General features: G+C 45.8%; 3 protein-coding genes across 6 annotated transcripts; 1 reads left to right on the forward strand and 2 right to left on the reverse strand.

Annotated features, from left to right (window-relative positions):
• Nucleotides 1-34,914: 34,914 nt before the first annotated feature.
• On the reverse strand, nt 34,915-100,640 carry LOC142049449 (E3 ubiquitin-protein ligase ARK2C-like). Its single transcript, XM_075077187.1, has 8 exons — nt 100,310-100,640; nt 47,775-48,084; nt 45,553-45,678; nt 40,076-40,205; nt 39,065-39,169; nt 38,453-38,548; nt 37,154-37,260; nt 34,915-35,985 (listed from the first exon to the last, which is right to left on the reverse strand). Exons 1-8 carry the CDS (start codon nt 100,368-100,370, stop codon nt 35,868-35,870), a joined length of 1,053 nt encoding a protein of 350 aa, XP_074933288.1. The 5' UTR covers nt 100,371-100,640; the 3' UTR covers nt 34,915-35,867.
• A 4,787-nt stretch (nt 100,641-105,427) lies between these two features.
• LOC142049448 (protein ARK2N-like) lies at nt 105,428-175,707 on the reverse strand. 4 transcript variants are annotated; one of them, XR_012657721.1, is made up of 6 exons: nt 175,547-175,707; nt 142,408-143,224; nt 123,065-123,247; nt 119,067-119,193; nt 113,610-116,456; nt 111,491-111,629 (listed from the first exon to the last, which is right to left on the reverse strand). XR_012657721.1 is itself a non-coding variant. In XM_075077185.1 (5 exons), the coding sequence occupies exons 2-5, from the start codon at nt 143,171-143,173 to the stop codon at nt 105,526-105,528; spliced, it is 1,101 nt and encodes a 366-aa protein (XP_074933286.1). In that variant the 5' UTR covers nt 143,174-143,224; nt 175,547-175,707; the 3' UTR covers nt 105,428-105,525. The 4 variants fall into 4 exon arrangements, 3 of the variants coding, with proteins under 3 accessions (XP_074933286.1, XP_074933287.1, XP_074933285.1); XM_075077185.1 differs by lacking the exons at nt 111,491-111,629; nt 113,610-116,456 and adding an exon at nt 105,428-105,550; XM_075077186.1 differs by lacking the exon at nt 113,610-116,456 and having other exon boundaries at nt 109,328-111,629.
• A 77,922-nt stretch (nt 175,708-253,629) lies between these two features.
• On the forward strand, nt 253,630-256,915 carry LOC142049573 (phorbol-12-myristate-13-acetate-induced protein 1-like). Its single transcript, XM_075077397.1, has 2 exons — nt 253,630-253,789; nt 254,051-256,915. The coding sequence occupies exons 1-2, from the start codon at nt 253,738-253,740 to the stop codon at nt 254,161-254,163; spliced, it is 165 nt and encodes a 54-aa protein (XP_074933498.1). The 5' UTR covers nt 253,630-253,737; the 3' UTR covers nt 254,164-256,915.
• The last annotated feature ends 31,443 nt before the right edge of the window (nt 256,916-288,358 follow it).

Genomic DNA, 288,358 nt, shown 5'->3' on the forward strand with positions numbered 1-288,358 from the left:
GCTACCTTTCCGGATTCCCCCGCTCTGCCGCGTGGCGGGGGGGGCTGGGAGGGGCAGGGCCATGGTGGGGGCGGCTGACCCTGACTGGCCAATGGCAGGTTCATTCCATACCATGTGACACCATGACCAGTATATTGAGGGGGGGACGGTGGCAGCGCGGAGGCGGCGCGGCGTCGGGTCGGCGGGCGGTGAGCGGCTGCGGCGCGTACGGTTTGTTTGGGCGGTTCGTTCCCCCTCTCCCCTCCCTTCCCCCCTCCCTTCCCCCCTCCCCCGGGGCTTTGTGCCTCTCGTTGTTCTCCTTTACATTGCATTTCTACTGTTGTTTCTTTTAATTTTAATTATTAAACTGTTCTTATCCCAACCCACGAGCGTTACCCTTCTGATTCTCTCCCCCATCTACCGGTGGGGGAGTGAGCGAGCGACTGTGTGGGGCTGAGCTGCCGCTAAACCACGACACTGCGTGACCACGGAGAGGACATGATGAGGTGGGATGGCAAGCCTACCTCGACCCTACAGGCACGATTGCATGAACTGCAAGGAAGAACAGTCACTCAGGGAGGCTCTTCCAGGAAAGCTGCTGCTCCAGTTTCCAGTGAGCAAGTCCCCAGACAGAAGAGTAGAAGCGCTGATTTTATTTCTAAGTGTAATAGAGGGACTCCTGACTCACATTTAGAGGAAGTGAGTTGTGACTGCCATGATCAGGACTAGAGGGGCCCTGCCTCCAGCCGGGTGGAGGAAAGGGATAACCGGGCTTACTGGACTGTGTGGATCCGATGGCCTGGCACGTCCGACCCACAGGAGTATAAAGCTTTAGTGGACACCGGCGCACAGTGCACCTTAATGCCATCAAACTATATAGGGGCAGAACCCATCAGCATTGCTGGAGTGACAGGGGGATCCCAAGAGCTAACTGTATTGGAGGCCGAAGTGAGCCTAACCAGGAATGAGTGGCAAAAGCAACCCATTGTGACTGGCCCAGAGGCTCCGTGCATCCTTGGCACAGACTACCTCAGGAGAGGGTATTTCAAGGACCCAGAAGGGTACAAGTGGGCTTTTGGTGTAGCTGCCTTGGAGACGGAGGAATTAAACAGCTGTCTACCTTGCCTGGCCTCTAGAAGGACCCTTCTGTTGTGGGGTTTCTGCGGGTCAAAGAACAATGGCAGGCTGTCGTGGCCTGAATGAAGTCACTCCACCATCGAGTGCTGCTCTGTTAGACATGCTAGAACTTAAATACAAACTGGAGTCAAAGGCAGCCAAGTGGTATGCCACAATTGACATCGCTAATGCATTCTTCTCAATCCCTCTGGCAGCAGAGTGCAGGCCACAGTTTGCTTTCACTTGGAGGGGCATCCAGTACACCTGGAATTGACTGCCTCAGGGGTGGAAACACTGTGCTATGATTTGCCATGGACTGATTCAGACTGTACTGGAACAGGGAGAAGCTCCAGAACACCTTCAATACATTGATGACATCATCTTGTGAGGCAACACAGCGGAGCAGTTTTTGAGAAAGGAGAGAAAATAGTCGAAATCCGTCTGAAAGCTGGTTTTGCCATAAATCAAAGAAAGGTGAAGGGACCTGCACAAGGGATCCAGTTCTTAGGAATCAAATGGCAAGACGGACGTCGTCAGATTCCAATGGATATGATCAACAAAATAGCAGCCATGTCTCCACCAACCAGCAAAAAGGAAACACAAGCTTTCTTGGGTGTTGTGGGTTTTTGGAGAATGCATATTCCAGATCAGAGTCTGCTCATAAGCCCTCTCTATCAAGTGACCCGGAAGAAGAATGATTTCAAATGGGGCCCTGAGCAATGAGAAGCCTTTGAACAGATTAAACAGGAAATAGCTCATGCAATAGGCCTTGGGCCAGTCTGGGCAGGACAAGATGTAAAAAATGTGCTCTACACCACAGCCGGGGAGAATGGCCCTACCTGGAGCCTCTGGCAGAAAGCGACAGGGGAGACCCAAGGTCATCCCCTAGGGTTTTGGAGTCGGGGATACAGAGGGTCCGAAGCCCGCTATACTCCAACTGAAAAAGAGATATTGGCAGCATATGAAGGAGTTCGAGCTGCTTCAGAAGTGGTTGGTACTGAGGCACAGCTGCTCCTGGCACCCCGACTGGCAGTGCTGGGCTGGATGTTCATAGGAAACGTCCCCTCTACACACTCTGCAACTGATGCTACGTGGAGTAAATGGGTTGCACTGATCACCCAGCGGGCTCGAGTAGGAAACCCCAGTCGCCCGGGAATCTTGGAAGTGATTATGGACTGGCCAGAAGGCAAAGACTTTGGAATATCACCAGAGGAGGAGGTGACACGTGCTGAAGAAGCCCCACTGTATAACAAACTGCCAGAAGATGAAAAGCAATATGCCCTGTTCACTGATGGGTCCTGTCGCCTTGTGGGAAAGCACCGGAGAAGGAAGGCTGCTGTATGGAGTCCTACACGACAAGTAGCAGAAACTGCTGAAGGAGAAGGTGAATCGAGCCAGTTTGCAGAGGTAAAGGCCATCCAGCTGGCCTTAGACATTGCTGAATGGGAAAAGTGGCCAGTGCTCTATCTCTGTACTGATTCCTGGATGGTGGCAAATGCCCTGTGGGGCTGGCTGCAGCAGTGGAAGCAAAGCAATTGGCAGCACAGAGGCAAACCCATCTGGGCTGCCGCACTGTGGCAAGATATTGCTGCCCGGGTAGAGAAACTGGTTGTAAAGGTACGTCATGTGGATGCTCACGTCCCCAAGAGTCGGGCCACTGAAGGACATTGAAATAACCAGCAGGTGGATCAGGCTGCCAAGATTGAAGTGGCTGAGGTGGATCTGGACTGGCAACATAAGGGTGAACTATTTCTAGCTCAGTGGGCCCATGACACATCAGGCCATCAAGGGAGAGATGCAACATACAGGTGGGCTCATGATCGAGGGGTGGACTTGACCACGGATGCTATTGCACAGGCTATCCGTGAATGTGAAACAGGTGCTGCAATCAAGCAAGCTGTCGTGGTTTAGCCGGCAGCTCAGCCCCACACAGTCGCTCACTCACTCCCCCAGATGGTAGATGTAAAGGAGAACAACGAGAGGCGCAAAGCCCTGGGGGAGGGGGGAAGGGAGGGGAGAGGGGGAACGAACCGCCGAAACAAACCACACGCGCCGCAGCCGCTCGCCACCCGCCGACCCGACGCCGCGCCGCCTCCGCGCTGCCACTGCCCCCCCTCAATATATTGGTCATGGTGTCACATGGTATGGAATGAACCTGCCATTGGCCAGTCAGGGTCAGCTGTCCCCACCATGGCCCTGCCCCTCCCAGCACCCCCCCCCCCCCGCCACGCAGCAGAGCGCGGGAAGCTGGAAAGGTAGCCGACCCCCACAGTGAGGAGAATCAACCCCTTCTCAGCCAAAACCAGCACACGCAGGTAGAACCATAGGGTGGCCCGTGGTGTGTATCCCCTCCTTTGAGCCAAAGGACGCTTATTCCTAACAGCTGAGACACTGCTCTGTAGAGGTGGGGAGCAGGACATATCTTCTTTGAGTTGATGGACATCTTGGGATAGTTTCTCCACAGCAGAGACGAGGGAGGAAGAGATATTTCTTTCATAATCCCAGAGTCCATCAATCATCTCCACCACCGTTGGTGTCTCGTCATCTTTCCAGGACATTACTGCCAATACTGCATGTGAGGATGGTGCGCTCTGTACAGACCTCCGCCACATGGGTCGTGTGCACTCGGCTTCATCTGGATCTTTGGATGACCGTTGATCGTCCAGGTCACCATAAATCACCTCAAACACAGCTAATTCCCTTAGATACTGGATGCCTTTCTCCATAGTTGTCCATTTTCCTGGGCGATATGCAACATCATCTTTAAAGGGATAACTTTCCTTCACTCCAAACAGGAGTCGCCTCCAGAGGCTGAGGGCTTGTGGTTTTTTCCCAATTGCTTTGTCAACGCCCCCTTCCCCAGAAAGGGATCCCAGTTGTTTGGCTTCTTTTCCCTCTAGTTCCGGGCTACTGGCCCCATTATCCCAGCATCGGAGCAGCCAGGTGACAATGTGCTCACCTGAACGACGGCTATAATCTTTTCGCATATCTCGCAACTCGCTTAAGGACAGGGATCGGGTGGTCTCTATTTCATTTATTACTTCTCCCTCCTCTCCCCGCGATGGCCCTGGTTCTTCATCATCCCGTTCTAAACGAGTTGATGTCCGCTTCCAATATTTCGTCTTGTGTATGGGGGCAACTGATACTGGCAAGGGTTGATTCTCTGAGTCAGCTCCAGTACTTGTTGTGGGGGTTTGAGTGGCTGCAGTGCCTGTTGTCAGGGCTGGAGTGTCTACAGTGCCAGTCACTTTGCATTTCAATCCAGAGACATTCTCTTCCCCTTGGGGGCACTGAATACTGTTGAGCAGGGCTCTGTACGCATGGGCCAGACCCCAGCATGTTGCAGTTATCTGTGTCTCTCTGGAGTTCCCAGCGTAACAACATACTTTCTCCAAATATTCTACTAGTTTTTTAGGATTCTGCACTTGTTCGGGGGTGAAACTCCAAAACACTGGGGGTGCCCACTGCCCTAGGTATTTGCCCATGCTATCCCACATGCCCTGCCACTCGTAACTATCAAGCCTTGGGGCAGATTTCTGGGTGATATTCTTAAGTTGCTTAGTCAAAACCAAAACAACATGCCCAAAACCTAACAATAAGTGCACCTTAACCACCCAAGGATGTTCAAGATACAAAAAGGTTGTTGTCACAAAGGCACAGACATCATAGAACAAAGTTGCAAAGGTACTATTCTGTATTTCCTCCATATAAAATCTCTCAGAGGAGGAGGTATAATTGCTAATTGCCTCAACAAGGTGGCATCCAAAGTACAGTAACGGTTTCAGCAAAAACCCCAAATACCAGATAAAGCTGAAAACCAGTGTTTGCATAACAAATCTTGTAGGCAAAACATCACTAATCACAGCAGAACACAGCAGACTAAACAAACCAACACCGATTTTTAACACCAACTGCAAAAAGGACAACATGGTGCTGTGACCAGCAGCTGTTATTATCTCCAACCCTTGGGCCCCACGTTGGGCGCCAAAAAGACTGTCGTGGTTTAGCCAGCAGCTCAGCCCCACACAGTCACTCGCTCACTCCCCCACTGGTGGGATGGGGGAGAGAATCAGAAGGGTAACGCTCGTGGGTTGGGATAAGAACAGTTTAATAATGAAAATTAAAAGAAACAACAACAGAAATGCAATGTAAAGGAGAACAACGAGAGGCGCAAAGCCCCGGGGGAGGCGGGAAGGGAGGGGAGAGGGAGAACAAACCGCCAAAACAAACCGCATGCGAAGCAGCCGCTCACCACCCACCAACCTGACGCCGCACTGCTCCCGAGCCGCAACCTGCCCCCCCTTAATATACTGGTCATGGCGTCACATGGTATGGAATGAACATGCCATTGGCCAGTCGGGGTCAGCTGCCCCCACCATGGCCCTGCCCCTCCCAGCCTCCCACCAATGCGGCAGAGCGCCTGGAAAAGGTAGCTGACCCCCACAGTGAGGAGAATTAACCCCTTCTCAGCCAAAACCAGCACAACTATTTCAGTCATTACCTGCGGTGTAACAACGCCTTGTCCTGTAGGAGTTATCAACCAACCCTCTCTGTGGTTGCTTTCAACAATGATGCCAGTTGTTGGTCTTTCTTACTATAGTTAGGTTTCAAACTTGGGAGCTTCACCTGTTTTACTGGTACCAATGCAAGGATGCCTTGTTCAGCCACCTCTTTAGCAGTTTTATCAGCCAGTTGATTACCCATGTTTACTGCACTTTATCCGAACTCATGTGCTTTCTAATGAATTATTGCCACTTCCTTAGGTTTTTGTATATCCTGTAGAAGTTGGAGAATTTCTTCCTTGTATTTAATAGGTGATCCTTGAGATGACAACAGTCCGCTTTCTTTACAAATAGCCCCATGTGCATGGACTATCCCAAATGCATATTTTGAATCAGTACATATATTTACTTTTTTCCCTTCAGCTACCTTCAAGGCTTGTCTCAATGCCACTAGTTCCGCCTTCTGGGCCGATGTATTGATAGGTAGGGCCCCGGCCTCTATTATCTGTGTAGTTGTAACCACTGCATATCCGACCATCCACTTCCCATACAAAGCTGCTACCATCTGTAAACAGCTCCAAATCAGGATTAGTTAACAGTTCATCTTTTAAATCCTGTCTGCTAGAATATACATTTTTGATGCTTTGCAGACAGTCATGGTGCAAGGGTTGATTGCTGTGGTGATTTTAAGTTCCACATCATCCTGTTCCAACAAGATAACTTGATATTTGAGCATATGGCTTGGAGACAACCAATGTCCCCCCTTTTGCTCTAAGACATAAACCACCATATGGGGGATGTACACCGTGATTCTTTGTCCTATTGTTAATTTTCTAACTTCTTGGATTAGAAGAACAGTTGCAGCTACAGCACGCAAACATCCTGGCCATCCTTTACTCACATTATCCAATTTGTTTAGAGAAATACCCTACAGCTCTTCTCCAGGTTCCCAGTCTTTGAGTCAGCATGCCCAAAGCAAGATGTTGTCTTTCATGTATAACTAACTCAAAAGGTTTAGACAAATCAGGCAGTCCCAATGCAGGTGCTGACATCAAAACCTTTTTAAGTCCTTAAAAGCTACTTGGCATTCAGGGGTCTGTAGTAGGTGGTTCTCTGTTGACCCCTTCAAGGTTTCATAAAGGGGTTTTACCAATAGTCCATAATTGAGGATCCAAAGCCTGCACCACCCAACCATACCCAGAAATACCCTCAGCTCTCATACAGTTCTTGGTTCTGGAGTTTGGCAGATTGCTTCTTTTCTGTTGGATCCCAGTCTCCGTTGTCCTTGTGAAATCTCAAAACCTAAATAAATCACAGTCTCTTTTCCCACCTGAGCTTTGTTCTTTGATACACAATATCCTCCTTCTCCTAAGAAATTCAACAGGCTTATAGTCATTTGTAGACATTCTCTTTGAGTCTCTGCAGCCAACAAAAAGTCATCTACATATTGCAGTATTGTTCCCTCTGGGCTTTCCTTCTTCCATAATTCCAGCTCCTTTGCCATCTGGTTGCCAAATATTGTAGGACTATTCTTAAATACCTGATGCAGCACTGTCCAGGTAAGTTGTGCTTTACACCCAGTGGCAGGGCTTTCCCATTCAAATGCAAATATCGCCTGGCTATCTTTGTCTAGAGGTGTACAGATGAAGGCACCCTTGAGATCAAGCACAGTAAAGTACTTATGCTTTTCCTTCAAGGCTGTCAGTAAGGTATATGGATTAGCCACTACTGGGTGAATACCTTGAACTATTTGATTCTCTTAGGTCTTGAACTAATCTATATTCCTTGCCATTTTGGCTTTTTCACTGGCAATATCGGAGTGTTATATTCCGATTCATACTCTATTAATAATCCATAATCCAATAATTTCATTATTAATCTTTCCAGACCCTTCCTAGCCTCCCACTTGATAGGGTACTGTTTTTGCCTTACTGGCTTAGTTCCAGGTTTTAAGACAACTTTTACTGGTTCTGCTAATTTAGACCGACCTGGGATTCCATCAGCCCATACCAAGGGTGTTACTGCATCCTCTACTCCTGCAAGAATTTCCTCCTCCGGTCTTTGTGTGTTCTGTAATATAAAAATTCTCACTTCCACAGCTTTTGATTCAGGTATTAATAATTGCACTTCTCCATTCTTAAAAGTTATCTGTGTGTTATTTGCCCAATAAATCCCTTCCCATCAAGGGCACTGGGCATTCAGGCATATATAAAAATTGTTGAGTTACCCATTGTTTTCCTAATTTAAATTTTAAGGGCTGTAAAAAGGGCTGGTTTTCTCATTTCCCTGTAACACCAACAAAGCTTACATTTTCATGGCTGAAATTTCCCTTACACGTATTAAGTACAGAATAAGTGGCTCCCATATCATCTAAGAATTCTACCCACCTCATCGTTCCCCAGCTTTAACATAACCAGGGGTTCTTTTGGGAGACTTTCGATTCATCCCCTGGTCCCCATCAATCTGAGTCTTGACCCAAAGTAAGCAGCTCTTCCACATTGGGATTTTCCTGTTTTCTTGGAAAATTTCTCTGAAAATGCTTCTGAGGGCATTCCCTCTCCTACTGCCCCTTTTGTTTACAAAAAAAATGCATTGATCCTTATTTAAATGTTTACTCTCCCTAGGTCTAAAAGGGGGGGTTCCTCATACTCTCATACTTCTTCCCATAGGAGGGGATCTAACCTATACCCATCATTTTGCCTTTTACTATTTCAGTTGCCTTCCGCTACTGCTGCAGCCAGCAATTGAGCCTTGTGATTCTTTCTTAACTTGCTCCTTTTCCTGTTGCTTCTTCTCCTCCTCCTCCCTATTAATATACACTTTCCATGCCACTTCTAACAACTTATCCATAGATCTTGCTTCTGTTCTTTCTAGCTTTTCCAGTTTTCTCCCAATATCAGGATTTGACTGCCCAACAAAGTCAGTCACAAACATTAGTGCATCAGTCTCTCTCCGGATGCAAATCCATCCATTTCCTAGGCACATCACGTAGTCGTTCAAAGAAAGCTGACGGTGTTTCATCTTTCCCTTGTACCACCTGATATAATTTTGATAAGTTTTTCAGGTTTGGAATTGCATTCTTTACACCAAACAATATCAACCTCTGATATTCAGTTAACAACATTTGTGCCTGAATGTTAGGGTCCCAATTGGGATTGGTGGTGGGAAAAATAATCCTTCAGTCTTCCTGCCTGTGCATCCTGAGCATGAACCCTCTCTGCTTCTTCCCTAGCCTTAACCACAACAGCCTTCCACTCCTCATATGTCAACAATATATTCAACACCACCTGTATATCCTTCCACTCTAGATCATGATTTTCCACAAGAGTTTCCAATACCTTTGCCACCTTTTCTGGGTCTTCCCTATACATTCCAGCCATCTCTTTCCAAGCCCTTAAGTCTGCTACTTACTACTGAGGATACTTTAACCCACACTGGTTATCCTGTCAGACTAACAGCCTGCCTTAAGGGCACTTGTAGCACTGCCCCCCGTCTCCTAGTTCTTCAACATCACTGTTCACATCCCCATTATACACTTGTCCAACTTCCCTGTTTCCACCCTGATCATCACCTCCCTGTAGATTTCCCTGACCCAGAGCCACTAATAATCCAACATCATCTTCCTCTTCCACCAGCTCCTTATATTTTTACACCTTTTACCAATACTACATGCAGAACAAGATCATTTAGGTGATTGTCCAGAATTTGTTCTAAAGCCAAAACATTTGCATCCCTGGTAATCAATCCACATTATTTTCTACTTTTCCAACCATTCCACAATGTGAAAAAAAAAAATCCACATATGGTATCTCATCCCATTTTCCTTCTCTTTTACAAAACAACATTAACTGTAACGTAGTATTATTATATTATAATAATATATTTTATATATTATATATAGTATATTATATTAATATAGAATTATTATAATATTATACTTCAAAGTTCCATTCTTCGGACATTTCGCTTGATCTTCCAAAGTGTACATAGACCACCAATGATTACAATATTTGATTAATTGCTTCCTCATAAGGGAGTCACCCCCCACATCCCTCCAGTATTTCAATAAACATCCCAAAGGTGATTTTTTCTCTTTTTTTCTTTTTTAAATTCTTCCCTCCGATGACTGTCCAGAACCCATATTACAACAGAATAACCCCCTTGATTGCTTGATCAACACAAAACACTCAAATCACGCATAGAATCATAGAATGTCCTGAGTTGGAAGGGACCCGCAAGGATCATCGAGTCCAACTCCTGTCCCTGCACAGGACAAACCCAAATTTGCACCATATCTCTGATGGCGTTGTCCAAGTGCTTCTTGACTATCATCAGGCTTGGTGCCGTGACTGACGTCCCTGGGGAGCCTGTTCCAGCATTCCACCACCTTTCAGGTGAAGAACCTTTTCCTAATATCCAGCCTAAACCTCCCCTGGTGCATTGTCCTGCCATTCCTTCAGGTCCTATCATTGGTCACCAGAGAGAAGAGATCAGCACCTTCCCCTCCTCCTCCCCTTGTGAGGAAGCTGTAGACCACGATGAGGTCTCCCCTTAGTCTCCTCTTCTCCAGGCTGAATAAACCAAGTGACTTTAGCCACTCCTCATATGGCTTCTCCTCTAAACCCTTCACCAACTTCGTGGCCCTTCTGTGGACACTCTCTAGTAGCTTTATATCCTTAATGTACTGTGGTGCCCCAAACTGCACACAGTACTCGAGGTGAGGCCGCACCAGTGCGGAGTAGAGTGGGACGATCACCTCCCTCTACCAGCTAGCAATGCAGTGCTTGATGCACCCCAGGATATGGTTGCTAGGGCATGCTGTTGGCTCATGTTCAACTTGCCGTCAACCAGAACCCCCAGGTCCCTCTCTGCAGAGCTGCTCTCCAGCCTCTTGTTTCCCAGGCTGTATGTACATCCAGGGTTGCATTGACCCAGGTATAAAATCCGGCACTTGCACTTGTTAAACTTCATATGGTTGGTGATTGCCCAGCTTTCCAGTCTGTCCAGATCTCTCTGCCCTCGAGAGTGTCAACAGCTCCTTGCAATTTTGTGTCATCAGCAAACTTAATTAGTATTCCTTCCAGTCCTGCATCCAAGTCATTAACAAAGAGATTAAAAAGTAGTGGCCCCAAGATGGATCCCTGCAGAATCCTGCTAGTGACTGGCCACCAGCCCGATATAACCCCATTTACCCTTTGAGCCCAACCCGTCAGCCATTCGCTCATCTATTGTATTACGTGTTTATCTGGCTGTATGCTGGACATCTTGTCCAGGAGGATGCTGTCAGAGACAGTATCGAAAGCTTTACTGAAATCCAAAGAGATCACATCGGCTGGCTTCCCTTGGTCGACTAGGTGGGTAACCTTGTCATAGAAGAAAATCAAATTTGTTAAGCAGGACTTTCCCCTTGTGAACCCCTGCTGGCTAGGACCAATGACTGCATTGTCTTTCAGGTGTTTCTCAGTAACTCCCAGAATAATCTTCTCCATAATTTTGCCAGGCACAGAAATGAGACTGATGGGCCTGTAGTTACCAGGGTCATCCCTGTTGCCCTTCTTGAAGATTGGGACAACGTTTCCCAGCTTCCAGTCAACTGGGACCTCTCCAGATTCCCAAGAGCATTGAAAAATCATTGAGAGAATTATTGCTATGACATCAGCCAGCTCTTTTAAGTACCCTTGGATGCATCCCATCAGGCCCCATCAACTTATACGGATCTAGCTGGAGCAGCAAGTCCTGCACAAGTTCAGGGTTTATTAGGAGTTTATCATTCCCACAATCATGGTTCTCTAGCCCAGGGCTCTGGGGGTCCCTGAGCCTACCATCAGTGTTGAAGACCAAGGCGAAGAAAGCATTGCCTTGTCTATGTCCCTGCTTCTGAGGTGACCATTCTCATCAAGCAACGGGCCAATGTTATTTCTGGCCTGCCTTTTGCCATTAATATATTAAAAAAAAAAAAAAAGCCCTTCTTATTGTGCTTCATGGTACTGGCCAGCTTCAACTCTAATTGAACTTTGGCCGCACGTATTTCCTCCCTGCGGTGGCAAACAGCATCCCTAGAGTCCTCCCATGTTGCCTGACCTTGTGTTGTGGTTCAGCCTCAGCTGGCAACTGAACACCACGCAGCCGCTCGCTCACCCCCCCCACCCCTGTGGGATGGGGAAGAGAATCAGACGAGCAAAAGAACTTGTGGGTTGAGATAAGCACAGTTTAATGATTACAATAAAATGATAATGGTAAATGATTATGATAACAATGACAATAATGTTAATATAATAAAAGGGAAAAGGAAGGGAAAAGGTAAACAGGAAAAAAAAACGCAGAAACATGAACGATACAACCGCTCACCACCTGCCGACCGACGCTGCCCGTCCCCGAGCCGCGATTGCTTCCCCCCTCCCCCGGCCAGCCCCTCCCAGGTAGCATACTGGGCATGACGTTACATGATATGGAATATCCCTTTGGTCAGTTTGAATCAGCTCTCTTAGCTGTGCCCCCTCCCCTCCCGGCTTCTTGTGCACCCAGCAGAGCATGGGAGGCTAGACATGTCCTTGACTAGTATAAGCGCTACCCAGCAACAGCCTAAACATCTGTGTGTTATCTCAACAGGGTTTTTTTTTTTTTTTCCATGCTAATTTCAAAGCACAGCACTATACCAGCTAGAGTGAAGAAAATTAACTCTATCCCAGCTGAAACCATGACAGTATCCACCCCTTATTCCATATCATTTACATCATGCTCAGGTCCCATACTATTCAGTACAAATTCAATAATCCCTATCCATCTTCTCATCCTTTAACAATATATATATATCTCTATACAGATTTTTCATTTATCATTCCCCTAGTCTATGGACCATCCCTGTAAAATGCCTGTGAAATGTCCATTGAGTTCATTTAGTCCATGACTTTGGATTTCATCTCTTGTAAGGGTCCTTCAGAAAGGCGGTGTGCGTGGGGTCACGTTGTTGCATGTCAGTCCTTGTTCCATCACTGCTGCACTGGTAGTTCTTGTTCTCTCACTGCTGCACTTTGCTCGGTTCCATTGAAAGTTCATTTGCTATTATTATTAACTGGGAGATTCCCACCATGATAACATTCCATTGATGCAACCATAGTAGTGATGACATACAACATCATATAGCAATTAACAGCATATTATTCAGTTCATTGGCTGTTTTCACCCAAAATTAAATCCCCCTGAGGTATACACCGGACTCCTCCATCCTCCCGCATCACCCACCAAGTGCGCCCAGGTCCTCGAGCAAACGCAATCCCACGAGTGGGTTTGCCTCTGCTGGAAGCAGGAATAACCCAGACTGTCTTGCCCAGCATATTTTTTATGTGCACTACAGGGACTCTATCCCCTTCCACAGTACGTAAGGATTCTGATTGGGCAGGGCCAGCTTGCCTGGCAGATCCCCTCGTGTTGACTAACCACGTGGCTTTTGCTAAATGTGTATCCCAGTGCTTGAATGTTCCACCCCACATTGCTCTCAGTGTAGTTTTTAACAGTCCATTGTACCGTTCAATTTTCCCAGAGGCTGGTGCGTGATAGGGGATGTGATACACCCACTCAATGCTGTGCTCTTTGGCCCAGGTGTCTATGAGGTTATTTCGGAAATGAGTCCTGTTGTCTGACTCAATTCTCTCTGGGGTGCCATGTCGCCACAGGACTTGTTTTTTGAGACCCAGGATAGTGTTCCGGGCAGTGGCGTGGGGGACAGGATATGTTTCCAGCCAGCCAGTCGTTGTTTCTACCATTGTAAGCACATGGCGCTTGCCTTGGCGGGTCTGTGGGAGTGTGATATAGTCAATTTGCCAGGCCTCCCCATATTTATATTTCAGCCATCGTCCCCCATACCACAGAGGCTTTACCCGCTTCGCTTGCTTGATTGCAGCACATGTGTCACATTCATGGATAACCTGCGCAATAACGTTCATGGTCAAGTCCACCCCTCGATCATGAGCCCACCTGTATGCTGCATCTCTCCCTTGATGGCCTGAGGTGTCATGGGCCCATCGAGCTAGAAATAGTTCACCCTTATGTTGCCAGTCCAGATCCACCTCAGCCACTTCAATCTTGGCAGCCTGATCTACCTGCTGGTTGTTTCGATGTTCTTCAGTGGCCCGACTCTTGGGGACGTGAGCATCCACATGACGTACCTTTACAACCAGTTTCTCTACCCGGGCAGCAATATCTTGCCACAGTGCGGCAGCCCAGATGGGTTTGCCTCTGTGCTGCCAGTTGCTTTGCTTCCACTGCTGCAGCCAGCCCCACAGGGCATTTGCCACCATCCAGGAATCAGTACAGAGATAGAGCACTGGCCACTTTTCCCATTCAGCGATGTCTAAGGCCAGCTGGATGGCCTTTACCTCTGCAAACCGGCTCGATTCACCTTCTCCTTCAGCAGTTTCTGCTACTTGTTGTGTAGGACTCCATACAGCAGCCTTCCATCTCTGGTGCTTTCCCACAAGGTGACAGGACCCATCAGTGAACAGGGCATACTGCTTCTCCTTTTCTGGCAGTGTGTTATACAGTGGGGCTTCTTCAGCACGTGTCACCTCCTCCTCTGGTGATATTCCAAAGTCTTTGCCTTCTGGCCAGTCCATAATCACTTCCAAGATTCCTGGGTGACTGGGGTTTCCTACTCGAGCCCGCTGGGTGATCAGTGCAACCCATTTACTCCACGTAGCATCAGTTGCATGGTGTGTAGAGGGGACGTTTCCTTTGAACATCCAGCCCAGCACTGGCAGTCGGGGTGCCAGGAGCAACTGTGCCTCAGTACCAACCACTTCTGAAGCAGCTCGGACCCCTTCATATGCTGCCAATATCTCTTTTTCAGTTGGAGTATAGCGGGCTTCGGACCCTCTGTATCCCTGACTCCAAAACCCTAGGGGTCAACCTCGGGTCTCCCCTGGTGCTTTCTGCCAGAGGCTCCAGGTAGGGCCATTCTCCCCGGCTGCAGTGTAGAGCACATTTTTTATATCTTGTCCTGCCCGGACTGGCCCAAGAGCTACTGCATGACCTATTTCTCGTTTAATCTGTTCAGAGGCTTGTTGTTGTTCAGGGCCCCATTTGAAATCATTCTTTTTCCAGGTCACTTGATAGAGAGGGCTTACAATCAGACTGTAGTGTGGAATATGCATTCTCCAAAAACCCACAACGCCCAAGAAAGCTTGTGCTTCCTTTTTGCTGGTTGGTGGAGACATGGCTGCTATTTTGTTGATCACATCCATGGGATTTGATGACGACCATCTTGCCATTTTATTCCCAAGAACTGGATTTCTCGTGCAGGTCCCTTCACCTTACTTTGTTTTATGGCGAAACCAGCTTTCAGGAGGATTTGAACTATTTCCTTTCCTTTCTCAAAAACTTCTTCTGCTGTATTGCCCCACACAATGATGTCATCAATGTACTGTAGGTGTTCTGGAGCTCCACCTTGTTCCAAAGCATTATGGATCAGTCCATGGCAAATGGTAGGGCTGTGTTTCCACCCCTGGGGCAGTCGATTCCAGGTGTACTGGACGCCCCTCCAAGTAAAAGCAAACTGTGGCCTGCACTCTGCTGCCAGAGGGATTGAGAAGAATGCATTAGCAATATCAATTGTGGCATACCACTTGGCTGCCTTGGACTCCAGTTCATATTGAAGTTCTAGCATGTCTGGCACAGCAGCACTCAACGGTGGAGTGACTTCATTCAGGCCACGGTAGTCTACTGTTAGTCTCCACTCTCCATTAGACTTCCGGACTGGCCATATGGGACTGTTAAAGGGTGAGTGGGTTTTACTGATGACTCCTTGGCTCTCCAGTCGACGAATGAGCCCGTGGATGGGGATCAGAGAGTCTCTGTTGGTGCGATATTGCCGCCGGTGCACTGTTGTGGTGGCGATTGGCACCTGTTGTTCTTTGACCTTCAGCAACCCTACAACAGAAGGGTCCTTCGAGAAACCGGGCAAGGTAGACAGCTGTTTAATTTCTGCCGTCTGCAAGGCGGCTACACCAAAAGCCCACTTGTAACCTTTTGGGTCCTTGAAATACCGTCTCCTGAGACAGTCTATGCCAAGGATGCACGGAGCCTCTGGGCCAGTCACAATGGGGTGCTTTTGCCACTCATTCCCAGTGAGGCTCACTTCGGCCTCCAATACAGTTAGCTCTTGGGATCCCCCTGTCACTCCAGCAATTCTAATCGGTTCTGCCCCTATATAGTTTGATGGCATTAAGGTACACTGTGCGCCGGTGTCCACTAAAGCTCTATATTCCTGTGTGTCAGATGTGCCAGGCCATCGGATCCACACAGTCCAGTAAACCCGGTTATCCCTTTCCTCCACCTGGCTGGAGGCAGGGCCCCCCTAGTCCTGATCATAGTATTCATCACTCACTTCCTGTAAATATGAATCACGGGTGTCTCTGTTAAGATCAGACAGAAAATCTGCGCTTCTGCTCCTCTGTCTGGAGAACTGCTTACAGGAAACTGGAGCAGCAGCTCTCCTGGAGAAACTCCCCTGAGTAATTGTTCTCCCTTGCAGCTCACGTACCCGTGCCTCTAGGGCTGAGGTAGGTTTTCCATCCCACTTCTTCATGTCCTCTCCGTGATCACACAGGTAAAACCATAGGGTGCCCCATCGTGTGTATCCCTTCTCTTGAGCCAAGGGACGATTACTCCTAATGGCTGAGATACTGGTCCGTACTGGTGGGGAGTAGGACATATCTTCTTTGAGTTGCTGGAACTCTCGGGACAGTTTCTCAACAGCAGAGACGAGCGAGGAAGAGAGATTCGCTTCATATTCCCGGAGTTTATCAATCAACTCAGCCATCGTTGGTGTCTCGTCATCTTTCCAGGACATCACTGCCAATGAGTTTGCATAGGAGGATGGTGCGCTCCATACAAACTTCCGCCACATGGGTCGTGTGCACTCAGCTTCATCTGGATCTTTGGAGGACCGTTGATCGTCCAGGTCACCATCAATCACCTCAAGCACAGCTAATTCCCTTAGATGCTGAATGCCTTTCTCCATGGTCATCCATTTTCCTAGGTGAAATACAATATCTTCTTTGAAGGGATACCTCTCTCTCACCGCGGACAGGAGCCGCCTCCAGAGGCTGAGGGCTTGTGTTCCTTTTCCAATTGCTTTATCAATGCCCCCTTCCCTAGAGAGGGATCCCAGTTGTTTGGCTTCCTTCCCCTCTAATTCCAAACTACTGGCCCCATTATCCCAGCATCGGAGCAGCCAGGTGATAACGTGCTCACCTGAATGATGCCCGAAATCTTTCCGTATATCCCGCAACTCACTCAAGGATAGAGATTGGGTAGTTTCCGTTTCTTGTACACATGCTTCCTCCTCCTCCTCCTCTTCTCGTGATGGCCCTGGTTCCTCGTAATCTCTTTCTAAACGAGTTGACCTTCTCTTCCATGATTTCTTCTTGCGTATAGGGGCGACTGATACTGGCACAGGTTGGTCCTCTGGTTTAGCTGCAATGCTTGGCACTGGGGTTTGAGTAGCTGCAGTGCCTGTCGTGGGGGTTTGAGTGGCTGCCGTGCTCGTCACCGGGGTTGGAGCAGCTGCAGTATCTGTCGTGGCATGTTGGGTGGCCCCAGTGCTTGTCACTGGGGTTGGAGTAGCTGCAGTATCTGTCGTGGCAGGTTGGGTGGCCACAGTGCTTGTCTCTGGGGTTGGAGTAGCTGCAGTATCTGTCGCGGCGGGTTGGGTGGCCGCAGTGCTTGTCTCTGGGGTTGGAGTAGCTGCAGTGTCTGTCGTGGGGGTTTGAGTGGCCGCAGTGCTTGTCACGGGGGTTGGAGTAGCTCCCTTCTCTTTCCCTTGGGGGTACTGAATAGTGTTAAATAGTGCTCGACAGGCATAAGCCAGACCCCAGCACATGGCAGTGATTTGTATCTCTCTGGAATTGCCAGGGTGACAACATACTTCCTCCAAATGTTCTACTAATTTTTCAGGATTCTGCACTTGTTCAGGGGTGAAGTCCCACACCACGGGGGGTGCCCACCGTCTTAGGCATTTGCCCATACTTTCCCACATACCCTGCCACGCATAGCTATCGAGCCTTGGGACAGATCTCTGGATTATATTCTTAACTTGCTTACTAACCTTAGACAGATCTGATACCACCTGCCAAAGCAATATCAACAGATGTATCTTAACTACACAAGGATGTTCAAGATACTGAAAAGTTGTTGTAATGAAGGAGGAGACATTACATAAGATGGTAGCTACGGTGCCATTCTGTATTTCCTCCATAAAAAACTCCTCAGAGGAGGAGGTATAATTGCTAATTGCCTCCATGAGGTGGTAGCTGTAGTACAGTAACGGCTTCCATGCAAAACCTAAATAACCGATAACAGTCAAGGCCAGTGTTTTAATAACAAGTCTCCTAGGCAAAATATCTCTAATCACTGCAGAGCACAGCAAACTGACAAAACCAACAGCAAGTTTTAACATGTACTTTACAATCAGCATGGTAAAGACTGGACAAACTAATACTGCGAGCAGATGAATCAATGCTGTGACCAGCAACTGTTATTATCTCAAACCCTTCGTGCCCCACATTGGGCGTCAAAAAATAGACTGTCGTGGTTCAGCCTCAGCTGGCAACTGAACACCACGCAGCCGCTCGCTCACCGCCCCCACCCCTGTGGGATGGGGAAGAGAATCGGATGAGCAAAAGAACTTGTGGGTTGAGATAAGCACAGTTTAATGATTACAATAAAATGATAATGATAAATGATTATGATAATAATGACAATAATGTTAATATAATAAAAGGGAAAAGGAAGGGAAAGGGAAAACAGGGAAAAAAACCGCAGAAACACGAACGATACAACCGCTCACCACCTGCCGACCGACGCTGCCCGTCCCCGAGCCACGATTGCTTCCTCCCTCACCCGGCCAGCCCCTCCCAGCTAGCATACTGGGCATGACGTTACATGATATGGAATAGCCCTTTGGTCAGTTTGAATCAGCTCTCTTAGCTGTGCCCCCTCCCCTCCCGGCTTCTTGTGCACCCAGCAGAGCATGGGAGGCTAGACATGTCCTTGACTAGTATAAGCGCTACCCAGCAACAGCCTAAACATCTGTGTGTTATCTCAACAGGGTTTTTTTTTTTTCCATGCTAATTTCAAAGCACAGCACTATACCAGCTAGAGTGAAGAAAATTAACTCTATCCCAGCTGAAACCATGACACCTTTCTTCCACTGGCCATATACTTTCTTTTTTCTTATTGTTTCTAGAAGAATATCCCTGGTCAGCCAAGTCAGCCTTTTGCCCCGCCTGCCTGACTTCCTACACTTTGGGATTGCCTGCTCCTGTGCTTTTAGGAGGTGGTGCTTAAAAAGCAACCAGCACTGATGGACCCTAGCACCTTCAAAAGCTTTTTCCCAGGGGACCTTACTAAGCAGTTCCCTGAGCAACCTGAAGTCTGCTCTCCTCATGTCCAGAGCTGAGGTCTTGCCGGCAGATTTCTTCCTGTCACCATAGATATTAATCTTGACTGATTCATGGTCACTGTGGCCAAGGCAGCCCCTGATCTCCACTCGACCCACGAGGCCCTCTCTGTTAATAAGCAACAAGTCAAGGAAGGCACCCTTCCTGGTCGATTCCCTTAGTACCTGTACCAAGAAGTTGTCATCCAGATGGTTTAGGAACCTTCTGGACCTGTTTGTTTCAGCCGTGTGGTATTCCCAGTTGGCATCTGGCAAGTTGAAGTCCCCCATAAGGATAAGGGCAGATGACTTAGAGGCATCCCTTAGTTCCTTAAAGAATAGCTCATCGGTGTCATCCTCCTGGCTGGGTGGCCTATAGTAGACTCCCACGACAGCATCTGCTTTATTTGTCTGTCCCTTAATCCTTAACCAGAGGCTCTCAACTGTGCCATCGCTGACTGCAAGCTCTGTGCATTTCTGCTCCTCCACTACGTACAATCCCCGTCTCGCCTGCTCTGCCTATCCTTCCTAAAGAGCTTTTAACCACCCGTCATGGCACACCAGTCACAGGACACGCACACCACCACACATACCATATAGCTGGCACTGTGTTCAAGCAAGCCCTTATAGCTGGCACTTTGTGCAGACAAGCCTTACTCTGACAGGACTCAAACATAGATCCCTTATGGCTGGCACTGTGGGTGTCCCCTTAATAGCATGCAAACTAGCCTTCCCTTACCCTTCCTGTGTGGGCAAATCTTTGACTGGTCAAGATGTTTTGTGGTCTCAAACCCCTTATACCACTTTCAGTGGAACTCTAACCCACCCCTTCTATCGAAGATTTAATTGTGCCAAACCAAATACCAAACTCCAAACCCGGGTGTCCTACGGACTTTCATCCAATAGGATCAAATCCTTCCCTTAGGTACCTTTATAGCCCAACCCTGTGAGGCTTTCGCCGCACCTTAACAGGCAGACAACCTTTACCTTTAATATTCCTTTAACTCCTTTAAGAAAAGAATGCCTTTATCTTCTCAGGGGCCTTGCTCAGAGCTCTTCGGTCCAGGGATTGGGATTGGAGGTTCTTCCCAAGAATCCCTCGGTGCTGGCTGGAGGGATTGTGATCCCATGGATCCATCACGGTTCAGGAGCAGAGTCCCACCTAGGTCGCCAAAACAGTCACCAAAATCGGGAATAAAACTCCTTAACACCAGTGTAGTATTAAAAAGCAGTCAGTCCTTATTACGGTGCCAGATGCACAGGGGATAATTCCTCCTAACGTGCATGCCACAAGTTGCAACAGACAAAGCTTATCTTGCTCAGTTATATACCTATGCAATAGCTTTCCAGGAATACTTATACATATTCATTCACAATGTGTTGCAAGAGGTGTAAGTTTCAACTGGCTTTTTTTTTTACTCTTATCTAGGTGTAGATGTCCTTAGTTCCTTTTATTTTGGTTTCAACTGACATCTGCTGCTAGATTGTTTGCACCCCTCCAGGATGTCCCCATCACACTTGTGAAGATTATGTCCTTGACTGCATTCTTGCTTGAGGCCCCTTACAACAGCTGTGCTAACTATATTCAAAGCTGTCTCAGGAATATTCTTACCCTATATAGCCTGAATACCAACTCTGTTTCAGAGCAGCTGCCATTCATTTAAATTTTTTTCTTTTAATAAGGATTGCTGTTTTATTTCTTTCTGTGGTGGAGAAGGGATTTCCCAGCTGCAATAAGGGCCAGTGCTCCTGTAGATGAGCTCTTCTCAGCCACTTGCATCTCTACAGGTACAAACAAGAAAAGCCATTTACAAATCTTTACTTCTGGAGCTCTGTCTGCCTCTCCAGGGAGCTCACAGGAGGCACAGAACAGACCTCAGGAGGGCTGAAGGCAGGTGCTGGGGTCAGCAAGCATGTTGCATCCCTGCTGGGATGGGGCTTGGGCTCCCCAGACAGCCAGCAGGTCCCACGAGCAGAGTGGAGCATTTGCTTTTGCTGCACTTGGGCAGTGTCATTGCAAAGCAGCAGTTCCCCAGTGGGTGTTTTGAAACAAAAAAATGGTCAGGCTTTTGATATCTCTGCTTTCCCTCCCACCTCAGTCTACTAGGGCTATGAAAAAAACCTCCCTGACCCATTTTTAGACAAATGTGTGCTTCAGTAAAATAGGAGTTTTTCCCATTAAAATGCTGTAGTCCCAGCGTTTCAGTTAGCTGCAGTCAGCACCCACTTGGTGTGAAGATGCCAGAGATGCTGGTTTTGCAACATTGCTGCATCACAGCAGTTTAACCCCTGCCAGCCCCTGAGCAAATTCACCATGACGCACATGGGACCTGTACTGCTCCATGTTTCCAGCCCTTGGGAGCAGTGAGGCAGCTCCTGATCCACACACCATCCCTGCATGGGGCAAGGAGGAAAGAGAAATCCTTAGCTTGCATACAAGATGTGCTCACATCTGGGAGCAATCACACATAGCAAGTAGCTACAGCCATGGATTGAGGTCCTGTTAAAGCAGGAATGAACACTTTTGGAGTCACCAAATCACTGCGTAGCTGAAAGATAGGATTGCAGATACCTGGGTTGCCATCAAAACCACCTGCCATCCCTGGACAGGCATGTTCAACACAAATGCTGTGCTGACCTCCAGGCAATGCCGCCCTTAAAAGGGCCAAGGGGGGAGTTTGCTGATATTGGGTCAGCAACCTCACTGCCTCCCAGGAAGGCAACCTTGGCAAAGCATGAAAAACCTCTGCTGAAAACCTCCACCCTGGCTCTGGGGAGTCATTCTCTTGCTACAACAACTAATGCTACAAAAGTAATAAGGCAAGAGTGGAGTTTTCCCAAGGGCTGGATTTGCATTAAGCTGCTAAAACCAACAACTTCTTGGCCAAGTGGAGAACTGAGGAGGGGAAAAGCCAAAATTGTCCTAGGGCTGTGCCTTTTGCAGGGCTCAGGCAATCTCTGCCTGCTGGGGCAGAGCTCCCGGGCTCTGTTGGGTAGATGCACAGCTCTTGCATCCCCATCCACAACTTACCTTTTTTTAACTTTGTTTCTTAATTGGTGTGGTTTTAGTGAACATGCCTTCAGCTAAAACCATTAATGTAGGTGAGAAGCAAGAGCAAAGGACAAGGATGGTGACACCCAGCACTAGTCTTCAAAACCAGGATGTCCCATTGTCTCTATGGTCCCCATCATTTCAGGAGCACAATGAAGTGCTGTGTTTATGAAAGCACTTCGGTGGAATTTTTGGAATTTTCTGCTAAGCCATAGCAATGAACTATGTGAGCTTGGCAAAACAGAAGTTGACAGCTAAAGAAGGGAACTGAGAGATAGGGAAGCACTTGTTTTACACTATATCCTTGAGGAGAGCTGAGAGACTGATCAAAGCAAACATCTGGCCTCAGAAGATGCTGAGAAAGGGGTGATAAAGTGTATAGTCAAGGAGAACAACTAATTGGGGTATTGATAAGAACTAAAACTAAGTGCCCATTAGGTGAACTATCCTCATTATAATACTAAAAATCATGCCCATAGGCCAGGAAACCCCCCCCAATAAGCCCCTTACTCTCTGAGCAGGTGTAGTAAATTTAAAGGGAGCTGTACCTTTAAGTTGAGATGAGAAAGAAACTAACCAGTGATTAGCTGGGGGGTGTGAATATTAGCTGTGACTGGCACATTTAACTGTATAAATGCCTTGTAGTTTCTCCGTGCAGTGTGCTAGCTTTGTGGAGTTACCACCTAGCACCCATCTTTGTGCAAAAATGAATTAAATAAAATACCTTCGCTCTGTGTGGAGTTTGGTGTTTTGCACAGTGGGCGAACAAACCTGCCTTTCGGCATAACACTGCCAGTGAGAAAAAAAAAATATAACCAAGGAGTCCTTTGCAGTGCTGGATGCTAACAGGGACTGGTTGTCTCTTGCTGCAGGACACAGAGATTTATTTTAAAAAAACCTCTATGAAATTGTTGTGAAACATTTTTAATAGCATCATATGCCTACACCAACCTTACATGCATGAAGGCAGAATAACTGAGTTCTGTGAAGTATCCATCTTACAACCTCGCAGGCTCCATTCTTATGTGTAGAGGACCATTCTGACATAGAAAAAAGCCTCATTTAAAAAAAATTATATTTACTGATGGGGTTGTACAGCTCTGAACTGCAACCTGTGGGCTAGCTGAGGATTTAGATACTACAAAACACAAATAAGTGCTAAGCTTCCCAACCCCAGGCAGCTGCTGCGAGAGCAGATGCTCACAGTGAATAAAGACATTGCATCTTGGCCTGTGCATTATACGTTAATGGACACAACCCCTCTCCCTCCCCAGCACAGCCACCAGTTACTGCTCACCTTGCTGGGCTGGGCTGCTATCAGATCGTGGTGGTGTGTTTGCTGTGGCAGCTTTGAAGCAAAACTGATTGCCATCTCAAGCAACTCTCTCAGTGCAGTTCAAAGGACATCAGCAAGATCTCAGCAAGCAACTGAGATTTCCCCAGCTGGACCAGCAGGTAATTTTTAACCTGTTTTCTGAATTTGTAAAAGCTTCCTATAACAGGAGCTTCATATTGCCTGAATATGGTGCATCATTTATGCAGCCTTTGCTGGATGCTGGAGGAGCTGGCAATTCCCCTTGGCTATGGGAACCAAATCTCTATCATCAGCGATCAGCAGCCGCCTGTCTCCAAGGCTTATTTAGTCTAATCACATAGTATAGTCAGTGCTGGGGACTGGTCTCAGCCTTTCTACATGAAATACATGAGGAGGAACAGCCGAATCGAACTTAGAGTAGGTAGGAGGAGAGACTGGCACCATTCATTGTGGGGAAAAACTGAAAGTTCAAGAGGACCTATGAAATGAGCTGTGCAGGATGCAAAATTAGGTGTATGGCCCATTGGATTCTCCAACAGGTAACAAAAGGATTGAAAATAATCTCAACTATAACTGTATTCGTTTGGAGGATGGTTTTTTTTCCCAATAAGTTTCTCTTTCCTTAGTTATTAAACAGGAGATCCCCAGGGAGAGAGATGCTTCTCCACTGGGAGGATGAAGGACTTATTGGCATCTTGCAGGACTTGCTAGAGATATCCTACAGGCACCGTGGGATGTGTTTAGAGGAGAAATCTATCTTTAACAGGCTATTTTCAGCCTGGTTCGAGAAAGTGATTTTGGTACCTAATCACAAAACTGGTGCCACAGGACATCACGCATGGTGGTGTGCCCGGTGTGGAGAGCCTCACCTTGCCTCTGCCATGGAGCTCAAGCACCAACAGTCTCTGCAAACCAGCTGGGCAGAGTATTTTATACTCCAGCAGCATCTCTTTTCCACATCAAAGTCCAGAGGCATAAGCAGTGAAAGAATTGACTCCAACCCAAAAAACCAAGAAACAAGCGGTAAAGACCAAGCGATCACCCTGCCAACTGACTTCTGTGTGGCACAGGTTTATAGCTAGCAATGCAGTTTATTAGTTATAAATAAAGTACCAAAAAATCCACTAAAAGTGAATCTAAGCATTTACACAATTTCTAATGTCTTTTTATTTCTTCAGTGCACTATTGCTTTAATAATAATAAATATTTTTCTAGCTTTCTTCTATAAAATAGTCTATGTAGTAAAATGTTGCACAGCACAACAGAACAGCAGCAGGAGTACAAAAATGTGGGCGATCCTTTCAACAGCTCGGGTCATTAAAGGAGAGGATTTTTGTTTGCTTGCTCCTTGTTTTACTTATCCCTTTTACAGTGTCCTTGCAGGGTGGAACAACCGACCCCCTGGTCCCCATATGGCTCAAAAACACAGCTCCAGGCTACAAGGGAGGAGTGTTATAGAGCAGCAAGGAAAAAAAACACAGACAAGTTTTAAACCCAGGATAAGGCAAAGTCAACAAAGCAGAGCAGCACCCTGAGGGGACAGAGAGAAAAAAAAAATAAGGTACAGTCATTTCATGCCTTTCTAACCCAAAAAAGAATTGCATCCAAAGACTTTTGGGGGTGGGGGGGTGGCTACTGGCTGAGCATGTGCATCAAGCCCCGCTTCTGTCCATACATGGCCAAGCATCTGTGCTGACCCAAGAGTGGTTATGGCTTAAAGCTTAAAATACTGTCAAAGATGCTCTAACCTTCTTGAGAGGCTTGAGCACTTGATATTCAGGAGCCTTTGGGGAAAGGGCAGTGTGTTACGAGAGCAGCACGGCCATGGCTGGGGATGCTTGGCCACCGCTGCAGGAGTGGGACATCAGCTTGGGGCTGACCCCCTCCTTGGGGGTCTTTTGTTGCCCCCCAAGTGTAACCAGAGCGATAGACTTAACCAACCATGGATGTTGCTATACTCCTTGTACAGCCCTTTCCAACTGGACATTAAGTCTGGGGACATAGAGTATACCAATCAGTGTATTCTTTGATCTGCATTTTAGTCCCTAGGTAATCATTAATGTGAAAGAAACAATAGACAATGTGTTTCTGTCAGAAAAGGATGACAAAATGTAGTTTCGTGTAGTGGACTGAGAAAACTGGCCAGGATTGCCGAGACTGAGAGCCAAAAGGGTAAAAGGTAATTCCGGCAGGGGGAGATCGCGACCACCGACTCACGGACCACCGACCCAAGTAATACCACCTACTCAAAAGAGAACAATAGAAGACGACAACTGAGTTTGCGCAGTAATCTGCATGTGGAACGAGCAAGTTTGTACCAATCAGTAGAAAGGACAATAATGAATATGTATGAATAAGTAAATTTTTGATCTATAAATTGTATGGGAAAGGTGTGTAAGGTATGCACGTTAGGAGGAACGATCCCCCGTGCATCCGGCGCCATGAATAAAGAATGCCTGCTCTTTAATACTAAATTGGTGTTAAAGAGTTGTTTCTGATTTTACCGCGTTTTTCGGTAACACAAGCTCAGGCTCAATCGATTGCTTCCTTCACCTTCCCTGCAGTGCCCAGCTGCGTGCATGCACAGAGGGTGAAAAGAGCCAGACTGCCCACCGATAGGCACCAAAAATTGAACAGAGCCACCACTTCTGGGCTTCCTTCTTGACTTTTGAAGCAATTGGCAGTGTCTTGCACTAAATGCATGCATTGCCCCAAGCACAGCCTTGTAGCAGGGGCCTGCTGGGTGTTATTGCAGGGTAACACATGCAGTAAGAACAGTAGCATCACCAGCAGCATCAGGGATAGGGTAGTAACAGGAATCAACTGAAATGTTTTGGTTTTGCAGAGCGCTGTCAATCACCTTCAATGCATAAGGGCGCAAGTGAAAGGATCACCAGAGTTTGATTATGAGTGCAAATAATATTCATATATATGTGCTAAACACAGTCACTATATTGCAGTTTTCCGCTATGTCACATCATACAGAATCAAAGGTTTGCATTTTAATGGAATGTATCCAAGGTAACTGCACCACAGTAATACAGTTTGTAATCACACACCCTGATTTTTTTTCTCTTTTTTTTTTTTTGACAAGATAAGCATTACCCCCCACATCCCGTGGTTTTTCTTTTTTGAAGTACTGACACATGCAAAGCATTTCATTCCCAGAAACAATGCAAAAATGAGGTAATAGGAGTAATAAAAAAATTAGTATTAATTTCTAAATAAATAAATAATAATTAAAAATGAAAAAACCCCTATAAAAATAATTAAATAAGAACCCACAATATCTACACGTTAGTAATAAATTATGATTGTTAAATATAAGGCATTTAAACTCACAAAGCCCTGTAAACTATCAATGTTTTGTTCCTAGAGATTTTTTGTTTGTTTCATTTTGGTTTTAGACTCACCCTATTATTGCAACCTACTCGTAAAAATTATTTAAACGCAAAGGAACCTGACACACTAATGCAACTCCAGATGCTGTAAATTCGCATGCACCTTGGGATCAGTCATTCACACGAGTTTGGTGCTTTTTTTCACCAAGGTTTGGGGTTTTTTGTATTTTTAAAAAAACTGTGCTTGATCATTAGGCAAATAGCAATACTTTTGCATAGGCTTTAAGAAAACACATGGTTCGGAAGCACTCCTCCTTCCCTTCCCGCCCAGCCAGGGTCCCAGTTGCCCCATTCCTCCCCCTGCTTTGCCCCCAGCTCATGCCTGGACAGACCAGACCATCTTATGGTGTATTTTACCAGCAAAGCCTTGCTTTGCTTGTCCATATTATTAGCAATAGTATTATTTTTAATGCTGCTTCAATCTGCTGCTGCTGGAGCAAGCCCCATAGGTACTGATGGACCACTCCTTGGAGTCTGCAGCCCTCTGGTCAGGGCTGGGACCGCTGCATCCCCTAAGAAGCCATCACTTGAGCTGGGTGGCAAATATATCATAGAATCATTGAACAGTTTGGGTGGGAAGGACCTTTAAAGGTCATCTAGTCCACCCCCCCGCAACGAGCAGGGACATCTGCAACTAGATCAGGTTGCTCAGAGCCCCGTCCAACCTGGCCTTGAATGTTTCCAGGGGTGGGGCATCTACCACCTCTCTGGGAAACCTGTTCCAGTGTTTCACCACCCTCATAATAAAAAATTTCTTCTTTATATGCCACCATATGTCCCCCTCCACTGCCTCCTACCTGCATGGGCACAGAAAAAGAGAGGCTCTTACATCCTTGCACCCTGCAGGGCTCCCCTCTTCTCCTCCCCTCTCCAGTTGGGGAAAAAAAACTCTGGGGTGCCTCTGAGGTTGGTGTTTTCCAATTACAGCTCACAGGAATCCCACGCTCTCTCCAACGGTAATTTATGATTGTTTCTACTTGGAGAGCATTGCTTGGCTCCAGCAAAACATGCTCAGGGGAGCCAGAAATCATCCCCGCCACATCAGCATTTTCAATATATAATGTTCCCAACTAATTCCCCTTGCTCCTCAGCATCTTTCTTTTGCTCCCCTACTATGCAAAAAAAACCCAAAAACCAACCAATCCCAAAGTATTTTAAAAGATTTTTGGTTGTGAATGCCGGTTCTCTAGAGGGCTTTTGGTCTTTACAGTTGGTGTGCTGAGGTCTTTATTTCAGGGGGAGCTTGGATCGCAGCAGCTCAGTCCTTCGGGGACTACCTCCTACTTCTGCTTGGAGTGTTAATGCAATTAGGTTTCATTTGAACAACTACTCCATTCTCCGTATGGATAAGGCCTGAAACGTGTATACAAATGCATGTGGGTGCAGATGCACATGCTTTGAGGTGGGGTTACAACCCAGCCCCTCCAGAAAGCACCAAACCCCCCCTTCCAACCTGCCTTCCCCTCCTGCACCAAAACGCTCATGGCTTCAGCAGTGCCTTGTGAGCATCAAGTTTTCTCCCATCCTGTTATCCAAGATGCTTCTGCATAGGATAGGAGTCGGCAGCATACATCTCTCAATGCTTCTCTGGCATTTTTATACCCCAAAGCACAGCTATAGACGCCGACTCCAGTAACCATCATTTTGGACCAGTGCTGGCAGCAGCTGATGAAGCCAACCAGCCTCACAGCTCACAGGAGAAAGCATCATGGACAATGGCAATCATGAAGACAGCCCTTCCTTGGATTTCAATATACCAAGCTACTTCATTAAGATACAGAAAGCAAAGAAACAGCATCTACTCCAATATCGTGCCCTGACAGAAAGTGTCCAGCACCAGCAGATAAGCAGGAATGAAGCTTCTCCCTATTGCTTCATTAATTTCATTCCCAATTTTTATTTTTTTAAGCTTCTTTAAATTTGCAATACACTAAATGCAAGGAAAGGAAGCACACGCAGCTGAGGCAAAGAGTGCAACCCTTCTGACTGTAAACAGGATTTTGCTTTATCGCCTCTTCCCACCTCAAGGGTGGGAAAGCTTGACCTCTTCATTCCCCCTCTGCAATGTATTAATCAGGCACCAAAATAAGGAATCTATGATAAAATATTTGGTGCAAATTAGGTAACAGCAACATGTCCACCACAAGATGAGTAGGGCATCAAACACAACATTTTTTAAGCTGACACGATCCAGCTGCCATCTGTAGAAATAGCTAAAGGACCCGTAACGTGTTTCTACATATTCAAGAGGTAAATATACAATCCTCATGAAACGCAGGATTGACAGGTGTGCTGGTTTTGGCTGAGAAGGGGTTAATTCTCCTCACTGTGGGGGTCAGCTACCTTTCCAGCTTCCCCCGCTCTGCCACGTGGCGGGGGGGGGGCTGGGAGGGGCAGGGCCATGGTGGGGGCGGCTGACCCCGACCGGACAATGGCAGGTTCATTCCATAACATGTGACACCATGACCAGTATAATGGGGGGGGCAGTGGCAGCACGGAGGCGGCGCGTCGTCAGGTTGGCGGGCGGTGAGCGGCTGCAGCGCGTGCGGTTTGTTTCGGCGGTTCGTTCCCCCTCTCCCCTCCCTTCCCCCCTCCCCCAGGGCTTTGCGCCTCTCGTTGTTCTCCTTTACATTGCATTTCTATTGTTGTTTCTTTTAATTTTCATTATTAAACTGTTCTTATCCCAACCCACGAGCGTTACCCTTCTGATTCTCTCCCCCATCTACCGGTGGGGGAGTGAGAGAGCGACTGTGTGGGGCTGAGCTGCTGGCTAAACCACGACAGTCATTTTGGCGCCCAACGTGGGGCCCAAGGGTTGGAGATAACAACAGCTGCTGGTCACAGCACCATGTTGTCCTTTTTGCAGTTGGTGTTAAAAATCCGTGTTGGTTTGTTGAGTCTGCTGTGTTCTGCTGTGATTAGTAATGTTTTGCCTACAAGATTTGTTATACAAACACTCGTTTTCAGCTTTATCTGGTATTTGGGGTTTTTGCTGAAACCATTACTGTACTTTGGATACCACCTTGTTGAGGCAATTAGCAATTATACCTCCTCCTCTGAGAGATTTTATATGGAGGAAATACAGAATAGTACCTTTGCAACTTTGTTCTATGATGTCTGTGCCTCTAATACAACAACCTTTTTGTATCTTGAACATCCTTGGGTGGTTAAGGTGCACTTATTGTTAGTTTTTGGGCATGTTGTTTTGGTTTTGACTAAGCAACTTAAGAATATCACCCAGAAATCTGCCCCGAGGCTTGATAGTTAGGAGTGGCAGGGCATGTGGGATAGCATGGGCAAATACCTAGGGCAGCGGGCACCCCCAGTGTTTTGGAGTTTCACCCCCGAACAAGTGCAGAATCCTAAAAAACTAGTAGAATATTTGGAGAAAGTATGTTGTTACGCTGGGAACTCCAGAGAGACACAGATAACTGCAACATGCTGGGGTCTGGCCCATGCATACATAGCCCTACTCAACAGTATTCAGTGCCCCCAAGGGGAAGAGAATGTCTCTGGATTGAAAGGCAAAGTGACTGGCACTGTAGACAATCCAGCCCTGACAACAGGCACTGCAGCCACTCAAACCCCCACAACAAGTTCTGGAGCTGGCTCAGAAAATAAACCCGTACCAGTATCAGTTGCCCCCATACACAAGACGAAATATTGGAAGCGGACATCAACTCGTTTAGAACGGGATGATGAAGAACCAGGGCCATCACGGGGAGAGGAGGGAGAAGTAATAAATGAAATAGAGACCACCCGATCCCTGTCCTTGAGCAAGTTGCGAGATATGCGAAAAGATTATAGCCGTCCTTCAGGTGAGCACATTGTCACCTGGCTGCTCCGATGCTGGGATAATGGGGCCAGTAGCCTGGAACTAGAGGGAAAAGAAGCCAAACAATTGGGATCCCTTTCTGGGGAAGGGGGCGTTGACAAAGCAATTGGAAAAAAAACACAAGCCCTCAGCCTCTGGAGGCGACTCCTGTCTGGAGTGAAGGAAAGGTATCCCTTTAAAGAAGATGTTACATATCGCCCAGGAAAATGGACAACTATGGAGAAAGGCATCCAGTATCTAAGGGAATTAACTGTGCTTGAGGTGATTTATGGTGACCTGGACGATCAACGGTCATCCAAAGATCCAGATGAAGCCGAGTGCACATGACCCATGTGGCGGAAGTTTGTACGGAGCGCACCATCTTCGCATGCAAACTCATTGGCAGTAATGTCCTGGAAAGATGACGAGACACCAACGGTGGCAGAGGTGATAGATAGACTCCGGGATTACGACACAAATATCTCTTCCTCTCTAGTCTCTGCTGTGGAGAAACTATCCCAAGAGGTCCAGCAACTCAAAGAAGATCTGTCCTACTCCCCACCTCGACAGAGTAGTGTCTCAGCTGTTAGGAATAAGCGTCCTTTGGCTCAAAGAAGGGGATACACACCACGGGCCACCCTACGGTTCTACCTGCGTGACCACGGAGAGGACATGATGAGGTGGGATGGCAAGCCTAATTCGACCCTACAGGCACGAGTACATGAACTGCAAGGAAGAACAGTCACTCAGGGAGGCTCTTCCAGGAAAGCTGCTGCTCCAGTTTCCAGCGAGCAAGTCCCCAGACAGAGGAGTAGAAGCGCAGATTTTATTTCTAAGTGTAATAGAGGGACTCCTGATTCACATTTACAGGAAGTGAGTTGTGACTGCCATGATCAGGACTAGAGGGGCCCTGCCTCCAGCCGGGTGGAGGAAAGGGATAACCGGGCTTACTGGACTGTGTGGATCCGATGGCCTGGCACGTCCGACCCACAGGAGTATAAAGCTTTAGTGGACACCGGCGCACAGTGCACCTTAATGCCATCAAACTATATAGGGGCAGAACCCATCAGCATTGCTGGAGTGACAGGGGGATCCCAAGAGCTAACTGTATTGGAGGCCGAAGTGAGCCTAACTGGCAATGAGTGGCAGAAGCACCCCATTGTGACTGGCCCCGAGGCTCCGTGCAACCTTGGCATAGACTACCTCAGGAGAGGGTATTTCAAGGACCCAAAAGCTTACAAGTGGGCTTTTGGTGTAGCTGCCTTGGAGACGGAGGAAACTGAACAGCTGTCTACCTTGCCCGGTCTCTCAAAGGACCCTTCTGTGGTGGGGTTGCTGAAGGTCAAAGAACAACAGGTGCCGACTCCCACCACAACAGTGCACCGGTGGCAATATCGCACCAACAGAGACTCTCTGATCCCCATCCATAAACTCATTCACCAACTGAGGAGCCAAGGAGTCATCAGTAAGACCCACTCACCCTTTAACAGTCCCATATGGCCAGTGCGGAAGTCTAATGGAGAGTGGAGACTAACAGTAGACTACCGTGGCCTGAATGAAGTCACTCCACCGTTGAGTGCTGCTGTGCCAGACATGCTAGAACTTCAATACGAACTGGAGTCAAAGGCAGCCAAGTGGTATGCCACAATTGATATTGCTAATGCATTCTTCTCAATCCCTCTGTCAGCAGAGTGCAGGCCACAGTTTGCTTTTACTTGGAGAGGCGTCCAGTACACCTGGAATCAACTGCCCCAGGGGTGGAAACACAGCCCTACCATTTGACATGGACGGGTTCAACCTGCACTGGAACAGGGAGAAGCTCCAGAACACCTTCAATACATTGATGACATCATTGTGTGGGGCAACACAGCGGAAGAAGTTTTTGAGAAAGGAGAGAAAATAGTCCAAATCCTTCTGAAAGCTGGTTTTGCCATAAAACAAAGTAAGGTGAAGGGACCTGCACGAGAAATCCAGTTCTTAGGAATCAAATGGCAAGATGGTCGTCGTCAGATTCCAATGGATGTGATCAACAAAATAGCAGCCATGTCTCCACCAACCAGCAAAAAGGAAACACAAGCTTTCTTGGGCGTTGTGGGTTTTTGGAGAATGCATATTCCAAATTACAGTCTGATCATAAGCCCTCTGTATCAAGTGACCCGGAAAAAGAATGATTTCAAATGGGGCCCTGAGCAACGACAAGCCTTTGAACAGATTAAACGAGAAATAGTTCATGCAGTAGCTCTTGGGCCAGTCCGGGCAGGACAAGATGTAAAAAATGTGCTCTACACTGCAGCCGGGGAGAATGGCCCTACCTGGAGCCTCTGGCAGAAAGCACCTGGGGAGACCCGGGGTCGACCCCTAGGGTTTTGGAGTCGGGGATACAGAGGGTCCGAAGCCCGCTATACTCCAACCGAAAAAGAGATATTGGCAGCATATGAAGGGGTCCGAGCTGCTTCAGAAGTGGTTGGTACTGAGGCACAGTTGCTCCTGGCACCCCGACTGCCAGTGCTGGGCTGGATGTTCAAAGGAAACATCCCCTCTACACACCATGCAACTGATGCTACGTGGAGTACATGGGTTGCACTGATCACCCAGCGGGCTCGAGTAGGAAACCCCAGTCGCCCAGGAATCTTGGAAGTGATTATGGACTGGCCAGAAGGCAAAGACTTTGGAATATCACCAGAGGAGGAGGTGACACGTGCTGAAGAAGCCCCACTGTATAACAAACTGCCAGAAGATGAAAAGCAATATGCCCTGTTCACTGATGGGTCCTGTCACCTTGTGGGAAAGCACCAGAGATGGAAGGCTGCTGTATGGAGTCCTACACGACAAGTAGCAGAAACTGCTGAAGGAGAAGGTGAATCGAGCCAGTTTGCAGAGGTAAAGGCCATCCAGCTGGCCTTAGACATTGCTGAACGGGAAAAGTGGCCAGTGCTCTATCTCTATACTGACTCCTGGATGGTGGCAAATGCCCTGTGGGGCTGGCTGCAGCAGTGGAAGCAAAGCAACTGGCAGCGCAGAGGCAAACCCATCTGGGCTGCCACATTGTGGCAAGATATTGCTGCCCGGGTAGAGAAACTGGTTGTAAAGGTACGTCATGTGGATGCTCACGTCCCCAAGTGTCGGGCCACTGAAGAACATCAGAACAACCAGCAGGTACATCAGGCTGCCAAGATTGAAGTGGCTGAGGTGGATCTGGACTGGCAACATAAGGGTGAACTATTTCTAGCTCGATGGGCCCATGACACCTCAGGCCATCAAGGGAGAGATGCAACATACAGGTGGGCTCGTGATCGAGGGGTGGACTTGACCATGGACGCTACTGCACAGGTTATCCACAAATGTGAAACATGCGCTGCAATCAAGCAAGCGAAGCGGGTAAAGCCTCTGTGGTATGGGGGACGATGGCTGAAATATAAATATGGGGAGGCCTGGCAAATTGACTATATCACACTCCCACAGACCCGCCAAGGCAAGCGCCATGTGCTTACAATGGTAGAAACAACGACTGGCTGGCTGGAAACATATCCTGTCCCCCATGCCACTGCCCCGAACACTATCCTGGGTCTTGAGAAACAAGTCCTGTGGCGACATGGCACCCCAGAGAGGATTGAGTCAGACAATGGGACTCATTTCCGAAATATCCTCATAGACACCTGGGCATTGAGTGGGTGTATCACATCCCCTATCACGCACCAGCCTCTGGGAAAATTGAACGGTACAATGGACTGTTAAAAACTACACTGAGAGCAATGGGGAGTGGAACATTCAAACACTGGGATACACATTTAGCAAAAACCACGTGGTTAGTCAACACGAGGGGATCTGCCAACCGAGCCGGCCCTGCCCAGTCAGAAATCCTACATACTGTGGAAGGGGATAGAGTCCCTGTAGTGCACACAAAAATTATGCTGGGCAAAACAGTCTGGGTTCTTCCTGCCTCCGGCAAAGGCAAACCCATTCGTGGGATTGCTTTTGCTTGAGGACCTGGGTGCACTTGGTGGGTGATGCGGGAGGATGGAGAAATCCGATGTGTGCCTCAAGGGGATTTGATTTTGGGTGAAAACAGTCAATGAACTGAATGGCACAATGTGAACTGCTATATAATATTGTGTGTCACCTCTGTGTTGTATCAATGATATCAGAGTACGAGCCTCCCAACCCATGGAAGATCAACTATGAAACAAGCCGTGCAGCAGTGATGGAACGATGACTGACTCGGTATGCAGCAACCCAACGCCACACCCCATCTCTCCCACCCTGAAAGACTGATACAACAGATGGAGCCCAGAGTCATGGACTGGGTGAACTCAATGGACATTTTAATGGACATTTTACAGGGAAGGTCCATGAACTAAGGGAATGATGTCTGTGTGTTATGTTAAAGGATGGGAAGGGGAGGGGTGGTGGTTGGTACGGTTGTATTGCATCGTATGGGACCTGGGCATGGTGTAAATGGTATGGAATAAGGGGTGGAGAATGTGCTGGTTTTGGCTGAGAAGGGGTTAATTCTCCTCACTGTGGGGGTCAGCTACCTTTCCAGCTTCCTGCTCTCTGTCGCGTGGCGGGGGGACTGGGAGGGGCAGGGCCATGGTGGGGGCGGCTGACCCCGACTGGCCAATGGCAGGTTCATTCCATACCATGTGACACCATGACCAGTATAATGGGGGGGGCAGTGGCAGCACGGAGGCGGCGCGGTGTCGGGTCGGTGGGCGGTGAGCGGCTGCGGCGCGTGCGGTTTGTTTCGGCGGTTCGTTCCCCCTCTCCCCTCCCTTCCCCCCGCCCCCGGGGCTTTGCACCTCTCGTTGTTCTCCTTTACATTGCATTTCTATTGTTGTTTCTTTTAATTTTAATTATTAAACTGTTCTTATCCCAACCCACGAGCGTTACCCTTCTGATTCTCTCCCCCATCTACCGGTGGGGGAGTGAGCGAGTGACTGTGTGGGGCTGAGCTGCCGGCTAAACCACGACAACAGGCCAGACTACCACAACTAGTTCCTTCATGTTCAACACTAAATCTTCTGCAGCATGGGGTCTCTGAGCTCTGGGAATGCCAGCTCCCTTTCACTGGGCCTGTACCCTGTGTATGTGCAATATCTCCTACCACTAGATATTGTACCGCCACCTCCTCCTCCTCGCTAACATGCCTGCAGACTTTTCCTCTCAATCAAATGGCTCAGAAGGCAAACTTTTGCTGCAAGGGTTTATGGCCGTATGACCTGGTAAGGAAAATGGTGTGTCCAGCCAGTCCTTTCAGCTGTCCGAGCCGAGCTGTGTTTCAATGTCCACCCTGCAGATTGGGCACTTCTTGCTGGTGGCCAGCCACTGGTCCACGCACACTTGGTGGAAGCGATGCATACAGGGCAAACGCCTGCAGAGAGAGAAGTACCACACCATTAGGATGGAGGAGGTCCAGGGGACCAAGAAGACCCAGAAAGCAGCAGCCGGGGCTGCTTCAAACATGGGGAAGCACCAATGTAGTGACACCAGTGCTGCCTAGGTCCTACACCCTCCCCCAGCCATACCAGTTCACATAGGGCAGCAGGTCAGAGATGGTGTCCTTCTTGGCTAAAAGACTTTTAGAAAACCCCACACCCTCCTGAACTGAGTTGTTCCAGTTATTAATTACGCTGGCTGCTGCTTTTTAACCGTTCAGGAGTATTAGGTTATACTCCAAAGCCTCTTGGTTCTTCATCATTGTGACTCATTAGCAGTCAAGTGGGTCCCCTCCACCGCTCCAGTGTGGGTGTCTGGTGTGCCCCAGGGAATATGGTTGCTTTTCACCTACATCACCTTTGCCATCTCTTCACTCACTCCCATGAGCCAGAGGGACCATGAATGACAAGGACCCACAGCAAGAGGATCAGAGTTTTTCTTGATGGTTTAAGGCAAGTAAAGGGTGAGAAGCAGGACCAGGTAGTGCAGCTGCACTGCCCACCTGCAGTTCCTTCAGCCATGGTAGCTCGGCCCCTTGCAATTGCTTGTCCTCATCCTCTGTCACAAGCAGAGATTTGACCCAGCCAAGAGCCTGGGGATATCTCTGAGGGATAAATGGGGCTTTGTTGTTGGCTCAAGATGGCTCCTTGTGACAATGTGGGTGGAGTAATCTCACTTATTCTACAATAAAGCAGCTCCTTCCTGGCCACAAGCCAAACTCCCCTGGACTTCTCACACACACTCCCTTTTATCGGACTTTGGCCATCTGTCAAGCTCAGATGTTGATGTCCCCAAGCTCCAGATGGCTGTCTGAGACCTGGGACCCATCCGTCTCTGATGCTTGCCATTGCACAGTCCTGAAGGAAGTGATGCAAACCCAGGAGATACTATAAAAATGTGGCATTCCTGTTGCTGCAGAGCTCTTCCTACCTACAGCCCATACCAATATCCATCTAAATGGCATTTGGTTTCCCAGACAACAGCCTAAATGAGTTTGTCAGGACAAGAACAGGGACAACCCCACCAGTGCACATCAGCATTAATCCCAATAAACACAACTCAGATGACATTGAGAGGCAGAGGAGCAGATGGAAGGATCGTACCTGACGTCTTCTCCATCTTCAAGCATGGACAGACAGATTGTGCATTTCTCATCAGTGTCTGACTCCTCTCCATCCTCTTGCTCAGCTTTGCCCTCCTGTGGCCTTCTCTGCAGCAAGGTTAAAGACATAATTTGGTTAGGAGTTGACTTTCTAATGCTCTCCCAAGCCTGGGTAGTTTCAGGAAGGCAAATAATAAGAGCTTCATCTATCAGCCAGATCCTCCAGCTTGGGGAAACCAGACCAGCCAAAACAGCCAGTGAGGGGAGGATGACACCAACATGCTGCTGGTCGGCACATCTCCTCCTGGTGCCGGTGGCAGTGGGGTTGGTGGTAGTGCCCCAGGGAGCAGCCTGTTCTCTGCTGCCCTAACGCAGCCCCCCGCCACCTCCTCCTTGCAGTGGGGATGGCCCCATAGCCTTCTTTGCTGGAGGCTTCTTCCAGAGACCCCAAAGCATGTGGGGCCACTACTGCCAGGAAGGGCAACCACTGTGCCCCATGCCAGCTTGGCCACTGGCCCAGCCCCACACTGAGCCATGGGGCAGTGCTTAGCCTGTCAGCTCTCTCCTTTTCTCTTTCCCCCAACATCCATTCCTATTAATACAATTTTTCTGGATCCACTGGAGATGCGATCAGAGATAAGCGCAGCAGGAGTTGACTCACTTCCAACTTGGGCAATGAAATGTCACACTACTTGTTACTGCCCAGCCAAGAATGACCAACATGTGAAATTACTATGCAAACAAGCACATTTCCCATTTTCTATTTAGCATGACCCCAAAACATGGCACCCATTTCATTATGGGCAGGAGATCAGCTCCAACAGAGGAGATACCTCTTGCAAAACAAGGGGAGGACAAGCTCCCCCATGCCATGGAGCCAGCACCCTCACAGCAGGATGTGCAGGCAGCGCTGCTTGCATGCAGAATGGGGTGAGTTTGCATGCATGAAGTCCCCTTGGTGTGCACACTTTCTTACCAGGTATGGACAGGGGGAAATTGCACCCGCTGGGTGGGAGAAGGTTGAGACCCTTTTGAAAATTTGGCCTGCAGCTTCCTAGCGTAGAAGTGAGAAACAGCCAGCTGAACTACACCACCGCTTCAGCCCAGGAGCCCCAAAAGATATTAAAGCACCAATTCTGGATTTTACATTCCTCCCCCATTTCGGGGAATATTGACAGTGCCAGTTTGCCAACCCTGGGATTGCAACCCACCAAAGTCCTTCCTTCCGTCAGCTCTGTGCCCATAGCCCTTGGCCAACTGAGAGAGTCTGGCAGCCATGCCACAGTTTCAGGGTGCTCACCTTCTTGTACTTGTGGGGGATGGTGAACCTCTCGATGGTGTTCTGGACAGCGCCCCGGCTCATGCTTCCCAGCCTGTCCTCCAGCTGCAGCAGCTCCTGTGGTGCAGGAACAGCAGCAAAGCACCATCAGCATTGCTCCCGGGGCAGGAGGTCCCACCACCCCACCTGCTGGGGACCAAGGCTCCCTCCTTCCCTGTCTTTCCTTGGTGGAAGTGTCCGTCGAACCCAAATCAGCCATGCTTTAATGATGAATCTGAGCCCTGGATCTTGGGCTAGTAATTAAGGGCTCAAGGCAAAGAGCTGGATATCCAATATTTCAGAAATTAGGGTGGAATTTGAGCTCCATTTGACAGGTTGGGAAACAAAACCCCATAGAACTGAAGCACTTTGTTCACAGACATGAAGTGAGCCAGAGTCAACCTGAGCCAGAGCCAGGCACCCATCTTTTACCAAACCCGCTCAACCCCTTCACCTCTCAGTTATTACTAAAATTGCTACAAGACTCAATGCAACTGCCATGCCACAGAACAGTCTTATAAGTTTATGCCAGAGCTTACATAGATTCCCAGCATTTAAAAATTGAATAATAATACCAGTCCTCCAGATACGTACTTCATAGCTCTCCCGCACAGCGGACGTGTGCCTATTTGGGTTCAGTCCCTGAAGAGCAAGTAACTGAAGCTGAGGATAAGGGTAATTTTTGATTTCGTGAACAACCTGTGAAAAGTGAGGGAAAAAAAATAAAGCCACCTGTACTTGCACAAAGAAATTCCTTGTGTACCCTGATTTAAATTTAGTGCTTTAAAAATTCAAAAGGAAAGAGCAGACTGACACTTTCCCCAACGGAAGTCTTTTAATAACCAAAAAATGAGGTTTTATTAAATAGATATCCTATAAATGATAACTAATAACATGCATTTCTTCTGAATAAACTATCTATTATAATAATTCCTGTTACATATATAACATTGCAGTTCCAAACTCTCAACGTGGATTAGCTTAAAAAGATATTTTATTTATTTTTAAATGGGTGTATTTCTTTTCATCCAAGCTTTGATTTTTTTAAAGCCTTGCTGTAGTATGCAGGTGTCAGGGTCTGACTATGGGCATGAGGAAAAACACTCTCATGGGATTTCTGAAGATGCTTTAAGGATTAGCAGTGCTCAGCACAGCTCAGCTTCAAATGCAGCACCCTGCTAGGAGAAGGGCCAGAAAACGATCCCAGTCAGCCCATCTTCTCATCAAACTCCATCTCCACCTGTGCAACAGGTCATGCAAAACCTTTATAGGCATAGAGAGCAATGATGTGAAGAGGGATGGTCCTTGGGGCTGAGCCCGAGGAAGGGAGTCATCTGCTGCCAATGCAGGGAGCCCTGGGAGACCAGCTTGTGAACATGGTGCTGCTTGCGATAGACCAAATCTTTCCAGAGCAGCTGAGCTTTTCTTTCCTTTCTCTAATCCGGAGTGCAATGATGCAACATTATCCTTTCAGACACTCCCTCCCACGGCCAGAGATAAGTGGAATTCACAGAAGACAGGTGATAGAAAGACAGCAGCCTTTATTTTGACTGCCTTCTGGCAGACAATGCATAAAACATTTCTCAGTAAAATCATTTCACTTACCATCTGTGTTGAGGATGTGCTTCTGGGGAAATGATGCATCCAAGGTGTAGCTAAGTAATGCTGATAGGGCCGAGGGACTGGCCGGACCTGGAACTGAGCGTGAGTCAGTCCCGTATCGACACTGAGGTCCCTGTGGGCATGAGGATGAATATACAGCTTTGACTGCACAGTTTTATTGCATGGCCCACAGCAAGTCAGATTGTGCTTGCAGGGCAACATCCACTGGTGGGCTCTGGGCTGCTGTGGGTGCCTCAAGCAGGGATGATGCTACTGCTTGGAAGGGAGTTTCCTCCAATTTGGGCAATCGCCCACAAGGCAAGCACAAAGGAGTGAGGGGTTGTTTTTATACCAGTTAGCATTTGTGTTAGCTGGGGTCAAGAGGAGATCAAGCCCAGCCAGCATGGGTTCATGAAAGGCAGGTCCTGCCTGGCCAACTTGATCTCCTTCTATGACCAGGATATCTGACTAGTCGATGAGGAAAAAACTGTGGATGTTATCTACCTGGGCTTTAGCAAAGCCTTTGACACTGTCTCCTACAGCATCGTCCTAGAGAAGCTGTCAGCTCATGGCTTAGACAGGTGTACTCTTCACTAGGTAAAAAACTGGCTGGATGGCTGGGCCCAGAGAGTTGTGGTGAATGGAGTTAAATCCAGTTGGCGGCCAGTCACAAGCAGGGTTCCCCAGGGCTCAGTGTTGGAGCCAGTCTTGTTTAATATCTTTATCAATGATCTGGAGCAGGGGATTGAATGCACCCTGAGTAAGTCTGCAGATGACACCAAGTTGGGCGAGAGTGTCGATCTGCTTGAGGGTAGGAAGGCTTTGCAGAGGGATCTGGACAGGCTGGATCAATGGGCCGAGATCAATTTTATGAGATTTAACAAGGCCAAGCGCCAGGTCTTGCACTTGGGTCACAACAACCCCATGCAACGCTACAGGACTGGGGAAGAGTGGATGGAAAGCTGCCCAGTGGAGAAGGACTTGGGGGGTGCTGGTTGACGGCCTCCTGAACATGGGCCAGCAGTGTGCCCAGGTGGCCAAGAAGGCCAACAGTATCCTGGCTTGTATCAGGAATAGTGTGGCCAGCAGGACCAGGGAAGTGATAGTGCCTCTGTACTCGGCACTGGTGAGGCTGCAGCTCGAGTACTGTGTTCAGTTTTGGGCCCCTCAGTACAAGAAGGACATTGAGGTGCTGGAGTGTATCCAAAGAAGGGCAATGAAGCTGATGAAGGGTCTGGAGAACAAGTCTTATGAGGAGCAGCTGAGGGGAGACCTTATTGCTCTCTACAACTACCTGAAAGGAGGTTGTAGTAAGGAGGGTGTTGGTCTCTTCTCCCAAGTCACTAGCAATAGGATTGGAGGAAACAGCCTCAAGTTGTGTCAGGGGAGGTTTAAACTGGATATTAGGAAAAATTTCTTCACTGAAAGAGTGGCCAGGCATTGGAACAGGCTGCCCAGAGAGGCGGTGGAGTCACCATCCCTGGAGGTATTTAAAAGCTGTGGAGACGTGGCACTTCAGGGCATGGTTTAGGAGACATGGTATTGTTGCACTGACAGTTGGACTTGATGATCCTAGAGGTCTTTTCCAACCTTAATGATTCTATGAAGAGCTGCACAACAGACTGCTAATTTAAGAGCAAGAGCATTTTGGTGGCTCCGATCGATCCCCAGGCTCAGTAACTCAACCTGGCCAGACCAGGTCCTCCCCATGCTGCCATCACTGCAAACAATTACATTTTGCCTTGAATATTTTGCAGGAATACAGCTAAATGCCTTGGGGCATACACCAGTGAGCTGTTCTGGGTAGTTGTTAGGAGCCAGCTAGGCACCATCCAGGGGCTTTCTGACGTGCCTGTGCTTTCCTTGGAGGTCTCCCAGCCCAAGCCACAGGAGGACCTAGGGAGACAGGGGAGAGAGCACCTCACCCAAACTCAGCTTCAGAGAACCCCAGAACTGTTGTTTGTGCAGAAAATATAAAGGTTTTAAGAAATTTCTGGATGAGACTGCTGTAGGAAATGGTGTCACGTGACCAGCAGGCCAACACCAATGAAGCAGGACATCCCCAATGGTCCCACTCACCTGCACAAAGCCTGGCCCAGGCAAACAAAGCAGGATCTTCACCCAGGCTGGGGCTCAGCTTGGTGAGTTTGGGCACTTTGTCCCTCCAGAAAAACAACTCAGCACAATCCCAGGACTTGACACGACCAAGATCCCAGCAAATGCCACAGCTCTGCCCAATCCAAGCATGCAGAGGCAAACTGCAAACCCCATCCCCTCGCTGCATTGAGAGGATGGGAGGAGACATAACACAGCATCTCAGTCTATAATCCAATTAGCTGATCCCTTGTCTCTCCAGCCAAAGAGTCTCTCAGCAAACAGGTACTTTCAACGTCATTCACTTTATCATAATTACAAAAGCCGGTGCTCTAATAACCATTATCTTCACATTTGCCAAAGCTAAGCTAATTAGAGCACAGGGGTGGCTTCCTATTTCATCCTCGACCTTCTCTTCCCTTCCACAGAGGACAGTGGCTGCGAGCACCGCGGCTTGTTAGGAGCAACACAGACGTGTCCTCCAGCAGCTGTGAACCCAACAACAGATAACAGATGTGAGGGGACAGTAAATGCAGAAACCCTTTACCCAGAACAGCCTGTGTACCAGGCAGCAACTCCAGTGCTTTAGTACTCCCCAGTAAGTCTCCCTGCAGCAAGCTGAAGCAAAGAGAGGGACTATCTTTGCTGGCCCTGCACTAGCCATGTCCTAGACAAACAAAACTGGCAGAGGATAAAACACAGGAAGCGACTGGCAGGAACACAACCAGGGTGAGAATCCACAGGGCTGAGCATTTTCAGTTCCCATGTCACAATTTTGGAGATTTATCCAATTATTAAAGACTGTTCCCAGGTGGATGGAAGGCTCAACTGGCAATCAGGAGGCTTTGAGTCCATTCCGAGCCCCGTCACTGGCCTGATGCATGACCTTGACCACTTTCTCTCTGCCTTCCCATATTCCCTGTCTGCAAAATAGATGCAATAATCCACAGAGTGCTTTGAGATCAAGGACTGAAGAGACCTCTCAAAGATGAACAGCCATTATTAACTTGCACAAGTAATTGCAATAACAGCACTGCTGAACTGTTTACACATTGGTGCATCTAGATCCTTAAAATCAGATATTGAGGCTCCTGAAGTGATGATGTGGGTCTACAGAAGGGCCCAAAGCAGAATACTGCATGGAACGGTGTTTTCTTGGGGTTTGCAGGTGTGCTTATTAGCAGAGCACATTAGCTGAAGAAAACCAAAACCAACCATCACCTTCTAGCCTGTGCTGCATGGACAACTGTACAGCATCTTGATGCTGAGATGCGAGGTTCGAGAGCTATGATGCCTATGGTACTGTCGTGGTTCAGCCTCAGCTGGCAACTGAACACCACGCAGCCGCTCGCTCACTCCCCACCCCCACCCCTGTGGGATGGGGAAGAGAATCGGAAGAGCAAAAGAACTTGTGGGTTGAGATAAGCACAGTTTAATGATTACAATAAAATAATAATAATTATTATTATGATAATGACAATAATGTTAATATAATAAAATGGAAAAGGAAGGGAAAGGAAAAAAAGGGGGAAAAAACACAGAAACATGAACGATACAACCGCTCACCACCCGCCAACTGACGCTGCCTGTCCCCGAGCCGCGATTGCTTCCTCCCTCCCCCGGCCAGCTCCTCCCAGTTAACATACTGGGCATGACGTTACATGATATGGAATATCCCTTTGGTCAGTTTGAATCCGCTCTCTTAGCTGTGCCCCCTCCCCTCCCAGCTTCTTGTGCACCCAGCAGAGCATGGGAAGCTAGAAATGTCCTTGACTAGTACAAGCGCTACCCAGCAACAGCCCAAAACATCTGTGTGTTACCTCAACATTTTTTTCCACGGTAAGTTCAAAGCACAGCACTATACCAGCTAGAGTGAAGAAAATTAACTTTATCCCAGCTAAAACCATGACAGGTACACAGGCTGCCAACAACCAAAATGTGAAAGATAAGGACCCAGATAACAGGTTGGATGGTTATCACTAAATGCGGATGCAGAAGATTATTTAAGGAACCAAATGGGAGTTTATTTCTTCTTCACCAGATGTTTTTAATTGAGGTTGGGCTGTCCAAGATGACTGGTTACCTTCAGCTCTTCTTTCCATCCCTATGTCCCACGACAGTGCTTACCACCTACCGCCTCCAAGTGAGCGCCACTGCTGCTCATGCAGTGGTAACACATTAGAGGAAAGGTTTTATATCTGTCACTGGGCAAAACTGTACATGTGCCCCAAGGGGAAGCGAGTCACCCAAATATATATACCCAGTATATGGTTTCTGTCATCCCCACTCCTTAGGTTTTATAAGGCTATGGAGCAACATGGGGGGGGAAGGAGGGAGGAGGAGGGGAACATAAAGCGATCCTTTTAATGATTATAATTAAACACTCTGCACCAAAAGAGAGGCAGAAAGAATGGATCTATCTAGATGGTATGTGAACCACTTTGCAAACTGATCTGAACAATGTCATCCCGGACAAATTCAGCTCACAGTGGTGCCAGTAATAGGAACACCTGAGAAGAAAATGGCAGAAGGATCTGGCCATATTTTAGGTTGCATATTATTACCCTGGAGGGGGACACCCCCCACCCCCCCAAATGTTAAAAGGGCTCTCCATTTGCAGAGCAAAGTGCTCAGATGTTAGGAAATGCCATAATTAAGATTTCCTGTGACATTTTATTTCAGACCCCTTGTGCATATACATTATGATCATCTCTAATTACATGTTCACATGCTATTTTTTCCATTCAGTGCACAGAATAGACTTTGCTCAGCTAACAAGCAGCTACTCAGAAGTACAGAAGTATGTTTTTATTTTCTTATTCTTCCAAGTAGGGCCCCATACCTTATTAACTGTGCAAGAGCTCAAAACCAGCTCTGAAAATGAAATTATCAATTACCTGCTCAGCTCAGGGTATCAAGCACTACAGTGGCAGAACTATTAACAACTGTTAATTCATTTACACCACCCTGCGGGGCAGGGCAGCACCATGTTCCCCAATTTAGACCACAGAAAATGTTGTGGCCACTGTTTTTTGAGTTCCTGGTGTACAGCAGAAGATCTAGTTCAGGCAGAGACATTGGTCTACAGGAAAAAGACCCTGGAGGAAGATTAATGCTTGGCTGCACTCTGCATCCATGGATGGAGAATTATGGGCAATATCAATGCCTCAATGTTATCATATACATGCATAAAGGCTTTAGCATGCACTCATGGCCCTCCCAGAGATGAGTTTTCCCATTGTACGCTCCCCACATTGTATCTGTTGAGCTGCACCATTAGCTTTTATGAAAGCATTGATCCATGATGACATTCACCAACCCTTGCAGCTTCCCCAGGACTTTTTAAACACCTCATTCAATGCACAAGTGAAATGTGGAAGACTTACCAGTCCATGCCTTCGGCTAAATACCTGGGCTGGGGCCCCATGGGTTGTGGAGTTTGCAGTTGGTGGCTGAAGTCAAAGCTGGGATGTAGATGGTGAGGCTGAACAGACATGCGTTCTTGATCCCACCTGTGGGGAGGAGGAGAGCAGCAAGCGAGTTAGCCACACAACGGGCACTGTGTATGTACAGCTCCTGCTCCAAGCCCCTGTCAATAAATTGGGGGAATACTCAAGCTGTTGGGCTCGTGAATATGTGTCCAAGAGAAAAGAGTCCAGGAAGGTGTCAGGGATGATGGGAAGAGGAACCCAGAGCTACGTCATTTACTCATGGTCACCATGGACATAACGATAATGCAGACCTCCACTCTCACCCCCTGTGGCATCCACATACACCCAGGTTTACAAGAGATGCTATTTGGTGGTGACATGGAAAGAAAAAGAGGAAACCAAACAACTTCTTCCTTAGCAGTTTTGTGCCATTTGCACTATTTTCTTTTTCTCCACTGTCATCCCCATAAACAACAGACAAGATAAAACTTGTCCCTGGTTCAGCCATTATCCATCATCATAAAGAAGCTGCAGGTTGTCTTGCCTCCCCATGCAGAGCATAAACTCCTGGGGAACCTCATTCATAATAGGATTACTCGGGAGTAACTGAAAGCAGAATTTACTCTTGCTGGCCTTTGCCAACATTTCTCTGGATGATGGACAGGCCAGGATGGGATCCAGCTCCTTCTCCCCCAGCTCTGCCGCCTTTGCAAGCAGGGAAAGGAAAGCGGTAGAAAATATAGCAAGGTTTTTCTAGGGATTTGAATCTCTTCTTGTGATCATTGCTTATTTAAACTACTTGGGGGAAGAGCACATGCTGCTTGATTAGTGTCCACATTTGGAGAGAGACACAAGGTAGATGCACGAGCAGGATTTGCATTACAGACAGACTCATACCCCTTGCTCCCTGCTGAGTCCCTGCTTACTAGCAGGGCCATTGCAAAGTAAATCTATGGGAAACCACTAAAGTAAATGGTGCAGGGAACTGCTAGAAAAAGATTTTTTCATGCAGCCACAGCTCAGAGGCTTCACTTCTGAAGGCACAACCCAGATTCCCATTACTGGGACCTCATGTCCCACACCTGTAAGATTCCTGACACCCTCCTCCAATGCAGCTGTGCTTTCAGAAACAGGCTGTGGGACCAGGCAAGAGGTTCCTGCCCTTTTACACACTACAACCCATTTGCAAATGTAACACTGACAGCATTTACCAAAGCAGCTTCTGCGTGGAACTGTGCTCCATGCTTTTATTTGAATTCAGCTTATGACTAAGAGATAAACACTTGTATCATACATGCCTCAGTCTCACACATATTTGCTACCCAATTATTAACTAATCATTAAATCCACCTAAAATCCAGATTATGCAAAACAAAACAAGGATGAGAAGAACACACAATTTTCAGACAGAAAGGGTATGGAAAGAAAGTATTTTCCGCCTGTAGCATTTTTCCCAAATGAAGCGTTATTGCAAAGACTCATCCTCTGATTCTTGTTCCATGGGTACAACCCACAAATAGCTTCCATATGTTTCCAAAAAAAGCACTCCTCTCGTACATGCTTTCTAAACCCCTCTCTCAAGAAACACAATCAGGATAAGGCCAGGCATCCATTTTCACCTCTGCTGAGTTACAGTAATTCTCTCTGCAGTCATCAGCCCAGTCTGAATTTAGGCTGCTCTCCATGATTGAATGTGCTGCAGGTCAATGACATCATTCCCTCGTAGATCTGGGAAGCCTAGCTAGACCCAGAGGACCAAGTTCTTCATGTGCAAAACCTGATGGGACAGGTGGATACAATCTCTTACACGGTTTTGAAACAGCAGCTATGAAGAGGTAGCTTGTGCATGCAGTCTATTGCTCTCTCTGCCATGCAGGACAGGTTCAATGCAACACCAAGGTGTTACCACCATGATTCTCCTATGAGTGACAATAATAGGTGACCTTGGGACATACTAGATGAGCACGGTATGGATCCCATGGGAAAGGTATACCTGCAGGTGCAACCTGCCCTGCAGCTTCCCTTCTGGTGGATGCATTTTAGGCGTACACAGATGAACTTGTGAAGAAAACCCAACATTACTATCACATACTGCCAGGGCTTTGCAGAAGCCACTTTGCTGAAGTGAGGCTGATGTAGCTTCTCAGTATCCTTCAGGAAGAGTAAGCCCCCCTTACCTGGGGTGGGGCATGAGCCGGCAGTGCTGTGCCTTGAGGAGCTGCTGCTGGAGGAGATATCGCTGGTGAAGCGCCTGAGGTAGGAAGGAGGGTCCGGCCACATCCTGGAAGGGCAGGGCTGGCACCTGTGCCAGGGGCTGGTGCAGGGGGCCACTGTGCTGGTGTGCACGGGCCATGTGGGTGGACAGCCCTGGCTGGGGCTGCACTGCATGAGGCAGGGTGAAGTCAGTGGAGAGCTGAGGCTGGGGACCCAGGTGGAAGTGCCAGCAGGAGGTAGCATGGGGATGCTGAGACCTTTGAAAAGGAGCACCTGGAAGAGAAGAGCATGGCCATCACAGGGGCCAGCAGCAGCCAGGGCACCCCAGCCCAGTGGTCACCCATCCAGGGCAAGACTTGAGCAAACAGTTATCTCTCTCCTCTGCCAAAAGGATTAAAAAAGAGAAAACAGGTCAGTTAATGTTGATTACATGCTGATTTTGACTAAAAATTTTTCTTGTCCAAAAAACGTTGGAACCAAAACATGGGTTTGGGTTCAAAGTGACTTTTTGGCTCCAAACTGAAGTGTATACTGATGAAAACTGCATCAGCTTGTTTTGGTTTGCCTGTCTTAAAGAGAAAAGGAACAAAAATTTTAATAGGGCCTGTAGTGATAAGACAAGGCGTAATGGTTTTAAATTAAAAGAGGGTAGATTCAGACCAGATGTAAGGAAGAAATTTTTTACAGTGAGTGTGGTGAAACACTGGAACAGGTTGCCCAGAGAGTTGGTAGACGCCCCATCCCTGGAACCGTTCAAGGCCAGGTTGGACTGGGCTCTGAGCAACCTGATCTATTTGCAGATGTCCCTGCTCATTGCAGGGGGGGTGGACTAGATGACCTTTAAAGGTCCTTTCCAACCCAAACCATTCTGTAATTCTATGAAAAAGCCTCAACATTTTAGAAAAGGAAAAAAAAGTCTGTTTTCTAAAATATGTTTTCATGGATTATGAGCTCACTGAAGTTTTCAAAGCTTGCTGACTTTCTAGCAAGGTATTTCTTTCCAGCAAGGTATTCAAGGTATTTCTTTGCCTGTCTAAAAATGTTTCATAGGCAAAAAAATAACCTCTGCTCTAAGAAACTGTCTCGCTGACTGTAGGACGTGAATGAGACACCTTCCACCTCTGAGAGCTGGGATTAACACCGTGCATCTTTGCTGCGACCCTTCAATAGCCTGTCCTCATGAGCTGCATGCAGGGAGAGAGAGGCTGTGGGAAACACAACACAACACAACACGAGACCAGCCATGAAACCAATGGGAATGAGGAAGAAATGAGGTGTGAAAGATATCTGTAGTGGAGGCTTTTTGCAAAACATCTGGGACTGGCTTGCACCTTCCTCAAGATCCTTGCTTGGATGGGCCCTTGGCCCAATCCAGCACACTAATTCCTACATTCCCAGAGCATTTACAGGCATCACAGCAAAGCTTTTGGCTCTTAAACTAGGCAGAGAGGCATCTCAGAGGTGAAGGATGAGACTTGAGTGAGGCTATTAGAGATGCCTCTTTGCTGAGGATCAGCCCCAGAAAGCCCTGGCAAACAAATAACAGTGCACAACAGAACATTTAATCTCAGAGTTATCTATTTTCAAGTTTACCCTCTTCTGTTCATCATATCTAGCTGCAAGGGGCCTTGGTGGAGACTGATTTCCAAGTCCACACATTGATCTTGCATACACAAGGCAAATCCAGTGTCACCCTGCTTACACCAGCTGAGCACCCTGGCTCCAAGTAACTCACCGTGACCAACAGTGGAATCTGGCTCGCAGGCACTCACCCCTATTCAGTGTCATGGAGGATCTCATGTTAGCAGTGTCTATTATATGATTACTCCACTAGCACATCTTCCTTCTCTTTCTCAAGATGCAGTTTTGTCCTAGATCACATTTGCATTGAAACCGGCAAGCACTGACCATAAAATGCTTCAAGAAAATATGATTCATGGATTTAATCTGCTTTTTGCCTGGACAGTAATGTCTGCCACAGTGGAGAGCAATCCATGACTAAAAACCAGTCCAGATACCCCACATACCCCACTCCAGCTTTTTTTACTCCCCAGAACAAGGGCAGGGCTGACATTTTCATTAGCTAAGCTTTGAGGACATTTTTTCAGCAAAGACGATGAGGTTGAAAACTGTGCCTATCAAGCTCCAGAGCCGCTAATTGCATCCTCCAAGAGCCACATTCCCCACCACCTGTCCCAATAGTGGCTGCAGGAAGGCAATGTTGCCCTGGGATTGGCAAGGCAGAGACCCTATCCTCACTCAATGGGCTCCAGAGTTTTGGTCCTCATCCTACAGCAGGATTTTCCTTCTCCATTAGGATACACTGATTTTGCAGGAAGAGGGGTCAGCCAGATCTTAGATGTTTTTTTATGGCCTACCCCAAAGGCACCTAACAGGTTCAACGGCTTCAGTGGCCTTTGCAAATACTTGTCTCCTCCAGCTGAAGAGGGAGGGGGGAGCCCAGTGTCCTTGCTGCAGAGGAAATGTAGTCCTCACCAGCCCTGAGAGGCTTTTGACCTGAGGCCAACCTGGAAATACATGTCCCCGTGTCCAGCTTGCTGGTCAGGAGGAGAGGGTCCACTCCACTGTGTGAGGCTCATCGACGTGCTCCTCCCAGTGGCATGAATAGCTCCAGCTGCTCATATCTGGAGCTGTGGAGGACTGATTTCTCTGGGCTCACTGTCAGGTTGCCCACCTGCCAGAAATTCTTTCCTTGTCCTGTTGCTTCTTCCTTTCATTTAAATGCTACTGCTGTGGAAGATGATGACAGCTCAGAGCAACATCAGATCAGCAGCTCTGAGATGAGCAATGCAACACTTCTGTATCAGCAAAGCAGACAACTTACTCCAGTTTCGTGCAGTCTCGGATTAACTGGTTGAGGCCAAATGTCATTGAGATCAGAGACTTCTGTCTCAATGCAAGCATCTAAACTGATTTATTACTCAGCAGAGCAGGGGGGTATTTTCCCTCTTTCTTTGCCTTTCCTCTCCCTCTCCATATTAGTTCCTCATGCTCTTCTGTTGACCATACACAAGGTCTGCTGTCTTTCTCAGCCTGCCCACCCACCTCCCAGCTTGGACAACCCTTGTTGCCTTACATCCCTCTGACCTCAGCTAAAGTCTGACCCCAGTTAATACAGGTCTAAAAAGTGCCCTGCAAAAGTCTAAATGTTTGCCCTAACACATGGAGGCAAAGATGGGATCTGGTGGAGATGTGAATCAGGTCTTGGGCAAACCAGGCTATCTGTGGAGTGGGAAAGAGGAGGTATGTGGTCCTCTGACATGCCTGGGGCCAAGCTTGGCCCAAAAGAAACTACGGCATGGCATGATGGTGTAGGACCATGTGGCCATGGGTGCCCCATCCACCTTGTGCCTTTGGGTGAGCACCAGCAACACCTCCCTGCCTTGCATGATGCTCTGATAGCTGCTGCATCCAGTCCCCCTTGGCTGCTTCTAGCACGTCCTGAAGCCAAGGTCAGTGCCAAGGATCAAGGGGTGGGGGAACTGGCACTTCATTAATTCCTGCCGCTGCCAGAACATGAGAGCAGATCAGTAGCTGCCCCAACTGGTTTGGCTCACTTCTGCTACTGTGACAGATGCTGCGGCTTCGCGCCATGATGCCGAGGACCCACCATGGAGCTAGGTCTGCTGTATTTCCCACAGCTACGCAGCTCGTCGATGCTGTGGCCCCATCTCCCTACCTGCACTGTGAAGATGATCTTCAGCTAAAAAGCCTGTGGGGAAGATCGCTTAACAGCTATTTACGAAGCTTAGCTGGAAGATGGCATTGCAGGCTGCAGTCTCAAACCGATGATGCAGGCACGTGGATAACTGAATCTGTTCGGCTGCTTGCCACCATGCTGTTTCTACCTGTCACTCATGCAGGTTCCGAGCACAGCAGAAACCCACAGGGAAACTCACCATGTCCTCCTTGCTGCTGCTTTCTCACTTCCATGGCTTTTTCTTTTTTTTTTTCTCAGTTCTACAGTTATATTTATTGTTTCTATACATTATATGAAGCAGCCTGGACTTTTTTCACTAAAAGAAATGCTCCCAATTCCTTCACGCCTCCAGGCGAACCCCATAATGAAAAGTTCATATATTTTTGCAGGTTGGTACATGAAATTGAGTCACAGAAATACTGGCCTGATACTGGGTATTTCTGTCACTGGGGATTCTCCTTTAGCATCAGTCAGGATTTGACTATGCACATGCAAATTTATCCATCCACCAATCCATTTTTTTTTTGCTAGCTCTGAGTCTCAAATATCATAGGACTATTTTTAAATCTTTGTGGAAGTAGTTAGCCGGATCCTCTCTCAAGCCCTTCTTGTAGATAGGGGTAACATTTGCCTTCCTCCAGTCCTCTGGGACATCCCCCATTCTCCACGACTTCTCGAAGATTATGGAGAGTGGCCTCGCAATGATGTCAGCCAGCTCTCTCAACACCCTCGGGTGGATGGCATAAGGGCCCATCGATTTGTAGGGGTCAAGCTCCTGTAATAATTCACGTGGATCAACTGGGAATTTTGTTCCCAAAGCCTGGGACCCAAGAGTGTTGGTAAAGACAGAGGTGAAGAAAGTGTTGATGACCTCTGCCTTTTCAGCATCATTGGTGACTGACTCTCCTATTCTGTTTAACAGTGGGCCTATGTTTTCCTTCTTTTTCTGCTTGTGGTTGACATACCTGAAGAAACCTTTCTTGTTATTTTTCATGTCTACATCCAGTTTCAGTTCTGGCTGGGCTTTTGCTTTTCTAACTGCATCTCTGCACGCTCTGGCAATGTCATTGTAGCTCTCGATAGATAATCCTCCACTTCTCCATCTCTGGTATGCTTCCCTTTTGGATTTGAGTAGACCCAGGAGGTCATGGTTGAGCCATGGGGGCTTCTTGCTCTGCTTACTTCCCTTTCCTTTGTAGGGGATAAATTGGCTTGGTGCTTCCAATAGAGAGTTCTTGAAGAACTCCCAGCACTCACTAGCTCCTTTGTCTTCCATGGAAGCTTCCCATCGAATCCCTCCCAACTGAGCCCTGAGTGAACTGAAGTTTGCTCTTCTAAAATCCAGAACCCTTGTCTTAGAACTGACCTTCAGCATGCTCAGCAGGTTCCCGAACTCCACAATATTGTGATCACTGCAGCCAGTTGATGGAAAAGGGCTGCAAAGTGGTTTAGGAGAACAGGGCTGAGATGGGCTCCCCCATTGTTGTTTAAATGTTTCATGGTCACTGCCACGCAACAGCCCTTATTGCAACCTGCCTTTATGGTCCTCTGTGCAGGCACAGCAAAAACAGCTCAGGTTGTCCCAAACAACACATAAACACAGGCCTTGGAGACTGCAGATCGCCCGTCTGCTTGTACAATCCCCATTCAACATCCTCTCACCCTAATGAAGCCGCTCATTAATTGCTGAGTGACATGAGCTGGCATAGCTGGAGCACAGGCTTGTACACACACCCGTGGTCCCTAACACTGAGCAGAGCATCTCCTCTCATGCACACCACAGGGGGAAAAAACGTGCAGCCCGATGCACCCAAAAAAAGCCAAGGTGGGAATCCTTCCAGAGCCTAGACACAGCATTCAACAGAAAAATACCACTTACAACTGGCAATAACCAGCGTTTATCAGCATGTTTACGTCAGGGCTGAAGCAATGCTGAGTGGTGGGGATGGCGAGCAGAGCGAGCTAGTGACAGGATACAGCCAGGCAGCCTGGACCCATCACAGGAGAGAGACAGCTGTTTATACAGCACTGACTGAGGGTTTTTTCCTGCAACCCTTTTCCACTACCTTTGGGGGGAGGGAAAAGTTTTGTTGAAGCTGATGTTTCACAGGAATGTGTTGAATTCAGCAATATTTTCTAAGGAGGAAGGAGAAACACTTCGGCAGTATTGCTACACTTAAATCCGTCTTTTTGCTTTTGTACTTTGCACTATGTCTTAATTATAGCTTTATTCTCATGCACAGCATTCGAGGGTGTATTTATGATTTTTGGATCATCAAACAAACAAAAAGAGCCAAACCATACTGGAAGAAAATGTTTTCTGAGATTTAATGGTCCCAGTTTCACTCCTCCCCTCCCAGGCTCTCATGCACATGGAGGGACGGGTGGCCCCAGCAGCCTGGTGTGATGTTTCCCACCCAGCCCAGCTCTTCCTCCCCAAACCACCCCATTTCTTAGAGTTTTGGGCCTAGCTCTGTGCATGTGCCAGGAAAGGGCACTGGAGGAAACTCAGCTTTGGTCTGAAGGAGTCGGAAAGGATGGAGAATGAATGGCCGACAGGAATAGCTCGCCCTCAAATCCTGCACTAAAAGCAGGGGTTGCATCTCATGTCTCAACAACATTTTTGGGATGCTCAGCCGTTTGCAGGGCTTATGCCTGAGCAAAACCCCTGCACTGCCAAGGGCAGAGAGGGTTTGGCCAGTACCTGAACTTCAAGACAATTATTGTGGTTTTGGCCATCGGCCAGGCACCTTGATTTGCTCACCCATCCCTTCTCCTCCACCATCATCCCAGCCAGCTCCTATTGTTACCGAAAAACGCGGTAAAATCAGAAACAACTCGTTAACACCAATTTAGTATTAAAGAGCAGGCATTCTTTATTCACGGCGCCAGATGCACGGGGGATCGTTCCTCCTAACGTGCATACCTTACACACCTTTCCCATACAATTTATAGATCAAAAATTTACTTATTCATACATATTCATTATTGTCCTTTCTACTGATTGGTACAAACTTGCTCGTTCCACATGCAGATTACTGCGCAAACTCAGTTGTCTTCTTCTATTGTTCTCTTTTGAGTAGGTGGTATTACTTGGGTCGGTGGTCCGTGAGTCGGTGGTCGCGATCTCCCCCTGCCGGAATTACTTTTTACCCTTTTGGCTCTCAGTCTCGGCAATCCTGGCCAGTTTTCTCAGTCCACTACACGAAACCACATTTTGTCATCCTTTTCTGACAGAAGCACATTGTCTATTGTTTCTTTCACATTAATGATTACCTAGGGACTAAAATGCAGATCAAAGAATACACTGATTGGTATACTCCATGTCCCCAGACTTAACGTCCAGTTGGATAGGGCTGTACAAGGAGTATAGCAACATCCATGGTTGGTTAATTCTATCGCTCTGGTTACATTTCCCCCCTTTGGAAGTTTTGAAATAATCATCTTTTCAATACTTCCATCTTAGATCTACAATATTCCACTATATCAGTTTAGTGTTTGGTTCATCTTCTTAAATTTTTCATTTGATTGTGGTTTCTAGGGCGTATGCAGGTCTCATTTTATACATAAAATTTTATTAATTTGTTGAATTACATCTGCAAAAAAATGTGGTCCTCTATCAGAGGACATTCCCATTGGCACTCTAAATCTTGGTATTATTTTTTTCAGCAATATTTTAACTATTTCTTTAGCTTTGTTGGTGCAGCAAGAGAAAGATTTTGGCCATCTAGAAAATTTGTCAATCAGCATTAACAAATACTTATATCTATTTTGTCTGGGTAACTTAATTTGTTATTAATTCTTTGAGAGAATTTTTTGTTTTGTTTTGTTATTCTTAAAGGTGGGGTTTTTTTTTTGTTTAGGGGATTATTTCTAGGACAGATTAGATAGTTATTATGGATTTAACTATTCTTGTCATGCCTACATACACTATAGATGTTTTTAAACGCAAAACGATAGTATCTACATCCCAATGTGTTTGCTCATGCTTTTCTTTTGCAAGTTTTGTCATAACTTTTGGGGTTATTATTATCTGGGTGGTTGGGTTTTTTTGTTTGGTTGGTTTTTTGGTGTTATTCACTATCCTTTTGTATTTTGTGAGGCTTCCTATTGTTCTGTTAATTGCTCATCCAGTTTATTATATCTCGGTTTTAACTCTGGAATTTTTATCTGTTTTACTGGTACTAGTGCAAGGATACCTTGCTCTGCAGTCCTCTTTGTAGCTTTATCTGTCAATCGTTTACTTATGTTTACAGCCGTTTGGCCGAATTGATGAGCTTTGCAATGCCTTACCACCACTTCTTTCGGTTTCTGCACATCTTCCAGAAGTTGGAGAATTTCTTCTTTATGTTTTATTGATGATTCTTGGGCTGATAGCAGTTCTTTTTCCTTCGAAATAGCTCCATGATTATGGATTACACAAAATGCATATTTGGAATCAGTCTAAATATTTATGTTTTGTCCTTTTGCCATTCGCAGAGCTTGCTTCAATGCTACCAATACTGCTTTCTGTGCTGAGGTGTTTGCAGGCAGCGCCCCTGACTCCTTTCCCTCGGTGGTGATAACGACAGCATAGCCGGCCGTTCGCTTCTCTTCTCGCCCAAAGCTTCTTCCATCTGTAAACAATTCCAGATCAGGATTTTCCAGAGGTTTACGTCTCAGGTCCGGTCTGCTGGAATAGACTTGTTCAATAGTTAGCAAGCAATCATGTTCTAAATTGTCCGTAAGATTTTTTGTTGTTAAAAACATAGCAGGATTCACTATAGCAGTAGTCTTCGACTCCACATCATCTTGTTGTAACAAAACAACTTGATATTTCAACATTCTGCTAGGAGATAGCTAATGACCCCCCTTTTGTTCTAGAACAGTCACTATCATGTGCAGGACATATACTGTAATTTTTTTTCTATTGTTAACTTCCGGGCTTCCTGGATCAGTAATGCTGTTGCTGCCACTGCCCATAAACATTCAGGCCATTCTTTATTCACATTATCAAGTTGTTTGGAGAAGTAGCTCACAGGTCTCTTCCAGGTTCCCAGTCGCTGTGTTAGCACTCTTAAGTGCTAAATGTGGTCTTTCATGGACAAACAACTCAAAAGGTTTAGTTAAATTAGGTAGGCTTAATGCAGGGGCCATCATCAAGACTCTTTTAAGTTCTTTGAATGCTATTTGGCATTCGGGCATCCAGGTTAAATATTTATCTTTTGATTCTTTCAATGCTTCATATAATGGTTTTACATACAGTCTATAGTTCAGAATCCAGAGCTGACACTATTTAATTATTTTCAGAAAAGCTCTCAGTTCCTTCGGGCTGCTAGGGTCAGGAATTTGACAAATAGTTATTTTCTAATTGTCTTTGAGATATTTCAAATCTTAAATAAATCATTGCTTTTTTCTTATTTGGGTTTTGTTTCTGGAAACTCTGTATCTTCTTTGGCCCAGAAAATTTAAAAATTTTAAAACATTTTTCTTTATTTTCTGCTGCTATCAGAATGTCATCTACATACTGTAGTAATATGCCTCTCTCGGTTCTGTTTTTCTATATCTCTAATTTTTTAAAAATTTTTTTTTTTTTTTTTTTTTGCTAGCTCTGAGTCTCAAATATAATAGGACTATTTTTAAATCTTTGTGGAAGTACAGTCCATGTTAGCTGTGTCTTTCGTTCTGTGGTGGGGCTTTTCATTCAAAAGCAAATATGCTTTGACTTTTTATGTCCAGAGGTATGCAAAAGAAGGCATCTTTTAAATCTAGTACAGTAAACCATTTATGCTCCTCTTTTAAAGAGGTCAGTAAAGTGTATGGATTAGCTACTACTGGATGTATATCTTGGACTATCTGATTTATAGTCTATAAATCTTGAACTAGTTAATTATTTTTTTTTTTTGCCTCCAGATTTCTTTACTGGTAATATAGGAGTATTATATTCTGATTCACATTCTACTAAAAGCTCATATTTTAAAAAATTTTATAATTAACTTCTCTAATTCTTTTCGAGCCTCTCACTTAATAGGGTATTGTTTTTGTCTTACCGGCTTGGCTCCAGGTTTTAACGTTACTTTTACTGGCTCTGCCAATTTAGATCGCTCCGGAGCTCCGCTCGCTCAAACCAAAGGAATGGCTACATTTTCCACTTCTTCGGGAATCTGTTCTTCCCTGGAGGAATCCTGTAACATAAACATTCTCGCCTTTATGGCTTTTGATTCTGGTATTAGTAATTTAATCTCTCTATCTTTAAAAGTTATTTGAGCATCTAATTTACTTAATAGGTCTTGTCATAACAGAGGCAGTGGACATTTAGGCATATACAGAAATTGGTGAGTTGCTCATTGCTTCTCCAGTTTAAACTTTAATGGCTCTAAGAAAGACTAATTTTTCTTTACCCTGTCGCGCTAACAACATCTACTGATTTATGACTAAATTCCTCTTTACATGTATTCAATACCAAATAAGTGGCTCCTGTATCTACCAAAAATTCTATTTCTTCATTCCCTAGCTTCAGTGTAACCAGGTGTTCAGCTAGGGTTGATTCCCCTGGTGTCTTTCATGTCAAGCTACTTAAGCATTTTACTCAAATTTCTAGGTTCAGGTTCTTCTAGTTTCTGAAGTTTTTTTACAATATTTGGGGCTGATTGTCCCATGAATAGAGAGGCCAATTGAATTGCTTTTTCTGGTTTTTCTGGGTCCAAATTAGTATATTTTCTGACAGTCACCTTCAGTCTTTCTATAGAGGCTGAAGGGGACTCATTTAATTTGTCTTACTTCATAAATTTTGACCAATTTATTGCTTTTGGCATTGCATGTCTTACTCCAAATAAAATCTATCTCTGATATCTAGTCAACATTCCCCTGGGTCCTGGCTGATTAGGGGCCCACTCGGGATTTGTAGATGAAAAATTCTTATTCATTGTTCTCTGTAAATTCCCATTAGCATGTGCTCCTGCACCTGCCTTCTGGCTATATTCCATGCCATTTTCTTGTCAGTTTCAGCAAGCAAAGTATCCAGTATCACTAGTAGAACAATACTTTGTCTTCCATGGAAGCTTCCCATCGAATCCCTCCCAACTGAGCCCTGAGTGAACTGAAGTTTGCTCTTCTAAAATCCAGAACCCTTGTCTTAGAACTGACCTTCAGCATGCTCAGCAGGGTCCCGAACTCCACAATACTGTGGTCACTGCAGCCAAGGCTATCGCTAACCAAGATATTACAAAGCAGGCTTTCTTGGTTTGTGAATAGCAAGTCCAGCAGTACCTCATTCCTGGTTGGCACATCTAACATTTGTATCAGGAAACAGTCCTCTATACATTCCGGAACTTGGTGGATGAGATGCGAGCTGCCGTATTGTTCTTCCACCAGATGTCTGGGTAGTTGAAGTCCCCAATCAGGACCAGGTTCTGTTGGCCAGAAGCTTGCTTTAGTGCCCCAAATAGCGCTTCGTCAGCATCGTCATCATGGTTAGGAGGTCGATAGCAGATACCCACCGTGAGGTCCTGCTTGGAGACGACCCCTCTGACTTTAACCCAGAGGCATTTGATAGAGCAGTCGCAATCACCATAGTTGACTTCGATACATTCGAGGTGTCCCTTAATGTAGAGTGCAACTCCTCCACCTCTTCTACCCTGCCTGTCCTTACGAAAGAGCCTGTAACCGTCCACTGTGATCCCCCAGTTGTTTCAGTTGTCCCACCATGTTTCAGTTACTCCTATGATGTCTTACATACTGTGGAAGGGGATAGAGTACCTGTAGTGCATGTAAAAAATATGATGGGTGTGCTGGTTTTGGCTGAGAAGGGGTTAATTCTCTTCACTGTGGGGGTCAGCTACCTTTCCAGCTTTCCGCGCTCTGCCGTGCTGGTGGGAGGCTGGGAGGGGCGGGGCCACAGCCGGGGCGGCTGATCCCGACTAGCCAATGGGATGTTCATTCCATACCATGTGACACCATGACCAGTATATTAAGGGGGGCAGTTGTGGCTTGGGGAGGTGTGGTGTTGGTTTGCTGGGTGGTAAGCGGTTGTGTCGTGTGTGTTTTGTTTCGGTGGTTCATCCCCCTCCCTCCCCCCTCTCCTGGTTTTGCACTTCTCGTTGTTTTCATTTCCATTGCATTTTTGTTGTTGTGTTTTTATTTATTTATTTTAATTATTAAACTGTTCTTATCTCAACCTATGAGCGTTACTCTTCTGATTCTTTCCCCCATCCCACCGGTGGGGGAGTGAGTGAGCATCTGTGTGGGGCTGAGTTGCCGGCTAAACCACGACATGGGGAAAACAGTCTGGGTTTTTCTTGCCTTGGGCAAAGGCAAACCCATTCGTGGGATTACTTTCGCTCGAGGACCTGGGTACACTTGGGTGATGCGGGAGGATGGAGAAGTCTGATGTGTGCCTCAAGGGGATTTGATTTTGGGCGAAAACAGCCAATGAACTGTGATTCACCACAGCACTAAAAGTCTGCTTGAAGGACCTGCAGAGGAACCAAAATCAAACAAATTTCAGATGATCTCATAAATGTAGCTGAAAGGTCATAATAGCAAGGAAGCGGTCATGTGCAGCACTGCAAGCCTTTACTAAATAGCAGCTGAAGACTAGTCCATCCTCTCCGAAGGGCCAAGAGCTATAAAGGCTCCAAGTCCCTTTTGCCACACATTCAAACTCGTGTCTAAAAATGGTACAAGCTCCCTATGAAAGAGAGATGTAACATCAGGAACAGCAAAATCAAGGGAAAATGGCCGGTCAGTGAGGTATGTGAAAATGAATTTAGATTTTCTTTTTAAAAGCCAAAAGAGATTTGTAGATTGTGTGGCTAGCGTTAATTAATTTGGCATTTTGCCAAGTATCATCATCTCTGTTTAATCAGCAGCTGTGAAACAGAACAGAGTCCATCTGCCAGCCTCCTCTCCTGGCTTCCTGTCCTCAATGGATGGACAGCCCTTTTGAAAAATGAGTTTCTGGGGGTGGAGGAAAGCTTGAGCCAGTCTGAGATTGATTAACTGCTTGTTTAGGCCCCCAACAAGGTGCAAACGGTCAGTCAGGCTATGGTCTGCTGTGTGGTTGCATCTGCTTGGCCATTTCTGGATGTCCTTTAGGTACATCACCACATCCTGTATTTGTTTGAAAATCTGGTCTTTTAAAGGCTTCATCTGACATAAAAGTTGCCCATGTAAATTTCATCTGGGAAAAGCAGAGTCAAAGCATCAGTTTAACCGGGGGTTAGACTCTTGTGGAAATAGCTAAAAAAGGCTGCAGGCTTCTCCCCAAGGTCACCAAACTTCTCCTAATAGTATTGTGCTAATTAACTGGCAAATGCCTTGGCTCTTGTGCTGGCATGGATGGCTGGTCTAACTGGGTTCAGTAATTTACCCTAGACCGATTTCTGGTGTCTGACACTTGGTCTCCCACAACCTCCAGAGGTCCAAGAGCAGGAGTTTGAGGAGCAGCTGAACCTCACACCCATTAAAACCACTAAAAGCCCATACATGACACACTGTAAACATAAAATAACCCATCAGCATGAGAGAAAACTCACCTCATATGTGGCAGGCAGTGACTGATCCTGAAAACATGGGTGGATGCATCAGTTAAGTTAAAACGTGCCTGGTGTGCAAAAAGCCCTGGGGACACATGCTTTCCCTGCTACAGCATTCCCCTTTCCTCCCTACAGCTCACCTGACTCCAGTCATTGCCACTATTTGTATTTATGGGGCACTTAACCAGCCCTATAAACAACAATTTACAGGTTGTTCTGCAACCTGTAACTGAAAATAGCTTCTTTGTTTTGTCATCTCTGTGAAGAGCACAGAGGGAGCTGAACTCCCTCTGAATGCCAATTTTTGTTTCTCAGCAGCAAGGCTGGTTTTGGCAAGCAAGATAACAGTGGCAGCCTGGTACTGCTGATGGGCTTCTCAAAGTGCGTTTGCTGGTCCTGCGTAGCCTCCCTACTTGCTGTGTACCTGCTGTGCTTGCTGGTTATGCTGAATGGCAGTGTGTAGGTTTCCAAGGTAGATGTAACAAAAACAACATCCATGTGAGAGAGGAGAAATGTTTCTGTCTGTCTGAGTGGGCTCAGCAAAATCACTGTCAGGAATGGTAAAAATCACAATGGGAGGTCAGCTCATGTCCCAGCTGGGCGGTTTTCTCCTGTGCATGATGGGAGGAGGTAATTCTTTTTGAAAGAAAATAGTGAAGAAAGATCAACTTGACTGCCACTGCCTTGGTAACCCTCCTTTCGGGTGTTTTAAGGTCACATGGTTTGGCTTGTCCCCTCCTGAGGAGCACTTCCTTCTCCCAGCACCTTCCCCAGGTCCCTGATGCTCTCCATCCTGCGAGGTGCCCATCATGTCCAACCAAGGGGTTGATGTTTTGTGAGGACTCTGGACCCAGCCCAGTTTCCTACCCTGTGCTACTCAGTTTAGCTCTGCCTGAACTAGTTTGATGGGAGCAGACTGCTGGAGGTTGTGTTTTGCTTGAAGGAAAGAGCAGGCTTTGCTGCCGGGGTCCCTCTCCTCCTCCCCTGCATCTGTCACTGAAATTGGGAATAAACCTCGTAACACCAATGTAGTGTTAAAAGGCAGGCTTTCTTCATTCACGGCGCCGGATGCACGGGGGGATCGTTCCTCCTAACGTGCATACCTTACACACCTTTCCCTTGTGATTTATATAGACCAAAAATATACATATTCATCTTATCCATACATATTCTATATTATTCTCTTCGGTGATTGGCACAAACTTGCTCGCTTCACATGTAAATTACTGCGCAGGCTCAGTTGTCCTCTTCCATTGTACTCTTTTGAGTAGGTGGTATTACTTGGGTCGGTGGTCCGTGAGTCGGTGGTCGTGATCTCCCCCTGCCGGAATTACCTTTTACCTTCTTGGCTCTTAATCTTGGCAGTCTTGGCTAGTTTTCTCAGTCCACTACACGAAACCACATTTTGTCATCCTTTTCTGACAGAAGCACATTGTCTATTGTTTCTTTCACATTAATGATTACCTAGGGACTAAAATGCAGATCAAAGAATACACTGATTGGTATACTCCATGTCCCCAGACTTAATGTCCAGTTGGATAGGGCTGTACAAGGAGTATAGCAACATCCATGGTTGGTTAATTCCATCACTCTGGTTACACATCCTCCTCATCTGCTCAAGCCCCTCATTCCTCCCATGGCAGCTGGAGAAGACATGAAACTAGGGGTTGCAGGTTTGCATATGGACCTCCCTTATCACCTGGCTTGGTTCATTCTGGATTTGTTGGTAGTTTCTAGTTTTTAATATTCACATGGATTAATCTTTTGGCTCTGCAACAGCTTTTCTGTTTGAGGTAGCTGGGTTTGTGTCTCTAAACTAGTTTAATTACTGACACCCTATTGCCTTTAAATCTAAAGGAAAAAAAGCCATTCATTGATGGCAAGCACAGGCAGTGCAGACCCACCACTGCCGTCTTTCCTGCAGACAGACTGAAGCCAGTGTATGTGGGTTTGCAGCAGACACAACTGGCACCGGCCTGATGTTAAGCAAATGCTTCCCAACCTTGGACCATGCCTTGTGTTTTCTCCAGAGACCCAGCTGTGGGAGCTGGATTATGTCTTATGCAAAAGAGAGGTGGGAAGACCTTGTTGGTGGTGGTGGTAGCTTTGGATGCAGTGTTGAAATTTATCCACCTAAAAATTCCTGCAATGGCCTCATTGCAACAGGAGGATGCTTCTTCCTTGGGTGCTGTGCTGGTTTTGGCTGAGAAGGGGTTAATTCTCCTCACTGTGGGGATCAGCTACCTTTCCAGCTTCCCATGCTCTGCCGCGTGGTGGGTGGGGCTGGGAGGGGCAGGGCCATGGTGGGGGCGGCTGACCCCGACTGGCCAATGGCAGGTTCATTCCATACCATGTGACACCATGACCAGTATATTAAGGGGGGGCAGTTTGCGGCTCGGGGGTGGCTGCGTTGCGTACGGTTTGTTTCGGCGGTTCGTTCCCCCTCTCCCCTCCCTTCCCCCCTCCCCCGGGGCTTTGCGCCTCTCGTTGTTCTCCTTTACATTGCATTTCTGTTGTTGTTTCTTTTAATTTTAATTATTAAACTGTTCTTATCCCAACCCACGAGCGTTACCCTTCTGATTCTCTCCCCCATCTACCGGTGGGGGAGTGAGCGAGCGACTGTGTGGGGCTGAGCTGCCGGCTAAACCACGACAGGTGCAATGCCATATTGTAACCAAAGTGATGAAATTAATCAACCAGAGATGATGTTATATTATGGGAACATGGAGTGTATGAATCAGTGTATCTGTTGTTCTATATTTTAGTCCCTAGGTAATCATTAATGTGAACAAAACAATAGACAATGTGCTTCTGTCAGAAAAGACATCCTACCTGGTTGCTGCTGGGCCACCTGCAGCCCTATTCTTGATAGAATAAGCAGGAACCTGGTTTCCTATTCCCATTGTGGTGGAAAAGCAAGTCTCCAGGGCTAAATGGATGGATCAGATGATCAAACCCTTTGGCCATGGTTCCCAAAACACTTTTATTAACCTTTTCCAATTGTTTTCCTAAGGATATAACATAATTTCATAAGTAATGATCTCCCAACTGGTTTAAATCCTCCCCTTGGTGCCTGATATGGTCTTCCATATAGTATCTCAAAAGGGCTCAAATTTTCTTTAGCCATAGGTTTTACACATATTCAAAGTAGTGCAATAGGTAGCACTTGGTACCAATAGTGGCTTGCTTTCTGGCATATCTTTGCTATTTGTTGTTTTATCATGTGATTCATTTTTTCTACTTGTCCACTGGCTTGTGGTCTGTAAGGTGTATGCAATTGCTTGCTGACTTGCTGCACTACTGCACAAAAATGTGTGTCCCTGCCTGATGAAATTATCATAGGTACCCCAAAATAGGGGTATTATTTCATTTAATAGTACCTCAGTAACCTCCCTCACTTTATTTGTTCTACAAGAAAATGCTTCTGGCCATCCGGAAAAGGTGTCTGTGAGTACCAATAGGTATCTATACCCTCTTTTTCTTGGAAGTTCTGAGAAATCAATTTGCCAATGGTCCCTGGTATATTTCCTTTCCCAATATTCCCCAATTGTACCCGGTTACCTATATTAGGATTATTTTTCAAACATATTTTGAATTAAGGTTGGACTAGATGATACCTGAGGTCCCTTCTAACCTGTGAGTCTGTGATATTTCACATTGCTGAGTCACCTGCTGGAGTGTAGTATATAAATTTCTCCCTATTAATTTCTGATTTAGAAGGTTATACAGGGAGTCTGCCCCCCAATGTGTTCTATTATGTTCCTCTTTAACAATTCCCCATATCTGTTTGGCAGGAATTATAATTCAGCTGTCACTCAAATGGGCCCATCCCCTGGAGGGAACCCACCCTCCCATTTCTTTTATTAATTCTTTTTCAGCCTTAGAATATTCAATATTTTCTTGGTCACCTAGGCTCTTAATTCTATTATCTGGAATTAAGGCTAAAATTTCTTGCTTTCTTTCCACTGCCTGTTTAGCCTCATAATCAGCCAATCTATTACCTTTTTCCTGTTCAGTGTTACCCTTCGGGTGTCCTCGACAGTGCATGATGGTGACTTTGGTTGGCAATCGGACTGCTTCTAATAAGTGCAGAATTTCCTCAGCGTGCTTAATCTGCCTTCCTTGTGTAGTTAGTAGCTCTCATTCTTTACAAATTGCTCCATGAGCATGGATGACTCCAAAGGCATATTTAGAATCTGTCCATATATTTATGTTTTTCCCTTTTGCCAGCTCCAGGGCCCTCGTCAGGGCAATAATTTCAGCCTTTTGAGCTGATGTTCCAGCAGGTAGTGATTGAGATTCAATTATTTCGTTCGCTGTTGTCACCGCGTATCCAGTCTTTCGAGTACCTTGTCGGACAAAGCTGCTTCTTTCCGTGAACCAGGAATCTTGTCCATCTTCCAGAGGTTCTTCTTTCAAATATGGTCTACTGGAGTACACAGTCTCTATAGTTTCAAGGCAATCATGTGTTAATGGTTCAGAAGTCACTCCACTGAGGAAAGAAGCTGGGTTTGTAACACTGGTTACTTCAACAGTAACATCATCTGATTCAATTAAAATGGCCTGGTATTGTAGAAATTGGGATGGGGAAAGACAGTGATTCCCTTTCTGTTCCAACAGTGCTGATACTGTGATCTTTTGGCCTAAGGTGACTTTCTGGGCCTCCTGAATTTTCAAGACCACAGCCGCCACAGCTTGCAGGCACCCTGGCCACCCCTTGCTTACTTTGCCAAGCTGTTTAGAAAAACAGGCCACAGCTCTTCTGTAGGGTCCTAGCCATTGAGCTAGGACTCCCAGAGCTATACCTTGTCTTTCATGGGAAAACAGCCAGAAAGGTTTAGTCACATCAGGTAGGCCCAGGGCTGGGGCCTTCATTAGTTCCTTTTTAAGTGTCTTGAATGCATTTTGAGCTTCTGTGGACCAGACCAATCGAGTGGGGTTGTTTTTCAAAAGTTCATACAAAGGTTTTACTATTATTCCATAATTATAAATCCATAACCAGCATCAACCTGTCATTCCCAAAATGTCCCTGAGTTCTTTTACCGTCCGAGGGAGGAGGGTTCTGCAGATGGCTTCTTTTCATTCTGTTCCTAATTCCCATTATCCTCCAGATAATTCATATCCAAGGTAGGTTACTTGTTGCCACGCCATCTGAGCTTTCTATTGAGAGACTCGATACCCATTTAGTCCCAGAAAGTTCAACAAACTGATAGTCCACTGTATACAATCAGGTTTTGTTTCATTTGCTATTAATAAGTCATCCACATACTGTAAAAGGACTCCCTCCCTGGAGGGAGGATCCCACGTTTCAAGTTCTCGTGCTAATTGATTTCCAAAGATTGTTGGACTATTTTTAAAACCTTGGGGTAACACTGTCCAGGTAAGCTGGGTTTTCCTACCAGTGGTAGAGCTTTCCCATTCAAATGCAAATAAATTTTAACTTTCTTTGGCTAAAGGCAAACAGAAGAATGTGTCTTTTAAATCTAATACTGTAAATCATACTTGATTATTTTGCAATTTAGTAAGTAAGGTATAAGGATTAGCTACCACAGGTAGCTTAATAATTTTGTTCACGTCTCTTAAATCTTGTACTACCCGATAAATTCCATCCGGCTTTTTTACCAGTAATATGGGGGTATTATATTATGATTCACATTCTAGTAATAGCCCGTGCTGTAAATAGTTATTAATTGTTTTTTCTATTCCCTTCTGGTCTTCTAACTTCATTTTTCCAATGTCCTTCCTGATTCTTTCCTAGTCCCCCTCTATTTCCAAAGGGCCTTCCCCTTCCTTGTCCTCTAAATCCTCCTCTGTTTACCATTCCTCTCTGTTCCAAGGCTGTCGCCATAGCTGTTGCCATCACTTTCATCAATTTTCCTCTATCCACATTCTCCCGATTCCTAAAAGCTCTCCATGCCTCCTCAAGTAATTTCTCTAAGTTTTGTATTTCCGGTTCTTTTAACTTCTGTAGCTTCTTTCTTCTTAGATGATTGCCCCAAAAACAGAGAAACAAGTTGTTGTTGTCCCACATCCAAGGAGGGATCTAGGGTAGTGTATTTTTACATGGCATTTCTCAGTTGATCCAAAAAATTCAGTATTGGTCTCTTTCTGCCCCTGTTTGACAGCATATAATGCTGACCAATTTACAGCTTTTGCATTTTCTAATCCCAATTTTATCCAATCTCAGTATCTTTTTAATAATCTATAATCACGCTTGTCATTGGGGTCCCAATGGGGGTCAGTCAGGGGAATGTAATCGTCCACATTCCCTTGTAAGGTTCCCCCAGTAATTTGGGCCTGCACATGAGTTCGTGCAGTTTTAATACTAATTGGTTTTCTGTTTCCGTCATTTCCCCAAGATCAAATCTACATCTGTCCAATCAGGGTCCTGGTTTTTTATTATTAATTCAAATCATTTTGCCACTCGAGAGGGGTCATCCTGGTATCCCCTAGCTACCTCTTTCCAGGCATCTAAATCAGTAGTGGAGAAGGGTACTTTTACTCTAGCTGGCCCTCCTGCCCCCATTACCTCTCATAATGGAGCCAGGAGTTGTGGAGCTTTCTTTGTTCTACTCCTGGTCGTGCTGTAACAGGAGTAAAAGCACTTATTACTCCTTCCTCCTCGCTGTTATCATCCATTTCAGATAACAATGATGGATGTGGGGGAGACAAATTAAGGGGTGGAGGGGGCAATCCCAAATCCTTGGGTTGGTCCTCTATGTCCTCCCTTTTCTTTCTGGGGTTTGTTATTTTCAAACATCTCTGCCCAATACTACATGCTGAACAGCACACTCACTTTGCAGCTATGCTGCGTCTCAGTCACTCATTCATTCACCAGTCACACCAGAGTTAACTCAGCTCATTTATACTTAGTTATCACTTTTACAATGCCTGATGGGTATATCCAAATTCAGTGTCAACAAGCCAGTATCCGAGTTCAGTATCAATAAATCCATACCACCAGAAGTACAAAACTTATGCAGGTTACATAACTGTACCAATATCAAAAGTATATTACTGCAAAAGTACAAAGCTTAACCCACGCCCATACGCATGTACTAAATACCAGGGTACACCACTCACAACAAGTGTGCACGAAACCAGAAGTACAAACACTTATAAAAGTTTTGTACCCAGTACAGAACAACCAAAGTACACTACCCACGATGAGTGTGCATGTGGTGGTTTTGGCTGAGCTAGAGTTAATTCTCTTCACTGTAGTGCCTGTAGTAGTCAGGGACCTTTCCAGCTTCCCATGCTCTGCCACATGGGCAAGAGGCTGGGAGGGGTGGGGCCACAGCCAAGACAGATGACCTCAACTGGCCAATGGGCTATGCATTCCGTACCTTGTGATGCCATGACCAGTATATTAACTGGGGGAGTTGGTGTATGTAGATGGGTGGTTGTTTGTTCCCTCTTCCCCCTGCCAGGGGAAGCAACAAATTTTAGTCACAACAGTTCTAACTCTATAAGTCCTTGAAATGGACCATAGCTGCTGCTGCAGTGCTGGGAGAGAAAACAGGTCCCTGCATGGCACCTCCAACCAGTACACAGTGATGGTCTAACCTCCAAAGTCCTTTAGGTTAATTAACTCAAGAGGTCCAGTGGCAACTTGCAGGAGCTCCACAGGTGCAAGCCCCTGTGCTGAGGGCTGCTCTTGGACTAGGTGGTGAGCTCGTGGGCTCAGGATAGGACCTTATAGTGTTGTACAGGGAGCTTGCTAACCTTGTTGCATTTGCTGCATCCCATGGACCCATCTACCAGGAGTGTTCTCTCTCTTAAGAGATAATAATTTTTTGTACCCTAGCATTTGTCAGACATTCCTGTCTTATGTATATTGTCACTTGGAAGAAGTGTCAGCTGCTGAATGGCTTCTGCCTTGTGGGGTGAGGGGCATTTTTTGGTGTGGTTTTTGAGTGGTCTCTAAAAAAATTGAGGGGGACTGTACAGTGTATTGGTTCCCTGGGTGGCAGGTACCACACATGCTGCAGTGTTGCCCTCCTGGCCCTGCTGAGGGTCTCACATAGCCCAGTAAATGCTATGCACAGCACCTGGCATGTTTCTGCAAGGTTTAGGATGAAATCAGAAGGTGACCCGCAACGTGGGATCAACTGATCCCTTTGCAAGCGGATGTCTCATGTCCTGGCTCTCATCCTTGCCCCTCACCGCTACAAATTCTTTTAGCCTTCAGCATCAATAGTGGCACTAATGACACACCCAGCGCTTGCCACCTCCCTTTTCTTTAATAGCTGGCTAACTTCTTGCTGCTCCCAGGGCTGCACTCTCTCCGTGAGGTCAGATGGCTGGTTTTAGTGGCATATTTCTGCAGATGCTAGGAGAAACAAAACTCAGAGCTGTGCTCTGCTGTCAAAAAGTTCTGGATTTTGGGCTGATTTGCCAGAGAGCCAGCAATGAAGAAAGGCTAGACTGTTTATAGTTGGACTCAATGATCTTAAAGGTCTTTTCCAACATAAATGATTCTATGACTGCAAAAATGTCCCCCATCTAACCTGATATGCTGTTCCCAGAAATGGCAAAACACTCCACCCATTTCCCAAACCCACTCCAAAAAATCACTGCTACTCACTCTGGACCTGTACAGACATGTTGGATGAGATCTCCCACCTCTGGGCTTAAGCTGCAGATAAATATATCAAGCAGGAAAACCCAGCTGGTGATTACAGCTCCATTTGAAATGGGGTGGGGGGAAAATCAATGCATGCAAAATGAAGACAGATGGGATTGATGCAAGTAACCCACCAGCCTCCTCTCTGTTTTTAGGATAGGTTTCAGTGATCAGTCCCTAGCAGGGAGGTTTAAAGCAGGTCAGGCAAACCATGCCCCAAAAAGCACCTCTACCCTCTTTGAGGATAAGGGGAGAGCAGGATGGAAATCCTTGCTGGAAATCCCTATGGATAGGGGAGATAAGGTATGCAGAGAGGAGAGGGCTGACACCAAATGCTGCTGAGAAGGAAGGGGATATTGGGGCTGGTACAGGTTTGGGGTGCTGTTGCTGCATCCCCACAGCTTTGTGGGACAGAGCAGTCCCATCCCCTGGGCTGTGCCAGGACTCTGGCACAGAGCTCTGGTTCCTGAGTGCCCATGGGGTACGGGCATACTGAAGGACTCAGCTCCTGTCTGAGCTGCTGCAGCATGGCATGGGTTGATGCTGAGCAGATGTAGGTTTGAGACCAAGTGGGATCACAAAGTCTTTTGCTTAAAGACAAGAGACATCTGAGAGCATTGGCTCTTCCCATTAATGCCTTCTCCAGAGAAGGGTTAAAGTTGCATTTGGATTTCAGACCCACCAGGTCTGGCAGCATTTGGGTGGAGGGTTTTGGTTTGGGCTGTCTCAGAATTAAAAGCCTCCATGAGCAATGCAGTGCAATGCTCGAGATCCTTCCAGGTCCCTGCAACATCTAGCTGGGGATTTTCCCCCATGGTTTTGGCTTTTTGCCTGTGTCTGGGTGTCCTGCGTATCATTACTGGTAGGAGGGAGCTTCTGCAAGCCCCCCCCACCCCCGGCCGGTCATTAGGAGCAGTTAACAGTGTTTTAAGGCAGGTGTTGAGCACTTCCAAATGCCTGGGGAGGGCTTTGGACACTGTGAAAGCAAGGAAGCATTGGAAACCCAAGTACTGAATTTCCCTTTCCAAACAACTGGCTGCAGCATATCGCTGCCCATCAAAGTCGAAGGCTCCTGAGTGCACAACTCAGCATGTTTTTACATTCCCAAGGGCAGGGATAGGGCTCTCTCCAAATGCTTCCCCATTGCTCTCTGCAGACAGAGACAAGCAATAGACCACTGTCAGGATTTTTAATTTTTTTATTTTAAAATTGAGGATTAATTCCTTAGCCTGGTTAATTTTCCTATTTAGAGGTTGGGGTCTAATTCACGTGGATATAACACCCTGCTAGTAATGTATAACCACAGAATTATGAGCTTTCTTGCCTGCTTTGACTAAAGAGGCCCCTGGTACCCTCCAACTTCCTTTTCAACTTTTTTTTTTTAATTGGGCTAACAGTCCAAACCTTGGAGAAGAGCCATTGTGCCCAGACTCCTGCCAATAAACTGGGAAAAGCTGCAATTTTGTTTGCATTTCCCACCGTACGGCATGTAAAATAGACTTGGATTACACATAGTGTAACCAGAGTGATGGAATTAACCAACCATGGATGTTGCTATACTCCTTGTACAGCCCTATCCAACTGGACGTTAAGTCTGGGGACATGGAGTATACCAATCAGTGTATTCTTTGATCTGCATTTTAGTCCCTAGGTAATCATTAATGTGAAAGAAACAATAGACAATGTGCTTCTGTCAGAAAAGGATGACAAAATGTAGTTTCGTGTAGTGGACTGAGAAAACTGGCCAGGATTGCTGAGACTGAGAGCCAAAAGGGTAAAAGGTAATTCCGGCAGGGGGAGATCGTGACCACCGACTCACGGACCACCGACCCAAGTAATACCACCTACTCAAAAGAGAACAATAGAAGAAGACAACTGAGTTTGTGCAGTAATCTGTATGTGGAACGAGCAAGTTTGTACCAATCAGTAGAAAGGACAATAATGAATATGTATGAATAGGTAAATTTTTGATCTATAAATTGTATGGGAAAGGTGTGTAAGGTATGCACGTTAGGAGGAGCGATCCCCCGTGCATCCGGCGCCGTGAATAAAGAATGCCTGCTCTTTAATACTAAATTGGTGTTAAAGAGTTGTTTCTGATTTTACTGCATTTTTCAGTAACAGTTTTGGCGACCCAGATGGGACCCTGCTTTTGAATCTCCACGGATCCATGGGATCATGAGACCTCCAGCCAGCACCGAGGGATTCTCGGGGAGAGCTTCCGATCCCCGGACCGGAGAATTCTGAGCAAGATCCCCTGGATTGAGGTAAACAAGGAATTCTTTTAAGAAGAAACTTAGGTAGAATAATACGTGGGGATAGCTTCCCACATAGGATAGGATAGTGGGTTTGAGTCCCACAGGTCTGCCCGTAAGGTGCGGCGAAAGCCGACCCAAGTAATACCACCTACTCAAAAGAGTACAATGGAAGAGGACAACTGAGCCTGCGCAGTAATTTACATGTGAAGCGAGCAAGTTTGTGCCAATCACCGAAGAGAATAATATAGAATATGTATGGATAAGATGAATATGTATATTTTTGGTCTATATAAATCACAAGGGAAAGGTGTGTAAGGTATGCACGTTAGGAGGAACGATCCCCCCGTGCATCCGGCGCCGTGAATGAAGAAAGCCTGCCTTTTAACACTACATTGGTGTTACGAGGTTTATTCCCAATTTCAGTGACAGATGCAGGGGAGGAGGAGAGGGACCCCGGCAGCAAAGCCTGCTCTTTCCTTCAAGCAAAACACAACCTCCAGCAGTCTGCTCCCATCAAACTAGTTCAGGCAGAGCTAAACTGAGTAGCACAGGGTAGGAAACTGGGCTGGGTCCAGAGTCCTCACAAAACATCAACCCCTTGGTTGGACATGATGGGCACCTCGCAGGATGGAGAGCATCAGGGACCTGGGGAAGGTGCTGGGAGAAGGAAGTGCTCCTCAGGAGGGGACAAGCCAAACCATGTGACCTTAAAACACCCGAAAGGAGGGTTACCAAGGCAGTGGCAGTCAAGTTGATCTTTCTTCACTATTTTCTTTCAAAAAGAATTACCTCCTCCCATCATGCACAGGAGAAAACCGCCCAGCTGGGACATGAGCTGACCTCCCATTGTGATTTTTACCATTCCTGACAGTGATTTTGCTGAGCCCACTCAGACAGACAGAAACATTTCTCCTCTCTCACATGGATGTTGTTTTTGTTACATCTACCTTGGAAACCTACACACTGCCATTCAGCATAACCAGCAAGCACAGCAGGTACACAGCAAGTAGGGAGGCTACGCAGGACCAGCAAACGCACTTTGAGAAGCCCATCAGCAGTACCAGGCTGCCACTGTTATCTTGCTTGCCAAAACCAGCCTTGCTGCTGAGAAACAAAAATTGGCATTCAGAGGGAGTTCAGCTCCCTCTGTGCTCTTCACAGAGATGACAAAACAAAGAAGCTATTTTCAGTTACAGGTTGCAGAACAACCTGTAAATTGTTGTTTATAGGGCTGGTTAAGTGCCCCATAAATACAAATAGTGGCAATGACTGGAGTCAGGTGAGCTGTAGGGAGGAAAGGGGAATGCTGTAGCAGGGAAAGCATGTGTCCCCAGGGCTTTTTGCACACCAGGCACGTTTTAACTTAACTGATGCATCCACCCATGTTTTCAGGATCAGTCACTGCCTGCCACATATGAGGTGAGTTTTCTCTCATGCTGATGGGTTATTTTATGTTTACAGTGTGTCATGTATGGGCTTTTAGTGGTTTTAATGGGTGTGAGGTTCAGCTGCTCCTCAAACTCCTGCTCTTGGACCTCTGGAGGTTGTGGGAGACCAAGTGTCAGACACCAGAAATCGGTCTAGGGTAAATTACTGAACCCAGTTAGACCAGCCATCCATGCCAGCACAAGAGCCAAGGCATTTGCCAGTTAATTAGCACAATACTATTAGGAGAAGTTTGGTGACCTTGGGGAGAAGCCTGCAGCCTTTTTTAGCTATTTCCACAAGAGTCTAACCCCCGGTTAAACTGATGCTTTGACTCTGCTTTTCCCAGATGAAATTTACATGGGCAACTTTTATGTCAGATGAAGCCTTTAAAAGACCAGATTTTCAAACAAATACAGGATGTGGTGATGTACCTAAAGGACATCCAGAAATGGCCAAGCAGATGCAACCACACAGCAGACCATAGCCTGACTGACCGTTTGCACCTTGTTGGGGGCCTAAACAAGCAGTTAATCAATCTCAGACTGGCTCAAGCTTTCCTCCACCCCCAGAAACTCATTTTTCAAAAGGGCTGTCCATCCATTGAGGACAGGAAGCCAGGAGAGGAGGCTGGCAGATGGACTCTGTTCTGTTTCACAGCTGCTGATTAAACAGAGATGATGATACTTGGCAAAATGCCAAATTAATTAACGCTAGCCACACAATCTACAAATCTCTTTTGGCTTTTAAAAAGAAAATCTAAATTCATTTTCACATACCTCACTGACCGGCCATTTTCCCTTGATTTTGCTGTTCCTGATGTTACATCTCTCTTTCATAGGGAGCTTGTACCATTTTTAGACACGAGTTTGAATGTGTGGCAAAAGGGACTTGGAGCCTTTATAGCTCTTGGCCCTTCGGAGAGGATGGACTAGTCTTCAGCTGCTATTTAGTAAAGGCTTGCAGTGCTGCACATGACCGCTTCCTTGCTATTATGACCTTTCAGCTACATTTATGAGATCATCTGAAATTTGTTTGATTTTGGTTCCTCTGCAGGTCCTTCAAGCAGACTTTTAGTGCTGTGGTGAATCACAGTTCATTGGCTGTTTTCGCCCAAAATCAAATCCCCTTGAGGCACACATCAGACTTCTCCATCCTCCCGCATCACCCAAGCGTACCCAGGTCCTCGAGCGAAAGTAATCCCACGAATGGGTTTGCCTTTGCCCAAGGCAAGAAAAACCCAGACTGTTTTCCCCATGTCGTGGTTTAGCCGGCAACTCAGCCCCACACAGATGCTCACTCACTCCCCCACCGGTGGGATGGGGGAAAGAATCAGAAGAGTAACGCTCATAGGTTGAGATAAGAACAGTTTAATAATTAAAATAAATAAATAAAAACACAACAACAAAAATGCAATGGAAATGAAAACAACGAGAAGTGCAAAACCAGGAGAGGGGGGAGGGAGGGGGATGAACCACCGAAACAAAACACACACGACACAACCGCTTACCACCCAGCAAACCAACACCACACCTCCCCAAGCCACAACTGCCCCCCTTAATATACTGGTCATGGTGTCACATGGTATGGAATGAACATCCCATTGGCTAGTCGGGATCAGCCGCCCCGGCTGTGGCCCCGCCCCTCCCAGCCTCCCACCAGCACGGCAGAGCGCGGAAAGCTGGAAAGGTAGCTGACCCCCACAGTGAAGAGAATTAACCCCTTCTCAGCCAAAACCAGCACACCCATCATATTTTTTACATGCACTACAGGTACTCTATCCCCTTCCACAGTATGTAAGACATCATAGGAGTAACTGAAACATGGTGGGACAACTGAAACAACTGGGGGATCACAGTGGACGGTTACAGGCTCTTTCGTAAGGACAGGCAGGGTAGAAGAGGTGGAGGAGTTGCACTCTACATTAAGGGACACCTCGAATGTATCGAAGTCAACTATGGTGATTGCGACTGCTCTATCAAATGCCTCTGGGTTAAAGTCAGAGGGGTCGTCTCCAAGCAGGACCTCACGGTGGGTATCTGCTATCGACCTCCTAACCATGATGACGATGCCGACGAAGCGCTATTTGGGGCACTAAAGCAAGCTTCTGGCCAACAGAACCTGGTCCTGATTGGGGACTTCAACTACCCAGACATCTGGTGGAAGAACAATACGGCAGCTCGCATCTCATCCACCAAGTTCCGGAATGTATAGAGGACTGTTTCCTGATACAAATGTTAGATGTGCCAACCAGGAATGAGGTACTGCTGGACTTGCTATTCACAAACCAAGAAAGCCTGCTTTGTAATATCTTGGTTAGCGATAGCCTTGGCTGCAGTGACCACAGTATTGTGGAGTTCGGGACCCTGCTGAGCATGCTGAAGGTCAGTTCTAAGACAAGGGTTCTGGATTTTAGAAGAGCAAACTTCAGTTCACTCAGGGCTCAGTTGGGAGGGATTCGATGGGAAGCTTCCATGGAAGACAAAGTATTGTTCTACTAGTGATACTGGATACTTTGCTTGCTGAAACTGACAAGAAAATGGCATGGAATATAGCCAGAAGGCAGGTGCAGGAGCACATGCTAATGGGAATTTACAGAGAACAATGAATAAGAATTTTTCATCTACAAATCCCGAGTGGGCCCCTAATCAGCCAGGACCCAGGGGAATGTTGACTAGATATCAGAGATAGATTTTATTTGGAGTAAGACATGCAATGCCAAAAGCAATAAATTGGTCAAAATTTATGAAGTAAGACAAATTAAATGAGTCCCCTTCAGCCTCTATAGAAAGACTGAAGGTGACTGTCAGAAAATATACTAATTTGGACCCAGAAAAACCAGAAAAAGCAATTCAATTGGCCTCTCTATTCATGGGACAATCAGCCCCAAATATTGTAAAAAAACTTCAGAAACTAGAAGAACCTGAACCTAGAAATTTGAGTAAAATGCTTAAGTAGCTTGACATGAAAGACACCAGGGGAATCAACCCTAGCTGAACACCTGGTTACACTGAAGCTAGGGAATGAAGAAATAGAATTTTTGGTAGATACAGGAGCCACTTATTTGGTATTGAATACATGTAAAGAGGAATTTAGTCATAAATCAGTAGATGTTGTTAGCGCGACAGGGTAAAGAAAAATTAGTCTTTCTTAGAGCCATTAAAGTTTAAACTGGAGAAGCAATGAGCAACTCACCAATTTCTGTATATGCCTAAATGTCCACTGCCTCTGTTATGACAAGACCTATTAAGTAAATTAGATGCTCAAATAACTTTTAAAGATAGAGAGATTAAATTACTAATACCAGAATCAAAAGCCATAAAGGCGAGAATGTTTATGTTACAGGATTCCTCCAGGGAAGAACAGATTCCCGAAGAAGTGGAAAATGTAGCCATTCCTTTGGTTTGAGCGAGCGGAGCTCCGGAGCGATCTAAATTGGCAGAGCCAGTAAAAGTAACGTTAAAACCTGGAGCCAAGCCGGTAAGACAAAAACAATACCCTATTAAGTGAGAGGCTCGAAAAGAATTAGAGAAGTTAATTATAAAATTTTTTAAAATATGAGCTTTTAGTAGAATGTGAATCAGAATATAATACTCCTATATTACCAGTAAAGAAATCTGGAGGCAAAAAAAAAAAATAATTAACTAGTTCAAGATTTATAGACTATAAATCAGATAGTCCAAGATATACATCCAGTAGTAGCTAATCCATACACTTTACTGACCTCTTTAAAAGAGGAGCATAAATGGTTTACTGTACTAGATTTAAAAGATGCCTTCTTTTGCATACCTCTGGACATAAAAAGTCAAAGCATATTTGCTTTTGAATGAAAAGCCCCACCACAGAACGAAAGACACAGCTAACATGGACTGTACTTCCACAAAGATTTAAAAATAGTCCTATTATATTTGAGACTCAGAGCTAGCAAAAAAAAAAAAAAATAAAAAATTTTAAAAAAATTAGAGATATAGAAAAACAGAACCGAGAGAGGCATATTACTACAGTATGTAGATGACATTCTGATAGCAGCAGAAAATAAAGAAAAATGTTTTAAAATTTTTAAATTTTCTGGGCCAAAGAAGATACAGAGTTTCCAGAAACAAAACCCAAATAAGAAAAAAGCAATGATTTATTTAAGATTTGAAATATCTCAAAGACAATTAGAAAATAACTATTTGTCAAATTCCTGACCCTAGCAGCCCGAAGGAACTGAGAGCTTTTCTGAAAATAATTAAATAGTGTCAGCTCTGGATTCTGAACTATAGACTGTATGTAAAACCATTATATGAAGCATTGAAAGAATCAAAAGATAAATATTTAACCTGGATGCCCGAATGCCAAATAGCATTCAAAGAACTTAAAAGAGTCTTGATGATGGCCCCTGCATTAAGCCTACCTAATTTAACTAAACCTTTTGAGTTGTTTGTCCATGAAAGACCACATTTAGCACTTAAGAGTGCTAACACAGCGACTGGGAACCTGGAAGAGACCTGTGAGCTACTTCTCCAAACAACTTGATAATGTGAATAAAGAATGGCCTGAATGTTTATGGGCAGTGGCAGCAACAGCATTACTGATCCAGGAAGCCCGGAAGTTAACAATAGAAAAAAAATTACAGTATATGTCCTGCACATGATAGTGACTGTTCTAGAACAAAAGGGGGGTCATTAGCTATCTCCTAGCAGAATGTTGAAATATCAAGTTGTTTTGTTACAACAAGATGATGTGGAGTCGAAGACTACTGCTATAGTGAATCCTGCTATGTTTTTAACAACAAAAAATCTTACGGACAATTTAGAACATGATTGCTTGCTAACTATTGAACAAGTCTATTCCAGCAGACCGGACCTGAGACGTAAACCTCTGGAAAATCCTGATCTGGAATTGTTTACAGATGGAAGAAGCTTTGGGCGAGAAGAGAAGCGAACGGCCGGCTATGCTGTCGTTATCACCACCGAGGGAAAGGAGTCAGGGGCGCTGCCTGCAAACACCTCAGCACAGAAAGCAGTATTGGTAGCATTGAAGCAAGCTCTGCGAATGGCAAAAGGACAAAACATAAATATTTAGACTGATTCCAAATATGCATTTTGTGTAATCCATAATCATGGAGCTATTTCGAAGGAAAAAGAACTGCTATCAGCCCAAGAATCATCAATAAAACATAAAGAAGAAATTCTCCAACTTCTGGAAGATGTGCAGAAACCGAAAGAAGTGGTGGTAAGGCATTGCAAAGCTCATCAATTCGGCCAAACGGCTGTAAACATAAGTAAACGATTGACAGATAAAGCTACAAAGAGGACTGCAGAGCAAGGTATCCTTGCACTAGTACCAGTAAAACAGATAAAAATTCCAGAGTTAAAACCGAGATATAATAAACTGGATGAGCAATTAACAGAACAATAGGAAGCCTCACAAAATACAAAAGGATAGTGAATAACACCAAAAAACCAACCAAACAAAAAAACCCAACCACCCAGATAATAATAACCCCAAAAGTTATGACAAAACTTGCAAAAGAAAAGCATGAGCAAACACATTGGGATGTAGATACTATCGTTTTGCGTTTAAAAACATCTATAGTGTATGTAGGCATGACAAGAATAGTTAAATCCATAATAACTATCTAATCTGTCCTAGAAATAATCCCCTAAACAAAAAAAAACCCCCACCTTTAAGAATAACAAAACAAAACAAAAAATTCTCTCAAAGAATTAATAACAAATTAAGTTACCCAGACAAAATAGATATAAGTATTTGTTAATGCTGATTGACAAATTTTCTAGATGGCCAAAATCTTTCTCTTGCTGCACCAACAAAGCTAAAGAAATAGTTAAAATATTGCTGAAAAAAATAATACCAAGATTTAGAGTGCCAATGGGAATGTCCTCTGATAGAGGACCACATTTTTTTGCAGATGTAATTCAACAAATTAATAAAATTTTATGTATAAAATGAGACCTGCATACGCCCTAGAAACCACAATCAAATGAAAAATTTAAGAAGATGAACCAAACACTAAACTGATATAGTGGAATATTGTAGATCTAAGATGGAAGTATTGAAAAGATGATTATTTCAAAACTTCCAAAGGGGGGAAATGTAACCAGAGCGATAGAATTAACCAACCATGGATGTTGCTATACTCCTTGTACAGCCCTATCCAACTGGACGTTAAGTCTGGGGACATGGAGTATACCAATCAGTGTATTCTTTGATCTGCATTTTAGTCCCTAGGTAATCATTAATGTGAAAGAAACAATAGACAATGTGCTTCTGTCAGAAAAGGATGACAAAATGTGGTTTCGTGTAGTGGACTGAGAAAACTGGCCAGGATTGCCGAGACTGAGAGCCAAAAGGGTAAAAAGTAATTCCGGCAGGGGGAGATCGCGACCACCGACTCACGGACCACCGACCCAAGTAATACCACCTACTCAAAAGAGAACAATAGAAGAAGACAACTGAGTTTGCGCAGTAATCTGCATGTGGAACGAGCAAGTTTGTACCAATCAGTAGAAAGGACAATAATGAATATGTATGAATAAGTAAATTTTTGATCTATAAATTGTATGGGAAAGGTGTGTAAGGTATGCACGTTAGGAGGAACGATCCCCCGTGCATCTGGCGCCGTGAATAAAGAATGCCTGCTCTTTAATACTAAATTGGTGTTAACGAGTTGTTTCTGATTTTACCGCGTTTTTCGGTAACAATAGGAGCTGGCTGGGATGATGGTGGAGGAGAAGGGATGGGTGAGCAAATCAAGGTGCCTGGCCGATGGCCAAAACCACAATAATTGTCTTGAAGTTCAGGTACTGGCCAAACCCTCTCTGCCCTTGGCAGTGCAGGGGTTTTGCTCAGGCATAAGCCCTGCAAACGGCTGAGCATCCCAAAAATGTTGTTGAGACATGAGATGCAACCCCTGCTTTTAGTGCAGGATTTGAGGGCGAGCTATTCCTGTCGGCCATTCATTCTCCATCCTTTCCGACTCCTTCAGACCAAAGCTGAGTTTCCTCCAGTGCCCTTTCCTGGCACATGCACAGAGCTAGGCCCAAAACTCTAAGAAATGGGGTGGTTTGGGGAGGAAGAGCTGGGCTGGGTGGGAAACATCACACCAGGCTGCTGGGGCCACCCGTCCCTCCATGTGCATGAGAGCCTGGGAGGGGAGGAGTGAAACTGGGACCATTAAATCTCAGAAAACATTTTCTTCCAGTATGGTTTGGCTCTTTTTGTTTGTTTGATGATCCAAAAATCATAAATACACCCTCGAATGCTGTGCATGAGAATAAAGCTATAATTAAGACATAGTGCAAAGTACAAAAGCAAAAAGACGGATTTAAGTGTAGCAATACTGCCGAAGTGTTTCTCCTTCCTCCTTAGAAAATATTGCTGAATTCAACACATTCCTGTGAAACATCAGCTTCAACAAAACTTTTCCCTCCCCCCAAAGGTAGTGGAAAAGGGTTGCAGGAAAAAACCCTCAGTCAGTGCTGTATAAACAGCTGTCTCTCTCCTGTGATGGGTCCAGGCTGCCTGGCTGTATCCTGTCACTAGCTCGCTCTGCTCGCCATCCCCACCACTCAGCATTGCTTCAGCCCTGACGTAAACATGCTGATAAACGCTGGTTATTGCCAGTTGTAAGTGGTATTTTTCTGTTGAATGCTGTGTCTAGGCTCTGGAAGGATTCCCACCTTGGCTTTTTTTGGGTGCATCGGGCTGCACGTTTTTTCCCCCTGTGGTGTGCATGAGAGGAGATGCTCTGCTCAGTGTTAGGGACCACGGGTGTGTGTACAAGCCTGTGCTCCAGCTATGCCAGCTCATGTCACTCAGCAATTAATGAGCGGCTTCATTAGGGTGAGAGGATGTTGAATGGGGATTGTACAAGCAGACGGGCGATCTGCAGTCTCCAAGGCCTGTGTTTATGTGTTGTTTGGGACAACCTGAGCTGTTTTTGCTGTGCCTGCACAGAGGACCATAAAGGCAGGTTGCAATAAGGGCTGTTGCGTGGCAGTGACCATGAAACATTTAAACAACAATGGGGGAGCCCATCTCAGCCCTGTTCTCCTAAACCACTTTGCAGCCCTTTTCCATCAACTGGCTGCAGTGATCACAATATTGTGGAGTTCGGGAACCTGCTGAGCATGCTGAAGGTCAGTTCTAAGACAAGGGTTCTGGATTTTAGAAGAGCAAACTTCAGTTCACTCAGGGCTCAGTTGGGAGGGATTCGATGGGAAGCTTCCATGGAAGACAAAGGAGCTAGTGAGTGCTGGGAGTTCTTCAAGAACTCTCTATTGGAAGCACCAAGCCAATTTATCCCCTACAAAGGAAAGGGAAGTAAGCAGAGCAAGAAGCCCCCATGGCTCAACCATGACCTCCTGGGTCTACTCAAATCCAAAAGGGAAGCATACCAGAGATGGAGAAGTGGAGGATTATCTATCGAGAGCTACAATGACATTGCCAGAGCGTGCAGAGATGCAGTTAGAAAAGCAAAAGCCCAGCCAGAACTGAAACTGGATGTAGACATGAAAAATAACAAGAAAGGTTTCTTCAGGTATGTCAACCACAAGCAGAAAAAGAAGGAAAACATAGGCCCACTGTTAAACAGAATAGGAGAGTCAGTCACCAATGATGCTGAAAAGGCAGAGGTCATCAACACTTTCTTCACCTCTGTCTTTACCAACACTCTTGGGTCCCAGGCTTTGGGAACAAAATTCCCAGTTGATCCACGTGAATTATTACAGGAGCTTGACCCCTACAAATCGATGGGCCCTTATGCCATCCACCCGAGGGTGTTGAGAGAGCTGGCTGACATCATTGCGAGGCCACTCTCCATAATCTTCGAGAAGTCGTGGAGAATGGGGGATGTCCCAGAGGACTGGAGGAAGGCAAATGTTACCCCTATCTACAAGAAGGGCTCGAGAGAGGATCCGGGTAACTATAGGCCCATCAGCCTTACTTCAATCCCTGGGAAAGTTATGGAATGAATCCTCCTGGGGGCCATTACAAGTCAAATGAAGCACGCGATTGGGAAAAGCCAACATGGCTTCACTAAAGGCAGATCTTGCTTTACAATTCTGGTGGCCTTCTATGACAAAGTGACTTGCCTGGTTGACATGGGGCGGGCAGTGGACATTGTCTACCTGGACTTCTCCAAGGCCTTTGATACGGTCCCCCACAGGCTCCTCCTGGAGAAATTAATGTGTTATGGCCCAGACAAGTGGTCTGTGCAGTGGGTAGGTGTAGGGGAATAGACAGGGATCGGCAACCGGAAGATCACGGGATGTGACGGAAAGATAGACTCCTCCCCATAGGAGTGGCAGGAACAGGAAGCGCAAGAGCTATATAAGTGTGTGACGCAGTTAAATAAACGGACATTTTGTATCCATCATATTGATGTGTGTGCATCACTGTCCCCAGGGTGGGTAGAGCCCTGTGTCCCGGAGATATGCGGCCCAAGATAAGTTCTCCCATAGAAGCGTACAGCAACAAGTGGTGGCCCCGACGTGATCGGCGGGGTGGCATGGCAAGTTCGCCGGGGGGAAAAGATAGCTTGGGGCACGCAGGGGCGGGACAGGGAGCCGCAGGACGGTGGGCGCGCCATGGAATCAGTCGTAAAAGTACTGAAGGGATTGGGGAAAGAATATGGAACTTCGATTTCGAAGGTGCCTACCTCAAAGGCCATCCAATGGATGATTACGCAGGGGCTCATACGGAGTCCCGCAGACATATTTAATAAGGATAAGTGGGCGAGAATTAAAGAGGAGTTAGCCGAAAGGGCTATGATGGGAAAACCCCAGTACATACAGCTCTGGGGAAAGATACACCGGTTACTATTGAAAGCTCGGGATGATCAGGAGATGTGGCGGCAGGCGCGGCTGTGCCTGCACGGTGCTACAGGCGACAGTAGCCCGGAAATAGACTCAGGATGGGCAGTGGGGACACAGGCAGGGGCAAGCATCGCGGGGGATGGGGAAGAAACGGAGAGTTCGGACGGAGTAGCCTGGCCAGCGACTCAGTCTGAGGCTCCCAAAGAGGTGGATCGGGAAGCGGCGGTGTTCCCTGTTGAGCCAGCAGGACCTTTGGAATGCCCCCCTGCATACCCCTGGGACGATTTGGCACAGGCGCGGGTACCTGCGCGCGGGGAGGGGGACGTGACGGCAGACGCAGCGGGAGTGACGGAGCGGAAGGAGAAGGATGAGCGGCGCCGGAAGCAGCGCCGCCCTCTGCCCGACCCTCGAGACTGGCTCCCGGGGCAACCCTTGAGATGGGAGTCGGATGAGGAGGAGGATTGGGGTGCCTGGAGGGGAGGACAGGATGGGTATAGATCAAGCTCGAGTAGCAGCGAATCAGAAGTTGGGGGAGAAACCGATGTCCAAATGTGGGAAGATGGGGCAGATCGCCTGCAGCGCGCAAAAAAGAGGCATAAGGCAGCAGGGACTCGGAGGACCAATCAGAAGGAGGGAGGAGAGGGACCGCCAAAAGGGGACGTCCAGAGCACTGCAGCTCCAGAGGGGTCCACGGAGGAAGTGCTGCGGCAGCTGCAGCAGGTTATGCGCGCAAATGGGGAAGTAACTCAGCGGCAGACAGGACTCTTAACGAGGGGTGCGCCCCAGCGACAGTCAGTTGAGTTACCTAACTGGCGGCTGATAGCCAGAGATTGTAGCCTCGATGGAGTAAGGATAGAGATGCCCGGGATCTTCCCTGTCCGACTAGCTCCAGGAGGAGGGGTGGAGTGGACGCCGATAGATGCCAAGCTAGTGCGGAGTTTATGGCAAGAAATTAGGGAAAAGGGGCTAAAGGATGAAGGGGTAGGATTGCTGCTAGACGCTGCGCATGCAGCGCCGTTGACCCCCTCTGATGCTAGGCAGTTGGCGAAAGCAATATTGGCTCCCACAATGTACGTACTTTGGAAGGAGGCAATGCACAGTGCCTGCCATGCCCTTGTACAGCAAGCGGCGGCGGTTCCGGGCCACCCGCTGAGAGGGACCACCCTTGACTGGCTCACTGGAAGAGGTCAAGGACTGGAAACCCCGCAGTTACAAGCGGCAGCATTAAGGGGCAGGGAGCTGCAAGCGGCAACGGAGAGTTCCCGCAGAGCGTATAGCGAAGTGGGCAGGTATGAAAAAAGAGCAGAACCTTGGCAAAAGATACAGCAAGGACTAGCAGAGCCATTTACAACGTTTTGTGACAGGTTGCAGAAGGCTATTATAGAATCAGAATTGCCACCAGCAGCCAAGGTTGCAGTACTTATGGATTGCCTCCGAAGTCAAGCAAATCCACAGACACAAGACGTCCTCCGCACCCTGGCGGTGGGGGCATCATTGGGTCAAACCATCAGGCATGTCTTACGCCAGGAGGCGTTGAATCAGCATGGCGGTGTGGGAGCGCACGTCTGCCAGAACCCTGACTGTGGAAGCAAAGAAAGGGTGATGGTGCAAGCGGCCAGGGCGGGGTCGAGATGTCATTTGTGTGGATGGCTAGGCCACTTAAAAGCTGGGTGCCCGCTAGCGGAAAGGGGAGGACGTAATGGAGGAGGAGCACGCCCAGTAGGGAGGTGCTGGGTGTGTGGGAAGCCAGGACACCTGGCAAGAGATTGTCCAACCACAAAGCCGGGAAACGGCCAAAGGAGGGTAAAGCGAGGGGGATTCGCGCCTCCTGTGAGTCAAATGGTCCCCATCATGCTGCCAGTGCCAGGAGCTTGGCCCACCATAGCGGGCCAAGGGGGAGTGAACCTTCAGGCAGGGGAGCAGAACCAGCAAGATTTGCAGGTTACAGCCCCCGCGTGGCCTTGGTCATAGGCTGTGACGAGAGACCCATGGCGGCGGTGATGATTACTCTGCAAGAGCCGAGTTGCCCGGCACGGATATGCCTGGGAATGTTAGTGGATACCGGGGCAGATGTCACAGTGATGCCACTCGAACAGTGGCCACCAACTTGGCCCCTTGCCATGGGAAAACATATAATAGGGGTAGGAGGAGAACAACAGACGAGGACTAGTACTTGCCCTGTGAAACTCGAAGTCATGGACGAGGAGGCAGGGAAGCTCCTCACGGCCGTAGTGACCATACTAGTAGCAGATGGGGTAGCAAGCCCCTTGTTGGGGCGGGACGCCCTTGCCCAGATGGGGATCGGGTTGAAAAATTTAGCATAAGGGCCACTGCCTCAGAGGGGCTTCGTCAGCACAAGTTGGTGTGGAAAACCGAACAGCCCGTCTGGGTGGAGCAGTGGCCCCTGACAACAGAGAAAACAGAGGCTGTAAGAGCTATAGTAAAACGAGAGCACGAAGCAGGGCACCTAGAGCCCTCGATGAGCCCGTGGAACACCCCTATATTTGCTGTAAAAAAGAAAGATGAAAACCAATGGAGGATGCTGCATGACCTTAGAGCAGTAAATCAGCAAATGGAGGACACGGGGCCTCTCCAACCCGGCCTACCAGATCTGAGTGCTGTCCCGAAAGGATGGCGAGTCATTGTTTTAGATATCAAAGACTGCTTCTTCAGCATTCCGCTACATCCAGATGATAGAAAGAGATTTGCCTTTACTCCGCCTGCGGTGAACTGCGCAGAACCAGGTAGTAGATGGCAGTGGACAGTACTTCCGCAGGGGATGAAAAATTCTCCAGCGATCTGCCAGAGGTATGTGGCTTCTGCATTGCAGCAAGTAAGGCAGCAGTATCAGGAGAGAATCTACATGATCCACTACATGGATGACGTCCTCATAGCTGCGCCCACCGAGGCGTTATGTGAACAAGTCTTTTCAGACACCCAAAGGGGCCTTGAGGGACAGGGCCTCAAGGTAGCTGAGGCAAAGGTACAACGAGGACCAGTGTGTGGATTTCTGGGTGCTAGAATAGAAGGGGATTGCATACAAGCTCAGCCTATTAAACTTACACCTAGGGTTAAAAATTTAGACGATGTACAGAAGCTGGTAGGAGCACTGCAGTGGTTGCGGATGTTTGTGCACGTCACCGGTGAGGAGATGCAACCTTTCTATGCATTGCTGAAAGGGACCGACCCATGGGAGCCCAGGAGTTTAGACCCTGAGACAGTCCAGCAGTTGCAGGTGATAGAACGTCGAATGCAAAAGGAAAGAGTATGGCGGTGGGACCCCCAGGAGGAATTAATTGCAGGTTGGATTCTGACCGCCAGTGGAGGATTAGGATTGCTATATCAAATACGGGCAGGGGAAGAAAAACCACTGCGATGGGTATATCAGAAGGTGCCCAAGGATGCATTCTCCACAAAAGTCAAGGTAGCCGGGGGAATGATTTGGCGTCTGCGAAGGGAAAGCAAGGGAATCTTTGGGAAGGAGCCAGATAAGCTGACAGTGCCGTGGAATGGGGAGAAATGGCGGAAGGTGGTAGAGAGTGAAGAGGATATACAATTGGCAGTATACTCATACCCAGGGAAAATCGTCACAGGCACAGTACAGAAGTGGGCCAAGACAGCCAAAGTGGTGGATTTAAGTGTGGATAGTAGAGTTTTGGATACCCCTCACCCAGGACCAACATATTTCACAGACGCTTCCTCGAAGACGAACAGAGCGGCGGTAGTGTGGAAAGAAGGGAATAGTTGGATGCGCCAGACGTATGAGGAGCAGGGTAAAAGTGTGCAGTGGCTAGAAGCGAAAGCGCTAGAGATGGCCCTGCGAAAGGATATAGATCGGCATATAAATGTGTGCACGGACTCTTTATATGTGTATAAGTTGGTCACATCCATGAAACGAGAGGGTGTACCACACACGGAAATTGCCTTGATGCTAGAGGTTGCTTTATCGCAGCGAGGAGCAACTGTGACAGTAATTCACATTCGCAGTCATCAGACGGGGCCTGGACCACTGATTGAGGGGAATCGCATGGCTGATGAGGCAGCCGCGGGAGTCTGGACATTGACAGAGGCGAAGAAACTGCATGACCAACTGCACCTGGGTGCTAAAGCCTTGGCAAACGAGTGTGGCATCTCAATAAGAGCAGCAAGAGAAGTAGTAGCCACCTGTCCTTACTGTCAGCACTCGCCATTGTGGGAGGCAGGAGTCAACCCTCGAGGACTGGAAGCAAATGCTATCTGGCAGACTGACTTTACTGAATGTCCACAGTTGGCCCCCGGACGGCACCTGGCAATTACAACTGATACATACAGTGGAGTCATCATGGCTACTCAACATCGGAAGCAGACCACAGCGCAGTTGGCTGCGCATTGGACCACGGTGATGGCATGGCTTGGAAAGCCCACCGAGATAAAAACAGACAATGGACCATGCTTTCGGTCTTGAAGTACTGAAGAATGGTGTAAAGCTTGGAATCTTGTATTAAAACACGGCATTGCTTACAATAGCACAGGGCAGGCAATAGTAGAACGCGCTCATCGCACCTTGAAAGCAAAAATAATACAGCTTGGGGAGGGGGAGGGGTATAAGGGAGCTATACCCGTAGCAGCTCAGCAAACTATTTTAATGCGTGCATTATATTCGCTTAATCATTTTATATGCGGGCAGGAGCAAGTTACAGCAGTGGAGAAGCACTTTGGCAAAGCTCAAGCAGGCGAGCGCTATCCACAGGTACGAGTAAGGTTCCCAGGCAGTGAGCAATGGGAGAGAGGATGGAAACTGAGATGCCTGGGGAGGGGCTACGCCGCGGTTGAGAATGAAGGGCGCATAGAATGGGTGCCTGCAAAGTGTGTGAAAGCAGAACTGTGCAAGGATGTACAATGAATAATCCCTCTCTGAGTTGTCTCTTTGCAGGGTCTGCTGACATGGATCCTCATGCTAGCCGTACCATTGGGAAAAGAAATGAGCTCCTTGACAAGATCGCAAGCAATATTGCAATGAGAGCGACACTGGGAAAGGGCGGCAAAAGAGAGATATGAACTGGGATTGGATAGTAATAATTGGGGGGATCTTGTTGTGTGTAGTAACCATGGTTACTTGTGGGCTGCCATTGTTATGCTGTGTTATAAGACAAATCAGAGAGCGCCTGCGAGAGTTACATGAATATAGACGTGACCGCAATATGTATCCGCTTACGCAAGTAGCTTTGTAGAACTTTTAGCAGCATGGGGAGGGGGAGATGTAGGGGAATAGACAGGGATCGGCAACCGGAAGATCACGGGATGTGACGGAAAGACAGACTCCTCCCCATAGGAGTGGCAGGAACAGGAAGTGCAAGAGCTATATAAGCGTGTGACGCAGTTAAATAAACGGACATTTTGTATCCATCATATTGATGTCTGTGCATCACTGTCCCCAGTGTGGGTAGAGCCCTGTGTCCCAGAGACATGCGGCCCAAGATAAGTTCTCCCATAGAAGCGTACAGCAACAGGTACGGAATTGGCTGACAAGCCACACCCAAAGGGTGGTGGTAAATAGCTCTTTTTCAAATTGGCAGCCTGTCACAAGTGGGGTCCCCAGGGATCAATACTGGGCCCAAAGTTATTCAACATCTTTATAAGTGATCTGGATAACGGCATCAAGTGTAGCCTGATGAAGTTTGCTGATGACACCAAGTTGAGTGGGGAAGTAGATACTCCAGAAGGGAGAGCTGCTCTGCAGGAAGATCTGGATAGGCTGGAAGAGTGGGCCAACAAGAACCTTATGACGTTCAGCAAGGACAAGTGTAAGGTCTTGTACCTGGGAAAACATAATCTGGGAGTGCAGCACAGACTGGGATCCACCTGGCTGGAAAGCAGCTCTGTGGAAAGGGACCTGGGGGTCCTGGTGGACAGGAAGCTCAACAAGAGTGAACAGTGTGCTGCTGCGGCCAAGAAGGCCAACAGGATGCTGGGTTGCATCAAAAAGGGCATCGCCAGCAGAGAGAAAGAAGTCATTATCCCACTCTACTCAGCGCTTGTCAGGCCACACCTGGAGTACTGTGTACAGTTTTGGTCCCCACTGTACAAAAAGGATGTGGACAGGCTGGAAGGGGTCCAGACAAGGGCCACCAAGATGATCAAAGGACTGGGAAGCCTGCCATATGAGGCTAGGCTGAGAGAACTGGGATTGTTCAGCCTTGAGAAAAGGAGGCTTAGAGGGGATCTCATTACCATGTAGCACTACTTAAGGGGTAGCTACAAAGAAGATGGAGACTCCCTTTTTACAAGGAGTCACCTGGAGAGGACAAGGGGGAATGGACACAAGTTGCTCTTGAGGAGATTCCGATTGGACACGAGAGGGAAATTTTTCACAGTGAGGACAGTCAACCACTGGAATAATCTCCCCAGGGAAGTGGTTGACTCAGCCACACTGGACACTTTCAGGAGTCGGCTGAACCGGGTGCTGGGCCATCTTGTCTAGACTGTGGTCTTCCTAGAAAGGTCGGACTAGATGATCCCTGAGGTCCCTTCCAACCTGTGATTCTGTGATTTCTGACTGGGCAGGGCCAGCTCGATTGGCAGATCCCCTCGTGTTGATTAACCATGTGGCCTTTGCTAAATGTATATCCCAGTGTTTAAAGGTTCCACCCCCCCCATTGTTCTCTGTGTAGTCTTTAACAGTCCATTGTACCGTTCAATTTTCCCAGAGGCTGGTGCGTGATAGGGGATATGATACACCCACTCAATGCCATGCTCTTTGGCCCAGGTGTCTATGAGGTTATTTCGGAAATGAGTCCCATTGTCTGACTCAATTCTCTCTGGGGTGCCATGTCGCCACAGGACTTGTTTTTCGAGACCCAGGATAGTGTTCCGGGCAGTGGCGTGGGGGACAGGATATGTTTCCAGCCAGCCGGTGGTTGCTTCCACCATTGTAAGCACATGGTGCTTCCCTTGACGGGTTTGTGGGAGTGTGATATAGTCAATTTGCCAGGCCTCCCCATATTTATATTTCAGCCATCGTCCCCCATACCACAGAGGCTTTACCCGCTTCGCTTGCTTGATTGCAGCGCATGTGTCACATTTGTGGATAACCTGTGCAATAACATCAAGTCCACCCCTCGATCACGAGCCCACCCGTATGTTGCATCTCTCCCTTGATGGCCTGAGGTGTCATGGGCCCACCGAGCTAGAAATAGTTCACCCTTATGTTGCCAGTCCAGATCCACCTCAGCCACTTCAATCTTGGCAGCCTCATCTACCTGCTGGTTGTTTCGATGTTCTTCAGTGGCCTGACACTTGGGGACGTGAGCATCCACATGACGTACCTTTACAACCAGGTTCTCTACCCGGGCAGCAATATCTTGCCACAATGTGACAGCCCAGATGGGTTTGCCTCTGCGCTGCCAGTTGCTCTGCTTCCACTGCTGCAGCCAGCCCCACAGGGCATTTGCCACCATCCAGGAGTCAGTATAGAGATAGAGCACTGGCCACTTTTCCCGTTCAGCAATGTCTAAGGCCAGCTGGATGGCCTTTACCTCTGCAAACTGGCTCAATTCACCTTCTCCTTCAGCAGTTTCTGCTACTTGTCGTGTAGGACTCCATACAGCAGCCTTCCATCTCCGGTGCTTTCCCACAAGATGACAGAACTCATCAGTAAACAGAGCATATTGCTTCTTATTTTCTGGCAGTTTGTTATACAGTGGGGCTTCTTCAGCACGTGTCACCTCCTCCTCTGGTGATATTCCAAAGTCTTTGCCTTCTGGCCAGTCCATAATCACTTCCAAGATTCCTGGGCGACTGGGGTTTCCTATTCGAGCCTGCTGGGTGATCAGTGCAACCCATTTACTCCATGTAGCATCAGTTGCATGGTGTGTAGAGGGGACTTTTCCTCTGAACATCCAGCCCAGCACTGCCAGTCAGGGTGCCAGGAGCAACTGTGCCTCAGTACCAACCACTTCTGAAGCAGCTCGAACCCCTTCATATGCTGCCAATATCTCTTTTTCAGTTGGAGTGTAGCGGGCTGCGGACCCTCTGTATCCCCGACTCCAAAACCCTAGGGGTCGACCTTGGGTCTTCCCTGATACTTTCTGCCAGATGCTCCAGGTTGGACCATTCTTCCCAGCCATGGTGTAGAGCACATTTTTCACATCTTGTCCTGCCCGGACTGGCCCAAGGGCTACTGCATGAACTGTCTCCTGTTTCATCTGTTCAAAGGCTTGTCGTTGCTCAGGGCCCCATTTGAAATCATTCTTCTTCTGGGTCACTTGTTAGAGAGGGCTTACGATCAGACTGTAATTTGGAATATGCATTCTCCAAAAACCCACAACGCCCAAGAAAGCTTGTGTTTCCTTCTTGCTAGTTGGTGGAGACATGGCTGCTATTTTGTTGCTCACATCCATTGGGATCTGACGATGTCCATCTTGCCATTTGATTCCTAAGAACTGGATCTCTTGTGCGGGTCCCTTGACCTTCCTTTGTTTTATGGTAAAACCGGCCTTCAGAAGGATTTGGACTATTTTCTCTCCTTTCTCAAAAACTTCTTCCGCTGTGTTGCCCCAGACGATGATGTCATCAATGTATTGAAGGTGTTCTGGAGTTTCTCCCTGTTCCAGTACAGTCTGGATCAGTCCAGGGCCAATGACAGGACTGTGTTTCCACCCCTGGGGCAGTTGATTCCAGGTATACTGGACACCCCTCCAAGTAAAAGCAAACTGTGGCCTGCACTCTGCTTCCAAAGGGATTGAGAAGAATGCATTAGCAATATCAGTTGTGGCATACCACTTGGCTGCCTTGGACTCCAGTTCATATTGAAGTTCTAGCATGTCTGGCACAGCAGCACTCAAAGGTGGAGTGACTTCATTCAGGCCACGATAGCCTACTGTTAGTCTCCACTCTCCATTAGACTTCCGCAATGGCCATATGGGTGAGCGGGTCTTACTGATGACTCCTTGGCTCCTCAGTTGGTGAAAAAGCTCATGGATGGGAATTAGGGAGTCTCAGTTGGTGCGATATTGCCGCCGATGCACTGTTGTGGTGGCGATCGGCACCTGTTGTTCTTTGACCTTCAGCAACCCCACAACAGAAGGGTCCTTCGAGAGGCCAGGCAAGGTAGACAGCTGTCTGATTTCCTCCATCTCCAAGGCAGCTACACCAAAAGCCCACCTGTACCCTTTTGGGTCCTTGAAATACCCTCTCCTGAGGTAGTCTATGCCAAGGATGCACGGAGCCTCTGGGCCAGTCACAATGGGGTGCTTCTGCCACTCATTCCCAGATAGGCTCACTTCGGCCTCCAATACAGTTAGCTCTTGGGATCCCCCTGTCACTCCAGCAATGCTGATGGGTTCTGCCCCTATATAGTTTGATGGCATTAAGGTGCACTGTGCGCCGGTGTCCACTAAAGCTTTATACTCCTGTGGGTCGGACGTGCCAGGCCATCGGATCCACACAGTCCAGTAAGCCCGGTTATCCCTTTCCTCCACCCGGCTGGAGGCAGGGCCCCTCTAGTCCTGATCATGGCAGTCACAACTCACTTCCTCTAAATGAGAGTCAGGAGTCCCTCTATTAAGTTCAGAAATAAAATCAGCGCTTCTACTCTTCTGTCTGGGGACTTGCTCACTGGAAACTGGAGCAGCAGCTTTCCTGGAAGAGCCTCCCTGAGTGACTGTTCTTCCTTGCAGTTCATGTACTCGTGCCTGTAGGGTCGAGGTAGGCTTGCCATCCCACCTCATCATGTCCTCTTCGTGGTCACGCAGGTAGAACCAAAGCGTGGCCCGTGGTGTGTATCCTCTCCTTTGAGCCAAAGGACGCTTATTCCTAACAGCTGAGACACTGCTCTGTCGAGGTGGGGAGCAGGACATATCTTCTTTGAGTTGCTGGACCTCTCAGGATAGTTTCTCCACAGCAGAGACTAGAGAGGAAGAGATATTTGCTTTGTAATCCCGGAGTCTATCAATCACCTCCACCACTGTTGGTGCCTCGTCCCCACTCCAGGACATTACTGCCAATGAGTTTGCATACAAGGATGGTGCGCTCTGTACAAATTTCCGCCACATGGGTTGTGTGCACTGGGCTTCATCTGGATGTTTGGATGACTGTTGATTGTCCAGGTCACCATAGATCACCTCAAGCACAGCTTGATAGTGGATGCCTTTCTCCATAGTTGTCCATTTCCCTGGGCGATATGTAACATCTTCTTTAAAGGGATACCTTTCCTTCACTCCAGACAGGAGTCGCCTCCAGAGGCTGAGGGCTTGTGTTCTTTTTCCAATTGCTTTGTCAATGCCCCCTTCCCCAGAAAGGGATCCCAGTTGTTTGGCTTCTTTTCCCTCTAGTTCCAGGCTACTGGCCCCATTATCCCAGCATCGGAGCAGCCAGGTGACAATGTGCTCACCTGAACGACGGCTGAAATCTTTACGCATATCTCGCAACTCACTCAAGGACAGGGATCGGGTGGTCTCTATTTCATTTATGACTTCTTCCTCCTCTCCTCGTGATGGCCCTGCTTCTTCATCATCCCCTTCTAAATGAGTTGATGTCCGCTTCCAATGTTCCTTCTTGTGTATGGGGGCGACTGATACCAGCATGGGATGATTCTCTGAGTCAGCTCCAGTGCTTGTCGTGGGGGTTTGAGTAGCCACAGTGTCTGTCACTTTGCCTTTCAATCCAGAGACCTTCTCTTCCCCTTAGGACCATTGAATGCTGTTGAACAGCACTCAGTACACATGGGCCAAGCCCCAGCTCGTTGCAGTTATCTGTTTCTCTCTGGAGTTCCCAGCATAACAGCATACTTTCGCCAAATATTCTACTAGTTTTTCAGGATTTTTCACTTGTTCAGGGGTAAAGTTCCAGAACACTGAGGGTGCCCACTGCCCTAGGTATTTGCCCATACTATCCCACATGCCCTGCCACTTGTAACTATCAAGCCTTGGGGCAGATTTCTGGGTGATATTCAGTTGCTTTCTAACCTTAGACGAAACCAAAACAACATGCCCAAAAACTAACAAGAAGTATATCTTAACTACCCAAGGATGGTCAAGACACAAAAAGGTTATTGCAGTAAACGTGGAGATATCATAGAAGTTACAAAGATACCATTCTGTATTTCCTCCATATAAAATCTCTCAGAAGAGGAGGTATAATTGCTAATTGCCTCAACAAGGTGGTATCCAAAGTATGGTAACAGTTCCGGCAAAAAACCCAAATACCAGATAAAGCTGAAAACAAGTGTTTGCATAACAAATCTCTTTCTTAGGCAAAACGCTACTAATCACAGCATCCATACAGGCCTGTCCTCACTTTGAAAGGTTCCAGCCCACAGGGACCAAGCTGCCCCTTATTGCCTGTCCCCATAACCTGCATCTTCACTGCTTCCAGCATCTGCTTTGCTCCTGACCCCTGCTGGCCTTACTCACTCGAACCAAAGCGATAAGCTTCATTAAAGAGCTATAAACCATACATGTGCAACTTTCCTGCAGGCACATTTTACAGTCTTTAAAGGGAGGGAGAGAAAACAAGAGTGGTTAAGGACACTTACCAAGAGGGATCCACCATAGCACATGCCAACCAGCCCAATCCACCTGGGGCCGGGAAATGTAAAGGATCAACAGGCAGGAAAATGGGTGAGAAAAGGTCCCAGGAGACTGCAAAACCAAGCAGAGGACGAGCAGGAAGGGTTAAGCAAAGGTGGTGGGGAGGCACAGAGCAGATATGGATTTGCTTTCCCTGTGTCCTGGCTCTGCCAAACTCTGCCAAACTCAGCTCTCTGGCACAGAAGCCCAGTCCTTGCAACAACCAGGATCTGCTGCTCTGGCTGAAAAGTGATTTTTTAAAAAATTTTATTTTACAGGGAGGATTTAGCCACTCCCAAAAGACCCAAGTTTCTCCTTAAGAAAGTTTAGGAGTAAGACAAGACCGTGCAAGGATTAAATTGGGGGGTCTCCCATGGGCTCCTGTGCAGAGCTGCTCATGGGCACAGCACGGCTTGGGAAACCCCAACCCCTCTGCCAACTGACCCACTCCTCCCAAAACTGAACCCAAAAAGGGAGAAAATTATCCTTTTCCCTGCTGGGACTGAGCCCTACTCTTGCTGCCCACCTGCAGATCCCTGCCCTGGCCCCACCGCAGCCACATGTTGACCTTCTCCTTTCTAAACCACTGCGTTGGCTGAAAAACCTCCCAGGTGTTGCAGCTGACTTCTGAGTTCTGAGCACCAAGTTTGCCATAAGCAGCAATTTTAAGCTTTACTTTATATACTACCCTTTAATCGAAAAGCCTTGTGCTATCACCCAACTCCAGGAGCTGCAGGTTTATGTAGAAACACCCAAATATTGGGAGATGCCCATGAGTCACACGACATTTGGTGGTGCCATCACACTTCTCTCAATTGCAAAACCAGCTCTGGTCTTGGAGGTTACAAATATCAAAGATGCATCTAGATGTAGGAGAAGACCTTCTGCAAAGTCTCCCCTTGCATTTCGGGAACATTTATGTAATGCTCCCCAAAACAAGCATCCCCAGGTTAAGGGCGGGGAAAGGCTTTTCTCTGCTGACCTGCTGCAGCACGTGTCCCTTTTTGAACACCTCTAGAGATAAAGACCTTCCAGTTTTGACATGAGAAAGCCCCAGCACATGGTTTGGGTTTAAACCAGCATGTAAACAGGCTGGAGGGGATGCCCATGCCCTCGCTACCTGGTGTCATGCCCCACAGGGCCCCCAAAAGAGCCATCCTCCCCTCTCCAGCCACCCCTGCGCCTCCAGTGGTCGTGACCATCATCCATCTGGTCGCTGGAGAGGGATGAGCCAGTCTTGGATGTCACATGTGCTCCCTGTGGCACTTGGGGGGGGCTCTTCTACAGGTTTGGGAAGATGGGGCTCCCATGTCTGCCCCAGCAGTGCTCCATCCTCCCCTTTCAGCTAACGAGGTTGTCCCCAAATTACGAGCAGGGTTTAAAACAACAACAACAAAAAAGGAAGCTCAGACTTACTCTAGGACAGTCCTTCCAGGAGGTTCATGGAGGAGGACTTGGTGTGAGACCGGTGACTCAGCAAGGCCTGAGGCAGTTACAGCAGCGCCGTGGCACCTATGGATCTTGGTCCCCTGTTGCACACCCCTCACTCTGTCTGGGACGTACCAAGTGATGATGGACTGTGTCTCCATCATGTCCCACTGCCTCATGTCCCCCTCGGCCACGGCAGCTCCTGGGTTTTGTGGCAAACACCCCCCAATCCACCCCCTCCAGCTTTGCAACTGCGTTTGCTTTCTCGCTCGGGCACCAACTCACCGATTCTTAAATAACACATTTCCACGGGGCTGGATCATTAGACTTTGCTGATAATTCCCAATATGAGCAAAATGTGACCACTATTTGTTTACCTTCTTAAAAATGATGGAAATTGTGACAACACCCCAAATGCTGTGTGAGAAACAGATCGGTCCAGCTCCCATTTGGCATTATTAAATGCACACAGATGTGTATAAGACCTTTACACAACCCTTATATAAATGAATTTCAGAGCCTGTTTGTGTTTGGGATAATCCATTTCCCTGTTACTGAAAGAAGTTATTTAAAGCAACCCAGGAATACAGGTTGGTGCTGGAGAGATGTATAGGCTTTATAGAAATCACTGCACATGCCTCCACACCCACAGCAGCACCACCAGCACGTGACTCATCTTGGATTTCCTCAGCCCATGATGCTAACATCAAAAAAGATTATTTTCTTTGTACCAGGTGGCTTTTCAAGACTTGGAGTGTCAAAGGAATGAAGTCATTAAATTGTGGATGCATTTGATGGATTATGAGCTATGAAAGCCTGTTGGTTACTGACTAATAAGGCTGGGAGGTGTGGGGGGGAACGTTTCCTCTTGTAAGAATGTGTTTCTAACAAGACAGGTCAAAATATGACGTGGATGATAAATTGGCTTAGTACGAGTTGCCATTAACCCAGCAGCTTTCTGTATTATTAGATTAACAGGGTATCCTCAGAGTATATTGACCAAACAGTTTTGCTCTGTATTAGTGCTAATTTGCAGAAGATCTGGGGGGTCATTGCACCCCCTGCAGTGAATCTGCCATTCCTAACAAAGGGGCAGCTGCTGGCAGGTATCTGTAGCGTGAGGTATGTTTTGGAGGAGTCCAGATTTATCCGTGTTGGGGATTTCAGGGATTCATTTTTTTCCATGCTATAACCCAAATCTCATTGTCTCACATGGGGGTTGAAATAAAAAAAAAAAAATCACACAGGAAAATGATCAGCCCCAACAGGCATGCATGTCTCCCTTCAAGCGAGAAGCGCAGCGTCCCTCCTTGGGATGCATATGGGGACATGTGTCAGGCATGGAGCTCAGCACTGGCCCAGGGAGAGGATAGAGCGAGAACAAAGGGTGACAGCATACACTACATCCAGCGGGGGAGCAGGGAGGGAACCTGCTTGTGCTCATACGGGGGGGATAGGATGGCCAAACATTGAGATACACGGAAAAGGAAATATGGAGAAGGAAATAATAAATAAATGTTTGAAAAACCCCAACCAAACTCAGGATAAAGCTAGGAGGGAGGTGGAAAGGCATGGCCTTGCAAAATGATGCATCTCTTCGAGGGATGCTGGGGTAAGGCAGGGCGGGTTGCTGGAGCCACTTGCTTTTGTTTTGTTTGCTAGCAGCTCCTCTCAAAATTTTAGCAGTTGGAACTACCGACCTGCTGAATTTGTCTTCCCCTCATTAAAGACAAATAACCAATCCTGTGTCTCCCCACCTTCTGTGGAAATACAATTAAGACAAGATGCTTCCCCCTTTGCCCCAAACCCAGCCCCATCTCCTGCTTTTGGGAGCCCTGACTTTCCTCAGTTACTGGTGGCATCCAAGCCAAAATTGGGAGGTTTTACAGGATCATTTTGCAGAACTGGGAAAGGAGGTCTGACACAGGAACAAGGAGAGGTGACCAGTATTATTATCACTTTACAGCTGCAGCAAAATTGCTCACTAACCACAATTTGGTTGTCCATCCCTCCCTGCTTCCACTATTTTAAGGTTTCCCAGGGCTTTCTCCCAACCTTTTGACCAAATCAGGTTATTCAGAAGATGGTGGGCCTGAAGGCTTCAAGCATGAAAATGTAGTTACAACATTAGCAGCTGGGGTGGTTTTACGAGCCCTGCCTTGCAGGGGTCTAGTGAAGATATTTATAGCATGCCAGTCGCTGCAGGACCAGGGCACAGCAACTCCTCACCTAGCAGATAGTGAGCAGGGCACTATATGTTTATGTTTAAACACACAGTATATGTTTAAACACACAGCTAATAGATTAGAGGGATTCCCCCCCCAGGTTCATTTACCTCTTGTTAACCAAAGTTTAAAAAAAAAAATCCCCCCATCCATCCTTAGGTCATCCCTCTCATTTTGGTATCTGTCTGGTAAGGAATGTGTAATGTTCAATGAAATAAGCGGCAGACCCTTCATCAAATATTATCTTTTTTTGACTAATAATGAGGGCTTGGATTTATACACTTTTTTTGGCTATTCCGCGGTAAAACAGAATTCTGCATCGGCACAACAGTAATACAGACTGTGCATCTAGGGAGTATGTACACACAGACTAATGCTGAGGGTAGATATGGGATAGGAGAAAAAAATGTATTAAAAAGCCCCCATATTTGCACTACGGGGAAAAAAATCCACTCACTCAAATCTCACAATGAGAGGAAAAAGGCAAGGAAAAAATCTAAACAGCAGGATATGACAATAAATGGGGAAAGAGCAATAGAAAAAGCACACTAGGTTAATACAGGAAAACTACTTTCTTTATTGAGAGATCATATATTAGTATTAGTGGACTCATGTGTAACAATGTCATCATGCACACAATACAAAAAGGCAAGGCCCACCATGCCGTGGAAGGGCAACAGAACAAAAGCAGCATATACTGAGCAGATGTATAGGCTACAGCACATTACATTTCAGCAGGGTATGTCTCTACAGAGAGATTTACATCAGAAACTAGGTAATGTAAAAAAAATACAGACCATGCTTTAGTTTTAGTACAAGAAAAAGGTGAAGATACACAACCAAAAGATATGCAATACAGAAAGTTACCCACAAAACGAGAACAGGAATTAATTTAGCACAGCAGAAATAAAAAAGTTATCCCTGTTTCATGGAAAACTATTTTGCCAGTCGTTTTCATAGTCAGATTTTGGGGGGGGAAGGGGAAGGTGTTCACCATATTGGAGATTCACTAATGGGACTGGACACTTGTGACTGACGGGGATGGGCAGGATGGAGTGTGGGATGATCAGGCGAGCAGATGGGTGGGTGAACACCCATGGGAGACAGCTATCAGCCCAGTGTCACTGCTGCTGCTGGGGACAGGGACACTGCGCCCCTTTGCAGGCGACTCTCCCAGCACTGGCCAGCAGCTTTTGGGGAGTACTTTATCCCCTGTTTAACCACAGATGTTACTCTCCAACTCTTTTCCAATTTTATCTTTGGAATTAAAGCCAATTACATTTCCTTGCCCGATTTCCACTCACCAATGTAGGTGGGTTTTTTTTTTTGGGGGGGGGGAAGGAAGGGGTGGGCATTTGGCCGCAATTTGGGAGGTTTTGCCCCCCCACAGCCTCCCGGGGTGACTCTGCGCCCAACAACCACAGCCAAATGAATCCACTTAACAGGAATTTACAGTACAATGTACTCAGCTAAACAGGATGAAAGTACAAAAATGGCTGTTATCGTCTACAGCTATGTTTAAATGGCCTAGTGGCTAGGCTACACGGCGAGACTGGGGGGTGTGTGTGTGAAATTTATTTTGTAATTAAAAAAAAAAAAAAGGGAAAATGGTTCTACCGAAGCACAGACTGGCGGTGCAGGCGGGAGCGGGGCAAGCAGCGGGTTTCGGAACCCCCACAACGGGCATTGCTGGAGGCTGGGGGAACCTAAGGGGGGCGCAGAGCCCCGCGCGCCTGCGGAGCTGGCCCCAACCGCCGACTGGACAGCACGCTGAACGGGGGAGGGGGGGAAGGGCACTTCCTGCTGCCGGGGGACCTGGAGCCTGGGCCGAGCCCGCCGGGCGAGCGGGACGGCCCTCCGCCTGCCCGCCTACCCACCCCGCGCGGAGCGGCCCCGGGACGCGAACCCGCAGCTCCCGCGCACGGCGCGGTACCTCTGTTGCGCACGGAGCCGAAGACGGGCAGCACCAGGTAGCCGACGTGCACCAGGACCATGCTGCAGCCTTTACGACGCGGAGCGGCGTACCACGCCGCTGTCCCGCCGGCCTCTTTGATGCGGCGGCGAGTGATGATTGTCTGCTCAGCCGACACACAAGGACACCAGCCGCCACATCCCCCCGCCTGGGAGACGAGGGAAGAGGGCGGGGCGTGCGCAAGCCTGCGGCGGGCGCAGGCGGGCGGGCGCGCATCCGCACGTGCGGCCGCTCGTCCGCGGGCACGCGCACGCCTGCATGCATGTACACACGTGCGCACACAGAGCGTGCACGCAGGCGTACCCAGATGCGTGCATGCACACACAGGCACACATGTGCATGCGTGCACACACGCATAAGCAGACACGTGCATGTGCACACATGCACTGCACACGTAGACACAGGCATGCATACAGACGCATATGCACACACATGCACATATGCATATACATGGGCACTGGCATACATGCACACACATACTTGGGCACATGCATGCATGTCATTTTTTCCATGCTTATGCTGTAACAAAATGCTTCCTGTGCCCCATTTGTGGTGCAGCATAGAAAAATTACCGCTTTCCACTTATTTCTACCAGTGGCAAGAAATCGATTCCAGCAGCAAGGTGTGATCTGCTTGATCACACTGTATTAAACACACCCTACAAAGGAACACGTCTTTAAGCTCTTATAAAGCCTGGAGGGGGTAACATAGCCAAACCCATGCATGAATCAACCAAGGAGAGATTTCCACCTTGCCTCCGCTTGCCCATCCCACCATGATGGCTACAGGATGGGCCCTGGGGACTCTCAGGATGTGTATGGACCCTGCAAAGCACATCGGCGTCCCCTCCGTAGTCCCCCTGAGCCCACCGCTGGCCCCGGGCCGGGGGCTGCAGCCCCGCTGCCGGCTCCAGTTGCCTTGGGCAGCTGTTCCCGTGGCCCCTGGCCCTGCCACAGCAGTTGTTGTGGGTATTTCGTGGGGCTCAGCCCTCACTGCTGTTGCTTTTCATCCACGCACACTCTCCCCACCCCCCCGGACTTGATCCATTGCTGGGGCTTTGCATGCTGCGCAGATGCCGCAGGCAGTTTGACATTAAAATTAGCCCTTGGCTTCCTTCTATCCACATGGCCAGTGCCTGTTGGTGTCCCCCAATGCAACTTTTGGGGTCCCAGCACCCCCAGTTTGGGGCATCCTCCCACTTCTGCCCCAAGTTCTCTTTAAAAATTAACAACATTAAATTCTTCTTCATTGTGATGTTCTCCAGCCTTGTGGATGTCACACGTGCCACCAGTGTACTTATGGAGTAGAGGTTCTGGAGATGATGCAGCACCAGAATTGGGGCACTGGGGCTGTCTCACCCCTCAGTCCTATGAAGGTTTCTCCTCTTAGGCAGGCAGGCACAGAGGATATTCAAGAAATATAAATTTGATACAGAGCAGTTGAGAAGTCCTGGGGCACATATGGCACATCAGCCACCATCCTTGGGCAGGTCTGGGGGTGACCATAACTCTCAGCTCATTTCCAGACCTGGCACTCGCCCTCTGCCCACCTCAAAGCCCTCGGTAGTTTTGATGCGATATGGAATTTTTCACCTCTGCAAAACCAAGCTGGGTGAAATCCTTTGGGAAGTCAGGATGGGATCAACCAGCTCAAAAACTGATGAACCAGCATCCTTCAAACTTAGACTTTTTTTGGCTGACCTCTGGCAGGACAACAGAAAATACCCTGGTGGAGGACTTCTGGCAGTTTCAAAGCCATGGATTGCTCAAGACAGACATCTCACACCCCCAGAGGCTATTTTATGGCAGGATGGGGAGCAACAGGATTGACAGCATGAAAAAAACTGATGCCTCACTCCTGGTAGGGATGAAGTACATGGGCAGCATGATTTCTTTGCTAGACAATGGTCTGAGCCTTTCATTATTTTCTGATCTTCAGCTACATTTTGGATAATGATAATTCCTTGGGAGCATGTTTTGACATCAGTGGCGATATAGCCATGGCATGGCCACAGCTGGATCTTTGATGATGCTTCTAGGGCAAGGGTGGTGGGTCTTACAAACCCCATTAAAAGGAACAGGTCTGGGGTTTTGAGGGTCTCAGGTCGGGGGCGGGGGAGATAAAAAGCCGCTTGGGAGACCAGCGCTGAAGAAGAGAACCTACAAGGAAAAGCGAAGGTGGAAAAATTACAGAGAAAATGAAGAATGGATAGAGAAAAGCTGAAAAGGGAGAATAAATCTCTCCAGCAAACACCATAGCATTGTATCGTGCCTGGGAACAACAGCAACCCAAACCCAGGTGGGGAGCCAGAAAGGCTCCTGATTCATGGAAGGGCTTTATTTGAGATTTATTTACACTGAAGTTTAATCTATGCTTATTTGGTTCCTTTATTTTCTGCCTCCCTGTAATTTTCGCTCTTCTACCTTTTACTGCCTTTCTTTTTTTTCTTTTCTCCAAAAACAGAGAGGTGAGGTAGAGAAAATCATTATGCATTCACTTAAAGTTAAAATGAAATATTTCAGCATTTCAATTTTCCAGTTTTATGGCAAGAAAATAAGAAAATGGGGGAAAAAACCCTCACATCCAAAGAGCAACCATTTGGGAGATGAGAAAGAAAACACCATGCCCCTATTTTGCCAGAGCAGATTTCAAATACGCAGCCTAGGACTTTCTTCAGAGGAAAGGAGGAGGGTTTTTCCTCTCCACAGAGAGTGGGGATTTTTGGGAGCTCACAGCTGTTCAGAGGGACCCAGTGCCCACCTGAGCTCATTTAAGAGGGATTGCAATTTACTGCGGCAAAGGGGTTGTGATGCCCCCACTTATGGCTCATCATTTTGCTAAAATTGAATTATTTTGCTTTGAGAAATTCCATTCTCCATTTGTGTGGGTATGGAAGCCTACAAAAGAATATAATTTTTCTGGCATGTGATAGTTGTTGCAAAATGAGAGCTGGTGATGTTTTGCTGCAGTGAGTTTAGAGCAGGGATAGTGGGGCTGATTAAATGCTTCCTTCGAATTACACTTTTAACTGCACATCCTCGACATCGACCCTGTGCCTCCCTACGGAGGGCAGGGATTGGACTGTAGGACATTTCACATCACCCTATTTCAAGAAGAATGACCCAAACCTCATCCTTTCTTCTCCATCCTGCCCATATTTTTGGGGAGCAGGGGGTTTGGTGTGTTTTCCTTGATGGTCCCCCAATGCTCTCCTCATCCCAGCATCCCACTGGCTCCCTGTGGCAGCAGCTTTGGAATGCAACCCCAGCCAGTGTGAGAGTTGGGGCAAAAGGAAAACTCTCTCCTGGCAACATGCTCAGCTGCAGCCTTGCTGCAAAACCCTGTGGTTTCTGCCACTCATTAAGGACATTGCAATATTTTATCTGCGAAATCCGCTCTTTGCTCTCAAGGTGGCTTTGCACTAACCAAGGCAAGGTCAATGACCCCTGCCCGCATTCCCAGATCCCAGGCTGGAAACATGGAGAAATGACCCTCCGTCAGAACTGTCAGTGATTAATTACCTTGAAATCACAGCTGAGTGATTTAATTTTGGCATTACATCCAGATGATGCGATTTCTTCTGTGCTTCCTGGGGCCTGTTTCCCTGCTGTGGGATGGATGCTGGCTGCACAGGCAGGGTCTGGCCAAGGCGATGGAGTCCAGCATGGTTAGGAAAACCAAAAAAATGTGGTGTTTTCACATCCACGAGCCCTTTTGCCTGTTTTTGGGGGCACTTCCCCCCATTCTGGGGGATGCAGTAGAGGGTGCGATGGCAGCCTGGAGCCCATATCCTCCAGCTTTGGTGCCATCTAGTGCCTTCCCATGGGCTGCTTCCAGCCCGGGCTTTCAGAGCTAAAATGTCAGTGGCCAAATTGCATTAAAAATAATGAATATTTCTTGCCAAATTACCTCCTTTGCAAACTGGGTGTTGCTGAGACCCCTCACCTCCACTCACATGCCCCCCCAGCCTTTCTGTGTGGCTGGGAGCCAGTTGGGCTGAGCCTGGAACACTGGGAATTAAGGGGATTCCTCCCTGAGGCATGGGGGGGGGCTGCAGGTGTAAAGCTAATTTTGAAGCATTTTTGAGAATTTTATGAGCATTTTAGAGTTTTGCTATACCCTTGTGCAAGCTGGGAGCACTGGTCCAGGGCAAGACCTCACATTGGCCATTGAAGGATGAGGGAGCTTAGCATCACCCCTCCAAAAACTTGGCCATAGCATGTGGTGCTGCTGCTTACTAGGGTATAAAGCATTATAACAACACTGATTTGGCTGGCAGGGAGTTCAGACCCTCCTGGAAAGCATGTTCCTAGCCTTGTGCCATGCCCAGGTGGGACTGCTTTAAAAATTGCCCTAGTTCTTCCTCTTAACAAGCAGCTGGAGGAAAGGAGAGATTGTGCAAGGAGCCTGTGGTTCTGCAGCTCCAAGCAGGATAGGGTTTTTAATGGCCTGAGACTATGTTTTAGCAGCATCCCAGACAATAGAATAGGTCCTCAAACCCTCTCAGGAGGTGCAGAGGATGGTCAGGTGTGCACCAGGGGCTCATCCTCCTTTTGCAATGGCGGATATTAACTAAACAGCATTTTAAATTTGCCAAGTCTTGTCCAAGACGTGCTGTGAGCTGCCTTTTGAAGTTACCTCTCTTTTTCATTAGGATTACTCACTGTGTTTTGTGTTCTGCTCTGGGTGTCTTAAACCTCCAGCCTGGTCTTCACCTTCCCACTGTTGACTTCTAATGGCTTGAGTCTGCCCTGGGTTACCCCAAAAGTGACCTGCACCCAACTCCCCACCTCTGCAGGGGACAGTGGTCTTCAAATCTAGAGTTAAACCCATGGGGGGACCCCACCATGAGCGATGGAAATAAGATGGAAAAAAAAAAAAACCCAGCTGAATGAAGAATGGTATTGAGACTGGCCTCCCTGCAGCAGCTGTGGGGCAGCACACTGCTCTCCAGTCCCTTAATCACATCCTAGGCATCATGTATCAGAGCTGGTGGCATGGGCTTGGTTGCACAAAAGGAGTCCAAGAGCTGTATTGGGACTGTCTGATGTTTGTCATCAAGAATACATCTACAACACACCCATAGCAATTGAGTGCATCAGCACAGGTAAACACACAGTTTTCAATTATTCAAGGGAAGGCATCTGCTTACTTGCTCCAGCCTCAGTAATGCATGATCATTTGAGCAGCTTCTCACTTCCCCTGAAACCAAAAGACACCAAAAAGCCACAAGGTTGTGTTAGGTGTTAAGGAAGGGGTTGAATGTCTGGTTATTTAGTACAACCTGGGGCAAACCTCCACCCAGCCCCGAGCACCTGGGGAAGGTCATATTGTATATACACCGCTTCCCCTACCCACTCCTGGCTTTATATGCTGAGCATGATGTCATATGATATGGAATATACCTTTGGCCAGTTGGGGTCAGCTGACTTGGCTGTGCCCCCTCCATTCCTGGCTTCTTGTGCCCCTGGCAGAGTATGGGAAGCTGGAAAAGTCCTTGACTAGTGTAAGCACTCCTTAGGGACACTTAGCCACTACTTAACAACAACTAAAACATCAGTGTGTTATCAACACTATTCTCATACCAAAACCAAAACACACTATACCAGCTACAGTGAAGAAAATTAACTCTATCCCAGCCAAAACCAGCAGAAGTTGTAACGATGGGGGGAAATCAAGAGTATTTTAGGATGCAGATAATTAAATTGATTGGACTTGATGATCTTAAAGGTCTTTTCCAACCTAAATGATTTTATGATTGTGATCTGCAGGTGGTAACATTAGATAAGATGCATTTCCAAGGAAGCAATGGAAAGTCACTATTTTTATGAGTGACTTTAGCATATAGAGTTGGAGATTTCTACTGAAAACTGCTGATCACAGAGTTGTGCAGCAGCACTGTCAATATTGGAAGATGTGGATGAGGTCGGATGAGCTGGAGTGATGGACGTGACATTGGAGTTCAATCACATCAATGATAAGGTAGACACACAAGCACCTGGCAGAAAGGAAATGGGAAAGATGTGGGTGTCCTTGATCATGTGACAGTCAAAAGCTATCAATGCTTTGAAGCCACGGACAAAGCAAATGTGATCTTCAGCTGTAGAAGACGGCATTTTGTCAGAGGCACGCATAGGAAACCTCCTGGAAAAGGCACCGGTCAGACTCCAGGAGTTCTGCATTCAATTTGCATCACCTACAGTAATTAAAAATTAATTTGACAGAAGGCTTTTATTTGTTTCTTTTTCCAGCTCTGATGTGGTTGCCCTGGATTCACCCAAAGCTGCCAATTGCAGCTAATAAATGTAGAAAATTATCTGAAATAAAACTTTCAGACAGTTTTCCCCTGTCTACTCCAGCTTTGCCCAAAGATTTACTGTCTGAAAGATCCTTCCTTCCCCATAGCTGCCACTCAATTCTAATTTTAAACAAATCCGTGTGACTAACCAGCTCCAAGAGAAAACTTCCAAGGGGCATTTATGAATCAGTAGTCGTAAGGACTCTTAGGAATGTATTTATACTTTCATAAACTCCCTGGCATCGAGATATAGACCTGGGGGGGGTTGGACCCCTCAGCTGCTGTTTAGTTTCAATAAAAGGAGGGCGTTCACCTTATTTGCACCAAAGACGAAAGTAAATGCAGGGTTTGTTCATCGCAAGTTTGCATTTGGCAGGCATGCTGCTCCTTTCCTTTGCAGACAGAAGAGAAACTGCATCCCTGTGATGCTCTGGAAAGAAAGTCACAGCAGCTGCCATTCACAAACGATGACCCTAAAAAGGGGAGGCAAAACCAAGTAGTATTTCAGCAAATGGAGGTGATGGACTCAGCAAAGGACACCATTTACAGATTCTCCAGGGAATTGGGGAACTAATCCACTTAAACACTTTCAGTCCCCATTTTAAGGCAGACAAACTGAATTCTCAGCCAAAAAAAGCAATCTGCATTGAAACTATTTCACAGGGTAAGCAAGACAAAAATCTAACCTGTTTGGGTAGCTTTTGTCAGTTCTTGTATCACCCCAGAAATGACAGATCCCACAAAGCAAAGCAGCCCGAGCCACAAGGGGTGTGCTGAGTGCTGCAGGAGAAATTCTAAGCTTTCTATTCAGTGTATCCTGAAGTCCAAAGACTCTGGGTATCTCTTGGTGATAGAGAAAAAAAGATTCAGATGTCAGTTCTCATCTTTCTACATCTGCACCAAACTCCACAGCGCTGTTCTCCCTCAGCTGGTGATATACATGAAATAAAATCAGCCTGGTGTCCACCTCCGCAACCACAACCAGGCCTAGAATTTGTATTTTCAAGCTTCACAAAAGCCAAGAACTCAGTGGGGCCGGAAAGCCAACTCACTTCACTATAATCAACCTTGACATTTAAAATACATGGAAAACCAGCCTTCCTTATTTGCACCACTGAGAGCATTCTCATGTGACAAAAACATCAGAACTAAAGCAAACTCCCCTATATAGCTGTAAATGTAATGAATTTTATTATTATTATTCCTATTTCCATATTGGCTATGAGAAAACTGGCAGGCAGAGGAACCCTAAGTTTAGCACAGCGCAGTTATACTTACCATCCTTCTCTTTACTTGCAGCTGTAAATTCCCCAGGATAATTTAGCAGTTCTCCAAACGCTGTTCAGCCTGGCACCATCTCATGGCCTGCAAGGACCTGCTCAGAACTTCATAGCTGGTCTACACATCCATTTCAAATGGCAGTAGATCTGAGCTTGTTAGCACTACCCGGCTGCGTGAGAAAATCCGAGTGTAACATTGGTCTCTTAGTCAGTCTCACTGACCAGCAGAAGTCATCTGTGAGGATGGGACACAGGGATGCAGTTGGAGAAATACTGGTATGAAGGTTGCTCAGGCACCTGAAGGACTGCAGTGTGTGGGAAGATGGAGGCTGCACAGAAACTGCATCCCTAGAAGGGATTCTGCAGAGTGTGATGGGCAGCAGCCACTCATTACCACTACCTGCGCATCCCCTGGTATCCCCCACCAGTGCTACAAGAAGTGCTGGTCCTGTCCTGGTCTGGGAGATAAAAGCAAGCTTTTGCAGTCAGGAAATCACCTTTACATTCCAGACATTCAAAATTAAATGCATTACAGCAGAGAACAGTGCTGAAATTGGACAGCTGTAACCCATTCCCAGAGCTTAAGGCATGACAAATGTTTGTCACATTTGGAGATGTGACAAACAGCAGCATATTGAAAGAAAGTGTGTGTGTGTGTGAAAAATCCCAAACAAGTTGATATTGTTTAAATAATACACTCTATTTTATTTTGTCTTAAAATAGTTTAAACTTTATGCTACAGACTTGTTTCATAAAAACAGAAGGTCTCATCTTGCACAAAAAAAAAAAATATAAAACCCACTTTTATTATTTTTTCTCCAAAGACCATTAAATACTAGATGGAAAATGAGAACTAAATAATGAGTGTTGAGAATAATAATTTTTTTTTAACTAGAGTCACACGTTTTAAACATTTATATTCTAAGCAACGATTTGTCTTCAGTACAGAAGATTACACGTTCACACTCCAGCAATTCAGGAACTGCTAAAACCATGGAGGGCTTGAGCCAATGCACACTGAAGTTGTTGGAAAGCCCCGCATCAACTCCAGTGGGTTCTGGATCAGGCTCCAAGTGCATCAGTTCTTAGCCATACAATGGCTAGCATTTCTCTTTCCTGCTGAGAAGAGCAAAACCGTCCAGGCACCTTTTGCTCTCTTAAAACCAAACCAAACCAAAACAACACTCAAACCCCACACAAAACAAACAAACAAAAAAAACAAAACAAGAAAAAACTACCACTTCCTAGCTATCCAGTGACTGTGGTTTTCAGATCACTACCCCTTCAAATTTGTGAAGAATAAGAGAAAATATGTAGTGTTTTAAATAAAAGAAAAGAAAACCTGCATCAGACTACAATACATGAATTGCTTAAGCAAACACAGTGCACAATTGGAGGAAGTTTGGTTAGGATGCAGTCATTTTTATATATACATGAAAGTCACATCATATACAAACTGAAAAACAAGAGAGTTGGTTTGCATTTTTCATGGAAGGACTACAAATGGGTCCCTGCAGCTTTCTTCAAAACTGATTTTTAAAAGACTGTGAAACAGGAAAAAGCAGCCACACTAAATCACTGTTCCAAAGTTACCTTTATAGCATGTGTGCTAGCCCACTAAAATAACGGCTGAGTTGTGTGACTAAAATATGAGGAGAAAATATCGACAGCCATTACTGATATAGTGCCCCAATAGCACAGGGCTTTTCCCTACTGCAACATGAATGGGCTCCATCCACGTGCCACTCCCTCCCTCCCTCCCACCCCCAAAGAAAGAAATCGGTCACTAGAAGTACCACATACATTTTTCTGGCCATGCAATACACTTATGCTCAATGTTTTAGAAAGCTTGAAATTGGAATATCAATCCCTTACCTAGCTGTTCTTTAAAGTGCAGTCACAACCGTTCTGCTTATCAAAGTAAAAGCTGTTACCAACTATACCACCACTGCTGTTTTTCTTTTTTTCCTTTAAAGTTATGTGACAACATAGGCAATTTTATTTTTTTTGCCCATAGATAAAATTATTGGGAAACCAAATAAATTTAGAAACCAACCAACACAAAAAGAAAACAGAACTTAAATGGCAAAAAAATCTGATGGTAGAGCTGTACAAAATTCCTATTAGAAACATTTTGAATACAAAGGAACATTTTAATTGCACAGTGGACATTTAAGGTGAATATCATCTTGTTAAAGTCTAATCTTTGGTTTTTTGCCTTGAGAAAGGCTCAAAATGACAGATGAGGGGCAGGAATTTCCGTATACACTACAGAAACTACAGCCTGCCAAAGTAAGTAGTTCCACCAATTTTGGTAAATATTCTGGTAGAAAGCGTTTCCTGGATCGTACCCTAAAAACAATTCCAAAACTAGGATAAGAGACATGACCTAAAGCCAGGAAAACGGTGCAGATCTAGTTAAAAAAAAAAAACAAACCACAACCTTAAGCCCTGGTCCTGCAGCATCTTTTAGGACAGAATTTTAAGCACTTGAATGGCCCCACAAGTTTCAGCAAACTGTCCAAGCTGAATGCTACACATCTGCTAAAGTGCTTTACCAGACTGGGGCTTTGCAAGGTTGTTGGTTTTTTGTTTGTTTGTTTGTTGTTTTTTTTTGAGATGGTCAATGAAGCAAATAAGCAACAGTAGAAGTGAGGACTATGAGCAAAATGTTTAATTCCTCTCCTTCTCCTACTCCAGACAAGACTCTGATATAGGTAAAAAAGTTCAGCTATATTTAAAAGTGAGAGGGATGCTGGGTCTTTTTATTACTTTTCTTTTTGTTGTGCTTTTGCAATAATCAGCTGCTGGTAAGACACTACTATTACTATTTTAAACCATAACAAGCTGTCGGAAATGATCAGTGAAACACAGTAGTCAAGTAGACAGAAGGCTCAGCACTGAAAAGAGTATAAACTATAAATTATATTGAAAATAAAAATATTTTAATTAAAAGCTTTTCAGTGCATATGTTATGGACTGTTTGTATTAAAGACAGTTCCTCCTGCTGATAACATAACCAAATCAGCTTGGGTATAAATACTCTTGGCCCGGTTTTCATAAGCGTTGAATACCCCCAGTTCCACTGAAATTAGCGAGGTCACAGCGTTTCTCAAAATCACTGATGCTCACACAGCAAAACACTAACTTCTACTAACAAACTTAATATACTGATAAATTAAAAATGTTCTGAAGTTGGAGGTGGGAAAGGGTAGGAGGACATAAGTTTGCACACAATTATTTCTTCAGATTAACACACACACAAGTTAGTAACTGTAGATGTGTTTTACATTTGGAGCTATTGGCTTTTAATTCTGGGAGGAATCCTCCTTTGAGAAGGCAAAAACTTTTAAAGCGATATTGAAATTATACTACATCTTATGTACATGAAAAACTTCATTAGTTTGATTTTTGTAATGCCAGAAACAGGGCTTCTGAAGCTGAAGCTTTAACAATGAACTTCTGTGCCACAAAGGGGAGAAGGGGTGGGGACACAAATACAGTGACACTGCATTACAGTAGATATTTGCGTCTGGTATCCTCATCCAAAGTGAGGTCAACAACTTCTGAGGGTGAAGACCAACTCTGCTGGGGAGTCACAGCTGTCCATGACTGTATTTGCTGAGTATTAATGTACTGTGAGCCTGAGCCATGCTTCCAGGAAGACACACTCTGAATCACACCTCCCCTGGGATGCACACACCTGTAAGCAAGGCAAAAACCACAAAGGATTAAAGCTACTATTGGATTCAGGCACCAGATTCTTAGCTGCAGTGTTTTATCACTTAGGCATCTTGTTAACATGTCTCTCTCCAAAATATCCTTGTGGATTTTCCATTTGTAGAGTCCATGATGTCTTAAATACCCAGTAAACAAAGCTGAGACTAAACTTAAATTTAAACTTGGGGGTGGTGGTGGAAATTAAATTATTTTTACGAACTGAATTCTGTCAGTGGGTGTAAATTGATATCCCTTACAAAATATGTGCATCGATCCCAAGGATCTTGAAGAAGTCTCCCCCATCATGTGTAGCAGCATGCATTATTCAGAAGCATAGTTTCCTGATAGCAGTTTTACCCACTGGACTTTTAAACAGAAAAAAAATTTAAGTGAGGCTTGATGAGTGTGCTGGTTTTGGCTGAGAAAGGGTTAATTCTCTTCACTGTAGTGCCTGTAGTAGTCAGGGACCTTTCCAGCTTCCCATGCTCTGCCATGTGGGCAAGAGGCCAGAAGGGGCAGGGCCACAGCCAAGGCAGCTGACCCCGACTGGCCAATGGGATGTTCATTCCATACCATGTGACACCATGACCAGTATATTAATGGGGGCAGTTGGTCCATGGGGGCAGTTGGTCCATGGGGGCAGTTGCAACTCAGGGACTGGTGGTGAGTGGCTGCATCATGTGCAGTTTGTTTTGGTTGTTTGTTCCCCCCCCCCCCCGAGTTTTGTGCCTCTCATTATTTTCCTTTCCATTGTGTTGCTGTTGTTATTTTATTTTAATTATTAAACTGTTCTTATCTCAACCCACGAGCTTTACCCTTCTGATTCTCTTCCCCTGTCCCACCGGTAGGGGAGTGAGCGAGCGACTGTGTGGGGCTGAGTTGCTGGCTAAACCACAACAATGCAACAAAGACAAAAGCTATCTTTCTATATGAAATCAAAACCATGTTAAAGTAAGGACATAATGATACTTTCATTACAATCATTACAAGAGAGATCTCGAAATTATGTTATAACAACCATTACACTTGATTTTTCTTTGGTCTTCATAATTCTTAACTAAAACTTACAAACATGCTGGGAAATGCTCACTGATAACAGCACAGCCCCACTTCAGCAAAATATTTAAGCTTTCAGTTATTATAGTCAATGAGACTAAATCATACATTTAAGGATAAGCACATGCTCAAGTGCCTTGCTGAACTAAGGTACATATCTACTTATTTGCATGGTATTTTTACCTATTATATTCATAAAAGTTGTGTGACCATTTAAGTACAAGGTAATAATAATTAGAAAAAGCCAACATGAAAGACACTGATTTTTTTTTTTATATGATGAAGTGATGACAAGAACTCACTGGAGCCTTTAAGATGATCACTCAATTCCCAGCTGTAAATCTTAAACAACTGCTAGTAGAGCTTTAGACCTAGTGCTCCAAAAATGGTTTTCCTCTTGTAAGCACTGGTGGTGGCTGTAGCTGCTCCTGGCTGCATACTTGAGCAGGAGATGTTTGACTGCTGGGGTAACCTCTTCCCATTTCTTTGTGAAGGCACATGTACCTTATTTCAGGAGCCCAGGTTTTCTGCACTGGTCAAATCATAGAATGATTTGGATTGGAAGGGACCTTTAGAGGCCAACTAGTCCAACCCCTCTTCAGTGAGCAGGGACATCTTCAACTAGATCAGGTTGCTCAGAGACCCATCCAACCTGGCCTTGAATGTTTCTAGGGATGGGGCATTGACCACCCCTCTGGGCAACCTGTTCCAATGTTTCACCACCCTCATTGTAAAAAAAAAAAAAAAAAAAAAAAAAAAAATAATTTCTTCTTTATATCTATTCTGAATCTACCCTCTTTTAGTTTAAAACCATTACCCCTTGTCTTATCACAATAGGCCCTGCTAAAGAGTTTTTCCCCATCTTATAAGTGCCTTTAAGTATTGAAAGGCCACAGTAAGGTCTCACCTGGAGCCTTCTCTTCTCCAGGCTGAACAACCCCAACTCTCTCAGCCTCTCCTCATAGGAGAGGTGTTCCATCCCTCTCAGCATTTTTGTGGCCCTCCTCTGGACCCACTCCAACAGTTCCATGTCCTTCTTGTGCTGAGGGCTCCAGAGCTGGATGCAGTACTCCAGGTGGGGTCTCACCAGAGCAGAGGGGCAGAATAATGTCCCTTGACCTGCTGTCCATGCTTCTTTAGATGCAGCCCAGGATACAGTTGGCCTTCTGGGCTGCAAGTGCACATTGTTGGCTCATGTCCAGCTTTTCATCCACCAGTAGCCCCAAGTCCTTCTCTGCAGGGCTGCCCTCAATCCCGTGACTCCCCAGCCTGTCTTGACATTGGGGGTTGCCCTGATCCAGGTGCAGAACCTTGCACTTGGCTTTGTTGAACCTCATGATGTTCTCACAGGCCCACCTCTACAGCTTGTCCAGGTCTCTTTGGATGACATCTCGTCCTTCTGGCATGTCAACTGCACCGCTCAGCTTGGTGTCACCTGCAAACTTGTTCAGGGTGTACTCGATCCCACTGTCTATGTCACTGATGAAGATATTAAACAGCACTGGTCCCCCAATACAAACTTCTGAGGGACACTACTTGTCACTGGTTTCCACCTGGACATTGAGCCATTGACCACTACCCTCTGAATCCAACCAATTTCTCATCCACCAAGCAGTCCACCCATCAAATCCATATCTCCCCTATTTAGAGAGAAGGATGCTGTGGGGGACTGTGTCAAAGGCCTTACAGAAGTCCAGATAGATGACATCCATAGCTCTTCCCTTGCCTACTGATGTAGTCACTCCATCATAGAAGGCTACTAGGTTGATCAGGCAGGACTTGCCCTTGGTGAAGCCATGCTGGCTGCCTTGAATCACCTCCCTGTCCTCTATGTGCGTTAGCATAGCTTCTAGGATAATCTGTTCCATGACCTTCCGCAGCACAGAGGTGAGGCTGACAGGACGGTAGTTCCCTGGGTCCTTCTTACTACCCTTTTTAAAAATGGGCACAATGTTTCCCTTTTTCTAGTCCCCAAGGACTTCACCTGACTGCCATGACTTTTTAAATATCCTGGAGAGAGGCTTAGTGACTACTTCAGCCAATTCCCTCAGGACTCTGGGATGTATCTCTTCAGGTCCCATAGACTTGTCTATGTTCAGGCTCTTCAGGTGGTCACAAACCTGATCTTCCCTTACAGTGGGAGGGACTTTGCTGCCCCAGTCCCTGCCTTGCGGTCCATCCGCTCAAGAACTGTGGGAAGAGAAGTTGCCAGTGAAGACTGAGACAAAAAAATTGTTGAGTACCTCAGCCTTCTTGTCCTTTGTTACCAGTTTGCTAGTCTTGTTCATCATGTGGGGTATGCTTTTGACCTCCCTTTTCTGGATGACATACCTATAGAAGGTGGTATGTGCAGTTCCCTCTTGCTCTTTAGTTTGACCAGCATGTCCTAACTCAGCCATGCTGGTCTCTTCCCTTGCTTGCCTAATTTCTTACACTTGGGAACTGAGATCTCTTGCACTGTATGGAACGCATCCTTAAATATCTGCCAGCTCTGTTCTGTTCCCTTGTCCCTAAGGGCCGTTTCCCACGGTGTCCTGCTGACTAACTCCTTGAAGAGCTGGAAGTCTACTTTCCTAAAATTTAGGGTCTTGACTATATTCCTAGCTTTACCCATATCCCTCAGGAGTGTGAACCCCACCAATGCGTGATCACTGCAGCCCAGGCTGCCTCCTGTCTTGACGTCACTGATGAGCTCACTTGCATTGGTGACCATCAGGTCTAGTATTGCATCCCCTCAGGTAGGGCTGTCTATTACCTGGCTCAAGAAGTTATCCTCAATGCATTCTAGGAATCTCCTGGATTGCCTAATGCTCACCGTGCTACTTTTCCAGCAGATGTCGGGGTGGTTGAAGTCCCCCAGTAGGATGAGAGCCTGTGAGTGTGAAGCCTCCTGGAGTTGGAGGAAGAAGGCTTCGTTAGTAGGCTCCCCTTGATCAGGTGGCCTGTAGTAGACACCGACCACAAGGTTCCCTTTGTTGCCTTGGTCTCCGATTCTTACCCATAAGCTTTTGACCTGCTGGTGGTTATTCTTCAGGGACAGCTCTTCACACTCTATCCATTTCTTGATGTAGAGGGCAACCCCTCTGCCCCATTCCTCACCTGTCCCTTCTAAACAGCCTGTAGCCATCGATAGCCCCACTGCAGTCATGGGATTTGTCTCACCAAGTTTCAGTAATGGCAACTAGGTCGTAGCTTTCTAGCAGCATGGTGGCTTCCAACTCCCGCTGTTTGTTGCCCATTCTGTGTGCATGGGTGTAGAGACACTTCAGCTGGGCTGTCAGCCGTGTCATCTTCTTAGAGGAACACCCCTTAATTCCTTTGAGGTATTTCACTGGTGTTTCCCTGTTGGCTTCTTTTACCTCAGGAGCCCCTGGCTAATATCCATAAGACTTCAAGTGTTCTCCACTGTAGCCAGCACGTCTCAGAGCAACAGGCTGAGCGCCCTCACTAGCACCCTGTTCCTCTAACTTTGGCATGTTATCCCACAGCTTGTCACAGGCAAGCCTGATATTATCCCCCTCCTCCTTCAAGCCTAGTTTAAAGCTCTGTCAATGAACCCCAGTAGCTTGTGAGCCAAGACCCCCTTTCCCCTTTGAGAAAGGTGAATCCCATCTGATGCCAGCAAGCCTGGTGCCGTGTAGGCCATCCCATTATCAAAAAACCCAAAATTGTGGCGGTGACACCAGTGATGGAGCCAGGAGCCATGTATTAATAGACTGGGTGCCTCTGTCTCTTCCAATTTCGCTGCCTGTAACTGGAATGAGAGAAGAAAAAATAACCTGTGCTCCAGATTCTCTCACCAACTGTCCCAAGGCCCTGAAGTCTCTTTTGATGACCCTTGGACTACACGTTGCAGCTTCATCACCTCCCACATGGAAGAGCAGTAATGGGTAATAGTCTGAGGGCTGTACCAGACTAGGAAGTTTACTAGTGACATCCCTGACATTTACATTTTATTTGTTTTAATTTAAGGTAATGCAATTTATTTTCTCATGAACCACTTAGGTTATACTCATCTCTCTTAGTTTTGGTTAGAGTTTCATGAAATAGAATGAAAAAAATTTCATTTTGGATGTGATGTTCAGAATTACTTTTTTATTACTACTTCAGTCTTAAAAATACGTACTTAAAGTACATATCTACAAAAAATTAGGAATAAGAGACTGGAACTCTAACATACATAGGGATTTTTTTTCTTTTACAAAGCTTTCTTTTAAGAAGAAATATTTTTAAGCATAACTGACAAGAAAAGCTCATAGCCAAAGCAAACTGAATATGATATTCGGTCTCGGGGACTATGGTCCATTGTTCTGATACAGAACAGTCCTCAGTGCTTAGGCAAAGACAATACTAACTTTTCTCCCTGAAGATGACAAAAAGCAAGCTATAAATTATTTCATAGAAATGATACCTCACAAAAATATAAGTGTTTATCCTCAAACAAGTCACACAAGCAGCCAATAGCAAAACGTTCAATCAAACAGCTTAGGGAACATGCTTTCCTGTCTGTAGCTAAGGGGAAGATACCAAGTAAAGGTAACCAAAAAAAGGAAAAAAAACCCCCAAAACCAAAAACAGAAAAAAACCCTGAGGAAGACTGTTATATACACATGCATGATTGAAAAAAACATCTATTGAACAAAAATTAAACGAACTGAAAAACATGATGTGGTATCCTAAGTAGATGCCAAGTAATATTCCAGTGATGAGTAACACCACTGGCAATCTGAAAAACTACAAATGATGGACAAACTCTAGGGTGTCACGACTCACACCAGTCCAATAACAACATGGAATATGCAGCATAATAAAATACAGTGTGAGCAAAAGAACTGAATCCAAACACCATACCAACTAAGCATTGAAAAAATACTGATCAAAACCCTAAGCCTTTTCCAAACAACCACGCTGTCAGAAGCCCATCAATATTTCATAACTGCAAGCCTAGACCTGCAAGAGAAATAAAACTCTAAATAGGATTCGAACAAGTGAAATGTGTGAGTATTCAATGGAGCCAGTAAGAACTAGTCTTCAGGAGATGGCAGATAAACAGATTTTAAACAGCAACTCCATATTTACTTACCATTTCCATTCTTGTACATGCTTTTGGACAGGAGACCTCAAGCAGAAGGGTTGTGTGCACATAGTGCTAGACAGATTTACATGAATTAGTAGTGGAAGACAAGTCCACACTGCTTATCATTGGACAAAGATCCCCTAAGCCCTGGTCTGCTGGATAAACAGCCAGGAGAGCTATTTCCTAATGAATTAGTATCTTCCAAAATATTTAGCCATGCAAGGACTTTCAGTATTCTAAAAGCAAAGACTAAATCTCTCTTCCTTCAGCACCTTAAAATTTCATTTTTTCACATCCAACAGTACTGGATTATGCCTACACTATCTGTACAGTTCCCTACCTGAGAGATCAGGTCCTGCACACCTTCCTTCTTCCTTTTCTCAAGAAAGATGCAGTGAAGGGACAATGAGGAACAGCTCTGTTCATTGTTCCTCATGCCCCTTTTCCGCCTCCAAGCATCCACCAGGCAGCAGACTAGTTTTAGAAACAGCTTGTCTATATACCGTTTTAACTTGCTTTTATTCCACCAAATTAACCTTCCATACTATATGAAAATGCCAGTTCAACTACTTCATAATACCTCAAGCCAAGGAAAGATCATAGACTAAAGATGAAGAGTAACATCAAAAACTGCCTATCAAGACTAACAGCTGAAGCACAGCTGGACAGCTTTCTATCTGAGCTTGAGAGAAACCTCTGGCTTCCTTATCCTCATCTACTTTGGAGATTTGAAGTCTCTTGTATCTTGAAATAAAACCAAGATTCATAAGGATCCGATTTTTAATCTAAAGGGGCTATCTTATGACATTAGCCATTGAAAAACTGATAGTATTTTTTACAACTACTGATTAATGAAATAAACTGGAAGCTGATTAAATGCTTAAAGTGAATATTTTGAAAGGAAACAACCCACATAAATATTTTTGTTTATGTATTTGCATATTCACACTACACCCTTAAAATCTGAATTCCTGATGTATACAAATTTGGTATCTCAATATTCGGTATTTTAATACTACATATGTTTAGCCTGTTAATGTTTGATATCGAATCACAAGCTTAAGCTGAATACTAGAATGTTACCAACTTGATAAAAGAACACATTCAGAGATCACCATGACCAGCAGCATAGAAAAAACAAGTGCAATGTTTGCTACCTTTTGGGCATCAGTCATGGATGGATAACAACAGAAGTGGAAGTCAGCAGGTTTTTCTGTATTCATTTTGGCAACACAGATATTCTGATAAAATGAAAGAAATATTAGAGCAAGAAAAAGGAATTCATACCTGGCACGTTCCTGAATTCCAACAATCTCTACTTCACTATCAGAAGAGGCAATATTAATTTCTTCACTGATCTGGGCATTACCGGAAGAGGTTTTGTCACTTGCAAGGAAGCCTGGATCCAAATGACCTACAGATGGGGAAAACGCAAATACAGCCAATGTTTTACAGTTTACACAATGCAGAAATCAGCTGGAAAAGGAATTTCCCAAGCTAACAAAAGACCAAAACACTGAGATTGGAAAAGTCTTATTAGATTAAGCTATCCAACTTTCACTTCATCACCTGATACAGGATGACCACTGGATTTATCCAGTCTCAACAGCTCTAGTGATGGTGTTATCACACAAATGTGAACAAAGCCTGACTATTGCATCAAGAACACTTGATGTAATTAGGCTTTCCAGCTGTTATTTTACAACAATGCTAAGAGTCAGACTGTGCCTAAACCTCTTTGAAATAAAGAAACACAACAATCTATTGTCAATAAATCAAACTCGATGATATTGTGGCAAACAAAGCCTATAGGCTGGACAGAAACATCATGTACACCAAAGAAAATTAATTTTCTTTTTAAAAAAAACAACAAAAAAAAATAGAACAACAGCAGAAGCTGGTCAATGAAAAAAACCAACAAACCCATCAGTTTCTGGTTGCACTGCTTCACACATCTGCTCTAACATTATTACAATTACTTGAAAAAAAAAATCTGTTTGTCATAAGTTCCATATACAGCAGTGTTGCTTTTTTATTACAGTTCCTCAATGCTATCCAGTTCATCAGTCTGTCAAACAAGTCCTTTCTAAATACTCACGAGTGTGGCAGGTTTTGTCTTTTCTGCCAAGTACTGCTAAGAAGGTTCTTCACCACAATTAGTGACGCTGTGTTGTGACATATTAAATAATACTTGCATGGAAAACAAACCAGCAAAAATTATTATTTGTTTTACAGAAAATAAATGTTTTTTAAAAATCAATTTAAAAATATTTCAATAAAAAGAGGTAACTTCTACTTTTTTTTTTCTTAAAAAAAATATTACTTCTGTCTCTCTTCAGCAGTAACCTGGGGGCGCTGGGCAACCCTGAAGCAGATGAGAGTACCTACTTTACCTACTTCTTGGAAACCACTCGCTCAGCTGTATTACACAGGGGAAGAATCATTTATCAAGCAGGAAATTTGAGATTAGAGGAATATATTACATATATCTAGTCTGACTGGACACCTCTTCAAAGATGAGAGGAGGATGATGCAATAACAATCCACTGAATTTCAAAGGTGCGTGCACATGCAGAACTGATTATACTCCCAGGTAGATCAAGAGGACACGGAGAGAAGAAATGAAACTTGAAACAAGTGCTAGGGAAACCTTCTAATGACTGCTTAAAGTACTTTGAAAAGATGCAAGCAAATAGAGGGGCAGAGACCATACTGTATATTCAGTTTTTGGAAAGCAAAGACCCTTGGTGCAACATCTGATCAGGGTTAGCAAGGGAAGGAAACCTGTGTGCTGTTATGTACCCGAAGGAGGAATTTCCACCTCACAAGAAAAAAAAGATTTGTCAGCTGAACTTAAAATGAATTAATAGCCCAGGCAGACTTTTCCTAACATTACACTTCAGCCAAACATTTCTTGGCAAACATCACTGACTGCCAGAAAGTCCCAAAATAGGTCACGGGTATTTCTTTACTAGAAGTGGCTGGGCACACTGTGAAACATGAAATGGAAGCGCTCAGAGGCTTTGATTCATGTGCTGGCGATGCAAACCAGGAGCTTTATGTGACCACTGCCCTGGCAATTCACATCACCCTGCTCCTGAACGTTACTGCTGCTACAGCACAGGCAGCAGAACAGCAACATAATCCTTGGTCGTTGATTCACACAAACTGGTATGGATATCAACCTGCTTTAATATTTTGTATTAATTTGTTAATGACGTACCACCATCCTGCACACTTTGCTAGACAGGTTAATGTCTGGCAGAGGGGCAAAGCAGACCACCTCTTAAACAGCCCCCAAATGAATCCCCAGAGGTATAAATGAGTACCCCAAAAGGGCTTTCATGTATATCATAGCTTTAAGTTCAGACAACAAAAAGATAATTAGCAGTAGAGAAACCATGATTAGCAGAGTAAATATTGCAACAGTAGCTGAGTGTAAATCAGGATTACAGCATACAGATAGATTTACAGCCTCTGGCCATACAAATTTCATGCCTAATAACATGCCTCACTTAATTTCTTTGCATGAACATTAGAATGACGCACAAAGGAGATGTTTTGTTTGCCCTATAACATCAGGGCTTGCAAAATAGCCCAAAATATTTGCCCATGCACAAAGATATGATAGCGTGTCCTAGTAAGATTTTTCACTTAGATAAAGCTTATGTTGTTATTTTTCCATGGAAACACCTCATTTAATGTCTGTTAAACTAGATACAGGCTGAAGATTAAATTTGGGAACAAGATGTAAGATTTGAAAATTCTGCTTTCCAAATGCGCAATCCCAGACGTAGTAAGAAAAGGCCAGTACTGAAAAATGTGCAGTCAGAGGTGTATGGAGGCTACAGGGCTCTGGGGCAAGGTATATGCGGGAAGAAAAAGAGATTTATCCTTTCAGGTGTTGAAATGGCTGTAGCACCGGGAGCAAATTTGTCTGGACACGTTCCCATAGGGTCAGGAATGAAGACATTTCTTGAAGTTTTCTAGTTTTCTTCTGCCTGGCAACCTCTCCCTTGCAAGTCCCCTTGGATATAGGTGGAGGAAGGAAGACAAATTTCTACCTGCATGACAGAAGGTAATTCATAAGCAGACAGTAGAAGAAAGCTTGGTAAGAAATATTACTTGTTATTTCCTTACAGTCCTTTGAAGTACCAATCCATTAGTGCTGTATAATAAAGTTAATTTCAGCTGTTCTAACTGTTTAATAAATCACTTTTATAAAGGAGGGGGCTTGTTAGGGTCAAATAGCTAACTATCCAGTCAGCTTCTATCATACAAACAAGCTTGGAAAACACTGGCTAGCTGCAAAAAGGCTGGAACAACATCCAGCCACAGACCACAATGAAAACAATGCAACAGAGATTCTCATATTCAAATAATGGACTTTTCCACTATAGAATAATGAAACATTTCTTTCAAAATCTGCCACATACTTGTATTTCTTTAAGCCTTATAGACATTGAAAACATGAGTGGAAAGGAAGGCAATATGTTGGCATACAAGGCTATGGGATGAAGTCAATAAGAAATATTCCGTGTTAGCTCTCTGCATCCACAACACAGTAGCATTTCATTTGTTTAACTCTCTTGTTAGTGAAGAGCTGCAAGCACTTAGTGAAGCTAAACAATTTTTATGAGCTACATGAACTCTGATTTCTTCCACAGTATTCCTGCTCTTGCTTTCTTGAAGGAAATTTCTTTGCTGTCTCTTGATGCTAAGCCCACTTACCAGCACCTTTTCACCCTTTGTCTTTATCTGATGCTGGTCTGTCCAATTTTCTAAGGTATGTTAGAAATGCAGATGGAATATGGGAAGAATTAATGCTTGTATTTTAAAGAAATAGAGACAAAGACGACATACACAGACAATTACAATACTTAAAATGAGATTATGATGGGTTTACTAGCTGGTGGCATGGGGTGTCATAATCAACCATTCAGTAACAAGCTTAGCTCACTTTTTTTTTTAAATAAAAATAAAAAAAACCACAAAACACCAAAACCCCAGACCTAAGTTCCAAAAAGTAATTAGAGGGAAAAGGAGGAGAACAAATAATTAAGAAAATTAGTGTCAAAAATACATTACAGGAATCTGTCAATTTTTATCAGTTGTATTTTGGAATAAATATCAGACCTTTTTAATAAGCACCTGTACTGTTTTATTGCAAAATCCACACAGGGAGCTTTTAACTGTATAAACTACAAAAATACTGAAAGCAAGAAAGGGAGAGACACCAACTGAGATGCTGGAACAAATGTCAGAGGAAGATAATTTAAACAAACCTGTATCAGCATTTAGTTCATCTAGCAGCCCTCTGGTTCTCCAGGTAGATCCCGAGTCTTGATTTCCTAAAGAATTATTGTGCTCTTGAACTACTGCAGCCGCCAACAGATTGTCCACATTTACCACTTCTGGGTCTGAATTTGTGTCTGATATATCATAATGAGCTACAACTGGAGGTCCATCTGCAGAAGAAAAGAAAAGCAACACATATTAGAAGTCAGCATACTGTGAAAGACACCTTTGAAAGTACAAATAATTTGTTTAAGGATTAATGTAATCTACATGAAGCTCTTAAAGAACTATAAATTATATTAATTCTTAAACTTCAGTTAACGAACACAGTCTGAGATTACAGACATTTTAACCTTTACATACACAGACAACAAATGTAAGAAAAACACGTTTATCAATGTATCAGTTATTTGTGTATTATCTTTTACATTAACACAAACATCTCCATATCTGACAATGTTCCATTTACAATCTTGAAAGGATAAAACCTTCAGTTTAAAATAAAAAATAATAAGTTACAGGACATTAAATTTAGCAAGACATTTATCTAGAGAACTTTACAAAACTCAAGTGACAGCTTACATTACTTTAGGGTTGATTGAATAGAACTAAATTTTTTATATTATTGATCCAGTGACAATAAATTTAACATTAGGCAACTTTCATTTCATAACATTTACCTGTCAAGGACAGGGGTATTTTTCAAAATGGCAATGTTTTTGGCGTTGTTTTTTTAAGATCAAGAATAAGAAGACACAAAACTATAATGTGCAGTGGTAAATATGCTTTTAATTCAGTATGATCACCATATGCATTTTTGGCCATCAAAGTGAAGGGGGAAAGAGGGAGAGAAAATTGCTTACATGATTCTGAAATCTATTCTTGAAGAATAACAAAAAGCTGGTTTTAGTCTATTTTGTTTGTGAGGAATGAAAATCACTTATAGTTGGAAAGCATGCTAGAAACAGAGGAGGCTCAGAAAAAAAAAAAGGTCAAATTCAAGACAAGGATTAATGTGGAAGCCAAGACAGAATGGATAAATATTGTAATTTTGAAATGATGCACATTTTAACTCAAATGCCTTGTCTCAGCTATAGCTTATCGACTCAGAGTGGATGAAAGTGGCTGGAGTTCCTACTCCCCAAATGGCAGAATCAAAACTTTCTTTGCACCAAGACTTCATCCACAAAAACGAGTATGAAATAGAAAAACAGGTTGGGCCAAAGCTCAGTTGCTTTGCTACTGCAGTTCTTTAACTCCAAGGAAGTTCTGGCAGCTAAGTGTCTGCAGGACTTTTCTGTTGTGGGTATGATACATAGAGGGTATAATTTGTATGGGATAATATAAAATAATCATAAACTAATAATGTGTTTAGGAAGAGAGGATATTCAGAATTACAAAATTACTAAAGAAATCCTTAGAAGTTACAAAGAATAAAATGAAAAGACTTTTCAGGAAAGACTGGTTTCTTTTAGGAGTGTTACGTGCCTGTTGAAGACAGAAAGAACATGATGAACTAAGAGTTTCAAATTTAGTTCTCTGAAAAGCTGCTTCTACTGAGGTTTTTAGGGTGGGGTTTTTTTGTTAGTGGTTGGGTGGTTTTTTTGTTTGTTTGGTTGATTTTTTTCTTTTGTAACTTGGTCCCTGAAATATAATTCAACCCACTATTTTAAGAAACACCTATTTTGTGATTAGCAACACACTTCATTAAAGAGTGACCATATTGCTTAAGTCGTACTAAAGATCAGTTTTGCAACAAGGTATGAAGATATTCACAAAATATTTCTAATCAGAACTGCCTCCAAAACAACAATTTCATAAAGCAGTATTATATTACAAACTTAAAACAGACCAGACAAAAGTAAATGTGTAATTAAATGCCAACGTATTCAAGACCAAACTGTTTGCAACATGAAACACTGATGATTATGACTGGAGAAGAAGTCCTGATAATTAACTGAAAGGCAATCTTTGTCTTTTAAAAAGGCAATTACAAAATAATGGAATACCAAGTTCAAAATTAAGCTGGCTGATGTTCAGTTAATTATTAGTGAAAGCCAATGATTAAATTACATGCAGAAGTTACAACTGGACTGAATTATGAGAGGCATGTTTTCTTTCAGTCTTATCAGAGTTCAGCGTGAACATATAGAATGTGATCTATAAAAATAACTAGTCAAGTGCAGAAGATACGAGGGTCAAGTACAATATTGACTATTTGACCATTTTTTTTAATAGGTTATCTAAAGTTTCAGGAACTATGTACTGTTCCTTCAGGTCTTTGTTTCTCTCGCTTCTTACCAAGCTCTCCAAAAGCAGAAGCAAAATTTGATTTTAAATAGATGTAAAATTTAAATAGAAGTTAAATTATATTTGGACAAAAGGCATCAATAGTCTCAAGTCAAAATTGTACCACTCCTACATGTATAATCATGCAAAAAATGTATAATAAATGTATATACATGCAGAGTGATATTCTCATCACCTACCCATAGAAATAACTTGTGTGAAAGTCTTCATCAGTAGGAAATACAAGCATAAACTTGTTATCTGTAGCTCCACTTGTATCTTCCACACTTCCAAACAGCACACCTTATAACTTAGCTTAAATTTAGTATACATCAAACAGACAAAAATATTTTCAATACATACTGTATTTATATTTGTCAGTGTAATAGCCACCAATTTAACAATCTGGAAAAACCAAGCTGCCTCTTTACAAAGCAGTCACAGCAGAGATCTATTTTTGTTTTTCTCAGCCTTGCCTTTCGGGATCAGATTTGGAAATGGAAGGTCCCTGATACCAGGGTTATCCATACCTATCACCAGTAAATGACCAACGAGGCCAAGATAACAACAATGCTGCAACAAATCCTAGGATTCCCAGTATGTATAAGAGAAGAAATAAGCAGCAAATGCATACGTGTGCTTAAAAAAAAAAACAAAACCAAAACCCAACCCAATAAACCAATATAAGTTGTCTACAACTACAACTAGATGAAATTTGCAGTGAAGGCATATTTAAAAAATCCTCTAAAAATCCTTCATTCTCAAAAGCCTGTTTCTTTTTCAGTGCTACAAGGACAGAAGTTAAATTTGGAAATAAATAATACTTCCCTAGCCAACTACGTGATCATCTAATGATGTGATACAAAGCAAATGTGGCTTCAGCTAAGAAATAAATGAAAAAATGCTTTCAGATTGAAAAGGTAAAAGGATGAACTACAACCATACCTGTAACTTATCTCTTCTTTACAACAGGGCCACTCCCTGTAATTACTGACTGTAACAGGATTTCAACAGATAGAAAAACAGACACCGACACAAACCATGCCAGACTCAAAATTTAATGTAGCACAATTAGGAGGTTTCCTGGTCAGTAATTTAAACAATCTATTTAAGAAAAACCACATCTTCTGAGAAGCCAAGGTAGCTGGAAGACTTACATTTCCCTGGTGATAAGCTTTAATTCATTTATAAAACAATAAATGCTTGAAAAAGACAAGGCTGAAAGTTAATAAGTACCAGCAGCAAAATACAGCTGTTGACATTTAATGTTAACAGGGGGAAAGAGAGACTGCCTTTTTTTTTTTTTTTTTTAAAGAATTCAGAAGCAGAGGTCATTATGGAGACAACATTATGGGGACTGGAAGTGTGGATTAGATGACTGGACAGTAGGGTGGATAGAGAAGTGGCACAACAACAGAACTCAGAGGGTCATGATCAACGGGGCAGAGTCTGGTTGGAGGCCTGTCACCAGTGGTGTTCCCGGGGGTCTGTACTGGCTCAAGTCCTGTTCAACATATTCATCAATGACCTGGACAAAGGGACAGTGTACCCTCAGCAAGTTCACCGAGGAATTTCAGCCTGGAAATTGCAGCCTGGAGCATCATCATCTCCCCTCTTTCCCCAGCACACAGAAAGAGCTTAGACAACCACCTTAGACAAGGCACCTAAATTTTACACTGCTGAAGTTCAGCAAGATGAATTCTAGCCTTCAGGACGGGATTTAAACTTCACTATATTTTCTCTACAACTAGTGGAAAAAGACTGAAATCTCCAGGGGACTATCCTGACTGAAGTAATTTCAAAATTAAAAGCCTAATTTTGGTGGTCTGAATTGCCCTCTGGAGTCGTCAAAGATTTGCAGCTTGCTCAAGGCTAACAAGTAGAGGAGCTCAGCTTTGCTGAAAACAACACTCCCCTGAAATTACTGAGCTATTTTTAACTGGTAAATTATTGAGGAGTTAAAAAATAGTGTTTAGGAATTCTTTCATGAAACATACAAAAGATAAAAAGGCAACATACAGAGGCACCCAGATAATTGCAAGTCCAAGGAGACACGACTTCTTCCAGCCTCACCTCTGCATCTTCACTTGAACAAAGGTACTGCTTTGCCTCAATCTCAGTACTCTGAACTAAATTGCACTTATTTTTATATAACAAAAGAGAATAGTGAGACATTTTAAAATAATAAAAGATGCTAGAATGCCCTCATTTACACTTGACACTTAAATTTAAGACAAACTCCGTTTACTTCAAGGTTAAGCAAAACATAGACTAGACTTCAATACATATATAAGTTTTAAGGTCAGATGATTATAGTAATTGAAATAATCTTATTTTGTGTGCCAAAACCTAGAATATTCATCTTAAGTGACTTGCCAAAATAGTTTTATAGTAGACATATCAGTAGCTTTGATTCAAATGGAAAGGCTTCATATACAAGACTACAGGCTGAAGTGACAGTCTTTTTGTTTTACATAAACAATACAAACCTGGTATTTAAAACATGATCCAGAACTGCAGTTTCATAAAGTATGAGCAGATCAAATGGCATAAACAAGCTGAACCATAAAATAATTCCCAAAGAGGGCTGGGGGGCAGGAGATCTGTGCTTTTTTATGTTGTTTAGCAACATGAAACACTTAATTACTATTTTTATTTATTTATTCCAGATTACAGTATTTACATTTCAAAATTTACAGGGTTAGGCAAAGAATACATTGTAAATACAATAAAAAACCCAATAGTAATGTAACAACATTCTAAAAATAATAAAGTAAACAAAATGTTATCGATTAATCCACTTTCCTCACATTTTCCTTAATTTCACACAATAAAGCTTTTGTGTTTGGGTGTTTGGTTTTTTTTTTACCATAACAAAATAATAAAGTCAAAACATGATCAAAGGAATACCTGTTCTCTAGACTGGATCATTTTTAATATATCAAAAGAAATCTCAAAAATTCAAGTCTTGCTGATCAACATGCATTCTTTCAGACTCTGATGACTAGATGGAAAATATCTTGGATTTGTTTTACCAAATTATATCTAAGACATAATAAAGTCTTTTTCATTGTGCATTAAGCAAAGCCACATGGAACATGGCTGAGTATTGAAAATATCAGGTGTTGTGCACTTTATATCTCATTATAGGATTTATTTTTGCTGATGCCACCTAATGATTCATTAATTATGAAAGCAGATGTATTAGATCTCTTCCTCAGTTTTACTTGCAAAAGTGTATCAGGAGAGTTTTAGAAACCATCACACCCTACTCTTACATAGCTATCACAGTTAAAAAAAATATCCCTATATAAATACAATGTACATTAGGAAAAGGCAGATAAACACGCACCCCATGCACACCCCTCCAGAAAACATCACACTTTTTGCAAATACAAACTGCATCTTCCCATGGAAAGACTGGTACAGCCTCAATGCAAAACTTCTGATGGTCCAGACTAACCCCCTGCTCCTTCAACCTGCAAGATTTAACAGAGCACTTGAAATTGCTTTTACTTAATAAGCCTATTATCCATGTGCCTTCATTTTGCTGAACTAACACTATAAGACTAATAAAATTTTGTGAGAAAGACCAGTTTCTAGCTGCATATTTTGCAAAGTACTATCCATCTCTATCAATCAACCTGAATATTTTAGCTTCTACAGTACAAATTACACAGCACATTTATTTTAATACTTCTAAATGGAACTGCAGCAGTCACAGTGCAGACCTTGATTATTTTAAAAACATCTACTCAACTGGCCTGATGTACACACACTCATCAGGCAAAGATTCCCCTTAAAGTCAGCTGAACGATTCTCCGACCAAAAACTACAGAATAAGTTCAATTTCTAATGAGGTGAAATGCTAGCCCCACTGAAATTAGTAGAAATTTTCTACTGGTTTTAATAGGGCTAGGATTTAATTTCTTAATGCCCTTGAAATATTACTTAAAGATTTACAGTATGTGAATACAGGAAGAGAAAATATTTTATGGAACATATGGAATGCATCGAGCTCTGCCTTGAAGTGGAAGGAGAACAAGTTGAAAGCTTGTGGGTAAAAATTAAGGGACAGCCAAATATGGGCGACACTGTTGTGGGTGTTTGCTACAGGCCACCTGACCAAGAAGAGGAAGTTGATGAAGCCTTCTACAGACAGCTGGAAGTAGCCTCATAATCACAGGCCCTGGTCCTCGTGGGGAATTCAACCACCCTGATATTTGCTGGAAAAGCAACATGGCAAGGTGTGCATGATCCAGGAGGTTCCTGCAGAGCATCAAGGACATTTTTTTGATGCAAGTGGTGGAGGAGCCAATGAGGCGAGATGTGCTGCTCAACCTTATCCTAACAAGGAAGGGCTGGTTGAGGGTGTGAGAGTTGGGGGTAGCCTTGTCTGCAGTGACCACGAGATGGTCAAGTTTAGGATACTGCGAGGTAGAAGCAGGGCTATGAGTCCAGTTACAACCTTGGACTTCAAGAGGGCCAACTTTGGCCTCTTCAAAGACCTGCTTGGAGAAATCCCATAGGCTAGGGCTCTGGAAGGCAGGGGGGTTCAAGAGAGCTGGTCACTATTCAAGGACCACTTCCTCTGAGCTCAAGATCGGTGCATCCCCAGGAGGAAGTCATCAGGCAGAGGAGCCAGGAGACCTGCATGGATGAGCAAAGAGCTTCTAGAGAAACTCAAATGGAAGAGGGAGGTACACAGTATGTGGAAAAAGGGACTGGCCACTTGGGAGGAATATAGGAATATTGTCAGAGTATGCAGAGATGCAACGAGGAAGGCCAAGGCCCACTTGGAATCAAATCTGGCAATGCATGTCAAAGATAACAAGAATGGCTTCTTTAAATACATCAGCAGTAAAAGGAAGACTGCAGACACAGTGGGCCCACTGCTGAACAAGGAAGGGGCCCTGGTAAAGCAGGATGCAGAGAAGGCAGAGTTACTGAATGCCTTCTTTGCCTCTGTCTTTACTGCTAAGGCTGGCCCTTAGGCCAAAGACAAAGGAAGACTTAACATCGGTTGAGAAGGACCGGGTCAGAGATCACCTAGGCAAACTGGATCCTCGCAAATCCTTGGGCCCCGATGGGATGCGCCCCCACGGGTGCTGAGGGAGTTGGCGGATGTTCTTGCTGAGCCACTCTCCATCATCTTTGAAAGGTCGTGAAGGACAGGAGAGGTGCCCGAGGACTGGAAGACAATGTCACTCCAGTCTTCAAAAAGGGCAAGAAGGAGGACCCGGGAAACTATAGGCCAGTCAGCCTCACCTCCATCCCCAGAAAGGTGATGGAACAGTTCATCCTGGAGGTCATCTCCAGGCATGTAGAGGAAAAGAAGGCTATCAGAAGTAGTTAACATGGTTTCACTAAGGGAAGGTCATGCTTGACCAACCTGATAGCCTTCTATGATGGCATGACTGGCTGTGTAGATGAAGGGAGAGCAGTGGATGTTGTCTACCTTGACTTCAGTAAGGCATTTGACATGGTCTCCCATAGCACCCTCACAGGCAAGCTAAGGAAGCGTGGGTTGGATGAGAGGACAGTGAGGTGGATTGAGAACTGGCTCAACAACAGAACTCAGAGGGTCATGATCAACGGGGCAGAGTTTGGATGGAGGCCTATCACTAGTGGTGTTCCCCAGGGGTCTGTGCTGGGTCCAGTCCTGTTCAACATATTCATCAATGACCTGGATGATGGGATAGAGTGTAACCTCAGCAAGTTTGCTGATGATACCAAGCTGGGAGGAGTGGGTGATACACCAGAAGGCTGCACTGCCATCCAGCATGCTTACAGACATACTGAGTTAAGGGACTCTTACACATTAAAAGAAACCAGTCACTGCAAAAAGCTGCTTCAGCATGCATGGGAAGACTTGTAAAGTTGTCATGCTTTAAAATATGCTGCTCTTATCATCATAAAGTTTTATATATATATGAACACCAGAAGGATGTAATTTTTTAATACCTTAATCTTACCTGAAGGATCTTAAACTTTACACAGATGAGGACAAGTTTATTAAATTGTAATCAAACATAAAATAACTAATTTAACTTTTACCTATAGTTAAAATGTACACAATGTCAGACAAGGGAGTTTTCTTGCAAGTTCATATCAAAATCTTTGTATCAAAATTATGCATGAAGATGTTCTGTAAAGAATTTATTCCAGTACTTAAGAACTGTCCTGCATAGTCTCTCAAACAATTATTCTGAAAGTAACACAGCTCTCTAACCTCATTTTTCTTTCTTTAATGAAGGCATCACATACATTATTCTTGGGCCAGGCTTACTTTTTGTTTGTTTTTTTTAAAAACACCAGTGTTAGTATTACATTGATAAGAAAAAGCATTTCTTGAGTTCCTGTTACAGGTTTGATGCCCCATGTAATTTGATAAAAAACTCCCACTGACTTCAGGGAAGGAAAAGAAAAAAAATCAGACCTACAGAAGATACAGTGGTTCTTTCCAACAGGAAGAAAAGGAATTACACTAAAATAATTCAGAAAAAAAGGTGACTGGTTTAAAAAGCAAAATAACAGAGCTAAAGACCTATAGTGTTCTCTTAACTTAAACTATGTTTATGCAAAGACTTTCAATTTCTATTATTAGTTTCTAATTCAAATTAAAATTATTTCAGCAAGTTCTAACTGATGATAAATATACATTTTTGGTAGCTAGAGAAGTTACTTCACATGAAGAACTGCCTTAATGGAGAGGTGACAAAAAAAATCCCTGTGTATAGTGATAATAGTAAGAATTAAATATATATTTCTATTATATAGTTTAAATTAATCCTACTTCCATCATAACCGTTTCAAGCCTGCCTATTCAGGATAACTATCAGTATAAAAAAAAATCCAAACAGTAGCAAGTTATTGTTTTATTTAAATGCAACTCATGTTCTGGCATTCTCCATCACAAGTAATTATTTCAGTAGCATTCAGACATGGTTCAGAAGAGGTTCTTGCTGTCTCACCCAGATCAGCAACCCATACCTTCAGACCACCAGAGTGTTTACTAATCTGACTGTCAAGCCTTCCTTTAAATTCCTGTGCCAAGACTCAATCCATCCACCTACAGCTGCTTATCTTAAGAGTGACACAACTATTTTTATTCCAGCATGATGGATGCAGTTTGATCATATATACAGAAGGAAGCAGCAGTGCTTTGTGTGCACAGGTCATGCATGCACATGCAGTTGGGTGTGATTCATCTCACTTAACTTTAGCCAAAGGTCATCTATTCTAAACTGTTTAATGGAGGTTTAGACAACTAATTGAAGAGAAAGACACTGCTAGGCAGTATCCTCTGTAGGTGCTTATCTCTTCCCATTGACTCAGGAGATCCACAGCACAGCAAACTAGACACCTAAAATTAGAGATGACTTCCACCCAAACCAAACACACATATATGTATACATGTGTGTATTTGTGCACAAAATGTAAGACAGCTGCTTCCATAAGTATGCCATGTGCAACATAGCAGTGATATTAATAAACCCTCCGGACAGAAAAAGTACTAAACAGGAGACAAAAAAAATATTGTGCACATTTGTTATATATAGCTAAATAAGTTTATACTAAAGATTTATTACTTCTGCCTAAAAAGGAAGAAGAAAAAACTAATGTGTGAAATGTTCAAGCTGCAAAACTTGGGAGTAAACAGATAAAGAATGGTACGGGTCTGGTTCTCTAGGGTACTTTACATCTTTAAATATAAAACTTATTTCCTTATATAAATGTTTTAACATGCAAAAAGAGCATTTGGATTAATACTCTGAATGCTCCTATTGTAACAAAGAGCTCTACTGATTTTGGGGTATCTAAACAAGGATTCTAAGTTATATTTTCCCAAGTTTGGTGATGAAAGCTTAGGGTGGTTCCACCCCACATCTTTAAAGGTAATCATATGTGTGTGCTGGCACACGCGGGGTTTTTAAGCTACATATATATTCTCTATAAATTAAAAAACAACCCATGGTAATAAAACCCAAAAGAGAAAAATAAGAACTTATACAAAAGAAAAGCAAACCCTGTGTTCAGCATAATCCAAAGTAACATTAAGATTGCAAAGATCGGATTTTTTTACGTTTATGATTGATTCAGATCAGGCTCTGCAATATTCCCATTCTCTGGAAAGATAGGTGGAAAACTGTTATTAAGAGTTGATGGAAACTCTAGCGTAGCATCAACATTTTGATAGCCCACATAACAATTAAATGACTGCTGTGGAAGTACTTGGCTATCAGGCATCTGTATGAAAGCCCCTGACTGTGTGGTAGTGGGAATTCTTTGGCCAACTAGTTGAATTTTAGGTTCCCTGGGCTCCAGTTGTTGTTTGCTTTCTTCATCTGTGTCAAGACGGGTTAGCTTTTCTATCCACATGCGAAATTTCTCCTCTGTCTGCCTCTGCATCTTGGCAAAGCAGTTCATGGCCTCTTCTAGGACATTGCCTATGCAGTTCCTATCCCACACGGTGCCCCTGTCAAGCAATCCTGGAATTTCCCTGGTCGCTCCTCCAGATCCCCCAGCACGACTGAAGCCAGCTTTAAAGACATTGAGGCCATTTGATAAGACATCATTAAGCAAGAACATAATATTGTTTATTAAGACACATTAACTCAAGAAAACAAGCTTTTCTAATTGTGTCCCTTGGATATGACAACAGAGAAGGAATTAGCAAATATTAACCAACAGTATTACCATCAAAAAAACACAACACATTTTACACTCACTGAGGTTATAATAGAAATTTTGGCTTCAAAGTAATTTTTATTCTAGAATTCTCAGACTATGTTGTCACAAAGGTTTGTTTTTTTTTTAAATAAACCAAGTTAGTCCAATTCCCTTGCAATTTCTGTTTTGAATTTAACTGAAGGTGTCAAAAACATCATACAGTAACATGTTTAGCTCTGTTAAGCTGCGATGCAAAATACTACGGTTTAACTGATAAACCTGAATAATTATGCATATTTTACTTACATACTTGAACCCTTTTATAATGGACTGTTAAACATACACAAAATTGTACACAAGACAACAGAGCTAAAGGCAGATATAGTGATTGCAGCATCTAAAGTAACCAACCCCAAAGCTCTTGGTCTAATTTTGGAAAACACACAAAACACCAATGAAGGAAATACACAAAACACATACATACAAACACAAAATGATATGTGAATGCTATGCTAATACATGAGGTGAAATCAACCTCTGTTAGGTCTGATGGACACAGCTACATCACAGGGGTAATCTACATAACACGTAGGAGGGATCAACTTCACACCAACTATAAGCATGCCCTTCATCACATGAGCCACCAGCTGTACATCATCTCTAGCATTACTTCTAGCCAAGGCAGAAAACAGAGCACAGTTGGAAGGAAATTGTTCTCCTCTACATAACAATAACAAAAAGCAGTGGTATTGATAGAACTAATCCTTTTCCGGATGGCCTGAAGCTTTCCCCTGCAGAACAAATAAAGCCCGAGAAGTAACAAAAGTCCTATTGAGAGAAATTATTCCCAGATTTGGCGTGCCAGAAGTGACCTCCTCTGATAGGGGACCACACTTTGTGGCACAAGTAGTTCAACAAGTTAGTAAATTTTTAGAAATTAATTGGAAATTACATACAACTTATCGCCCGCAAGCAAGTGGGCAAGTAGAAAAGATGAATCATTTAATAAAGACACAATTGAGTAAAATCTGCCAGGAGACGAATTTAAGGTGGGATCAAACCCTCCCTATTGCGTTACTAAGGCTCCGAGTCAAGCCAAGAACTAAGGAAAAACTGAGTCCTTTTGAAATTCTATATGGGAGACCCTTTCAAACTAGATATCAAGGACAAGATCCCACCCAGGTAGGAGAGATTAATCTACAACAATATCTGATTGCATTGGGAAAACAATTACAAGAAGTAAATGGATTAGTGATGTCTACCAGAGCATGGGGGTTAGATTCCCCAGTGCATTTGTTCAAACCTGGAGATTGGGTTTATGTTAAAAACAGTTCAGGTGATCCTCTCGAAGAGAAGTGGAGCGGCCCTTTTCAAGTTCTGCTCACGACTTACACTGCGGTCAAGCTTGAGAGGCACGCTGCTTGGATCCACTACTCAAGAATTAAAAAGGCACCTGATGGACCATGGAAGTCCCAACCCGTAGGACCCACATCTATAAAGCTGACCCAAAACTAACATTAATATTGCTATGTTTTTGTCTTGAATTAATAAGTGCATTTACTCCCAGTTGGCCCCTGAGGAAAAAAGCGAATCTGTTGATAGTCTATGGTGGATTTGGGGAAATAACACCAATACATTAGTTCAGTTTGCTGAAAACTGCTCTTTGTGGGAACCCTATACCAGGAGTGATAAATTGACGGGATGGCATGGAATGACCTTTGTATTATGTTCCAATTTGACAAATGTCACCTTGATAACGAATGTTGCCTTAAAATGTTGTACAATCAAAGGGATAGGGCCTCCACTGCAGATGAAGAAGTGCTTTCTTCAAAATGATACCCCCATAAATGAGACACATACTTGGAAAATTGGTAACTGGGATACACTAATGTGTCCAAATGGAAGCATTAATAGAACTGCTGGGGTGTCGGCCTCCTTAACATTGTTGAATCCACGACCTGCAGTGAATCAGGACCAACTAATTAGATTACCATCCACTTGTAGGAATGTGGCAAAGATAAGGCAAAAGCATATGTTGTTCTTTAACATATCCTTTCCAGCCACCCCTCCCTGCAAAGTAAAACGAGCTTGGTACGACATTTTACTTGGAGGTGCAGGAACTGGGTTAGGACTGCTAAATTCAGTAGATCTGGAAACTTTAAGGAGTAAAGTTGGAACCACAGGATTTGATGTAGCTCAAGCAATCAAGATTCAGGCTGAATGGATGCCAACCACCTTTAACCCTCAGATACAGAATTTAAAATATGATAAGGAATCCTTATATCTCTTTAATAAGAGTATAATTGCCCAGATACAATCACTTAAGAATTTGACAAAATTTGTGGACTGGACTGTCTGTACCCTACAAGTCATGTGGCAATTGGAACAAAAGAATAAGGTGCAGTCCTACTTGATGAGTAATAATGAGTTTATGTGGAGAAAATTATTTGGACAATGGGTTTTACCTAGACACTGGATAAAAGCCTATTCACAATTTGTGCAGTGTTATGATAGATGGTGTGCAGGAAAATTAGTATACTATAATATAACTGACCCCGAAGTAATGTGTAAATATTTAATTCTGCCAACCCTCTTTTTGAGTCAAGGGAACCCAGAATATTGGTTACCAGAATTCCAAGGGAAGTATATTGGGAACAATAACAAAACATACGATTTAGATCTTTGTGAAACCACCTCTGATGGAATCTTGTGTGGACAACAATCTCGAGTATATGAACCCTGCTTATTAGAACACTCTGTTAACAATTGTAAATGGACGATCCTGTCTCCTAATGTGTTCGAAATGTTTGTAGAAGTTAATGCCAGATATGTGTGTTTAGTAACTAACAATCGATCAGTAGTTGAACAATACAATGTAACTACCCCATTCATAGGATGTCCCAAGAACATAACCCATTTAACTTGGCATGGACAAACCTATTCATTTTTTGCATATACAGAAGAACAAGTAGCAATGTTTTGGCATTATGAGAGCTTAAATTTAAGTCATGCAAGTTTATCTCTGAAGAAATTAAATGAAACCTTGAATCAATCACAGAAACTTCAAGAACATTTAGGAAAACGAAACAAAACATTAGCTGAATCTATTATTAAAACAATAATAACTGGAGACAAGCTTGTCGGACTGTCTAGTCAAATTGGATCTGATACTGCCCATCATTGGTGGGATATCTTTTCGGGGTACTCACCCTCTGCAGAGAAAACTTTGAATATTTTAGTTCACCCGCTTTTGATATTGTTAGCATTTGTTATTATACTAACAGTCATCAATTACTGTTTGTGGTATAAGCTAAAGAAATTGGCCATAAGAGTTTGGGCTTTGCCTAAGATAATGAAATATGAAAATTTAGAACCTTTGTAAAGGAATTTACAAAGCTTAAAGAAAAGGGGGGAATGATAGAACTAAACCCCTGACAGTCCTTGACTTAATCCTTATTGTAAACATCCTTGTTCTCTTGTGGTTTCCTCCCTTGCAAAGATAGTTTCAGGGATTTGAAGAATGCAAATTGGTGCCAGATGGGATTAAAAAGATGGTGCATAAGCTTGTAAATTCATTGATAACAGAGACTCAGGACATCAGTGCCGAGATAAGCACTCGAGGAACTAGTTTAAATCAGCCCCTTGTGATAGTCCACGGCCAAAGGACTGGTGAGTTAATTCAATGACTATATATGGGCAAAGGAAACCCAAAGTTCAGCCAGCGGATAGGTGAGGAAGACCATCAGAGACCACTGGAGGACTCCCAAAGACCACTAAAAGGACAACTATGCATGCAGCTTGAGCTTTTACATATGTTAATGAATCCTCGTGAATCTTATTAATATGTATGACTTTATAGTATATAATCTTTGGAAGTTTACTGAATCACTGGAGCACTCATGGTGGATCAATCCCCAGTGCTGCCCAGCGCTGTAATAAAGGATGCCTGCTTAATAGTGACTTTGTTGCTATTGAGTTTTATTTCGGGAACTTTCTGGATACTCCGCTTCCTCTTATGGGGAAGTTCGGACTTTGAAGGATAGTATTCGCGAATTTTTGTATCAGTATCTATATTTTTAAGTTTAGAGTTCACTCAGGAATCCTCTAGGAAGCAATAAAACCCTAAGAAAATGTAGCTCTGTACCTGTTTGAGGAATAATAAATAATACATGCATACTGTCTGAACACACAAACATTACCTAAAGGTAATTCCAAAACAAGACAAGCATCACATTAAATGACACAAAGCAGCTACAGAACCTGACAACTTAATATGTAAATGTAAAACTTGTGGGATCCTCTAGCTTAAGAATAATAGAAAATACCCTAAGAATGAGAGAAATCATTGCACAGCCTAAGCAAATATTTACTACACAAACATAAGGCACTAAATCTTTATTGGTATTTCACTGTGTACATGAAGTTACAGTATTACTTTATCAATACATTCTTTTTGGGAGCTATTTAAATGAGGTATAAGTCCTTCAGTAACAGCTAAATAAAGCCCAGGATTATTCTCTTATTTCTGAGCAGTAGCAGTGACACCTGTCAAGGATCAAAAACATTCTATTAAAAACCTGACTTTTAAAGTCTTCTCTCCCATCTGTTTACTTATCAGACAGGCTGGAAATTCAGCATTCAGGTCCTCTGCTCAAAAATAAATTACTTTATAGCAACTAATTTACATCCCTCCAACTGCATTTTAACTAAAAGTAATTAAGTAAAATGGTACCTTTTTCCTAAAATGTTGCTCCTTTTGTATAGTCAATATCTTTTTTCCTCCCTGAAAATAAATATTACTTCTGTTCATATACTCCTAGTGTTGAACATCCAATATGATTCTGTTTATTCATCTTTAGTCAGGGAATCTTATCCTAAGATCAAGTAACTAAATGGCAGTCTTTCCAATTTCCACAGGCTTACGATCAGACACCTTTAAGTAATATTGAGTAAGTTTTAATTGCCATTTAAATAAAAAATATGGTGATATGTGAGACATTGTAGCTAGGATTTTAAAATTAAGAATGAACTAGCATGGTCAAAGTTGACAAAATGGTTTTATAAACCGAAGAGACTATTGAAATAGATATTACCCTGCAATACTATTTTTAAAAGGCACCATTCATAGTATATCTACAATTTACCATAGCAGCAAATCAATGTTTCAAATGCTTCCCTTGCAGTTCTTATAACAAGCCTTATTCAATCTTTTCTTTACTGGAGGCATTCAGGGTTAAAAAGGAAACCAAGCTTAAAAATGCATTTTTATTAAAAATGCATTTTTAATTGGTCCCTTTGCTATCTGTAAACTTACAGCTCTATAGTTTTGAAGTTACACCAAGTTAAAAGGCGAAAAAATTTGCAATCACGAAGGGGTCAGAATCCAAGACTCGTATCTTATTTTCAAGACAATACCTCTTGCAAAATAGCACCTAAGAAATGCCCCAATGCTGTATCTCTATGGGATCTATTAAGTACTATCTAAATAATAACCAGTTATTTAGTTTAGGAAGTCTGACAACATAACAATTTAAGAAGATATGCTGCATCTTCATTCTAATTAACAGTGGTGGATCCCCCTGTGTCATGCTACCCAACATTTCCAAATGAGTATTTTACTGCAAATCACTCTTAACAGATTCCCTTCCCCCCCATTCTTATATAATTGTCATTCTGAGTTACTTCAACCAAATTCATCTCTTGCAAGATGCTTCATCCAAGGTCTATGCACAATTCCTATGAGGAAGTGACCCGGCTGAGTGTCCCTCATGCACATTGCTCTCCTTTCTTTGAATTTCTACATATTAAAACCCCCCTTTTTTTAAAAGGTGACCTGCAACACCTTTTTTAACATCAATACTCAAACTTTAACAGTTTTTTTTTAAATCCTAAAACGAGTCACCCCTATTTCAATACGTACAGACTTTTTTTCAAAAGTAAGGCAAAAGTTTTTCCATGCTTACGCCCTTCTGACAGGTGCACTGTAGTTTCTTGACACTCAAGTTCAAGTATCAAGCTTTTAGTTCAAGTCTTAGCTTTTGCATGTGTGCAGAAGACACTCATGGCCTGAATTTCCAGTAATGCTTTTTGATACCCTGTATTATTTTCTAACTACATGTTCATTCCCTAAATTTTGAGGATATTCACAGTGTAATGGTAAGTGCAGTAAAATGGCTTCCGAGAAAAAAAAAATAAAAAAAAATTAAAGTTAAGCACACACTTTGCCAGTTCCAAGAAGAGGGATCACAGATGGCATGTGAACCTACCACTGCGATGGAGAGCTGGGAGTCCTAATTCGGACTCACAGCTACACTGTATCTGTTAAGACCACAATGTTTCATTAACCCACAAGTATCACAGGATACATTTTTGGCCAACCTCATCCTTATATCTATAGAGATTATTTTTCTTTTGAACTTGGAGACTGTTTCCCACAAACCAAAGTAATGTCTATTTAAAAGAAAACCGCAACATGGCAGATATGCATTGCACCTAATTCCAAAAGGACAGCTCAAAAGTTTTAACATCTTAAATGTCATTTAGTATCAAGCAGATAATACAGGCTATGAAATAAAAAAAGGTCACTGTTCCTCAGGATGGTTTTTGTATTCCCACATTTTGCTTTGCAGGTAAAATTGGGCCTTGGTGATAATCATCACTAAATCAACAAGCTCTTTCGTGCACTGCAATGGGACCTTTTCACTGCAAGCATCTCACGGTTAAGACCGAGAGTTCAAATACAGAAGAGCCTAGTGACACAGGAAAAGTAGCCTAGAGTGGTTTCAGGTCTCTGCAATGGAAATCAGAAATCCAGGCAGATCTGAAGATACCATGTGATACCTCTCTGGGTCACAAGGTACTTTTATGATGTAAAAAAGAATATAACCGGGGGGATTTATTGTGTGTGTTTTGGGTTTTTTTGGGGGTGGTTTTTCTTTTCTTAAGGGGTGGGAAGGAACCTGTCCCAAAACTCAATGAAAAAGCCCATCAGAGATGACTATAAATCAGGCTTTAATTGCCCAGCAAAGCATAAATATAAATAAAAAGGCACAAAACTATGAAAGCCAGAAGTTTGACTAACTACTAAATTGGTAAAAATAATATTGGAATTTCTATTAAAAGTTGACTACAAAATAATTACAGAAGGACTATGCCTCTCCCAGACTTTCTAATAAAAAACATTATCTTCCTTTGTGCAACCTGCTTCCTAACAATATGTGGGGGAAGATGCCAGTTCTCATGGTGACCGAATCATTCACCATAATCAAGTCAGTTAAAACAGTTATTTGTAAAATCCATTGCAAATATTTTTAATTCATCTAGCAAACATTAGTTCAGCAACTTCAGACTAATTATTGCAGTTTTCCTATAAATGTTCTTACCCTATGTACGCCGATATTTATCTCAAAAAAATCTTCTAGCACAAGAGACAAAAAGGCATGCAACCCAGTAAAACTTGGCAAGCCAAAAAGTTTATTTTGATGTGATTTTATTTTGATTGCCATATGACGACGGTTTTATACTATAATATGCTGCAAGAATAATTCACACAAAATCCTGTCCACAGCACTTGGGCTAATAAAATAAAGACTCATCAGACAAAAAGTTTGAAGAATTCATCTTTCTTTTGCTAATAAATTCATGAGAAGGCCCCTATAATTTGCTGCCTCCAATCTTAACACTAACGTGTCAGAAAAATTAAAAGTATAGAAATTATAGATCCTTATGACATAGGAAAATGGTAACAGCATTGTCTAAAATGTTGAAAATTTATCTGTGGATATAGCTTGGGCACCTGTGTAAACAAATTCATATTTATGTCCTAAAATAGGTGACCAGCTGCAATCCCCAAGAGTTTACAATAAGGCTAAGTAGGTTTGTCATGCACTGAAACTTAAGAGCTGAAAGCACAGCATAAGTGCAATAATGAACAGGGCCTTACTGTAACAGAGGCAAGAGGTATGCCATGTTATTTCTAACACGGCTACTGAGCTGTGGTCTTAATATATTAAAGCAAAGCTGGCCACTTATCTTAATGTATTTTAGATTATCATAACCTAATGGGATTTGACAGCACTGACAAGAGTTCATATAAGCTTACAAAGGAAAAGATCTGAAAATTCCAGAATTCAAAGGTAATCCTTCCTCCAATTTAACATTTCTATGCTTTGTTGGTGTGCAAAAGTGCACTGAAACCTCAGAACAGATTTTTTTAAATTTGCCCATGTCTTGTTAACATACTGCAGTCTTCAAATTTACACAGAACTGCAGTTCTCCTGGTTTTTCTCAAGTGTCACTCATTTAACTTAGTATGACAGTTGAGAAACTGTCAGATGTGTTACAGTTCAGTTTAAAAAACATCCTCTACCTGGTATCTCTGCAGTGATTGTCTTGCTGCTCCCTGAAACCTCTTCATCATCATCTGATGAACTCGTGCTCGAGTCACACGTCAGATCACTATCACTGGTACTGCTGTCCTGCAGCAGATTGTACTTCTTGCGAGCAGCTGCCTCCCGTTTCTGTCTTAACAGCCGGATTCTTTCTTTGTGCTTTTGGCTTCTATGACCTTTTACCTTGATAACTCGACCATTCTGCTTGTCACTAGACTGTCGGTTTTTCTTGGCAGCCATTGTTGATGTTTCACTTTCGGACCTGGATCGCCTGGATTTCCTCCCAACTGCAGCCCCAGACACCGCAGAAGGGTCTCCCTCTACAGCAGCTTCAACTTGACAGGGCTCATTCTCTTCTGTGGAAGACAACGTATCTGAGTCAGCCAAATGCCCACTTGAAGACGGGGAAAGCATGCAATGATTAGAAGAGTCACTCTCATAAACTCGACTACCCGTTGGCTTATCGCTCTCTGTAGATGCTAGTCGAGACTCTGAGGAGTCTCGCCTCAGTTCCATCAGTAAGCAAGGCATTGAAGAGAGCACCACAGAGTCTGCTGCAGTGGGCACATTATCTTTCCGAGTTTGTGTCTCCAGTTTTATAGGTCTGTCTTCATCAGGAGCAGTCTCCTGCTTTTCAGAAGTCTCTGGTGGAACTTCTGAATCAACAAGTTGTTCTGCTTTTCCCACTGCCTCCATTTTCATTTCAGAACACCAAGGTCCTCCTGGTCTCAAAGCATGGAGCATGCAGTCTGGAAGACTGGGTGAACTAGAGATGGCCTTCAGCAATACAGCAGCCTGCACAAGAACAGAACAGTAGGAATAATTTACTCAAATAACTGAGTCCTGCTCTTCACAGTATTACCTAAAGAACTCGTTGCTTTCAATTACAGACAGTATGGTTCAGCATCATATTTGTTTTCTTCATTTACTTTTTCCTAGTGAACTCATCCTGTTACAAACTATTCCTTTTACACACCCATGAAAATGGTACTGGAATCACATTAAACTTGTTTTGTGGTTTAGCCAGCAACTCAGCCCTACGCAGCTGCTCACTCACTCCCCCACCGGCAGGATGGGGGAGAGAATCCGAAGGGCAAAAGTGAGAAAGCTCATGGGTTGAGATAAGAACAGTTTAATAATTAAAACAATAACCATAACAATAATGATGCAAAAAGGAGAATAATGAGAGAGGCAAAACAAACCGGGGGGGGGAAATGAAGAACCAAAGCAAACACCACATGACACAACCACTTACCATCCACCAACCCAACACCACCAGTCCCTGAGCCACAACCACCTCACCCACACACCAACTCCCCCGGTTAATATACTGGCCATAGCATCACATGGTATGGAATATCCCATTGGCCAGCTGGGGTCAGCTGTCTTGGCTGTGGCCCCGCCCCTCCCAGCCTCTTGCCCACACGGCAAAGATGGAAAGCTGGAAAGATCCTTAACTACTACAGGCATGTGCTGGTTTTGGCTGAGAAGGGGTTAATTCTCCTCACCGTGGGGGGTCGGCTACCTTTCCAGCTTCCCGAGCTCTGCCGTGTGGTGGGGGGGGCTGGGAGGGGCAGGGCAATGGTGGGGGCAGCTGACCCCGACTGGCCAATGGCATGTTAATTCCATGCCCTGTGACACAGTGACCAGTATATTAAGGGGGGGCAGTTTGCGGCTCGGGAGCGGCGCAGTGTCGGGTCGGCGGGTAGTGAGCAGCTGCGTCACGTGCCGTTTGTTTCAGCGGTTCGTTCCCCTCCCCCCTCCCACCCCCCCGGGGTTTTGCGCCTCTCGTTGTTCTCCTTTACATTGCATTTCTGTTGTTGTTTATTTTAATTTTAATTACTAAACTGTTCTTATCCCAACCCACGAGCGTTACCCTTCTGATTCTCTCCCCCATCTACCGGTGGGGGAGTGAGCGAGCGACTGTGTGGGGCTGAGCTGCCGGCCAAACCACTACAACGCGATACTTAGCCACTACTTAACAACTAAAGCATCAATGTGCCCTAGGCACTTTACCAGCTACAGTGAAGAAAATTAACTCTGTCTCAGCCAAAAGCAGCACAACTTGGCTCACCTCACTAGAATAATCAAACCAGATCAGAAAATAATAAGAATATTTCTGACCTCTTACTTTGGAAGATTTAAATCAATGTTATAAGCAACACATGCTAAACTTCTTTACCTAGAACTTTAAACTTATTTTAATGGAGATTTTTAGCCCTTATGAAAAATGCCAACCTGAAAATTCCCAGACTTGGTGGTCATCTACCTGGACAGACCAGAATATAGTTCAGTTTCCATAGCTATGAGAAATCTACTTTCAGCTGAACAGGACCTCAACCTTATAAAATTACAATGTTTTTATGGTAATTTACAAACTTACAGTACAAACATGACCTAGGAGAAATCCAGTCACTTTGAACAGAACCCAAGCAGCTGCTGAACGTTACAGAACAAGACTGCAAACACCTTTTTCCAGTGGAACCACTCTGCCAGCAAATCTCACATACCAAAAGACGCATTTACAAAAAGTGCCATGAAGTGATACTAAATTGTCAGGGACACGGGGTCTACGACACCTACAGACAGGGTCTAACATTGGCTATGTGTAACACAGATTTGTTCTCAGTAGAGAGCCACCATGCTGGTTAGTCATGTAGAGACTTTTTAGGAATATCTCATACACCATTCAAGTGGTCTTCAAGTGTCTCCCATACAAGTCCTGGTTGTATGAGAACCTACAGGCTGACCTAGTTTCTCTCAAATCTGACAGGTAAACAGCATCAAACAGTATGGGCTGCAAGCAAGAAACAGTATCCACCCACACCAGCATTCTACATTTTACTTCAAGTTATGATTTAATAAATTGCATTGCTTCAGTGCAAATACAAAATCCAAGCTATTTATCTGATTGATAACTTGCATGTTATAAACCCAAAAGTACCTGAAGCACCTTCAGGGAAATTTTTTTAGATATCAATATTTATCATTTTATCTTCATTATTCACACTTTGCCTTGTACCTAAATCTTCACTTGGAATTCAACATAGAATAAAGATCTTTCAATTACCACATTCGCTTGCAGATGAATGGTATGGAACAAATAATTTCTGAGTTTAGAAGTATAGTAAACAATAAGTTTATGGCCCTTCAAAAAAAGCAGAGACAAGAAAAAGCAGTAAGATGTAATCTACTGTTTTTTAAAAAATGCATTTCTGCAGACAAGAGCAATTAGCACTTGAGTAGCCTGAGAAAGCATAGATGGTTCAGAGATTTTTCTGTACCCTGACAATCCTCCTTCAGTTTCCTGCTCCATCCCAAGGTGCATTTGTTTGTATGCAATAGTATACAAATGTATGTTGCTTACCCCCCTCCATTTGCAGCACAGAATAAGGCTACTTCCCTGCTTCTAAAAGGTGCTGTGAAGAGCTCAATGTTGTCCTATCTACCCTAACCCACTTTGAAAATTAATTTTCAAATAATATTAAAAATAGAGTTCATGCTTCCTTCAGGCTAATGAATGAAATGCTAGACAGTGCAAGGAAGTTATTAAAACATTTATGGGAGAGAAACACCAGTTAAGGAAAGAAAGCTTAGTTAATATCAGGCAACACAAGAAAGACAGAGGTGACAACTCTAGGTCTGCTAAATATAAGAAAACCCAACAAACCTCCAAAACCAAACAAGTAGTAAACCAAGCATTTTACTTATAAAAAACCCCAAACATACTGTAAAACACAGGAACATTATATATAAAGAAAAATGTATGCCAATACTTGCACTGAGTAAAACTCTCTTGAACGCAACTTAAAAGAATTTCTGTATATGGTAATTTAATGTAGGCAATAAATATCACATAAGAACCAATTTACTTCCAAGGCCACAGCACAGCATCAACAAACCCAAATGATGACTACACATCTTATGAGACAAAACCACATCCCAATAATGTAATAAAATCAGTATTTCTACATATTTCATCTGCAAATCTACATTATGAATTCTCCTATTATGCAGGTAAGTAAAACACATATTTGATGATTGAATGACTGGCCAAGAGTTATACACAGTGGGATATGTATTGTACCTGCTAGTGCAACTCCCAGCTTTGCTCTGGTCATGCACTTCGAAAAGAAAAATATCTTTTCTAAGAGTTTTGAAGTGTACGTGTGTCATGGTTTCAGCTGGGATAGAGTTCATTTTCTTCACTCTAGCTGGTATGGTGCTGTGCTTTGAAATTAGCAGGGAAAAAAATCCTGTTGAGATAACACACAGATGTTTGGGCTGTTGCTGGGTAGCGCTTATACTAGTCAAGGACATGTCCAGCCTCCCATGCTCTGCTGGGTGCACAAGCAGCTGGGAGGGGAGGGGGCACAGCTAAGAGAGCGGATTCAAACTGACCAAAGGGATATTCCATATCATGTAACGTCATGCCCAGTATGCTACCTGGGAGGGGCTGGCCGGGGGAGGGAGGGAGCAATCGCGGCTCGGGGACGGGCAGCGTCGGTCGGCGGGTGGTGAGCGGCTGTATCGTTCGTGTTTTCTGCGGTTTTTTCCCTGTTTTCCCTTTCCCTTCCTTTTCCCTTTTATTATATTAACATTATTGTCATTATTATCATAATCATTTATCATCATCATTTTATTGTAATCATTAAACTGTGCTTATCTCAACCCACAAGTTCTTTTGCTCGTCCGATTCTCTTCCCCATCCCACAGGGGTGGGGGGGGGCGGGCGAGCGGCTGCGTGGTGTTCAGTTGCCAGCTGAGGCTGAACCACGACAGTCTATTTTTGGCGCCCAACGTGGGGCACGAAGGGTTTGAGATAATAACAGTTGCTGGTCACAGCATTGATTCATCTGCTCGCAGTATTAGTTTGTCCAGTCTTTACCATGCTGATTGTAAAGTACATGTTAAAACTTGCTGTTGGTTTTGTCAGTTTGCTGTGCTCTGCAGTGATTAGAGATATTTTGCCTAGGAGACTTGTTATTAAAACACTGGCCTTGACTGTTATCGGTTATTTAGGTTTTGCATGGAAGCCGTTACTGTACTACAGCTACCACCTCATGGAGGCAATTAGCAATTATACCTCCTCCTCTGAGGAGTTTTTTATGGAGGAAATACAGCATGGCACCGTAGCTACTATCTTATGTAATGCCTCCTCCTTCATTACAACAACTTTTCAGTATCTTGAACATCCTTGGGTAGTTAAGATACATCTGTTGATATTGCTTTGGCAGGTGGTATCAGATCTGTCTAAGGTTAATAAGCAAGTTAAGAATATAATCCAGAGATCTGTCCCAAGGCTCGATAGCTATGCGTGGCAGGGTATGTGGGAAAGTATGGGCAAATGCCTAAGACGGTGGGCACCCCCTGTGGTGTGGGACTTCACCCCTGAACAAGTGCAGAATCCTGAAAAATTAGTAGAACATTTGGAGGAAGTATGTTGTCACCTTGGCAATTCCAGAGAGATACAAATCACTGCCATGTGCTGGGGTCTGGCTTATGCCTATCGAGCCCTATTTAACACTATTCAGTACCCCCAAGGGAAAGAGAAGGGAGCTACTCCAACCCCCGTGACAAGCACTGCGGCCACTCAAACCCCCACGATAGACTCTGCAGCTACTCCAACCCCAGCGACAAGCACTGTGGCCACCCAACCCCCTACGACAGATACTGCAGCTACTCCAACCCCAGCGACAAGCAGTGCGGCCACCCAACCCGCCGCGACAGATACTGCAGCTACTCCAACCCCAGTGACAAGCACTGCGGCCACCCAACCTCCCACGACAGATACTGCAGCTACTCCAACCCCAGTGACAAGCACTGCGGCCACTCAAACCCCCATGACAGGCACTGCAGCTACTCAAACCCCAGTGCCAAGCGTTGCAGCTAAACCAGAGGACCAACCTGTGCCAGTATCAGTCGCCCCTATACGCAAGAAGAAATCATGGAAGAGAAGGTCAACTCGTTTAGAAAGAGATTTCGAGGAACCAGGGCCATCACGAGAAGAGGAGGAGGAGGAGGAGGAGGAACCATGTGTACAAGAAACGGAAACTACCCGATCTCTATCCTTGAGTGAGTTGCGGGATATACGGAAAGATTTCGGGCGTCATTTAGGTGAGCACGTTATCACCTGGCTGCTCCGATGCTGGGATAATGGGGCCAGTAGTTTGGAATTAGAGGGGAAGGAAGCCAAACAACTGGGATCCCTCTCTAGGGAAGGGGGCATTGATAAAGCAATTGGAAAAGGAACACAAGCCCTCAGCCTCTGGAGGCGGCTCCTGTCCGCGGTGAGAGAGAGGTATCCCTTCAAAGAAGATATTATATTTTGCCTAGGAAAATGGATGACCATGGAGAAAGGCATTCAGCATCTAAGGGAATTAGCTGTGTTTGAGGTGGTTTATGGTGACCTGGACGATCAACAGCCATCCAAAGATCCAGACAAAGCCCAGTGCACACGACCCATGTGGCGGAAGTTTGTATGGAACGCACCATCCTCCTATGCAAACTCATTGGCAGTGATGTCCTGGAAAGATGACGAGACACCAACGGTGGATGAGTTGATTGATAGACTCCGGGAATATGAAGCGAATCTCTCTTCCTCGCTCGTCTCTGCTGTTGAGAAACTGTCCCGAGAGTTCCAGCAACTCAAAGAAGATATGTCCTACTCCCCACCAGTACGGACCAGTATCTCAGCCATTAGGAGTAATCGTCCCTTGGCTCAAGAGAAGGGATACACACGACGGGGCACCCTATGGTTTTACCTGCGTGATCACGGAGAGGACATGAAGAAGTGGGATGGAAAACCTACCTCAGCCTTAGAGGCACGGGTACGTGAGCTGCAAGGGAGTACAATTACTCAGGGGAGTTTCTCCAGGAGAGCTGCTGCCCCAGTTTCCCGTAAGCAATTCTCCAGACAGAGGAGCAGAAGTGCTGATGTCCTGACTGATCTTAACAGAGACACCCGTGATTCATATTTACCGGAAGTGAGTGATGAATACTATGATCAGGACTAGGGGGGCCCTGCCTCCAGCCGGGTGGAGGAAAGGGATAACCGGGTTTACTGGACTGTGTGGATCCGATGGCCTGGCAGATCTGACCCACAGGAGTATAAAGCTTTAGTGGACACCGGCGCACAGTGCACCTTAATGCCATCAAACTATATAGGGGCAGAACCCATCAGCATTGCTGGAGTGACAGGGGGATCCCAAGAGCTAACTGTATTGGAGGCCAAAGTGAGCCTAACTGGCAATGAGTGGCAGAAGCACCCTATTGTGACTGGCCCAGAGGCTCCGTGCATCCTTGGCATAGACTACCTCAGGAGAGGGTATTTCAAGGACCCAAAAGGTTACAAGTGGGCTTTTGGTGTAGCCGCCCTGGAGATGGCGGAAATTAAACAGCTGTCTACCTTGCCCGGTCTCTCGAAGGACCCTTCTGTTGTGGGGTTGCTGAAGGTCAAAGAACAACAGGTGCCGATCACCACCACAACAGTGCACCGGCGGCAATATCGCACCAACAGAGACTCTCTGATCCCCATCCACGGGCTCATTCGTCGACTGGAGAGCCAAGGAGTCATCAGTAAAACCCACTCACCCTTTAACAGTCCCATATGGTCAGTGTGGAAGTCTAATGGAGAGTGGAGACTAACAGTAGACTATCGTGGCCTGAATGAAGTCACTCCACCGTTGAGTGCTGCTGTGCCAGACATGCTAGAACTTCAATATGAACTGGAGTCCAAGGCAGCCAAGTGGTATGCCACAATTGATATTGCTAATGCATTCTTCTCCATCCCTCTGGCAGCAGAGTGCAGGCCACAGTTTGCTTTTACTTGGAGGGGGGTCCAGTACAGCTGGAATCGACTGCCCCAGGGGTGGAAACACAGCCCTACCATTTGCCATGGACTGATCCATAATGCTTTGGAACAAGGTGGAGCTCCCGAACACCTACAGTACATTGATGACATCATTGTGTGGGGCAATACAGCAGAAGAAGTTTTTGAGAAAGGAAAGGAAATAGTTCAAATCCTCCTGAAAGCTGGTTTCGCCATAAAACAAAGTAAAGTTAAGGGACCTGCACGAGAAATCCAGTTCTTGGGAATAAAATGGCAAGATGGTCGTCGTCAGATCCCCATGGATGTGATCAACAAATTAACAGCCATGTCTCCACCAACTAGCAAAAAGGAGACGGAAGCTTTCTTGGGCGTTGTGGGTTTTTGGAGAATGCATATTCCACACTACAGTCTGATCGTGAGCCCTCTCTATCTATCAAGTGACCCGGAAAAAGAATGATTTCAAATGGGGCCCTGCGCAACAACAAGCCTTTGAACAGATTAAATGAGAAATAGTCCATGCAGTAGGCCTTGGGCCAGTCCGGGCAGGACAAGATATAAAAAATGTGCTCTACACCGCAACCGGGGAGAATGGCCCTACCTGGAGCCTCTGGCAGAAAGCGCATGGGGAGACCCGAGGTCGACCCCTAGGGTTTTGGAGTCGGGGATACAGAGGGTCCGAAGCCCGCTATACTCCAACTGAAAAAGAGATATTGGCAGCATATGAAGGGGTCCGAGCTGCTTCAGAAGTGGTTGGTACTGAGGCACAGTTGCTCCTGGCACCCCGACTGCCAGTGCTGGGCTGGATGTTCAAAGGAAACATCCCCTCTACACACCATGCAACTGATGCTACGTGGAGTAAATGGGTTGCACTGATCACCCAGCGGGCTCGAGTAGGAAACCCCAGTCGCCCAGGAATCTTGGAAGTGATTATGGACTGGCCAGAAGGCAAAGACTTTGGAATATCACCAGAGGAGGAGGTGACATGTGCTGAAGAAGCCCCACTGTATAACACACTGCCAGAAAAGGAGAAGCAGTATGCCCTGTTTACTGATGGGTCCTGTCGCCTTGTGGGAAAGCACCGGAGATGGAAGGCTGCTGTATGGAGTCCTACACGACAAGTAGCAGAAACTGCTGAAGGAGAAGGTGAATCGAGCCAGTTTGCAGAGGTAAAGCCCATCCAGCTGGCCTTAGACATTGCTGAACGGGAAAAGTGGCCAGTGCTCTATCTCTATACTGACTCCTGGATGGTGGCAAATGCCTTGTGGGGCTGGCTGCAGCAATGGAAGCCAAGCAACTGGCAGCACAGAGGCAAACCCATCTGGGCTGCCACATTGTGGCAAGATATTGCTGCCCGGGTAGAGAACCTGGTTGTAAAGGTACAGCATGTGGATGCTCACGTCCCCAAGAGTCGAGCCACTGAAGAACATCGAAACAACCAGCAGGTGGATGAGGCTGCCAAGATTGAAGTGGCTGAGGTGGATCTGGACTGGCAACATAAGGGTGAACTATTTCTAGCTCGGTGGGCCCATGACACCTCAGGCCATCAAGGGAGAGATGCAACATACAGGTGGGCTCGTGATCGAGGGGTGGACTTGACCATGGACACTATTGCGCAGGTTATCCACGAATGTGAAACATGCGCTGCAATCAAGCAAGCGAAGCGGGTAAAGCCTCTGTGGTATGGGGGACGATGGCTGAAATATAAATATGGGGAGGCCTGGCAAATTGACTATATCACACTCCCACAGACCCGCCAAGGCAAGCGCCATGTTCTCACCATGGTAGAAGCAACCACTGGCTGGCTGGAAACATATCCTGTCCCCCACGCCACTGCCCAGAACACTATCCTGGGTTTCGAAAAACAAGTCCTGTGGCGACATGGCACCCCAGAGAGAATTGAGTCAGACAATGGGACTCATTTCCGAAATAACCTCATAGACACCTGGGCCAAAGAGCACGGCATTGAGTGGGTGTATCACATCCCCTATCACGCACCAGCCTCTGGGAAAATCAGAAGATACAATGGACTATTAAAGATGACACTGAGAGCAATGGGGGGTGGAACATTTAAACACTGGGATACACATTTAGCAAAAGCCACCTGGTTAGTCAACACGAGGGGATCTGCCAGGCGAGCTGGCCCTGCCCAATCAGAATCCTTACGTACTGTGGAAGGGGATAGAGTCCCTGTAGTGCACATAAAAAATATGCTGGGCAAGACAGTCTGGGTTATTCCTGCTTCCAGCAGAGGCAAACCCATTCGTGGGATTGCGTTTGCTCGAGGACCTGGGTGCACTTGGTGGGTGATGCGGGAGGATGGAGGAGTCCGGTGTGTACCTCAGGGGGATTTAATTTTGGGTGAAAACAGCCAATGAACTGAATAATATGCTGTTAATTGCTATATGATGTTGTATGTCATCACTACTATGGTTGCATCAATGGAATGTTATCATGGTGGGAATCTCCCAATTAATAATAATAGCGAATGAACCTTCAATGGAACCGAGCAAAGTGCAGCAGTGAGAGAACAAGAACTACCAGTGCAGCGGTGATGGAACAAGGACTGACATGCAACAACCTGACCCCACGCACACCGCCTCTCTGAAGGACCCTTACAAGAGATGAAATCCAAAGTCATGGACTAAATGAACTCAATGGACATTCCACAGGCATTCTACAGGGGTGTTCCATAGACTAGTGGAATGATAAATGACAATCTGTATAGAGAGATATATATATATTGTTAAAGGATGAGAAGATGGATAGGGATTATTGAATTTGTACTGAATAGTATGGGACCTGAGCATGATGTCAATGATATGGAATAAGGGGTGGATACTGTCATGGTTTCAGCTGGGATAGAGTTAATTTTCTTCACTCTAGCTGGTATGGTGCTGTGCTTTGAAATTAGCAGGGAAAAAAATCCTGTTGAGATAACACACAGATGTTTGGGCTGTTGCTGGGTAGCGCTTATACTAGTCAAGGACATGTCCAGCCTCCCATGCTCTGCTGGGTGCACAAGAAGCTGGGAGGGGAGGGGGCACAGCTAAGAGAGCGGATTCAAACTGACCAAAGGGATATTCCATATCATGTAACGTCATGCCCAGTATGCTACCTGGGAGGGGCTGGCCGGGGGAGGGAGGGAGCAATCGCGGCTCGGGGACGGGCAGCGTCGGTCGGCGGGTGGTGAGCGGCTGTATCGTTCGTGTTTTCTGCATTTTTTTCCCTGTTTTCCCTTTCCTTCCTTTTCCCTTTTATTATATTAACATTATTGTCATTATTATCATAATCATTTATCATCATCATTTTATTGTAATCATTAAATTGTGCTTATCTCAACCCACAAGTTCTTTTGCTCGTCCAATTCTCTTCCCCATCCCACAGGGGTGGGGGGGGGCGAGCGAGCGGCTGCGTGGTGTTCAGTTGCCAGCTGAGGCTGAACCACGACAACGTGCAAGGAAAAATTTGGTTGTTCAAATACAAGAAGAATATTAGCCTGGCTAAAAGAAATGTATTTAAACGTTCATACTAATAACTGCAGAACAGCTCCTGCACTATTCATCCTTTTAGCCTGGGGAGCACAAAGGGCAGAGCTTGACACAAAGCTAAAGGGCAGCCAAACTGAACTAGAGAATCTCTTTTCACAACTGTCCTACTTGGGAACATCATCTACCTCACAGCTCCTGAAGAGACTATAAGATCACCTGTACTTGCCTTTCCATCTCTCTGGCCTATCTGCCAGAAAAAAAAAAAAGTTTCATCTACATGGTACCACCTTGCTAACAGTCTATTCAATGACTTAATTAAAAAAAACCCCTCTTCTTAAGTAAGATCTTACCTTAACTACTGAAACCATGCTGGTTTAATCCCTCAACACAGGGATCAGTGAATTATATTTTCAGTGAGAAGGCAGCACAGGGACTAGTAACTTCACAAAAGGAGGAGGAAACCCAGGAGACGGGGGAGAAAGGAAGCAGGTTACTGCTCGGGGTGGCAGGCAAATCCACGCTCATCACCTTCCCAGGTGCCTGTACACAACAGGTATAAGGCCCTGGAATTGGAAGGTCAGACAGCTGATGATGTAGACAAAGGTCCTTCTGGGACGGAGGGGTCGTCTAGGCAGCCCACCCCCCGCATCATAACCACTCACGTTAAGAAAAGAAGAAGGGTAGTTGTCATAGGTGACTCCCTTCTGAGGTGAACAGATAGTCCTATATGCCAACTGGATGCAACCCACAGGGAAGTCTGCTGCCTCCTTGGGGCCAGGGTAAGAGATATCACTAGGAAACTCCCTAATCTGGTATGGCCCTCAGACTATTACCCACTATTTGCTCTCCATGTCAGCAGAGAAGAGGTAGCAAGGAGAAGCCCAAAGGCTATCAAAAGGGATTTCAGAACCTTGGGATGGATGGTTGAAGGATCAGGTGCTCAAATAGTAGTTTCTTTGACCCTTTCAGTAGCAGGGAAGAATACTGAATGGAACAGGCAGGCCCAGTTGATCAACAAGTGGCTCCAAGGCTGGTATCATTGACAACTTTGGCTTTTTCCGATCATGGTATGGTCTATTCAACACCAGATCTGCTGACATTCAGTGGGATGCAGCTTTCTCAGAAAGGGGTTTTTGCTCAAGAGCTAGCAGGGCTGACTGACAGAGCTTTAAGATAGATTGGAAAGGGGCAATACCAGGCTAGTCAGCAACAGGATGGCATGCCAAGGTTTGAGGAGCTGCGTGCTAGTGAGACTCTTCAGACTACTACACGTGGCAATGGGTACAAGGAGCCACACTTGAAGTGTTTTTACACAAATGCATGCAGCATGAGGACTGAGTAAGAGGAGCTGGAAGCCTTGGCCCAATCCCAGAGATACGACATCATTGGCATAAGTGAAACCTGGTGGGACAAGTCCTGTGACGGGTGGTTAAAAGCTCTTTAGGAGGGATAGGCAGAGCAGGCGAGATGGGGAGTGGCATTGTACGTAGCGGAGGAGCAGAAATGCACAGAGCTTGCAGTCAGCGATGGCACAGTTGAGAGCCTCTGGTTAAGGATTAAGGGACAGACAAATAAAGCAGATGCTGTCGTGGGAGTCTACTATAGGCCACCCAGCCAGGAGGATGACACCGATGAGCTATTCTTTAAGGAACTAAGGGATGCCTCTAAGTCATCTGCCCTTATCCTTATGGGGGACTTCAACTTGCCAGATGCCAACTGGGAATACCACACGGCTGAAACAAACAGGTCCAGAAGGTTCCTAAACCATCTGGATGACAACTTCTTGGTACAGGTACTAAGGGAATCGACCAGGAAGGGTGCCTTCCTTGACTTGTTGCTTATTAACAGAGAGGGCCTCGTGGGTCGAGCGGAGATCAGGGGCTGCCTTGGCCACAGTGACCATGAATCAGTCAAGATTAATATCTATGGTGACAGGAAGAAATCTGCCGGCAAGACCTCAGCTCTGGACATGAGGAGAGCAGACTTCAGGTTGCTCAGGGAACTGCTTAGTAAGGTCCCCTGGGAAAAAGCTTTTGAAGGTGCTGGGGTCCATCAGTGCTGGTTGCTTTTTAAGCACCACCTCCTAAAAGCACAGGAGCAGGCAATCCCAAAGTGTAGGAAGTCAGGCAGGCGGGGCAAAAGGCTGACTTGGCTGACCAGGGATATTCTTCTAGAAATAATAAGAAAAAAGAAAGTATATGGCCAGTGGAAGCAAGGTCAGGCAACATGGGAGGACTCTAGGGATGCTGTTTGCCACTGCAGGGAGGAAATACGTGCGGCCAAAGTTCAATTAGAGTTGAAGCTGGCCAGTACCATGAAGCACAATAAGGAGGGCTTTTTTTTTTTTTAAATATATTAATGGCAAAAGGCAGGCCAGAAATAACATTGGCCCGTTGCTTGATGAGAATGGTCACCTCAGAAGCAGGGACATAGACAAGGCAATGCTTTCTTCGCCTTGGTCTTCAACACTGATGGTAGGCTCAGGGACCCCCAGAGCCCTGGGCTAGAGAACCATGATTGTGGGAATGATAAACTCCTAATAAACCCTGAACTTGTGCAGGACTTGCTGCTCCAGCTAGATCTGTATAAGTTGATGGGGCCTGATGGGATGCATCCAAGGGTACTTAAAAGAGCTGGCTGATGTCATAGCAAGAACTCTCTCAATGATTTTTCAATGCTCTTGGGAATCTGGAGAGGTCCCAGTTGACTGGAAGCTGGGAAACGTTGTCCCAATCTTCAAGAAGGGCAACAGGGATGACCCTGGTAACTACAGGCCCATCAGTCTCATTTCTGTGCCTGGCAAAATTATGGAGAAGATTATTCTGGGAGTTACTGAGAAACACCTGAAAGACAATGCAGTCATTGGTCCTAGCCAGCAGGGGTTCACGAGGGGAAAGTCCTGCTTAACAAATTTGATTTTCTTCTATGACAAGGTTACCCACCTAGTCGACCAAGGGAAGCCAGCCGATGTGATCTCTTTGGATTTCAGTAAAGCTTTCGATACTGTCTCTGACAGCATCCTCCTGGACAAGATGTCCAGCATACAGCCAGATAAACACGTAATACAATAGATGAGCGAATGGCTGACGGGTTGGGCTCAAAGGGTAAATGGGGTTATATCGGGCTGGTGGCCAGTCACTAGCAGGATTCTGCAGGGATCCATCTTGGGGCCACTACTTTTTAATCTCTTTGTTAATGACTTGGATGCAGGACTGGAAGGAATACTAATTAAGTTTGCTGATGACACAAAATTACAAGGAGCTGTTGACACTCTCGAGGGCAGAGAGATCTGGAAAGCTGGGCAATCACCAACCATATGAAGTTTAACAAGTGCAAGTGCCGGATTTTATACCTGGGTCAATGCAACCCTGGATGTACATACAGCCTGGGAAACAAGAGGCTGGAGAGCAGCTCTGCAGAGAGGGACCTGGGGGTTCTGGTTGACGGCAAGTTGAACATGAGCCAACAGCATGCCCTGGCAACCATATCCTGGGGTGCATCAAGCACTGCATTGCTAGCTGGTAGAGGGAGGTGATCGTCCCACTCTACTCCGCACTGGTGCGGCCTCACCTTGAGTACTGTGTGCAGTTTGGGGCACCACAGTACATTAAGGATATAAAGCTACTAGAGAGTGTCCACAGAAGGGCCACGAAGTTGGTGAAGGGTTTAGAGGAGAAGCCATATGAGGAGTGGCTAAAGTCACTTGGTTTATTCAGCCTGGAGAAGAGGAGACTAAGGGGAGACCTCATCGCGGTCTACAGCTTCCTCACAAGGGGAGGAGGAGGGGAAGGTGCTGATCTCTTCTCTCTGGTGACCAATGATAGGACCTGAAGGAATGGCAGGACGATGCACCAGGGGAGGTTTAGGCTGGATATTAGGAAAAGGTTCTTCACCTGGAAGGTGGTGGAATGCTGGAACAGGCTCCCCAGGGAAGTCAGTCACAGCACCAAGCCTGATGATAGTCAAGAAGCACTTGGACAACGCCCTCAGAGATATGGTGCAAATTTGGGTTTGTCCTGTGCAGGGACAGGAGCTGGACTCAATGATCCTTGCGGGTCCCTTCCAACTCAGGACATTCTATGATTCTATGAGAAGTATATCTAGTAATCGTTGATATGCGTTTCTGTTGGGGGGGCGAAATACTTCCTCTGATGAGATTTGTACTCTCCAGGTCCCTTGAACTGGCTATTTAAGAAGTCAACAATTCTAGTACTAGTATGTATATAAAAAAGAACTTGATATTTATCTCAGTGGAAAAAAAGTCTGTCATGACTCAAACAGACTTTGCTGCAGGAAAGAATACAGACAGTTCAGGGGAAAGTATATTCCTTGTCTCGAAGAAAAAAAATGTACCAATTTAATTCTACTTGAGAAATGTATAGATCAGAGAGAGGAAGAGACTATAGTGAAAAATTCTCATTCCTTTTGTGCCACTTTTCTAGTAACAGTACTAGAAAAGGTAATCTCAAGGTGATGCTATGGAAATACCAGTTTCTTTCTTAAATGAGATCACAGCACTGAAGAATAAGCTGTGATGCTTACAGGCACAGATGGATATATTGCTCAGAAATATCATTCTCCTTTTTCTGATGCACAGATACTACACTGATGATTTTAAAAGGCAATTCTGTGGACTTCTGTGCCAGATTTTTTCCAACAGAAATTATTTTCCAGCCACGCATAGATATTTAATAGCCTCTGCATACTGGTGTGTTTACCTTTACCTGGGAAATATTTTCAAATTATGGACTCATTTGTAAAGGCACATAATTTGTACACTATGAAACCTGCACTTTAGTGACGAAATCCAGAATGATTCTGAAGGTCAAATTATCAGAGACAGACCAGCCAGCCTAACAGCTCACTGCCACTAACAGGGATAGGTTTTACCCCGTACTCTTTTACCACCTAATCATGGCTGTGCAGTTATATTCCCTCCTTTGCACCAGAACTGACTTATCTTTTCTTGAGTATATTCACTTGACTAAGCCAGCAGAAAACAAAAATCAGAAAATAAGTGAATTTTTCTGCCAGAGCTAGCAGGAAGACAAGGGGAAGGAGAGCAAGCAACAAACCATCCCTTTAGGAAAAAAAACCAAAACTGATGAAAAGCTATCTGCTGTTTCATCTCATGGAATGCATGCTATTAAGTAATAAATACTACTGCACAAAGTTATATTGAAGATGGAATGCATGCCCTTTATCAATAACTGGCCACTCATTTTTGTTTGGTTTGCTCTCAGTAAATGTTCTTTGTAAACATATATCCTCCAATGTCAGAAGGAAATTAATTTCACTCAAACGATAACGCCTGAAATAATAATACCCTTAACCGTAACTGTACATTATCATTTTAGGTGTTATTGAACTGATTCATGATAAAGAATGCCTAGCTTACATGAAGCTAACCAGCTCTTACTTAGCAGCTGTGGATATGGCAGATTCTTACTTCAAAAGTTTTTCCACAGCAGCTTGCTATTAGAAGTCACTTTAGTTTATTACTGACACATTTCCTCTTATTCAGAGTCCAACAGACCACTACTTTTCCCTTACAACTGTATCACCTTCTTATGCCAGTTCTAGCAATTGTTTAAATGAAAAAAAAAAATATCTAGAACCCTGTCTTTTAATGCCATTTTAGCACTGAAAGAAAACAGGTTGAATAACCTACTTCCTCACATCACTAGCCACTCATTCGCAAGCTGTAATTTAAAAAAAAAAACCAAACACCTGTACCTACATTTTTGCAGAAAATTAACATCAGTATGGTCTTTAAGCTTTTGTGAATATGTAAATGGAGAGTTAAACTGCACTTCTGCATAGGAGTTACTTGTTCAGAATACATAGCTAACTACAGAAATCCTTCCAGAGCATCTACTATCTTACAGCCCCAGCGTCACAGAAGTCAGTATTTTCATCTAAATCTGAATACATTTTCATATTTATACAGAACTAAAGACTAATAGTGGCTCGTACTTACATAAACAATTATTTCCATCACCAGTGGATTATATTATCTCACATTTACCCAACATAACTGAGCATAGATGGAATAAATCAGATGTGTGAGAGAGGTAATGACAAATGTATATAACTGAGGCTAATAAAATTATGGAAAACAGTTGACTTTTTAATGTAAACACTCAGGCAAGCCCATGAAGAACTCTGAATCAAACACTTGATAGACTATGTGTCTAAGGTTGGGAAAGGACAGAAGCAGCACATGACCTGGGTACCGACAAGTTGACTGTGATGCACAAGTCTACTTCCTAATACAGGCAAAACTTTTGACAAAGACCGAAGTTATGTCCTCTTCTGACAGAGAGCCACATAACTCTGAAGACGTGAATATGTGACTCTGGCTGCTTCTAAAACTTCACCAAAAACCTTTGTAGGTGTATCTGCATGTTGGTCATGCTTTTTTTCTACTCCAATCACCTTCCTTTCCATTAAAAGCCAACGTGCTTAATTTGGCAAACTCACCAGTGACGTTCTAGCACAAACACCATATAGGGACATGCCCAACAACAAAATGTCTAAGTGACTAAAAAATAATCAATCCAAATAATTAGACCTCTATCACCAGAAAACCTAATCTGCATCTAGACAAACACAGAACTACCAGTGCTTTCTGCACTTCCCAACTGCTGTCTTTCGGACTTGTTCATCTCCCCAAGATACCATACATTCTTTTTTATTTTCTTACAAGTGTCACACATAGCCATGCACTTAAAATAAAAGAAGTGTGACCAGCACTATTTAACTCAAGACAGTTGACTCCGCTCTGTGTGGATGTGTGTGCATGATGCTCGAGAGCCACCCCCACATGGATACTGTGTAGTTTATATAATGTCCCTTTGAAAATGCTGCCCTAAAGCTGACTCACTGGCATACGACTCCACCTACATTTCTGGGAGTGGAGCTGGCTCTTTATCAGATGATTCACAACTCAGGCCCAGTAGTGATCCTAAAGAATAGGACCCTTCGCAACAGACATGGTAAGAGAATTGGTAAAAGAATTTCAGCGTGAAACAAAAGGATTAAACTAATGCTGTATTTCAACTGGCTTTGCATAAACAAATGAAGGTTAAAAATAGGCTGCTCCTAATGAGCGCTGAACAGGCTGCATATACAAATTATCCAAGACAATAAAAAATTACAAGTATATATGTTAAAACAAAGGTTTGCAAAGCGTCTTTTGCAGCCTTGAAAAGCAGTATTTTTCATCATAAATAAGCACGGCTTTACATTTAAATACAGATTTTTTTGCATTGTAATGCTTAATGCACATATTCCACCTCTTTTAAATGAAAGGTAACTACCAGCTATAGGTTAGTTCACAAGCCTGCACACAGGCCTCCAGAAACATTCACCAGCTGCACTGGACTGTAAGCCAAACCCTAATCTCTAATAATTTTCTTGTCCACAAGCTACTAAGATTATTCATATGTTGTTTTAATAATTAAGTCATAGTATAAAATCTAAATATTGCAACATGAACTTTCAGTAAATATGTTAATGAAAAATAAATGGTATCATTACACTAAAGACAAAATTACATTGCATTCAAATTATGAAAATTTTAGTAGCAGTAAGATACCAACTACCGTCAGGCTGTTTTTGACACCAAACTCTTGATCCTTTTTTGACCAGTAATAAGAAGGTGCCAATTGATTTCAGCATCCACTAGATTGCTAACAATCGGTACTGTAGTCTTTACATGTCCCAAGTGCTCTTAAAGAAGAAAGCACTCATGACACTGGTCTGTCATACCCTAATTAGGACTCAGTAAACAACAGGTATAGCTTCACTGGAAACAACCTACTACATTCTCACCAAGAAAGCTCACCCGTGCCACTGAACAACACTCAAGAGTACAGCTAACTCAAGATGGCTAACCTTTTGGTTTTGTATCTTTATAAATCCTAACACTCTCCTTAGTTGAGCTTTCCTAAAAAACTAATGCAACAAAAAAAGTTAAATTCTTGTAGGATGCCACAGCCATAGACCAACGTCCGTGGACGCTGGTAGAATTAGAGGGACTGTGGCACAGCCTGTTATGGAAGGAGAATGAAGCCTGGTAAAGAAAAATGACAGTGCAGGAGATAGTTAATTTAGAATAAGCTTTTGACAAACAACAGATGAAAAAATAGTATTAAGTAAACACAGGTTGGTTCTACAAATGAACAAAAGCTACTCTGGGTATTTCAATAAACAGAATTGACCAGGGCAAAAGCCAGTTACATGCGCATTATGAATAATGCCTCTAACACGGGTTTTACTATCAGATACTTCCTACAGTATTTACTCCCAGTTGGCAGAGGTGAAAAAATTTGACCTCTACTTTCAGAGGATAACAGGCATTTCTTTCTGTGCTGGTTTTGGCTGAGAAGGGGTTAATTCTCCTCACTGTGGGGGTCAGCTACCTTTCCAGCTTCCCTCGCTCTGCCGTGTGGCGGGGGGGGGGGGGGGGGGGGGGGGGGGGGGCTGGGAGGGGCAGGGCCATGGTGGGGACGGCTGACCCCGACTGGCCAATGGCAGGTTCATTCCATACCATGTGACACCATGACCAATATATTGAGGGGGGGGCAGTGGCAGCGCGGAGGCAGCGCGGCGTCGGGTCGGCGGACGGCGAGCGGCTGCGGCGCGTGTGGTTTGTTTCGGCGGTTCGTTCCCCCTCTCCCCTCCCTTCCCCCCTCCCCCGGGGCTTTGCGCCTCTCGTTGTTCTCCTTTACATTGCATTTCTACAGTTGTTTCTTTTAATTATTAAACTGTTCTTATCCCAACCCACGAGCGTTACCCTTCTGATTCTCTCCCCCATCTACCGGTGGGGGAGTGAGCGAGCGACTGTGTGGGGCTGAGCTGCCGCTAAACCACAACAGTCATTTTGGCGCCCAACGTGGGGCCCAAGGGTTGGAGATAACAACAGCTGCTGGTCACAGCACCATGTTGTCCTTTTTGCAGTTGGTGTTAAAAATCAGTGTTGGTTTGTTGAGTCTGCTGTGTTCTGCTGTGATTAGTAATGTTTTGCCTACAAGATTTGTTATACAAACACTCGTTTTCAGCTTTATCTGGTATTTGGGGTTTTTGCTGAAACCGTTACTGTACTTCGGATACCACCTTGTTGAGGCAATTAGCAATTATACCTCCTCCTCTGAGAGATTTTATATGGAGAAAATACAGAATAGTACCTTTGCAACTTTGTTCTATGATGTCTGTGCCTTTGTGACAACAACGTTTTTGTATCTTGAACATCCTTGGGTGGTTAAGGTGCACTTATTGTTAGTTTTTGGGCATGTTGTTTTGGTTTTGACTAAGCAAGTAAAGAATATCACCCAGAAATCTGCCCCGAGGCTTGATAGTTAGGAGTGGCAGGGCATGTGGGATAGCATGGGCAAATACCTAGGGCAGTGGGCACCCCCAGCGTTTTGGAGTTTCACCCCCGAACAAGTGCAGAATCCTAAAAAACTAGTAGAATATTTGGAGAAAGTATGTTGTTCTGCTGGGAACTCCAGAGAGACACAGATAACTGCAACATGCTGGGGTCTGGCCCATGCATACCGAGCCCTGCTCAACAGTATTCAGTGCCCCCAGGGGGAAGAGAATGTCTCTGGATTGAAATGCAAAGCGACTGGCACTGTAGACAATCCAGCCCTGACAACAGGCACTGCAGCCACTCAAACCCCCACAACAAGTACCGGAGCTAGCTCAGAAAATAAACCCGTACCAGTATCAGTTGCCCCCATACACAAGATGAAATATTGGAAGCGGACATCAACTCGTTTAGAACGGGATGATGAAGAACCAGGGCCATCGCGGGGAGAGGAGGGAGAAGTAATAAATGAAATAGAGACCACCCGATCCCTGTCCTTAAGCGAGTTGCAAGATATGCGAAAAGATTATAGCCGTCGTTCAGGTGAGCACATTGCCACCTGGCTGCTCCGATGCTGGGATAATGGGGCCAGTAGCCTGGAACTAGAGGGAAAAGAAGCCAAACAATTGGGATCCCTTTCTGGGGAAGGGGGCGTTGACAAAGCAATTGGAAAAAAAACACAAGCCCTCAGCCTCTGGAGGCGACTCCTGTTTGGAGTGAAGGAAAGGTATCCCTTTAAAGAAGATGCTACATATCGCCCAGGAAAATGGACAACCATGGAGAAAGGCATCCAGTATCTAAGGGAATTAGCTGTGTTTGAGGTGATTTATGGTGACCTGGACGATCAACGGTCATCCAAAGATCCAGATGAAGCCGAGTGCACACGACCCATGTGGCGGAAGTTTGTACGAAGCGCACCATCTTCGCATGCGAACTCATTGGCAGTGATGTCCTGGAAAGATGACGAGACACCAACAGTGGCAGAGGTGATACACAGACTCCGGGATTACGACACAAATATCTCTTCCTCGCTTGTCTCTGCTGTGGAGAAACTATCCCAAGAGGTCCAGCAACTCAAAGATGATCTGTCCTACTCCCCACCTCTACAGAGCAGTGTCTCAGCTGTTAGGAATAAGCGTCCTTTGGCTCAAAGAAGGGGATACACACCACGGGCCACCCTATGGTTCTACCTGCGTGACCACGGAGAGGACATGATGAGGTGGGATGGCAAGCCTACTTCGACCCTACAGGCACGAGTACATGAACTGCAAGGAAGAACAGTCACTCAGGGAGGCTCTTCCAGGAAAGCTGCTGCTCCAGTTTCCAGCGAGCAAGTCCCCAGACAGAGGAGTAGAAGCGCAGATTTTATTTCTAAGTGTAATAGAGGGACTCCTGATTCACATTTACAGGAAGTGAGTTGTGACTGCTACGATGAGGACTAGAGGGGCCCTGCCTCCAGCCGGATGGAGGAAAGGGATAACCGGGCTTACTGGACTGTGTGGATCCGATGGCCTGGCACGTCCGACCCACAGGAGTATAAAGCTTTAGGGGACACCGGCGCACAGTGCACCTTAATGCCATCAAACTATATAGGGGCAGAACCCATCAGCATTGCTGGAGTGACAGGGGGATCCCAAGAGCTAACTGTATTGGAGGCCGAAGTGAGCCTAACTGGCAATGAGTGGCAGAAGCACCCCATTGTGACTGGCCCAGAGGCTCCGTGCATCCTTGGCATAGACTACCTCAGGAGAGGGTATTTCAAGGACCCAAAAGGGTACAGGTGGGCTTTTGGTGTAGCTGCCTTGGAGACGGAGGAAACTGAACAGCTGTCTACCTTGCCCGGTCTCTCAAAGGACCCTTCTGTGGTGGGGTTGCTGAAGGTCAAAGAACAACAGGTGCCAGTCGCCACCACAACAGTGCACCGGTGGCAATATCGCACCAACAGAGACTCTCTGATCCCCATCCATAAACTCATTCACCAACTGAGGAGCCAAGGAGTCATCAGTAAGACCCACTCACCCTTTAACAGTCCCATATGGCCAGTGCGGAAGTCTAATGGAGAGTGGAGACTAACAGTAGACTATCGTGGCCTGAATGAAGTCACTCCACCGTTGAGTGCTGCTGTGCCAGACATGCTAGAACTTCAATACGAACTGGAGTCAAAGGCGTCCAAGTGGTATGCCACAATTGATATTGCTAATGCATTCTTCTCAATCCCTCTGGCAGCAGAGTGCAGGCCACAGTTTGCTTTCACATGGAGGGGCGTCCAGTACAGCTGGACTCGACTGCCCCAGGGGTGGAAACACAGTCCTACCATTTGCCATGGACTGATTCAGACTGTACTGGAACAGGGAGAAGCTCCAGAACACCTTCAATACATTGATGACATCATTGTGTGGGGCAACACAGCGGAAGAAGTTTTTGAGAAAGGAGAGAAAATAGTCCAAATCCTCCTGAAAGCTGGTTTTGCCATAAAACAAAGTAAGGTCAAGGGACCTGCACAAGAGATCCAGTTCTTAGGAACCACATGGCAAGATGGTCGTCGTCAGATTCCAATGGATGTGACCAACAAAATAGCAGCCATGTCTCCACCAACTAGCAAAAAGGAAACACAAGCTTTCTTGGGCGTTGTGGGTTTTTGGAGAATGCATATTCCAAATTACAGTCTGATCCTAAGCCCTCTCTATCAAGTGACCCAGAAGAATAATGATTTCAAATGGGGCCCTGAGCAACGACAAGCCTTTGAACAGATTAAATGAGAAATAGTCCATGCAGTAGCTCTTGGGCCAGTCCGGGCAGGACAAGATGTAAAAATGTGCTCTACACTGCAGCCAGGGAGAATGGCCCTACCACCTGGAGCCTCTGGCAGAAAGCACATGGGGAGACCCGGGGTCGACCCCTAGGGTTTTGGAGTCGGGGATACAGAGGGTCCGAAGCCCGCTATACTCCAACTGAAAAAAAAGATACTGGCAGCATATGAAGGGGTTCGAGCTGCTTCAGAAGTGGTTGGTACTGAAGCACAGCTGCTCCTGGCACCCCGACTGCCGGTGCTGGGCCGGATGTTCAAAGGAAACAGCCCCTCTACACACCATGCAACTGATGCTACATGGAGTAAATGGGTTGCACTGATTACCCAGCGGGCTCGAGTAGGAAACCCCAGTCGCCCAGGAATCTTGGAAGTGATTATGGACTGGCCAGAAGGCAAAGATTTTGGAATATCACCAGAGGAGGAGGTGACATGTGCTGAAGAAGCCCCACTGTATAACAAACTGCCAGAAGATGAGAAGCAGTATGCCCTGTTCACTGATGGGTCCTGTCACCTTGTGGGAAAGCACCGGAGATGGAAGGCTGCTGTATGGAGTCCTACACGACAAGTAGCAGAAACTGCTGAAGGAGAAGGTGAATCGAGCCAGTTTGCAGAGGTAAAGCCCATCCAGCTGGCCTTAGACATTGCTGAACGGGAAAAGTGGCCAGTGCTCTATCTCTATACTGACTCCTGGATGGCGGCAAATGCCTTGTGGGGCTGGCTGCAGCAATGGAAGCCAAGCAACTGGCAGCACAGAGGCAAACCCATCTGGGCTGCCACATTGTGGCAAGATATTGCTGCCCGGGTAGAGAACCTGGTTGTAAAGGTATGTCATGTGGATGCTCACGTCCCCAAGTGTCGGGCCACTGAAGAACATCGAAACAACCAGCAGGTAGATCAGGCTGCCAAGATTGAAGTGGCTGAGGTGGATCTGGACTGGCAACATAAGGGTGAACTATTTCTAGCTCGGTGGGCCCATGACACCTCAGGCCATCAAGGGAGAGATGCAACATACAGGTGGGCTCGTGATCGAGGGGTGGACTTGACCATGGACACTATTGCGCAGGTTATCCACAAATGTGACACATGCGCTGCAATCAAGCAAGCGAAGCGGGTAAAGCCTCTGTGGTGTGGGGGACGATGGCTGAAATATAAATATGGGGAGGCCTGGCAGATTGACTATATCACACTCCCACAGACCCGCCAAGGCAAGCGCCATGTGCTTACAATGGTAGAAACAATGACTGGCTGGCTGGAAACATATCCTGTCCCCCACGCCACTGCCCAGAACACTATCCTGGGTCTTGAGAAACAAGTCCTGTGGCGACATGGCACCCCAGAGAGAATTGAGTCAGACAACGGGACTCATTTCCGAAATAGCCTCATAGACACCTGGGCCAAAGAGCACAGCATTGAGTGGGTGTATCACATCCCCTATCACGCACCAGCCTCTGGGAAAATTGAACGGTACAATGGACTGTTAAAAACTACACTGAGAGCAATGGGGGGTGGAACATTCAAGCACTGGGATACACATTTAGCAAAAGCCACGTGGTTAGTCAACACGAGGGGATCTGCCAACCGAGCCGGCCCTGCCCAGTCAGAAATCCTACACACTGTGGAAGGGGATAGAGTCCCTGTAGTGCACATAAACAGTATGCTGGGCAAAACAGTCTGGGTTCTTCCTGCCTCCGGCAAAGGCAAACCCATTCGTGGGATTGCTTTTGCTCGAGGACCTGGGTGCACTTGGTGGGTGATGCGGGAGGATGGAGAAATCCGATGTGTGCCTCAAGGGGATTTGATTTTGGGTGAAAACAGTCAATGAACTGAATGGCACAATGTGAACTGCTATATAATACTGTGTGTCACCTCTGTGTTGTATCAATGATATCAGAGTACAAGCCTCCCAACCCATGGAAGATCAACTATGAAACAAGCCGTGCAGCAGTGATGGAACGATGACTGACTCGGTATGCAGCAACCCAACGCCACACCCCATCTCTCCCACCCTGAAAGACTGATACAACAGATGGAGCCCAGAGTCATGGACTGGGTGAACTCAATGGACATTTTAATGGACATTTTACAGGGAAGGTCCATGAACTAAGGGAATGATGTCTGTGTATTATGTTAAAGGATGGGAAGGGGAGGGGTGGTGGTTGGTACGGTTGTATTGCATCATATGGGACCTGGGCATGGTGTAAATGGTATGGAATAAGGGGTGGAGAATGTGCTGGTTTTGGCTGAGAAGGGGTTAATTCTCCTCACCGCGGGGGGTTGGCTACCTTTCCAGCTTCCTTTGCTCTGACGAATGGCGGGGGGCTGGGTGGGGCAGGGCCATGGTGGGGACGGCTGACCCCGACTGGCCAATGGCAGGTTCATTCCATACCATGTGACACCATGACCAATATATTGAGGGGGGGCAGTGGCAGCGCGGTGGCGGCGCGGCGTCAGGTCAGCGGGCGGCGAGCGGCTGTGGCGCGTGCGGTTTGTTTCGGCGGTTCGTTCCCCCTCTCCCCTCCCTTCCCCCCTCCCCCGGGGCTTTGCGCCTCTCGTTGTTCTCCGTTACATTGCATTTCTACTGTTGTTTCTTTTAATTTTAATTATTAAACTGTTCTTATCCCAACCCACGAGCGTTACCCTTCTGATTCTCTCCCCCATCTCACTGGTGGGGGAGTGAGCGAGCGACTGTGTGGGGCTGAGCTGCCGCTAAACCACAACACCTTCCCACAACATACAGAAAACTTTGCATATATTTGACTACAGAAATTAAACAGCAGCATGTAAGAGGATACCAAGTCACCAGCTATAAAAAGAGCAAAAGAAAATTAAAAGGTAGTTTTCATCAGTACCATGCAAGTACTGATGGGGGGGGAACCCCAAACCCAAAACCCCCAGAAAAACTTACCCCAAAATTATTTGCTGCATTATTGTTCTTGATTTAGGAAAAAGAGGCTCAGCTGGCAGAGCTTAAGAATAAAACTAATGGTTAGCAACAGGAGACTTAATGTATATACCTTCCTCAGCAAAAGGGAAGACAGAAGAAAAAAGAGCATCATAGAATCTAAGAATCGTTACGGTTAGAAAAGACCCTTAAGATCATCGAGTCCAACCGCTAACCTATCACTGCCAAGTCCACCACTAAGCCATATCCTCAAGCACCATGTCTACCCTTCTTTTAAATACCTCCAAGGATGGAGACTCAGCCACCTCCCTGGGCAGCCTGTTCCAATGCCTGACAACCCTTTTGGTGAAGAAGTTTTTCCTAATATTCAAACTAAACTTCCCCGGCGCAGCTTGAAGCCATTTCCTCTTGTCCTATTGCTTGTTACTAGGGAGAAGAGACCGACCCCCGCCTCGCTACAAGTTCCTTTCAGGTAGTTGTAGAGAGCGATAAGGTCTCCCCTCAGTCTCCTCTTCTCCAGACTTGTTAAACAACCCCAGCTCCCTCAGCCGCTCCTCATAAGACTTTTTCTCTAGACCCTTCACCAAATTTGTTGCCCTTCTTTGGACACGCTCCAGCACCTCGATGTCCTTCTTGTAGTGAGGGGCCCAAACCTGCACACAGTACTCGAGATGTGGCCTCACCAGTGCCGAGTACAGGGGCACTATCACTTCCCTGGTCCTGCTGGCCACACTATTCCTGATACAAGCCAGGATGCCATTGGCCACCTGAGCACACTGCTGGCTCATGTTCAGCTGGCTGTCAATCAACACCCCCAGGTCCTTTTCCTCCAGGCAGCTCTCCAGCCACTCCTCCCCAAGCCTGTAGCGTTGCATGGGGTTGTTGTGACCCAAGTGCAGGACCCGGCACTTAGCCTTGTTGAATCTCATACCATTGGCTCCGGCCCAACAATCCAGACTGTCAAGTCTGAAGCATTAATTCAACCCCATTCTGTTCATTCAACACAGTATTATTATTGCCATAGCTTGATGAGTTCCATACAGACAAACAGTAAAACCCACTACAGGTGTTAAAGTGGAAAAACCATTTTGATCTTGTAAAACAAAAAAGGGCACTCAAGTGTTTGTTGTCAAACCAACTTTAAATTGAGGTAAGGTCTATAACTGCATAACCTCTCAATAATTAGCTAACTCTGGCAATATACTCACTAAATTTCCCTAGCTTAGTTTTATGGTATTCAACATTTTCTGTATTTTCTTTATTACAGAGCCTGTGAAGTGCCTTTAAGATGACTTATTAATATCAGTAACTGTAATAATGGACAATAAAGCTTCACCTTAAAGGATTTTTTTAAAACAATATTCAAAGAAATGCTTTTTTTAATAGCTCCTCACAGATTCTACACAGTGCTGACTAAAAGGTATTATCAGATCTGGAGGAACCATACCTATTGGCAACTCAAATTGTATTTTTCAGTAATTCAGCTCATGGGCACTGCTACTCACAAGCCCGTTCTTTCCCACAATGACAACTTCAGTTTCAAAAGATGTCTTATTAAACATGATGAAGCCTCAGGCTACCAGCATTTCATCCAACTTACTTCATGAGGAGACAGCCTCTAAACCCCCCTTACCTTACATTCTATTTCCAACCACAACCACAAGGAATTAGCAGACAGCTTCCTGACCTACTGTTTACCAACCTTTTCCCCAAAAATTTTTATTTTGCCAGATTACTTAGAACTCTCTCTCCAGCAAGAGCTGGCATTCCCAGAGAACAAGAACTGGGACAGTGAGCTGAGGAATCAGGAGATTATCAGCTGATGAGAAAGCCACAGTACAAGACAACAGTACTGTCTTAACCTTACCTGGCTATCACATTAAGTTGCTCCTTTTCACTTCAGAAAGTTTGACAATACTATTGAAGCATACAGTACCAACCTCAAACTGGTATAATGGAAATGTAAAACTCCCAATGAAAAGCAAATTACTGAAATGGTAATAACCGCATTATCAGACAGACAACTGGTATTGTCTGGCTCTTAGTTATTCCCAGCTCTGCTACTGCGAGTCACTTGGTCTCTACCCATTTTGGATGAATGAAAGTGAAGTCTGCCTTCTCTAAAGTAAGTCTTGAAAGACTAATGACCAAGCACTGTGAAACAAGATATTACAGCAGAAACATAGCAGGAACCCCACTTATCCAGTCATGGTCTGGCTCTTCCTGCTCATTTCCAGGAAATTTTGAAGCATCAAAGCAGAAGAGAATTGTGCAAGACACTACAGAAGTCTCACTATAAAGTCAAATCCATGATTCACATAGCTTTTAACAAAAATGCTAGCTTGAAAGAGTCTTAAATACTTGCATTTAACTAAAACTTGACTACCTGTTTTGTTTATGATTAAAAAGCTGTCAGGCATGATATGGCTGAAGCCTGTACACTGTTCTGCTGCTTAAATCAATTTCTGAGCATTCAAGAGACAGACTACATGGTCAAATTTATATAAAACCCGAAATACCTTCTTAAATAAAAAGGGACAGTAGGTCAGATCATTCTGAATCTAAAGCTGACTCACCACACAACCACGGACATGTTACTTGTCCTCCTTGTGCATTCAGTAATACATCTGCAATGCTGTAACAGCAATACCTCAGTGACTGATCCACATCTCATTTTCAGTCCCAAATGAGTAATCGATGTGTGCCCCAACTACAGAAAGTAAGTCATACCTGTGAATAAATCGCTATACTATACAGGCTCTATTCATGCTGATCAGACATGTGAAGAGGAAACACTAACAAGTGGGAATGGGCAACCACAAATTTAAATTCTAACCCTTAGCAGTAACACTGAATAAGTAACATGGTATCAGTCACTCCAGTCTAGCTCAGAGATGTACTCTGTTATGATAAAGCAACTGCAGAGGCTTGTATTTACACTATATGCACATTTTCATTTACAGTCTCTTTCATCCAGTTTTCTTTTTGCTCAAAATTGCATGTTTGTAGATGTTGCATTCTAGACCTCAAGTCACAGACTCAGAACTGCATTATGCATTAAAAACCTAGAACAAAGATGTGACAGAAAGACAACACAAATCACCATGAAAATCATGCTAAGTTCCCTGCAATAATATTTGCTGCCAGAGATTCTGCTGTCATAACATTTCAGCTACTCCTGAGTTACAGTGCTCAAGTTAAAGGCACTAGTGCCGGTCCTCTGCTGAACTTCAATTCACATACTGGAAAACCTAGATAAAAGTGGTTTCCTTGCCACGTAAGCTTCAGGTTCCCTTAGAGCTGTAACTGTGCAGTGACGTACAGTGTACTACACAACTTTATCCCAGAGCTCTTTCCCAGCATTACACCTGTCTCCCACTGCTGCTTCATTTTTGGTTCCCCATTGCTACTGATAATGTTCAAGCCAGCAAAGATTTTCAAGTCTTGGTACTTCTTTTCCAGAGTGCTTGTTCTCTGGTGCAAGTTATACATTTGCAACTATGGTATTTAAATCTTTCACTCTGATCTAGTGTGTTATTAAATCTGCTGCTCAGTTTCTGTCAATGTCTACAGTTTTCTAAGTCATTTAGTCAAGTACAGTTAAAAACACAGAAGCTGAGACTGACCATAGACCCAATTCTGTCAAAAAGTACCTTCAACACACTAACTTTGAAATGTTATAGAAAATAAAATACAGGTTGTTTGAAACTATTTACTCATGTTAAAGCTTTGGAAACTTCAAATATCTAGTGGTGACATTTCAGTCAGAGGGTAACAAGACAGTTGCGAATGCTCAGTCTAAAGTCCCTTTCACGGTGTGGTACGTAGCAACTCCCATCTCATTAACAGATGTTTAAGTGAGATATTGATATACAGGTGGGTCATAGATAACACATACATCCTTGGTGGAGCAGGGAGTTGATGTGATAATATACAAGAGATAGCGAAGAAAGTGAACAAAATCAAGGCAAGGCAAAGAAGCCTGCATTTTAAAGATAAATACACATCAAGAAGATGAGGGGTCAAGACAACCAAGGCAATTATTTCTCATTGCTCTGATCAAGTTACACCAACTTATCTCCCTAATGCTTAGTGTTCAAAACCCTTTGTGATACTCTATATTTACTCTTTGTTCATCCAATCTTATCTTACATCATTAATCCCCACCTCCTCCACACTGCTGCCAGCGTGATCTGCCGATTTGTCAAACTCACACAAACATCCTTCCTACCTCTCTCTCATCAGTTAGATCAGTGCTTGGTTTGTGTGTGTTGTGACTACTCCATATGAACCGTTCTCAACTGCCTTGTGGGTGGTTTCAGGTTCCTTCCCTTTTCCCCACCCTCCCACAGTACCCAGTTTAATGTATCCACTCATTTCCCAACTTGTTTCTGCACTTCAATTTCTACCAGGCAGGCAGCCTTCGTGCACTTATCAAGTGCAAGCATAGATAGCCAGGCTGTACTGCAATACACATCACACGCTTGAATGTGTAAGACCACAGTCCTTTCCTCTTTCTGATTTCTCAGGAATTTCTCATCACACCTCTTCATGATGCCAACTAACAATTAGGCTGAAGAGTAAACAGGAATAGCCGACACATTATAATTAAAAATTCAAGTGTTTAAAAATGAGTCAGAACCACTATCCTCATACTTGAGCATAAATACCAGCTGCCCACCCATATACCACCTTCCCTCCTCCTAATCCCCTAGACAAAACACCAGCATTACTGGTATAACCAGAACCACTGAAAGCAGTATTTTATTAGCTTTCAGTAGCCACATAACCACCCCCTTTGGAGCTTCTTTTGCCAGCACCAGATTCCTCTAGATCCCCAGATGTAAAAAATACTCAGAAAATTATTCTTAATGATTTCTGTTGGACAACTGAGTTCTCCATACTTCATCTCACTGCTTCTGTGTTGTACATATATGAGAGGAACGTTTGGGTTTAGCAAACACATAACAAGTACTGAGAAGAGTAAGTTGCTTATTACAAACCTATTCACTCTGCAAAGGCAATGTTTTCCTCCTCCAGGGCAACAGGAGAAGCTGCACTGTTGCAACTGCCTGACTTTCAGCTCTTATGTCACAGAAACAGCAATTACAGGTGTTAACTAGGGCAGGAGGAGAACCACAAGATGAAAACCTCAGAGCACCATACCCAGTTTCCACCTCAAGGTCAAACATTAAGTTTTTTATTAGACTTAAGCAACATAAGATACTTGAAGAAAAACATTTAAAATGTAACATTTGTTGGCTGTTCTAAGGGGAGAGCTATTACTGTTTGTACTTAAAAATTTTAGCTTGAAAACAGGAAATAGGCTAGTGCTTGCCTATAAGTGAAACTATTATTTGGTCTGATGCTTGACAAGTACCAGAGAAGACTTAAAACCAAATAAAGTCTTTGGGGGTGGAATTAAGAGAAATTTTACAGTTTTAAAGAGATGCTAAAGGGTTCAAAGATTTGCTACTCATTCATTTTTAAAAAGCTAGAATTACTTGCCAGTAAAAAAAACAACCAAAACCAAACAAGATTTACACTTATGACATAGCACCTCTACACACAAGTTTTTTCAGCCTTCGAAGTGCTGTTAGGTGCTTTGTGCTAGTTTAAAGTATGTAACTAGTTACAAACAAGACTTTGTGTAACTAACTTATTGCAGTTATGGATTCATAAAGGTACCTACAAACTTTAATACAAGTAGTCTAGTTCCACTATTAACAACCTAATACAATTAGATGCTACTTAACAAAGGTGGAAACTTTCCCTACCAGCTACACAATGTAAAACAACAACAAACCAAAAAACCCCAAAACACAAACCAAAAAACCCCACTAAGTCTTTCAAAAAGTGACCTTTTAAGTAGTTGTCCAATAACCTCAAGGCAAAGAAAGTACAATGCTGGAATTGAGGAAGTAGTTAAAATATTACAAGTCTGCTCAAACTGCTACTTGTTGTTTTTAAAAAGGAAAAAGGCACAGTTAAATTTTATATTCTCAGATGGCTGTGTCGCTGAAAGCCACATCTGCAACCCATTCAATGTTAGGAGCTCAAGGGGAACTCAGGCTAGATAAGCGTTGAACTTGAACTTTTTTTCCACATAAAATATATATTCCCACATCATCCAAGGTAAACAAAGACGCAAAAAAACCTAGAGAAGCACAAACCCGCAGCAGTTACACGCCTTGTTTTTCAAAGGGTTTTTCTCCAAACAGTTAAGACGATCCCACAACACAGTATAGAAGTCGTAGGAAACACAAGATGTACAGAAGTTGCTTCCAGGAGCTGCGGCAAGGTTTTCATCCGCTAACTCCGTGCAAGGTTAGGACAAAAAACGCGGCGGCAAGGCTGAACTCCTGCGTTTCAGGCACCATGTCGGGCCCCGATAGAGATCACCCCTCACCGAGACGGTCAGCGCTCAGAGCCACCCACCGTTTCCTGAAACTCCTCGGCCGCCGCAGAGGATGGCCGGCGCGGGCAGGGACGCCTCCGCAACCCTGGATGGGACCAGGCCCACCGAGACGCCATAGGACCGTGCCCGCCCGCTCCGGAACATCGCCGGCCCCGGGGGGAGGGGGACGACAGTACCCGTCCCTCCATAGCGCCCCGCCATCTCCCGCCCACGCGCAGCTGGGCTAACGGCAACGGTTCCGCCGCCCGCCCGGCACCCCTGCGGCTACGACGAGGCGGCGCGGCCCAGCCACTCACCTGAAGAACGCAGGGCCCCTCCTGGCCTCCCCGCCGAAGAGCAGCAGCTAGGACACGGGTGGCCGGGAAGAACCAGATCTCAGCCACGCCACCGCCCCCAACACCAGAGAAAACGCCACCGGAAGCCGCAGAGCGGCCGCTGCATGGCGTCACTTCCCCCCTCCACCGCCGCCAGAGCAGCCGAGCGCCGCGCAGAACGGCCCATGCCCGCCAGCGCCACCCCGCGGCGCAGAGCGGCGCCGGGGGCAGGGCCGGGGCCGGCAGGCTCCGCCCCCTTCTTCTCCCTCCGCCCCCGTGGCGCCCTGAGGAGAGCGGCCGGTGGGCGGGCGAGCTGTCACACGCAGCCTGACACCTGCAGGCGTGCTTACCAGTGACACGCACACCTCTCCCCGCCGACACCCACAGGAGAGGCCCCTGAGCAGCCCCAGACCCAGTGAGGCCCCTGCAGGGCATCACCTGAGGGGACACACCTAGCCTCGGTCAGACTGCGGCATGTCAAGGTGCAGGTGCCCATGGCAGCGGGGCGGAGGTGTGGGTGGCCGACACGGCATAAGGGGCACGGTGGTAGGCAGTCGCCACCAGAGCCAGTTCACGCTGGCTGGAGCTGTGGGTCACCCATCACAGAGGAAAGCTGAGGCAGCCAACAGCTGGTAAATCAGCCAGGAGGGAGACCTGTCTGCGGGCTAATGGTACACTGTTTGCTTTGGTTTCCCAGCAGCGAAGCAGAAGCATGCAAACCAAGCACTGCAGTTGGAGCTGACTCACAGGAGGAAAAGAGCAGATGAGGAAGTAGAAGGAAACCAGGAAACGAGAAGAAAGAAATGTGTTTCCCTGGCGCAGGGGCTGGATGACGAGGAGACCCAAGCTTGGGAGAGGCAAAGGCAGCAGGAGCCCAGCACTGCAAGCACCTCTCACCAGTCTCTTGGCCAATGCTCGTTCTCTCTCCAACGCTGATCCTGGTGATCCTGCCTCTGCACTCTCTGAGGTCAGAGACCTGGGGGCTGGGTGGGGGAGGCATGATGTGCAATTAGGGCAACATTATAATGCATACATTAAACATCATTCTGATGTTTCTTAAGCAGAGTATTTAACTTTGCAGCCCTGGGGTATATATGCTGCACAACTGCACAATTCATTGTAGGTAGTGCTCTACAACTTGAAAACATGTGGCAGCAATCATTTCAGTATAGTCCCTAAATCCTGATCAGGGCTTACAAATACCTGGGAAATCCAAGTGTTAAACATGCATCGTACAGCAGAGGCACCCTTGGAGGATCCTGCTCCTCCATAGCCACCGCTCATAGCACAGAATCAGTTATAGGGTTGGTAGTATAGAAACATGTGTATGCATCTACCCCCACCCCCACCCAAATCATGTACATGGACTTGGGAAACAAAGACAGATATCACATACTACCTCAGGAGCATTTATCACATTGAGGAGAAATAAGAATAAGAGAGAGATTCAGGTAGAAGTAGAGCTACATATTCAGGAATTTCTTATTCTCTTTTAAAACAGTACTTTGCAAGATATTTCTCACCAAGCATGTAAAAAACTTCCTTTGCAAGAGCACCAGCCACCTTGGTGCATCCAGTATTGGTGGTGTCAGCATAAGAGGGAACAAGCAGGGCACTAACGAAATCCGTACTTAGGAAAAGATAAAACCTGCCCCGCATGGGGCTGCAGGGGGCTCTAATCCAGAGTCTGCTCTGATTTCCTACACAGTTCTAGCCTTGCCCTGCCAACAACTAAAATCAACCTCCACAACCTGGCCAGCTACTTCTGTGAAAATAATCCAGAATCTGTATTTACAGGGAAGGATGTGCTTTGGAGGTATGACTCCTGAAAGACACCCAGAGGATGGCACACTCTTGCACAGGTGTTAGGACACAGCAGCAAGGAACAGGCAATGCAGTTTTGGATGGCATACAGAAAAGCATAACAACACAGGCAAGGGCAGTGAGCATCTGCCTCACATTTGCAAGAAGAGTGGTAAATAGAAAGGAGCTCAAAGAGCCATGGCTGAAGGAATTGGCAGCCTGGAGGCATTATGAAAGAAAAAAGGAATTCTGACTATCATAGGTACAACGGAATTAGTAAACTAAGCAGGGAGACATTAGTGATCTGTAAATATTTGAATGAAGTGGCATGAAGGGAGAAGACTGGTGATACATTAATGATTTTAATGGGGTGAAATTAAGGAAGGGCATGTTTAAGCTGAGAATCAGGGAGGAAAGCTTTTGAATGGAGAACCATAGGCTGGAAAATTTTCTCCCTAAGGGAAGTGGTGAAAGCTTTATTGCCTGAGATTTTAAATGCCAGATTAGGAGAAATACCAGGGGACTCATTCTGAATTTTCAGGGGGATGGGCTGAAAGATTAGGAAGGGGGGAGGAAAGGCAAGAGGTGGTGCTGGCTACAGGAATTTAGGGAGTACAGCCCAGCACCTCTTCTATGCTCCTTTGGCTCCGTTTTATCCCTCTTCAATCACCTCTGCCAAGAGCGAAATTATTTCAGCGTTAGTTACCTCCATGAGGAAGCAATAAGAGCTCCTCTGCCACGAAGAAATGCTGTTGAGAAATGGGAGTATTGGTGGGACATCTCTAGAAAGGTTCACAGGGGAAGGGAGTGTCAGAGGGTCCTTCAGCTGCGGAGGGGCCCAGAGGTGCAGCCCTGCACCTGGGCTTCCAGGGGACTGTCACCACTACTGCTGCCACTTCTCCTCTGCAGCACTTGCACTTCCCCAAAGACAATGGGAGGAAATTAGCTCAGCGCTGGAGCAGACAGCAGGAATGACTCCAAGCCACACTCCTGTGTCAAAGTAAAAGCTGGCTGAGAGTACTTTGGCTCATGAGGGTTTCCAGACCGGTTTCCCTCTACCCGGCTCTTTGCAGGGGGAGTGGAGCTCCTCTGTCCCTGCTCCCATCTTGCAACCAGCCCCAAGCCAAAAGTTTCCCTCCAGCTCCAGACTGGGAGAATGACTTTTCAAGAGCTTGTCCTCATGCATCCGATGGTGGTATCCATAGGCACATGACTAAAGCATCCTCTGCAGAAGGAATATATAGAAACTTCACCTTCCAAGTAACATTTAAACAATGCCCATTTTCCAAGCTGGGCTGTGGGCTGCCAAGCATCTGAAATCACAAATACCCCACTGAAACCCAGCCAAGTTTTCCCCTCACTGCATTCCTGCTCCTTCTCAAAGTCACCCAGGCTCCTCCTCAGCCACCAGCGGCAGCCAAATGGGGAACACGGGAAAGGTCCTCTGGACACCTAGGGGTTCACCCACCTCAGAGCCACAGCCCACAGCTCCTGGGGAAGGGAGAGAGATAAAATCTTTCATTACTGCTGGGTTTTACCAGCCAATATTGGCTAATTAAGAAGCTGTGCTGCTTAATTAGCATTAAAGGCATCTTTAGCAAGCAGCTAGAGGAAGCATTTATTAGATTAGGTCCTAGTTTTGGAGTTTTTGTGGTTTTTTTTTACCAGAGATTACATGCTTCAGGAAGGGTGGTGTAATGCTGAATGATTTCAAGGCAGATGGAGGCAGTGCTGTATCCTCCCATGTAGTTGGTACCTGGTGAAGAGAGAAGAAACCACAAGTTTTACTTTAAACAGATGCTTATTAGTAAAGCCTCTGCTTACTCGCTGGTGGGGTTTTTATGCAGAAGAAATATTTCTGAATTGGAGAAGCAGAAATCTTTCCAGCCTGGTGCTGAAATTTTAATGAAGTGAGCATATAAGAAAATGAAAAATGTTTCTAAAGCCACTTGAAGTTACTAACAGCAACTGTGTACTCAGAGACAAACCAAAGGATTTCCTGCAGCATGCAAGGCCGCACGGACCAGGATTACTATTGTTTCACTGCTGACCCTGTAATTTAAAAATTCAAATAGCTCAGAAATACAAAATCTTTCCCAGCCCTGTAAGGCCTATTCAGTACTAGATGTAATTAAAAAAATCTTAAGTACACTTACAATTTGACATATCACATTTTTTGCTTATAAGTACCCAAACCAGAATTGAGTATCAAAAGAATATTTGGAGTATTTTACTGGGGACAGTACAAAATGCGAACACCTTACTTCTAAAATAAATCTTGAAACTATTTTAATATTTTAAAATATTTTTAAATTGTATTTAATTACAAAGTCCCATATTAATATTCTATATCTAGTAGAGGATTGATATGAATGAAGAAAAATTTTGAATACTTTCAAAGGAAGATTGAAAAGCAACCACAATGAAATGTTTGCAACAAATAGAGTATTTCTGTAGTACTAGCTGAAATATATAGCCAAAAGAGATTCCACCGTTTGATTCAATGCATTTTGAGTAGATACATGTTTCAGCACAGTAGCCTTAAATTTGCCTCATGTGTTTTGCATTTCTCTAGCATTTTATTGTTATTACTGTTTTAGTACCTAAATGTTTTCTTTTAAATAAAACCCTATCCCCTATCTAATTTGGGGATTAATTATATGTTTTTTTCCTAAAGAAATTATTATTTTGCATATTGGCCTGAAAAGAACAGCATGTCACTTTGTGGTAAAATGTATACAAGTTTACACTTGAGGTTGACCACTGATTTTCATGTCTAGTGCATAATTTTTTTTTTTTTTTCAGGTGGAATTTGCATCCTCACATTTTCCAGGAGGAGGAACTGAGCACACGGTGACAAAGCATGCACATCTTTTGCACTTTGTCTGTAAAACCAAGGGATCCACAGCTCAGTCTGGCTCCAGCTCCAGCCCCGCAGCGTCCCACACTGTGGGCAGCTTTCCTGGAACTGCAGGAGCCCCATGCGAAGCTCCCGACAAGCACAACTGCTCTTGGCTTGCAGGTGTTAATAGACCGGTGTCTCCAAAAATCAGGCTGGGAGTTCAAAGTGGAGCAGCTGATGTAACCTGAAGTGAGGCTGAAGCAGCAGAGGCCTCTCCAGGCATTCGTGTCATTCTCAGTTGGGTGATTATTTCATAACATACAACAGCCAGTCATACAACAGGTCCAGCTGGCAGCCTCCTTCCAGGCTGCCGCACAGCTCCTCACCACCTGCTGTGACCTCCATGGAAACACTCAACAGCTGCCAGAGCAGAGGGTGAAGCCCAAAATCAAACATTTTCTCAGCCAAGCACTCAGGCTGGCCTGCTCCTGTCTTGGCAGGACCTCTGTGAGGCATTCCTGCATCAGCATCCCATCCCCACGCTGGAAAAGCTGGACCGCCCCAAAATACCAACAGCAAGGAAGGACATCTCCGCTTGCCCTGCAAAGCATGCTGCCCATGCAAACGCATAACCAAAGCTGAGAAATCTTACTGACAGTCCATTGGCTGCATAAATCTCATTTATTTGACTTTTCTCATTTATATCAGAAGCTGAACTGTCAGACCTGACAACTGGCTGCTGATTTAATATTGTGTGTGTTGCAGATGGCTCAGGTGTGGCACACAGCTTGAATACAGCTGCTGGGTATTTTTTTTCTCCTTGCATTTCCAATGATAGGAAGCAACACATGGTGATCTTTGGCCAGCCCTTGAGCCAGAGTCTGGCCCTCCTGCTATCTATATTCGGACTCTTTGCCAATGAATGGGACACAGCAGATGGGAGCAGGGCGGCTGCCCTGTGGGCACAGGGGGAAGAACGCCCCCCCAGGTTTCACAACTGGTGCAGTGTTATGTGATGAAGTGGTACTAAGGGAGTGTCACAATCCCAGGAAATCCTCCCAAGCTTTGAGTCATGGTTACACATGTGCAATGATGCCGTGAAAAGCCAAAATCAGGACTCAATAGTCTGAACGACTATTAAGCAGGTATTCTTTATTGCAGCACTGGATGCACAGGGGATCACTCCTCCTAACGTTCATGCCTGCACAGGGTTAGTTGCATAACTTCTACAAGCTTTACATACATATTCATTAATTTTCCAAGAACTCATTATCATATGCAAATGTCCTTTGCACATGCCTGTTGGTGTCTCCGGGTGGTCGTCAGGGGTCTCTGGATGAAGGATATACTCTTCCTCACTGTGTCCGCTAGTTAACTTTTGCTTTTGTGCAAACTCAGTTCTGAGATCACGTATATACTGTCCTTGAGGGATAGTCTGTTCTGGTTTAGTGTTTGCTCTGCAGTTCCTTATCTTTATGGTTCTGTACATCTGCTTTTCTAAGGTCAAATGTTGTCATCATAAATTTTTGTTTAGGCGCTTCTTGTCTTGAAGCCTTTCTGACTCTCCCAAAGCAACATGTTTTAGTCACAACAGCTCTAACTCTATCAGCAATAAAAAGCCTTCATCTGATGTTAGCCAAGTAAGTCTTGAGGCTCTCATTGAAAAGCAGGGCTGGTAGCATCCTCAAGCCCTCATCTAATCTATCTTTCTATCCCAAAGCATGATCAGTGCTCCCTAGAATTATAAACACTTAAGCAAAGCATTTCTGATCTGCCTCTAAGAGCCTCCAGTGATTAAGGTTCCTTAATTGTCAGGCCATGACCTCCAGTGCCTTACAAAGGCTTTCTTGTTAAATCATTATTCTCTGATGTCTACCCAGCTATGTTCTGATGCCTTCCATGATGTTGTGTTTTCACCCCATCCAGCAACCAAGCACCACACAGCCGCTCACCCACTCCCCCGTGGTGGGATGGGGGAGAGAATCAGAAGGGTAAAAGTGAGGAAACTCATGGGTTGAGATAAAGGCAGTTTAATAGGTAAAGCAAAAGCTGCGCATGCAAACAAAGCAAAACAAGAAAATAATTCACTACTTCCCATGGGCAGGCAGGTGTTCAGCCATCTCCAGGAAAGCAGGGCTCCATCATGTGTAACAGTTACTTGGGAAGACAAACGCCATCACTCTGAACACCCCCCCTTCCTTCTTCTTCCCCCAGCTTTATATACTGAGCATGATGTCATATGGTATGGAATATCCCTTTGGCCAGTTTGGGTCAGCTGTCTTGGCTGTGCCCCCTCCCAGCTTCTTGTGCACCTGGCAGAGCATGGGCAGCTGAAAAATTCCTTGACCAGTATAAGCGCTACTTAGCAACAACTAAAACATCTCCACATTATCAACACTGTTTTTTGCACAAATCCAAAACATAGCCCCATACTAGCTACTATGAAGAAAATTAACTCTGTCCCAGCTGAAACCAGGACACATGACTATGACTTCTTTCCCCTTCCACAACAGGAAAGACCAGATTACGTTCTTGATCATTCCAGATTTATAGACTACTCCCTTGCCTTCTTTCGATGGGTTTTTCGGTAAGCAGTAGCTGTACCTGTAGTCATCCCTGCAATACAATGCCTGCTCTAGATTTCACATCAGTTACCTCTGAGGTAATTTCCCCTTAGCCAGTTTAGCCCACGTGTACAAGGGATGGTTTGTCCACTTGTTTCTGCCATCTAGATTTCTAGCCCAGAAGGAATTGAAGATAAATAGCCATGAAACTAAGGCAACTAACCCTTTCCTAACATCTTGATTTAAAAACCTGAAACTAAACAGCAACTCCCTCCAGCATATGGAAGATGAGGCCTAAGACTCCCACGAGCAGTGGTGCTCTCAACGTCCTTCAGTTCTTCCCCATCACAGTGAAAGAAATGAGCCGAAGAAGGTCACAAGGCGAGGAGGCTGTGGCACTTTACCAACACCAGTGTCATTCTGAGCTTGCGGCTGCTTAGAAATGAGAGCTATACCCTAAGCACAATCAGATACAGATCTCATGGTCCTATTGCTTCAAGAAAGGACATGAAACAATAGAAAGAATCTTTCTTCCTGCAGATCAAGGAAATCAATTTCTGTAGCGAAGTAACAGCTCCTGGGGACAGGCACACCATGCTAAATCATTACCATAATCTTTTGCAACTCTAGTTGCAAACAGATGTAGCTACAAATTGCCACTGAGAGCACCACTGCTATTTGTCTGGATGTTGCCCAGCACAAATGGGCCCTAGTCCATGCTTGATGTCCTTAGGTGCTGCCACTATTTCTAGATTTTGATTTTTCCCCATCCAAAGGAGATTTTCAGGTTTTTGGCTTTAATACAAAATAACTTTTAAAAGCTGGGGTGTTTAAGGCTGATGTGGTGGTGGCATGGAAGTAAGAGGAGGGCTCGGGGGACCCTTTTGGAAGATGACATTTGAGGTAGAATTGGAAAGGACAACGTAGCTTCAAAAAGATCACATCCCACAGTGGTTCTGCAAAAATATTAATGTATTTTCAGACCTAGAAAGGTCATACTATAAAGCCCTTTTTTGTTTTTAAAGCTACCACTGCACTATCCATAAAACTATTTATCTACTTCCATTTGCTTAGCTCTATTTATACTATAAGAAGAAACAACAAGTAGTCAATGGTAAACTGGTACCTCCCAAAGCCTTGAATATGAGCAAACCTTACAGGTTAGTGCCATGGGCTCCATTTTCTCAAACAACAATGAAACGGCAGAACCTTAGGAGGTTGAATGCTGCTACACCTCATCTCAGTACAATTTGCTGATCCGTGAAGCCAATACTGTTACCCATGTGAAACAAGTCAGAGCTCAACCTGTTTCCATGAAGGTAGACAGCCATCACACACAAGAAAATTCCCTTTGTGGGCTGTCTCAGATGCTGCAGGGCTTTAGAAGGCAATGGGAACTACTATTCTGAGCCCTAGATCACAATTTCTGTATCGTTCACGTTGATTAACATATCAAATCCCTGCTGAAGATATTAAGGAGAAATTTAACTGTTCACAACTGTTTAAAGAAAATGCTCAAACTAAGCAGCACTCCAGGCATGAGTCTAGAACTCATCTTCACAAACTTAGTAACCATCAGACATGATATGAATGGAAAAAAAAATTATGTGTCACCAACCCTGAAATGACGAAAGAAAACATAACAAGGGAGCAAAAGCCAATGATCTAGTAGATCTAAAGAGAGTCTGTCATCACTGTACTTGCACCACCAAAGACAGGACTCCAGAAAAAAGCACAATCCATACCCTGGAGAGGGAAAAAGGAGAAAACCAGACTCCCTGATCAGTGATTGATCATACTAAAATGTCCTACTGGGAAAACATATCTTAAGTTACTGCTGATGCCCAGAAAAACTTGCACCATCTATTGAAGGCTCCTGAAGCAGATTCTCTCTCTTCTGGCTGCCCCTTATGTGCCAAGATAGAGGTGGCCGATCTAGGGCAGAGATTCTTCAGCTCAAATCATGGACAATTTAACATGCTCTTCAGATCTTTGCAATGGCTCAATGCACTTCACATTCATTCATAAAAGCCTCTCTTTCATGTCTAATCCTTGTTTTGATCCTGGAGACCTAAAACGCAGGGACCAGCACCAATACAGCACCACCTCATGTACCACCAGCAAATAGCAGCATCTCCCAGCTGTAGGCCCGGCTCTTGTTTCCCTACCTATGACATATCCTCTTCAGCCTCAAATCTGGACCCCTACATTGAGATTCCCCTCATATTCCCACCAGCTGGGTGGGACCCAACAACAGCCTCTTTCAAAGCCACTTACTCCTCTCTGTTCAGAAGCAACTGGGGCCAGGATCTTATGTAGGTAAGCACTTGCACACAAACAGGCAGCAAATACAAAAAGCTGCCTGTCTGGAGATACTCACCCAAGTAAGTGTATCTGTACAATCCAAAGCTGCCATTGCACATCACTTTGAGGTGGTTTGTATCCTATCAGCGTTACTCAGGTAACAGCTGGGTACCCCCTGACTGGATGCCTATGGGCAACTCTCTCCCACTCCTTACTCATGGAAATCTGGTGAGTCAAGTGGCACTTCTTGGTTGGCATCATAAAGTCCCACAAAAGGGAGGAGAGATTTCCTCACCACAGCGGCTAAAAAAAAATTTCAAAAATAAACTCCCATTTAAGCACTATAGGACCCTCGTATAAATGTCAATGGGAATACTGAAGTCTTGGTTTTGAAGGCTTTTTTTAAACACATTTTATGCACATGCTTTTTTTCTCTTTGATATACTGCAGGAAAAATTTAAAATCACAAAACTAGAGACTAAAACATAGATATTAAATTTCCTTTATACCAGTATATATCTGATGGGATGCAAATCTTATTTCTAATTATCAAAAAACCCATTGGGTAACATATCTAGAACAATGTTAGAACAGCTATCATAAGGTTATTTTGAATACAAGTTGTGAACATGTACTGTTAACTAGCTCCTGCCTGAAATGATTAATACTAGGACATATACACTCAGAAAGCAGAAGTGCTTAACAAAACAAGGATGGTTGGAAGGAGATCCATTTCTTATTAAAATCTATTAGAAAAGCAGGAATCAAGCAAACATAAATTATTTCCTTTGGGAGAAGATTTTTTGACAATGCATAAAAATGTAAAGGAAAATAGTTATAATGGAATATTTATGCTAAATGTTGATGTCCCCCCAGTGTGCTTACTTAGTGTACTGGGACATTAAATGATGTAAGAAACAGCAAGACAGAATACTTTATTAAGGTTAAAAGATAGCTATACTTTGAGGATGTGAATCTGGAAAAAGAAGAGGCTGTTAAGGCTTGATTTTGCTACACAGTCTCTATGAACAACATCAAACATAGGCAGATGCATTTCAGGAGCACTTGCCCATAGAAATCTGACTGGAGCTATCCATTAGAGTAGGACCCAAATCCAGTACACAAAGATATCACATTGTCATGGTTTTAGCTGGGATAGAGTTAATTTTCTTCACTGCAGCTGGCATAGTGCTGTGCTTTGGACTTCGTATGAAAACAATGTTGATAACACACAGATGTTTTGGTTGTTGCTGGGTAGTGCTTATACTAGTCAAGGGCTTTTCTAGCTTCCCATGCTCTGCACAAGAAGCCGGGAGGGGAGGGGGCACAGCTAAGAGAGTGGATTCAAACTGGCCAAAGGGATATTCCATATCATGTAGCATCATGCCCACTATGTTAACTGGGAGGAGCTGGCCGGGGGAGGGAGGCAGCAATCGTGGCTCGGGGACAGGCAGCGTCGGTCAGCAGGTGGTGAGTGGTTGTATTGTGTTTCTGGTTTTTTTCCTTTTTCCATTTTCCTTTTTATTATATTTTCATTATTGCTATTATTATCATAATCAATATTATTTTAATTTTATTTTTATTTTAATTATTAAACTGTTCTTATCTCAACCCACAAGTTATTTCTGCTTTTGCTCTTCAGATTCTCTCCTGATCCCACAGGGGTGGGGGGAGTAAGCGAGCGGCTGCATTGTATTTAGTTGGCTGACTGGGGCTGAACCATGACAGTCCATTTTGGCACCCAACATGGGGCTTGAAGGGTTGAGATAATAACAGTTGCTGGTCATAGCATAGACTCTGTTCTCAGTATTAGTTTACCCAATCTGCACCATGCTCTTGTGTTTGCTGTGTCTTTTAAAGATTGGTGTTGGGTTTTGTGGTCTGCTGTGCTCTGCAGTGATTAGTGATATTTTGCCTGGGAGAGTTGTCTTTAAAACATTGGCCTTGAGTTTTATTTGGTATTTGAAGTTTATATTGAAGCCGTTACTGTACATTGGGTACCAACTCATGGATACAATTAGCAATTATACCTCCTCCTCTGAGAGGTTTTTTTATGGAGGAAATACAGAATGGCACCTTAGCTACCATCTTCTATAATGTCTCCTCCTTCATTACAGCAACTTTTCAGTATCTTGAACAACCTTGGGTAGGTAAGATATATCTGTTGATATTGCTTTGGCAGACGGTGTCAGTTCTGTCTAAGGTTAATAAGCAAGTAAAGAATATCATCCAGAGATCTGCCCCAAGGCTTGATAGATATGGGTGGCAGGGTATGTGGGATGGTATGGGCAAATGCCTGAGACGGTGGGTGCCCCCAGTGTTGTGGGCCTTCACCCCTGAACAAGTGCAGAATCCTGAAAAGCTAGTAGAATATTTGGAGGAAATATGTTGTCACCCAGGCAATTCCAGAGAGATACAAATCACTGCAATGTGCTGGGGCCTGGCCCATGCCTATTGAGCCCTGTTTAACACTATTCAGTACCCTCAAGGGGAAGAGAAGGCCTCTGGATCTAAAAAGACAAAGACAAGGAAAGCGACAAGCCCTGCGGCCACTCAAACACCCATGACAGACACTGCAGCTATTGCAACCCCCACGACAAGCATTGCAGCTGAATCAGAGGACCAACCCATGCCAGTATCAGTCACCCCTATACGCAGGAAGAAATCTTGGAATTGAAGGTCAACTCATTTAGAAAGAGATTATGAGGAACCAGGGCCATCACAAGAAGAGGAGGAGGAAGAGGAAGAATGTGTACAAGAAATGGAAAATACCCGATCCCTATCCTTGAGTGAGTAGCGGGATATATGGAAAGATTTCGGGTGTCATTCAGGTGAGCACATTATCACCTGGCTGCTCCGATGCTGGGATAATGGGGCCAGTAGCCTGGAATTAGAGGGGAAGGAAGCCAAACAATTGGGATCCCTTTCTGGGGAAGGGGGTGTTGACAAAGCAATTGGAAAAGGAACACAAGCCCTCAGCCTCTGGAGGCGACTCCTGTCCGCAGTGAGAGAAAGGTATCCCTTCAAGGAAGATATTGTATTTCGCCAAGGAAAATGGATGACCATGGAGAAAGGTATCCAGTACCTGAGGGAATTAGCCATGCTTGAGGTGATTTATGGTGACCTGGACGATCAACAGCCATCCAAAGATCCAGACAAAGCCCAGTGCACACGACCCATGTGGTGGAAGTTTGTACGGAGCGTACTCATCAACGCATGGAAAATCATTGGCAGCAATGTCCTGGAAAGATGACGAGGCACCAACAGTGGCAGAGGTGATTGATTGACAGACTCCAGTATTACAAAGCAAATCTCTCTTCCTCCCTCATCTCGGCTTTTTGAGAAACTGTCCCAAGAGGTCTAGCAACTCAAAGAAGATATGTCCTACTCCCCACCAGTACAGACCAGTATCTCAGCCATTAGGAGTAAGCGTCCCTTTGCTCAAGAGAAGGGATACACACAACAGGGCCCCCTATGGTTTTACCTGCGTGACCACAGAGAGGACATGAGGAAGTGGGATGGAAAACCTACCTCGACCCTAGAGGCACAGGTACGTGAGCTGCAAGGAAGAACAAGAACTCAGGGAGGTTCTTCCAGGAAAGCTGCTGCTCCAGTTTCCAGTAAGCAATTCCCCAGAAAGAAGAGTAGAAGTACTGATTTTGATATAACAGAGACGCTTGTGATTTGTATTTACAAGAAGTGAGTGACGGATACTATGATCAGGACTAGGGGGGACTGGCCTCCATCCAGGTGGAGGAAAGGGATAACCGGGCTTACTGGACTGTGTGGATCCGATGGCCTGGCACATCCGAACCACAGGAGTATAAAGCTTTAGTGGACACTGATGCACAGTGTACCCTAATGCCATCAAACTATATAGGGGCAGAACCCATCAGTACTGCTGGAGTGATAGGGTGTGCTGGTTTTGGCTGAGAAGGGGTTAATTCTCCTCACTGTGGGGGTCGGCTACATTTCCAGCTTCCCTCCCTCTGCCTCGTGGCAGAGGGCTGGGAGGGGCAGGGCCATGGTGGGGGTGGCTGACCCCGACTGGCCAATGGCATGTTCATTCCATACCATGTGACACCATGACCAGTATAATGGGGGGGCAGGTTGCAGCTTGGGAGTGGCGCGGCGTCGGGTCGGCGGGCGGCTGCGGCGCATGAGGCTTGTTCCGGCGGTTCGTTTCCCCTCCCTTCCCCTCTCCCCCGGGCCTTTGCGCCTCTCTTTGTTCTCCTTTACATTGCATTTCTGTTGTTGTTTCTTTTAATTTTAATTATTAAACTGTTCTTATCCCAACCCACGAGCGTTACCCTTCTGATTCTCTCCCCCATCTACCGGTGGGGGAGTGAGCGAGTGACTGTGTGGGGCTGAGCTGCCGGCTAAACCACGACAGTCTTTTTGGTGCCCAACGTGGGGCTCAAGGGTTGGAGATAATAACAGCTGCTGGTCACAGCACCATGTTGTCCTTTTTGCAGTTGGTGTTCAAGATCGGTGTTGGTTTGTTGAGTCTGCTGTGATTAGTAATGTTTTGCCTACAAGATTTGTTATACAAACACTCGTTTTCAGCTTTATCTGGTATTTGGGGTTTTTGCTGAAACCATTACTGTACTTTGGATACCACCTTGTTGAGGCAATTAGCAATTATACCTCCTCCTCTGAGAGATTTTATATGGAGGAAATACAGAATAGTACCTTTGCAACTTTGTTCTATGATGTCTGTGCCTTTGTGACAACAACGTTTTTGTATCTTGAACATCCTTGGGTGGTTAAGGTGCACTTATTGTTAGTTTTTGGGCATGTTGTTTTGGTTTTGACTAAGCAACTAAGAAATCTGCCCCAAGGCTTGATAGTTATGAGTGGCAGGGCATGTGGGATAGCATGGGCAAATACCTAGGGCAGTGGGCACCCCCAGTGTTTTGGAGTTTCACCCCCGAACAAGTGCAGAATCCTGAAAAACTAGTAGAATATTTGGAGGAAGTATGTTGTTACACTGGGAACTCCAGAGAGACACAGATAACTGCAACATGCTGGGGCTTGGCCCATGCATACCGAGCCCTGCTCAACAGTATTCAGTGCCCCCAAGGGGGAAGAGAATGTCTCTGGATTGAAATGCAAAGTGACTGGCACTGTAGACAATCCAGCCCTGACAACAGGCACTGCAGCCACTCAAACCCCCACAACAAGTACCGGAGCTAGCTCAGAAAATAAACCCGTACCAGTATCAGTTGCCCCCATACACAAGATGAAATATTGGAAGCGGACATCAACTCGTTTAGAACGGGATGATGAAGAACCAGGGCCGTCACGGGGAGAGGAGGGAGAAGTAATAAATGAAATAGAGACCACCCGATCCCTGTCCTTAACCGACTTGCGAGATATGTGAAAAGATTATAGCCTATAGCCGTCGTTCAGGTGAGCACATTGCCACCTGGCTGCTCCGATGCTGGGATAATGGGGCCAGTAGCCTGGAACTAGAGGGAAAAGAAGCCAAACAATTGGGATCCCTTTCTGGGGAAGGGGGCGTTGACAAAGCAATTGGAAAAAAACCACAAGCCCTCAGCCTCTGGAGGCGATTCCTGTCCAGAGTGAAGGAAAGGTATCCCTTTAAAGAAGATGTTACATATCGCCCAGGAAAATGGACAACTATGGAGAAAGGCATCCAGTATCTAAGGGAATTAGCTGTGTTTGAGGTGATTGATGGTGACCTGGACGATCAACGGTCATCCAAAGATCCAGATGAAGTCGAGTGCACACGACCCATGTGGCGGAAGTTTGTACAGAGCGCGCCATCTTCCCATGCAAATTCATTGGCAGTAATGTTCTGGAAAGATGACGAGACACCAACGGTGGCAGAGGTGATAGATAGACTCCGGGATTACGAAACAAATAGCTCTTCCTCACTCGTCTCTGCTGTGGAGAAACTATCCCAAGAGGTCCAGCAACTCAAAGAAGATATGTCCTACTCCCCACCTCTACAGAGCAGTGTCTCAGCTGTTAGGAATAAGCGTCCTTTGGCTCAAAGAAGGGGATACACACCACGGGCCACCCTATGGTTCTACCTGCGTGACCACGGAGAGGACATGATGAGGTGGGATGGCAAGCCTACTTCGACCCTAGAGGCACGAGTACATGAACTGCAAGGAAGAACAGTCACTCAGGGAGGCTCTTCCAGGAAAGCTGCTGCTCCAGTTTCCAGTGAGCAAGTCCCCAGACAGAGGAGTAGAAGCGCAGATACTGGTCATGGTGTCACATGGTATGGAATGAACCTGCCATTGGCCAGTCGGGGTCAGCCGCCCCCACCATGGCCCTGCCCCTCCCAGCCCCCCCCCCCCGCCCACACGGCAGAGCGAGGGTAGCTGGAAAGGTCGCTGACCCCCACAGTGAGGAGAATTAACCCCTTCTCAGCCAAAACCAGCACATTCTCCACCCCTTATTCCATACCATTTACATCATGCTCAGGTTCCACACTATCCAGTATTACCTCATTAACCTCCACCCCCTCCTTCCCATCCCATCCTTTGATAAACTACGCAGATATCCTTTAGTTCACGGCTTTGGTCTCCATCTGTTCTTGTGGTCACTCAGAACAGGAGAGGTGGTGTGTTGTGTGGACTTACTGGGCACCAAAGCCAGCTCAGGTCGGGTCACTGCTGCACTTGCACTGCTTCTTGAAAGGCTTGTCCTCCATTGGTTCGGGTGGTTCCTGCTGTAGCAATTCCTATAACATGCAATTCAAATCACAGGTTACAACAATTTAAAGGTATAGCCATTACAATCTCCACCCCTGGCCCCTTTGGGCCAGGTTATAGGTTTTAACATTACGTTGCAATGAACTCCTCCCCTTGCTCCCAGCCTGGCTAGCAACAAGGTGTTTCTGCTATAGTAATTTCCATAATATGTAACTCAAATCCTGGGTTACAACAATTTAAAGGTATTTCCATTACAATCTCCACCCCTGGTCCATTTGGATCAGACCATCAGGTTTAACATTGTAATGAACTCCTCCCCTTGCCCCTGCTCTGGTTTGGACTTATCCACAGACTGTAGTCCTTTAGGGTTGTACCTGCTCCAAGCGGAGCCTTACCCAGGAGCCACAGTCTCTCCAGGGACACACCTGCTGCAGCGTAGACTAATCCAGAGCCACAGTCGCTTCGGGGTGTGCCTGTTCCAGCGTGGCCATCTGCATGGGCCTCAATGTTTTCAGAGCTATACCTTCTCCAGCATGGCCTTACCCACAGCTGCAGTCCCTCCAGAAGTAAACTTTCTCCAACACAGACTTGGCCATGGCTGTAGTTCCTGCAAAGCCTGCTCCAACATGGCTTTGCCCCATGGCTTCAGTCCCTCCAGAAGTAAGCCTGCTCCATTGTGGGTTTATCCGTGGCCACGCACTTTGAGGTGCTCTGGCATGACCTCATGCACAGCCACTGATGCTTCAAGGTGTACCTGCTGCAGCACAGACTTATCTACAGCCACAGACACTTCGAGGTGTACCTCTTCCAAGATGGATATATCCTTGGGCCACAATTGCCTCAGAGGTATACCTGCTGTGGCACAGACATAACCAAGGCCACAGATGCTTTGAGATATATCTGCTCTGGCACAGGCTTATACACAGCCACAGATGCTTTAGGGTGTCCTGCTCCCACATGGACTCATCCACAGGTCACAGTCCCTTTGACTCGAGTTCACACTGCAGTTCCAGCCTGTCCAGTACAGCAGCACAGAAACAGCAGCTGGGCCGTGGCCATCTGCCAGCCCAGGCGCCTGGCCATGGCTGTTATCAGAATGTTCCCAGGCCCAGCATGGTAAGGTGATAAGCGGTACAGCAAGCAGTGAAAGCAAAAAGTACCACTAATGAGCACTAGATTTAAGGCATACAGTAAGTCAGGCAAGCCCCATAGCAAGCACAGAAGCCTGCCAATTAATAGCTAAACAGCAATAACCGCTATAAATTCCATCTAGCACATTCCAATCAAACCTGTCGTTATCTCAAACCTTTCATGCCCCACACTGGGCGCCAAAATGGACTGTCATGGTTTAGCCCCAGTCAGCAACCAAGCACCACACAGCCGCTCGCTCACTCCCCCGTGGTGGGACGGGGAGAGAATCGGAAGAGTAAAAGTGACGTAACTCATGGTTTGAGATAAAGACAGTTTAATGGGTAAAGCAGAAACTGCGAGTGGAAGCAAAGCAAAACAAGGAATTCATTCACTACTTCCCATGGGCAGGCAGGTGTTCAGCCATCTCCAGGAAAGCAGGGCTCCATCACGCATAACAGTTACTTGGGAAGACAAACACCATTACTCCCAATGTCATCCCCCCCTTCCTTCTTCTTCCCCAGCTTTATATACTGAGCATGATGTCATATGGTATGGAGTATCCCGTTGGTCAGTTGGGGTCAGCTGTCCTGGCTGTGTCCCCTCCCAGCTTCTTGTTCACCCGGCAGAGCATGGGCAGCTGAAAAATTCCTTGACCAGTATAAGCGCTACTTAGCAACAACTAAAACATCTCCACATGATCACCGCTGCTTCCAGCAAAACTCCAAAACACAGCCCCATACTAGCTACTACAAAGAAATTTAACTCTATCCCAGCTGAAACCAGGACAGTGTATTTCTTTGTCCCTTTCTTGATGTAAAGATATCTTTCTCTCTCTGCAGTTTTCCTTCCCATATTTGCTTGCTTTTGCTCTTGAGCCGTAGTTAGATGTAAGTAGTCTAATGTAAATCTAATCCAATATAAATATACTGATAGATATCAGCTAAGATTTGAACCAAAAAAAAGAGACTGAAAACCTGCTCAGTAGTTCATGTATTTAAGAATTAAATTCCCTGTTACAACTTAGCTTTATAACAGGACTAGGCAGCTTGAAAAGAAGGAACAGGCAAGATCCAGATCTGGCACAGTTTGGTTGGCTAACTTCATCTCGAGATCTGGTCTTAACCCAGAAATCCTTAAGCTGGGAATGTTCTCATTTGTTTTCAGCATGTGGAAGAGTTTAAATGTTGATTGTGAAAGGTCTGTGGTCAGCAGATGAAAGCTGACCACTCTTCCACTTCTGCCTCTTGCAAATGGAATTTAGATCCTGTGATTGCCTGGTGTTAAGTTTGCAAGAGGGAAGGGCAAGTGTTGAAAGCATGAAGTCCAGGGTAACCTAGTTTTGTTACAGTTCATCCTTAACTGGTAAAGAAAAGGAAATCATATGACTTACCATATGAAATTTCCCAAAGAGCATTAATGGTTAAATCCTTGTTGGAATCTCTAATATTGTAAGCCTGTGTGTGTTAAATGACCTTAGAAGGGAAGATGGAGGGGGAGGGGAGATAGAGGATTATTCCTTCCCCAGACCATTGCACTGACTTGCATACCACTCTGGCAAACATGGACTGAGGTTCCAAGTGTGTCTGCAAATATTTGTTTCACAAGGAGCCAAGAATGACAACACCAAATAAACCAGAGGGATTTCCAGTATCTCACCCACTTGATTAATGCCTGCACTAAGTCACTTTGTGTTTCTAGCGTTTTATCGAGTATGGTAACTATCCTAACTTGGGAACGTCCCTTTTTATTATCCTTTAAATCTAGACACTGGTCTCAACCTAAAAAAAAAATCTTGTTGCTTCTAGAAGAGTTGCCAAACAAGTTCTGCCCCCCGGGTTCTCCTCTCCGTTCAGAGTCCAAAGTCCCCATCACAAACCTGATGAAGAGAAGTTCTTTGAAGGTGTCATGAAAGTGTCTTTGAAAGTACATCCTATGTAAAACACCTAATTTGGACCTGATTTTATAATATAGGTCTGACTAGGGAGTTGTCCATGTATCTAGAGCCCCATTTCCTTGGAAGTAGCTCTGAGGGGTTCCAGAGGCAAATGCTTTGCAGTGCTGAAAAGTGGATTTAATGAAGTCTTTAGACAAAACTGTGAGACAAGCCAGTATGGAAATAAGCCACTGAGCAGCCAGAAATTCGCATTGAAATTTCCTTGACAGTCTGGTATGTTCAGCTGTGAACTCAGGGTCCAGGCTCTCTGTTCTCACAGCATCTCTTAACCTATAATTGCCACGCTATTACAGAGATGCACCGAGTGGGATGTTGCTTTACAAAAGGTGTAGTGTTGGTTCTGCATCTGTGCTGTCCTGGGTGGGCAGAGGGTGCAGTCAGACCTGACCAGACATCTGCAACAACCGAGATTTCTGTACAGACTTGTAGGGGAATAGACAGGGATCGGCGACCGGAAGATCACGGGATGTGACGGAAAGATAGACTCCTCCCCATAGGAGTGGCAGGAACAGGAAGCGCAAGAGCTATATAAACGTGTGACGCAGCTAAATAAACGGACATTTTGTATCCATCATATTGATGTCTGTGCATCACTGTCCCCAGGGTGGGTAGAGCCCTGTGTCCCGGAGATATGCGGCCCAAGATAAGTTCTCCTGTAGAAGCGTACAGCTACACAGACTGTTTAGTCACAGCCTCCTATTACCTATAACCTGAAATGAAAGGAAATGCTATATTCAGCGGTCTCTGAAAAGTAGGGTGCTCAACAGTGCTGTTCCTGGGGATGCAGAGATCTACAAAGTAAGGGGCTTTGTTAAAATGGCTTTCGTTTGCTTATCTTGCAACTAAGCTGTCTAGTCATGTCATCCAAAAAGTGGATTTGTTCCCCAGTGTACAATGAGTCAATAATCACACACTCAGTGGAGACATTGCTAATTTATTTAAGGGTTGCACGAGCCTGGGTGTTGTCATGACCCACTCTTGGGTTGAACTATTTGGCAGAGGTTAAACCCCCTTGCTTTCCATCCAACCTCAGGTAGCTCTGGGTGGTTGGGGGCAGCTGGGCTTAACTTCTGATTAACTCAAATGTTTTATTGTGACTAGGTTTCTTTTACATTCTCAGAAACAGAATTAAGACCCAAAATGGAGTCAAGTGCCAAGTCACTTTATTTGGCCAACAACAAGTATGCAAGAGAAAAGGAGAGAAAGAGAGAAAAGAGGGAGAAAGGGAGAGAGCTGTGATAGCTACCACCACGGATCTGCAGCATCCCATCAGTCTGATGTATCTTTGAATCTGGTGGAAGAGCATTCAGCTTTCTGCTTCATCCTTCCCTTCCTGCTGGTCTCCACTGGTTTCGCCTTTTATAGCTCTGCTTCAGATCCTTCTGCTCATGCCTTCCTCTCTTCTGGGGTCTTTGGTGGTCTTTACAGATGAAGTACCCTAACCCTTTTTACCCATATACGGTCACATGTTACGCAAGGACAATTTAAGGCTATTTTGTCTTGCCAACTTTCCATAATTTTCTTCTAAAAAGAATGCTTGTCCTTGATTAAATGGATAATTGCTGATGGCCAAGATATCCCATCCCTAAGCTTAGGTTAAATATTAAAGGAGTCTAGATTCATGCTAATTAAACATATACAATACCTGTTCTTTCCAAGGAGGGGTTGTTCTCGTACAATCATAAGACTTTAAACCTTCTCTTTGCAAAATTCTGGCTTTAATTGCAACTTGGCCCTTTAAAGGAAAACATGTGGATGCAATTTATGTGTTAAATGACTTCATATTTGAGTTCACCTGCTGCAGCAAGAAACCTCCAGGAGCAGTTATGCCCTTGTTTTTTCCATCAGCCCTTGACATTCTGTAGTGCAGCCTTATTGTCCCTTCTCTCTCCTGCTCACTCCTGCTTCCGTGTCATTGGAGTCACCTTCAAAATGTTTAATAAAGTTAAATTTTCTGCTCTGGGCAGCAGAAGGCATCAAATTAATATCCAGAGATTTGGAGCGCTTTCATATGCTATGCATCCTGAAGTCATCTTTGTTAGTGTTGATTGCTTTATGTATTAATTCAGGAGTGTGTAGAAGTTTACTGATTGTTCACTGGTTTGAATGGTCTGGTGATAATGGCACTTGACCACAGGCTTGATGGTTTGATTTCTTCTAGTTGCAATACCAGCGGTGGAGCTTGGTGATGGAGGATGTTGTGCCATCAGACTGAGGAAATGACACCTGTGCTGTGGAGAACAAATACGGCACTATTAGGCACACATACCACCTTGAAGTATTAGGTGAGATTCACTGGTTTCCCTCAACAGCTGATCTGTGGTGATGTTGAACAGGTGCATGATGGGATATGGGAAGCAGGAGCTTGGTTTCTTTCCCTGTCGTAGTGTTGCATTAATAGTAAGAGTCTGAGGAGTGGCTGGGGGAGATCTTACCATTGAGTCACGAGGTTCAGACAGGACCCCCTTGATTTCTAAACTTCTCTGAGAGGAGTCTAGGTGCAGCTAACTCCAGTCTTAGTCTCAGACTTGGTCAATGGTTTATTTTCTAAGGGTTGTAAAAGTAACCACTCATCAGAGTATTTGTTGGTAGTAACTAATTTGGCAGATGCCCAATTTAACATTATAAGGCTGCTCGTGTTCAATGAGAACTATCATGGCTAGATTAATGAATAGTGCAATTTATTAAAGCAACAGATACACAGGTTCTTTGGATTACCGATGATAAAATTGCTGGTTACAAGACTGTGCTGGTTTTGGCTGAGAAGGGGTTAATTCTCCTCACCGTGGGGGGTTGGCTACCTTTCCAGCTTCCTTTGCTCTGACGAATGGCGGGGGGCTGGGTGGGGCAGGGCCATGGTGGGGGCGGCTGACCCCGACTGGCCAATGGCATGTTCATTCCATACCATGTGACACCATGACCAGTATATTAAGGGGGGGCAGTGTCAGGTCGGTGGGCGGTGAGCAGCTGCGTCGCATGTGGTTTGTTTCGGCAGTTCGTTCCCCCTCTCCCCTCCCTTCCCCCCCCCGGGGTTTTGCGCCTCTCGTTGTTCTCCTTTACATTGCATTTCTGTTGTTGTTTTTTTTAATTTTAATTATTAAACTGTTCTTATCCCAACCCAAGAGTGTTACCCTTCTGATTCTCTCCCCCATCTACCGGTGGGGGAGTGAGCAAGCGACTGTGTGGGGCTGAGCTGCTGGCTAAACCATGACAAAGACACACACAAATACTAAGAAAATTAGTAACACTGCTAGGCTACAAGCGCGTTAAGCAAATATGAAGGAACTGTAATGCATTGGAGGTTTAAAGTGAAGCTATAGAGAGGTTTCTAAGTTTTCCTGGGGAAACACCTGGTATAACCAAGTGTTCAAATCTTACCCAAAGGCATCCCAATGGGGGGGAAGAGAGGCTCAGCCTGTTGACTAGTCCCAGAAGTCAGAGTGGTATGCAATGGTATCTTCCCTAACACCCTCTTTCTCTTCACACATTTTATACTAGTTTTTTATCTTTCAGCTGGAGCTTGAGTGACTCTAGCCATACATACCTTTATGATTGGTGTAAAATTTCCTCGCTTTACTTTTAAAGGTGTAGACTAGAAAAATTCAAAGCGCATGCCCAGTGAGGGGTGGTCACACCTTAGAGGCAGGTAACTTCTGGGATAGAGGTGTGTTTTGGTATTATAATGATATTATAATGAGCAAAGTTCCCAAAAAGGACAGCATTTTGTCAAAAGTATGATGGACTGCTGGCCCAGCCAGGGTGGCAAATATGCAGCATACCAGCTCCATGGTACCTTGAGTTCCCGTTTATCACAGAGCCTGGCCACGATGTCTCCACACCACTCCACCATCTGGACAACTCCTCTTAGAGTCAGTATGCCAAGTTCTCCTGGCATTGCCAACATCTAAGGTTACTAGGGAACTTCCGTGGAATAGATTCCTCACATATCAGCTGCGCTTCACCCTGAAAGCTTCTTCAATGCTGTACCTTTTCTAAAAGCATAAGTTTAATTTCTAAGTCACCTCCAGCGATTATTCCTCATGTGGTTTAGCCCCAGTCCGCAACTAAACACCACGTAGCCACTCGCTTACTCCCCCCACCCCTGTGGGATGGGGAGAGAATCAGAAGAGCAAAAGCAAGAAAACTCGTGAGTTGAGAGAAGAACAGTTTAATAATTAAAATAAAACAGTAATAGCAATAACTTATTTTGATTTTTTGGGGGGCTTTTTTGCCCCTTTGCTGTATAAAAAGTCAAGAAGCACTGTTTGGCCTCAAGGAACTAATCTAGTGCCAAGATGATCTATCATATATGTTGGTGGGGGTTTTGGGGGTTTGTGTGGTTTTTTTTTACTAAGCAGAATGCTGAACCTGCGGGATGCTGACCTCCCAGCCTCTGCACTTGCATTTTGAGTGCCAGAGTAGCCGTTCTGTGCCTGAAATATGAAGAAGAGAAAAAAAACCACCTTCCTTTTGAAAAAAAAACAAAAACAAAAACCATGTAAAGAATGTAGACATTCTTTGCTTATGCAATCTTTACATGAAACATTTTGGTGGAGCTGAAAAGCCACGTTGCCTACAGGGACTCATATATTTATAAAAATATCTTTTTTGTTGTTGTTGTTTTTATAGCTTCATTATCATATTACCCAGCTACATAGGATTCCTTTTCAGAAGAAGAAAAAAAATAAAGTAAAATGCAAATCATCATGGAGAAAGAAAAAAAAATAAAAAGAGACAGTCAAGTCATCTGAAATGGCGGTGCTTTGACCAGGCTCGTCAGCTGTTGGCCCTCGCACTGGGCTGGGAGTGATGGGGCTGTGCCAAGGTGGGAGCAGACCCCAGGGGTGGGCAGAGACCCAGCAGCAGCCACGGGTGTCCCCAGGGAGGAGACCATCACTCATCCAAGAGCGTCAGGGGACCTGGCTCCTGGGTGCCCACACAGCATCTCAAGCTGCTTTCTGACCTTTGGGAACAGCTGTTTTGGGGAGAAAATAAAAAGTCTTGCTTTTGGGGGTTTGTCTGACTGTTACACAAAATGGTATCAGATGTGGCCTATCAGATTGCACCTCTTCAATAAAAGGGGATCTCCTGGGTGCAGTGCCTGAAGGCTGGGCTCTTCCTCCAAAGCTGCTTCCAATAAAATGGCCAAGGAATTGGTCATTTAAAGTTTCTGCTCTCCTTTTGTTCTCAGTGGTTTTGGGGTTAAGCTCATGGTAACGTTGGGTTTCATTGGATCAGAAGTTCTGGTTTTAAAGGCTCTCTTGGTGTCCAATGGCAGTGGAGATGTCCATGAGCTCCCCATTATTTCCTCAGGTTGTTTCATGTATAGACAGGACTGATAGCATATACCAGGCTCTCTGGAAATTAATTTGGAGGGGTGAGGAGAGGATGGGGACTCACCACATGCCCTAGAGCTGGAATGAATGGAGTCTCAGAAGGTGAAACACCCTCCAAGGGGAAGTCCCCCAAAACGAGAGCACTAAATCGATGTATCCATGAAGGACAACTCTGCAGTGCCATGGGAGTGAGTGGGAACCCAACAGGCACAGGGAAGGGATGCTGGAGAGATGCAGGAACTGCCTGAGGACCCCCAGGGCCAGGAACGTGGTGCTTTCCTGGGCAGTGGAGCTGGTGGGAGCAGAGGAGAGGGCAAACTGAGTCAGGGTTGGGGATCTCCTACCATATGAATTCAGGAGATCCAGAAAGTGACTAGCCTCTGTTTCCTCATGGCCTTGGTGTCAGCACCAGCCCTGGGGCTGATGGGGAACCTGAACACCCCTCCCTGCCCCCAGCAGCTGCTGTGCCCTTCAGAGAAGCTGTGGCTGTGGTGTGAGTGCCCAGAGCGCTGCAGCACCCTGCGGTGGACAGTGCCGTGGAGCCAGCCCAGCCTGGGCTGCTCTGATGGGCTAGACTGGGATGGGTTAGGGAGAGGGCAGGAGAGGTGGGGAGAGCTGCGGAGGGGCTGGGCTGGGCTGGAACAAGCCTGGGAGAGAACACCAGTGTAGAGCTAAGCTGTGTGAGTGTGCAGGGCAGGGGCAGCCAGCACTCACAGTGCAGAGCCAGGCATCATGGTGAAGAAAGCAAGGCATCAAAGGTGCAGAAGAGAGGGGCCTCACCTGTGCCATGTCCCCAGGACACCCTGGGGAAACTGCCCCAGGAATCTGTCCTAGACCAGTCCCATACACTGGCTATTTCCACCTCTGGCCATACACCCCGGCTCTGAGAAGGGACCTTTGCTGCATGGTCATCGCCATCCTCCTCTGGGGTTTCATGGCACCCAGCTCCACTGCCATTATTAATGAAAAGGGAACTACTGACACTTATTACACACCAAGTCCCACAGCTCTTGCCAAATCTGGACTCTCAGCCAAGCCTGTTCTCAGACAGCTCCAGCTTAGTCAGGTGCTTGTCTCGACAAATTTTGGAAATCTTTATTGACTGAGATCTCCCCAGCTGGCCTGGGTCCTTGCTCTGGTGTTTGGCTCTGAGGGAGTTCTCAAAAACCCAGCTCTCTTAGTCTCTCCTTGTCCTTAATGTGCTCCAGGCCCCACCGCCCTTCTGGCCTCAGCAGAACTTGCTCCAGTCTGTAAGCATCCCCCTTGTGCCAGTGAGCCCCAGACTGGACACAGCAGTCCTGGTGTGGTGGTCCTGTAGTGCGTTAGCCTGTCCAGGATACAATGACCTTTTCTAAAGTAATCTTTTCAGCAGGCTGTCTACACAAAGGCCCTTTCCATTATTCTCTAGGTTTTTTCCTCCCCTTACTCATTGTTCATTCAGATACCTCTCACTTATGCAACTGTTTTGAGCCCCAGGGAGTTAAAAGTTTTCAGTAGCCCAATTGTCTCTTTAGCCATCTCTTTAATTATGATCATATCTATCTTTTTGTATCTATCTAGCTAAAACATTTCTGATAAGATTATCCCTTGTAGAGAGGCTTGTACTTAGCATATGGTTGCAGAGTGTATTTTCTTGTTTAGGAAAACTGATCATGCTTTAATTTTCTTTCCTTACAAATAGGAAAAACCCTCCTGTGCCTGTGTGCAGCCAGTTCTCTAAGGAGAGCAGGTGGGAGATGGTGCAATGGAGCTGTAACCTCCAGCTGCAGAGATCAGTGGAGAAGTCTGATGTAAGGAAAAGCGATGTAAATGCCAAGTGGCCAATGACAGAAATGGCAGGGTTAGGGAGGTGAGGAGCAGAGTTGTCAATACAGTGTCAGACCTCAGGGGACTGCTTTTCCTACCTGTCCAGACCTCCTGAGGAGACACTCTGGATCAATCTCAGTTGGAGTATGCTTCTATCCCCTCTTCTTTAAACTGGAAATAAATCTGGCAAGGGATGTCAAGGATAACAAGAAGGGCCTCTTTAAATACATCAGCAGCAGAAAAAGGAAGACTGGGAATACAGTGGGCCCACTGCTGGACAGGGTATGGGCCCTGGTGATGCACGATGCAGAGAAGGCGGATTTACTGAATGCTTTCTTTGCTTCAGTCTTCACTGCTAAGGCTGGCCCTCAGGCATCTCAGTCCCCAGAGAGGACAAATTGGGACAAAGGAAGACTTAACATCGGTTGAGAAGAATTGGGTCAGAGATCACCTATGCAAACTGGATCCTCACAAATCCATGGGCCACGATGGGATGCACACACGAGTGCTGAGGGAGCTGGCGGATGTTCTTGCTGAGCCACTCTCCATCATCTTTGAAAGGTCGTGGAGGACAGGTGAGGTGCCCGAGGACTGGAGGAAAGCAAATGTCACTCCAGTCTTCAAAAAGGGCAAGAAGGAGGACCCAGGAAACTATAGGCCAGTCAGCTTCATCTCCATTCCTGGAAAGATGATGGAAGAGTTCATTCTGGAGGTCATATTCAGGCATGTAGAAGACAAGAAGGTTATCAGAAGTAGTCAACATGGATTCACCAAGGGAAGATCATGCTTGACCAGTCTGATAGCCTTCTATGATGGCGCAACTGGCTGGGTCAATGAAGGGAGAGCACTGGATGTTGTTTACCTCGACTTCAGTAAGGCATTCGCCAGGAACGGGCCATGCTGTACTGGCCAAGTGTGGTGGGTGGCCACCCTGTCCTGCTGGGGACCATGGCTCTGAGCCCCTCTCCTTTTATAGAGGTGCCGGGGTGAAGACCTTTGTGAAAGGGATGCATTACAGAGCCAACATCACCAGTGGCATCACAATGTCCCCATGATCCTGTCCAGCCAAGCACGGGCTCCATGGATACCAGCCGGCCCCAGCCTGCAGGAAGAAGGCGCCTGCCCCATGGCAGCACCAGCCCTACGTCACCACCACGTGCCAGCGGGTCCGTTGGTCACCGCCCTGATGCAAAAGATGCAAGAGGAGCCCCCAGGACAGCCAGCACTGCAGGTGGCACAGGGGAATGAGGCAGCACAAGGGCAGAGGTGCCAGTCGTGCTGCCAGTGGCGATGGTGGTGGCAGTGGTGCCGGCTGGCCCCATGGACCGAGGAGCGCCAGCTCTCAGTCTCCATGGCAGGGGTGGGAGCGGTGATGGGCGCAGCCGCTCAGTATCACTTCTCCCGCACGTCTTGAAGCCAGGACCATCTACTACTGCAGGAGGAAGAGGAGGGTCCCATGAGCCTCCCAACAGCTGGAGCCTGGGGACACCCATGGGCACCATTGTCACCTGCCACTGCCATGGTTCCGCAGGCTCCTGGGGACACACCTGTCATTAAAGTCCCTGCATGTCACCCCGCACCATCACCTGCAGCCTTCCTGGCACTGCCAAGCCCCGCGCACTCGGCCTCCAGCTCTGCCCTTGCTCCCCGCACTCCCTGGGCTGAGCCCACTACTCAGCCCTGCCCCAGCCCCTACTGCCTGAGCCCAGCACATGAGAGGGCTCCCTGCCAGCCCCAGCCATGGGGTACTCGTGGCCCCATGGACTGCACAAGGGCTGGCAGAGCTGAGGCTGAGGACTCAGGGATGGGGCGCTGAGCCAGGTCCTGCCCATGCCCTTGCCCACCTCATGGTGACCTGGCAATGGGCTGCCCCACAGGGGGCCCCAGGATGGAGCCTGGAAAGGAGCCCCGGACATGGAGCCCAGGCACACACAGGACTCTGTGATGGGCAGGGACCACTCCCAGCCATGCTCCCAACCTGGGGGCTGCTGCAGCCACCGAACAGGGGGCAGGGGGCAGTGGGGAGCCGGTGGTGGGCGATGATGTGCACCACCATGAGCAGAGGGTGATGCCAAGGTCTCTGGCGCATCAGGCAAAGACACTGCAGTGGGTTGAGCTTGGCTGGGCGCTGGTGCCCACCAAGCCACTCCATCACTGCCCTCCTCAGGACAGGGGAGAGAAAACACAACAAAAGGCTTGGGGTGGAGGTAAGGGCAGGGAGATTGCTCAGCAAGTACCATCAGAGGCAAAACAGGCATGATGTGGGGAAACTAATTTAATGTGTTGTCAATTAACAAGTAAGTAGGATAATGAGAATTATGAACAAATCCAAAAACCCTTCCCCCTGTCCCCCACTTCTTCCCAGGCCCAACATCCTTCCCCAATTCTCCAGCTCGTCTGCCCAAGTAGCACAGGGGGACAGGCAATGGGGGTTGCAGTCAGTTCATCACATGTTGGCTCTGTGTTCTTCACGCTCTTGCCCTGCTCCTGTGTGGGCTCCACGCACAGGAGACAATCCTACACCAAGTGCTCCAGCGTGGGTCCTTCCCTCAGGGAGGGCACAAGTGCCTGGGAGGCATGGAGATGGGCTGGCACATGGAGATGGGTTAGGAATGTGGAGATGGGTTGGGGTCATGGAGATGGGTTGGGGTCATGGAGCTGGGCTGGGACAGAACAGGAGCAGGCAGGCTGGGCCATCTCCATCCCTGGAGATGTCTGCTATCCTTGACGTGGCACACAGAGCCCCAGAAGACATGGATGCCCACCCATGGGACACACCTCAGATAATTCTAGGTGGTTGGGGGTGGCTGGGCTTAACTTCTGATTAACTCAAATGTTTTATCGTGACTAGGTTTCTTTTACATTTTCATAAACAAAATTAAGACTCAAAACAGAGTCAAGTGCCAAGTCACTTTATTTGGCCAACAAGTATGCAAGAGAAAAGGAGAGAAAGAGAGAAAAGAGTGAGAAAGGGAGAGAGAGAATTATGATAGCTACCACCATGGATCTGTCACATCAGTCTGATGTATCTTAGAATCCAGTGGGGTAATGTTCCAGAACACTCCTCGTTGTCTCCACTGGTTTCACCTTTTATAGCATTGTCTTATTGCATAGTCAATAACTGTTTTGCATACCCACGCCTCCCACTCGTAGTGGGGCACATGCCCAGTACCGTCACTAGAGGGTGATCAAAAGTTCTAGAGGGTCCAAGACCCCCCCACGATATGTTGTCAGTTGACCCTGGGCCTGGGCACATGCACAGAGGACTGGGGCCATGTGCTCTGAGACAACAGGACGCGCACATGTTCCTGTTGGGTAGAAGTGACTCATTTGCCGTGGTGATTAAAATGTCCTGCTCAGTTGCCGTGGTGATAAGGCTTCGGTAGTTAAACTGTCCTGCCAACAATGTTGAGACAAGTTTCTAGTCCCTTACACCACCCCGTGGCTCAACATTGGTGGCAGATATAGAGACAGTGATGAGAGAAAGAATAGAAAAAAAAGCAGAAATATTAGATCAATAACAACGATGTTAGCTATGAAGGCCAAAACATTGCATATCAACTCTAAACAAGGCCAATGCCTAACATCAATAGCAATTTATTTCCTAATGAAAACAGGTTGGGGAGACAAACAGTTTATGCAATTTGGAGTGTGGATGACACAGACTGATGTACAGCTCGAATTTGTTTAACTCCATCAGGTGACACAGTGGGTGCAAACTGCATATTTGTGACAACATGTTGGATTAACTGAATGAAACATGGGATGACACATGGCAAAAACAGTAACATAGCTAGAACACACAATAGGTAAAATAAGACTTGTTTAATCCAAGGGCCTTCTGGAAGCCAGGAGAACATAACAACATTCAGGCCTTCCCAGGTTTGGACGGGAACATGGGCTAATTTCCGTATTCCGGTGGTCATTTGTTTAACAACCTTGCCATTGACATCAATTTTTAAACAGCAATTAGAATCATTCAATTTCCCACAAACTCCACCTTCTTCGGCTAGTTAGTAGTCGAGAACCATGCAATGTTGATACATTGCAGTTCGCGTTTGGGTTGCCTGATCTGCCAATAGGTCAAGGGCCTCAGCTGCTTGATTGGTGATAATTTCTAATATGGCTTGCAGCCAGATAATGCAATTTAGGTTATAAACGGGTTCTTGAGCACCACTAACCCATTCACTGGGGTTCCACATTGCAGGTCCATAATGTTGTACGATACGTTGGGTGGTCCACACGTCTTTACCCCAGGACTGGCCACTCCCATCACTAAGGGAGGTATGACTAATTTCGGATTGTTTTTCCCACTTCAAATCATCATATATTTGAATGCCTAAATGGTCTCTGCCTGTTTCTGAGAGCAAGAAAAACAAGGGACGGATCACCCCAACATAACATATTCCTGACCAGTTTGCTGGCAGCGCTGGCAGTCAGACCAGTTACCCCCAGGTTATTCAGCCCCCTGAGCTGGAAGGCAGGGACGAGGAGCGCAATAAACCCCCATAATCCAGAAGGATGTAGATTAAGAGCTGCTGCTACACCTGGACACTCACAAGTCTATGGGGCCAGATGGCATCCACTCAAGAGTAGTGAGTGAGCTGGTGGAGGAGCTTGCCAAGCCACTCTCCATCATTTATCAGCAGTCCTGGGAAATAGGGGAGGTCCCAGATGACTGGAGGCTGGCCCAATGTAACACCCATCTACAAGAAGGGCCGGAAGGAGGATCTGGGGAACTACAGGCCTGTCAGCCTGACCTCGGTACCAGGGAAGGTTATGGAGTAATACATCTTGAGTGAGCTCACCAGACAAGTGCAGGAAAACCAGGGGATCAGGCCCAGCCAGCGTGGCTTCATGAAAGGCAGGTCCTTCCTGACCAACCTGATCTCCTTCTATGCCCAGGTGACCCACCTAGTGGATGAGGGAAAGGCTGTGGATGTTGTCTACCTGGACTTTAGCAAAACCTTTGATACTGTCTCCCACAGTATCCTCCTAGAGAAGCTGGCGTCTCATGGCTTGGATGGGCATACTCTTTGCTGGATAAAAAACTGTCTGGATAGCCGAGCCCAGAGAGTTGTGGTGAATGGAGCTAAATCCAGTTGGCATCCAGTCACAAGTGGTGTACCCCAGGGCTCAGTTTTGGGGCCAGCCTTGTTTAATATCATTATCAATGATCTGGATGAGGGGATCGAGTGCACCCTCAGTAAGTTTGCAGATGACACCAAATTGGGTGGAAGCGTCGATCTGCTGGAGGGTAGGAAGGCTCTACAGAGGGACCTGAACAGGCTGGATCGATGGGCCAAGGACAATTGTATGAGATTCAACAAGGCCAAGTGCCAGGTCCTGCACCTGGCTCACAACAACCCCATGCAACGCTACAGGCCTGGGGAAGAGTGGATGGAAAGCTGCACATTGGAGAAGGACCTGGGGGTGCTAGATGACAGCCAGCTGAACATGAGCCAGCAGTGTGCCCAGGTGGTCCAGAAGGCCAACAGCATCCTGGCTTGTATCAGGAATAGTGCGGCCAGCAGGAGCAGGGAGGTGATAGTGCCCCGTACTTGACCCTGGTGAGGCAACACCTTGAATACTGTGTTCAGTTTTGGGCCCCTCTCTACAGGAGGGCCATTGAGTTGCTGGAGTGTGTCTAGAGAAGGGCAATGAAGCTGGTGAAGGGTCTGGAGAGTAGGTCTTATGAGGAGAGGTTGAGGGAAGTGTGGTTGTTTAGTCTAGGAAGAGGAGGCTGAGGGGACACCTCATCGCTCTCTGCAGCTACCTGAAAGGAGGTTGTAGTGAGGTGGGTGTTGGTCTCTTCTCCCAAGTTACTAGCGATAGAACAAGAGGAAATGGCCTCAAGCTGCATCAGGGGAGGTTTAGATTGGATATTAGGAAAAATGTCTTTACTGAAAGAGTGGTCAGGCATTGGAACAGGCTGCCCAGAGAGGTGGTGGAATCGCCATCCCTAGAGGTGTTCAAAACACATGTATATGTGGCACTTCAGGGCGTGGTTTAGGAGGCATGGTAGTGTTGGGTTAACAGTTGGACTTGATGATCCTAGAGGTCTTCTCCGACCTTAATGATTCTATGATTCTATGAATTGCTGCCTTTAACTAGAACTGTTCCACCAGCTCCAGCAGAGTCATCCCCCATTTGCACTGGCTTTAAGAAGGGGTGTAGTTGTATAAATTTGATATGTGCTTGCAGGCACTATTATCTAAAAACAAAACCCTCTTTCAGTTGTGATGCCTAATGGGTAATTGCACAATAGTGCAAGTCAACAAGGAAGAAAAAAATAGGAAAAATATAATATATCTTTGGGTTTGCACCAATAATACCAAAATGATAGCTAGAAGCATCACTTGCTACTTTGCAAAGACCTCAACAGAATATTAGAATTAGTCAAATTGTAGGAGAAAAATGGGCACCACAGAATGGAACTTCTCTGTTTAAATGAAGTGAAATAGCCAAGAACAAAGCAATTCCCCAAGAAAAAGCACAATATAATGCAAAAGATTTTAATGTTCTTTTGTATGGGACACCTGACTGTCCATAAACCCCCCAGTTGCATGTTGATAATAATTTTGAAAATATCTGGGAGATCAGTAATGATGGTCGTAGCATGAAAAACATTAGAGGACCATAAGTTATTAGGAAGCCATCACACAAACTTTCCCCAGCTTTAGATGAAGGTGATGACATTTTGACATCTGACTTCAAATTTATTTCTTTTTTTATTTAACTAATTGCACAGCAGATCATCAGTAGTGACGCATGTTGCCTTATGCCTTGCATGTTATGACATGAGATAAATTTTGTGTGCTTTTGTTTAATTTCTACAGAAAAGATACTTTGACTTAGGAAAGAAATTAGATGTGTATGCTAATAGTAAATAGCAGCTGACATTAACTATCTTTAAATTATTGCTAAAAATGTATTTAAATTACTATATTATTCATAACTATTGTCATTATGAAATACCGTGAAAAACTGTCTAGGAAAAGAAAACAAAAAAGATATTTTGTAAGAATAAATATTAGAACACCAAAATCAATTTTCTCAGAAACCTGAAGGAAAATTGCCTAAAGCCACAGCTGTTTCCGATCCAGCTGCAGTTTTTAAAATGTTCACTGTCATTCCAGATGTGAAAAATTAATTCTAAAGTACCTGAATGTCCTACAAAAAAAACCCACCTTGAGGCACCACAGACTTAGTCAACACTTGCATGTTTCCTGCCATCTTGTTATCAACTTCAGTCTTGAAATATTAATGAATCTTAAATTAAAACACGTCCTGCCAAGGTTATTCCAACATGCCTGCTGGAAACACACTTTGCTACCAGGAGGAATGGGGATGCTGCTCTTCCCCTAAGGCTCATCATCATAGATGGGTGATCTTGCTGGTCCGCATCAGTGTTACAAATCTCAGTGGGGCAGGACCAGCAGCACACCACAGCACAGGTATGTCCTCTGTGCAAAGCCACTCTGCTAAGCCACACACCATTTCCAAGATACTGCCCTGCTCTTGTGAAATGGACGTCACAGAAGAATGACATTGCAGAGAGGGGGATGGAGACCTCCTTCCTCACCCAATCTTAAAGGCTAGACCTTGAAAACACATGATTGCATGGAAATTTATTTTTTCTTTTTTAAAGCAAGGCAGTCTGAGCAGTTATAGAATACTGCGTGGAACTGTGTGGGAGGAGAGCTGGCTTGTGGGGGGGAACGCTCAGCACAACCAGAGCCCAAAGGCCAGAAGTACCTCAGCAAGGATGAAAGAAAGTACAACTGGGACTTGGAAGCTGCACATAGCCCTGCTTTATTTGCATGGTGCCCCACAGCATGCAGTGGAGCCTGTGAAGTCCTCATCCATTACACACAAAGTAGACCCACTTTGCTCAGACAGATCTTGGGATATGCAGTAACTACCAGGTGGTCATATATGCGCCACTTTATGCAGCTCCTACTCTGGCTTTTTCATTCAGTAACTCCCCAGGCACCCAACCTTGGTCACCCCAGTGCATTGCTCCCAAACCAGAGAAACACTGCAAGTTCAACCAAGTATTGCCCTCCTTTCAAATCTGTCATGGTTCAGCCTCAGTTGGCAACTAAACACTACACAGCTGCTCGCTCACTCCCCCCAACCCTGAGGGACGAGGGAGAGAATCGGAAGAGCAAAAGCACAAAAAAAACCTTGTAGGTTGAGGTAAGACCAGTTTAATAATTACAATAAAATAATAATTATGATAATAATAACAATAATGATAATATACTAAAAAGGAAAAGGGAAAAAGCAAAAAAAAAAGAAACACAAATGATAAAATCGCTCACAACCCACCAACCGATGCTGCCCGTCCCCAAGCCGCGATCACTGCTTCCCTCCCCGGCCAGCTCCTCCCCGTTAACATACTGGCCATGACATTACATGATACGGAATATCCCTTTGGTCAGTTTGAATATGCTGTCTTAGCTGTGCCCCCTCCCTTCCTGGCTTCTTGTGCACCCGGCAGAGCATGGGAAGATAGAAAAGTACTTAACTAGTACAAGCACTACCTATCAGCAACCAAAACGTCGTTGTGTTATCAACGTTGTTTTCATACTAAGTCCAAAGCACAGCACTATACCAGCTACAGTGAAGAAAATAAACTTTATCCCAGCTAAAACCATGACAGCATCTACCCCTTTTTCCATATCATTTATGTCATGCTCAGGTCCCATACTATCCAATACAATTTATATAACCCATACCCATCATCTCATACTTGAATAGAATATACAGATTTCATTTATCATTCCCCTAGTCTATGGACTGCCCCTGTAAAAAGTCCATGAAATGTCTATTGAGTTCATTTAGTCCATGACTTTGGGCTCCATCTATCATACGAGTCTTTCAGAGAGGTGGTGTGTGGTGTTGGATTGTCGCATATTGAAGTGAGTCCTCGTTCCATCACCGCTGCACTTTCCTTGGTTCAATGAAAGTTCATTTTTATTAATTTGGGAGATTCCCACCATGATACCATAGATATGGCATATATCAACCATAGTAGTGACGACATAAAACATTATGTAGCAATTAACAGCATACTATTCAGTTCATTGGCTGTTTTCACCCAAAATCAAATCCCCTTGAGGTACACACCAGAATCCTCCATCCTTCCGCATCACCCACCAAGTGCACCCAGGTCCTCGAGCAAAAGCAATCCAAGAAATGGGTTTGCCTTTGCCTAAGGCAGGAATAACCCAGACTGTTTTCTCCAGCATATTTTTTACATGCATTACAAAGACTCTATCCCCCTCCACAGTACATAAGATTTCTGACTGGGCGGGGTCAGCTCAATTGGCAAATCCCCTAGTGCTGACTAACAAGGTGACTTTTGCTAAATTTGTATCCCAGTGTTTAAATGTTCCACCACCCATTGCTCTCAATGCAGTCTTTAACAGTCCATTGTATCTTTTGATTTTCCCAGAGGCTGGTGCACAATAGGGGATGTGATACACCCACTCAATGCCATGCTCTTTGGCTAGGGTGTCTATGAGGTTCTTGTGAAAATGAGCCCCGTTGTCTGACTCAATTCTCTCTGGGGTGCCATGTCACCACAGGACTTGTTTTTCGACACCCAGGATAGTGTTCTGGGCAGTGGAATGGGGAAAGGGATATTTTTCCAGCCAGCCAGTCATTGTTTCTACCATTTTAAGCACATGGTGCTTGCCTTGGCGGGTTTGTGGGAGTGTAATATAGTCAATCTGCCAGGTCTCACCATATGCGTATTTCAGCCATCGTCCCCCATACCACAGAGGCTTTACCCGCTTTGCTTGTTTGATTGCAGGTCACGTTTCACATCCGTGGATAACCTGCGCAATAGCATCCATGGTCAAGTCCACTCCTCGATCACGAGCCCACCTGTATGTTGCATCTCTCCCTTGATGGCCTGAGGTGTCATGGGCCCACCGAGCTAGAAATAATTCACCCTTATGTTGCCAGTCCAGATCCACCTAGGAAATTTCAGTCTTAGCAGCCTGACCCACCTGCTGGTTGTTTCGATGTTCTTCAGTGGCCCGACTCTTGGGGATGTGAGCATCCACATGACATGCTTTCACAACCAGGTTGTCTACCAGGGCAGCAATATCTTGCCACAATGTGACAGCCCAGATGGGTTTACCTCTATGCAGCCAGTTGCTCTGCTTCCACTGCTGCAGCCAGCCCCACAGGGCATTTGCCACCATCCAGGAGTCAGCACAGAGATAGAGCACTGGCCACTTTTCCCGTTCAGCGACGTCTAAGGCCAGCTGGATGCCCTTTACCTCTGCAAACTGGCTCGATTCACCTTTTCCTTCAGCAGTTTCTGCTACTTGTCGTGTAGGACTCCACACAGCATCCTTCCATCTCCGGTGCTTTCCCACAAGGCGACAGGAACCATCAGTGAACAGGGCCTATTGCTTTTCATCTTCTGGCAGTTTGTTATACAGTGGGGCTTTTTCAGCATGTGTGACCTCCTCCTCTGGTGTTATTCCAAAGTCTTTGCCTTCTGGCCAGTCCATAATCACTTCCAGAATTCCTGGGCAATTGGGGTTTCCTGCTCGAGCCTGCTGGGTGATCAGTGCAACCCATTTACTCCATGTAGCATCAGTTGCATGGTGTGTAGAGGGGACCTTCTCTTTGAACATCCAGCCCAGCACTGGCAGTCGGGGTGCCAGGAGCAACTGTGCTTCAGTACCAACCACTTCTGAAGCAGCTTGAACCCCTTCATATGCTGCCAATATCTCTTTTTCAGTTGGAGTATAGCGGGCTTCGGACCCTCTGTATCCCTGACTCCAAAACCCTAGGGGTCGACCCCGGGTCTCCCCATGTGCTTTCTGCCAGAGGCTCCAGGTAGGGCCATTCTCCCTGGCTGTGGTGTAGAGCACATTTTTTACATCTTGTCCTGCCTGGACTGGCCCAAGAGCTACTGCATGAACCATTTCCTGTTTAATCTGTTCAAAGTCTTGTCGTTGCTCACGGCCCCATTTGAAATCATTCTTCTTCCAGGTCACTGGATAGCGAGGGCTTACAATCAGACTGTAATCTGGAATATGCATTCTCCAAAAACCCACAATGCCCAAGAAAGCTTGTGTTTTCTTTTTGCTAGTTGGTGGAGGCATGGCTGCTATTTTGTTGGTCACATCCATTGGGATCTGACGACGGCCATCTTGCCTTTTGATTCCTAAGAACTGGATCTCTTGTGCAGGTCCCTTGACCTTACTTTGTTTTATGGCAAAACCAGCTTTCAGAAGGATTTGGACTATTTTATCTCATTTATCAAAAACTTCTTCTGCTATATTGCCCCACATGATTATGTCATCCATGTATTGTAGGTGTTCGGGAGCTCCACCTTGTTCCAATGCATTATGGATCAGTCCATGGCAAATGGTAGGACTGTGTTTCCACCCCTGGGGCAGTTGATTCCAGGTGTACTGGACACCCCTCCAAGTAAAAGCAAACTGTGGCCTGCACTCTGCTGCCAGAGGGATTGAGAAGAATGCATTAGCGATATCATTTGTGGCATACCACTTGGCCGCCTTTGACTCCAGTTCGTATTGAAGTTCTAGGATGTCTGGCACAGCAGTGCTCAATGGTGGAGTGACTTCGTTCAGGCCACAGTAGTCTACTGTTAGTCTCCACTCTCCATTAGACTTCTGCACTGGCCATATGGGACTGTTAAAGGATGAGCAGGTCTTACTGATCAACTCCTTGGCTCTCCAGTTGACGAATGACTTCATGGATGGGGATCAGAGAGTCTCGGTTGGTGCGATATTGCCGCCGGTGCACTGTTGTGGTGGGAATCGGCACCTGTTGTTCTTTGACCTTCAGCAACCCCACCACAGAAGGGTCCTTTGAGAGACCGGGCAAGGTAGACAGCTGTTCAGTTTCCTCCGTCTCCAAGGCAGCTACACCAAAAGGCCACTTGTAACCCTTTGGGTCCTTGAAATACCCTCTCCTGAGGTAGTCTATGCCAAGGATGCACGGAGCCTCGGGGCCAGTCACAATGGGGTGCTTTTGCCACTCATTCCCGGTTAGGCTCACTTCGGCCTCCAATACAGTTAGCTCTTGGGATCCCCCTGTCACTCCAGCAATACTGATGGTTCTGTCCCTATATAGTTTGATGGCATTAGGGTGCACTGTGCACCAGTGTCCACTAAAGTTTTATAGTCCTGTGGGTCAGATGTGCCAGGCCATCGGATCCACACAGTCCAATAAACCCTGTTATCCCTTTCCTCCACCTTGCTGGATGCAGGGCTCCTCTATTCCTGATCATAGTATTCGTTACTAACTTCTTATAAATTGAAAATAGAAAAGTCCTTGACTAGTAGAAACACTGCCCAGGCATAACCGAAATATCGGTGTGTTATCAACATTGTTTTCATACTAAGACCAAAGCACAGCAATGTGTCAGCTACACTGAAGAAAATTAACTCTGTCCCAGTAAAACCATGACAAAAACCTACACACCAGTATCAGTCGCCCCTATACACAAGATGAAATCTTGGAAGAGAAAGTGAAGAGATGATGAAGAAGCAGGGCCATCACAAGAAGAGGAGGAGGAAGAGGAAGAACTCATAGAAGAAACAGAAACTACACGATCCCTATCCTTGAGTGAGTTGTGGGATATGCGAAAAGATTTCGGTCATTGTACAGGTGAGCGCATTGTCACCTGGCTGCTCCGATGCTGGGATAATGGGGCCAGTAGTCTGGAATTAGAGGGGAAGGAAGCCAAACAACTGGGATCCCTCTCTAGGGAAGGGGGCATTGACAAAGCAATTGGAAAAGGGACACAAGCCCTCAGCCTCTGGAGGCGACTCCTGTCTCCATTGGTTTCACCTTTTATAGTGCTGTTCTCAGAACTGTTTTGCATGCCCACACCTTCCATTCGGCGATGGTGATGCATGCCCAGTACCATCACTAGAGGGTCTAGAGGGTCCGAGCCCCCCATATGTGGTCAGCTGACCCTGGTCCCGGGCGAATGCGCAGAGGACTAGGGTTCCCAGACAACAGGACACACACATTCCTGTGGGGTAGAACTCACTGGGCTGCCTTGGTGATTAAACTGCCCCACTCAGTTGCCGTGGTGATTAGGCTTCGGTAGTTAAACTGTCCTGCCAACAATGTTGAGACAAGTTTCTAGTCCCTTATAGTGCTATAGAGCTGCTTATAATAGTTTTTCCTCACCTTCACAGGGAGAGGAGAGACAAGATAAGGAAAGCAGGGAATGGTGGTCTCTTATCCCCACACAGCCCTTCCCAGGGGCCATAAGGATGCTAACGCTGCTGCTGAGAACTGGGCAGCAGCATGACACCTTCCCCGGTGGCTGTGGCTGCCAGAGGGCATGAATGAGCCCCGAGCGCATGAACCAGACACAACACTGCTGCACTGTGCATCTACAGCTCTGGTATTTATGTCAAACAGAAAACGCTCTGGGAAGAAATGGAAGATCTCTGCAACACTTTACAAGCATCAATGTGCCTTTTATCATATTTTTGGTATACATGAGTGGCTGCCTGGCACATGCACGCATACACACAGGCAGAGCAGAGTCACCTCCATAAAGTAACCTCATACTGTGGGGGATGAATTTGCAAGTAACTTAGCACTGTTTGACACGTCCTTGAACTGAAGCAACATGGCAGTAAAAAACAGAGACAGGAGCATGGGAATGCCAAGAAAGATTTAAGCAAGCTAAAACAAATGAGATGATAGTGCAAATAGAACAGCCTATTAGAATGTAGCATAAGGCGGTGCTTAGAGCTAGCTGACAAATAACAGAAATTGTTTGTGTGCATGATCGCATTCGCATGACGAATGTGTCAAAAAGAGATATAAGCAGTGAAAAGCTGAAAATAAAGGTCTGGTGCAGAATATCTGTCAGGAGTCCGTGACATTCATCCCTGCATCTTACAAGAAGCAGCATTTGTACGTGAAACTTCTCATCTGTGGGTATGGGACTAATCAGAGGACATCAGTAAAGGGATATGTGTGTGCTCATACTTTGTGTCTATTTCTCCAAAAGCACATCTACTGTCAACTGTTCTGTTTTCAGAATTTTAAAGCTGTTTTAACGATGACAAATGTCACAGATGATGCTTCTCAAATACACAGCTGAAAAATGAAAACTCAGGGTTGGATTCATCTTAATTTGAGAGGCCTCTGACAAAGTCTCCCCCAGAGCTGGTTGCTGAAGAAGTTACTCATTCTGAGGGTAGGATTCATCTACCTAAATATAAACATCTGTGTCCCCCGCACCTGCCACCAACATGCATGTGTCCCCCACACTCCTCTATGAGGCGGGGTGGCACGGCGCCTTCCCCATGGGCAGCAAGCCCTGAGCCGTGGCCACGCGTGTGCCCCATGCCTCCTCTCCCCTCTGCGGCACTCACCTTGTCACTGAAATCGGGAATGAACCTTGTAACACGAACGTAGTGTTAAAAGGCAGGCATTCTTTATTTGCCGCGTGGGATGCACGGGGGAATCGCTCCTTCTAACGTGCATCCCGTCAGATCTCTTTGTGCCAGTTAAGTACATGCTTCATATAAGTAGTCATTAGCTTTCTGATAAAAGATATACATATTCAGACGTCATTTGCGCAGGCCTATTGGTGTCTCCAGGTGGTCGTCAGGGGTCTCTGGATGAAGGCCATACTCTTCCTCCCTGTGTCCGCTAGTTAACCCTTGTCTTTGCGCAAACTCAGTTCTGAGATTACGTATGTACTGCCCTTGAGGGGTGGTCTGTTCTGGGTTAGTGTGTGCTCTGCAGTTCCTTATCTTTATTGCTCTGTACGTCTGCTTTTCTTAAGGCCAAATGTCATCGTGACTTTGTTTAGGTTACTTCAAATCTTGAGGCCTCTTTGACTCCCTAAAGCAACAAGGTTTTGTCATCATGCAGGCTGTTCTTGTTTCAGCTACCTCCTTATCTTGGCTAAGTTTCGGCTCCGGGTCCCAGCCTTACTTGAGCTACACTAGATTGTATTAGTAACTCCCAACCATTTATACCCTGAGTCATTACTACCTAAAAGTGAGGCTTTAATTTAATCCTTAAAACAGAGGTTTGGACCCTAAGCACTAGGAGTGAGGGTTTTGGGATCTAAAAATTAGGCTCCGAGTATGAAAGGAGAGGGGTTCTGACAGAAACGCATTTTCTCTTACATTAAGGATTAACTAATGACTAAAATGCAGATTAACGAATACATTGATTGTTCCCAGACTTAATGTTCAGTTGGATGGTATAGCAGCATCCATGTTTGGTTAAGTTCATCACCCTGGTTACAACCTGAAGCATGGTGTTGAGCTCACCCGTGGACTTCAGGCAGGGGTACCGGGTGGTGATTTTCTTCTCAGAGCAAACCTCCCTGCAGGGCTGAGAGTCAGATTATTAGAAAAAGAGAGAAAAAAGAAAAAGAAGGCGGTGGATGAGGGGAAACCGCAAACAAGAGCATGGGACTCCGCGGCCGGGGAACATCCACCTGTCGCCATCCTGTGGCTCTTCCCGGTAGGTCCAGGCGTGTTCCAGCGCCAGGTGCAGCAGCCGGAGCGGGGCCGGGCCGCCAGTCGGCCGCCCCATCGGGCCGCCTCTCCCCTGCCCGCTGCGCCGGCTCTGCCCATCCTGGCCGGCGGCGCAGCTGCGCCGACCCGCCACTCCCTCCCGCCCCGGCAGAGGGCCGCCCCCCGCGTCCTCCAGATGTTCCCATGGGAACGGGCCGCGCCCGCCCAGATGTGCCAGCAGATGCAGAACCGCGGCGAGGCAAGTCAGGGAGGCGGCCAGATGTGGTGGGGTCGCGGAAGATGTGCGGCGGAGGTGGGGGGACATCAACCCCCCTCCCGGCCCCCACGGCTGCAGGGAGTGCCCGCCCCAGGGTAAGTGGGGCAGAAATTGATGGAAAGGGAAAGGTCCAAAACCGTGGGGTCGATAAGCTGTTCTTGGTGCACTGTCACTGATGCTTTCCAGATTCGGCTTTATCTTAAGTCTCCTTCCCAAAGGAACAGAGCAGTTCAAAGCATCCCTTCTGTGATGGTTGTTTATCCTTGTATACTGCTGCCACTTCCCCACCATTCATAAAAAGGAGATTAGTGACAACAGATTTTGATAAAATAGTGCATCATGTCTGGCTTGTTGTATCATATCCTGTTTTCATGGTTAAACTGCCTGGAACCAGGGAAGCAAACGTGCAAAACTTCCTACAAGTATGAAGGGCTTCAGGGAAATGAGGGTGTGCAAGTCGGCCTTACTAGTACTTTCACCTGTAGTATAAATAATCTCATTTTACAGCCAGAAAAATCAGGGATATGTGAGCAACAGATTGTACTCATATATTATTAGAGCCAGAAATGTCAGGGATATGCAAGTAACAAATTGTAACTCCTAGACTAAACCAGCACAGAAGTAATAAAGGTGTAACCAGTGATGAAATTAATCAACCAGGGATGTTGTTATATTATGGGAACATGGAGTGTACGAATCAGTGTATCTGTTGATCTGTATTTTAGTCCCTAGGTAATCATTACTGTGAACAAAACAATGGACAATGTGCTTCTGTCAAAAAGGATGACAAAATGTGGTTTCGTGTAGTGGACTGAGAAAACTGGCCAGGACAGCCAAGATTAGGAGCCAAGTAGGTAAAAGGTAATTCCGGCAGGGGGAGATCGCAACCACTGACTCACCAACCACCAACTCAAGTAATACCGCCTACTCAAAAGAGAACAATGAGAGCAGACAACTGAGCCTGCACAGTAATTTACATATGGAGTGAGCAAGTTTATACCAATCAGTAGAAAAGACAATTATGAATATGTCAATTTTTGATCTATAAATTGTATGGGAAAAGTGTGTAAGGTATGCACGTTAGGAGGAGTGATCCCCTGTGCATCCAGCGCTGCAATAAAGAACGCCTACTCTTATTATTACTCTTAGTATTAACTAAATTGGTGTTAAAGAGTTGTTTCTGATTTTACCGCATTTTTCGGTAACAAAGGGGCGTAAGAGGACTCAAGCAACCCGCCTTCTATTTTTTGCTCTGCCACAGGCAATGTTTGAACAAGTCACTTCACCACTCTGTGCCTCAGTTTCCTCTGCCTGTAACAGGAAGACCCTAATAGTTAAAAAATAATAATGCAAATAATAATGCAGATCCCCATATACGATTCAGCTATGATTAAACTGTTAATCCCTTTGGTATGTTGTTCGGTACCCAAAAGACGACTAACGATAGACTCTTACTTGGGAAACTCTAGGGCTTGTCCAAAATTCCGCCTGACTTGCGCAGCGTCTGCTGTATGCACTGTGAACTCCCAACTTCAAGGTATTTCTCCACTCTAGGTGCCACTGCGTATTCTCGCTATTCCTGTGCTCACTTAAGCAAAGGAATTCTGCATGGCAGATTTTTCCCCCCCACCTGTTTTTGCTTTTGCTGTTGAGAGGATGTTTTGGATGTTTATTTCTTTGTAATTACTTCTTTTCCTTTATACAAAAAATGACTAAGCAAAGACAGGACTTGCTGTCTTGAAGCCAGAAAAAAACTGTGGGTGTTTCTTGCAGGGCTAAGCCCTCAGTCTCTCTCACACAGCTGCTCCTGATTGGGAGATAACAGGAACAAAAGCAGGACCTGGGTGCTTGGATCAAAGTGCTCAGGAGACACCTGTCTCCACATTCTTTACTCTCCCACCCCAAGTGGAAAGTAGCCAGTGACAAGGTCTGAAACAGAGAAGTTTGCACTGCTGTAACCCCTATGATGTCTGTCTATAGATAACAAAGGATTTAATTTACCACATTCCAGACGTGGTCACAGTACTTCCAAAAAGCTCTATTTTTTTAGAAATTGAATCATACCTGAGCACAGAACCAGAATAATTTGGATGATTTCCAACCCTTACCTAAATGTCATGACTTCAGAAGGACTCTGATTTTGAAAGGATCCCTATATAGGCCTGGGATAAGTATGCCTCCAAAATGTTTTTCCAGAACTTTTGCCATTCAGTGCAGATCTGATTCACTACCTGAACTCTGCCTTTTCTTTAATGCCTGCCACCCACATAGCACTGTACTATCTTTTTAATTAAAAATATAATAGCAACTGACATATGTTTTTAACTCATGCAAACAGTCGTGTTAATTTAAGCAAGGTAACCTGCAGATGAAGCTAATCCTGTACTAAACTCCTTGCTAAAGCAGGCTCAAAAGTTTTATATACAAAAGAATTTAAGTGTGATCAATAGTAGATAGAAAAGGGAGATTAAACACCACCATGCAATAATATCCATACTTTGCAGTTGGTAACCCTATTATTGCTGAATACATTAAAGTTGAGCGTTTCATCATTTTGCTTCATCAGCTTCATCTCAGCATTAATGACCATGCAGCCAGGGCCATCCTGAGAACAAGGATTGCTTCCTGGAAAGTGTTGAAAGGTGGTGGTTAAAGAAACACTTAAATGTTCCTGTTGCCTCAGGGAAGAAATTATCTGGGACTGTTTTCAAATAAGCAGAAAGTAATTTCTTGTGCAAGGGACACTTTTCCTTGTGCAGGTTCATGTTAGTCTAACTTGCCCAACATCATGTTTTGGAGTAGGGGGGTTGTGTTGGGTTTTGGGGTTTTTTCAGTTTTTCAGTTTTTGTTTTTGTTTTGAGGTTGTTTTTTTAAAGATGTAGCACTGTGATTTTTCTTAATTCATTTACAACTGACATTTTCATCAGTGCATTTTCCATCTGATTCAGTTAAAAAGTAACCAGTTATTGTAAATAGTCTTAATCCCGGTACAGCATTGTGTTTGCATCAAGAGCCTCGGTGGCAACCCCACCAGGTCTCCAGCTGTCAGCATTGATGCGTTTGGGGAGATCAGAGCAGGACTGAAGGTGTAAACAAACAGAAGTTTTAAAGAACACCTTGGGCCTAGGATACTTTTTGGATTTGATAGGCCTTGTGTTGGTCATTTGTGAACTAGGTTATTTCCAGGTGAATACCCAGACTGAACCTCTCTAGATCCAGAACTATACTATACAGTCCAAGCTTAGTTGGCTAAACACTCAACCAAGCTTGGGCAATGTGGTGATGTCCTGTGCCATTTCAACTCCAGGAGGCATCTAGAGCAGTGCCCCATCTGAGAAAAAAGCCAGAACCAGACAGTAGAGAGAAAAAAACCCATGCTGGACTTCAGATGAGCTGGACTTGTTCCGAGTCAGAAATTTTTAATAAGTTTTATTCTTATTGCAGTATATCTTGGACATATCTGGGATGTATTATTGTCGTGATTTAGCCGGCAGCTCAGCCCCACAGAGTCACTCGCTCACTCCCCCACCAGTAGATGGGAGAGAATCAGAAGGATAATGCTCATGGGTTGGGATAAGAACAGTTTAATAATGAAAATTAAAAGAAACAAGAACAGAAATGCAATGTAAAGGAGAACAACGAGAGGCGCAAAAACCCGGGGGGGAAGGGGAACGAACCGTCGAAACAAACCATACACAACACAGCTGCCTGCCGAGCTGACGCCATGCCGCTTCCCCCCCCCATACTGGTCATGGTGTCACATGGTATGGAATGAACCTGCCATTGGCCAGTTGGGGTCAGCTGCCCCCACCATGGCCCTGCCCCTCCCAGCCCCCCCCCGCCACGCGGAAGAGCGCGGGAAGCTGGAAAGGTAGCCGACCCCCTACAGTGAGGAGAATTAACCCCTTCTCAGCCAAAACCAGCACAATTATGCACACAAATCCAAGAGGAATTGAAGATTTTTCTGCTGTTAGCTGATTTTTGCCAGCAACTAGTAGCTTGAGCAACCTCTTGCACTGACTGACCCCTTGGTCATTCCAGCTGGAGCTGGCAAAGACTGTCCGAACCCAAAGCTGTTTAATGTATTTTGTCCTCCTAACTTACTGAGCAGAGTTCACTTAAAGCACCCCTAAAATACTAATTATTCTAATTAATCCATAATAGGACCAAGGATAATGAAACAACTCACTTCAAATGCCCTGGAGGTATCTTTGATAAGATACCTGCCAGTATGCAGTAATCCATATTTTGCTCTCAACCTACTGCAGTGAGAAGTACAAAGTGATCATGAGAAGGGAAACTGATCATTAAAGGGAAACTGAAAACCAGCAAGGTAAATAAGGAAACCAGCAGGAAAAAGCTAATATGTACACTAATTATCCATTAGGAGCAAACAACTCCCCTAGAAATAAATAGTGAAAATGTTACATTGTTCTTTTATTTTATATTAAGCTGCTGTTGTAGCAGTTGGAAGAAAATTAAGATCTTCCCATGTGAAACTGGAAGTGTCAGTCTCCTAATAAATTAACTGGGTTATGAATGTTGGAAGCAGTCCGCCTGGGCCTCCCTGGCACCACAAGTGCTAGTGAAGCTGATCGGGGGTAGGATGCTGACAGCAGAAATACAGAGAGCGAGTAACAGCCTGGCACATTTTGATGCAAGATTTCTTCTAATGTTTTTTTCCTGAGCTTCCCCTTTGATTTCCCTAGGAAGCCCACCCAAATCCTACTGTGTCAGCCTTCAGCTCACACACACAGCAGAGGGAGCTAAACCACCAGAAAATAAAAAAACCCTACCCTCCTTGTCACTGAGAAATGGGGTATAACTTGGGTCAGTTTTCTGCCCTAAAGCTCTGATCATTCAGTATTGAAGCTCCCCTGTGGCAAGGTCCGCTCTTCTAGCCCAAACCCCTCCTAAATACACAGCTGATAAGCAGGAACGCATATGCAGCACTTCTGACTGCGTCTTTAGGATTCTTTCATTTTCAGGGATTTTTTTAAAAGGAATTTTTTCTCTACAATTTTCCTTTTACCAGCAGGTTTTGTTCTACATATTGGATATAAATCCTGGTTTTTTAAGGCACTGCAGCAACATTAAAAACTTTTCCTTTCTGTGTTCACGCCAATCCAACGCTAGATTCCCATTATCTTCCAACAAACCATGGGCCTCATCTGTGAACCTGTCCTCAGGTGATGTCAACCCTCATCCTGGCTTAGGCCAACCCTCTCAGAGAAGTGAATTTCACATCATAAAGCCACAGTTTCTCCCCACATGTGCTGGTTTTGGCTGAGAAGGGGTTCATTCTCCTCACCATGGGGGTCGGCTACCTTTCCAGCTTCCCGCGCTCTGCCGCGTGGCGGGGGGGGGCTGGGAGGGGCAGGGCCATGGTGGGGACGGCTGACCCCGACTGGCCAATGGCAGGTTCATTCCATACCATGTGACACCATGACCAATATATTGAGGGGGGGCAGTGGCAGCGCGGAGGCGGCGCGGCGTCTGGTCGGCGGGCGGCGAGCGGCTGCGGCGCGTGCGGTTTGTTTCGGCGGTTCGTTCCCCCTCTCCCCTCCCTTCCCCCCTCCCCCGGGGCTTTGCGCCTCTCGTTGTTCTCCTTTACATTGCATTTCTACTGTTGTTTCTTTTAATTTTCATTATTAAACTGTTCTTATCCCAACCCACGAGCGTTACCCTTCTGATTCTCTCCCCCATCTACCGGTGGGGGAGTGAGCGAGCGACTGTGTGGGGCTGAGCTGCCGCTAAACCACGACAGCCATTTTTGGCGCCCAACGTGGGGCTCAAGGGTTGGAGATAACAACAGCTGCTGGTCACAGCACCATGTTGTCCTTTTTGCAGTTGGTGTTAAAAATCGGTGTTGGTTTGTTGAGTCTGCTGTGTTCTGCTGTGATTAGTAATGTTTTGCCTACAAGATTTGTTATACAAACACTCATTTTCAGCTTTATCTGGTATTTGGGGTTTTTGCTGAAACCATTACTGTACTTTGGATGCCACCTCGTTGAGGCAATTAGCAATTATACCTCCTCCTCTGAGAGATTTTATATGGAGGAAATACAGAATAGTACCTTTGCAACTTTGTTCTATGATGTCTGTGCCTTTGTGACAACAACGTTTTTGTATCTTGAACATCCTTGGGTGGTTAAGGTGCACTTATTGTTAGTTTTTGGGCATGTTGTTTTGGTTTTGACTAAGCAACTTAAGAATATCACCCAGAAATCTGCCCCGAGGCTTGATAGTTAGGAGTGGCAGGGCATGTGGGATAGCATGGGCAAATACCTAGGGCAGTGGGCACCCCCAGTGTTTTGGAGTTTCACCCCCGAACAAGTGCAGAATCCTGAAAAACTAGTAGAATATTTGGAGAAAGTATGTTGTTACGCTGGGAACTCCAGAGAGACACAGATAACTGCAACATGCTGGGGTCTGGCCCATGCATACCGAGCCTTGCTCAACAGTATTCAGTGCCCCCAGGGGGAAGAGAATGTCTCTGGATTGAAATGCAAAGTGACTGGCACTGTAGACAATCCAGCCCTGACAACAGGCACTGCAGCCACTCAAACCCCCACAACAAGTACCGGAGCTAGCTCAGAAAATAAACCCGTACCAGTATCAGTTGCCCCCATACACAAGACTAAATATTGGAAGCGGACATCAACTCGTTTAGAACGGGATGATGAAGAACCAGGGCCATCACGGGGAGAGGAGGGAGAAGTAATAAATGAAATAGAGACCACCCGATCCCTGTCCTTGAGCAAGTTGCGAGATATGCGAAAAGATTATAGCCGTCCTTCAGGTGAGCACATTGTCACCTGGCTGCTCCGATGCTGGGATAATGGGGCCAGTAGCCTGGAACTAGAGGGAAAAGAAGCCAAACAATTGGGATCCCTTTCTGGGGAATGGGGCGTTGACAAAGCAATTGGAAAAAAACCACAAGCCCTCAGCCTCTGGAGGCGACTCCTGTCTGGAGTGAAGGAAAGGTATCCCTTTAAAGAAGATGTTACATATCACCCAGGAAAATGGACAACTATGGAGAAAGGCATCCAGTATCTAAGGGAATTAGCTGTGTTTGAGGTGATTGATGGTGACCTGGACGATCAACGGTCATCCAAAGATCCAGATGAAGCCGAGTGCACACGACCCATGTGGCGGAAGTTTGTACGGAGCGCACCATCTTCGCATGCAAACTCATTGGAGGTAATGTCCTGGAAAGATGACGAGACACCAACGGTGGCAGAGGTGATAGATAGACTCCGGGATTACGACACAAATATCTCTTCCTCGTTTGTCTCTGCTGTGGAGAAACTATCCCAAGAGGTCCAGCAACTCAAAGAAGATCTGTCCTACTCCCCACCTCTACAGAGCAGTGTCTCAGCTGTTAGGAATAAGCGTCCTTTGGCTCAAAGAAGGGGATACACACCACGGGCCACCCTATGGTTCTACCTGCGTGACCACGGAGAGGACATGATGAGGTGGGATGGCAAGCCTACTTCGACCCTACAGGCACGAGTACATGAACTGCAAGGAAGAACAGTCACTCAGGGAGGCTCTTCCAGGAAAGCTGCTGCTCCAGTTTCCAGTGAGCAAGTCCCCAGACAGAGGAGTAGAAGCGCAGATTTTATTTCTGAGCATAATAGAGGGACTCCTGATTCACATTTACAGGAAGTGAGTTGTGACTGCTACGATGAGGACTAGAGGGGCCCTGCCTCCAGCCGGGTGGAGGAAAGGGATAACCGGGCTTACTGGACTGTGTGGATCCGATGGCCTGGCACGTCCGACCCACAGGAGTATAAAGCTTTAGGGGACACCGGCGCACAGTGCACCTTAATGCCATCAAACTATATAGGGGCAGAACCCATCAGCATTGCTGGAGTGACAGGGGGATCCCAAGAGCTAACTGTATTGGAGGCCGAAGTGAGCCTAACTGGCAATGAGTGGCAGAAGCACCCCATTGTGACTGGCCCCGAGGCTCCGTGCATCCTTGGCATAGACTACCTCAGGAGAGGGTATTTCAAGGACCCAAAAGGGTACAAGTGGGCTTTTGGTGTAGCTGCCTTGGAGACGGAGGAAACTGAACAGCTGTCTACCTTGCCCGGTCTCTCAAAGGACCCTTCTGTGGTGGGGTTGCTGAAGGTCAAAGAACAACAGGTGCCAATCGCCACCACAACAGTGCACCGGCGGCATTATCGCACCAACAGAGACTCTCTGATCCCCATCCATAAACTCATTCACCAACTGAGGAGCCAAGGAGTCATCAGTAAGACCCACTCACCCTTTAACAGTCCCATATGGCCAGTGCGGAAGTCTAATGGAGAGTGGAGACTAACAGTAGACTATCGTGGCCTGAATGAAGTCACTCCACCGTTGAGTGCTGCTGTGCCAGACATGCTAGAACTTCAATACGAACTGGAGTCAAAGGCGGCCAAGTGGTATGCCACAAATGATATCGCTAATGCATTCTTCTCAATCCCTCTGTCAGCAGAGTGCAGGCCACAGTTTGCTTTCACATGGAGGGGCGTCCAGTACACCTGGAATCGACTGCCCCAGGGGTGGAAACACAGTCCTACCATTTGCCATGGACTGATTCAGACTGTACTGGAACAGGGAGAAGCTCCAGAACACCTTCAATACATTGATGACATCATTGTGTGGGGCAACACAGCGGAAGAAGTTTTTGAGAAAGGAGAGAAAATAGTCCAAATCCTTCTGAAAGCTGGTTTTGCTATAAAACAAAGTAAGGTGAAGGGACCTGCATGAGAAATCCAGTTCTTAGGAATCAAATGGCAAGATGGTCGTCGTCAGATTCCAATGGATGTGATCAACAAAATAGCAGCCATGTCTCCACCAACTAGCAAAAAGGAAACACAAGCTTTCTTGGGCGTTGTGGGTTTTTGGAGAATGCATATTCCAAATTACAGTCTGATCGTAAGCCCTCTCTATCAAGTGACCCGGAAAAAGAATGATTTCAAATGGGGCCCTGAGCAACGACAAGCCTTTGAACAGATTAAACGAGAAATAGGTCATGCAGTAGCTCCTGGGCCAGTCCGGGCAGGACAAGATGTAAAAAATGTGCTCTACACTGCAGGCGGGGAGAATGGCCCTACCTGGAGCCTCTGGCAGAAAGCGCATGGGGAGACCCGAGGTCGACCCCTAGGGTTTTGGAGTCGGGGATACAGAGGGTCTGAAGCCCGCTATACTCCAACTGAAAAAGAGATATTGGCAGCATATGAAGGGGTTTGAGCTGCTTCAGAAGTGGTTGGTACTGAAGCACAGATGCTCCTGGCACCCCGACTGCCAGTGCTGGGCTGGATGTTCAAAGGAAACAGCCCCTCTACACACCATGCAACTGATGCTACGTGGAGTAAATGGGTTGCACTGATTACCCAGCGGGCTCGAGTAGGAAACCCCAGTCGCCCAGGAATCTTGGAAGTGATTATGGACTGGCCAGAAGGCAAAGATTTTGGATTATCACCAGAGGAGGAGGTGACACGTGCTGAAGAAGCCCCACTGTATAACAAACTGCCAGAAGATGAGAAGCAATATGCCCTGTTCACTGATGGGTCCTGTCACCTTGTGGGAAAGCACCGGAGATGGAAGACTGCTGTATGGAGTCCTACACGACAAGTAGCAGAAACTGCTGAAGGAGAAGGTGAATCGAGCCAGTTTGCAGAGGTAAAGGCCATCCAGCTGGCCTTAGACATTGCTGAACGGGAAAAGTGGCCAGTGCTCTATCTCTATACTGACTCCTGGATGGTGGCAAATGCCTTGTGGGGCTGGCTGCAGCAGTGGAAGCAGAGCAACTGGCAGCACAGAGGCAAACCCATCTGGGCTGCCACATTGTGGCAAGATATTGCTGCCCGGGTAGAGAAACTGGTTGTAAAGGTATGTCATGTGGATGCTCACGTCCCCAAGAGTCGGGCCACTGAAGAACATCGAAACAACCAGCAGGTAGATGAGGCTGCCAAGATTGAAGTGGCTGAGGTGGATCTGGACTGGCAGCATACGGGTGAACTATTTCTAGCTCGGTGGGCCCATGACACCTCAGGCCATCAAGGGAGAGATGCAACATACAGGTGGGCTCGTGATCGAGGAGTGGACTTGACCATGGATATTATTGCGCAGGTTATCCACGAATGTGACACATGCGCTGCAATCAAGCAAGCGAAGTGGGTAAAGCCTCTGTGGTATGGGGGACGATGGCTGAAATATAAATATGGGGAGGCCTGGCAAATTGACTATATCACACTCCCACAGACCCGCCAAGGCAAGCGCCATGTGCTTACAATGGTAGAAACAATGACTGGCTGGCTGGAAACATATCCTGTCCCCCACGCCACTGCCCGGAACACTATCCTGGGTCTTGAGAAACAAGTCCTGTGGCGACATGGCACCCCAGAGAGAATTGAGTCAGACAACGGGGACTCATTTCCGAAATAGCCTCATAGACACCTGGGCGAAATAGCATGGCATTGAGTGGGTGTATCACATCCCCTATCACGCACCAGCCTCTGGGAAAATTGAACGGTACAATGGACTGTTAAAAACTACACTGAGAGCAATGGGGGGTGGAACATTCAAGCACTGGGATACACATTTAGCAAAAGCCACCTGGTTAGTCAACACGAGGGGATCTGCCAGGCGAGCTGGCCCTGCCCAGTCAGAAATCCTACATACTGTGGAAGGGGATAGAGTCCCTGTAGTGCACACAAAAAGTATGCTGGGCAAAACAGTCTGGGTTCTTCCTGCCTCCGGCAAAGGCAAACCCATTCGTGGGATTGCTTTTGCTCGAGGACCTGGGTGCACTTGGTGGGTGATGCGGGAGGAAGGAGAAATCCGATGTGTGCCTCAAGGGGATTTGATTTTGGGTGAAAACAGTCAATGAACTGAATGGCACAATGTGAACTGCTATATAATACTGTGTGTCACCTCTGTGTTGTATCAATGATATCAGAGTACAAGCCTCCCAACCCATGGAAGATCAACTATGAAACAAGCCGTGCAGCAGTGATGGAACGATGACTGACTTGGTATGCAGCAACCTAACACCACACACACCGTCTCTCCCACCCTGACAGACTGATACGACAGGTGGAGCCCAGAGTCATGGACTGGGTGAACTCAATGGACATTTTAATGGACATTTTACAGGGAAGGTCCATGAAGTAAGGGAATGATGTCTGTGTATTATGTTAAAGGATGGGAAGGGGAGGGGTGGTGGTTGGTACGGTTGTATTTTATGATGTGGGACCTGGGCATGGTGTAAATGGTATGGAATAAGGGGTGGAGAATGTGCTGGTTTTGGCTGAGAAGGGGTTAATTCTCCTCACTGTGGGGGTCGGCTACCTTTCCAGCTTCCCGCGCTCTGCCACGTGGCGGGGGCGGGGCTGGGAGGGGCAGGGCCATGGTGGGGGCGGCTGACCCCGACTGGCCAATGGCAGGTTCATTCCATACCATGTGACACCATGACCAATATATTGAGGGGGGGCAGTGGCAGCGCGGAGGCGGTGCGGCGTCGGGTCGGTGGGCGGCGAGCGGCTGTGGCGCGTGCGGTTTGTTTCGGCGGTTCGTTCCCCCTCTCCCCTCCCTTCCCCCCTCCCTCGGGGCTTTGCGCCTCTCGTTGTTCTCCTTTACATTGCATTTCTACTGTTGTTTCTTTTAATTTTAATTATTAAACTGTTCTTATCCCAACCCACGAGCGTTACCCTTCTGATTCTCTCCCCCATCTACCGGTGGGGGAGTGAGCGAGCGACTGTGTGGGGCTGAGCTGCCGGCTAAACCACGACACCACAGTAGCTACATTGCTTGCAATCTCTCCAAAACTGAGAGGACATGGAAACATAACTTTCCTCTATGAGGCACTGGTACTCATGGGGCAGAACAATTTGTAGGACAGCTTTCTCTGCCTTACTACTGTTGCACTGAATTACAAGAAACTGCTGAATAATCTTGCAGCAGTGAAAAACTGGACAATGAAACAGCAGATTAGATTTAAGACAGTAGACATGGGAAAAAAAATACCACCAGTTAAAAATTCAGCATCTATCTTATATGGCCATGCTAACTCAGTGCAGTACTTTCTGGAAGAGTCAGACTCAAATAAAATGGATTCAGTCTAACTGTTTTATGGGAATTATGAAAATACAGAAGGTATAACCCTCTGTTCTCACCATAGTTTCTACCACCATCGAATCCACTGTTGTTCAGCAGGTGAGTGGAGTCATTCATATCTGAGCCTGGCTGAATATCCCCATCAGGAGTCAGCTGTGAAGTCCAAAAAGAGGACTTAAATCCAATCTGAAGAGCCGTGTGCTTTAGTAAAGGGTTATGGATGTACACCTTGCATGCCCCTTCTCACCCTGCATGTCATTGCCCAAGATGGTGCTGGCCTCAGCACATGTATCTGTATGAGGAACCCCAGCCCAAACGCCACCCCACACCGGGACAACACCTTGTGATTTGCTAGTTTTGGCCTCAGCATCAACATTTATCAGGATTAAGAAACAACATCTAGTTAATCTTACCCTTCTATTTCAGACAAAGTTGCTTTTGTATCAGAATAGTTTGGGGATATCAGCTTTTATTTGCCAGTATGAGAATAAACCTGTCTTTTCCACCTCCATCTCTTAAATTTTAATCCACAAAGGATAAGGAGTGTTAATCATGCTTCAGGTGTAACATACCATTCAAGGACTAAACAATGCAGTCCTGATGTAGCAGGGGAAAAAACAGGACTTCCAAAATTTACGACAAGGGAACTGAATCACAGAAATTGTGCAATTTTTTTCCTGAGAAACATTAGTCTTTCCCCTAGACTTCTTGAGTTTGAATGCACTTTGCTATAAATGCCCCACAATCCTATTAGAGGCCAGAAGTATATAGACTTTCAAGCCCCCAAAATAGCCAAGTAACTTTATTCATCAGACGCTTTAGAAGAGCTATATTTTTTGATTTAGAGACATCTGCTAAACAAGGTACCCAGATGTGTCCAGTACATGTCATTTTTGTCCACTCTTGCTTTGTTTACTAAAGGTTAATAAGAGTAGCAAGAAGGCATTTTTCCTTGTGTAGCTGTACGCTTCTATGGGAGAACTTATCTTGGGCCGCATATCTCCGGGACACAGGGCTCTACCCACCCTGGGGACAGTGATGCACAGACATCAATATGATGGATACAAAATGTCCGTTTATTTAGCTGCGTCACACGCTTATATAGCTCTTGCGCTTCCTGTTCCTGCCACTCCTATGGGGAGGAGTCTATCTTTCCGTGACATCCCGTGATCTTCCGGTCGCCGATCCCTGTCTATTCCCCTACATCTCCCCCTCCCCATGCTACTAAAAATTCTACAAAGCTACTTGCGTAAGCGGATACATATTGCGGTCAGGTCTATATTCATGTAACTCTCGCAGGCGCTCTTTGATTTGTCTTATAACACAGCATAACAATGGCAGCCCACAAGTAACCATGGTTACTACACACAACAAGATCCCCCCAATTATTACTATCCAATCCCAGTTCATATCTCTCTTTTGCCGCCCTTTCCCAGTGTCGCTCTCATTGCAATATTGCTTGCGATCTTGTCAAGGAGCTCATTTCTTTTCCCAATGGTACGGCTAGCATGAGGATCCATGTCAGCAGACCCTGCAAAGAGACAACTCAGAAAGGGATTATTCATTGTACATCCTTGCACAGTTCTGCTTTCACACACTTTGCAGGCACCCATTCTATGTGCCCTTCATTCTCAACCGTGGCGTAGCCCCTCCCCAGGCATCTCAGTTTCCATCCTCTCTCCCATTGCTCACTGCCTGGGAACCTTACTCGTACCTGCGGATAGCGCTCGCCTGCTTGAGCTTTGCCAAAGTGCTTCTCCACTGCTGTAACTTGCTCCTGCCCGCGTATAAAATGATTAAGCGAATATAATGCACGCATTAAAATAGTTTGCTGAGCTGCTACGGGTATAGCTCCCTTATACCCCTCCCCCTCCCCAAGCTGTATTATTTTTGCTTTCAAGGTGCGATGAGCGCGTTCTACTATTGCCTGCCCTGTGCTATTGTAAGCAATGCCGTGTTTTAATACAATATTCCAAGCTTTACACCATTCTTCGGTACTTCGAGCCCAAAAGCATGGTCCATTATCTGTTTTTATCTCGGTGGGCTTTCCAAGCCACGCCATTACCGTGGTCCAATGCGCAGCCAACTGCGCTGTGGTCTGCTTCCGATGTTGAGTAGCCATGATGACTCCACTATATGTATCAATTGTAATTGCCAGGTGCCGTCCGGGGGCCAACTGTGGACATTCAGTAAAGTCAGTCTGCCAGATAGCATTTGCTTCCAGTCCTCGAGGGTTGACTCCTGCCTCCCACAATGGCGAGTGCTGACAGTAAGGACAGGTGGCTACTACTTCTCTTGCTGCTCTTATTGAGATGCCACACTCGTTTGCCAAGGCTTTAGCACCCAGGTGCAGTTGTTCATGCAGTTTCTTAGCCTCTGTCAATGTCCAGACTCCCGCGGCTGCCTCATCAGCCATGCGATTCCCCTCAATCAGTGGTCCAGGCCCCGTCTGATGACTGCGAATGTGAATTACTGTCACAGTTGCTCCTCGCTGCGATAAAGCAACCTCTAGCATCAAGGCAATTTCCGTGTGTGGTACACCCTCTCGTTTCATGGACATGACTAATTTATACACGTATAAGGAGTCCGTGCACACATTTATATGCCGATCTATATCCTTTCACAGGGCCATCTCTAGCACTTTCGCCTCCAGCCACTGCACACTTTTACCCTGCTCCTCATACGTCTGGCGCATCCAACTATTCTCTTCTTTCCACACTACCGCCGCTCTGTTTGTCTTCGAGGAAGCATCTGTGAAATATGTTGGTCCTGGGTGAGGGGGTATCCAAAACTCTACTATCCACACTTAAATCCACCACTTTGGCTGTCTCGGCCCACCTCTGTACCGTGCCTGTGACGATTTTCCCTGGGTATGAGTATACTGCCAATTGTATATCCTCTTCACTCTCTACCACCTTCTGCCATTTCTCCCCATTCCACGGCACTGTCAGCTTATCTGGCTCCTTCCCAAAGATTCCCTTGCTTTCCCTTCGCAGATGCCAAATCATTCCCCCGGCTACCTTGACTTTTGTGGAGAATGCATCCTTGGGAACCTTCTGATATACCCATCGCAGTGGTTTTTCTTCCCCTGCCCGTATTTGATATAGCAATCCTAACCCACCACTGGCGGTCAGAATCCAACCTGCAATTAATTCCTCCTGGGGGTCCCACCGCCATACTCTTTCCTTTTGCATTCGACGTTCTATCATCTGCAACTGCTGGACTGTCTCAGGGTCTAAACTCCTGGGCTCCCATGGGTCGGTCCCTTTCAGCAATGCATAGAAAGGTTGCATCTCCTCACCGGTGACGCGCACGAATGTCCGCAACCACTGTAGTGCTCCTACTAGCTTCTGTACATCGTGTAAATTTTTAACCCTAGGTGTAAGTTTAATAGGCTGAGCTTGTATGCAATCCCCTTGTAATCTAGCACCCAGAAAGCCACACACTGGTCCTCGCTGTACCTTTGCCTCAGCTACCTTGAGGCCCTGTCCCGCAAGGCCCCTTTGGGTGTCTGAAAAGACTTGTTCACACAACGCCTGGGTGGGCGCAGCTATGAGGACGTCATCCATGTAGTGGATCATGTAGATTCTCTCCTGATACTGCTGCCTTACTTGCTGCAATGCAGAAGCCACATACCTCTGGCAGATCGCTGGAGAATTTTTCATCCCCTGCGAAAGTACTGCCCACTGCCATCTACTACCTGGTTCTGCGCAGTTCACCACGGGCAGAGTAAAGGCAAATCTCTTTCTATCATCTGGATGTAGCGGAATGCTGAAGAAGCAGTCTTTGATATCTAAAACAATGACTCGCCATCCTTTCGGGACAGCACTCAGATCTGGTAGGCCAGGTTGGAGAGGCCCCATGTCCTCCATTTGCTGATTTACTGCTCTAAGGTCATGCAGCATCCTCCATTGGTTTTTATCTTTCTTTTTTATAGCAAATATAGGGGTGTTCCAGGGGCTCATCGAGGGCTCTAGGTGCCCTGCTTCATGTTCTCGTTTTACTATAGCTCTTACAGCCTCTGTTTTCTCTGTTGTCAGGGGCCACTGCTCCACCCAGACGGGCTGTTCGGTTTTCCACACTAACTTGTGGTGACGAAACCCCTCTGAGGCAGTGGCCCTTATGCTAAATTTTTCAACCCGATCCCCATCTGGGCAAGGGCGTCTCGCCCTAACAAGGGGCTTGCTACCCCATCTGCTACTAGTATGGTCACTACGGCCGTGAGGAGCTTCCCTGCCTCCTCGTCCATGACTTCGAGTTTCACAGGGCAAGTACTAGTCCTCGTCTGTTGTTCTTCTCCTACCCCTATTATACGCTTTCCCATGGCAAGGGGCCAAGTTGGTGGCCACCGTTCGAGTGGCATCACTGTGACATCTGCCCCGGTATCCACTAACATTCCCAGGCATATCCGTGCCAGGCAACTCGGCTCTTGTGGGGTAATCATCACTGCTGCCACGGGTCTCTCGTCACAGCCTATGACCAAGGCCACGTGGGGGCCGTAACCTGCAAATCTTGCTGTTTCTGCTCCCCTGCCTGAAGGTTCACTCCCCCTTGGCCCGCTATGGTGGGCCAAGCTCCTGGCACTGGCACCATGATGGGGACCATTTGACTCACAGGAGGCGCGAATCCCCCTCGCTTCACCCTCCTTTGGCCGTTTCCTGGCTTTGTGGTTGGACAATCTCTTGCCAGGTGTCCTGGCTTCCCACACACCCAGCACCTCCCTACTGGGCACGCTCTTCCTCCATTACGTCCTCCCCTTTCCGCTAGCGGGCACCCAGCTTTAAAGTGCCCTTGCCGTCCACACAAGTGACATCTCGGCCCCACCCTGGCCGCTTGCACCATCACCCTTTCTTCGCTTCCACAGTCAGGGTTCTGGCAGACGTGCGCTCCCGCACCGCCATGCTGATTCAACGCCTCCTGGCGCAAGACATGCCTGATGGTTTGACCCAACGGCGCCCCCACCGCCAGGGTGCAGAGGATATCTTGTGTTTGCGGATTTGCTTGATTTCAGAGGCAATCTATAAGGACTGCCTCCTTGGCTGCTGGTGGCAATTCTGATTCTATAATAGCCTTCTGCAACCTGTCACAAAACGTTGTAAATGGCTCTGCTAGTCCTTGCTGTATCTTTTGCCAAGGTTCCGCTCTTTTTTCATACCTGCCCACTTCGCTATATGCTTTGCGGGAACTCTCTGTTACTGCTTGCAGCTCCCTGCCCCTTAATTCTGCTGCTTGCAACTGCGGGGTTTCCAGTCCTTGACTTCTGCCAGTGAGCCGGTCAAGGGTGGTCCCTCTCAGCGGGTGGCCCGGAACTGCCGCCACTTGCTGTACGAGGGCATGGCAGGCACTGTGCATTGCCTCCTTCCAAAGTATGTACATTGTGGGAGCCAATATTGCTTTCGCCAACTGCTTAGCATCAGAGGGGGTCAACGGCGCTGCATGCGCAGCGTCCAGCAGCAATCCTACTCCTTCGTCTTTCAGCCCCTTTTCTCTAATTTCTCGCCATAAACTTCGCACTAGCTTGGCATCTATCGGCGTCCACTCCACCCCTCCTCCTGGAGCTAGTCGGACAGGGAATATCCCGGGCATCTCTATCCTTACTCCATCGAGGCTACAATCTCTGGCTATCAGCCGCCAGTTAGGTAACTCGACTGACTGTCGCTGGGGCGCCCCCTTCGTTAAGAGTCCTGTCTGCCGCCGAGTTACTTCCCCTAGTGCGCGCATAACCTGCTGCAGCTGCTGCAGCACGTCCTCCGCGGACCCCTCCGGAGCTGCAGCGCCCCGGACCTCCCCTTCTGGCGGTCCCTCTCCTCCCTCCTTCTGATTGGTCCTCCGAGTCCCTGCTGCCTTATGCCTCTTTTTTGCGCGCTGCAGGCAATCTGCCCCATCTTCCCACATGTGGGCATCAGTTTCTCCCCCAATTTCTGATTCGCTGTGTTATAATTAATTTAGCCTTCAACGGAATTTCAATCAAAGTTTACAATTTATTGAATAGAGACAAGCAAGCAGCACTGGATGCACGGGGGATCCTTCCGCCTAACGTGCATCCCGTCATACAAAATTACAGGGTTTATATTCAGTTACTTAATTAATAACAATTAGTAAAAACACGCCTAAGTTTACACTCATTGGTCAGTGATAAGCATCCCACTTGCCGTTGGTCAGCCGTAGTTAAATTAGCCACGCTTGCCATGTAGATTAGCCCGCATGCTCTTTACGGGTGTGTGGGGGGCAAGTCTTTTTGGTCACTCTCCTTTGTAGCAGGGTGTTTCCACTGTTAGTCCTTGAAGTTCTACTGAATTGTATCTTTTTAGGAGGCTTCTTGTCAATGCAGCATTCATTGCTAACGCCCTCTTGACTGGCCTAAGCATTATTTATTATCTTGTTAAAATTCTCAGGTGTTAGTTTCTACTCCTAACTAAAATTCTTTCTTAACAATTAACTTAAATCGCCAATCAACATTCCAACCATTAAGACAGTTAACAAGTCAATTGAACGGCCCTCGGTTACACAAGCACAAACAGAACGGTCAAATGCTAGAGGGTCACACTTCACCGTGTGACTCTAGCATTGTTCCATATTGACACGAATCAGATGAACACATTTTACAATCCCTCATCTTTTCTTTTTATGACATTGATTCGTGTTTTTGTTTCCAATCTAGTCAATACTTGCTGAATTGGTATCAATTTTGGGTCTTCTTTTGTCTTTATTATCATCAAGGAATGAGTTTTCTTTTCCCTTGTTTCTGGATCAACAGGTATTGCAGTTATCTGCATTCCTTGTATAACCGAGTGTATGAGTCTAGTAAAACAGGGTATTAAACATGGAATTATTAACAGTCCTCCACATATCCCCAGTACAGCTATTCCAATTTTAGTAAGCCAGTTACCGCCCATAAAGTCCTCCCCTAATTCTCCTAGATTGATTCCATTCCAAGTTTGCTTTTCACCTTGGTTTGTTCTACCACAAACATAACAATTGGTTACAAATAGATTTAGCAACTGTGGGAATTTCATATTCTACTCCTGTTTATATTTCATGAACAGTCTATGCTGCCAATTAGTCTTCCTACTTCCGAATTTGTGAGTTCTTTTGGATCATAGCATACGGTCCTGTTACCTTCTCTGCATAAAGCATAATGCAGCTTCCTATTTTCTGGCCTTTACAGTCATATTACACATTGACTGCAGTTGTTTGTCATAGCCAGGGTTAAGGAACTCACCCCAAGTAGGACTAGAAGAGGTCTGGTAAGGGCCATAGTGATTGGCGGTCACGGCCCAAAGGGGTTGCAGCCCTTGGCAGACCTTTTCAAACCATAGCACCGGTTCCCTATCCGGTCTTGCCCTCTTCCTTAATCTTAAGGGGTGTCCTTTCCTGAGTATTTAAATGTATTTAAGGAGTGGCTTTTTCCAATTCATATGCTATGTCTCAAAAAAACAGTGTATACCATGGATAGCCTATTGCTATTTAATTGTCTCCCCTAATAGGTATTCATTTAGGAGCTTCTCCGTTTACAAATTCTACAGGAGTAATCACATCAAAATTCCCACAGCAACTTAGCTTATGTTCTTTGATGATGGCCTCTTCAGGTTCGTCTGATGGTTAGCTTAGTTTCTCCGGGTTCAGATGTGACTCTCCACTCCTTCACTGGACCTTTCACTCGCGACACATGTGTCCGCCCTTTTTCAGCAGTTCTCACAGCTGTTTCTGTAGTTAATAAAACAAGGAAAGGTCCTTCCCAAAGGGGAGATAGGTTTCTTTCTTTCCATGTTTTTATTAGAACCTTATCTCCTGGTTCTAACTGATGAATTGCAAATCCTAAAGGTGGTGTCTGGGCCACCATCCCAATCTCTCTTAACTCTTTTAATCTTTTTCCAATGGTAATTATATATTTTTGGATAGTATGATCTTCAATTACATTATTCCCCAAAGGCATCCCTTGAAAGTAGGGCATGCCATGTAACATCTCATATGGTGATAATCCAGTCTCACCGTATGGTTTAGTTCTTATATTTAACAGTGCCAATGGTAAGCATTTTGTCCAAGGCATTTGTGTCTCAATCATCAGTTTAGCCAATTGTTTTATTGTTTGATTCATTCTTTCTACCTTCCCCGACCTTTGTGGGTGCCATGGAGTGTGGTATTCCCACTGAATGAAGTAAAGTGTGTGCCCTGGTCCGAATCAATGTACTGGATTATCCTATATCTAGGTATCAAATGTTCCAATAAAATTTTTACCACCATCTGTGCTGTAGCCCGTGCTACAGGGTAAGCTTCTACCCATTGTGTTAAATGATCTACTACTACTAATAAATATTTTATTCTCCCTACTTTAGGCAGTTCAGTAAAATCTATTTGTACTTTCTCGAAAGGTCTGTAAGCTGTTTTTCTCCCTCCTATTGCCACTTGTTGAAACACCTTTTTATTTACCTTTTGACAAGTTAAGCATCCTTGTGTAATCTGCTTTGCTATTTCAAAAATGCCAATACAGCCAAATTGTTTAAGGAAATGATCACTTAACGCCTTTGTACCCCAATGTGTTTGCGCATGCAAACGCTCCAATATTTGTCTGGCATAGGCTTTCGGCAGCATTTCTCGCCGGTCGGGCAATGTCCATTTTCCTTGTTCTAACTTAGCCCCTATTTTTTCTAATTTTATCTTTTCTTCAGGGGTAAACTTCTTCTCTTTCTCCTCCTGTGTTTTTTTGCTGAAATCCTCCTGCGTTTGTACTACATTAATTTTAGCGACTTGAGTCCTCAGGGCTGCTTCCTGGGCCTCTTTATCCGCTAAATTATTTCCTCGAGTTCGGTAGTCTAATCCCTTTTGGTGTCCTCTCACATGTACCACTGCTATTTCTTTTGGTTCTCTTAATGCTTTTAAAATTTTTACTATTAATTCTTGATGTATTAGATTTCTCCCTTGAGTATTAATTAAACCTCTTTCTTCCCAAATTTTCCCAAAAGTATGGACCACACCATACGCGTATTTAGAATCCGTAAATATAGTCCCTCTTTTGCCTTTTAATAATTCCAGGGCCCTACAGAGGGCATACAGCTCACAAGCTTGAGCTGACCATGATGGACTCAGAGGTCCTGACTCTACAAGTTCTAGGTCCTCATTAATTATTGCATATCCTGATTTTCTTTTCCCTTCCACCACTCGGGAGGAACCATCTATAAACAGCACCTTCCCATCTTCCAACTCAGTATCCCTTAAATCTGGCGCTGGATTCTGGGCAGAAGTCACTCTCAATTCTAAGTCAGGGGAGTCTATTAGTATTGCTTCATACTTTAGGATCCGGCTGTCTGTTAACCATTTTTCTGCCTTCTGCTGTAAAACATTTCTGACATTGTGTGGGGTATACACCTTTAAAGGAGCACTAAAAGTGATTTTTCGAACTTCCTCTATTAATAAGGCTGTAGCAACCAGAGCTTGGAGGCACGCAGGCCATCCTCTGCTTACTGGATCAAGTAACTTAGAGCAATACCCCACAGGTTTTTCGATTCCTGCCCATTCTTGAGTAAGAACTCCATGTGCTGTCTGGTTGGATGTATTTACAAAAAGATAGAAAGGTTTTTCTAAATCTGGGAGGCTCAATACAGGTGCTTGTATTAATGCCCTTTTTATTTCCTCGAATCTCTGGTCATCTTCTATAAACCACTTGAGTTGGTTATTAGTTAATTTCTCATATAAGAATTTTACCTTTTCAGTATAATTTTCAAGCCACGGTCTACAGTATCCTAATAATCCCAATATTTGTCGAATTTCCTTTTTGGTTTGTGGCGGTCTCAAGGATAGAATCCCAGATATCCTATCAGGATCTAGCTTCTTCCTGCCTTTACTCAACCAATGTCCTAAGTATTTTACTTCCTGTTCTACAAACTGTAGCTTTGATTGGGACACCTTCAATCCCTTCTCCCCCAGAAAATTTAACAATTTAATGGTGGCCTCTCGGGTCCCCTCTTCAGTTTCTCCTGCTATTAATAAATCATCCACATATTGTAATAATTTTACCTCCTTGGGTAATGTAAAATCTTGTAAGATTTTCTCTAAAGCTTGTCCAAATAGATTTGGTGACTCTGTAAACCCCTGTGGTAGTACAGTCCATCTTAATTGTTGTTTTCGCCCTGTTTCAGGGTCCTCCCACTCAAAGGCAAAATAATTTCTGGATTCCTCATCCAGAGGACAGGCCCAAAAAGCATCCTTCAAATCTATTACACTATACCAAGCATATCTAGGAGAAATATGACTCAGTAAAGTGTAAGGATTTGCCACCACAGGGAACTTGGTGATCGTTCGCTGATTTACAGCTCTTAAATCCTGTACCATCCTGTAAGACCCATCCGGTTTCTTTACAGGGAGGATGGGTGTATTATGGGGAGACATACATGGTTCCAAAGTTCCTTTTTCCAAAAGTCTGTCAACTATAGGTTTTAATCCTTTTCGGCCCTCCCTGGGTATAGGATATTGCTTGATTCTAATTGGGCGATAAGGGTCTATCATTTGAACACTTATGGGGTCCATTTCTATTTTTCCAATTTCCCCTTCTTTATACCACACTGAGGGGTTAATAGCTTCTTCGTCTTTTTGTGTTAAAGTGTATAATTTAATCTGCAATTTATCCCCTTTACTCTGAATGTTCAAATTTAACTTCAAAATCAAACCCCTTCCTAATAAATTGTACTCTGCTTCAGGGAGCAAAAGTAAATCATTAAGGCAAATTTTCTTTTCTGTCTCTACTTCTACATCTTTCAAAATAGGTACTTTAAAAGGTTCTCCTTTTGCCCCAACTACAGACATATAGCTCTTCCCTTTTTCTATTCCTTTTGGAAGTTTTTGAATGGTTGATTTCTCAGCTCCTGTATCTACTAAAAATAAAACTTCCTCTTTATGGGGACCAATTAATAATTTTATCAAGGGCTCTGTTGATGTTGAAGTCCCCAGAAGATATAGCCCCTGACACCCCTATTCTTCTTTAAACATTCTCTCATCTTGTTCCCGTTTACGGCAGTTCTTCTGAACATGTCCCCTCTTGTTACAGTAGTAACAGACGGGAGTTGTGAATCTCTCTCGGTGAGGTTGTCCCCGGGGTGTCTGCTCTATTCTTTTTTCTCCTTTCTCTCCAGATGGAGTCTTATTTTTCTGACTTTCTCTTACTGCTGTTACAAAAATTTTTGCTTTTGCTTTCTGCTTTTCTTCATCCCTCCTAACATAGACTTTCTGGGCTTCCCTAAGTAACTCCTCTAATCCTCTTTCTTGCCAGTCTTCCAGTTTTTCTAATTTCCTTCTTATATCCCCCCAAGATTTGGCTACGAATTGTGTTCTAAGGAGTGCGGTCCCAGCCACTGTATTCGGATCAATTCCAGAATACATTTGTAAGCTTTTCCTCAACCTCTCCAACCATTCTGTTGGAGATTCGTCTTTCCCTTGTTGTTCATTAAATGCTTTATTAATGTTTTGCCCTCGGGGAACCGCTTCCCTTATTCCCTGTATGATTAATGTTCTCAAATCCCTCATATTCTGTCTTCCGTGGAGTTGTTGATGATCCCAGTGGGGATCCACATTTGGCCATTTCTGATCTCCCGGGGGTCCTACCTGATTCTGTCTTTCCCAAATCCTTATTCCAGCTTGTCTAATCATTCCCCTTTCTTCAGCAGTAAATAGGATTCCTAAAATGGACTGTATTTCTTCCCAGGTATAAGTATTGGGGCCTAGGAATTGATCTAGTTTTTCAGCTACTCCGAGGGGATCATCCAATAGGGTCCCCATTTCTTTCTTAAAGTTCCTTACATCTGTGGTATTTAATGGTACTGCCACAAACCCGATGCCTCCCTGATTGCCTCCGAGGGGTACTTCTCATAAGGGATATAGAGAAGCCCCCTCAGATATGGCAGTCCTACTTCTCGTACATGCAGCCGGCGGTTGATCCAATTCCGGTGCTGTTGGTGGGGGGGGCAGGGATAACGATGGGACTGGTGGAGGTACTACGGCCACTGGAGGGGAAGCTGCTACCAGAAGTGGATTATTAGGATATGGGGGCGGCAGGTTATCCAGTGGTTCCCATTTATCATCTTTTTCCCTTTCTTTTTCATCTTCATCTCCTTCTTCTTCCTCAAAGTTTTCATCTCTTTTCTTTAATGTAAGTATTGAGGCTGGAAAAGGACGTGAAGTCCTGATCCATAATCCTGCATAATCACTTTCCTCCTGACTAAAAGGTTCCTTTGAATTAACATATATATTCAAGGCCTGGCAAATCCAGTCTTCAAAAGATCCAAAAACAGGCCAAAAGACAAGTGGTCTTAAAGGTTTCTTCGGCCATTCAACCATACAATATTGAACCAATTTTAATTTACTTTTTCCTTTTCTGGGGCCCCTTTCATTCCAATTTCTAATCATTATTCCTAATGGACTTTCTGATGGTATGTCTGGTATTTTGCTCCCTTTCTCCTGGTCCTGGGTCCTCGAATGTCTGACCCATCTAGGAATTTTACTGTGGCAATTCCTACAGCCCTTGGTTACCGGTAAGAGTGTCTTGCAGGGGGTTTAGGACCTATCACCCACCCACCCACGAATCCTATAGGAATCACTTCGGTCCTTCACCGGCCAAGTCCCTCGCGGGAGATTGGAACCGCGGTTAGAAGACCTCCACAATCACTTCAGAACTAGGTTCTGTCTCAGTCACACTCTTACACACACAGGCAACCGAATCCCACCCAACCAAACGGTATACAGCCTAAATACTTACGACTCCGTCGTCTTCGTTTGGATCTTCGCGCGCAGAATTACGGGCAAAACAAACTGCTGCAGCCGGCAAGGGAGCTTATAAAAATTAAATTCCTTGCTTGTCCCTGTTCGGGTTCAGGATGGCGTTAGCCCTGACCCAACCTGACCAGGAGCCACCAAATGGTGGGGCGCCACTCCTAGATCAAGTCAGAATTCAGGAACCAAGACCATCCCGGACGAGCCCCCAGTTGTTATAATTAATTTAGCCTTCAACGGAATTTCAATCAAAGTTTACAAATTATTGAATAGAGACAAGCAAGCAGCGCTGGATGCACGGGGGATCCTTCCGCCTAACGTGCATCCTGTCATACAAAATTACAGGGTTTATATTCAGTTACTTAATTAATAACAATTAGTAAAAACACGCCTAAGTTTACACTCATTGGTCAGTGATAAGCATCCCACTTGCCGTTGGTCAGCCGTAGTTAAATTAGCCATGCTTGCCATGTAGATTAGCCCGCATGCTCTTTATGGGTGTGGGGGGGCAAGTTTTTTTGGTCACTCTCCTTTGTAGCAGGGTGTTTCCACTGTTAGTCCTTGAAGTTCTACTGAATTGTATCTTTTTAGGAGGCTTCTTGTCAATGCAGCATTCATTGCTAACGCCCTCTTGACTGGCCTAAGCATTATTTATTATCTTGTTAAAATTCTCAGGTGTTAGTTTCTACTAAAATTCTTTCTTAACAATTAACTTAAATCGCCAATCAACATTCCAACCATTAAGACAGTTAACAAGTCAATTGAACGGCCCTCGGTTACACAAGCACAAACAGAACGGTCAAATGCTAGAGGGTCACACTTCACCGTGTGACTCTAGCATTGTTCCATATTGACACGAATCAGATGAACACATTTTACAGCTGCTACTCGAGGTTGTTCTATACCCGCCCTGTCCTCCCCTCCAGGCACCCCAATCCCCCTCTTCGTCCGACTCCCATCTCAAGGGTTGCCCCGGGAGCCAGTCTCGAGGGTCGGGCAGAGGGCGGCGCCGCTGCCGGCGCTGCTCATCCTCCTCCTTCCGCTCCGTCACTCCCGCTGCGTCCGCTGCCACGTCCCCCTCCCCGCGCGCAGGTACCCGCGCCTGTGCCAAATCGTCCCAGGGGTATGCAGGGGGCATTCCAAAGGTCCTGCTGGCTCAACAGGGAACACCGCCGCTTCCCGATCCACCTCTTCGGGAGCCTCAGACTGAGTCGCTGGCCAGGCTACTCCGTCCGAACTCTCCCCTTCTTTCCCATCCCCCGCGATGCTTGCCCCTGTCTGCGTCCCCACTGCCCCTCCTGGGTCTATTTCCGGGCTACTGTCGCCTGTAGCACCGTGCAGGCACAGCCGTGCCTGCTGCCACGTCTCCTGATCATCCCGAGCTTTCAATAGTAATCGGTGTATCTTTCCCCAGAGCTGTATGTACTGGGGTTTTCCCATCATAGCCCTTTCGGCTAACTCCTCTTTAATTCTCACCCACTTATCCTTATTAAATATGTCTGCGGGACTTCGTATGAGCCCCTGCGTAATCATCCATTGGATGGCCTTTGAGGTAGGCGCCTTCGAAATCGAAGTTCCATATTCCTTCCCCAATCCCTTCAGTACTTTTACGACTGATTCCATGGCGCGCCCGCCGTCCTGCGGCTCCCCGTCCCACCCCTGCGTGCCTCAAGCTATCTTTTCCCCCCAGCGAACTTGCTAAGCCGCCCCGCCGATCACGTCGGGGTCACCACTTGTAGCTGTACGCTTCTACGGGAGAACTTATCTTGGGCCGCATATCTCCGGGCCACAGGGCTCTACCCACCCTGGGGACAGTGATACACAGGCATCAATATGATGGATACAAAATGTCCATTTATTTAGCTGCGTCACACGCTTATATAGCTCTTGCGCTTCCTGTTCCTGCCACTCCTATGGGGAGGAGTCTATCTTTCCGTCACAGCCCGTGATCTTCCGGTCGCCGATCCCTGTCTATTCCCCTACATCCTTGGAAAGTCAGACGTATCATTGCTTTCTGTGTTGGTTTTGGCTGTGATAGAGTTAATTTTCTTCACTGTAGCTGGTATAGTGCTGATGGCACACTGATGTTTTAGGTGTTATTAAGTAGCGGCTAAGTGTCGCTAAGTAGCACCTATACTACTTAGGGACCTTTCCAGCTTCCCATGCTCTGCCATGTGGGCAAGAAGCTGGGAGAGGAGGGGCAACAGCCAAGGCAGCTGACTCAAACTGGCAATGGGATGTTCCATACCATATGATGCCATGACCAGTATATTAACTGGGGGAGTTGGTGCCGGGGCGGAGTGGTTGCAGCTCAGGAATAGGTGGCATTGGGTTGGCAGGTGGTGAGCGGCTGTATCACATGTTGTTCATTTTGCTTGTTCATTCCCACTTCCCCCTTCCTCCCCGCCCCAGGTTTTGCCTCTCTCTCGTTATTTTCCTTTTCATTGCATCATTATTGTTGTTGTTATTATTGTTTTATTTTAATTATTAAACTGCTCTTATCTCAACCCATGAGCTTTTTCACTTTTACCCTTCTGATTCTCTCCCCTATCCCACTCGTGGGGAAGTGAGCGAGCGACTGTGTGGGGCTAAACCACAACACTTTCATATGGAAATGGATGGTATTTGGGAGAGGAAACTGTGGCATGTGCAGAAATTATGGGTTTGACCAGACATCTCTCCAGGCTGAACTGGAATGCTCAGGAACATTTTGGTGCCTGGGCATTTCTGGACTGAATTAAAGACCTGGGCAGGCAAGTCCAGATTTTGCTCAAAGTCCAATTCTGCAGGGTTTGGCATTCTGAAGTAAGGACTCTCCTCCCATGATCCTGTCCTTTCCACCTCTACATATCCTTGGCCATGTTAAGTCTCAGCAAACCCTCTTGCTTACCTTCCCCTGTACTGCTGGAGATAGATATGAGACACAAAGTCTGCCCACGGGCACTTCTGGTGAACAGTTGCTTACCTCCTCCTGCTACACAGAAACCAGAAAGCACTGAAAGATAAACTTCTTCCACAGAGGGAAGTTAGGCCATGGTTGCTGGAATCAGAGTAAAACCAGTCAGGGACTGTTTCCTATCTGGCAAACATGTCATTTCTGCATTGCACAAACTTCTGGAGCAGGACTGCAAGCAACTACAACACACACCACCCCCCCACCCCCCCAAAATGAGCCAACACTAGGTCGTCAGCCCTGACAAGCAAAATCTGATGTGGCTCACTGTGGCCAAGTGTAAGACACTTTAAACATTTTATAAAATTAATAATAGTTTTTATTAATTGCCCACTTTGTCCCTGTATAGGGAACTTCCACCCCACAGGAGAAGGAGCTGAAGGAAACCTGTGCTTCCCCAGAGATAGTTTAGCGCAAAACCTGGCATCAGTTGCCATCCAAACATTTTAGGCTGAGAGACCGCACCTTGGTTTGAGGTGCTGGAGCTCCAGCCAGACATGAGTTTCCTTTTGCCAGTTTGGCTAATGCAGTGATAACCTTTGCCAGAGAGGCAAGGCAGTGAGCAGAGCAACCCTTGCTCCTCCCTGATCCTGAGCTCAGAGGGCCCTGAGGGAGAAGATACACAGATACTTGCTAAAGGACACCCACACACACAAGAACTTCTCACTGGTTTCCCACAAGTCTCACAGGTGGCATGAAGCTCAGATGCAAAATTAAATCAGTACCAGCAGCAGAGCTGCACCTGGCTATGCAAATGCTAGGGGAGCTGCACCCATTTGCTTCATGTGGGTGGCTAGGGCCAGAGACAGGGGCTTGGCTGTCATGTGGATCCTGCCAATGCACAAGTACCATGGATGGTCCTCCTTGGTTCCTGGCCTGAAAACACAGCACCCTGCTTTAAACAGCAGAGCTATGGAGACTTCACCCTGCTGTTGTTCAAAATGACAAATAAAAGAGCCATTTTGCAGCCATCATCTTTCCTAGCCAGCATTCTGGTGAAGTCAGAAACTTCATCCCTAAGTGAGCGAGCTGCAAACTACAACCACATATCTAAAATGTCCACTCAGGCACCTTCATGGCTTCGAAGCAGAACTTGCACCAGCATTGCTTTCATGCAAAACAGAAACAGCCCCAACAGCTCCTCTACAAAGATATGGCATCAGAAGCAAAAATTTCATTTGATATTCCCAAATAACTGAAATTATTATTGTTATTAAAGACTGACTAAAGTACTCCCTCTTCCATGAACACACATTAGCCATAAGCCATCAGTGCCATCAGTACCAGGCTCCAGAGAGGAATTTGCAAACAACGAATGTGCCGAGCTGCTCCCAGTCCTACCTGCCTGGGACTGCAGACTAGAGACTTGGGGAACAGTCACAAAATATCATTTTTGAGAGGCTTAACTAGTTTCTCTGGCCAAAAACTTTCCCTAAACATATTATATTCTAAAAACTGTTTTTCAACTCCAAATAATGAGAGGCTGTTGTTGCTTCTTTCTTCTCTTGCAGAGATAACTTGCAGCTGTTTGCAAACAGCTCATATTAATTTTTGGTCACCTAATAGCATGGTATTGTGCGTGCCTGCAGACTGGAGGCATTTATGCTACAGTGTGAATTTCTAACACATAATATCAAATTAGCTATTGGGAAATATTTCTGTGCGTGGGTAAGCTGTGTGTGAAGGGCTCACACAGCCATACTGGAACTCAGTTTTCCAGGGTAGGATCTGGCCCCTCAAGTCATATTGCCCAGAGCACTGAGGAAGGCACAGGATCTCACCTTCAGATGATCATTGCTTCTTCAACGATCTGACAATGATAAAGCAAGATAAGAGGCACTTAGTGAAATCCAGGTAAATGCAAGTGCTCCTTTTCAGCAGCTCATTCTGTCAGATAACCTTCCATCAAGCAACACGGATGAAGGTCTTCTTAATCAGACAATACTGATCTTTGATTACACCACATAATAATGATGGAAAGGAACTACTCAGCCCACTTTGCTCAAAGGGATCTGTTACCATAGCTGGTCAGAGAAAATGGCATTATCTTACAGGCAAGTCACCACAATCAGCCAGGGCTGAATTACAAGGTGAAGAAAAACTCAGACATCAACAACCACATTTAAATCAAAAGGATATCCGCAATGAGAAAAACTTCAAGCTAAGGTCTGAGGTTTTTTACAAAATTGTAAATAGAAAAGATTAGTGTACTAGGCTTTGTGGACCTTTCAATATATATAGTTACAGAAGCATGACATAAACAGAGTGACTGATTTCAGTGTGCATTGAAGCAGGGACTTTTTCAGGATTAAGCCTTTCTGAAAACCTGCACTGTCACAGAGTTCAAGAATTTAGATATTTATTTTCTTCCAGCCTTGAAAGAGTTTGAGTTTTTTGGTGGTTTTTGAATCAGTAACTTAGGGTTTGGTTTGTAAAATGGGGGTGACTTGATATGTGACCTGAGAAAAGCTGGATAATGGATAGGAATTTTATCAGGCTGAGGACTGCTTCGGCAGATGACTCATTGCTCTGCTGGGTGACTTCTAGGTGGCAATGTGCATGCTCATGCAGAGTAATAAATTAGCCCTCTGTTGAAATGATGCAATACCCATTTTGTAGAAGGTTTCAGTCTCCCCCTAAATTACCTCCCGCAAAGCCTTCATTTTCACAGGATTTTCTGAATGCTCAGGCTTCGGTTTCCATTAGTTTTCCTCTCTGCAGAACATCTGTTTCCCAGGAAGTAGCCTGGGAAAAGCTTCACTAACAGCTTCCTGCACTGAGCTCCGTGCATCACCCTCACCCACAGGTTTTGCTTTATCAGCAGTAAGACAATGAGAGACCATTCAGGTTTTGAGGTTCCTGTTACAGTTTCCATGGCCACTTGTCCTCAGCACATGGAAATATGTAATATTTTATCCTTTACCATTTCTCCTGTATTTTCCTCTATGTTCCTCTTCCTTTATTCCTTCATACCCAAGCAACTTCAGAGGCTCTAGAAACTTCAAAACTTCCACTCCCCCTACATTGCCCCTTCTTCCATTGCTTCTTTTGCACCTAAGGCCCCAGCACATCTAGATGGGCAGTGTAGCACTGCAGATGCAGCAAGGCATAATCACAGGTTTCTCAGGATTGAACTGAAGAAATTCCTCAGAAAGGACCTGTCCTCCATTTCTCTTGGGGACTGGAAAGGTGTTTGGGGGACTACACTCAAATAAAAGAGACCATGTCTCCCTTCTTCCATTTAGAGACTATATGAAGGTGTCCAAACGAAGACTGTGTTTGGAAACTCACTGCATATCCATCACATCTGTTTGTTCATCAGACACAGCAGTGCGGCTTCCCTTGAAATAGCTCTGTAAATTCTGGGCATCTTCCTCTGAAAATCAAGCTGTTTTCTGTCTCTTGCTCATTCCCCTTTTCTAAAAGAAGAAACCCTTTTATGTAAGCCTGACTAGTCACAGAATGGTAGGGGTTGGAAGGGACCTCTGGAGATCATCGCATCCAACCCCACTGCTTGAGCAGGTACACCTAGAGCAGGGGGCACAGGAACATGTCCAGGCAGGTTTTGAATAGTTCCAGAGAAGGAGACTCCACAACCTCTCTGGGCAGCCTGTTCCACTGCTCTGTCACCCTCACAGTAGTTTTTTCTCATGTTTAGCTGGAACTTCCTGTGTTCCAACTTGTGCCCATTGCCCCTTGTCCTGTCATTGGGCACCACTGAAAAGAGTATGGCCCCATCCTCTTGACACCCACACTTTAGATATTTATTGGTATTGATGAAATCCCCTCAGTCTTCTCTTCTCCAGGCTGAACAAACCCAGGCGTCTCAGCCTTTCCTCCTCCTTGCCCTTTATGAAGACTGGAGCAACACTGGCTACCCTCCAGTCTTCGGGCACCTCTCCTGTCCTCCATGACCTTTCATAGATGATGGAGCGTTGCTTGGCAAGAACATTCACCAGCTTCCTCAGCACTCGTGGGTGCGTCCCATCAGGGCACATGGATTTGCAAGGATTCAGTTTGCCTAAATGATCTCTAACCCAATCCTCACCAACCAAGGGGAAGTCTTCCTTTTCTCCAGGATTTTTCTCTCTCCTCTGGGGACTGGGATGTCTGAGGGCCAGCCTTAGCAGTGAAGACTTGTCCTGGTTTCAGCTGGGATAGAGTTAAATTTCTTCGTAGTAGCTAGTATGGGGCTATGTTTTGGAGTTTTGCTGGAAGCAGCGGTGATAATGTGGAGATGTTTTAGTTGTTGCTAAGTAGCACTTACACTGGTCAAGGACTTTTTCAGCTCCCCGTGCTCTGCCGGGTGCACAAGAAGCTGGGAGGGGACACAGCCGGGACAGCTGCCCCAAACTGACCAATGGGATATTCCATACCATATGACATCATGCGCAGTATATAAAGCTGGGGAAGAAGAAGGAAGGGGGGACATTGGGAGTGATGGCAGTTGTCTTCCCAAGTAACCGTTACGCGTGATGGAGCCCTGCTTTCCTGGAGATGGCTGAACACCTGCCTGCCCATGGGAAGTAGTGAATGAATTCCTTGTTTTGCTTTGCTTCCACTCACAGTTTTTGCTTTACCTATTAAACTGTCTTTATCTCAACCCATGAGTTCCCTCACTTTTACTCTTCCAATTCTCTCCCCCATCCCACCAGGGGGGAGTGAGCGTGTGGCTGCGTGGTGCTTGGTTGCTGACTGGGGCTAAACCACAGCAAGACTGAAGCAAATAAGGTGTTTAGTAACGCCACCTTCTCTGCATCCTGCATCACCAGGACACCCACCTCATTCAGCAGCAGGCCCAGTTTCCCCAGTCTTTCTAGTTTCCCCAGTCTTTCTTTTACTACTGATGTATTTGAAGAAGCCCTTCTTGTTAGCCTTGACATCCCTCACCAGATTTAGTTCCAAGTGGGCCTTGGCCTTCCTTGTCACATCTCTGCATACCCTGACAATGTTCCTATATTCCTCCCAAGTGGCCAGTCCCTTTTTCCACATACTGTAAACCTCCTTCTTCCATTTGAGTTTCTCTAGAAGCTCTTTGGTCGTCCACGCGGGTCTCCTGGCTCCTTTGCTTGACTTCTTCCTCCTAGGGACGCAGCAATCTTGAGCTTGGAGGAAGTGGTCCTTGAATACTGAACAGCTCTCTTGGACCCCCTTACCTTCTAGACCCCTAACCCATGGGATTCCTCCAAGCAGGTCTTTGAAGAGGCCAAAGGTAGTTCTCCTGAAGTCCAGGGTTGTAATTCTACTTGTTGCCTTGCTTCTACCACACAGGATCCTGAACTCGACCATCTCATGGTCACTGCAGCCAAGGCTACACCCAACCCTCACATCCTCAACCAGACCGTCTTTGTTTGTTAGTATAAGGTCCAGCAGCACATCTTGCCTCATTGGCTCCTGCACCACCTGTGTCAAAATGTTATCCTTGATGCTCTGCAGGAACCTCCTGGATTATGCATGCCTCGCTGTGTTGCTTTTCCAGCAAATATCAGGGTGGTTGAAGTCCCCCATGAGAACCAGGACCTGAGAGTGTGAGGCTATTTCCAGCTGTCTGTAGAAGGCCTCATTGATTTCCTATTCCTGATCAGGTGGCCTGTAGCAAACACCCACAACTGTCACCCATATTTGGCTGTCCTTTAATTTTACCCACAAGCTCTCCACTCATTCTTCCTCCACCCCTAGGCAGAGCTCGATACATTCCAGTTGCTCCCTCACATAAAGAGCAACTCCCCCACCTCACCTTGCTGGCCCAAAAGAAGGGCCCATCTCTCGGTGTTGCCACAGAGATATAGGGAGAAGTTACCTTTAAAGATCATCCCCCTTTTGGGTGAGGAAATATTGCTAAGCAGGACAGGATTGAGGTTCATTTGGTTTTGGCCTCACATGAGGAACAGTTATTTAAATAATTTGCCCAAGTATTAGATCTGTCTCTGAATTCACAAAGAACAAGCCCTAAGTCATCCCTGGCTCTGCCTAAATGAGCAAAATAAATGCACAACCTAACACACATGTGCCCAGCAGTGCAAGGGACTGGTGTGTCCCTCTTCCCTGCAGCCTGAGTTTGTGAGCGCTTTCCCTGCATTTGGGACTGCTGAGCACTGAGAGCACCGGGGGCATGCAGGGGTCTCAGTAAGCACCCCAGCCCCCTGCGCCAGTGTCCTGGAGGGGCTGCTGTGATTTACAGCATAGCCATCAGGCTTCACTAAGCCCATGGTATGCCATGATATGCAGCCCTGAGCATCACATGCTTCAGACCACACCACCTCCACCATGAGGGATGACACATCACACAGCCTGACACCCTTGTGAGCTGTTTACCTGCCTTCCTGCCAGCTAAAACCCAACAGAATTATTTTGAAGAAACAGTTTCTTAATGTAACAGGAATGATATGGTCAAAGGGCAGCACTCCCTGAATGGGGCTGGGTTACAAACAAGGGTGTTCACACTGCTGAAAAACAACCCTAAACACATCAAGTCAAGCAAATAAGCCTATATGCCATATAGGTTTTATTCCAAAGGATGAGGGATGAAGGCAATACCTTCTCAAAAAACTCCTCTGTGGTCAACTTAAAGTGCTCTGACACCAGGCACTGGGTCACAAACCAGCAGAGCACACTGAAGGATGCTGCCAGAGCCAGCACCCACTGCAGCCCAGTCACCATCTCAGGAATGGCCATGTAAAAGCCTCATCCAGCTGTAGCCTTCATTTGGACATCTCACCCTGAGAAATGCCCTATCCGTGAACCAGCACCACTGCCTCTCCCACATGCCAGCCCCACAGCACTACTGTGCCTGCTGCCTTCTGCCAGGGGCTGAGGATTCCTACACAGGGGGAGAAATCCCAGCCCTGTTTCAGGTGTGCCATTGCTTCCAGCACATATGCAGGGGAAAGGGTTTCTGAGCTGAGCTGGTGCAAGTTTCCTCTTCTAATAGACTTCAAAGTCATCAGTGTTTCTAGACACTTGACTTCAGAGGCTCTGATCCCACAGAAAGGAGCTTCTTGACAGCCCCTTGTGTTTCTGTATTATACCGCACTGTATTTTCCTGCTTGAAGCTGTGTTTTGATGGGAGAGGTGAGCATTTACTGGCTTTCAGTCACAAATCAGTTCTTTGTTATGTCTGGCCCATCTGTGCTCTCTTTATATCAAACTGTTTTCATTCCCCCCTAAAAACAAAAGTCCATCCTATGTGCCACCACATCAAATATCAACTTTCTGAGAGACAGGAGGCAGATGAGTGACTCGTATATCACTGGCAGCTCTCCCAACACTGTGCAACAATCACAAAGTCAGGAGGGTGACTTTATAATTCCAGCTCTTGTTTCTTGTGAAAAGCATCATCTAAAATTGCAGCAAGCACAGGTAAGTGTGCCCCAGCACGTCAGTGTTGTGTGGGCACTGCGCTGCCACAGAGAGGCTCCAGCAGCAGGAGGCAGGCCCTAAGTTACAAATTGCACATGATATGGACCAGCTCATTTCTCTGAGTTGTTTGAGGCCAAGGTCACCATCACAGCACTATGTCAGGAGCATCTCCTAAGACCAAGCAGACCCATCCATCCATATCTTCTTGCCCACTACAAGCACAATCCATCCCTTGCTTCTGCTTGTCCAAGCACACCCCATCCCTCCACTTCTTCCTCAGCGCAAGCACAATCCTATCCATCTTTACTGAACCACCACAAGCACAGCCCACCCTCCCATTTCTCCTTGCCCAGCACAAGCACACCCCACCCCACCACCTCTTCTTGCCCAGAAAATGCAAACCCCATCCCTCCACCCCTCCTGGCCCACCACAAGCCCATTCCATGCCTCCATCTCCTCTTTCCTAAGCACACCCCATCCCTCCATCTCCTCTTGTTCAAGCACAGCCCATCCCGCCATTCCTTTTCGTCCCGCAGCGGAGGCGCTGTCCCCGGCACCTGCCCCCGCCCCGGCCCCACGCCGCCCGGGGCGCGCTCCGGCATGCCACAGCCAGCTCGGCGGGGGGGGGGGTATTCCCGCGTGGTTTCCCCACGTCACGGCGCGGGGAAAGCCCCGCCGCGCCGCCGCTCTTAGGGCCGCGCTGCGCTCCGCTCCGCCCCGTCCGCCCGCCCGCACTCTCTTGCCGCCGCCAAGCCGTGCCGAACTCAGCCGCCGCGATGATGCCCGGCAGGACCCTGCGCAAGGTCGCGCCTCCCGCCGCTCCCGCAGGTACTGGAGGGTGAAGGAAGCGGTCTGGTGGCGGGGCGCTTCTCTGCCCTGGCCGCTGCCCGCCGGCTCCAGCACCCGGAGCGGGGGCAGCGCTCGTCGCGCCGCGAGCGGCAGGATGCGGCCTCGGCCTCCCGTGTGAATGCGGGGGGGTGTGGGGGTGTTATCATTGAGAAAAACGCTGCCTTATTTACAGTATTGCCAAGATCTCATTAGAATTAAAACCAAATATGGGTGGCTGACAGCCGTGCGTATGCTCTGCAGAACGGGGGGTGGTGGCGGAGTGCGCCCTGCAGCTGCGCAGGATAGGCGACAAGTGGGACCTGCGGCAGAAGATCTTGAACCTCCTAACAAAGCTATTCCGCCCAGAAACGTGAGCTCCCCTCGGACACGGTGCACTGAAAAGCAGGGAAGACCTTGACTTTGTTGGTTTGGAACAAGAGACTTCACTGACGCTGGGAGATGAAGAAAGCTCTTTGTGTTGTATTTTGCTGCCTGTAGCCACTGAAGGATGGCTGTTGCAACATGATTTATTTGAAGAATGTTACAGCAATATTGGTGTATGAATGCCAGGTGGAAAAAAAGATAGCGATGGGCAGAGCCCCTCACCATGCAATGGGGAGACGTGGAGCAAGACAAAACTTGCCCTTCAGCCTGGTCTGAGAAGGCTTCCAGGAGCCTGGTTTCTCCAGTCACCCTCTGGTCCTCTATCCCACAGCTGCATTTCACTGAAGAGCTCAGATCACCTTTAGGAAGCAGCAAAAAAAAGCCAGTGTCTTGGAACATGGGATTATATATCAAAAGGCAAAAGCCAGTTGCTCGGTTTCTGACTGTTCTTGTTTTCTAAAACATGGATTCTGCTGAACAGGAATCTGGTGTTGGGATTATTTAATTTGTTAATTAAACCACTATCTTTATTGAGAAGTTATTTGTTACAGGATGTTGCTTTGTGGATTAAAAATTACAGTTCTATGAATTAACATGATGTTGCATAGTTCTAGTCTATATTATATATGTATATATTTGCATATATATTTTATATATAAAAATATAAATATGTGCACCCCATGTGTATGAAATGAGTATTTCACAGAACTATTAATTGAACGCTACTTGTTTAGGCTCAAAAAGTAGTATGAAAAAAGTGTTCAAAGCATGACATAAAAATACATTATATTAACTAGAAGAAAGCATAATGTTTTCTGATAATAAATACTTCATGCATCACAGAGGGGAGCATACTTTAGTATAGCATTATATAAGACATATATCAATATATCTTATACAAATACAGATATTGAAATATGTGTGTTTGGTGGAAGGATTCTTTCAACATTACAAAGAATTTCTTGAGACCAGTACAATACTGCTGTGAGTCTTTATAAGTAACAAAATAACTCTTCAATAGAAGTAGATCTTAAAGTTGAATCCGAGTTGCATCTCAAGTTTTCCTGAGAATGTTATTTATTCAAAGAAAGCAATTACCTCTCTCTGAAGAAATAATATCAATAGAATTGAATGTTACAGTCAGTACAGGAACATAGTCCTGGATTTCTGAATGTTTAATGATATTTACAAGTGAAAGTTCTTCCCTTGTACTTTATTTCCATTTCATTTCATAGAAACCTCATTTCAGTTCTGGAATGGTAAAGCTGCTATAGCACATCCAGTGGACGGTAATGCATTATGCCTATCTCATAGAGGGGTCATCCTTGGCTGGCTTTGGAGGAGCTGAATTAAGCATACTGATCGCTGTCAAGGCAAACAGTAACTCTGCTTGTCAATTCATGTCAGACATGATCCTAAACAGTATTTTTTCATGGGTGCAATTTAGCAAGAAAATGGCTGAAGCTGATCACGTTTTGTAGCTACCTCTTAAGTCAATGGTCAGAGTTGCTTCTCTTACTAACCTTGTATGTAAGTACATTTGCATTGTATAAGGCTGTATATTTGCACCTTCTGAATTCTGGGTCTGTTCAAATTATGGTTTTTCCTGCTGTGTAGTGAAGTCTTGTTTGTACTGATAATGAATTTTTCAGTTAGCTCTTTTGAATCTGCCTTTGCAAAATTGTCATTGCATAGCTCTGATAACTGTCACATCGACCTGTGTATGGCTGTTACTTGTTGACGCTGATTTCACTAAGCAGAAGCTGACTGACTTTGCCTGCTTTCCGTGTGGAGGGCTTAACCCCGTCCCAGTGGTGTTACTGGGAGCTTTGCCATTGGCTTGAGCCACATGCATGGTTTCCTCCTCCTCTAAACCAGTTAATACCTTTTCAGTGAGAACACAATGTTTCAAGAATACTTGTTATTTGTCTTAGTACTGCAAAGTAACATGTTTTGCTGGCATGTACACAGGTCAGTTTTTCAGGTATTAAAAAGTAAATGCAAAGAGTTTCTGTTAGGCTAAACACCAACTCCCAGGCTAGCGCTGCATGCAACTTGGCAAAGCTGTTCATCAAAGGCAGCCCCAACTTCAACAGAAAGGTTCCCACTGTGTGCCCTGGGCTTGGTGAAGTCCTGGAGTCTTCATCAAGGACACTAAACAATGATTGTGCCTGTCTGGGACTCTCAGGAAAATTCAGCATTACTATTTGCATTAGTAACTGAAATGTATTTGAATAAAAGTGTTCTGCTCAATGTATGCTGCTTTGAAATTCAATAGGAAATGAGGTACAGGCTTCATAGAGCCCGCCCAATTCTTCAGGCCGTAGCACACATGAATGTTATGAAAAAAAGGTATCCCCATAAATGCATTATCACAGGGATATCTGAGTTAAGTACTAGTGCAGTATTTTTCTGTCTAGATTTGCAAAAATTATTTTATTTCTGTGAGATGTTTTTGTTTCTCTGAGGATTGTCAAGAGTGCTAGCATTCACAGTGAGCTCAGGAAAAAGACCTAGATCCAAGCTATCAGTGTCAGTATATGAGCAATGACTTGCTGATGTCCTCCCTAGGACTCCTTTTGTTACGTCTCCAAAAGATCTGCTATATGACTGATATCAACACAAGTTTGGTTTTCTTAAGGCCTATTCTGGATACAGGCCAGATGTTTTGCTGTATGCCCCATGCATGTATGTCTTGAATTCTTGCTGAGATAATAAATACAATGTTAGCAAGAAAAATGAGTAGTTGTTATAACTCAGGGTTTTTTTTGCAGCTTCTGAATGCGTGATTGTATTATACAAATTCCTTCCCTATGTCCAAATCATCAGGCACACACTAAGGCAATAGCAGAGTGCCGGTAGATATACATTGGGAGATTAGGCTTTTACTTCTGCCTTTAAGAGGAACAAGACATAACCATATCCTTGAACTTCAAATGGGAAACAGACACACCTATCTAACATTTTCTAGTAACTACTGCCTGTAGAACACTTTGGTGGTGTCAGGGGCACTGGTACCTCTTCCAGAAGTGTTGCAGCTTTGATGAAGAGTGTCCCTGGGGATCAATGAAGGATAGACATTCAAGTTAAGGTTTTTGTCTGAGATGCAAGCAGAAAGGAATGTGGTGCTTTGCCAAGGTCAGATTTTTACTTTCTTCAGCGTCTGAAGCTGAAGTTTTGGAAAGGGGGTAAATGATACTGCTTACTGCAAGGGAATAGAAAAGTAATAGTACAGAGCTTATTCTTTCTCACTAAAGCTGGGACCCAAAGATGTGCCTGTGGAGAGGAAAGCCCTAGATCCTCAACTGCTATGCTGTGCACATCAGCAGGCTTTCCCCTGACTCATCATGCAGCTTCAACCTGTGGCGATTCACGACACAGACTCTGTATTCATGCACAAGCAAAGCTGAAACAAAAGAGCAGCCTTAATATAGTCTGCCTCCTGAGCTAGTACTTTTCCCTTCTCTCTACCTCTGAATGTGTTCTATCGCACTAGCTCCATGTATGGTATAAACATAGACAGGTGCACTCTCCTGCTTCAGTGCTCCAGCTGTGCCCCTGACCTTCTGTCCCGCATATGAAGGCATCAGTTCTGTGTTTTTGTGGGTTGTTTTTCTATCCCATGGCTTGCATCCAACAAGGGCGATGAGATCTCTGGTGCTGTCATGGGAGGCCACATTTACTTATTCCACAATTCCCCCTTCTTTTTCAACTATCAATATGGTTTTCAGAGATTTATCTATTAAATGTAAGCATTGTAATAAGCATGGGATACAGATAACAATACACAAAAACATTCCAATGCAAAAGATTACATACTTCACAAGGATTTTTACCCATCTGCCCAGGTGTAGCTTACTAACGAGCTGAGCAAGCCAACTCCAATCATTATCTATTTGCAGTTTCTGCAGGTTTTTTTTCCTCTGGCTGCTGAATACTTTTGTGAATAGATTCAGAATGAAAGAGACTTGGTTTATGGCTTTCGCCAGTGTTACCCAAACATTCTTAGACGATGGCAGCTTGGGTAACCCTGGCCAAGAACATACCCAGTTACATGAACAGGTTATAAATACAACCAACAAACAGAGAGTCTTCATTTTCCTTCAGTAGGGTTTGGTTCTTCCGATGCGGAATTTTCTGTTGAGGGTTGATACCGATACGGCCGAACACAATGGGCTGGGATCCAGCGAGGTCCTGACCCTGTGGAGACACAAGCATAACCTCTCCCCCATGTTATTAGGGGGAAGGGACCCTCCATTATCCCAGATTCTAAATTTCGTACGAGGACCTGTGCCTTTCCTTCAATGCTCTGCCGGTCTGTTTGCAGAGAGGGATAGTGTCGGCTAATGGGGGGAATTGTATCGGAAAAATTAAAAAAGTTAAGGACATACAGTGCTTTTGCTAAACACTCTTGTGGAGTTAAGGTTCCAACTCCCCCACTTTGTTGTAACAACATGCATTTTAAGGCATTATGTGCTCTTTCAATGATGGCTTGCCCTGTGGGGGAGTGAGGAATACCCGTGATCTGTATCACCCCCCAATCTTGAAAAAAGGTTAGTAGATGATGTGAGATATAATCTGGGCCATTATTGGTCTTAATTATATGTGGGATACCTAAGGATGCAAAGACACAGGTAAATTGTTTGATTACATCTTGGGCTCTTTCTCCGGCATGACAAGAAGTGAAAATTGCCCCTGATAAGGTATCAACAGAAACGTGAATATATTTCAAGTGACCAGATGTTGGAAAATGGGTAACATCTGTTTGCCATAATTCTAAGGCAGTCAGTCCCCTAGGATTAATGCCCACGCGTGATGTTGTGCTAAAGAAGCATTGGCAGTCTGGACAAGCACTAATAATGTCACAGTCTTGTACAGACATCAAAGAAAACATGTTTTCTAACGCTTTCACATTTTGGTGAAAAAATGCGTGGGAAATATGGGCTTGTTCCATCATATTGGGAAGTACTTGAACAGGCGTGGTCAGAGCATCTGCTCGACGGTTGCCTTTAAACAAAGGGCCGGGGAGAGTTGTATGCGCTCTAATACGCATCATGAAATAAGGTTCTTTTCTGTCATTCAAAAGATGGGACAGCTGGAATAGTGTGCTGGTTTTGGCTGAGAAGGGGTTAATTCTCCTCACTGTGGGGGGTCAGCTACCTTTCCAGCTTCCCTAGCTCTGCCTCGTGGCAGGGGGCTGGGAGGGGCAGGGCCATGGTGGGGACGGCTGACCCCAACTGGCCAATGGCATGTTCATTCCATACCATGTGACACCATGACCATTATATTGAGGGGGTTTAGTTTGTGGCTCGGGAGCGGCTGTGTCGCATGCAGTTTGTTTCAGCGGTTCATTCCCCTTCCCACCACCCCCCCGGGGTTTTGCGCCTCTCGTTGTTCTCCTTTACATTGCATTTCTGTTGTTGTTCCTTTTAATTTTAATTATTAAACTGTTCGTATCTCAACCCACGAGCGTTACCCTTCTGATTCTCTCCCTCATCTACCGGTGGGGGAGTGAGCAAGCGACTGTGTGGGGCTGAGCTGCCGGCTAAACCAGGACAAACTTGCATTTTCTAAACGAGATACTAGCCTGGCTACATAAGCTGAGTCTGTTACAATATTGAGGGGTTCTTGCCAAAGTTGAAAGGCTCAGACTACTGCAGAGAGTTCCACAATTTGTGGAGAACTATCAGCATGGCTGATATCTGACAACGAAGTTTGAGTACATGGATCTTTCCACAAAAGAACTGCCCGGCCGGTTCGACCTGATCCATCAGTAAATACGGTGAGAGCTGATAGGGGTATATGGCTTCTGTTTAGGGTTTCATATAATGTCTTGTTGGATCAACTTGTGGCTCGGGTTATGATTATCTAGCTGATCAGGAAAGTCTACTAAAGCTGTTTGAAAGTCTAGAGAAGTTTGCATCAAATACCGTAACATATGTGACAACACTGGTACAATGATTCTGGCAATATCTTATCCTGCTAATACTCTGAGTCGTTGTGGTCCTTTCAGAATTAGCAGGGCAAACCTTTCAGGACGCATCATGACGGTCTTATGTAACTGATTAGCAAGAACTATCCATTCGATTATCACTAAGGGGTCATTGCGTGTTACATCCCACTGATAAAGCAGTGCATATGGCTGGGTAGATGGATTCAAGATGACTAGTTGAAAGGGTAGTTCAGGACAGACGCGATCTGCTTGACGCAAAGTAATAGTGTCAGAAACCTTTGTAAGTACCACCGTCACTTCAGGGATTAAAACGCGAGGTGATAAAAGCTCAGGGTTGCCTTTCAATAGAGAAAATAAAGGGCTTAATTCATGATTTGTAATACCTAACAGAGGTCGAACCCAATTAATAGTACCTAAGAGTTTTTATAAGTCATGAAGTGTCTTGCCATTAGTTTGGATTTTCACATGTTGTGGCCTGATTTTTTGTTCTGTTATTCTCCACCATAAATACCGCCATGGGCTCGCCTGTTGAATCTTCTCTGGTGCAATTTGCAGACCGGCCTGCTTTATTTGGTGGGATGCAAACGCTAAGGTCATTTGCATATATTCATCAGACTCTGCAGCTATCAGGATACCATCCATATAGTGATAGATAAGTGCTTCAGCAAATTGGTCAAGTATGGGGGATAGGGCTTTCGCTATAAACCACTGACATATCATAGGGCTATTTTTCATGCCTTGTCACAACACTACCCAATGATAGCGTTTTTGGGGCTCCCTAGTATTAATGGAAGGGACTGAAAATGCAAATTTAGGGGCATTGTTAGGATGCTGTTGTGGTTTAGCCGGCAGCTCAGCCCCACACAGTCGCTTGCTCACTCCCCCACCGGTAGATGGGGGAGAGAATCAGAAGGGTAACGCTCGTGGGTTGAAATACGAACAGTTTAATAATTAAAATTAAAAGGAACAACAGTAGAAATGCAATGTAAAGGAGAACAACGAGAGGCGCAAAGCCCCGGGGGGGGCGGGGGGAAGGAAGGGGGGAGGGGAACAAACCGCCAAAACAAACCGCACGCGATGCAGCCGCTCACTGCCCGCCAACCCGACGCCGCGCCACTCCCAAGCCACAAACTAAACCCCCTTAATATACTGGTCATGGTGTCACATGGTATGGAATGAACCTGCCATTGGCCAGTTGGGGTCAGCCGTCCCCACCATGGCCCTGCCCCACCCAGCCCCTGCCACGTGGCAGAGTGAGGGAAGCTGGAAAGGTAGCTGACCCCCCACAGTGAGGAGAATTAACCCCTTCGCAGCCAAAACCAGCACATTCTCCACCCCTTAGTCCATACCATTTACGCCATGCCCAGGTCCCATATGATGCAATACAACCGTACCAACCACCACCCCTCCCCTTCCCATCCTTTAACATAATACACAGACATCATTCCCTTAGTCTATGGACCTTCCCTGTAAAACGTCCATTAAAATGTCCATTGAGTTCACCCAGTCCATGACTCTGGGCTCCACCTGTCGTATCAGTCTGTCAGGATGGGAGAGACGGTGTGTGTGGTGTTAGGTTGCTGCATACCGAGTCAGTCATCATTCCATCACTGCTGCACTTTCCTTGTTTCATCAAAGTTTATCTTCCATGGGTTGGGAGGCTCGTACTCTGATATTATTGATACAACACAGAGGTGACACACAGTATTATATAGCAGTTTGCATTGTGCCATTCAGTTCATTGACTGTTTTCACCCAAAATCAAATCCCCTTGAGGCACACACCAGACTCCTTCATCCTCCCGCATCACCCACCAAGTGCACCCAGGTCCTCGAGCAAAAGCAATCCCACGAATGGGTTTGCCTTTGCCGGAGGCAGGAAGAACCCAGACTGTCTTGCCCAGCATACTTTTTGTGTGCACTACAGGGACTCTATCCCCTTCCACAGTATGTAGGATTTCTGACTGGGCAGGGCCAGCTCGATTGGCAGATCCCCTTGTGTTGACTAACCACATGGCTTTTGCTAAATGTGTATCCCAGTGCTTGAATGTTCCACCCCCATTGCTCTCAGTGTAGATTTTAACAATCCATTGTACCGTTCAATTTTCCCAGAGGCTGGTGCGTGATAGGGGATGTGATACACCCACTCAATACCATGCTCTTTGGCCCAGGTGTCTATGAGGTTGTTTCAGAAATGAGTCTCGTTGTCTGACTCAATTCTCTCTGGGGTGCCATGTCGCCAAAGGACTTGTTTTTCAAGACCCAGGATAGTGTTCCGGGCAGTGGCGTGGGGAACAGGATATGTTGCCAGCCAGCCAGTCGTTGTTTCTACCATTGTAAGCACATGGCGCTTGCCTTGGCGGGTCTGTGGGAGTGTGATATAGTCAATTTGCCAGGCCTCCCCATATTTATATTTCAGCCATCGTCCCCCATACCACAGAGGCTTTACCCGCTTCGCTTGCTTGATTGCAGCGCATTTGTCACATTCGTGGATAACCTGCACAATAACATACACAGTCAAGTCCACCCCTCGATCACGAGCCCACCTGTATGTTGCATCTCTCCCTTGACGGCCTGAGGTGTCATGGGCCCATCAAGCTAGAAATAGTTCACCCTTATGTTGCCAGTTCAGATCCACTTCAGCCACTTCAGTCTCGGCAGCCTGATCCACCTGCTGGTTGTTTTGATGTTCTTAGTGGCCCAACTCTTGGGTTTGTGAGCATCCACATGACATGCTTTCACAACCAGGTTGTCTACCCGGGCAGCAATATCTTGCCACAATGTGACAGCCCAGATGGGTTTACCTCTATGCTGCCAGTTGCTTTGCTTCCACTGCTGTAGCCAGCCCCACAGGGCATTTGGCACCATCCAGGAGTCAGTATAGAGATAGAGCACCGGCCACTTTTCCCGTTCAGCGATATCTAAGGCCAGCTGGATGGCCTTTACCTCTGCAAACTGGCTCGATTCACCTTCTCCTTCAGCAGTTTCTGCTACTTGTCGTGTAGGACTCCATACAGCAGCCTTCCATCTCCGGTGCTTTCCCACGAGGCGACGGGAACCATCAGTGAACAGGGCATATTGCTTCTCATCTTCTGGCAGTTTGTTATACAGTAGGGCTTCTTCAGCACGTGTCACCTCCTCCTCTGGTGATATTCCAAAATCTTTGCCTTCTGGCCAGTCCATAATCACTTCCAAGATTCCTGGGCGACTGGGGTTTCCTACTCAAGCCCGCTGGGTGGTCAGTGCAACCCATTTACTCCACATAGCATCAGTTGCATGGTGTGTAGAGGGGCTGTTTCCTTTGAACATCCAGCCCAGCACTGGCAGTCGGGGTGCCAGGAGCAACTGTGCTTCAGTACCAACCACTTCTGAAGCAGCTCGAACCCCTTCATATGCTGCCAATATCTCTTTTTCAGTTGGAGTATAGCGGGCTGCGGACCCTCTGTATCCCCGACTCCAAAACCCTAGGGGTCGACCCCGGGTCTCCCCATGTGCTTTCTGCCAGAGGCTCCAGGTAGGGCCATTCTCCCCGGCTGCAGTGTAGAGCACATTTTTTATATCTTGTCCTGCCCGGACTGGCCCAAGAGCTACTGCATGGACTATTTCTCGTTTAATCTGTTCAAAGGCTTGTCGTTGCTCAGGGCCCCATTTGAAATGACTCTTTTTCCGGGTCACTTGATACAGAGGGCTTACGATCAGACTGTAATTTGGAATATGCATTCTCCAAAAACCCACAACGCCCAAGAAAGCTTGTGTTTCCTTTTTGCTAGTTGGTGGAGACATGGCTGCTATTTTGTTGATCACATCCGTTGGAATCTGACGACGACCATCTTGCCATTTGATTCTTAAGAACTGGATTTCTCGTGCAGGTCCCTTCACCTTACTTTGTTTTATGGCAAAACCAGCTTTCAGAAGGATTTGGACTATTTTCTCTCCTTTCTCAAAAACTTCTTCCGCTGTGTTGCCCCACACAATGATGTCATCAATGTATTGAAGGTGTTCTGGAGCTTCTCCCTGTTCCAGTACAGTCTGAATCAGTCCATGGCAAATGGTAGGACTGTGTTTCCACCCCTGGGGCAGTCGATTCCAGGTGTACTGGACGCCCCTCCATGTGAAAGCAAACTGTGGCCTGCACTCTGCTGACAGAGGGATTGAGAAGAATGCATTAGCAATATCAATTGTGGCATACCACTTGGCCACCTTTGACTCCAGTTCGTACTGAAGTTCTAGCATGTCTGGCACAGCAGCACTCAACGGTGGAGTGACTTCATTCAGGCCACGATAGCCTACTGTTAGTCTCCACTCTCCATTAGACTTCCGGACTGGCCATATGGGACTGTTAAAGGGTGAGTGGGTCTTACTGATGACTCCTTGGCTCCTCAGTTGGTGAATGAGTTTATGGATGGGGATCAGAGAGTCTCTGTTGGTGCGATAATGCCGCCGGTGCACTGTTGTGGTGGCGATTGGCACCTGTTGTTCTTTGACCTTCAGCAACCCCACCACAGAAGGGTCCTTTGAGAGACCGGGCAAGGTAGACAGCTGTTCAGTTTCCTCCGTCTCCAAGGCAGCTACACCAAAAGCCCACTTGTACCCTTTTGGGTCCTTGAAATACCCTCTCCTGAGGTAGTCTATGCCAAGGATGCACGGAGCCTCGGGGCCAGTCACAATGGGGTGCTTCTGCCACTCATTGCCAGTTAGTCTCACTTCGGCCTCCAATACAGTTAGCTCTTGGGATCCCCCTGTCACTCCAGCAATGCTGATGGGTTCTGCCCCTATATAGTTTGATGGCATTAAGGTGCACTGTGCGCCGGTGTCCCCTAAAGCTTTATACTCCTGTGGGTCGGACGTGCCAGGCCATCGGATCCACACAGTCCAGTAAGCCCGGTTATCCCTTTCCTCCATCCGGCTGGAGGCAGGGCCCCTCTAGTCCTCATCGTAGCAGTCACAACTCACTTCCTGTAAATGTGAATCAGGAGTCCCTCTATTACACTTAGAAATAAAATCTGCGCTTCTACTCCTCTGTCTGGGGACTTGCTCACTGGAAACTGGAGCAGCAGCTTTCCTGGAAGAGCCTCCCTGAGTGACTGTTCTTCCTTGCAGTTCATGTACTCGTGCCTGTAGGGTCGAAGTAGGCTTGCCATCCCACCTCATCATGTCCTCTCCATGGTCACGCAGGTAGAACCATAGGGTGGCCCGTGGTGTGTATCCCCTTCTTTGAGCCAAAGGACGCTTATTCCTAACAGCTGAGACACTGCTCTGTAGAGGTGGGGAGTAGGACAGATCTTCTTTGAGTTGCTGGACCTCTTGGGATAGTTTCTCCACAGCAGAGACAAACGAGGAAGAGATATTTGTGTCGTAATCCCGGAGTCTATCTATCACCTCTGCCACCGTTGGTGTCTCGTCATCTTTCCAGGACATTACCTCCAATGAGTTTGCATGCGAAGATGGTGCGCTCCGTACAAACTTCCGCCACATGGGTCGTGTGCACTCGGCTTCATCTGGATCTTTGGATGACCGTTGATCGTCCAGGTCACCATCAATCACCTCAAACACAGCTAATTCCCTTAGATACTGGATGCCTTTCTCCATAGTTGTCCATTTTCCTGGGTGATATGTAACATCTTCTTTAAAGGGATACCTTTCCTTCACTCCAGACAGGAGTCGCCTCCAGAGGCTGAGGGCTTGTGGTTTTTTTCCAATTGCTTTGTCAACGCCCCCTTCCCCAGAAAGGGATCCCAATTGTTTGGTTTCTTTTCCCTCTAGTTCCAGGCTACTGGCCCCATTATCCCAGCATCGGAGCAGCCAGGTGACAATGTGCTCACCTGAACGACGGCTATAATCTTTTCGCATATCTCGCAACTCGGTTAAGGACAGGGATCGGGTGGTCTCTATTTCATTTATTACTTCTCCCTCCTCTCCCCGTGACGGCCCTGGTTCTTCATCATCCCGTTCTAAACGAGTTGATGTCCGCTTCCAATATTTCATCTTGTGTATGGGGGCAACTGATACTGGTACGGGTTTATTTTCTGAGCTAGCTCCGGTACTTGTTGTGGGGGTTTGAGTGGCTGCAGTGCCTGTTGTCAGGGCTGGATTGTCTACAGTGCCAGTCACTTTGCATTTCAATCCAGAGACATTCTCTTCCCCCTGGGGGCACTGAATACTGTTGAGCAGGGCTCGGTATGCATGGGCCAGACCCCAGCATGTTGCAGTGTTCTGTGTCTCTCTGGAGTTCCCAGCGTAACAACATACTTTCTCCAAATATTCTACTAGTTTTTTAGGATTCTGCACTTGTTCGGGGGTGAAACTCCAAAACACTGGGGGTGCCTACTGCCCTAGGTACTTGCCCATGCTATCCCACATGCCCTGCCACTCCTAACTATCAAGCCTCGGGGCAGATTTCTGGGTGATATTCTTCAGTTGCTTAGTCAAAACCAAAACAACATGCCCAAAACCTAACAATAAGTGCACCTTAACCACCCAAGGATGTTCAAGATACAAAAAGGTTGTTCTATTAGAGGCACAGACATCATAGAACAAAGTTGCAAAGGTACTATTCTGTATTTCCTCCATATAAAGTCTCTCAGCGGAAGAGGTATAATTGCTAATTGCCTCAACAAGGTGGTATCCAAAGTACAGTAATGGTTTCAGCAAAAACCCCAAATACCAGATAAAGCTGAAAACGAGTGTTTGTATAACAAATCTTGTAGGCAAAACATTACTAATCACAGCAGAACACAGCAGACTCAACAAACCAACACCGATTTTTAACACCAACTGCAAAAAGGACAACATGGTGCTGTGACCAGCAGCTGTTGTTATCTCCAACCCTTGGGCCCCACGTTGGGCGCCAAAATGACTGTTGTGGTTTAGCGGCAGCTCAGCCCCACACAGTCGCTCGCTCACTCCCCCACCGGTAGATGGGGGAGAGAATCAGAAGGGTAACGCTCGTGGGTTGGGATAAGAACAGTTTAATAATGAAAATTAAAAGAAACAACAGTAGAAATGCAATGTAAAGGAGAACAACGAGAGGCGCAAAGCCCGGGGAGAGGGGGAAAGGAGGGGAGAGGGGGAAAGGAGGGGAGAGGGGGAAAGGAGGGGAGAGGGGGAACGAACCGCCGAAACAAACTGCACGCACCGCAGCCGCTCGCCGCCCGCCGACCCGACGCCGCGCCGCCTCTGCCCCCCCTCAATATATTGGTCATGGTGTCACATGGTATGGAATGAACATGCCATTGGCCAGTCGGGGTCAGCCGCCCCCACCATGGCCCTGCCCCTCCCAGCACCCCACCACATTGCAGATCGAGGGAAGCTGGAAAGGTAGCCGACCCCCCACGGTGAGGAGAATTAACCCCTTCTCAGCCAAAACCAGCACAGATGCAAAGGAACTGTAAAGAAACAGTCTTTTAAATCAGTAATAGTAAGATGCCAATTGCGGGGGATCATAGCAGGTGACAGCATGCCTGGTTGTAGCACACCCATATCCTCCATTACAGCATTAATTTTCCTTAGGTCATGTAAGAGACACCATTTACCATTTTTCTTCTGAATTACAAACACAGGTGAATTCCATGGACTAGTGGTAAGTGCTATGTGTCCTGCATATAATTGTTTGTCAACTAATTCGTGTAACTGGCTCAACTTGACAACAGGCCCTGTTCCACCCATACCGGAGTTTGTGTTGTCCATGTCAGTTCTAAGGTGGCTTGCACTGCAGTGGCCCTCAGGATAAATTTGACCCAATTTGCACTCCCCGCTGACTCATGCAGTCCTGTCCCCATAATGTAATTGGTGTTGCTAATACAAACGGGCGCACCGACGCTACATGTTTGTCAGGCCCTTCAATTAGTATCCTGTTTTTACTCTGCAAAGGTAAAGCATTCCCACCAATTCCAGTTAAAGCTTCCCCAAGTTGCACCAGAGGCCAGTCTTTGGGCCACAGTTCTTTAGAGATGACGGTGACATCAACACCAGTGTCAATAATATCGGCTAATCGGATAGATTTCTTGCCTTTCGTCGTCAGGGTACAGTGCAGCATGGGGCGCATGGCACTCACTGTTTGGGCCCACAAAATATGTGGGGCTCCTTGTTGATCCAAAGCCTCGACACCCTCACACTGTGTTAGTGGTTTGTGGGGGGTGGGCATTGAAGTAGACTAACTGGGTTATTCGTGAGGCTTGCACAATAGTGCAAGGTTGGTTGGGAGTCCAGGCCATAATTTTGATTTCCCCAGAGTAATCTGAATCAATAACGCTGGGTGAAACAAATAGCCATTGCAGGGTTGTAGATGAGTGCCCCAATAGGAGAGCACTTCGTTGTTGACCAAGGGGTCCAAAGACTATAGTAGTGATTAAATGGACTGCAGATGTTTCTAAGGTTATTGATCTGGGGGCTGCCAGGTCCACTCCAGTGCTCCCCCGGGTACTGGCGCATAGGTGGGTAGCGCTTGTGAGGAGGCTGGTCCCAGACTTAATTGTGTCTTTGTGCGGTGCCGGGGCAGTCGGTTTCCCGAGATTGGCTTCCCATCTTTATCATATTTAGATTGGCATTGATTCGCGTAATGTCGTTCCTTTCTACACCTCAGACACACATTAGGAGATGGCATTCGATTTGTATTCGGACAATTTTTCTTCAGGTGGCCAGACTGGCCACACACAAAACAATTCTGAGATCCTAGGTTGACTGCTGCAAAAGCAGCTGCCATGGCTTCATATTTGTATTCTGTTGACCCAACTCTGTTACATGCCTCAATCATTTTATAAGGCTGGGATTTTGTAATGTATTTAGCACGCGGTGGCAATTGGCATTAGCATTTTCTACCGCCAACTTCATCAAGAGGATTTCCCTGGCTTCCTCATGCTGGACCTGTTTATCAAGACATTCACAGGGGCAACTGATAAGAGACATGTATGGTTCTTTAGCCTCCTGTTTGATTTCTGTAAATGATCGTTGGGGCTTCCCTACATCTGGGATTGTTAAAAAGGCTTTGTAGGCATCATCTTTAATATTGTTTAAAACAGGAAGGGAAATCTCCTGAACTTGGCGATGAGGAGGTTGATACAGCCCTGTCCCCATGAGATGATTGAGGGTCATAACTCTAGCAGGATCCGCTACTGGACGGCCCATATAATCTAACTGACGCTGTTCTAATGCTTGCCTCCACGCGGCTTCCCATAATGTGAACTGTGTGGGAGTCAGAAGCAGCTGCACCAGTGTTTCACAATCATGGGGCACCAGGGTAAAAGATTTCATGATTGACCCCAACATGTTCCTTGAATATGGGGATCCCAGTCCATATTCTATCACTCCTCATCGCATTTCCTTAATAATAGAAAAGTTAAGTCCTTCCCATCTCGGTTATTGATTGGGATCATAGATGACAGGGGCTACGATCTTTGTGGGCAGCTCATGATCCCCAATGGCTAATGCCTCTCTATGGATTGCTTGCCATTGATCATGTGGGTCAGGGGGGACAAATCAGGTTCTTTCTCTGGGTCAATGGGTCCAGGATCTAATGGGTAATCAGGGTCATCATCGCTGTTCGAGGACCCTAGGTAAACTTGAGTCTTACATCGGGTGCCTTTCCTTTTTCCTGGGACCTCGGATTTAGCTGGCATTGGGCAGGCAGTGGGTAGGGTGGTGTCACAGGCAGCGGTGGACTCACACTCGCCGGCATCTCGGTAACTAGCTTCCTGCTTGCGCATAAGTGCTAATATTTGTCTCCAGGGAGATAAGAGCTCTGCCGCAATTTTATCCGATCTTGTTGCTCTATCCCACAATTTAACTCCTGCTTCATCCCAAGTTTCAGAGTTAAAAATGTTAACTGCGTCGACCCCCTCACAGTTTATCAATACCCACTTCAAAATTCTCTTTAATGACTGCGGGTCGATATCAGCCTTGTGTTTTCATAGGAGTCCCTCCATTAGGCTCAGTACTGACTTCTCCTTGGATGATATATTACTCCCCATAGTTCCCCACAGCTCACCTCAGCTGATGAGGGATTGCAGCCGGCTCCTGCTTCCTTTCAGCAGCATTTCAGTCCTGTGGGGCTCGCCACTGGTTCACCTTCTTAGGTCGATTTGTTGCTCCTCACATGGGGCACCATTTGTGGTGATTCACAACACGGCCTCCGTATTCATGCACTGAAGCTGAAACTATTTATTAGCAAGAGATCAGCCTTAATATAGTCTGCTTCCTGAGCTAGTATTTTTCCCTTCTCTCCACCTCTGAATGTGTTCTACCACACTAGCTCCACATATGGTGTATAGATAAGCACGCTCTCCTGCTTCAGTGCTCCAGCTGTGCCCTGACCTTCTGTCCCGCATATCAAGGCCTCAGTTCTGTGTTTATGTATGTGGGTTGTTTATCTATCCCACAGCTTGCATCCAATAAGGGCTATGAGATCTCTGGTGCTGTCATGGGAGGCCACATTCACTTACTCCACACTCCCCAGATTCACAACCAGGGAGCACCACACCTAGGGCATAGCTTCCTGGCCAAATGCTCTGGTTTCTAGTAAACTACAAAGAAAAAAATCAAAGGGAAGCAAATTGCTATCCTTTCTCAGTTAGCCACCAGTGGCTTGGAAGTGCTTTACTTCGGGGTGTCATGGTTATACCCCCAGTCACTAACTAAGCACCACACAGCAGTTCACTCACTCCCCTCACCCCAGTGGGATGGGGGAAACAATCACAAGCGCCAAAGTAAGAAAAATCGTCGGTTGAGATAAGAACAGTTTAATAATTAAAATAAATCAGTAATAGTAATAGTAGCAATAGTAATAATAACAATATAATGGAAAGGAAAATAATGAGAGATGAAACCAGGGGAGGAGGAAAAAACCCAAACAATAAGTGATGCAACCACTCACCACCTGCCAAACAATGCTGCCAGTCCCCGAGCCATGATCATTGCTTCCCCCAGCCAACTCCCCCCAGTTAATATACTGAGCATGACGTCATATGATATGGAATACCCCTTTGGCCAGTTTAGGTCAGCTGTCTTGGCTGTGCCCCCTCCCCTCCTGGCTTCTTGTGCACCTGGCAGAGCATGGGAAGCTGGAAAAGTCCATGACTAGCGTAAGCACTACTTCGCAACAACTAAACCATCAGTGTGTTATCAATATTATTTTCATACTAAGTCCAAAGCACAGCACTATGCCAGCCACAGTGAGGAGAAATAACTCTATCCCAGCTAAAACCATGACAAGGGGGTATCAGCAAAGTGGTCCTGAGAAGGTTGATCAGCCTGGTGCCAAGTGCAACTGCAGGCACTGTATATTTAAATTTTGCACAGCTCCACCACAAAAAAAATCACACTTTTAAGACTCATCAGCCTTGTGAAAACATCCAGACACCCTCACCCACTGCCAGCTGGAGGCTCATCCCTCTCCAACCAGTTCACTGCCAGAGTGTGATGCTTGCCACAGAATCACAGAATGATAGGGGTTGGAAGAGACCTCTGGAGACTATCTCGTCCAACTCTACTTGAGCAGGCACACCTAGAGCAGGGTGCAAAGGCTTGCATCCAGACGGGTTTTAATATCCACAGGGGAGGAGACTCGACAACCTCTCTGGGCAGCCTGTTCCACTGCTCTGTCAACCTCACAGTAAAGAAGTTTTTCCTCATATTCAGGTGGAACTTCCTGTGTTCCCATTTGTGCCCATTGCCCTTTGTCCTGTTGTTGGGCACCACTGAAAAGAGTCTGGTGCCATTCTCTTGAAACCCACCCTTTAGATATTTATAGGTATTGATGAAATCCCCCCTCAGTCTTCTCTTCTCCAGGATGAACAAACCCAAGGCTCTCAGCCTTTCCTCATAAGAGAGATGCTCCAGCCCCCAATCATCTTTGAGGTCGCTGCTGGACTTGCTCAAGCAGTTCCACATCCTTCTTAAACTGGGGGGCCAAGAACTGGACGCAGTGCTCCAAACATGGTCTCACTAGGGCAGAGTAGAGGGGGAGGATAACCTCCCTCGACCTGTGTGCCACACTCCTTTTAATGTACCCCAGGACACTGTTGGCCTTCTTGGCCACAAGGGCACATTGCTGGCTCAGGGTCAACTTGTTGTCCACCAGCACTCCAAGGTCCTTCTCAACAGAACCGCTTTCCAGCAGGTCAGCCCCCAAGATGTATCGGTGCATGAGGTTGTTCCTCCCCAGGTGCAGGACCTTGCACTTGCTTTTGTTGAATTTCGTGAGGTTCCCCTCATCCTAGCTCTCCAGCCTGTCCAGGTCTCGCTGGATGGCAGCACAGCCTTCTGGTGTGTCAGCCACTCCTCCCAGCTTGGTATCATCAGCAAACTTGCTGAGGTTACACTCTATCCCATCATCCAGGTCATTGATGAATATATTGAACAGAACTGGACCCAGCACAGATGCCTGGCGAACACCACTAGTTACACGCCTCCAACCAGACTCTGCCCCATTGATCACAACCCTCTGAGTTCTGTTGTTGAGCCAGTTCTCAATCCACCTCACTGTCCTCGCATCTAACCCACACTTCCTAAGCTTGTCTATGAGGATGTTATGGGAGACAGTGCCGAATGCCTTACTGAAGTCGAGATAGACAACATCCACTGCTCTCCCTTCATTGACCCAACCAGTCACACCATCATAGAAGGCTATCAGGTTGGTCAAGCATGATCTCCCCTTGGTGCATTCATGTTGACTACTTCTGATAACCTTCTTGTCCTCTACATGCCTGAATATGACCTCCAGAATGAACTCTTCCATCACCTTTCCAGGGACGGATGTGAGGCTGACTGGCCTATAGTTTCCTGGGTCCTCCTTCTTGCCCTTTATGAAGACTGGAGAGACATTTGCTTTCCTCCAGTCCTCGGGCACCTCTCCTGTCCTCCATGACTTTTCAAAGATGATGGAGAGTGGCTCAGCAAGAACATCCGCCAGCTCCCTCAGCACTCGTGTGTGCATCCCATCGTGGCCCATGGATTTGTGAGGATCCAGTTTGCATAGGTGTTCTCTGACCCAATCCTTCTCAACCGATGTTAAGTCTTCCTTTGTCCCAATTTGTCCTCTCTTCTCTGGGGACTGAGATGCCTGAGGGCCAGCCTTAGCAGTGAAGACTGAAGCAAAGAAAGCATTCAGTAAATCCGCCTTCTCTGCATCCTGCATCACCAGGGCCCCTTCCTTGTTCAGCAGCAGGCCCACTGTGTCCGCAGTCTTCCTTTTACTGCTGATGTATTTGAAGAAGCCCTTCTTGTTATCTTTGACATCCCTTGCCAGATTTAGTTCCAAGTGGGCCTTGGCCTTCCTTGTTGCATCTCCGCATACCTTGTGACCTGCTCCTTCCAATAGGGTAAGTTAAAAAAAAAAGAATCTCATCACTGGGGAATGGCATTTCTATCTGAAGGTGTCTGACTCACCCCCAAGCACCTGATATCAAAAAAACAAAACAAACCCGCCTGCCAAAGCAAACTTCAGAAGTTGCCGCCCCTAGCACTCTCCATTAACCACAGCCCGTGGGCACCTTGCATACTAACATGTGCAGCCCCAGGCCTTGTTTGCCCTATGCTCATCCAGGTGAATACCACCCTGGTGCCCTCAGCCAGTTCACACTCTCTACACCTGAGACTGGATGCACAAGCAGTATTTCCTAAACAAATTGCTAGACAACAGGTAACACCTCTCTTCTCCCCTCTCCCCCCATGGGATGTTTAAGTCATCTGAAAAGAATGTCTCATATGCTGTTGATTATTTTTAGCATATGCTCATGGAAAAGACTAATTTTCTCATTTTTCTGTCATTGACATGAGACAGTCCAAGGGCATGACATGCATCCGTTGAGGTGCAAGGAGGCTGGACAGGAAGGGCTTGGGATATGGTCTTTCAGTCTGGCAGGGTTTCCATGACTGATGGTGGGACTGCCAGTGAGCAACAGTCCCAAAAGCTCTTACAGCTGTAAACAAGGGTCTTTACTCAAGTGCATCATTATATTGTCTGGATGATGGCGTAAGAAACCAGCCACACCAAGGCTGCCCTCCCTTCTCATGTATGGTCTCTTTGCAATGCAAATCTCACCAGTCTACAAGCCCTCTTAAAGTGCAGAGGCAGGCATCACTAACTCCTTTAGCAACAGGAGATATGTCATGAAATGGCAGTGATCTCAAATAAAACTGTTTCTGCTATTTCATATTATGGGGACTTTGGCATCATTCCCTCCTTCACGGGAAAGGACAGTGGGAGCCCACCTGGCTCGGCTCCTCCATGCTGCTGCCACCACTTGAAGGGCCAAGGCACCTTCCTGCAGGGGACAGGCTAGCTTGCAAACCTCAAAAGACACCAGTTACCTTCAACAACACTGAGTAAGGCCAGCAGACATGCCTTGGAGCTGCTGTCAGGATGCTGGACCCCTGTGTTACCCACCGTGACACTGCTGCAGTGCCCACCTGGGGGGCTCAGAGCAGAGGACAGCCCCAGGATGGTGCCCATCACCAGGCTTTTGTGCCTTTGGGATTTTGCCTACATTATCATGCTCTGCCCAAGTCAAGGTATCATGTTTGCACCTCCTCCTTCAGCTCTGGGATCCGAGCTGGGATCGCAGCCACCTTTGCCACCTGCTCCAAGGCAGTGATTAAGGGTGGATTTCTGCTTGCACCTTCCCCTTTGTGCTCTTGAAAGGGATGTGACCAAGCCATGACAAAGGCACAAGGCCTCATCCAGGTCTCTCCTGCCCAGGATCAGGAATTAAGGAGATAATTTTTGATTACAGCAGCTGTGTTTTCCCCAGTGCCACTGTGGCATCGGCAGCACATCAAGAAAATGGCTTTGCTAGGTAGGGAAAAATCCAAGCTTCAGGTAACTTGTTTGCTCAGCGCAATGGTATCAGACTGATTCAGCCACACAGTGAGGTGAGGCCAGTGCAGGTCTCTTGTCTTCCTTTCCTGATTTCTTCCACATGGGGATCTAGAGCTCTTGCAATCTATGGAAAGTGTCCTTAAAGATCTGCCAGCTCTTTTCTGCTCTCTTTTCTCTGAGGGTAGTTTCCCAGGGGGTCCTATTGACTAACTCCTTGAAGAGCTGGAAGTTTGCTTTCCTAAAATTCAGGATCCTGACTTTACTCTTGGCCTGACCCCTATCCCTCAGGACTGCGAACTTCACCAGTGCATGTTCACTGCAGCCCAGGCTGCCACCAATCTTGATGCCACAGGTTAGCTCACTTGTGTTGGTGACCAACAGGTCCAGTAATGCATCCCTTCTGGTAGGGCTATTACCTGGCTTAAGCAGTTATCTTCAATGCATTCCAGGAGTCTTCTGGATTGCCTACAGCTTGCCGTGCTACTTTTCCAGCAGATGACAGGGTGGTTTAAGTCCTCCAGTGGGACAAGAGCCTTTGAGCTGTCCCTTTATCTTGTGCAATTATTGATGAGAGCAACCCTCAGGAAGGGGTTCATCTGGGCAATTCTCTGTGGATTTCCCAGAGCTTTCCCAGAGCTGCCCTTTACAAGAAGGGCATGGCCATTTGGGCTGCTGAGAGGCTGATTCACATTTTGTGTACATCTGTGTTATCTCACAGCCTCCCCCTTTCAGCAGCACGGACACTGACTGCTACTCATAAGAGCCTCCTGACTCTGGAGCAACAGAATGAGGAAGGGGGAACTCTTTGGAGGTTTTTGCATTAGAAGATGTGTTTCTTCCCCATCCCATGGTTCAAGATCAGAACAACATGAGCAGGTGCCCTGGATATTAGAGCCATTAGGCTATTCCCAAAAATTCCCCTAAGAAGCAGGGATTTATTCTCCAAGCCCATTTCAATGGACCCTCACCTTTATTGAGCATCACATCCATCAGATCCTGTGATGTAATCAGATACAAAAAAAATGAAGCCAGCAACACAGAGACTATAGAGATGTAAAAAAACCCCTTCCTGTATATAAGGCAACCTGCTATTATGTGAATTCCAGCTATCTGCTCAGTAAAAAGCCTTTTACTATTCTCAGCTTATTTTCACTTCTCCTAATGCCTTTACAAGTTATATAGTGATGAATTAGCAGAGTAAAGACTGTTCTTCAGCAGAGATTCTTAAATTGGCATTCTCATACTAACAGGCTGAAAACACTACATATTTTAACTGAAGTCTGAAAATAAATGCTCATAACATGAAGTCCAAAGGGACTATAAAACTCCCTTTCTTTTGTGAGCATCAACAGGAGAAACAAGAATCTAAGTGAAATGCTACAGCACATCACTTCAAAGCCTGTTCAGAGAAAACTGACCTTGCATCCACATGCAGAAAGCAAACGTCTTCCTCTTACTAAGTGCTCATGGAGAGAGAAGCGAGTGGCTCACACTGCGATAGCAAATACCCTTCTCACCCCAACAAACATGTCCTATCACATTTCTACCTGCTTCCAGGTTCTGGGCCTTACTGCTTAGACCCAGCTGTGTTGATTTACCTTCATTTTATTAAAAGGAGGGTGTCAAACAGGACTTCCCACCACTGATGTTCTCCATCCCTTTTAACTCTTTCCAATACTCGATGTATTTCTTCCCCATCATGATGGACTGTAAGAAGAGCTTTTTGTCCCATTTTCTGTGCTTGTTGATGTGAAGATGCCGGTATCTATTATAATAGTTGTTCTCATGGTGTCATTAGTATGGTTCATCATTTCTTGTAAAAGAAAGAAAGGAAGAGTCTTGGTGGGGAAGGCCGAATGGGTTACCCCTTTTATGATACAGGATAAATACATCCTAAAAATTAGCAGCTGAAATTCCATCTTTGGCAGCAGCTGATACTGGGGAATATTAGTGAGACTGGAGTCGGGGAGTGCAGGCACCACTCACAAAAGGCGGATGTTGGCAGATTCCACCCCAAAACTTCCAGATCCAAATGACCATATACTACCATTTGGTAGCTGTCAGGTTCATCCCATCAAAACATCAAACCCCAATATGTTTTCATAGTAATTTTTTACTGCAAAGCGAACTGAGGTTATTTGTTTTTCACCAGGAAGCCAAATTTTTACTTTATCAGTGGGTCATAGTTCACTGCCACCATTAATGTCAGTTAATTTAACTTTAGGTCGGCCTGGTTGTAATCCTAAGGTGATTGCATCAGTTTGGGTAAGACTAGATATTTGTGCTCCTGTATCTATTAGGAATTTAGTTGGTTTTTGCTGAGGACCTACAGGAAGCATAATATAAGGGCCATCATCACTTATCCATTGATGAATATTGATTTTCCAGACAGGCAGGCCCAATAGCCATCTGGGGTTTACTTGTTTTTTGATTCCTGTTTCTGTGATTCCTTTAACTCCCTTTCCCGGGGAAAAAAGGATTAGGAGGTCCTGTAGAAGCTGGTTGGGGGGGGCAGTAGCAGGTAGCAGTGCTATGCCTCACTTTTGAAAAGCTATCAAGCTTAGAATAACTCTAGCCAGTTATTTATGAATGGCAACTCTGGGAATACCCAGTGACAGGATTTGTTTCCATAATTCATTTCTCTCTTCTTGGGCCCTTGATTGTTGATTAGTGGGTCCCAGTTCTTGAGAGTCACTCTGTGATGTTTGCTTAACCCATCTAACATTTCAACCTATATTTTTTGTTCCACTGGACACATCATTCCATCCACCCATGATTTATGATGTCATCCATTAGTCCTGCCCAAGTGGGGAGTTTTCTTTGAAGCAAGGTTGCTTCCTGGTCATCTTCATCACTGACAACATCCCTTATGGATAACAAAGCATTAAAATCTGTGTCCCTTTTGATCTCATCTCATTTTGCAATAAGGTAAGGTTTGAGCACGGCAGGGGCTCCCTTTATTAACGGCTTTAGCATAGCATAGTCTACAGTTGCCAAGATGGGAACATCAAGGGAACTTCGCTCATGCATGGCCTGAATACAGGCAGCTTTTGTAATAGCTGTGGAGAGCTCATCCAAAGATCTAATGGGCATTAACAAAGGATCTCCTCTCTCCAATATATCTATTCTACCAGCCCAGTATGCCACCCTACTTGTTATTGAATGGGGATCATTTGGGGGATTGGGACCAGCATTCAAAATGACTCCAGGGCCCCAATAGCCAGTAAAATATGGAAGCAAGAAGATTCAAGGGGGTTCTGGAGGTGGCTTGTTTTTCTTTTAATGGTTGGTGTTTTAAGGACTTTTCAGAGCATTCTGTCGGGGCTGGAGGAAATGAAGGTAGCATATCCGCTCTCTCTTCATGTCCAGCCAAGCTTCTTCTGCTTCATCGATGAAAGCTTCTCATCACGCCAGTAAGACTTGAATCGGTTCACATCACCTTTGAAAATTGCACTCCTACCCCTCACACTTGGAACTCTGATCCTCACAACCCTCACAGTCCTACCTCTGATCCCTGCCCCGTGCCAGTTGTATCTGGCTACTTCTCAGCACTCCTTAGGGGCTGAACAGCTAAAAGGAAGTGGTCCACAGCTCTTCCAAAAACACCATGATAGAGAAACTGAGAACAAAACTGATGGATTCTGTCATAATAAACACAGTGAAACCACAAAATTGGTATATTGTGAGGAAACCTCACAGTTTCCTTTATCGTCTCCCAGCTGACTCCAGCAGCCCCCCCCCGGGCTTTATAATTACCAGTCCACAAAACACTGCCCTTTCTCAGGCCGCCAAATAAAAGAAGTAAACTTTGATTTCTGTTTTTAAGCTTCCAGATCTTCCCAGGATGTGACGGATCATTACTCCATCTCAGAGATTGCCTGGACTTAAATCACTGCCCACGACTCCTGCTGCAGTCAGCCTGGGTCCTCTCCAAGGTCAGATCTGGTTTCCAGGCCTCCAAGATCTTCCTGCCAGGCAGATACAGCCTTGCTGCTTTGAATCCCCACATTTTAAGGGGCATTAAGTTCATTCTAAAAATATTGCAGCATAATGTAACCACCTGTAAACACTGCCTGCTAATTGACAGGTACAATATTTACTGAGGGTTACATACTAGCAAGCAGGCTAGCAGATTTGCTTATACATAGCAATAGCAATGCCAAGTACACAGGAGAGACAGACCAAGATCTGGGACATGAAAGTAAGCCTGAAGGGGACTGATACATGCATACAAACCAGTCACACAGGACTCTCCTGGCAGGTTCATTTAACATCTCGCCTCTCGTTTCACGATTCAGCATTGCTGTTATTAGCATCACGCATTGAGAAAATGGGAGAACAACCCCAAGCTCGTGGGAGAGGAGGTACACTGAAAACAAATGACACCTAAGACACATGGCTGCCTCAAAAGCACTCCTGGTACATCTCCAAGGCATCGGCTGCGAGCTGGCCACTGGGTTCAGTGCAGCAATGGCTGAAGACAACATGTAGCTTTGACCCAACCTCTTCTTCCCTGTTTTGGTAACAACAACTTCAAACAAACTTTCTACAGGGAGAAAAAAGATTTGCCTGGACTAAATATTCCAGATTCAGTAATTCTTCAATTTGCGTCCTGGGGCAGGGGAGGGGATGGTGGGGAAGACCAGGAGGTCCTCCTGCAGCTGCACAGGTTACAGAGCAGCTTCCAGAAGCCTTTCCTCCCACCTGCAGCTGACCTCCAGCCCACTGCAAGCTGGCTCTCACCCTCTCAGAGTGAATGTAGTGCTCCCCGAAGGTGCAGGGCTGACAGCCCTGGATATTCAATTAGTCAATGCATGGAGGAGATGGCAAGCGCAGCATGGGCAGCAAGAATGGAGCAGCTTTCCCTGTGGAGGTGTCCTACCAATGTACCCTGGCCCGCATGGGAGGAGATAACTCATCCCATAGCTATGAAACATTTGGCTCGCACTTTGAAGCCTGGAAGGAGGCTGCAACTTCTGACACTATGCTCTGGATGCTGTTTTCAAAAGGGTCCTGACATGACTGGATCTCACATGCCTGAGTGCCAGGTCATGCTTTGAAAAGAGAGCTAGAAGTGAGATTTGAGGGTCCCAAGTGTCTTTATTTCTTGCCCTTGTTATTATTATTTTTAAACAGGACTCAAATAATTTTAAAAATTTTATTTTCTGTCACTATGCAATACTTACTAAGAAACTGAATTAAGCCACTCATTACTCTGATAGCAGCTACCCCCCACGGATGTTAAAGTGATGGGCTTTTATAAGGTCCCCTCATCTTTAAAAAGCAAAGGATGAGCAAGGCATGCTATTCAGGCTCCAGTTAGTCACATTTCTCCACATTCAGATATCAGGAAAATGTAATTAATACTGACACATAAAGAGATCACATCTCTAAGCAAAATATCAAGGGAGGGGAAAAAATTAAAAGAAAGAGAGAAGCAATTTTACTAAATGACTGCCTCCAAACAGGCTCCAAGACAGATAAACTACAACTGAACAAATTATAGCTCTTAAATCCCCAGCGACTCAACTATGTTTTTACATTTTACAAAGCCAACTTGTATGTGCTTTTCATTAAAAATATGTGAGCAATAAATATATGTTCTGAATTGAACAATTTACTTCTCAGACCAAAATGACTCAAAACACCAAGGTAGCACTTGCATGAGATGGCTCTGAATCAAGATATTTTTTTTTTTAATATATATCTATTTTGGCTTTCCACTTCATCAAAACAAACTCCGATCATCTTCATTTATGTGCTGTTTTGGCTGAGAAGGGGTTAATTCTCCTCACCGTGGGGGTCGGCTACCTTTCCAGCTTCCCTCCCTCTGCCTCGTGGCAGAGGGCTGGGAGGGGCAGGCCATGGTGGGGGCAGCTGACCTCGACTGGCCAATGGCATGTTCATTCCATACCATATGCCACCATGACCAGTATATTAAGGGGAGCAGTTTGCGGCTAAGGGGCAGCGCGGCATTGGGTTGGCGGGCGGCTGCATCACATGCGGTTTGTTTCGGCAGTAATTCCCTTGCCCCCCTCCCCCCTTTCCCCCCCTCCCCCCTTCCTCACCCCCCGGGGTTTTGCATCTCTCATTGTTCTCCTTTACATTGCATTTCTGTTGTTGTTTCTTTTAATTTTCATTATTAAACTGTTCTTATCCCAACACACGAGCATTACCCTTCTGATTCCCACCCCCCTCTACTGGTGGGGGAGTGAGCGAGCGACTGTGTGGGGCTGAGCTGCCAGCTAAACCACGACAGTCTTTTTGGCGCCCAACGTGGGGCTCAAGGGTTGGAGATAACAACAGCTGCTGGTCACAGCACCATGTTGTCCCTTTTGCAGTTGGTGTTCAAGATTGGTGTTGGTTTGTTGAGTCTGCTGTGTTCTGCTGTGATTAGTAATGTTTTGCCTACAAGATTTGTTATACAAACACTCGTTTTCAGCTTTATCTGGTATTTGGGGTTTTTGCTGAAACCGTTACTGTACTTTGGATACCACCTTGTTGAGGCAATTAGCAATTATACCTCCTCCTCTGAGAGATTTTATATGGAGGAAATACAGAATAGTACCTTTGCAACTTTGTTCTATGATGTCTGTGCCTCTAATACAACAACCTTTTTGTATCTTGAACATCCTTGGGTGGTTAAGGTGCACTTATTGTTAGTTTTTGGGCATGTTGTTTTGGTTTTGACTAAGCAACATAGGAATATTACCCAGAAATCTGCCCCAAGGCTTGATAGTTACGAGTGGCAGGGCATGTGGGATAGCATGGGCAAATACCTAGGGCAGTGGGCACCCCTAGTGTTTTGGAGTTTCACCCCCGAACAAGTGCAGAATCCTGAAAAACTAGTAGAATATTTGGAGGAAGTATGTTGTTCTGCTGGGAACTCCAGAGAGACACAGAACACTGCAATGTGCTGGGGCCTGGCCCATGCACACCGAGCCCTGCTCAACAGTATTCAGTGTTCCCAAAGGGAAGAGAATGTCTCTGGATTGAAAGGCAAAGTGACAGGCGCTGTGGCCACTCAAACCCCCACGACAAGTACTGGAGCTGACTCAGAGAATCAACCCGTACCAGTATCAGTTGCCCCCATACACGAGATGAAATATTGGAAGCGGACATCAACTCATTTAAAAAGGGATGATGAAAAAGCAGGACCATCACGAGGAGAGGAGGAAGAAATCATAAATGAAACAGAGACCAGCTGATCCCTGTCCTTGAGTGAGTTGCGAGATATGCGAAAAGATTTCAGCCGTTGTTCAGGTGAGCACATTGTCACCTGGCTGCTCCGATGCTGGGATAATGGGGCCAGTAGCCTGGAATTAGAGGGGAAGGAAGCCAAACAACTGGGATACTTTTGTGGGGAAGGGGGCGTTGACAAAGGAATTGGGAAAAAAACACAAGCCCTCAGCCTCTGGAGGCGACTCTTGCCTGGAATGAAAGAAAGGTATCCCTTTAAAGAAGATGTTACATATCGCCCAGGAAAATGGACAACCATGGAGAAAGGCATCCAGTATTTAAGGGAATGAGCTGTGTTTGAGGTGATTTTATGGTGACCTGGACGATCAACGGTCATCCAAAGATCCAGATGAAGCCCAGTGTACACGACCCATGTGGCGGAAGTTTGTACGGAGCGCACCATCTTCACATGCAAACTCATTGGAGGTAATGTCCTGGAAAGAGGACGAGGCACCAACAGTGGCGGAAGTGATAGATAGACTCCAGGATTACGAAGCAAATATCTCTTCCTTGCTCGTCTCTGCTGTGGAGAAACTATCCCAAGAGGTCCAGCAACTCAAAGAAGATATGTCCTGCTCCCCACCTCTACAGAGTAGTGTCTCAGCTGTTAGGAATAAGCGTCCTTTGGCTCAAAGGAGAGGATACACACCACAGGCCACCCGATGGTTCTACCTGCGTGACCACGGAGAGGACATGATGAGGTGGGATGGCAAGCCTACTTCGACCCTACAGGCACGAGTACATGAACTGCAAGGAAGAACAGTCACTCAGGGAGGCTCTTCCGGGAAAGCTGCTGCTCCAGTTTCCAGCGAGCAAGTCCCCAGACAGAGGAGTAGAAGCACAGATTTTATTTCTGAGCATAATAGAGGGACTCCTGATTCACATTTACAGGAAGTGAGTTGTGACTGCTACGATGAGGACTAGAGGGGCCCTGCCTCCAGCCGGGTGGAGGAAAGGGATAACCGGGCTTACCGGACTTTGTGGATCCGATGGCCTGGCACGTCCAACCCACAGGAGTGTAAAGCTTTAGTGGACACTGGTGCACAGTGCACCTTTATGCCATCAAGCTATATAGGGGCAGAACCCATCAGTATTGCTAGAGCGACAGGGGGATCCCAAGAGCTAACTGTATTGGAGGCCGAAGTGAGACTAACTGGCAATGAGTGGCAGAAGCACCCCATTGTGACTGGCCCCGAGGCTCCGTGCATCCTTGGCATAGACTACCTCAGGAGAGGGTATTTCAAGGACCCAAAAGGGTACAAGTGGGCTTTTGGTGTAGCTGCCTTGGAGACGGAGGAATTAAACAGCTCTCTACCTTGCCTGGCCTCTCGAAGGACCCTTCTGTTGTGGGGTTGCTGAAGGTCGAAGAACAACAGGAGCCAATTGCCACCACAACAGTGCACCGGCGGCAATATCGCACCAACAGAGACTCTCTGATCCCCATCCATAAACTCATTCACCAACTGAGGAGCCAAGGAGTGATCAGGAAGACCAACTCACCCTTTAACAGTCCCATATGGCCATTGCGGAAGTCTAATGGAGAGTGGAGGCTAACAGTAGACTATCGTGGCCTGAATGAAGTCACGCCGCCACTGAGTGCTGCTGTGCCAGACATGCTAGAACCTCAATATGAACTGCAGTCAAAGGCAGCCAAGTGGTATGCCGCAACTAATATCGCTAATGCATTCTTCTCAATCCCTCTGGCAGCAGAGTGCAGGCCACAGTTTGCTTTCACATGGAGGGGCATCCAGTACACCTGGAACCAACTCCCCCAGGGGTGGAAACACAGTCCTACCATTTGCCATGGACTGATTCAGACTGTACTGGAACAGGGAGAAGCCCCACACGATGATGTCATCAATGTATTGAAGGTGTTCGAGAAGAACACAGCGGAAGAAGTTTTTGAGAAAGGAGAGAAAATAGTCCAAATCCTTCCAAAGGCCGGTTTTGCCATATAACAAAGTAAGGTGAAGGGACCCGCACAAGAGATCCAGTTCTTACGAATCAAATGGCAAGATGGACGTCATCAGATCCCAATGGATGTGATCAACAAAATAGCAGCCATGTCTCCACCAACTAGCAAAAAGGAAACACAAGCTTTCTTGGGTGTTGTGGGTTTCTGGAGAATGCATATTCCAGATTACAGTCTGATTTTAAGCCCTCTCTATCAGGTGACCTGGAAGAAGAATGATTTCAAATTGGGCCCTGAGCAACGACAAGCCTTTGAACAGATTAAACAGGAGATAGTTCATGCAGTAGCCCTTGGGCCAGTCTGGGCAGGACAAGATGTAAAAAATGTGCTCTACACCACAGCCGGGGAGAATGGCCCTACCTAGAGCCTCTGGCAGAAAGCACGTGGGGAGACCTGAGGGCAACCCCTAGGGTTTTGGAGTCGGGGATACAGAGGGTCCGAAGCCCACTATACTCCAACTGAAAAAGAGATATTGGCAGCATATGAAGGTGTTCGAGCTGCTTCAGAAGTGGTTGGTACTGAGGCACAGTTGCTCCTGGCACCCCGACTGCCAGTGCTGGGCTGGATGAAAAGCAGAATGCCATGTTCACTGATGGGTCCTGTCGCCTTGTGGGGAAGCACCAGAGATGGAAGGCTGCTGTATGGAGTCCTACACGACAAGTAGCAGAAACTGCTGAAGGAGAAGGTGAATCAAGGCAGTTTGCAGAGGCAAAGGCCATCCAGCTGGCCTTAGACATTGCTGAATGGGAAAAGTGGCCAGTGCTCTCTTTATACTGACTCCTGGATGGTGGCAAATGCCCTGTGGGGCTGGCTACAGCAGTGGAAGCAAAGCAACTGGCAGCGTAGAGGCAAACCCATCTGGGCTGCCACATTGTGGCAAGATATTGCTGCCCGGGTAGAGAACCTGGTTGTAAAGGTATGTCATGTGGATGCTCACGTCCCCAAGAGTCGGGCCACTGAAGAACATCGAAACAACCAGCAGGTAGATCAGGCTGCCAAGATTGAAGTGGCTGAGGTGGATCTGGACTGGCAACATAAGGGTGAACTATTTCTAGCTCGGTGGGCCCATGACACCTCAGGCCATCAAGGGAGAGATGCAACATACAGGTGGGCTCGTGATCGAGGGGTGGACTTGACCATGGATGTTATTGCACAGGTTATCCATGAATGTGAAATGTGTGCTGCAATCAAGCAAGCGAAGCAGGTAAAGCCTATGTGGTACGAGGGACAACGGCTGAAATAGAAATATGGGCAGGCTTCGCAGATTGACTATATCACACTGCCACAAACCCATCAAGGCAAGCACCATGTGCTTACAATGGTAGAAATAATGACTGGCTGGCTGGAAACATATCCTGTCCCCCACGCCACTGCCCGGAACACTATCCTGGGTCTTGAAAAACAAGTCCTGTTGCGACACAGCACCCCAGAGACAATTGAGTCAGACAACGAGACTCCTTTCCGAAATAACCTCATAGACACCTGGGCCAAAGAGCATGGTATTGAGTGGGTGTATCACATCCCCTATCACGCACCAGCCTCTGGGAAAATTGAAAGATACAATGGACTGTTAAAATCTACACTTGAGAGCAATGGGGGTGGAACATTTAAACACTGGGATACACATTTAGCAAAAGCCACGTGGTTAGTCAACACGAGGGGATCTACCAATCGAGCTGGCCCTGCCCAGTCAGTAATCCTACATACTGTGGAAGGGGATAGAATCTTTGTAATGCATGTACAGAATATGCTGGAAAAGACTGGGTTCTTCCTGTCTTAGGGAAAGGCAAACCCATTCCTGTGACTGCTTTTGCTCGAGGACCTGGGTGTACTTGGTGGATGATGCTGGAGGATGGAGGAGTCCGATGTGTGCCTCAAGGGGATTTGATTTTGGGTGATAACAGCCAATGAACTGAACGGCACAATGCTGTTAATTGCTGTCTAATGTTGTATGTCATCACTACTATGGTTGCTATATGCCATATCAGTGGTATCATGGTGAGATTCTCCCAAATTAATAAAAAAATGAACTTTCATTGAAACAAGCAAAGTGCAGCAGTGATAGAACAAGGACTAACAGTGCTGCGGTGATGGAACGAAGACTGACTCGGTATGCAGCAACCCAACACCACACACACCATCTCTCCCACCCTGAAAGACTTTTATGACAGATGGAGTCCGGAGTCATGGGCTGGGTGAACTCAATGGACATTTTTATGGACATTTTATGGGGAAGGGCCATAGACTAAGGGACTGATGTCTGTGTATTATGTCAAAGGATGGGAAGGGTAGGGGTGGTGTTTGGTAAGGTTGTATTGGATGGTATGGGACCTGGGCATGGTGTAAATGGTATGGAATAAGGGGTGGAGAATGTGCTGGTTTTGGCACTCTTCACTGTAGTGCCTGTGGTGGTCAGGGACCTTTCCAGCTTCCCATGCTCTGTCATGTGGGCAAGAAGCCAAATCCCATACAGCTGACCCCGACTGGCCAATGGGTATTCATTCCATACCATATGACACCATGACCAGTACATTAACTAACTCAGGCAGTTGGTGCCCAGGGCCGCGGTTGTGGCTCGGGGGCTGGTGGTGTTGGGTTGGTGGGCTGTGAGTGGCTGCATCACGTGCTGTTTGTTTCGGTTTTTAGTTCCCTATTTCCCCCCCCCCCCCGGCCCAGGTTTCACGCCTCATTGTTTTCCTTTTCACTGCATTACTGTTGTTGTTTTATTTTAATTATTAAACTGTTCTTATCTCAACCCATGAACTTTACCCTTCTGATTCTCTCCCCCATCCCGCCGGTAGGGGAGTGAACGAGCAGCTGCGTGGGGCTGAGTCGCCGGCTAAACCACAGCAGCCTCTGAATTTGGAACCCCCCTTCCACATAGAAAAATTGATAGATACAATAGGGGAAACTAGGATGTAACAGGCTTTGACTATGCAATGTGCCTGAAGCCCAGTTTAGGCAGTACTGAGGCTTTGATCTTGAAGTTCCTTTTCCCAAACTGGTGAAGACCAGAGCCTCAGGAAAAACTGGAAATTACTTAAAAACTTAAAAAAATTCCTTTAAGTATTGCATGCATGTGATACACAGTAACCATTTGCAGCTCATAGCTTGAAAGAGTGCTTTATTTTGTTTTGGTACAGATTCAGTCCAGTTCACAGAGAACATATTAGTTAATACATATCTTCACTTTGTAGGAGTAATGGGCATCAACACATGAACAGTCACCAGCCTTTTATAGCTAATTTATGCAACTTTTGCCTCTAAAGCATCATGTATGGCACACAGGTTTCACTTAAATCCCATATAGGAGTATCATAACATCATCTCTAGAAACACAGGAGGATGTAAATCTCAGGGACTGTAAAATTACATATATATACTGCTTGTGGATTTATTTTTCAGAATTATTTTTTTGACATTTTTTTGGAAGCTTGTTTTAAAAGAATGAGTCCCTGAATAATATTTGTTCTCCCTTGAGGCACAGATTCAAGTTCAGGCTATAATAGCAATATTCCCTTTAAGCAGCCATTGAGAGCTGAGGACTTGGAGCAGCCAAAACTGTCTTAAAACCAGGTTCTCTGTGAGCTGCAGTAGCAGTTAGTAGGAAGAAGGGTACCTGAATCTCAGGAGAACAAAGCAGTCTCCCATGTTTAATCATTCTATTAGAACCTGAAATAGCAACGAAGGCAGGGATGTTTGCTAAATCAGTCCCTGTTAACCTACCAAACTTACCTTCATTGTTAGGTATCAGGTCTAGTAGTACTCATGAGGCTTTGAGTTTTTTAAAGCACAACATAGGACTCCAAAAGCTCATCTATTTCCCCTGCACATCCAGGCTTATGCCAGGTGGTCTAGCAAAAGATACTGTCACTCTTCACAAACCCTTCGCTACTTACAACAAAGTTTTTTGATACACCCAATACAAACTCTCCCCATCACAGAGGTTCTATCTTTAAGCAAAATAAAGCTGATAAATACTGTAGGCAGTTATCTTCTATGTAAAAGCAAAACAAAACAAGCCCTCTCTCTGGAAGGGATTAAAGAAGGATGATTTTTTTTTTAAACCATGTTGGCTGTAAGGGTGACAGAAACCCAATATCCTCCACAATGTAACATGAAACCAGCAGGAACATGAAAAATACTGACAGAATGAAGATGAGAGGACAGAAAAGGGACTATAAGATATTTTCAGTCTGAAGCATGTTTC

Source organism: Phalacrocorax aristotelis, chromosome W (genome assembly GCF_949628215.1).
Source record: "Phalacrocorax aristotelis chromosome W, bGulAri2.1, whole genome shotgun sequence".
In the NCBI taxonomy this organism is placed as follows: Eukaryota; Metazoa; Chordata; class Aves; order Suliformes; family Phalacrocoracidae; genus Phalacrocorax; species Phalacrocorax aristotelis.

Bases quoted from the DNA above. Each gene is read 5' to 3' on its own strand.
- LOC142049573 (XM_075077397.1), top strand. From the start codon at position 253,738: ATGATGCCCGGCAGGACCCTGCGCAAGGTCGCGCCTCCCGCCGCTCCC. The intron at 253,790-254,050 runs GTACTGGAGGGT...TATGCTCTGCAG, and splicing joins GCCTCCCGCCGCTCCCGCAG to AACGGGGGGTGGTGGCGGAG.
- LOC142049448 (XM_075077186.1), bottom strand. From the start codon at position 143,173: ATGCTCCATGCTTTGAGACCAGGAGGACCTTGGTGTTCTGAAATGAAA. The intron at 123,248-142,407 runs GTAGAGGATGTT...TTTCTTCTGCAG, and splicing joins AATCACTGCAGAGATACCAG to ATGGACCTCCAGTTGTAGCT. The intron at 119,194-123,064 runs GTTTGTTTAAAT...CCCCATCTGTAG, and splicing joins TGAACTAAATGCTGATACAG to GTCATTTGGATCCAGGCTTC.
- LOC142049449 (XM_075077187.1), bottom strand. From the start codon at position 100,370: ATGGTCCTGGTGCACGTCGGCTACCTGGTGCTGCCCGTCTTCGGCTCC. The intron at 45,679-47,774 runs GTAAGGGGGGCT...TCCTCCCCACAG, and splicing joins CGGCTCATGCCCCACCCCAG to GTGGGATCAAGAACGCATGT. The intron at 38,549-39,064 runs GTACGTATCTGG...CCTGCACCACAG, and splicing joins CTGTGCGGGAGAGCTATGAA to GAGCTGCTGCAGCTGGAGGA.